General features: G+C 38.8%; 7 protein-coding genes across 16 annotated transcripts in view; 4 read left to right on the plus strand and 3 right to left on the minus strand.

Moving 5' to 3' along the window:
* The window catches only part of LOC128231110 (thioredoxin domain-containing protein 2-like), a 2,608-nt gene extending 1,910 nt beyond the window's left edge, over positions 1-698 (plus strand). The window contains exon 4 of the mRNA XM_052943530.1: positions 27-698. Within this exon, the coding sequence (XP_052799490.1) occupies positions 27-698 (672 nt within the window). The remainder of the gene's footprint in view (positions 1-26) is intronic.
* Positions 699-16,214: 15,516 nt separating this feature from the next.
* On the minus strand, positions 16,215-18,201 carry LOC128232482 (collagen alpha-1(XIV) chain-like). Its single transcript, XM_052946056.1, has 4 exons — positions 17,864-18,201; positions 17,369-17,583; positions 17,004-17,187; positions 16,215-16,600 (listed from the first exon to the last, which is right to left on the minus strand). The coding sequence occupies exons 1-4, from the start codon at positions 18,087-18,089 to the stop codon at positions 16,308-16,310; spliced, it is 918 nt and encodes a 305-aa protein (XP_052802016.1). The 5' UTR covers positions 18,090-18,201; the 3' UTR covers positions 16,215-16,307.
* Positions 18,202-21,828: 3,627 nt separating this feature from the next.
* On the minus strand, positions 21,829-84,524 carry LOC128231361 (low-density lipoprotein receptor-related protein 4-like). The gene is made up of 36 exons (XM_052944075.1): positions 84,385-84,524; positions 77,328-77,477; positions 71,539-71,670; positions 68,641-68,757; positions 66,848-66,964; positions 63,893-64,018; positions 63,060-63,185; positions 62,615-62,746; positions 61,613-61,738; positions 60,506-60,622; positions 60,030-60,281; positions 58,977-59,216; positions 58,630-58,786; positions 57,901-58,118; positions 57,421-57,597; positions 56,741-56,866; positions 56,368-56,576; positions 55,863-56,050; positions 55,463-55,679; positions 50,164-50,359; positions 49,795-49,926; positions 49,130-49,267; positions 48,820-48,972; positions 48,555-48,660; positions 46,444-46,606; positions 44,414-44,642; positions 44,020-44,154; positions 39,363-39,540; positions 38,984-39,202; positions 31,964-32,058; positions 29,810-29,958; positions 26,117-26,261; positions 25,866-25,979; positions 25,454-25,664; positions 25,140-25,278; positions 21,829-24,969 (listed from the first exon to the last, which is right to left on the minus strand). The coding sequence occupies exons 1-36, from the start codon at positions 84,425-84,427 to the stop codon at positions 24,748-24,750; spliced, it is 5,694 nt and encodes a 1,897-aa protein (XP_052800035.1). The 5' UTR covers positions 84,428-84,524; the 3' UTR covers positions 21,829-24,747.
* A 5,865-nt stretch (positions 84,525-90,389) lies between these two features.
* On the plus strand, positions 90,390-107,415 carry LOC128231737 (centriolar satellite-associated tubulin polyglutamylase complex regulator 1-like). Of its 6 annotated transcripts, XM_052944884.1 has the most exons (12): positions 90,390-90,758; positions 94,081-94,183; positions 94,449-94,579; positions 95,040-95,124; positions 95,913-95,998; positions 96,239-96,431; positions 97,667-97,776; positions 98,184-98,238; positions 99,675-99,722; positions 100,988-101,059; positions 103,548-103,585; positions 104,889-105,027. In XM_052944884.1, the coding sequence occupies exons 1-11, from the start codon at positions 90,704-90,706 to the stop codon at positions 103,558-103,560; spliced, it is 951 nt and encodes a 316-aa protein (XP_052800844.1). In that variant the 5' UTR covers positions 90,390-90,703; the 3' UTR covers positions 103,561-103,585; positions 104,889-105,027. The 6 variants fall into 6 exon arrangements, with proteins under 6 accessions (XP_052800844.1, XP_052800840.1, XP_052800845.1 ...); XM_052944880.1 differs by lacking the exon at positions 103,548-103,585 and having other exon boundaries at positions 104,889-107,415; XM_052944885.1 differs by lacking the exon at positions 99,675-99,722.
* Positions 107,416-117,079: 9,664 nt separating this feature from the next.
* Positions 117,080-217,878, plus strand: LOC128231803 (soluble guanylate cyclase 88E-like). Of its 2 annotated transcripts, none has more exons than XM_052944998.1 (11): positions 117,080-117,170; positions 186,233-187,028; positions 188,973-189,057; positions 191,335-191,467; positions 192,286-192,415; positions 207,932-208,078; positions 213,502-213,648; positions 215,289-215,445; positions 215,685-215,794; positions 216,615-216,704; positions 216,823-217,878. In XM_052944998.1, the coding sequence occupies exons 1-11, from the start codon at positions 117,103-117,105 to the stop codon at positions 217,294-217,296; spliced, it is 2,337 nt and encodes a 778-aa protein (XP_052800958.1). In that variant the 5' UTR covers positions 117,080-117,102; the 3' UTR covers positions 217,297-217,878. The 2 variants fall into 2 exon arrangements, with proteins under 2 accessions (XP_052800958.1, XP_052800959.1); XM_052944999.1 differs by lacking the exon at positions 117,080-117,170 and adding an exon at positions 153,278-154,088.
* Positions 217,879-237,714: 19,836 nt separating this feature from the next.
* Positions 237,715-263,510, plus strand: LOC128230566 (myotubularin-related protein 4-like). Of its 4 annotated transcripts, XM_052942962.1 has the most exons (17): positions 237,715-237,811; positions 242,684-243,244; positions 246,389-246,541; positions 249,933-250,228; positions 252,282-252,463; positions 253,828-253,924; positions 254,101-254,214; positions 254,408-254,604; positions 254,910-255,032; positions 255,225-255,336; positions 257,167-257,362; positions 257,574-257,759; positions 258,058-258,225; positions 258,475-259,941; positions 260,366-260,593; positions 261,573-261,760; positions 261,975-263,510. In XM_052942962.1, the coding sequence occupies exons 3-17, from the start codon at positions 246,527-246,529 to the stop codon at positions 262,153-262,155; spliced, it is 3,750 nt and encodes a 1,249-aa protein (XP_052798922.1). In that variant the 5' UTR covers positions 237,715-237,811; positions 242,684-243,244; positions 246,389-246,526; the 3' UTR covers positions 262,156-263,510. The 4 variants fall into 4 exon arrangements, with proteins under 4 accessions (XP_052798922.1, XP_052798923.1, XP_052798924.1 ...); XM_052942963.1 differs by lacking the exon at positions 242,684-243,244; XM_052942964.1 differs by lacking the exons at positions 237,715-237,811; positions 242,684-243,244 and adding an exon at positions 244,766-245,020.
* A 1,924-nt stretch (positions 263,511-265,434) lies between these two features.
* On the minus strand, positions 265,435-266,538 carry LOC128231112 (DNA-directed RNA polymerase II subunit RPB1-like). The gene has a single exon (XM_052943531.1). The coding sequence runs from the start codon at positions 266,536-266,538 to the stop codon at positions 265,435-265,437; it is 1,104 nt and encodes a 367-aa protein (XP_052799491.1).
* Between the last annotated feature and the right edge of the window lie 1,321 nt (positions 266,539-267,859).

A 267,859-nucleotide genomic window follows, 5' to 3' on the forward strand; every position in this document is an offset into this window, starting at 1 on the left:
CAAAGGACACACTATAACTACCAAAGGACACACTAGAACCAGCAAAGGACGCACTAGAACTACCAAAGGACACACTAGAACCACCAAAGGACACACTAAAACTACCAAAGGACACACCAGAACCACCAAAGGACACACTAGAACTACCAAAGGACACATTAGAACTACCAAAGGACACATTAGAACTACCAAAGGACACACTAGAACCACCAAAGGACACACTAGAACTACCAAAGGACACACTAGAACCACCAAAGGACACACTAGAACTACCAAAGGACACACTAGAACCACCAAAGGACACACTAGAACCACCAAAGGACACACTAGAACTACCAAAGGACACACTTAGAACCACCAAAAGACACACTAGAACCACCAAAGGACACACTAGAACTACCAAAGGACACACAAGAACTACCAAAGGACACACTAGAACCACCAAAGAACACACTAGAACCACCAAAGGACACACTAAAACTACCAAAGGACACACCAGAACCACCAAAGGACACACTAAAACTACCAAAGGACAGAACACACTAGAACTACCAAAGGACACACAAGAACTACCAAAGGACACACTAGAACCACCAAAGAACACACTAGAACCACCAAAGGACACACTAGAACTACCAAAGGACACACCAGAACCACCAAAGGACACACTAAAACTACCAAAGGACAGAACACACTAGAACTACCAAAGGACACACAAGAACTACCAAAGGACACACAAGAACAAGCCAGTACTATCCAAGGACACTCATGTGCTGCGTTTACATACCGAACATAGCCAATTTGGAAAATTTTCCCCCGATGGGAAATAAACCCATGTCGGCAAATTTGGTTCTTTGTCGGTATTTTTTTGACGCCATTATACAGCAATTGAGAAAAAATGTTTTAAGAAAATGACAACGGTTTGCCTTTTAAGTACATTTCATCATGTTTTATCTGTAAATAATACCACTTATAGTTGTATTAATTTGGGGAAACTAACCTAGATTGTGTGTGCTTCACACAATATGGTAAAACTGGCAGTAAACAAGAAACTATATGTGTTCATATTACTATATTATGTTGATAATTTATGAACATTAAAACAAAATCAAGCATGTGTTTAAACTTTTTTAGCATTAAAATAAAATGCATTTCGGACGTTTAGCACTCCATTTCGTTACGCATGATGAAAGAAATACCAAATAGCCAAACTTTTGTTCCGTTTATATGCCGAACAGTTGTCCATGGGGCAAATTTACCACCGGGGTCAAATATAACAACATTGGTTTATTTGCTCTGGATTATTTTTGGACGAGTTTATGTGGCAATTGAGAAACTTTAATATTTTTATTGGTTAGACATAATGATATGGCGATGTTATGTTGCAGTAATTTCAGGAAAATAATAAAGATCGTTGTCTTCCAAAAAAATAAATGTCATACTGTCAGTAAACATTTAAACTGTACGTATTCATGTTTGTTTCATTTAAAAAAAAAAACATAATAAGAGAGCTACTAGTATCAGGTCCACATTTTTATATTGGATAATTAAAGATTAATGTGTGGATGTAATGATGAACAATGACTTCACTTGTTGTAAAAACACATTTATTGTAAATAATTATAGGTTATTTAACATTGCTCTGTACAATACGGAGACATATTTGGACGAGCACGCAGCTGGGTAAACCATTTTGGACGAGCTGTTTACGAGTCCAAATATATCCCGTATTATACAAAGCAATGTTTAATAACTTCTTTATTCTATACCTTTATTATTCCAAATATTATATTTATATTTAATGAAGGCGTTGATATCAGATTTTTACAACATTTTGAAGTTGTGTTTGCAAACAAACGAGAATTGATCATTGTTATTAAAGAGGATTTATGTCAATATAACTTTAGAGCGTCTATCGATCCCGATTTTATTCGCAACCTTTGCACGTGTTTCGGTCTTGATCATAGGTTTATAATGGGGCCGGTGAATCGTGCAATACGGAAAAAATACAGGATTTTTTGTATTCGCGTGCGTCCCGATACGGAAATATATTGTAAGGTCACGTGTTGAAAATAAGAGTCAACGATTGGACGTATAAATTAGGTATAGACTAGTAATTTATTTCCGAAATTGAATCACTGTGCTTATCTAGTGCTCAATATTTATATGAAATCTACAGAAACAAGTTCAGTAGTCGGAAACTTGAACATAAACCCCGTTCAATGACACTGTGCCCAAGCCAGAAACACAGAACAACAGCACACACATCCACAAATAACACACAACGTATAGAATGCATACAGCTAGGTATGTGTATCAAGGATTGTTGGGTACAGCCTTGGAACGGTCAGCAAAATGTAGTTTTACTGGGGGTTAAAACTAGCTTCTGTGCACAATTGAACCCCACACAAATCCTAGCTTTATCCCGAATAAAGTAGAAACGGAAATGGTAAAATTTATCCAAGTATGAATTCTCTTGAGGAAACTTAAGAATGAAACAAATCATAATAAAAAAATAATAGGTAAACCTCAGGTACTTAAGCCATCTAATCCCAACTTTGTGTGCAGACGAAGGAATGCGACTCAGAGTACATAATGCAAACTTTTTTAAGTTGTTGAACATTTTGTGGGCTAAGATGCAATGATTACAAATGAACGTGTTGATTTTATCCATAATTTTACGTATTTTCTCTGCAAATATGGCATTTCCGTGCATGTTGTAACTATGCTTGCATGTATATATTCTTATTTTCCAAACTTGCTGGTTATCATTCGACTGTACACGTTTCCTGGCCGTTTGTGTGTGCCTTATTAGCGTTAATAACGTTAATGGTTACTTAATGACGGGTTTGTTGTTGCAAAGTTTCAAAGTTTATTGTACACTCTGCACATATAATACATGTAATACGAGGTTTACAACATATAAACATACAAAAATAACTCGGTCAAGCTGTGTTAGTACTAAGAAAACGAACACTATTATCTTTCTTCTAGAGTAAACTAGGACAAATATAATAAGTATATTTATACAAATTTGTAACAATTTATAGTAAAATTGAGGTAAGTGCTAATTTGCGTGATTGGTTGATTGACATTATCACGTGATGTAATCAATGTATTGATAAAATGTCAAAATAGTAAAGACGTCTGTTTTGTATTTTTTTCTTGACTTTCCCGGCGTAGGTTCTCACCCCACTAAAATCAAAATACATGTTTATACTATAATTGTATATTTATGGAATTTAGATATAATAGAGTAAAAAAATAAAAATTTGTGTTTTCAGATGCATTACCAGGGAAAACCAATTTTTGGTCCAACAACATGAGCGAGTCCCTTTAAACGTTGATATAGAACAGCAGCGGGTATCATCATTATCACGTCATAAAATAGTCATACATTCGAGTAAAACCCTACGGATGCCATTCTATTTCGAGAGAATGTTGCCTTCAGTCGATGTTTCTTAAGATAAGCAGAATACGAGCAATTTTGTTCGTTTAAAAACTATTCATCTGTTGTAGATGATATGATAAGGACCAACATCTACATAACTTACCTCAGTCACCTGGGCGATAGCTGATTTCAATATTCATTATAATTATTGTTGATTTCCACAACTGTAGTACAGTGCATTTTTAATAATTATGTGTTTTTGTTGTGAATGACAAGTTTGGATTTTTTTTTAATGAAATTGTTCGAGTATGTGTCATTCTTGAATGGGACTGTACTTATCAAGTCGACGATGATTAAATCATGCGTACAACATATGTTTATATTGACATTCAAACTTCACCAACATATCTTTTACACATCACGCTAGACACGGATAATCGCTGTAAACGTTAGTTTACAATTGCGTACTGCGTGCCTGTTCTTTCTGTGGCATAATGGCCACTTTTCGGTCGTTCGCCCTGCTGTGGTGATTTGATTCCATGCTACGATGTATACCAGTATACAATGTGATAACATGCTAACAAAACCTGCATACATCAGAGTAAAATATATTTTGCATCAAATATGTGAAGGTATTAAAATAATATATACAACTTTCGCTCGCCTTCAGAATGCGTTTTTTTTAATCAAAATCGCCTTCGTTATATCTTTGAAATGGGAATTATTTTATTTTCGCTCGCTCGTCCCTATTCTTTTTCTTGAAAATCCGAACAGAAGCTTAATTTGGTGTGGCATAAGTTTTGTTATTTCGTTTAAGGGCCGGCAACAATGCAAAAGTGGGTGGGGAAGGTCAAAAACTAAAACGTTTAAAAAGTTCATGTTTTATTTAGTTTTGAGGAACGATATTTTTTGGGAGTGAAACATTCATTCTTGGTGACATGTTTTGGGGTAGTAAGGTGTTAAACAATTTTTAAAAAAGAAGGTTTTACAATTTCATACAATCTTTATCATTGATAAAGAATGTATGCAATTTCAAAATATTTAATGTATAAAAATAAACGACCAAAAGTTCTTTATTTGTTAATTATGTGTTTCATAGAGTACTAAAACACATTTTTTTATGATTCTCAGTCCAAGAGATCACCCTAGGGACCAATCGCTCGACTGGCCAAAAAATGCAGTCCAAATACCAAGTAACTGTGGTTACACTCAAGTTTATACATTTGTCGCTATGATAAAGACGACCGTTACAGATCATTTATCTTTAATCCCTAACTATTAAATGTCTTAACTTCGTTGAGGCGACTGTAAATTAATTGCTAGTTTTTCACCCCCCCCCCCCCCGTCCCCCTGTAATTCCTATTGACTCTCATAAAAATGTTGAACTGCCATGGGCTCTGTATTTGCGTATCGGTCCGGTACTGTCCGAGAACGGCGTGTATTCATACCAGCCGGCGTCGATGCAAACATTCACTTTTAAAAAAGGAAAATTGTTACGATGGTGTTTGTGGTAATTCAAGTCCATGGACACAAAGTTCTTAAAGACTCAGGTATGGATATGCATACTCGGTCGAGCACAAACTTCTTGACCTTGTGGGGCAAATTGGATAAAAATCAATCGGAAACCAAGGTATTAAATTATTGCAGTGTTTTGACGTGTACTTTGCATAACTTCGTTTAAATTGATAGCCAGTGTATTATTGCATAAATAATTAAAAATCCCTAGAGTTAAGTAATTAAGTTTAACTGCTAAATTGAAATTACTACGCGATTTACTTTCACTGTAGTTAAATGTAAAGATTTCTGACGTCCATATACATCCGAGGTTGTTCACGATGGAAGGTGGCCGTGGAGTTCAGAATGACAACTGCCTGTAGCAGACTATGCGTTTAATTCCCGTATCCGTGACATTTCCGGTGTAAGTAAGTGCAATCAAACGGAATGGACCTACAAACTGGAATAGCAGGTTCAGCTGGAACAGCATGCTACTTATGTGAAACGGAGGAAGATCTTGTTAAAACTGAGGAAAATAACTAGTGCTCTGACATGTATATGGTTCCTTATGCAATAAGAAAGAGCATGTTCACATATTAAGCGGTGAAACAGTCATCGATGAAAAATGAAAACTAAAATAAAATGTCAACCTCCGCCCCGATTTAAAAATAAATATTGGATGAAAATCTAGCAATGAATTTATATTGGTCTTATCCTCATTTCAGCCTCCAGTATCCATGTTTGAATTAACAATTTGGAATGAAATCCGGGATTCCACATACACCTTACCCAATATTTGAAATTCAAAGATACACGTTTCTAACATATTTTAATTTATTGAATTAAATGCTGGTGAATTTTCACCCGGAAAATAAACAGAACATAGGTATATGTCTTCTTCAAAAAGAAGAAACTACCGTCAAACTTTAATCCTACAATGGTGTCAAGGTGATTACGACCTATTGAAATTCCATTACATAGCCTGTCGCAAACATATATAACTTAACCAACGCTATTTCTTCTATCTTTTCTATGCTGAAAATTCCTGTAAGAAATGTACACTTTAAATCCATCTATATCATGGTTGCGGTGTTGTTTTGTCCAAGATTCTAGCAAAACTATGACGTCATAATAGTGCAGGAACGATAGAAAGTCTTCGTCTTGAAGTTTGTCTGGAGATAAGCCCTGGCAAATCAATGTATATACTTTGACATCAACTGCCTTCTCTACGTAATGAACATTTCCGTACTTCCCGTCTGCGTATAAGTGACCGTCCATTAAGAGTTGGTTGTATTTCATGTAAGCATCCTTCCGGCCCTTTCTTGCTGCAAACATTACTGGAATACGTTTGTTTCTTAGGTCAGCCACTGATGGTGGAAACTGGGCATTCATGTATGTTCCATATCTATCGGGGATATTGGTTGGAAAGTGGTCATTCATGTATGTTCCATATATGTCGGGGATATTGGTTGGAAAGTGGTCATTCATGTATGTTCTATATATATCGGGGATATTGGTTGGAAAGTGGGCATTCATGTATGTTCCATATCTTTCGGGGATATTGGTTGGAAAGTGGGCATTCATGTATGTTCCATATATATCGAGGATATTGGTTGGAAACTGGTCATTCATCTCTGTTCCATATCTATCGGGGTTATTGGTTTGAAACTGGGCATTCATGTATGTTCCATATCTATCGGGGATATTGGTTGGAAAGTGGGCATTCATGTATGTTCCATATATATCGGGGATATTGGTTGGAAACTGGTCATTCATGTATGTTCCATATCTATCTGGGGTATTGGTTGGAAAGTGGTCATTCATGTATGTTCCATATCTATCTGAGGTATTGGTTGGAAAGTGGGCATTCATGTATGTTCCATATATATCGGGGATAATGGTTGGAAAGTGGGCATTCATGTATGTTCCATATCTATCGGGGATATTGGTTGGAAAGTGGGCATTCATGTATGTTCCATATCTATTGGGGATATTGGTTGGAAAGCGGTCATTCATGTATGTTCCATATATATCGGGGATTTTGGTTGGAAAGTGGGCATTCATGTATGTTCCATATCAATCGGGGATATTGGTTGGAAACTGGTCATTCATGTATGTTCCATATATGTCGGGGATATTGGTTGGAAACTTGTCATTCATGTTTGCTCCATATCTATCGGGGATATTGGTTGGAAAGTGGGCATTCATGTATGTTCCATATCTATCGGGGATGTTGGTTGGAAAGTGGGCATTCATGTATGTTCCATATCTATCGGGGATATTGGTTGGAAAGTGGGCATTCATGTATGTTCCATATCTATCTGGGATATTAGTTGGAAAGTGGGCATTCATGTATGTTCCATATATATCGGAGATATTGGTTGGAAACTGGTCATTCATGTATGTTCCATATCTATCTGGGGTATTGGTTGGAAACAGGTCATTCATGTATGTTCCATATCTATCTGGGGTATTGGTTGGAAAGTGGGCATTCATGTATGTTCCATATATATCTGTGATAATGGTTGGAAACTGGTCATTCATGTATGTTCCATATCTATCTGGGGTATTGGTTGGAAAGTGGGCATTCATGTATGTTCCATATCTATCGGGGATATTGGTTGGAAAGCGGTCATTCATGTATGTTCCATATATATCGGGGATTTTGGTTGGAAAGTGGGCATTCATGTATGTTCCATATATATCGGGGATATTGGTTGGAAAGTGGGCATTCATGTATGTTCCATATATATCGGGGATAATGGTTGGAAACTGGTCATTCATGTATGTTCCATATCTATCTGGGGTATTGGTTGGAAAGTGGGCATTCATGTATGTTCCATATCTATCTGGGGTATTGGTTGGAAAGTGGTCATTCATGTATGTTCCATATCTATCGGGGATTTTGGTTGGAAAGTGGGCATTCATGTATGTTCCATATATATCGGGGATATTGGTTGGAAACTGGTCATTCATGTATGTTCCATATATGTCGGGGATATTGGTTGGAAAGTGGTCACTCATGTATGCTCCATATCTATCGGGGATATTGGTTGGAAAGTGGTCATTCATGTATGCTCCATATCTATCTGGGATATTGGTTGGAAAGTGGTCATTCATCATGTATGTTCCATATATATCGGGGATATTGGTTGGAAAGTGGTCATTCATGTATGTTCCATATATATCGGGGATATTGGTTGGAAACTGGTCATTCATGTATGTTCCATATATATCGGGGATGTTGGTTGGAAACTGGTCATTCATGTATGTTCCATATATATCGAGGATATTGGTTGGAAAGTGGTCATTCATGTATGTTCCATATATATCGGGGATGTTGGTTGGAAACTGATCATTCATGTATGTTCCATATCTATCGGGGGTATTGGTTGGAAAGCGGGCATTCATGTATGTTCCATATATATCGGGGATATTGGTTGGAAAGTGGGCATTCATGTATGTTCCATATATATCGGGGATGTTGGTTGGAAACTGGTCATTCATGTATGTTCCATATATATCGGGGGTATTGGTTGGAAACTGGTCATTCATGTATGTTCCATATCTATCGGGGATGTTGGTTGGAAAGTGGGCATTCATGTATGTTCCATATATATCGGGGATATTGGTTGGAAAGTGGGCATTCATGTATGTTCCATATCTATCGGGGATAATGGTTAGAAAGTGGGCATTCATGTATGTTCCATATAGATCTATCGGGGATATTGGTTGAAAAGTGGGCATTCATGTATGTTCCATATATATCGGGGATATTGGTTGGAAACAGGTCATTCGTGTATGTTCCATATATATCGGGGATGTTGGTTGGAAACTGGTTATTCATGTATGTTCCATATACATCGGGGATGTTGGTTGGAAACTGGTCATTCATGTATGTTCCATATCTATCTGGGGTATTGGTTGGAAAGCGGTCATTCATGAAGATCCATATCTTTCGGGGGTATTGGTTGGAAACTGGTCATTCATGAAGATCCATATCTTTCGGGGGTATTGGTTGGAAACAGGTCATTCATGTTTGTTCCATATATATCGGGCATGTTGGTTGGAAACTGGTCATTCATGACGATCCATATCTTTCGGGGGTATTGGTTGAAAACAGGTCATTCATGTATGTTCCATAATTATCGGGGATATTGGTTGGAAACTGGTCATTCATGTATGTTCCATATATATCGGGGATATTGGTTGGAAAGTGGTCATTCATGTATGTTCCATATATATCGGGGATATTGGTTGGAAACTGGTCATTCATGTATGTTCCATATATATCGGGGATATTGGTTGGAAACTGGTCATTCATGTATGTTCCATATCTATCGGGGATGTTGGTTGGAAACAGGTCATTCATGTATGTTCCATATATATCGGGGATATTGGTTGGAAACTGGTCATTCATGTATGTTCCATATATATCGAGGATATTGGTTGGAAAGTGGTCATTCATGTATGTTCCATATATATCGGGGATGTTGGTTGGAAACTGATCATTCATGTATGTTCCATATCTATCTGGGGTATTGGTTGGAAAGCGGTCATTCATGTATGTTCCATATATATCGGGGGTATTGGTTGGAAAGCGGGCATTCATGTATGTTCCATATATATCGGGGATGTTGGTTGGAAACTGGTCATTCATGTATGTTCCATATATATCGGGGATATTGGTTGGAAACTGGTCATTCATGTATGTTCCATATCTATCGGGGATGTTGGTTGGAAAGTGGGCATTCATGTATGTTCCATATCTATCTGGGGTATTGGTTGGAAAGTGGGCATTCATGTATGTTCCATATCTATCGGGGATAATGGTTAGAAAGTGGGCATTCATGTATGTTCCATATAGATCTATCGGGGATATTGGTTGGAAAGTGGGCATTCATGTATGTTCCATATCTATCGGGGGTATTGGTTGGAAACTGGTCATTCATGTATGTTCCATATAGATCGGGGGTATTGGTTGGAAACTGGTCATTCATGTATGTTCCATATAGATCGGGGGTATTGGTTGGAAACTGGTCATTCATGTATGTTCCATTTCTATCGGGGATATTGGTTATACAATGTTATGCACATGTATGCAAACCAATTTTATCACGCTCGCTCGACTTATACCATAATTAGTATACCATACGTTTTACTTACTCAACATATATCGCACAAAACGCCATGAGATGCCAGGCCATTGGTATTAAGAGGTTTTTGTGCAGACAGCTATAGTAGTGTTCCCACTTTCCCAGCCGCTAGTTTTACAATTGCTATACTATGTTGAACAAGTTGAGATTCTAATCATGAAATAACACAAATATAGAGCCGATCTTTATTTGCAATTCATTAAAAATACAAGAATGCACTATACTATGAAAACAACTATAGAATAACAAAGCATTGGGATTAAATAAGGAATTTATAAATACATGAATGTACTGTACTATTAATAAGAACATAAAATACCAAAGAATTGATATTAAATTATTAATATATAAATGCAAAGACTAATATAGATATTACTATATTTTATATATTTGGTCATGATAGACATTTTAACTTTTCAACAACACATTTCGTAAGTATTAATAAATAGCACATGTTGAAATATCTATTATTATATTGTGTTGACTGATATAAAATTAAATTTAAAACACACAATTTTAATGTTACCCATTCATATTCATTCACTTTAGTTTTACTTAATTGGAAGCTTAGATAGATTCTTTTATTCCTCCAAAATCGAAGAGCCAACATCAAGTCATTGTGTCCATTTCGCCAGTTTGCAGCTGTTGCTTAAGCCGGATGAGCCTTTGCTCAAGCTCGCGATAGACCCGCTTCCTTGGCCGCTGCTTTTCACCATTGGCGTGCTGAAATATCTTGGCCTCGTTAACAGCCTGCTCTTTCTGGACAATGTCAACCAGAGTGTTTATATTGGGGTGACTGTGACGCAGTTGCAGTTGGTAATTTGGTGTCAACCCTCAACATGATTGGTAGTACATGTATGTGGACCATCATGGTCGTAATGGTTCCAGGCTCGCCGGTATATCTCCACCAAGTGCAAAGTTCTCAAGCCGAGACACAGACACAGAGTCCTTCTCATATTCTGTCTGCGCCTACAACCACACATCTTTTATTTACACAGCCCCAGTAACGAGTCTCACGTTTTCTGGTTTTCTGGCTATACATGAAGCCATTTAAAACTAGAGTCTGACCTCCTCTGCTATTCTCTATGAACCGTATATTTACTAGCGCGTTTGCCATTTAAGGTGGATTATGAATGTAGAAGAAACTGACCCTCTTTTTATATTATGTTAAACCTTGACTTTGACAGATAGTGACCTGCTTTTCTTAGTTTCAGCTCTTAATCATCAGGAATGTGTTAATTTTATTAATAAGGACTCATCAGTATTGATTTCAGATTTAATTGAAATCAGTTTTGAATGATCATTGTTTCAATTTGTATTTTATACAAAATTAACGAAACTCTTTTCTACTTATAGATATGCATAGTTTCTTGTTGATAGTAATATGTGCATAAATGGTAGAAACTGTTTAAACAACGACTTTACATCTGTTTCTCATAAAGGATGTGCGGTTGTAGATTATTGTATTGTACAACATGAATATTTGCGTATGTATAATGATTGTTCTGTTACAAAAGTTACTGATTTAATATTCACTGTACAAAGTTTACATGGTTAACACTTGTGTCAATCTCTGACCGTTCTATTTTATATTTTATCATGTATCTTTAATCAGACAGATAGTGGAGTAGATGCATTTGACTACGATAGATTAAATAATGCTAAGTATGATAAGTTTGGCATGAAAATTATACCATACCATTTCTTGAATGATGACTCTGTTACAAATAAGCTTCATGAAACTGTTTTTAAACTTGAACAGAGTATGAGATGTCAGCATGATATAGATACTGCTTATAATGAATTGTGTAAAAATATAAAAGATGAGATGTATAAAAATATCAAATATAAGACTATTAATTTATCTAATACCTGTAGCAGAAAACGTCGAATTGTTAAACCATGATGGAACGACAAACTATCTTGTCTTTGGGATTCCCTTTTTTGCAAGAAAGAAAGGTGTCATAGTGTCTCGGATAAAAGGGCTCTGATAAATATATTTATTAGGGCTCGAAAGATTTTTGAACGGAATGTCCAAAAAACTAAGCGCTCTTATTGGGATACTTTTCAAGAAAATCCGGCTACAGACTGTGATACGAATCAGCAAGAGTTTTGGAAGAGCATGGGTAAGATAGGTGTCTCCCAATCCAACAGGAAAGGGATCCCCATGGAAGTGGTAATGGATGACGGTAGTACTTCTGATGTCCACACTGTTCTGAATAAATGGAAGCAATATTTTAATAGTCTTTTAAACAAGAAATATGATGATGTTTGTTCTCAAAATGTTTTACTCAACATGAAAATGATATTGGTGACCAATTAAATTGTTATGTAACTGCTGAAGAAGTAAAAAGAGCCATTTTTAGGGCAAAGTTGGGTAAAGCAAGTAGTTGTGATAATATTTCAATATATATTTTTATAAATAATTGTTCGGTTTCCATCTTGCATATTTTGTTTAATGTCTGTTTTAGCACAGGAATTATTCCGACAGATTGGAGAAAAGTTGTTATTGCCCTATACCTAAATCTAATACAGCAGACCCTCGGGATCCTATATCTTATACAGGCATAGCTCTTTCATGTAGAATGTATAAAGTTTTTTGCTCAATTTTAAATTGTAGATTGTCAAATTGGGCAGAAAGTTATAATATATTATCTGATGAACAGAATGGCTTCCGGGAACATAGACATATTATTGATCATGCAGCTACTCTGTGCAATATTACAGATCTATACAAGGAAAAAGCTTAAACATTCAACCTTTTGTGCTTTAATCGACTACAAGAAAGCGTATGACTTTATAAATCGTAGTCTCCTTTGGAAAAAAAACTGTTTGATACTGGCATAAAAGGTAACATGTTTAATGCGGTATGATCCCTGTACTATTCTGTGTCAGTATGCATTAGAGTCAATGGATTATATACAGATTGGTTTGATAGTACTTGTGGCTTGCGACAAGGTTGTTCCTTGTCTCCTTTGTTATTTAATTTGTATCTTAATGATTTAGTGGCAAAAATTGAGGCTAAAGGCAAAGGTGTAAACATAGAAAATGAATTTGTTTCTATCCTGCTGTATGCCGATGATATTGTTCTTATAGCTGAAAATGAAAATGATTTACAATATATTATGTTAGAAGTATTATCCCACTGGTGTGCTGCTAACGCTATGACAGTAAACCCTCAGAAAAGTAATATAGCCCATTTTAGACCACCATCTGTTGACAAAACATCTTATACTTTCACTTGTGGTGACCATACTTTACAAGTCGTCAGCCAGTACACCTACTTGGGTCTTCTTTTGGATGAGCATTTAGATTTTGAAAAAAAACTGCAAAGTCTGTGGCACAAAGTGTTGGAAGAGCACTGGGGCTCCTGATTGCAAAATTAAAAAGCCTGGGTGGCATGCCATATAATGTTTTCACAAAACTATATGAAAGCACGCTGTGGCCCATTGTTGCTTATGGTGCCTCTATATGGGGTATTAAGTCCTACTCCAGTATAAATGCGGTGCAAAATAGGGCTATGCGCTTGTATCCAGGTTTGGGAAAGTTTACTCCAACTGAGGCTCTATATGGTAAACTTGGTTGGCGACCAGCTTTTGTGAAACAGTGGAGATCTGTAGCTAGACAATGGCATAGATTTAATAGGATGAAAATAACTAGATTGAACTATAAAATATATGAATACTGTAATAAAAAGCAAGTCCTAAATGCAAAAACTGACAATATATTTGTGTACAACAGTTAGAAAAAAAAAAGATTTGTCAAATCTGCTGATTACACATTCTCAGTTCTCATCGAAAAGATTTTTTGATTTTGTTGAAAATTAATTTTTGTTGATTTATATGTTAATACATGGAAACACTGTATAACCAGTGCAACTGGTCCTAGTGGACGTGGCAGAAATAAGTTGAGAACATATCAACTATTAAAATCTCAATTTGAAACTGAGTCAATTCCAATGCCTATAAAATATAGAACAGCACTTGCTAATTTTAGGTGCGGGTAGCACCTTGTCGTCTGGAGACTGGCAGATATGAAAATCTGGCAGTGAACGATAGAATCTGTCCTATATGTAGCAAAATGTTGAGTCAGAATTACATGTGTTAACTAAATGCTCTGCTTACCAACCACTTAGAAATGTACTATATGGTAAAGCTAAGGATATCAATGTTGAGTTTGTTAACACGGATGATGTACATAAGTGTATTTTTTACTCTCCAATTCAGAAATTGTTAAACTAACCGCCAAAACCTGTTTTAATATACTTGATATCCATTTTAATACTTTGTACAAGTAGTTAAGTGATACTCCTTTAGATGTATTCTAGTTTCTTAGCTTAAATGAGTCATGTAAATAAGATTAAGTTTTTAGGATAGACTAAATTGATTTTATCTTTTATCAGCAATGTCAAGATATGAGTTTTAGTCATCTGTAATTCAATGTGCACTGAATTCTTAGATATTTGTATTTTATGCTTTGTCATGTTTTGTACATATGAGACATGAATAAACTATAAAACTAAAACTGCATTGAAAACAAATGACAAAAATATAAAGTATTCTTGAATAAGAATTACATGTATTTCAAACGGAATGAAACAAGATAAATAACATTGAACTAATATACTGCAGCACAAGTTGTTGTGTGTAGTTCATTTTTTTGTTGAACAGTATAGACAATACAGGTAAGGTTGAGGTGCGAATAAATAATTGGTGATAATTTGTAAGAGAGGAAATTAACGGTTGGGAAAGTGGAAACTAAATGAACGGCAAACGAGCTAGAGCACTATAAACTTTTACTACTGCTGCCACTTTGAGCAAAATAACCACATATTTGAATCAGTGTTAGAAGTTTACTTAATACAGTTTAGGGCAATGTGAGAAAAGCAGTAGACCGACTGTACTTAGGCGACCACATGATCAAATACCAGGAAGCGGCACACCGCAAACACATGGCTCAAGACCACAGTTATCTGCCCCCCGTTGACCAAGATCCGGATGTGAATACAGAAACAAAGAGTGCTTGTGTTCAAGTATCAATATTTTATTAAAATTGAATGAAAAAGAAGCAAAAAATGTTCTTTTTGCAGAGAACTTGACTGAAGTTGACACTCTATTGCAGAAATTGATAGTTTTCAATGTAAATATTGGAAAAATCATAGCTTGTGGAAGTCTGAAAATTAGTTGTTTGTAGCCGATTGACTCCCTGGCGGAAGGGTTATGTATTTGAACTCAATTTTGACAGTCGGGTCAATGGTTAACATGGTGTTTTCTTGTGATTATATTTTGTGTCTTGAATTGTTCTAGAGATGCCATGTCCTTGTTTTTCAATTGGGGTGTGTATAAAGTCAAAAGCCAGGTTAGTGTCTATATGAAACATATAGTAAAAATAACTGTGGTCTCACGCCACATCGAACAATTTGTAGAATTTGTAATAAATGATACGTCTAGAATGCACCAAAATATACTATTGTAGAGTAGAGATCATATATATGTACTTTGCGATGTGAATTGGTTTTTGCTTCGTTCGCTAAATGTGTACAGTTTAAGAATTGTTTGTTTTATTGTTTTCTTGCACTTGGTGTTCAAAACATGTGTGGTTTTAAATTGTGGGTATGCCGGAGAACCCTTCGACGTGCATTCTAGAATAAACTTTCCCGGAGGAGCAAGTCCCTTTGGATCTCAAGCAAGTCTGGCCTTAAATGTCATGCTACGCCCAAACATGGAAATACATTAGGTTTTAAACACGTATTGTCCTTGCGGCAGATATACATTTGTAATTCAAGGTGTTCTAACTTTGTATCCTAGCAATAAATATAATAAGTACGATTTGAGCGCTCTATGTAGGAGCCTACGAAAAAGAATTCCAAGCTCATAATATTACATTACAAAGAACGACATCATCGCTTTCCATTGTATACTAAAGCAAATCTTTGCTGATTTAACGTTAATTGAATAATAATAAATTTAACGTTAAATATTTTTTTTTAAATAGTTTGGCAGAGTAGACAAGAAGATAATTAAAATAAATATATTTGTAAATAGATAATCCCTGCACGCTCCACTCTAACAGAATATGAGAATAGTGCTCCTTCCCTCAACATACTAGTATCTCACAAAATGGTCTCAAAATACTTCCAAATCATGTCGCTGATTAGATTCAAAGTCTATTAATGCAATTTGTCTTAATACAATTTATTACAAAACAGTAATCAAAACAAGAATACATTTAACAACAGAAACATGCTAAAAGAAATGTGGTCGCACTCAAAGGTCAAAGGGGGCACAGGGGACGGACTTGAGCTGCTGCTCCACGAGATCAACAAGCTGTCTCAGCTCACGTGCGTTCTCCAGGGTAAACAGGTGCTGGTTCTTCGGCGAGGAAACGTAGTCTGACAGTTCCTGCATGCCGGCCGTGCTGTGGCGGCCGATCATTAGCCCGTAAACATTGGCTGTCTTGTCGAGCAGCTTGGCGGCCTGTACGGCATCCCCGCCACAGTTCGACTTTCCGTCCGTCACGATGAGCACTTCCTGTTTCACGTCCGGTCGGCTCCGCATACCTGCACATATTTGATAAAAACGCATATCAAATATATCCTTAAACAATACTTGTATGAAAGCAGGCAACAACGAGAGGACAGTGTGTATCAAGGATTGTTTTATTTGTGGTTTTAGAAAATCTACTAGCAATATAACGCATTTCTTCATTTAAAAGCATAGAGAATATACATGGCTAAGTTTCTAGTTAGTTGAACATTTCGATTACATTAATTCAACAAATTTTGGTACACTTGGTATTTTTCGATCATATTTATCAATATGTGTGTTTCTTAAGTCAATATACCGAGGACTTTCAGTAATAAAATGAAATTCATCTTCTAAAGGAAGGTTGGAGATTTAAAGGAAGGGCCCTTCCATGAGCAAGAAACTACAAGTAAAAAATGACGCATTGTAGGCGCTTACCTTTAGCGGCGGTAAACATGGTGTTACGGGCGTAGTTGAATGCGGTGGCGGTGCACGTGGAGCCCCCAGAATAAGGCATCCCCTTGACGCCCTGTTGCACAGCCAGTGTGTTTGCCTTATCATTGAAGTCGAAGATCTCCCGCACAGTGCTCGAGAACTCAATCAGCGCCGCCTGCTGGTTCCCCTGCAACAAAAGTCAATCTGTTGGTGAGGAACTGGACTACTTGTTCCTGGTTTTGAGATTAATTTGTATAATCGAACTTATTGTGCATATTTTCCTTTCAATTACGAACAAAATAATTATTCTGACCACATCAAAATGGGCAGTAGCATGAGATACTGATGCTATAAGTATTCCATCTAACCTTAAAGGGGTCTGGTGTGGGGCACAACATGCCCAAGAGGCGGGCCAGTTGGTTCCTAGTGTCCTGAAAGTTCGTGGACCCTATGCTTCCCGACCCGTCCACGATGACGAGCAAGTCCCGAAGTTGACCCACTGACATACCGCCTTTTAGATTGTTCTGAACCATGAAGTTGCTCGCGATGGATTTCGCAGTGGACTGGATGCTGGCTCGTCTACCTGCAATACATATATTACGTATTACTCCTGATTTTACGCTTAATACGAAAATAACCTTCTAACATCTAGAATAGATTGCTTTTACTGACATATTTATAGGAAAGTTCATGCCCCACATTTGGAACCAAAGCCGTTACTGGTAGTTTTACTTAAATAATCGTCTTTCTCTACTTTCGTTCTTCATATACTCTTTTTTGACATACGCTTATATGTTATAGAGACACATGGCCACACCTGAATGGTACTTGCTATGTACTTATTTTGATTAACCAGCGGTTACCTGTGATTTTGATCTCCTCAAGTTCTGGCGGGCAGGGGGTGCCGCCGTTTGCCGTGTGCCGGAGGATGGTACGCTCTCGGGACATCTGCCCGAACCCGAACGGCTCGGACCACGGCGACCAGGACGACACCTGGCAGTCCGTCCGCTGGAATAGGAATCCATGGGCGCCCACCGCCCACAGTGCCGTCACCAACACACACAACAACACCCGGTCCAAGTGCACCATTGTCAGGGTCAGATAGAATTGTAAAGATGAAGGTTTGCAAATGAACAAATCAACGTTAGATGAATAACCGCTTTACAATTATTTTTAACTGTTATTTTTCAAATGTTTTGGTTTTATAGACAGTCTGCATCCTGAATTCGGCGAATCGGCATGACGCGTTTGTTTAGCGAAGACGTATGTAAGGTTTGTTTGTTTTCCTTCAGTAATTAGTTGTGGGAAATAGACGTAATCAATCAAAAAATGTGCATAACACCATTAAGATTTGTACTGTAATTTAGCCTGTGAATAATTATATTAGGCCAAACTGCTGTTGTTGTTTTTTTGTTAAGCGGCAATCTTAGTTCGCAAAACTAGCTACCTATTCGACCCCCCCCCCCCCAAAAAAAAAAAAAAGAAAAAAGAATTGTGGTGACGAAAAATAAACACGAGAAAATAAATAAAGATACTTCACTCAGATAATAGACCATGCATCACTAAAGATGTTTTGATGAAGGTAACGTCGTAAAAGCACAATAAACATCGACTTCGACATTATCAGAAATTTAACACGTTAAGTATTTGGAATCGTGACAATTTAGTGTTCCTGGCTTGGACCTTTTTCAAGGAGTGATAAGTTTATGTCGGATCAACTTACAATGCATACCTATCAAGCGCATTCCATTGGATATAAACGGCGACAATTCTGCATGTCATGAGGATTACCCTTAAATTAGGAATTCAATATTAAAAAAAAACCTAAAACAATTCTCTACTAAAGGCATAGTGTCGAATATATGCTTACCTTTACATTCATTTCATTGACATCAATGAATTTCCGCATGGAACGTCGTCATCGTTCAAGAGGTTTCGGAAATCGAATATAAATAAGTTTAGTTTAGCTTTCCACGGAGCTCAAAACGTAGGTGCACGTGGACGCTTAACGAAATTACATAATGGCTTTGCCTGAACGTATGCGTGTCACGTGATCGATCAACTGGATATAATGTTTAACTGATACCAGGTGACCACATCACCATCTCCATGGCTTAGTGGTTAAGGCACCCGCCTACGGAGCGGGAGTTCGTGGGTTCACCCAGGAAAGTTGAATACCGTGTATCAGTGCTTTATACCGAGCACGTAATGGAACCAAGAGGTCTCTTCGCAAAGAGCTAGGATATCGCACCCGGATCTCTTGTATCTCACTCTGTTTGTTCAAGTCTTCCAATGTCTGGATTTGACTGCGAATTGCTGTCACTTTTATCTCATGTCACTTATGGCATCTAAACACAATTTAAGTCGCGATGGCGTCACGGCGGGGTCAAGCCATAATGCAGCCAATGATTAACTCAAATCAACAAAGGTGACCACATACAAGTTTGGTATGTTTATGGGAGGGATTGCTTCCTTAGTACTGTCCAATACCGGACCGAACAGACACTGCAGACAAAGTTATTGCAGTTTGTGCATTGTTCTTACCCATTATTCCAACTGAAATCGGACGTTAAATGAGCTATTTTTTCAATAGTTTAGGTCATAACATTGTTTGTAGAATATTTTCCGTTATTTTGTTTGTGTATTCTTTATGTCTTTTTCAATGATACCAAAATCATCCACAGCACACACACTTGTACCTGGGATGCCTGAAACGAATGCGGGTCAAAAAGGCCCATTCCAAAAATGGAATGTAGGAGATGTGGAAGGTTTTGTCCACACTGTCAAAATGATGTGGGAGGTTTTGTCCACCCTGTCACAATGATGTGGGAGGTTTTGTCCACCCCGTCAAAATGATGTGTGAGGTTTTGTCCACCCTGTCAAAATGGTGTGGGAGGATTTGTTCACCCTGTCAAAATGATGTGGGTGGTTTTGTCCACCCTGTCAAAATGGTGTGGGAGGATTTGTTCACCTTGTCAAAATGATGTGGAAGGTTTTTTCCGCCGTGTCAAAAGGATGTGGAAGGTTTTTTCCGCCGTGTCAAAAGGATGTGGGATTTTTTTCCGCCGTGTTAAAATGATGTGGGAGGTTTTGTCCACCGTCAATTTACTGAGATAACCGAGAAGTTGCGATTGCTGACGACGACGCAAGGTTCCTGCAGTTGGCTTTGGGGATCCACATTACAGATAAATTACAGCGCCGCGCACCGAACACCGCCTTTCTATGAGAAATAGACGAGCAAAAAAGGATTGAAATGCGTCTTGTTTGTCTAAATGATGGTCAGCCTTTTATTTACACTTATAGTAGGAAATCAATGATAACATGATACCAGTTATAGATAAACAACTCCAAGAACGTCTCACATTTCTGGTTTTATTTAACTCGTATCACAAGTGTTAAAAAGGTGACCATACGATGGCGCCCTGAGAGGGGAAGTTTGAAGGGTGACACACGTGGACGTATATAAAACATTTACACATCTAGTTTGAATTCGCCAAAGAAGTGCATATCTTCAGAATAGAATAAATCCCATGTTCTTATCCGCCACGGGCAGTCACCATTCCAAAGTTGTTGTCCTTAGAATTTAGATATGCCCTGGAAAGGTCACTATATGGACCGTCGAAGAACTATGTACAAACAAGCAACGTTTGTATTCTATATACATATGAAAAACATACTTTTATCTACAATTCAGCATAAAGTGAAACGAACATAGCTAGAACGCCATTGAAACAATAGCGTAGAAGCTGAAAATGGCAAGCATATTTATAATCAACTATATTTGCATTGCAATTAAACCATTATCAAACATAACTATATAACTGCTGCTGAAACAAGACCTAGGGTGAAAAGTGAAGTGGGATGAAATGAAATACTTGAGAGTAGGATCAACCTTGTGCCTAAATGTGCAATAAACCCACTGGTATAGAGAAACCCACCTGTAACCCTAACCGGTTGAATGACTGGACCCTAGATAGATATGGCTGACAAGTTGTCACATTTTCAATGTCAACATTGTTGAATAGCACCACCTGGTAGGTTAGTGATGTAAAAATATGTATGTTGTAGAACAGGTGTCAGATGTAAGTGACCCCCTACCCCACAGATGTAACTGACCCCCCTATCCCACCGATGTAACTAACCCCCTTCCCCAAAGATGTAACTAACACCCTAACCCATAGATGTAATTGACCCCCTACCCCGCAGATGTAACTGACCCCCTGACCCACAGATGTAACTGACCGTCTACCCCACAGATGTAACTGACCCCCTGCCCCACAGATGTTACTGGCCCCCTAACCAACAGATGTAACTGACCCCCTACCCCACATATGAAGCTGACCCCCTACCCCACAGATGTAACTGACCCCCTACCCCACAGATGTAACTGACCCCCTTCCCCACATATGAAGCTGACCCCCTACCCCACAGATGTAACTGACCCCCTACCCTACAGATATAACTGACCCCCTACCCTACAGATGTAACTGACCCCCTACCCCACAGATGTAACTGACCCCCTACCCTACAGATGTAACTGACCCCCTACCCTACAGATGTAACTGACCCCCTGCCCCACAGATGTAACTGACTCCCTACCCTACAGATGTAACTGACCCCCTACCCCACAGATGTAACTGACCCCCTACCCTACAGATGTAACTGACCCCCTACCCTACAGATGTAACTGACCCCCTACCCTACAGATGTAACTGACCCCCTACCCCACAGATGTAACTGACCCCCTACCCCACAGATGTAACTGACCCCCTACCCCACAGATGTAACTGACCCCCTACCCTACAGATGTAACTGACCCCCTACCCTACAGATGTAACTGACCCCCTACCCCACAGATGTTACTGACCCCCTACCCCATCTTTTCTGTAGATGCCTTTGCTTTGGAGTAGTTAAAACCTAAATTACAATAACAGACAATAACAATACGCGATACAAATATTCCTCAAAACATAAAATCATTATATATACACAAACTTCTAAATAAGTTTACAAGGGTGCAAGCACAGAACTTTACAATGATGATGATGATGATGATGATGATGATGATGATGATGATGATGATGATGACGATGATGATGATGAGAAGCTTAAACAAATTCCATCCAATTAAGAGCTATCAAATGTATATAAAATGTATAATATCATGTGATAAAAGGACTGACCAAAAGGCATAACACAATAAAACAATACATTAAAATGGAGTCAAGCATACATGTATAACAAAAATATAGATGATGAAAAACAGAAAACAACTTGTACAAGCAGTTAAAGAAAAATAGTTTAGCTAAATGTGAATTCCAAGATTGCTTTTAATTCAATTTTGATATAAAATATAGAGCTAATGCCATTTTGCCAGTCAATATGATAAGATAACTCCTGCAAAAGTGTTGTCTAGTGTTGATTGAAGTGTTGGTAGAAGTGTTGATTGAAGTGTTGGTAGAAGTGTTGTCTAGTGTTGATAGAAGTGTTTGGTAGAAGTGTTGATTGAAGTGTTGGTAGAAGTGTTGATTGAAGTGTTGGTAGAAGTGTTGGTAGAAGTGTTGATTGAAGTGTTGGTAGAAGTGTTATCTAGTGTTTATAAAGGTGTTGGTAGAAGTGTTGATTGAAGTGTTGGTAGAAGTGTTGTCTAGAGTTGATTGAAGTGTTGATAGAAGTGTTGAATGAAGTGTTGATAGAATTGTTGTCTAGTGTTGATTGAAGTGTTATCTAGTGTTGATAGAATTGTTCTCTAGTGTTGATAGAAGTGTTGTCTAGTGTTGATTGAAGTGTTATCTAGTGTTGATAGAATTGTTGTCTAGTGTTGATTGAAGTGTTGTTTAGTGTTGATAGAAATGTTGTCTAGTGTTGATAAAAGTGTTATCTAAAGTTGATTGAAGTGTTGATTGAAGTGTTGATAGAAGTGTTGTCTAGTGTTGATAGAAGTGTTGATAGAAGTGTTGATTGAAGTGTTGTCTAGTGCTGATTGAAGTGTTGTCTAGTGTTGACTGAAGTGTTGATAGAAGTATTGTCTAATGTTGATAGAAGTGTTGATAGAAGTGTTGTCTAGTGTTGATAGAAATGCTGTCTAGTGTTGATAGAAGTGTTGTCTAGTGTTGTTAGAAGTGTTGTTTAGTTTTGATATAAGTGCTGTCTAGTGTTGATAGAAGTGTTGTCTAGTGTTGTTAGAAGTGTTGTCTAGTTTTGATAGAAGTGCTGTGTAGTGTTGATAGAAGTGCTGTCTAGTGTCGATAGAAGTGCTGTCTAGTGTTGATAGAAGTGTTGATTTAGGTTTTGATAGAAGTGTTGTCAAGTGTTGAAAGAAGTGTTGTTTAGTCTTGCTAGCCATAACAACCAGATGAGAATGATGTTTCCATGGTTATTTTGAAACACACAGGTCAATTCATACAAGTTTGTTTTTACCCAAATTAAATCATGAATTACCCGGTACTGTTTCGATGAAAATGGGTGAAAATGGATTCAAAAGTTTATATAATTTTACCATTTCAAACTAAATTTAGTGTCAATATCTAATAATATACAAAATACTCTAAAATAGTGCAATGCGGTTTCAATTTTAACAAATCTTAACAATTTACTATCTATAAAATATACACATATGTAAATAGCACCAACAATTTGTTCACAACATCATCAATTTGTTCACAAAATACTTATTCAATGGTATATCAATGTACACAGCTTGGGTAAAATCCACAGAAGGTCAGACAATTGTTGGCTGCCAAGTTCACAGACAACAGACAGGTTACAAGCTAGTTGTTCCAATGAGCACATCAACGTTCTCATAATCTATCTGAGCACATCAACATCCTCATAATCTATCATATCACTTGAACTATTTAATTTTTTACCCTTGTATAAGCCAAAAAATATTTGTTATATCTGTGCATGTATGAGTTGGGGTTACTCCTGAGAGCGTGTGAGCAATATCTCATCAATGCTATTAGTTATACATTTACCAACTGCAGTCTGATCTCCTAGTAAACCCACATTGACCACATGAGTTTTAACAGTGACAAGCAGAAATGGGTCATAAAGAGAATGGTTAAATAACTAGTTCTGGGCATTATATCAGATATGTTTTACACTGTAAACACATTAAAGTAAACTTACTTTAAAAGTACCTATATAAAAGAACAATGCGACAGTTTTGAAGCATATAAAAAGAAGAATGTGATAGTTTAGATAGCCAAAAACAATGACTAGCATTATTGCTGGTTAGGCTCAATCCAATAAAAATGCCACATTAACATTTTCAAATGGACATTGCATAAAGTATAAAAAGTACTTGTACATCCTCACCAATATTACTATGTAGGACGACATAACAGAAATATTCATTTTATTGCATCAGTTCACAATGAGACTGTGTAAAAAAGTTTAATTTGACTATTGAGTTAAAGCTGTCGCCCCAATAACACCAAGGCTATCACAATAGCTTATTTTTTTCTTTGAAAAACTCAACAACTAAAATGAAGCTTGAACATAACAAATATCCAGACCTGCTCTAGGGTATGACAGAAGACATCCCTATGGCGTTGAATGAAACAACACATTAGACCTGAGTAGTGTCTGGCTGTCATGCTACAGCGCACTGATGGTGTGTATCCTGCCTCCACAGGGCAAAACAGGAAGCCCATTGTGTAGAATATTGCCATAATCTCCCTGTGTACAGCACTACTGCTGTACTGTTATTGCATGAAGTCCACTGGCAAGGCCAAGGTCACCCTCAGGTCACCTTCCTGTCCACTGGGCGATACGGGACCTGCTTGCTTCGCCCAGACTTTCCCTTCCCAGACGATTTTGGCTTGAAGATATTTTTGGATATGGGTCCATCAGGGAAGCAGGAGGGCCCCTCGATATCTGAGCTAGCCCCGTACAGGGCCTCTGTTTCTGAGGTGTTCAGCTTTTCCTCGCTCTGGCAGCTTGACCCACCCATAGACAGACGCTCCTGGAAAAATTATTACTGGCTAAGTTGATCAAATGCATAAGATGAATAACTAAAAAGCTGTAAAAGTGGCATGTATTGGACAAATATTTACTTTTTTCCTCTCCCTACTTTTTTTGCCGGAATAATATATCATAATACATCAATTTAAAGCCTGAAACTCTGCTACTTACAGCTTTTTTGTTGAATCTGAATATTCGCCAGTCTCGTGGAGGTCTGTCAGAGTTTATTGTCTCTGTACTCGTCTGCTGGTAGTTCGGATTGGTAAACATAAATGAGATGTCGCCCTGATATGCCTGCCGCCGTTTCTGTCTGTTAAATAGTTCATAACACTTTTACTTTTCACATGACAATACATTTTAATTTCTATACAATTTATTCTACGGTATAAGGATAGTTTATATTATGAGTATTTGTATACATAATACACAATTATCATAAATCCTTTGAAACATATCAACTAATCATTAGCATTTAACAAACATACCTCTTCCATAAAAATATTATGATCACAAGACCTAGGGCTCCAATAACAAGGACAACAGAGATGGCAATGTATGCCCCCCGGGGGCTGGTTCCTTCAGGCTTGGTGAGGGAGCATCGCCCAGCCAGCCTGTCTGCCTCGGAGCATTTTTGGTCGCCTGTGGTTCCTGTCACATTGCTCGTTGCCATGACATCCTCCTCCTCTAGGAACGGCTCTGCAAGAAACACACATATACATGTTTAATATACTTATTATTATACATTTGAAATATTTTCATGCATATAAACAAGAATAAGAATTAACGTTGCAAAGCAATTTGCATAGATGTACATTGTACAATTACATATACAAATAACTGTAATAAGATAAAACATTTGCGATTTTCTTTTTGTTGTAGTACAATGTGATGACTCACTGGGTATGCAAAGTGTGTCTGTAGGCTGGTCGGGACACAGACAGGCATGACCGTCAGGCCGGGCAAGGCATAGGTGGCTGCACCCTCCATTGTCACGTGAACATGTGTTATCTCCTGGATGTAAAGTGAACAGCAAGATTAAAGATCATACAGAAGTACTGTAACACAGGATGTGTGTTGAATAAAAAAAATCACCACACTTCATTGTGTCATACAGCATGAAAATTAGCGAGGACTACAAACCACTGTACCTGTTTGTTTGCCATGGGAAACCACCTTGATGTCCATGAGGCCAACATACAACTGTTTGATTGTCTCCCTTGCCTTGCCCGTGTGCTTGTTGGCTCGTTCAATCTGCTGCTTCTGCCAGTCCGTCCAGTATACAAACTCACCAAACTGCCAAAAAAAAGCATTACATGAGTTTGCTGCTGGATGCAACATAATTGCTTTAGATGCTATAAGAAAACTGCCTTAACAACAATAAAAGATCTGCCATTAGATGATTTAACAGAACTGCTTTAAAATTATAAAAGAGATCTACCTTTAGATGCTACATGTATAAGAGATCTGCCTTTAGATCCTATAAGAGATCTGCTTTAGATCCTATAAGAGATCTGCCTTTAGATCCTATAAGAGATCTGCCTTTAGATCCTATAGGAGATCTGCCTTTAGATCCTATAAGAGATCTGCCTTTAAATGCTATAGGAGATCTGCCTTTAGATCCTATAAGAGATCTGCCTTTAGATCCTATAAGAGATCTGCCTTTAGATCCTATAGGAGATCTGCCTTTAGATCCTATAGGAGATCTGCCTTTAAATGCTATAGGAGATCTGCCTTTAGATCATATAAGAGATCTGCCTTTAGATCCTATAAGAGATCTGCCTTTAGATCCTATAGGAGATCTGCCTTTAAATGCTATAGGAGATCTGCCTTTAGATCATATAAGAGATCTGCCTTTAGATCCTATAAGAGATCTGCCTTTAAATGCTATAGGAGATCTGCCTTTAGATCCTATAAGAGATCTGCCTTTAAATGCTATAGGAGATCTGCCTTTGGATCCTATAAGAGATCTGCCTTTAGATGCTATAGGAGATCTGCCTTTAGATCATATAAGAGATCTGCCTTTAGATGCTATAAGTAAGAGAACTGCTTTTAGATCATATAAAAGATCTGCCTTTAGATCCTATAAGAAAGTGAACTGCCTTTAGATCATATAAGAGATCTGCCTTTAGATCCTATAAGAAAGAGAACTGCCTTTAGACTATATATGACATCTGCCTTTAGATCCTATAGGAGATCTGCCTTTAGATGCTATAGGAGATCTGCCTTTAGATGTTACAAGAGAGCTGCCTTTAGATCCATAAGAGATCTGCCTTTAGATCCTATAGGAGATCTGCCTTTAGATGCTATAGGAGATCTGCCTTTAGATCCTATAAGAGATCTGCCTTTAGATCCTATAGGAGATCTGCCTTTAAATGCTATAGGAGATCTGCCTTTAGATCATATAAGAGATCTGCCTTTAGATCCTATAAGAGATCTGCCTTTAAATGCTATAGGAGATCTGCCTTTAGATCCTATAAGAGATCTGCCTTTAAATGCTATAGGAGATCTGCCTTTGGATCCTATAAGAGATCTGCCTTTAGATGCTATAGGAGATCTGCCTTTAGATCATATAAGAGATCTGCCTTTAGATGCTATAAGTAAGAGAACTGCTTTTAGATCATATAAAAGATCTGCCTTTAGATCATATAAGAAAGTGAACTGCCTTTAGATCATATAAGAGATCTGCCTTTAGATCCTATAAGAAAGAGAACTGCCTTTAGACTATATATGAGATATGCCTTTAGATCCTATAGGAGATCTGCCTTTAGATGCTATAGGAGATCTGCCTTTAGATCCATAAGAGATCTGCCTTTAGATCCTATAGGAGATCTGCCTTTAGATGCTATAGGAGATCTGCCTTTAGATCCTATAGGAGATCTGCCTTTAGATGCTATAGGAGATCTGCCTTTAGATGCTATAGGAGATCTGCCTTTAGATGCTATAGGAGATCTGCCTTTAGATCCTATAAGAGATCTGCCTTTAGATGCTATAGGAGATCTGCCTTTAGATCCTATAGGAGATCTGCCTTTAGATGCTATAGGAGATCTGCCTTTAGATGCTATAGGAGATCTGCCTTTAGATGCTATAGGAGATCTGCCTTTAGATCCTATAGGAGATCTGCCTTTAGATGCTATAGGAGATCTGCCTTTAGATCCTATAGGAGATCTGCCTTTAGATCCTATAGGAGATCTGCCTTTAGATGCTATAGGAGATCTGCCTTTAGATCCTATAAGAGAACTGCCTTTAGATGCTATAAGAAAGAGAACTGCCTTTAGATGCTATAAGACAAGAGGCACATCAGTGCCTGTGCTCCACTGGCCAAAAGGTTTAAACAAAGACCACCTAACGAACATTTTCGTCAAGTTTCATAGAAATACAATCATCAATTTTTGAGGAGAAGTTATTTAAAAAATTTTTTTACTTAAATAGCTCTGGCTGCCATGTTGTGCAGTGGACCGAAATGATTTGGGCAATTTGAGTAAAGGAGCACCAAACAAACATTTCTGTCAAGTTTTATCGAAAAAAGGTCATCGGTTTCGACGACAAGTCGTATAAAGTTTTTTTTATTTTTTAGCTCTGGCAGCCATGGTGTGCAGTGGACTGGAACCATTTAACAAATTTTGGTTATTGACCATCCAAGGAACATTTCTGTTAAGTTTCATCAAAATCTGATCATCGGTTTCTGAGAAGATGTTCTTTAAAGGTTTTTCTATTTTTTTTGCCCTGGCAGCCATGTTGTGCAGCGGACCGGAACCATTTGAGCAATTTTGGTTAAGGACCACCCAAGGAACAATTCTGTCAAGTTTCATCAAAATCTGCCTATCCGTTTCAGAGGAGATGTCGTTTAAAGATTTTGCTATTTTTAGCTGTGGCGGCCATATTGTGCAATGGACCAGAACCATTTGTGCAATTTTAATAAAGGACCACCCAAGGAACATTACTGTCAATTTTCATCAAAATCTGCCGAACCATTTCAGAGGAGATGTCGTTTAAAGATTTTGCTATTTTTAGCTCTGGCGGCCATATTGTGCAATGGACCGGAACCATTTGAGCAATTTTGGTAAAGGACCATCCAAGGAACATTTCTGTTAAGTTTCATCAAAATCTGATCATCGGTTTCTGAGAAGATGTTCTTTAAAGGTTTTTCTATTTTTTTGCCCTGGCAGCCATGTTGTGCAGCGGACCGGAACCATTTGAGCAATTTTGGTTAAGGACCACCCAAGGAACAATTCTGTCAAGTTTCATCAAAATCTGCCTATCGTTTCAGAAGAGATGTCGTTTAAAGATTTTGCTATTTTTAGCTGTGGCGGCCATATTGTGCAATGGACCAGAACCATTTGAGCAATTTTAATAAAGGACCACCCAAGGAACATTACTGTCAATTTTCATCAAAATCTGCCGAACCATTTCAGAGGAGATGTCGTTTAAAGATTTTGCTATTTTTAGCTCTGGCGGCCATATTGTGCAATGGACCGGAACCATTTGAGCAATTTTGGTAAAGGACCACCAAAGGAACATTCCTGTGAAGTTTTGTCAAAATCCGCTTATCAGTTTCAGAGGAGATGTCGTTTAAAGTAAGAGGAGATGTCGTTTAAAGTAAAAGTTTACGCACGCACGCACGCACGCACGCACGCACGCACTCACGACGGACAATCTGTGACGACATAAGCTCCATGGCCTTCGGCCAGTGGAGCTAAAAACAAGTGTACCTAATTGATATAGTCTCAACTTAGGATCAGGTTTATGAGCATATATCTTTTGTTCTTGTCTTTTAGTATGTGTCACTCTACAATTAAGGACTGTCAGAAGTATGAGCTATATCATATGGTAAATGCAGTTACCAGAGCGAGGCCGAAGGGGTGTGGGACATTCCGTATGAGGGTGACCCGATGGTTGCCATCTAGTGTGGACGTCTCAATCTTGTCCAGCTTTCCGTCCGCCCAGTACAGGCGCTCAGACACGTAGTCTATAGACAAACCATTCGGGAAACCTGGAAGGACACAATGCAGTATAAACAGACTGTTCGAAAAACTTGTAAGAATAATACACTACAGAAAGACCATTTGGGAAACCTAAAGGTTCACAATACAGGCAACCTGTGTCTGGCCAACTAATACAATTTTCTATGACTTTTATTGCAAGTGTCACATTAGCACTTCATATGTCAATTCAGCTGCCTTGCATAGATGCCCATTCTGTTGGCTTCCATAGTATCATGCACATTTCTCAATCAGCTGTACAGATAAAAACTTTATGTAATTATTTTTTTATTTAAATAATGTGTACATGTACAGTAAAACTGAGATTGCTCGAGGACACCAGGGTCCGAGCTAAAACTCGAAGGAACTGATGTTTCGAACAACGTAAGTTTCAATTTCCCAGTCTGTTATGAATTGTCTTACAGTGTATTTTATGTTTGAGGTCACCAAACCCAATGTTGACTTAGACACGATAATGTATTGATTTGTGGATCTGATCGAACGGCCGCAGTTTAACTGTTAGTAGCTGATATATATATATTGTAAAATTCAAAGCATATAAAACTAGAACTGTAAGCCAAAGGCTAACGAATACCCCCCAACCCTTCCCTGTCTAGGTTGTTTGCCCTGGCCTTAGTTATGGTATCATTAGAAAGCACAAGGCAATACATTTATTTAGTTTATTTAGAATACCTATTACATTGAAAAATGACAAAGGAGTAGGCCACCAAAGCGAATATTACCCCACTCCCACCCACCTCAGGGGAGATAACAAACCTGTTTCTCTCATTTTCACCATAAATGGGTCATGATGAAAAATGACAAAGGAGTAGGCCACCAAAGCGAATATTACCCCACTCCCACCCACCTCAGGGGAGATAACAAACCTGTTTCTCTCATTTTCACCATAAAGGGGTCATGACTCCTGACAGGATATTCCAAAATGAAGGTGGACGGGTGAATATGACAGTCTGCCAACCCAATTTCTGTTTACCCACCCCCACCACCTCCCCCCCACACATGAGTACCAAGGAAATAATACAGGTGCACAAAATCACATATACAAAGGTTCACATCATGGTCATGGATAGCTGAAAGTTTGAGAAAAATATATTGAAAAATGACAAAGGAGTAGGCCACCAAAGCGAATATTGTAACAAATTTAAGGCCTGTATGCACCTAACTTCAGGACTTTTGATGGTCTTTTTAAGGACAAAATCAATTAAAGGTCTTTTTAAGGCCATGCAAACATTCTGATTAATACAGGTGCACCAAATCACATATTCAACAGTTCATATCATGGTCATTGACATCTGAAAGTTTGAAAAAGATTTATAGAAAAAATGACCAAGGATTAGGCTAGACAAAGCTGTATAATTTTTGCCTATTTTAACTTATTCAGGGGCCATAATTGGAGACATGATCATGTGATTCCAACCACAATCACAGGGGCAAATGTTCTCACCATGGCTAAAAGTTTGAAAAAGATTCATTCAAAAATGACGAAGGAGTAGGACGAACAAAACTAATTTTACCCAATTTAACTCATTAAGGGGCCACAACTCCACTCAGGATCATGTGACTCCCACCAAATTCATGGAGGCAAAGGTTTACATCATGGCCATTAATATTTGAAAGTTTGAAAAAGATTTGCTCAATAGCTTCAAAGAAGAATCCTGGACAAAGCTAATTTTGCCCAATTTAACTCATTAAGGGGCCACAACTCCACTCAGGATCATGCGACTCTGACCAAATCCACGGAGGCACAGGTTTACATCATGGTCATTAATATTTGAAAGTTTGAAAAAGATTTGTTCAATAACGACAAAGATGAATCCCGGACAAAAAAAACGGACAGACAGACGGACAGACGGACAGACAGACAGACAGACGGACAGACGGACAACCCGATTCCAGTATACCCCCCCAAACTTTGTTTTGGGGGGTATAAACATAAAGTAGACAATAATATGAACTGTAATAGATCTATATTCAGAATGATGTAACGCTGCATACCAAGCCCAGAGTTGTGTATGATTCTGCGGTTGCTGCCGTCCATGTACGCCCGTTCTATCCTTGGTCTGTAGCCCCAGTCTGTCCAGTACACGTACCTGCAGTGGAGCATAAATATGAGCATACCACATTGTCTACTAGTGCACGTACCTGCAGTGGGTTATAAACATGAGCATACCACATTGTCTACTAGTGCACGTACCTGCAGTGGAGCATAAACATGAGCATACCACATTGTCTACTAGTGCACGTACCTGCAGTGGAGTATAAACATGAACATACCACATTGTCTACTAGTGCACGTACCTGCAGTGGAGTATAAACATGAGCATACCACATTGTCTACTAGTGCACGTACCTGCAGTGGAGTATAAACATGAACATACCACATTGTCTACTAGTGCACTTACCTGCAGCCAAGTATAAACATAACCAAACCACATTGTCTACTAGTGCACGTACCTGCAGTGGAGCATAAACATGAGCATACCACATTGTCTACTAGTGCACGTACCTGCAGTGGAGTATAAACATGAACATACCACATTGTCTACTAGTGCACGTACCTGCAGTGGAGTATAAACATGAGCATACCACATTGTCTACTAGTGCACGTACCTGCAGACAAGTATAAACATGAGCATACCAAATTGTCTACTAGTGCACGTACCTGCAGTGGGGTATAAACATGAACATACCACATTGTCTACTAGTGCACGTACCTGCAGTGGGGTATAAACATGAACATACCACATTGTCTACTAGTGCACGTACCTGCAGTGGGGTATAAACATGAGCATACCACATTGTCTACTAGTGCACGTACCTGCAGTGGAGCATAAACATGCGCATACCACATTGTCTACTAGTGCACGTACCTGCAGTGGGGTATAAACATGAACATACCACATTGTCTACTAGTGCACGTACCTGCAGTGGAGCATAAACATGAGCATACCACATTGTCTACTAGTGCACGTACCTGCAGTGGAGCATAAACATGCGCATACCACATTGTCTACTAGTGCACGTACCTGCAGTGGAGCATAAACATGCGCATACCACATTGTCTACTAGTGCACGTACCTGCAGTGGAGCATAAACATGCGCATACCACATTGTCTACTAGTGCACGTACCTGCAGTGGAGCATAAACATGCGCATACCACATTGTCTACTAGTGCACGTACCTGCAGTGGAGCATAAACATGCGCATACCACATTGTCTACTAGTGCACGTACCTGCAGTGGAGCATAAACATGCGCATACCACATTGTCTACTAGTGCACGTACCTGCAGTGGAGCATAAACATGCGCATACCACATTGTCTACTAGTGCACGTACCTGCAGTGGAGCATAAACATGCGCATACCACATTGTCTACTAGTGCACGTACCTGCAGTGGAGCATAAACATGCGCATACCACATTGTCTACTAGTGCACGTACCTGCAGTGGAGCATAAACATGAGCATACCACATTGTCTACTAGTGCACGTACCTGCAGTGGAGCATAAACATGCGCATACCACATTGTCTACTAGTGCACGTACCTGCAGTGGGGCATAAACATGAGCATACCACATTGTCTACTAGTGCACGTACCTGCAGTGGAGCATAAACATGCGCATACCACATTGTCTACTAGTGCACGTACCTGCAGTGGAGTATAAACATGAACATACCACATTGTCTACTAGTGCACGTACCTGCAGTGGAGTATAAACATGAGCATACCACATTGTCTACTAGTGCACGTACCTGCAGTGGAGTATAAACATGAGCATACCACATTGTCTACTAGTGCACGTACCTGCAGACAAGTATAAACATGAGCATACCAAATTGTCTACTAGTGCACGTACCTGCAGTGGGGTATAAACATGAGCATACCACATTGTCTACTAGTGCACGTACCTGCAGTGGAGCATAAACATGAGCATACCACATTGTCTACTAGTGCACGTACCTGCAGTGGGGATAAACATGAACATACCACATTGTCTACCAGTGCACGTACCTGCAGTGGGGTATAAACATGAACATACCACATTGTCTACTTGTGCACGTACCTGCAGTGGGGTATAAACATGAACATACCACATTGTCTACCAGTGCACGTACCTGCAGACAAGTATAAACATGAACATACCACATTGTCTACTAGTGCACGTACCTGCAGACAAGTATAAACATGAACATACCACATTGTCTACTTGTGCACGTACCTGCAGACAAGTATAAACATGAACATACCACATTGTCTACTAGTGCACGTACCTGCAGACAAGTATAAACATGAACATACCACATTGTCTACTTGTGCACGTACCTGCAGTGGAGCATAAACATGAGCATACCACATTGTCTACTAGTGCACGTACCTGCAGTGGGGCATAAACATGAACATACCACATTGTCTACTAGTGCACGTACCTGCAGACAAGTATAAACATGAGCATACCAAATTGTCTACTAGTGCACGTACCTGCAGTGGGGTATAAACATGAACATACCACATTATCTACTTGTGCACGTACCTGCAGTGGGGTATAAACATGAACATACCACATTGTCTACTAGTGCACGTACCTGCAGTGGGGTATAAACATGAGCATACCACATTGTCTACTAGTGCACGTACCTGCAGTGGGGTATAAACATGAGCATACCACATTGTCTACTAGTGCACGTACCTGCAGTGGAGCATAAACATGCGCATACCACATTGTCTACTAGTGCACGTACCTGCAGTGGAGCATAAACATGAGCATACCACATTGTCTACTAGTGCACGTACCTGCAGTGAAGCATAAACATGCGCATACCACATTGTCTACTAGTGCACGTACCTGCAGTGGAGCATAAACATGCGCATACCACATTGTCTACTAGTGCACGTACCTGCAGTGGAGCATAAACATGCGCATACCACATTGTCTACTAGTGCACGTACCTGCAGTGGAGCATAAACATGCGCATACCACATTGTCTACTAGCGCACGTACCTGCAGTGGAGCATAAACATGCGCATACCACATTGTCTACTAGCGCACGTACCTGCAGTGGAGCATAAACATGCGCATACCACATTGTCTACTAGTGCACGTACCTGCAGTGGGGCATAAACACGAACATACCACATTGTCTACTTGTGCACGTACCTGCAGTGGGGCATAAACATGAACATACCACATTGTCTACCAGTGCACGTACCTGCAGTGGAGCATAAACATGAACATACCACATTGTCTACCAGTGCACGTACCTGCAGTGGAGTATAAACATGAACATACCACATTGTCTACCAGTGCACGTACCTGCAGTGGGGTATAAACATGAACATACCACATTGTCTACTTGTGCACGTACCTGCAGACAAGTATAAACATGAGCATACCACATTGTCTACTAGTGCACGTACCTGCAGTGGGGCATAAACATGAGCATACCACATTGTCTACTAGTGCACATACCTGCAGTGGAGCATAAACATGAGCATACCACATTGTCTACTAGTGCACGTACCTGCAGTGGGGCATAAACATGAACATACCACATTGTCTACTAGTGCACGTACCTGCAGTGGGGTATAAACATGAGCATACCACATTGTCTACTAGTGCACGTACCTGCAGTGGGGTATAAACATGAGCATACCACATTGTCTACTAGTGCACGTACCTGCAGTGGGGTATAAACATGAGCATACCACATTGTCTACTAGTGCACGTACCTGCAGTGGGGTATAAACATCAGCATACCACATTGTCTACTAGTGCACGTACCTGCAGTGGGGTATAAACATGAGCATACCACATTGTCTACTAGTGCACGTACCTGCAGTGGGGCATAAACATGAACATACCACATTGTCTACTAGTGCACGTACCTGCAGTGGAGTATAAACATGAACATACCACATTGTCTACCACATTGTCTACTAGTGCACGTACCTGCAGTGGGGTATAAACATGAACATACCACATTGTCTACTAGTGCACGTACCTGCAGTGGAGCATAAACATGAGCATACCACATTGTCTACTAGTGCACGTACCTGCAGTGGAGCATAAACATGAGCATACCACATTGTCTACTAGTGCACGTACCTGCAGTGGAGCATAAACATGAGCATACCACATTGTCTACTAGTGCACGTACCTGCAGTGGAGCATAAACATGAGCATACCACATTGTCTACTAGTGCACGTACCTGCAGTGGATCATAAACATGAGCATACCACATTGTCTACTAGTGCACGTACCTGCAGTGGAGCATAAACATGAGCATACCACATTGTCTACTAGTGCACGTACCTGCAGTGGAGCATAAACATGAGCATACCACATTGTCTACTAGTGCACGTACCTGCAGTGGAGCATAAACATGAGCATACCACATTGTCTACTAGTGCACGTACCTGCAGTGGAGCATAAACATGAGCATACCACATTGTCTACTAGTGCACATACCTGCAGTGGGGCATAAACATGAGCATACCACATTGTCTACTAGTGCACGTACCTGCAGTGGGGCATAAACATGAGCATACCACATTGTCTACTAGTGCACGTACCTGCAGTGGGGCATAAACATGAGCATACCACATTGTCTACTAGTGCACGTACCTGCAGTGGGGCATAAACATGAGCATACCACATTGTCTACCAGTGCACGTACCTGCAGTGGGGCATAAACATGAACATACCACATTGTCTACCAGTGCACGTACCTGCAGTGGGGCATAAACATGAGCATATCACATTGTCTACTAGTGCACGTACCTGCAGTGGGGCATAAACATGAGCATACCACATTGTCTACCAGTGCACGTACCTGCAGTGGGGCATAAACATGAGCATACCACATTGTCTACTAGTGCACGTACCTGCAGTGGGGCATAAACATGAACATACCACATTGTCTACCAGTGCACGTACCTGCAGTGGGGCATAAACATGAGCATATCACATTGTCTACTAGTGCACGTACCTGCAGTGGAGCATAAACATGCGCATACGACATTGTCTACCAGTGCACGTACCTGCAGTGGGGCATAAACATGAGCATACCACATTGTCTACTAGTGCACGTACCTGCAGTGGAGCATAAACATGCGCATACCACATTGTCTACTAGTGCACGTACCTGCAGTGGGGTATAAACATGAACATACCACATTGTCTACTAGTGCACGTACCTGCAGTGGGGTATAAACATGAACATATCACATTGTCTACTAGTGCACGTACCTGCAGTGGGGCATAAACATGAACATATCACATTGTCTACTAGTGCACGTACCTGCAGTGGGGCATAAACATGAACATACCACATTGTCTACTAGTGCACGTACCTGCAGTGGAGTATAAACATGAGCATATCACATTGTCTACTAGTGCACGTACCTGCAGTGGAGTATAAACATGCGCATACCACATTGTCTACTAGTGCACGTACCTGCAGTGGAGCATAAACATGCGCATACCACATTGTCTACTAGTGCACGTACCTGCAGTGGGGTATAAACATGAGCATACCACATTGTCTACTAGTGCACGTACCTGCAGTGGAGTATAAACATGCGCATACCACATTGTCTACTAGTGCACGTACCTGCAGTGGAGTATAAACATGCGCATACCACATTGTCTACTAGTGCACGTACCTGCAGTGGAGTATAAACATGCGCATACCACATTGTCTACTAGTGCACGTACCTGCAGTGGAGCATAAACATGCGCATACCACATTGTCTACTAGTGCACGTACCTGCAGTGGAGCATAAACATGCGCATACCACATTGTCTACTAGTGCACGTACCTGCAGTGGAGTATAAACATGCGCATACCACATTGTCTACTAGTGCACGTACCTGCAGTGGAGTATAAACATGCGCATACCACATTGTCTACTAGTGCACGTACCTGCAGTGGGGTATAAACATGAGCATACCACATTGTCTACTAATGCACGTACCTGCAGTGGAGCATAAACATGAGCATACCACATTGTCTACTAGTGCACGTACCTGCAGTGGGGTATAAACATGAACATATCACATTGTCTACTAATGCATGTACCTGCAGTGGAGTATAAACATGAGCATACCACATTGTCTACTAGTGCACGTACCTGCAGTGGGGTATAAACATGAACATACCACATTGTCTACTAGTGCACGTACCTGCAGTGGAGCATAAACATGCGCATACCACATTGTCTACTAGTGCACGTACCTGCAGTGGAGCATAAACATGCGCATACCACATTGTCTACTAGTGCACGTACCTGCAGTGGGGTATAAACATGAACATATCACATTGTCTACTAGTGCACGTACCTGCAGTGGGGTATAAACATGAGCATACCACATTGTCTACTTGTGCACGTACCTGCAGTGGAGCATAAACATGAGCATACCACATTGTCTACTAGTGCACGTACCTGCAGTGGGGTATAAACATGAGCATACCACATTGTCTACTTGTGCACGTACCTGCAGTGGAGCATAAACATGAACATATCACATTGTCTACTAGTGCACGTACCTGCAGTGGGGTATAAACATGAGCATACCACATTGTCTACTTGTGCACGTACCTGCAGTGGAGCATAAACATGAGCATACCACATTGTCTACTTGTGCACGTACCTGCAGTGGGGTATAAACATGAACATATCACATTGTCTACTAGTGCACGTACCTGCAGTGGGGCATAAACATGAGCATACCACATTGTCTACTTGTGCACGTACCTGCAGTGGGGTATAAACATGAACATACCACATTGTCTACTAGTGCACGTACCTGCAGTGGAGTATAAACATGAGCATACCACATTGTCTACTAGTGCACGTACCTGCCGACAAGTATAAACATGAGCATACCACATTGTCTACCAGTACACGTACCTGCAGTGGAGTATAAACATGAGCATACCACATTGTCTACCAGTACATGTACCTGCAGTCGAGTTCATATCTCAACGAAAGCAGATGTATTATCACACTTACCCCTTCTGTGGGTGGAGGGCTATAGCCCTAGGCTCGTCAAGGTCGTCACTGATAAGGGTGCGTCTTTGCCGCCCAGAGAGACGGGCTACCTCAATCACGTCCGTCCCAGTGTCTGTCCAGTACAGGTTCCCTGCCAACCAGTCCACCGCCAGGCCGTCCGTTGTCTTCAGGCCTGACTGTACCACCGTCTCCACTCCACTACCATTCAGGAACGCACTCCTGCAGCACAACAGATGAAAATCTCACAGTTCCAACCAAAGCAAAAGTAAATACAATTCAAGGATCATAATAAAGATCTCATAGTGTTAATTTTATCAATAAACATCAAGATAAGAAGTACAGCACTACAGCTATATGACAGCGAGATGTAAACAATTACCTGATAACGTCCATGTGTACATCAGTGTAGTAGATCCTGTCTCTGGCATAGTCATAGTCAATGGCTATCACATTGTTTAGGTCTGGGAGTGGCAGGAACACATCTGTGCGGTCAGGCAGGTCGAGGGCGATACGCCGGATACTGCCGCGGCTAGCAAACAGGATGTACTCCTCTGGCACTGGAAATGTCATGACACTTATACTAGAAGTGGTATATCGACCAACTAATATTGTCAAAATTCAACATATAGGACCACAGTAAAAAATATTTCATTAACACTTCACTTTCTCTCAATACCTCGAACTCATCATTCATATATTATTTCCAAATAACAAAACTTTCAGTGCCAGAATGTTTTTTTATACACATTCATTGTTAAACACACAAATCAACATTTAAATGCAGTTTAGCTGGCTATGATTCTTTCATACCAATTAAGTTTACACATTTTATGAACTTTTCATTTCGAATACATAATTTATAATTGAAATTTGTTTAAAAAGGCTATACAGTTTGTTTTTGATGATTATGATTTGAGACCAGTTTTTAATCCCTATGTACTAGTTAAATAGCTATAAAGCAGACAGAAGTTTCAACACAAATTAGGCAGTTCTTGTTTGCAACAAAAGCATATCTCCCCCATTCCTGCCTCATTCTGTTCCAGGACATTGTGAGATATGGAGTGGATTGTCATGTTGTCTCGATGAGGTGAACATTATACATAAATTTCTTAACTCTCTTATAATTTCTTTGATCTATGGCTCAAACATTAATTTTGACCTTGAAATCAAACCTCTACCAAACATGCATGGCATGTGGGTTGTGCAAGTCATGTAAATATTTCATGAAAATCCTAAGAGTGTAAGAGATACAGAGCAGACATGAAAGTATACAAAACAAGCAGCCCTTGAGGGCCTATGCTATACTGGCATGGCTCATTTGGTCATTTTCAATGCAGAGCATGCATGTATGGGTAATAGGCTACATACTGATAATTCACAAAGGCAAGGGAGAAATCAGGCTGCACACGGTAAATACAGGTTGTCTCTCTAAAACTGCCAGTTCACCTCTTTAACAAAGGCAAGGGAGTGAAAAAGAAAAAAAACTACAGTGACTGAATACAGGTTGTCTCCCTTAGATTATATATTTTTTTTGCAACATTAGCAATTTTGATAATTCTGGGGCCTTTATCCAGTGTTACATGGGCTGGTTTAATAAAGGAACCAAGCTCTCACATATATCTAACTACTGTTTAAGTTTGATTAAGATACTATCAAAACTGAAGACTCCCGTTCGCAAGCATTTGTTTACAGACCCATGGACAGACGACAGACACAGCGCCATGGAAGAAGGTCTTTTTGCCTTTGGCCAGTAGAGCGAAAAATTATGACTGTGACATTGACATTAAACCAGTATACTTGAAATGTGGGTTCTGCACATTGTCTTGATGAGGTAAGTTTCATGAAAATCCTTCAAATGGCTTAGGAGATATGGAACTGACCTGAAATCCATGGCTATAACATTTAGCCATGTAGGTTCTGCATGTCATATCAATGTGGTGAACATTAGATGCGAGTTTCATGAAAATCCTTCATAGGGTTTAGAAAATTATACAGATTGAAAACAAAATTGTGACAGACAGATGGATGGACAGCCAGACACTCAAGCTAAATATTATGTCTACTCTGCATAGCATGGAGAGAGACATTATTCAACCAAATGAATATGTCACAGGCTTGGATTGCCTTCCTTTTGGAAGGTAAAATAATTTAAAACAATTATTAAATGCAAGTAGGATTGGCCTAACTATAGCGACAATTAGCACTTTTCACACTATAGCTCAAGACTTTATGTGGATTCTAACTGTGATCATAAAATTTGTATCCAAAATCTTTGCCAGCTTTAATCTTATTAAAAGTTAACTACTGTGAAATCATTAATGTTCGTGGGGCATTAATGTTCGTGGTTTTCGTGGGGTGGGTGATCCACGAATTCAAGATCCCACGAAATATTGACCCTTTATTCCCTTTTTCAATTGCCATGTTATGTACATACTCTAGTTTATTCGTTACAGAGGCCGCAGTACACATCGTAAATATCCGTGTGAATAAATATTGAAATGAGATGATTTTCAAAAGTAATTGAATTTGTAAACATCAGCTATCTTTAGGGATTGTTTACTCAATTATACGGACCTTCTCGGTGTTTTCACAGTTTGCAAAATTCTTAATTGGCATTCAATGGCTTCGTCTATCTGTATTAAGGATCAGGGTACATCTTCTTTTATGACCTTAATTTCCAATTCAATCGATAATTGACATGGATATATGCACTAATTGGCATGTCGTACCACTTTAGCGAGTGTCATAAACCGAGTGACGAAGACAACGGAAATCACGGGCCAGTGCGTGGAATGCAGTCGATCTAGGACGATCGCAATTTCGATTTTTTTTTATTTCAAAAACGTAAAACCACGAATTCAAGTACCCAAGAAATTGTAATTTTTCGGCAAACCACGAAATTTCATGCCAACGAATATAAATGATTTCACGGTAATCATTTCCATTTTTTTTTCTAAATTGTATTAAACCTGTCAGCAGTTGGTGAAGTAAAATATAACTATTAAATGCAGGGCTTACTTCCCTTCACAGTTTGTGCTTATTGAATCAAATTTAACAAGAGATGTTTGTCAAACATTATGCCCCCCCTGAGCGCCATGTTGTCAGGATTATATGGACAATTGAATGAAATATGCATGGACCGAAATGACAGCTGATTTGTCGCTAACATTGTATGCCGTTGAGGCAGTTTTAAGATTATGACCATTCAAAGTTTGAGGATAGAGTGTGTTATGACCATGACCTTTGACTCTATGACCTCAAAATCCATAGTAGTCATCAGCTGGTCACCAAAAATCTAAATGTTAAGTTTGAGGGCCATGGGTGCAGGCATTGACAAGTTATCACACAGACAAGCATTTTTCGTTCAAGGTCACTGTAACCTTGACCTTTGATCCAATGACCCCTTAAATCATAAGGGGTCATCTACAGGTCAGACACAACTCCAAGTCAAGTTTGAGGGCCATGGGTGCAGGCATTGTCCAATTATCACTTGAAACATTTTCGCATTCAAGGTCACTGTGAACTTGACCTTTGACCCAATGACTCCTAAAATCAATAAGGGTCATCTCCTGGTCAGGCCCAACTTACATATCAAGTTTGATGATCATAGATTCAGGCATTGTTGAGATATCACTGGGAGAAGATTTGTTAACTTTTTTGCGTTAAAGGTTACTGTGACCTTGACCTTGGCCTGATGACCCCCAAAGTCAAGAGGGGTCATCTACTGGTCAGGCCCAACCTTCATGTCAAGTTTGATGACCATAGGTCCAGGAATTGTCAAGTTTGCTTTCAAGATCACTGTGACCTTGACCTCTGACCCCTTAAATCAATAGGGGCCATCTACTGGTCAGGCCCAACCTCCAAGTCAAGTTTGAGGGCCATGGGCGCAAGCATTGTTGAGTTATCACTCGGGCAACCTTTTACCATTCAAGGTCACTGTTACCTTGACCTTTGGCCCAATGACCCCCCAAAACAATAGGGGTCATCTACTGGTCAGGCCTAACCTCCAAGTCAAGTTTAAGGGCCATGGGTGTAGGCATTGTCGAGTTATCACATGGACAACCTTTTACCATTCAAGGTCACTGTTACCTTGACCTTTGGCCCAATGACCCCCCAAAACAATAGGGGTCATCTACTGGTCAGGCCCAACCTCCAAGTCAATTATGATGGCCATGGGTGCAGGCATTGTTGAGTTATCACTCGGACAACCTTTTACCATTCAATGTCACTATGACCTTGATCTTTGACCCGATGAGCCCCAAAAACAATAGGGGTCAGCTACTGGTCAGGCCCAACCTCCAAGTCAAGAATGAGGGCCAAGGGTGCAGGCATTGTCTAGTTATCACTCGGACATCCTTTTACCATTCAAGGTCACTGTGACCTTGACCTTTGGCCCGATGACCCCCAAAAACAATAGGGGTCATCTAATGGTCAGGCCCAACTTCCATATCAAGTTTAATGACCATATGTCTAGGCATTGCTGAGTTATCACTCGGACAAGCTTTAAAATTATTTTACCATTAAAGGTCACTGTGACCTTGACCTTTGACCCGATGAGCCCTAAAATCAATAGGGATCATCTACTGGTCAGGCCCAACCTTCATGTCAAGTTTGATGACCATACGTCCAGGAATTGTTGAGTTATCACTCGGACAAGCTTTGGTCTACCGACGGACCGACCGATCGACCGACATACTGACATGCCTGTGCAAAGCAATATACCCCTCTTCTTCGAAGGGGGGCATAATAACATCGATTAACACCCCACTGGATGGCTTGTGCTTCACTGTAGATATACTAACACCCTTGTGTGATGCTGTTCATGACTAATAAGGCTTATACTGGCAAGCTGAATGTCAAACAATTGGACCGTTGGAACCTGAGCCTAAGTAACAGGAATTAACATTGGATGTATGAATATTGTGTTCCAGGACTAAGCAGGTCACGGCAAATGAAGCTCAGTTTATGAAGGAATGTCGGTACTGAAACCCAAAATGGGCCTCAGGGAATACTGAGCTCAATAATTGGCCACATACTGGATTGGCAGGTGATTCCATCCTTGCGGAGACGCAGACCCGAGGAGCAGGCGCATGTGATGCCATGGCGACTGGGCAAGCACAGGTGGCTACAGTGACCGTTGTTCACACGACACTTATTGATGCCCAGCTTCACTGTAAACATATCAGAAGGAGAGAACATGCATTAAATTCATACTGAAAAATAACAAAAATATGTAAAAGATTTGAAAAAAACATTCAGTTTTGTTCTTGACTTCTGTTGAAGTAAATTAAAAAGGAAGTTTGCATGCAGAGAGTGTTGGCATTTTAACCAGGCTGATGCTAGGCTTTTATCATACCTTACACTTTTCTGCTATAAAAACAGAATAGAATGTTTTTACTCTGATAGTTAATAAGGAAAGTTTCTGTCTACCCGGCTGATCCATCTGGACAACTTGTATATCCATGACCCCTGTCAGTTTGGGCAGCACCAGCTGGTGTTTATCTGGTTGTGAACCGTCCTTGCTCACGCTGTACACGGATGTCTTCTGCCAGTCCGTCCAGAAAACCCGCTGCTGGAACACCGCAATGTTGTACGGGTGGGCAACCTTCACCGCCACCGTCCGCCGGTCTCCACCACTCAGGTCAGATGACTCTATCAACTGGTCATACATTCAATACAATTAAAACAACTTTCTCTACAACAACTAGATATTGCTTTTTTGAAAAAGCACTTGTCTCCTCAATTGTGTGGTCATTGCTGAGAATTAATCAATGATGGACATGAAATTTGTACTTTTGGTCTGTAGAGGAACCAACAGTGACCTTGAAGTTTGGCCTATCCACCCATATTCAATAGTGAACATCTGCTGCATAATATCAGTGATCTCAAAATCAATAGGTCATCTACTAATCATGACCAACTTGCATACCAAGTATGAAGTTCCTGGCTCCAAGCGTTCTTTAGTTATTGAGTGGAAACTGTTTTTACCTCAAGGTCACCGTAACCTTGACCTTTGACCTACTAATCTTAAATTCATATCATGTACCAACACAATATTTTATATTAAAAGCAGTATCAAAGTGTGCTTATATTCAAACCGGTACTTGGTCTGCTACTAAATATGATTCAAACTAATACATGGTCTGGTACCAAATGTGAAGTCATTAGTATTACAGATTTTTCGCTGAACTTTAATAAGTACATAGTTTGAATGGTGCCATATAGTATATACACATGTTTAAATTATATATATATATATATATATATATACTTACTGAGGAAGAGAAGAAAGTGTTGTTGATTAATCTTGGAAAATGTAAACAAAGTTTGTATTGTATTAAGTTCCTGGGCGCCAGCATTATTCAATGTATATTGACCTTGACCTTTGACCTACTGATCACAAAATCAATAGGGGTCATCTACATGACCAACTTGGGTACCAAGTATGAAGTTCCTTGGTGCAAGCGTTTTTTAGTTACTGAGCGATAACTGTTTCTTCACCTCAAGGTCACCGCGACCTTGACCTTTGATCTACTGATCTAAAAATCAATAGAGTTCATCTACTGAGCATGACCAACTAGCATACCAAGTATGAAGTTCCTGGGTGCAAGCGTTCTTTAGTTATTGAGCGGAAACCGTTTCTTCACTTAAAGGTCAAGGTGACCTTGACCTTTGACCTACTGATCTCAAAACCAATAGGAGTTATCTACTAGTCAGGACCAACTAGCATACCAAGTATGAAGTTCCTGGGTACAAGCGTTCTTTAGTTATTGAGCAGAAACCAATTTTAAGCCTAAGGTCACCGCCAACATATCGTTTTTAAAGGTAACTGCAAACTTGACCTTTGACCTTTTGATCTCATAATCAATAGGGGTCATCTACTAGTCATGAACAACTAGCATACCAAGTATGAAGTTCCTAGACCAAAAGGATCTTAAGTTATTGAGCGGAAACCATTTCTTCACCTCAAGGCCACGGTGATTTTGACCTTTGACCTACTGATCTCATATTCAATAGTGAACATCTCCTAGTCATGACCAACCAGCATACCAAGTATGAAGTTCCTGGGTCTATGGGTTCTATAGTTATTGAGTGGAAACAAAGTGTGACGTACAGACTGACGAACTGACTTACGGACAGGGCAAAAACAATATGTCTCCCCATGAATGGGGGAGACATTATAATCAAATCACTCAATTGAAAGCATCAGTATTATAGTTTATAAGTGCATGTAGACAATTCTTTGTGGGTCCTACATGTCCTTGAGTCCATTGAACAGCTGTCATGGAAAATTTGCAACAAATTCTTCAATTTCTTGCAAACTGAAAAATATTCTGATTCCTTTTGGTTTTACAATTATTTATTTGACAATAAAGTTAAAAAGGTTATTATAACATTATCAAAATCCCTCTTGGTAAGTGTATTAAGAGAAGCTTTTTTTACGATCATGCCAACCATACCTCAGTTTTTGCGTCTGCCCAGAAGAGTCTGGCTGTTTGCTTATCAATGGTGAGCCCGTTAGGCCAGATGATGTTAGAGGTGACAAGAGTTATGCGCCCTTGCCCGTCCAGCTCCGACCGCTCTATCTTGGGCTGCTCCCCCCAGTCCGTCCAGAACAGGTATCTGACATACACACAGGGGTATAGGCAAGATATACACACTAGGTCATACACAACCAAACACACAGGGGTATAGGCAGGATATACACAACCATACACACAGGGGTATAGGCAGGATATACACAACCATACACACAGGGGTATAGGCAGGATATACACAACCATACACACAGGGGTATAGGCAGGATATACACAACCATACACACAGGGGTATAGGCAAGATATACATAACCATACACACAGGGGTATAGGCAGGATATACACAACCATACACACAGGGGTATAGGCAAGATATACACAACCAAACACACAGGGGTATAGGCAGGATATACACAACCATACACACAGGGGTATAGGCAGGATATACACAACCATACACACAGGGGTATAGGCAGGATATACACAACCATATACACAGGGGTATAGGCAAGATATACACACTAGGTCATACACAACCAAACACACAGGGGTATAGGCAGGATATACACAACCATACACACAGGGGTATAGGCAAGATATACACAACCATACACACAGGGGTATAGGCAGGATATACACAACCATACACACAGGGGTATAGGCAAGATATACACAACCAAACACACAGGGGTATAGGCAGGATATACACAACCATACACACAGGGGTATAGGCAGGATATACACAACCATACACACAGGGGTATAGGCAGGATATACACAACCATATACACAGGGGTATAGGCAGGATATACACAACCATACACACTGGGGTATAGGCAGGATATACACAACCATACACACAGGGGTATAGGCAAGATATACACAACCATACACACAGGGGTATAGGCAGGATATACACAACCATTATACACAGGGGTATAGGCAAGATATACACAACCATACACACAGGGGTATAGGCAAGATATACACAACCAAACACACAGGGGTATAGGCAGGATATACACAACCATACACACAGGGGTATAGGCAGGATATACACAACCATACACACAGGGGTATAGGCAGGATATACACAACCATACACACAGGGGTATAGGCAGGATATACACAACCATACACACAGGGGTATAGGCAGGATATACACAACCATACACACAGGGGTATAAGCAAGATATACACAACCATACACACAGGGGTATAGGCAGGATATACACAACCATACACACAGGGGTATAGGCAAGATATACACAACCATACACACTGGGGTATAGGCAAGATATACACAACCATACACACAGTGGTATAGGCAAGATATACACAACCATACACACAGAGGTATAGGCAAGATATACACAACCATACACACAGGGGTATAGGCAAGATATACACAACCATACACACAGGAGTATAGGCAAGATATACACAACCATACACACAGGGGAATAGGGAAGATATACACAACCATACGCACAGGGGTATAGGCAGGATATACACAACCATACACACTGGGGTATAGGCAGGATATACACAACCATACACACAGGGGTATAGGCAGGATATACACAATCATACACACAGGGGTATAGGCAAGATATACACAACCATACACACAGGGGTATAGGCAAGATATACACAACCATACACACAGGGGTATAAGCAAGATATACACAACCATACACACAGGGGTATAGGCAAGATATACACAACCATACACACAGGGGTATAGGCAAGATATACACAACCATACACACAGGGGTATAGGCAAGATATACCCATTAGGTAATATACAACCATACACACACCAAGCTCATAAGTGTTTCAAATAACAGTACTTCTAGTAACAGTGCTTCTAGTAAGTGCTTCCGGTACAGCTTTAAATTAGATACTATTTTGGGTCAGAATTGATATTGGACAGGTGTACTTGAACAGAAAGCATCTGGCAGAAATGTTTGGAATTATTCATTGCAGTAGGAATTGTATGGCTACCGATAAAGGTGTGATTTGATCCTCACCTTTCCTCGTAGTAGAGTGTGATCGCTCTCGGCTTGTCCAGCTTCTCCCAGATGAGAACCTTTCGCATGGAGCCGTCCAGGTTGGCAACCTCAATACGATTAAGACCTAAAATCAGTCTTACACTGATAAATTATGCAATCTTGATACATAACAAAATATACCATTGTTGTGAGGTAGATCGATTACACAAGCCTAGAAAGACATAATAGCTTTAACAGTTTGACATGATCAAGTTCTATCAAACAAAATGCACAGTTACCCTACCTGTGTCAGTCCAGTATATTTTGCGGCCAATCTCATCTATGACCATGCCGTCAGGCGTGTCGAGGCCGGTAGTGATGACGTCCTCCACTGCAGAGCCATTGAGACGCGCACGCTGGATCCGGTCCAGGATCGTGTCCGTCCAGTACACATAGTCTATACACATGGAAAACTCATGTATATCAAACTATTGTCAATTTCACTTTCTAATCAAATGATAATTAAATTTGTTTTATCACAAATGCGATGAGTACAGTTATGTTTCGTAACATGTATGGTAGGTATTGTAACAAATGTAGATTAACGCAGGTACCTTCAAGCCTGTCCACGCTAATGGCGATGGCATTTTTTAACAAAGGGATAGGCAGGCTGACATCAGCATAGTAGCCAACATCCAGGGAGATCATCCGTATGCCAGTACGCTGGGCAAATATCAGGTAGTTTCGCATGTCTAAAATTTTTTTATATTATTGCATGTAAAAATCAAATTAGAGCATAAATTAATTTCATTTGTTTAAAAGTAATGGCCAAGGTTAAGGTTTTTCCAAGACACCAAGGCTTACAATAGCTCAACAGTTTGATTTTTTCGAAAAACAGATGATTTAAAAAAAAGATTGAATTCTGCAAATCAGACATGTAACTTGTCATGAGCGCCCATCATTGTCAAACCAAATTTAGTAGCAATCTTTTCCAGTGCACTTCAAATCAAAAACTTCATCTATTCCCGACATATTTTGTGGGAAGCACAGAAAATTGACCAGTGTTTTATTTGAAATATGGTTGTTATGCTTTTAATAAATCATTTGGGTCAGCAAAACATTACTTGATCAAGGGTTATAATGCCTTTGCTAAATCATGATCGTAATTTGTATTGGTTTCTTTAGTTGTATCACGAAATTATTATATGCATATTTACATGAACTTTTAGAGATTGTAACATGTTTGAATCTTGTCAAGAAATAAGAAAGACAATCATACCTGTGTTGCAGGTGTTACCATCGGTCCTGAGGAGCGTACCAGTTGGGCAAGCGCAAGTGTGACCCCGGGGGAGAGGTGCGGGCAGGCACAGGTGGCTGCAACCTCCGTTATCCACCTGACATTCACTCTGTACTGTAATAACATACACCAGATTGTTGTTACATGTCAGTGAAGTGATCATTTTGATCAGGATCCCTTTAATAAATTTAGAAAAATAAAAAATAGATGTAATCATATGTTATAAGGGAACAATAAAAGGATGATGCCATAAATAAAAAAACACACAAAAGGTGGAGTGTGGCGAAAACATGTGATACCTATTTAAGTATGTTTGCCAGGTTTGAAGTAAGGTGTTAAGAGGGGGCTCACCTAGGCGTCTCTGCCTGTGGAAGACAGTGATGTCCATCACGTTACCCATATTGCCCTGCAGGGTGACCTGACCCTGCCCGTCCCGCCCCGCTCGGATGATCTTCTTGTGGAGCCAGTCTGCCCAGTAGAGACTCTCCTTGTATATGGTGAATCCAAAAGGCTGGGGGTGCACCATGCTGGTCATACTGTACACAATCTGTAACACATACTCTGTCAAATCTAGTCACACTACAAGTGTTTCCTTGGAAATCACACCCATTATGGCAAACACAAAATGAAACAAGAGGGCCATGATGGCCCTGTATCGCTCACCTGTAGCTTTGCTAAATAAAGTGAACATTCTGACCTATTATCATAAAGATCCAATGAAAAGTATGGCCCCTAGAGGCCACTCTTTTATTTGTCCCACTGACCTAGTTTTTTACCCCACATGACCCTATCAGTAGGCAATGCTTCAAACCAAATATTTAAGACCTAGTCCTTGTGGCTTCAGACAAGAAAATTTTAAAGTTTTTTCCTATATAAGCCTATGTAAAACTTGTGACACCCAGGGTGAGGCCTCTTTTCACCACAGGTGCACAAATTGAACAATCTTGGTAGCGGGCCACTAGGTTATGCCACATATAAAATGCCAATGTCTTGTTGGTTTAGACAAGAAGTTTTTTGTTCTATATAAGCCTATGCAAAACTTGTGACTCCCCCCTGGATAGGGCCTCTTCTCCCCAGGGGCATAAATTGAACAATCTTGGTAGAGGACCACTTGGTTATGATACATACCAAATATTGAATGCGTAGGCCTTGCATTTTCAGACAAGAAGATTTTTAAACACTTTCCTTATATAAGCCTACGTAAAACTTGTGACCCCCTAGGTGGGGCCTCTTATCACTTCAGGGGCATAATTTGAATAATCTCGGTAGAGAACCACAAGGTAAAGCTACATACCATATATCAAATGCCTAGGCCTTGTGGTTTTAGACAAGATTTTAAGTTTTCACTAAATAAGCCTATGTAAAACTTGCGACCCCCGGGCAGGGCCTCTTATCACTCCAGAGGCATAATTAGAACAATCTTGGTAGATGTCCATAAAGTAATTATACATGCCAAATATCAAAGCCCTAGGACTTCTAGTTTTGGAGAAGATTTGTTAAGTTTTCCATATCTAAGTCTATGTAAACCACGTGACCCGGGGCGGGGTCATTTTTGACCCCAGGGGCATAATTTGAACAATCTTGGTAGAGGTCCATTAGGTGATGCTACATATCAAATATCAAAGCTCTAGGCCTTGTGGTTTTGGAGGAGAATTTTTTTTAAGTTTTTCTTATCGGTTACCATGGCAACCAGAGTTTCGCATGGAATCCATGTCTTTGAACAACTTTGGTAGAGCTTCATGCAAGGAACATCCCTGACCAAGTTGCATTGAGATTAGGCTAAAATTGTGACCTCTATTGTGTTCACAAGGTTTTTGTACTAATTGACCTAGTGACCTAGTTATTGACCGTGAATGACCCAATATCAAACTTGACCTACATTTTATAGCGATGATCATTCTGACCAAGTTGCATTGAGATTAGGCTAAAATTGTGACCTCTATTGTGTTCACAAGGTTTTTCTACTAATTGACCTAGTGACCTAGTTATTGACCGCGGATGACCCAATATCGAACTTGACCTAAATTTTATAGAGATGATCATTCTGACCAAGTTGCATTGAGATTAGGCTAAAATTGTGACCTCTAATGTGTTCACAAGGTATTTCTACTAATTGACCTACCGACCTAGTTTTTGACCCCAGATGACCCAATATCGAACTTGACCTAGATTTCATAGAGATGATCAGTCTGACCAAGTTTCATAAAGATTAGGTCAAAATTGTGACCTCTGTTGTGTTCACAAGGTTTTTCTAATAATTGACCTAGTGACCTAGTTATTGACTGCGGATGACCCAATATCGAACTTGACCTAGATTTTATAGAGATGATTATTCTGACCAACTTGCATTGAGATTAGGCTAAAATTGTGACCTCTATTGTGTTCACAAGGTTTTTGTACTAATTGACCTAGTGACCTAGTTGTTGACCGCGGATGACCCAATATCGAACTTGACCTACATTTTATAGAGATGATCATTCTGACCAAGTTGCATTGAGATTAGGCTAAAATTGTGACCTCTATTGTGTTCACAAGGTTTTTCTACTAATTGACCTAGTGACCTAGTTTTTGACCTGGGTTGACCCAATATGGAACTTGACCTAGCTTATGTTAAGATGATCATTCTGACCAAGTTTCATTAAGATAAGGCTAAAATTGTGACCTCTGTTTTGTTCACAAGGTTTTTCTAATAATTGACCTAGTGACCTAGTTATTGACTGCGTATGACCCAATATCGAACTTGACCTAGATTTTATAGAGATGATCATTCTGACCAAGTTGCATTAAGATTAGCCTAAAATTGTGACCTCTATTGTGTTCACAAGGTTTTTGTACTAATTGACCTAGTGACCTAGTTATTGACTGCGGATGACCCAATATCGAACTTGACCTAGATTTTAAAGAGATGATCATTCTGACCAAGTTGCATTGAGATTAGGCTAAAATTGTGACCTCTATTGTGTTCACAAGGTTTTTGTACTAATTGACCTAGTGACCTAGTTATTGACCGTGAATGACCCAATATCAATCTTGACCTACATTTTACAGCGATGATCATTCTGACCAAGTTGCATTAAGATTAGCCTAAAATTGTGACCTCTATTGTGTTCACAAGGTTTTTGTACTAATTGACCTAGTGACCTAGTTATTGACTGCGGATGACCCAATATCGAACTTGACCTAGATTTTATAGAGATGATTATTCTGACCAACTTGCATTGAGATTAGGCTAAAATTGTGACCTCTATTGTGTTCACAAGGTTTTTGTACTAATTGACCTAGTGACCTAGTTGTTGACCGCGGATGACCCAATATCGAACTTGACCTACATTTTATAGAGATGATCATTCTGACCAAGTTGCATTGAGATTAGGCTAAAATTGTGACCTCTATTGTGTTCACAAGGTTTTTCTACTAATTGACCTAGTGACCTAATTATTGACCGCGGATGACCCAATATCGAACTTGACCTAGATTTTATAGAGATGATCATTCTGACCAAGTTGCATTGAGATTAGGCTAAAATTGTGACCTCTTATGTGTTCACAAGGTATTTCTACTAATTGACCTACTGACCTAGTTTTTGACCCCAGATGACCCAATATCGAACTTGACCTAGATTTCATAGAGATGATCAGTCTGACCAAGTTTCATAAAGATTAGGTCAAAATTGTGACCTTTGTTGTGTTCACAAGGTTTTTCTAATAATTGACCTAGTGACCTAGTTATTGACTGCGGATGACCCAATATCGAACTTGACCTAGATTTTATAGAGATGATTATTCTGACCAACTTGCATTGAGATTAGGCTAAAATTGTGACCTCTATTGTGTTCACAAGGTTTTTGTACTAATTGACCTAGTGACCTAGTTGTTGACCGCGGATGACCCAATATCGAACTTGACCTACATTTTATAGAGATGATCATTCTGACCAAGTTGCATTGAGATTAGGCTAAAATTGTGACCTCTATTGTGTTCACAAGGTTTTTCTACTAATTGACCTAGTGACCTAATTATTGACCGCGGATGACCCAATATCGAACTTGACCTAGATTTTATAGAGATGACCATTCTGACCAAGTTGCATTGAGATTAGGCTAAAATTGTGACCTCTATTGTGTTCACAAGGTTTTTCTACTAATTGACCTAGTGACCTAGTTTTTGACCCCAGATGACCCAATATCGAACTTGACCTAGATTTTATAGAGATGATCAGTCTGACCAAGTTTCATAAAGATTAGGTCAAAATTGTGACCTCTATTGTGTTCACAAGCAATTGTGAACGGACGGACGGACGGACGGACGGACGACGGACGAAGAGTGATCACAAAAGCTCACCTTGTCACTACGTGACAGGTGAGCTAAAAAAAAATGTTCTTAATTTCTTACATTAAATGTATATTGTGCAAAAATGAAAAAAAAAAAGTTGTCACAGGAACATGACAAATGCCCCCATAAGGCCTTGTTGGCCGGATAACCGTAATATTAGGCCAATATGGACAGGTAGCCTTCAATATCTGACATATTTTCATGACGACCTTCCGTATCATCCCATGAAGTTTGGAAATATTGATCACTAACATTCTTAAATAGGTAAGTTTGTATACAGATGACAAGTCACTGAAAAATTGAGTTGGTGTCAATTTGTGTCTGTTATACCTTTCAGTGAGGTTTTTGGGCATTATTCAACATGTAAGTATATGAATATTTTACACAATTTTAAAGATATTTTTACTTGTATTTAAGTTAATGAAAGCCTAGAATAGAAACACAGGACAATGCGGAACACAGCCTTATAGCCTGATTTTTTATTTTGAAAATGGCATTTTTTCAACAAGATGCGTGGTAGGTAGGTTCTGCCTGAAACATTACAATAAATGGCAGTAAAAAGCAATTTTTAATAATTTTAGGGCCATCAAACCGATACAGTGCAACCTGTGTGATGGCTGTAAATAACTGTGAATGAAGGGTATAGAAGTAATTAGTGAAAATCCCAAAACTGGACACAATGTGCCCTAAAACTTGAACCTAAGTTCCTATTTGTCTGAGGGACCATAGTTTGTATTTAGGATGAAATGGTGCTATATAACCTAATAGATAAATGGTGATCTATAGTTATGTGAAGTATTAAGTCAATTGGATTAAGTCTACAGAAGTTATGAGTTAAATCCCAACTTGCCCTAAAACTTTAACCTGACACATTCTGTCATAAAACTTTAATCTAAGTCAATCAGGAGGAACAATTTGTATAAATTTAGGATAATATGGAGTTATTGAATGAAGGGTATTGGAGTCATAAGCAGGGCTTCCAAAACTTTGGAACCTTTATCGGTCCGGGAGGTCATCAAGCTGCCCCCTCCCCCACACCATTACATTTTTAAAAAGTGAAAAATTGTCAGACCCATTTTTATTTTTTGGACACTTTTTGAAACTCTCAGTCTGGCGTGGTCAAAATCGGTCATAACCGTCAAATTGCTCATTTTTAAAAGCCCTGGTTATAAGCAAAAATGCCAACTTGCCCTTAAACTTAAACCGGACGCCCAAGACAACAGTTTTGGGTGAGTAGTATGGCCTCCTTATTATTCGAATGGTCAGGCTTAAATGAGTACACAAACAAACTAAGCTGTACTTCACCACATGTTGTGTACCTTTCTATCGGAGCCATCAAGGGCACAGGATTGTATTGATCCTGGGTCTACGGCCCCAGGGTCGATCCAGTAGAGGCGTGTCAAGCCCCCAAAGTAGTCCACTGTGAGGCCGTTGGGGTAGGTCAAGTTGCGTGACACGATCACCTGCCTGCCCTGCCCATCCATACCAGCCCTTCCAATACAAGATGGCTTTTTCCAGTCTGTCCAAAACATGTACCTATAACCAGGAAAACACTTATGAAAGTGCCTAAATTTGGTTGAATTTTTTCATCATACACTATTTCAACGAAATTTAAATTGAACAAAGAGGTCATGATGTTTCTTTTGTTTTTCCCTTCTACAAGGCAAATTATTCAATATAAAGAAGATGCAGGCTTTACAGCAGTTAGTTAACACTGACCCTGATATTGGGTCAACGACAATGTCCCTTGGTTGTCCAAGTCCTTCCCAGATGAGGACACCTCTCATGGAGCCATCCAGGCTGGCTACCTCAATTCTCCCCATCTCAGAATCAGTCCAGTACAGCTTCCTCGTGGACCAGTCCACCGCCAACCCTGTTGGGGTGTCAACACTCGAACCAATTATCACCTAGAAAATAAACATTTGCCAAATGTTGGTAACATTAACAATTTATCATACAATTATTGTCAGTTACATGATCTCATTGATCGAAAAAAGCATACATTTATTTCCAGGATGAATTATTTTTTTGTAGACTACTGGCATTTTGTTTAAGTTTTTCTTAAAAAAATAATCTTCATAATCATTTCTTTTCATACTGACCAAATTGTTTTTTTTCCCATACTGACAAACTTACATATAGTCATCATAAAGATAAAGACGTATTAAGACTGGCAAAAATGCAAGTTTTAACTAAATGGCCCACAAACGAGTTGTCCACCTACCCGCTCCTCAGTACCGTCCCATTTGGCCGCGCTGATTGTGTTAGTGCCGCTGTCGGTCCAGTAAATGGTGTCTGTGTCAGCATCAAAGTCAACGGCATTGGTGCTGACAGTCTTGCTAAGGGGGATAACCACATCTGACTGGTCCTCCGTGCCCAGAGTTATCCTTCTGACATCTGACCTCGTTGTAAACAACAGGAAGGACTTGATGTCTGAAAATGTAAATAAAAACAGAAAATTTAGTTTGAAACATACTGAATAATGAGCTAAGATTTTATAACTAGAATGTAGACATGCCTTTCTTGTTTGTACATAAATGTCCTTGGTGAAAGGGCAAAGAAACAGGAAAAACATATTTTATTTGAGTTGAACTTACTTCTGACACATGTTTTGTTATCAGGTTTGAGATGTAGGCCTGTGGGGCAGGCACACATGTACCCCAACTGCCCTGGCAGACACAGGTGGCTGCACCCTCCCTGAACTGGCCCACAACGGTTCTCCGCTGTAACACAGGGAAACACTGGTTATCTATGGGACTTAATGTTTATGTTTCCAGAAAGTGTTATATAAATAGCCACTGAATGACTGATCTTGGATTTGCACTTATTAAGAAGATTTCAATGTAATTCTTCTTTTTTTCAACCAAACCTTAAAGTAAAAGATCAGGAACACAACATAAAATACAGCTTGTATTAATCATAAAGTCTAGTTCTACAGTAAAGTGAGAAAAATAACACAAGAAAGTGCTGAGTCATGCTGAAATATAGTGAAAATATTCATCCCATATCAAAATGCAAACTGGATGGATTACACACAATCAGGCTTCCTTAGAATGTTCACAGCGCATTTGGCTTGGAAGCATGTGAAACTGGAGAAAAACAAAATCTATGAATAAACAAGGGAAATAAAAAGCTTCAATAAAAAGGTAAGTTGAAATAAGAATAATTTAAAGGGACTATAACATTATTCATGTTAATTTATTTCTTTTATTCTAAGAACAGTGTTATGTAAGCTGAAGCCCTGTTCCATGAAGTACATGCCAGTGGAAATGCTCACCCTGTGGCTGCCTATCATGGTGGAAGATGTGGATGTCCATGGGAAAGTGGAGGCGGTTGCGGACCATTTCCACGTCGTTACCCGTGAACTTGTTGGCCCGATTGATGCTTTTTGTGTGCCAGTCTGTCCAGTACAGCTCATCCTCAAAAAGGGTCAGGGCAAACGGGTGGGGTAAACCTGGTGCAGGACAAGGTCATACTATGGGAATAGTCACTTCAAGTTGTCAATATGCTTGCTATAATTTATAGCAAGTATTGACAACTTGGAAGTCACTATTCCTTTAAATATTCTCTAATAAATGAAGCATACTGACAAGACCGATTACCGAATGTGCAAGTGTTCAATGAATTCCAATGTACAAACAAGCAATCAAAGCCTGCAATTTTAAGATTACATATTTTTATTCACAAACTAATTACATTTAATTACATAACAACAAGAAAGCTTTATATGCCAAGTTATGAGATCATTAAGTGTTACCCTGGTTGATGACGGTCCTCCTCTGTTTGCCATCTAGGTCAGCACACTCGATCACATGGTGTTTGGCATCAGCCCAGTACAGCTTGTCGGCCCCGTAGTCCAGGGTGAGGCCGTTGGGCCAGAACAGCGAAGTGTTTGCCACAGTGATCCGACCACCACCGTCCATGTAGCTCCGCTCAATCTTCGGTGTACTGCCCCAGTCTGTCCAGAATATCACTCTGAAAGAAATGTGCAACTTTGTTTCTCTAAAGATTGCTTATAAATAGTATACGAGTTAATCAACACCTTGTACCGTGTTTGAGAGAGCTGTGTTTGTATGTGTTTATACATTAACTCCCATTTCAAAACAGTAACGAGTAGGCGGAGCTTAATTGTCCAATAAATAGCTTGTGGATGAGTTACAACGCTATCAACTTATATGCATGATAGTTATTGAGTGTTGTCCTTGACAACATGGCATAACACAGTTATGTCACACACTAACCTAGTGATCAAAACTATACAACTTGACCGAAGCCCTCAAGTATAATTTCAATAAGTCAGATTGTGTGTGCAGTAACTATTACCTTGTCCTTAGTCTGTATCAAGTTAAATGTTCTAAATATGAGTGCATACTTCTAAATCATATAAATAAAGACTAAAGCTTTTGCTCTTCACTGACTTCAGAATTTCCTTTTTTTTATATTTGAATTGTGTATACAGCATAAGCCTCATGGTCTTTATTCGTACCCCTGTCCTGGGTGAGCGACAATGGCACGTGGTTTCTCCAGGTTATCCCAGACGAGGACCTTCCTGTGCTGACCGTCCAAGTTGGCCACCTCGACACGAGACGTCCCAGAGTCTGTCCAGAACAACAGGTTGTGGATCCAATCCACAGCCACACCGCCTGCAATATAAACACCATGTTAAATACTGGCATGCTTCTTAACTACATTTTATGTTTTTTAATTAGATAAACATTCTGAGTGTATATGATTTTCATGTTTCTAAAATTCAAACTTCATTATGTTGTAAGTTAATTAACCTCTGAGAAATGACTTCCCTCTAGTAGTCACAATAATGCTCAAAGCGAGTACCTGGACTTTCTAGACCGTAGGCCACCACCTCCGTAATGCCAGTGCCGTTAAGGTACGCTCTCTTGATCTTGTCCAAAGTTACGTCTGACCAGTAGACAAAACCTTTCTCGTGGTGAAAGTCAAGAGCTATTGCGTTCTCCAGCCCATTCAGAATGCTGTCATACTCCGACATGTCTGGCATCACACGCCGGATGTCCACACGGTTAGCAAATATTAGGTAGGCCTTCTCCCCGGGGTTCACTGAAATAGTCAATAGATTTTGTGTTTATATCCAGGGCTTCTAAAAAGTGACAATTTGCCAGTCTAGACCACAACATCCCCAAATATCAGAGGACATCCTTGAGGGCGATAATGTCTGTGTAAATTGCTGTTTTTATTACATCAAAGAGATGTCAGATTCACCGTCTTTAATCATGTAAACAATTATCACACTCTTGCTATGACGATCCATAATCATTATATTATAAAAGACAAGTGTCATTAATAATCCACGAAAGCAATAAAATTCCTCAATAATTAACCTGCGACACGCTTAATAAACTACAGAGTCTGACCACTGAGTGTGCCGCTAACATCATTTTAAGAAAATGTAATGAAAAAATCATTGTTGATTTTAAACATTTAAAAGCACTGATTATGAATAAAGATATAGCTGTTTATCAAAGATTATCAGTTGAATGTTGATCCACTGTGGTAGCATTAAACAAATAAATAACAATACTGTAACACTTTAAGTCATCTGACCGCTTTCCGCCGGCTGCATTTAATTACTAGCGCATCGTTCCTCGAAACCCCATAGAATTCGATGATAATATCATTTAGAATTAATTTTGTATGAACTACTATCTAAATCGACTATGATGGCTTTCAAGCACCGCTTACGAATTGCCACATAGCAAAAAATTATTGACAAAATACACATCCGGGTCCGGACCGATTGAGGTTCCAAACTTTTAGAGGCTCAGTTTATATCTAAAGTTGATTTACTTATCCCACTCCATAAGACAAGATGAGTTCATCTGGCTTTTATCAAACATATCAATGCCATAATACCTTGAGCTTTACATCCCCTTCCATCAGGTTTGAGAACATAGCCCACAGAACAAGAGCATTGAAACGAGCCGGGTGTGTTCTTGCAGTGCTGGCTGCAGACAGGGTACAGCAAACATTCATCTACGTCCTCACACCCCTGCCCATCTGCCAGCAGCATGTAGCCATGGTGACATGAGCACTTGGCCCCAAGTGATGTCTGCTGACACTCCTGCTCACAGCCACCATTCCCATCTGTACAGGAGGCTGCCCAGTCTGGGAATCAAAGGATTGGTTTGAATATGTTATTAATTATTATTTTTTACACAAGACCATAATCATGGATGGAAATTGGATATTGTATACAAGAATGTAACCTGAATTGTTTTGCCTTCTAATACATTTTATAGTGGAAATTAAGTGCCAAAGGGAATTGTAGATTAAGACCTACTTACACATAGCTCAGTAAAGTGCCATGACACTGTGAGGAATATACATACGACAGTGTTGTTCATCGGAGGCATCGGTGCAGTCGGTGACGGTGTCACACACCTTCTGTTTGCCCACACACTCACCATTCGCGCACCGGAACTGACCGTAATCACACTGCTCATGAACTGAAACATGAATGGTGAAAAGTTTTTTTATTGATATTCATAATCAAATAGTGCATTAAAACTCTATCAAGGGGAATGTGTGTTTTCCAGAACCTTGTTTCATCCTTTAATCTTAGCCTGTTTTGCACTCAATTAACCCTATGCAGGAAATAAGTCTGCATACTAATAATGGTAAAAAGAGCTGTCATGGTGACAGCGCGCTTGACTATTCCGCCAATTTTAAGTTTAACAATTGCAAAGTTGAAGTGAAACATGCATGGATTACTGCAAATTTAGTTTAAATGCAAAACCTTTAACCTTTAACAGAATTACAAAACCTTTAACAGAATTTCTAAGTAAAAAAATAAAGGGGCAAAATTTGCATTACATGCAAGATAGATTTACCTTACTTGAATGATTAAAGGTTCAATTCATGTAGTTGCTGAGTTATTGACTTATATGTGCTTACATGCAAATTTTCTATTACATGCACATTTTCTAAGTTGAATAATAAAGGGGAAGAATTTAAATTATATGCAAGATATAGTTACCGGTATCTAACTTGATTAATTAAGAAGGTTGAATGGTTTGGAGCCCATGTGTAAAGCAATACATTTGCTGAAATATTGACTTAAATGTGGTAACTTGCAAAACCTTAACCAGAATCAAAAGTCCAATAATAAAGGGTCATTATTGGCAAAATACAGTTATCTTACTTGGTTATTCAAGTAGGCTAGGTGGTTGAGTACCATTGTATAATGCCTCAATGCAATACATCAAGTATTTGCTGAGATATAAACCATGTGCTGACAGGTGTGATGCCGATACTGATGCTAGGGTGAGTTGTATAGCTCTCCTAATTCTTCAAATAGTCGAGCTAAGAATGAGTTTAATTTTCATGTTTCCTCTGAGCCTTCAACTTATCAATGTGCAAGGTAAGAAATTATGTTAGATATATTAGAGAGAGAAAGCCACAACATTATCAAGGCAAGTATGAGAGCTTCTCCTCACCACAGAGGTTCTCATCTGAGTTGTCTGGGCAGTCAGTTTTGCCATCACATTTCTTCTCCAGGGGGATACAATCACGGCTCGTGTTCCCGCCACACTGGAACTCCCCATCCTTACAATGGGTCACGTCTGAAATGACAGGACAATGTTCACAGTTATCTAGCATGTTTACAATAATGCATAGGATTTATGATCCATCAATGACAGATGAGACAGTGACGAAACCAGGTTTTTAATGATTGACAGAAGAACTTCAGCCTGTGTCTGTTTTTCTATTTTTAGTAACAGTGACCTGACCCTAAGGACCCCAAATGCAATCCATTGAAAGGTATCCATAAACTCTTCCTTTATACCAAGTTGTGTCAGGATATGTCAACCCTAACTTAAGTTATTCAGTTTCAACCATGTTTCTATTTTTAGTAACAGTGACCTTGACCTTGAATCTAGGGACCCCAAATGCAATCCCATGAAAGGTATCCATAAACTCTTCCTTTATACCTGGTGTGGTCAAGATATGTAGACCCTGACTAAAATTATTCAGTTTCAACTGTTTTTCTATTTTTAGAAACAGTGACTTTGATCTTGAATCTAGGGACCCCAAAACGCAATCCCATGAAAGTATCCATAAACTCTTCCTAAAGACCAAGTTTGGTCAAGATATGTCAACCCTAACTAAAGATATTCAGGTTGAACCATTTTTCTATTATTAGTAACAGTGACCTTGACCTTAGGGACCCCAAATGCAATCCCATGAAAGGTATCCATACACTCTTCCTATAGACCATGTTTGGTCAAGATATGTCAACCCTAACTAAGTTATTCAGTTTCAACTGTTTTTCTATTTTTAGTAACAGTCACCTTGACCTTGAACCTAGGGACCCCAAACGCAATCCCATGAACGGTCTCCATAAACTCTTCCTATAGACCAAGTTTAGTCAAGATATGTCATCCTTAACTAAAGTTATTCAGAAATTCACATCGAAACTTAATACTTGATGTACATACTACAGTTGCGTTCATCACTGAAGTCCTCACAGTCCTTTTGTCCGTCACACACCCACTTGGCGTTGATACACAGACTCTCGTCACACGGAAACTCTCCATCACCACAGCTATGGGACGGCTGCTGCTGAAAGTCTGCAACACATTAAAAATGAATAACCTTTAGTCAAGAAACCTGACATTGATCATGTTAAAGCCCCTTAAATCTGCAACAGTAATATCTATTCCACAACGAGTTCTATAGCTCTATTCTGTTTCTTTCTTAAACATTTATATCAGCACAAAATCCACCTTGTTCCTTGGTCTGATATTTACCTTTCAGTCAGTTATACATCTTACAATGACAAATGCAAGATAATTAGATAATTGAAGGACATCTCTCCACCATTTCTCATGGATGTATGTTTTTCATGCTAGCGCCTAAACTTTTTGCCAGTTTTGCACTCACCACAGCCTATCTCGTCCTCCCAGTCCCCGCAGTCATTGTCACGGTTACAGCGCTGCTCCACCGGGATACAGCGGTGGGATCGTCGACACGTGAACTCCCCTGCACCACACATCAGGTCCTCAAAACCTGCATAGGAAAATGGTATCTAGCACACCGGATAGGCATTTTCGGGGAATTCAGCCGTGCTGATAAATTCCCTCTGGCACCCCCAAGCCAGATGAGTCACATGCTGTGATGTAATATTTTCAATTTCTTTTAATTTACACTTTATGTAATCATAATCATGAGATTTCAATAGATGAGTTCCATTAACATTAACTTTACAAAACTATACTTTACAAACAAAAGAACCCTTAAAAGACGTGATATCGAAGAAACTTATTGATGTATGCAGTGAATACAAATTTAATTACTGTGTGTCATGACGTCAGTAAACATCATCGCACGCGCTTTTTGGTGAAATGTACAAAAATGTGACTTTTTATGTATTTTCTTCACAAAAAATGTAATGTGTATCAAGAAGCGTATGACAATATATGGTACGATCAAGAATTTCAGTTATATATCATATAAATGTCACAAATCAAATTGAAAGTTTAATTTGCAATACAAATTGACCAGTACAACAAAGATATTTCAACTACTCACACATATTAATTTAAACAAGTAAGCCTCCAATACTTGCATTATTACGATGGCAGCAATAAGCTTACACATTTATCATTGCTCCCATTTGATCATATTATGTGAAAACACAAACTATTGTTGAAATCCAAAAGGAAATTTGCCATTTTGTTTCTTGCACACCAATATGTAAGAGAACAATCACTGACCACATCCTGTTTCATCCTCCCAGTCATTGCAGTCATTGTGTCTGTCACAGCGTTTCTGGCGTGGGATACAGCGATGAGCCTGCAGGCACGTGAACTCATGCTCCCCACAGTACAGCTCCTCCACCCCTGAACGTAAATGAATATAAACACCAAAATGGTCATGGACATGCTGAAATTAGTACACATTAATGCCCTGACCCACACAGCTCTTCCCAACCCGACACTATACGTACATAACCATGGACTTACACACTCTTGCCTACCTGCCTCTATACGTACATTACCATGGTCTTACACACTCCTCCCACCTGCCTCTATACGTACATTACCATGGTCTTACACACTCCTCCCCACCTGCCTCTATACGTACATTACCATGGTCTTACACACTCCTCCCCACCTGCCTCTGTAAGTACATTACCATGGGCTTACACACTCCTCCCCACCTGCCTCTGTACGTACATTACCATGGTCTTACACACTCCTCCCACCTGCCTCTGTACGTACATTACCATGGTCTTACACACTCCTCCCCACCTGCCTCTGTATGTACATTACCATGGCCTTACACACTCCTCCCCACCTGCCTCTGTACGTACATTACCATGGCCTTACACACTCCTCCCCACCTGCCTCTGTACGTACATTACCATGGCCTTACACACTCCTCCCCACCTGCCTCTGTACGTACATTACCATGGCCTTACACACTCCTCCCCACCTGCCTCTGTACGTACATTACCATGGCCTTACACACTCCTCCCCACCTGCCTCTGTAAGTACATTACCATGGCCTTACACACTCCTCCCCACCTGCCTCTGTAAGTACATTACCATGGTCTTACACACTCCTCCCCACCTGCCTCTGTAAGTACATTACCATGGCCTTACACACTCCTCCCCACCTGCCTCTGTAAGTACATTACCATGGCCTTACACACTCCTCCCCACCTGCCTCTGTATGTACATTACCATGGCCTTACACACTCCTCCCCACCTGCCTCTGTATGTACATTACCATGGTCTTACACACTCCTCCCCACCTGCCTCTGTATATACATTACCATGGCCTTACACACTCCTCCCCACCTGCCTCTGTACGTACATTACCATGGCCTTACATTACCATGGTCTTACACACTCCTCCCCACCTGCCTCTGTACGTACATTACCATGGCCTTACACACTCCTCCCACCTGCCTCTGTATATACATTACCATGGCCTTACACACTCCTCCCCACCTGCCTCTGTACGTACATTACCATGGCCTTACACACTCCTCCCCACCTGCCTCTGTAAGTACATTACCATGGCCTTACACACTCCTCCCCACCTGCCTCTGTATGTACATTACCATGGCCTTACACACTCCTCCCCACCTGCCTCTGTAAGTACATTACCATGGCCTTACATTACCATGGTCTTACACACTCCTCCCCACCTGCCTCTGTACGTACATTACCATGGCCTTACACACTCCTCCCCACCTGCCTCTGTATATACATTACCATGGCCTTACATTACCATGGTCTTACACACTCCTCCCACCTGCCTCTGTACGTACATTACCATGGCCTTACACACTCCTCCCCACCTGCCTCTGTACGTACATTACCATGGCCTTACACACTCCTCCCCACCTGCCTCTGTAAGTACATTACCATGGCCTTACATTACCATGGTCTTACACACTCCTCCCCACCTGCCTCTGTACGTACATTACCATGGCCTTACACACTCCTCCCCACCTGCCTCTGTATATACATTACCATGGCCTTACATTACCATGGTCTTACACACTCCTCCCCACCTGCCTCTGTATGTACATTACCATGGCCTTACACACTCCTCCCCACCTGCCTCTGTATGTACATTACCATGGTCTTACACAATCCTCCCCACCTGCCTCTGTCAGTTTTCCCGAAATTGTAAAAATTCTGCCTGTCCACTGGACAGGCAAGTTGGAAGTTTTTGCCTGTCCGAAAAAATATTTGCCTGTCCGCATAAATATGTCATAGTATACATAAAGAGTAAAACAATGAACTGTTTTTAATGCTTTCCTGATTTAGTTCACAAAAAAAAACAACAACATATAAACACTACATTGACATGTCGTTTAGTTAAATTAAACACACCTGGTCTCGCAAAAAATATTTAAACACTGCTGCCATTAAGGTGCTTTCTGGTTTTTCGGTCATGCGGTAATTCCACCGACCACCGCCATTTTGACTGCAGACGAAGTAAATTGAGTGCCGACGATTTTGATTGTACTTTGTTTCAAACCAAAAACCAATCAAAACTGTTGTAATAAAATGCCTTTACTGATGAATCGTATTTACTCGTTTATCCCCAGGAATCAACATAATGATGAAGCATATCGGAAATCCGAAATGGCCGACTTTTGGCGATGTTATGTGACGTCAATATCAGAATGGGATCGACTAACTACCGCAAAGGCAAATAATCAGCGAAAGTTTTTATAGACATTTCGCTTTCAAATACCTTTTCGCTATTTAGTCGTCTCAAAATATGTCGGTCATACGGACCGTCATTTTCGGAAGATCTGCCGGACCCGTACAAAATTTGCCGGACATGTCCGGCGGACAGGCACATTTCGGGAACACTGCTCTGTACGTACATTACCATGGCCTTACACACTCCTCCTACCTGCCTCTGTACGTACATTACCATGGGCTTACACACTCCTCCTACCTGCCTCTGTACGTACATTACCATGGGCTTACACACTCCTCCTACCTGCCTCTGTACGTACATTACCATGGGCTTACACACTCCTCCTACCTGCCTCTGTACGTACATTACCATGGGCTTACACACTCCTACCCACCTGCCTCTGTACCCGTATTTGAGATAAACCATTGGTTGCAATCAAAAACACATGACTTATTGAAATATGTCTGACAACATATATCTTGACTGAAGGTTGGTCTTACCGCAGGAGGCTTCGTCTGACTGGTCGAGACAGTCTGGCTCCTTGTCACACACCCATGACCGGTCGATACATGTGCTGTCGTTGTGGCAACGGAACTGATTCTCAGTGCATTCATGCTCTGTAACATGATAACAGAAGTGACATCACTACAGCCCAGGGCATTCAGGGTGTTCATAAATCATCTTAACAAAATAATGACATTATGTCTCCTAGTTATAAAACAACAAATCTGAATGATTAAGAGTCACAGGTACTGACTGAAGGGCCATTTCATTGATGGAAATGTGAATTATAATCTAAATACCAGTATAAACTTATTCTTAAACAATCAACCCCATGTAAATACCAGTATAAAATTATTCTTAAACAATCAACCCCATGTAAATACCAGTATAAACTTATTCTTAAACAATCAACCCCATGTAAATACCAGTATAAACTTATTCTTAAACAATCAACACCATGTAAATACCAGTATAAACTTATTCTTAAACAATCAACACCATGTAAATACCAGTATAAACTTATTCTTAAACAATCAACACCATGTAAATACCAGTATAAACTTATTCTTAAACAATCAACCCCATGTAAATACCAGTATAAACTTATTCTTAAACAATCAACACCATGTAAATACCAGTATAAACTTATTCTTAAACAATCAACCCCATGTAAATACCAGTATAAACTTATTCTTAAACAATCAACCCCATGTAAATACCAGTATAAACTTATTCTTAAACAATCAACCCCATGTAAATACCGGTATAAACTTATTCTTAAACAATCAACCCCATGTAAATACCGGTATAAACTTATTCTTAAACAATCAACCCCATGTAAATACCGGTATAAGCTTATTCTTAAACAATCAACCCCATGTAAAAACCAGTATAAACTTATTCTTAAACAATCAACACCATGTAAATACCAGTATAAACTTATTCTTAAACAATCAACCCCATGTTATTTTTTTACCTAGTACAGTCATACCATTTAAATCAGAAGATCCTGCAGCCTACATTGGTGTCTCTATTAATACAAATGTTGGCAGTCATTTCATGTAAAACGTGCAGCAAAAACTACTCTAAATATTTGAGATGCTTGGAAATAAGAGTTGAAGAAAGCCTGTGACTACAGATAAAAAGCTGCACCTCTATAACACCAGCACGGTGCTGCATGCCTGGGAGAGAGAGATACCTCCAGCCTCTCAGATGCCAGAGACTGTCATTTAACACAAACTATTTCAGGTTATCTCATCCAGAGACAGTCATGTAGCAAAATCTATTTCAGGTTATCTCATCTTAACAGGCCTTCAACGTGCTCATTTTTTTTCCTGTCAAACTTATCATTGATTCTTTTGAAATACACCAGGTTTATCATGAGCACACTTGTGATGTGCACTTCAGGTTATTAACTTTGATATTTTGTTGATATTAAAACAATTCAGATAACATAATGTCACTTCCAATATACAGAAATGCTACTAGCACTTAAAAGTGTTTTAATGTTGTTTTTTAAATCAAAGCCACTTCTACAAAGTTTGTAATAAAGTACCAGAATGAGTTTTCTATATATAAAAAATAACCTTGTTAAATGTGAAAGATAATTCAAGGAAACCCTTGTCTAACATTACTGGAACAAAAGTAATGTTACGGCACATTTCATTAATCTGGTACATGATTCAGTTAAAACAGCATTGTTTTTGCCATATTATGGCAGAAATAAAGGAATCATTTCCTCTTTTTAATTGTCCAAACTTCCCAAGTGATTTTCAGGCAATGAACGTACCACAGTGGTGTTCGTCCGACCAGTCCTTGCAGTCATCATCCCCGTCACAGCGCCACTTCTTCAGCACACAGTTATTGTTGTTGCACTGAAACTCATCGGCCGTGCAGTTCTTTGGAGCTGAGGAAGAGGAAATAGAATAACTTCAAACAAAGAATGACCTAATGTCATGATTATTGGCATTAATTAATTTCTTACGTCTCCCTAATTCCTTCCATCTGTCACTGCTTAAATCAGCAGCTTTATCAGCTGTTACAATACAAAAGCTGATTAGAAATGTATCAGAAATCTACCATATTGTGTGAACTATGTTCTCTCTTGTGTCTTATAATGTGATTACTCTGTAACCTTGTATTCCTAAAATGCTTTGAACTCCTTCTTACAACAGCTTTAATGAAGCTGGAATGGCATTAACATGATTAATTTCACCGCTCCATGATTTATGTGCAGTGAAAATGTAATCAAAAGGGAATAAACAATGCAGGATTTCATAATAAAATAGCACATTATGTGATATGAAGCAACAGGATATCAGTTGATATCAGTTGTTAAGATAGCATTACCATTTTACATGGCACTTTAACACAGTGGGCTTTAATAATCCAAATCAGTGTAAAAGTTGTGTTGGCAACTTGCAGTCTGGACTCTTGCAGTAGTTGCGAAACTAAATAATTTCCAAAATAACATTATTATTTTTTCATCTATAAATTCAGTACTATGGTTGAAATAATTTTTGAACCAATGGGATGACAGTATTTTCCAAAATATTTGTTTAATTTCCAAATTGATCAACATTTTATTTGCTGATCTTATTGGTTGAATGACCAATATATTTGCTGTTCTTATAACAATTGTAATTTTATACAGTTGTAGTTTGTCTCAATTATTTAATCTGAGTAATGAGTATCTAACGAACAGAGTCTTTTAATCATAATTGTACTGGAAATATAATATTTAGTGTTGTAGAAAGTACAGGACATTTTGTAAGAGGATAGCCTTGTAAGAGACCAGTGATGTGTAATTGACAAAATTCCCCAAACATTAATACCTACATTCACATTGCTCAATGATTCAACTGTCTTACCTTAATATCATGGAAAAAACAAGAGCTGTCACAGAGACAGCGCGCTCGACTATTCCGCCGCTTTTCAATGTAAGGATTGAAAAGTTATGGCGAAACTTGCATGGATCACTGTTAGATTAATAACCAGAATTTCTAAGTCAAATAATAAAGGCACATTATTTTCATTATATTAAAAAAAGTGTTATCTGGGAATACATATCTAATGTTTCAATGCAATACATGATATATTTGCTGAGATATTGACTTAAATGTGGTTACATGAAAAACCTTAACCAGAATTTCTAAGTCGAATAATAAAGGGCAATTATTTTGCATTAAATGCAAATTAGAGTTATCTAACTTGGTTAATTAAGTAGGTTGGATGGTTGACTACCATTGTATAAAGTCTCAATGCAATACCTCAAGTAGTTGCTGAGATATTAACCTATGTGTGCTTACACGCAAAACTTTAACCAGAATTTCTAAGTCGAATAATAAAGGGCAATTATTTGCATTAAATGCAAATTAGAGTTATCTAACTTGGTTAATTTAGTAGGTTGGATGGTTGAGTACCATTGTATCAAGTATCAATGCAATACCTCAAGTAGTTGCTGAGATATTAACCTATGTGTGCTTACACGCAAAACCTTAACCAGAATTTCTAAGTCGAATAATAAAGGCCTATTATTTGCATTATATTCATATAATTGTTATCTAACTTCATTAATTTAGTATGTAAGATAGTTGGGAATACATATCCAAAGTTTCAATGCAATAACTGATGTATTTACTGAGACTTAAAGGTGCTTACATGCAAAACCTTAACCAAGGTGTGACACCAACGCCGACGCCAGGGTGAGTAGTATAGCTCTCCTTATTCTTCGAATAGTCAAGCTAAAAAAGCATTATCATTCATTTGGAAGTCTCTATAAAAATTAATTGTTCGTCGGGCTGTGCCAGACTTTAATAATTAATTTGCATTTAGATCTCCAAATAAAAAATAATCTATACTTAAAATGCTATTCTCCTTCAAGCCGTCCAGCAGCAGTGACACATAAGTGATTGCTAAAGTACTTCTGTCCTCTACATTTCCTTTGATCACAGACCTTTACCGACTTTAAAAACTGTGCCTCAATATGACAAATGACTAACACTTTACCACTCTGTTTCCCAGTTATTACAATACAGTTGGGAGAAAAGTGTACACCATCATTAAACTGCTGTAAAACTGTCCCGCTACATGATCTTAAACCATTCCCACTTCTCAAACCATTAAACTCAGCCTTATTTTAATACTTAAGTTGCTTTCATTTTAATTAACAAGACTTGCACAAAACATAGATATGATTTTGATGATTGTATGAATGTATCAGGTATTCTGTGATCTCTACTTAAAGAATTTGTAGCGATTGAATAAAACCCCATAAAATAGTAGTATATCCGCTGAAATGTTAAATGACTATAACTAGCTTAAGTATAAGGAAATCATATCAGTATATCTACCTTAACAGCAATGGAAATATGGGCCATTTTGGCTTACTTAAATGGTACAATAACACCCACTTTGAACATATCATAACAAATAAAACAGTTAAGAAATATAATAAGATTATGACTTATCTACCACATGCTATGATCTCATATCATTTATTAAATAGGAATGGCAACAGATTGCAAACTTTTCAGAAATGTTTAATGACACACAAGTATTCAAACCATTTTGTACATGCATAAAATTTTCAGTCTGATAATGCAGTATTTCTTTCTGGAAGATCCTTGCTATGTAATTCACATGTGTTGAACCTGCCATGCATGCTTCCAGCCAGGCGTGTACTTACGGCACATGAGTTCATCGCTGTTGTCTGCGCAGTCGTTGTCGCCATCACAGAGCCAGGAGAGGCGGAGACACTGCTGGTTCCAGCATGTGAAATGGTCCACCGGGCAGTGACTGCTCTTCACACTGACTACACCTGCAACAACAACAACAACCATCAGTGTCTTCTCTGTAGAACTAACCATGTAAGACAGTTACAGTATATTGAGATCATCTAAGTAATAATTAATGCCAATTTTTGGCTTTCTAAATGATTAAGTCAGTGGGCACGCCCCGGCACTGACTTACTGTTTAGAAATGGATTTCAGAAAGAAGAAGCAGCTTATTACCAGGATTTTGCTACTTTCAAATTAATCTTCATACCGAGACTTTTAGTCATTGTTTTATGGACTCTGCATGTAAAAAATTCACAACAGTCTCTGGTTTATATACATGAATATATAAATGGATGAACCGGCAGACCAGTCAGATAGTGGACTGAATGTCAAAGTGTACAGGAATAAATAGAGAAGGGTGTTACTCTGGTATTACAACAGGGGGGCTGGTGTTGGCTGGCGGATGATGACAGACCAGGCTTGTAGGTTTGTATCTTGTTTCCCATATCAATTTTACATCAGTTCTATTCAGTTACAGTTCATGTCGTTAAAATGACATAAAACACATGTCTTCCCTAGTTTTCATGCAAGCTATTACAAAACCCAGTGTTCTGCTTGACAAATGATCTATTAATCAAATATCTCCGTGAAAGGGGCTCACACCTTTCATGGACTATCAATGTGTCGTTTCTTTTACAAAGGTAACATATACAGACTTATATAAATCAAGTTATTGTCTAAAATGAATTAGAATCTATTTCAGACCAGCAATGTTTGGACCTTTTAATCATCAAAATCAGTTTAACTAGTAATTAAAAGCTTTAGGAATTACATAAAAGTTTGCAAAAAGGTTGAATTCTTTAATAATATTGAACACTTTGAACTTTGTAGATAATAAGTTTTCATTTTGAAGATAATGAACATGAAATGACAACACAGATGACAACAGAATCAGTATCAGAAACCTTTTATTTGGAAACGCCACATGCACCACTTACTACTCTTGTTTGCAGTTTTGTCGGCCTTTTAGATAAAAATCTGCAATATTTTGGCAGGTGAACACCAGTTTATTTTTGGGCTCATTTATTTCATTACAGACTGAACTTTCAAAGAATGTAACATATAATTACATGAATCAACCCACCAAGAAAATACATTCATTCTCATTACACAAATTGAAACTACAAAGCATGCCTGTCTGTAAACTTTATTGGCACCATTTTTAACCTGCCAACTTGACTGGGAAGCATTTTTTACCTTGTAAATTAGAATTGATGTATACCTTGACTCTGGGAACTGTTTTTTTTTATAAAAGAAACTTGAACATTAATAAGAGGTATGGCAATAGTAAGGGAGAGGGGTCATGCAGGGTCCATGAATCCTACAACCAAGAGAGCTGGGCAGCAGACAACAGTTGGAGAATGGTCTACAAGTCTTATAATCAAGTGAGCTTGGCAGTATTGCAACAGAAGAGGGAGGGGGAGGAGGTAGAAGGGTCCTGCAAAATCTACAATTCCTACAATCAAGTGAGCTGGTCTACATGACAACACATGGTCCTACAAAGTCAATATTGGAAGGAAGGAGGTCCTGCATGGTCTGAAATTCCTACAACCAAGCTGGGCAGTTTGGCAACAGTAGGAGGAACGGAGGGAGGGTGTCCTGCATGGTCTTAAATTCCTACAACCAAGTTTGTCAGTATGGCAACGATAAAATAGAGGGAGGGAGGGTGTCCTGCATGGTCTATAATTCCTACAACCAAGCCTGTCAGTATGGCAACAGTAGGAGGGAGGGAGGGAGGGAGGGTGTCCTGCATGGTCTATAATTCCTACAACCAAGCCTGTCAGTATGGCAACAGTAGGAGGGAGGGAGGGGGTCCTGCATGGTCTATAATTCCTACAACCAACCTGGGCAGTTTGGCAACAGTAGGAGGGAGGGAGGGGGTCCTGCATGGTCTATAATTCCTACAACAAACCTGGGCAGTTTGGCAACAGTAGGAGGGAGGGAGGAGGTCCTGCATGGTCTAAATTCCTACAACAAACCTGGGCAGTTTGGCAACAGTAGGAGGGAGGGAGGGAGGGAGGGGGTCCTGCATGGTCTATAATTCCTACAACCAACCTGGGCAGTTTGGCAACAGTAGGAGGGAGGGAGGGAGGGAGGGGGTCCTGCATGGTCTATAATTCCTACAACCAACCTGGGCAGTTTGGCAACAGTAGGAGGGAGGGAGGGGGTCCTGCATGGTCTATAATTCCTACAACAAACCTGGGCAGTTTGGCAACAGTAGGAGGGAGGGAGGGGGTCCTGCATGGTCTATAATTCCTACAACAAACCTGGGCAGTTTGGCAACAGTAGGAGGGAGGGAGGGGGTCCTGCATCGTCTATAATTCCTACAACCAAGCCTGTCAGTATGGCAACAGTAGGAGGGAGGGAGGGAGGGAGGGGGTCCTGCATGGTCTATAATTCCTACAACAAACCTGGGCAGTTTGGCAACAGTAGGAGGGAGGGAGGGGGTCCTGCATGGTCTATAATTCCTACAACAAACCTGGGCAGTTTGGCAACAGTAGGAGGGAGGGAGGGGGTCCTGCATCGTCTAAATTCCTACAACAAACCTGGGCAGTTTGGCAACAGTAGGAGGGAGGGAGGAGGTCCTGCATGGTCTAAATTCCTACAACAAACCTGGGCAGTTTGGCAACAGTAGGAGGGAGGGAGGGGGTCCTGCATCGTCTAAATTCCTACAACAAACCTGGGCAGTTTGGCAACAGTAGGAGGGAGGGAGGAGGTCCTGCATGGTCTATAATTCCTACAACCAAGCCTGTCAGTATGGCAACAGTAGGAGGGAGGGAGGGAGGGAGGGGGTCCTGCATGGTCTATAATTCCTACAACCAACCTGGGCAGTTTGGCAACAGTAGGAGGGAGGGAGGGGGTCCTGCATGGTCTATAATTCCTACAACCAACCTGGGCAGTTTGGCAACAGTAGGACGGAGGGAGGGTGTCCTGCATGGTCTATAATTCCTACAACCAAGCCTGTCAGTATGGCAACAGTAGGAGGGAGGGAGGGAGGGTGTCCTGCATGGTCTATAATTCCTACAACCAACCTGGGCAGTTTGGCAACAGTAGGAGGGAGGGAGGGGGTCCTGCATGGTCTATAATTCCTACAACCAAGCCTGTCAGTATGGCAACAGTAGGAGGGAGGGAGGGGGTCCTGCATCGTCTAAATTCCTACAACCAACCTGGGCAGTTTGGCAACAGTAGGAGGGAGGGAGGGGGTCCTGCATGGTCTATAATTCCTACAACCAAGCCTGTCAGTATGGCAACAGTAGGAGGGAGGGAGGGGGTCCTGCATGGTCTATAATTCCTACAACCAAGCCTGTCAGTATGGCAACAGTAGGAGGGAGGGAGGGGGTCCTGCATCGTCTAAATTCCTACAACCAACCTGGGCAGTTTGGCAACAGTAGGAGGGAGGGAGGGGGTCCTGCATGGTCTATAATTCCTACAACCAACCTGGGCAGTTTGGCAACAGTAGGAGGGAGGGAGGGGGTCCTGCATCGTCTAAATTCCTACAACCAACCTGGGCAGTTTGGCAACAGTAGGAGGGAGGGAGGGGGTCCTGCATCGTCTAAATTCCTACAACAAACCTGTGCAGTTTGGCAACAGTAGGAGGGAGGGGGTCCTGCATCGTCTAAATTCCTACAACCAAGCCTGTCAGTATGGCAACAGTAGGAGGGAGGTGGGTGGGAGAATGGTCCTGCATGGTCGGTATTGTAACAGTAAATGGCAGTTGGAGGGAGAGGTGTCCTGCATGGTTGGCCCAATTCTTGCAAACACGTCTGGAGGTGGAGGAGAGGAACCTGCATGGTCTTATATTTCCACAACCATGTCAGCTGGGGAGGATGATAACAGTAGGAGAAAGTATGATCTACAATTCCTACAAGTTACAACCATGTGAGCTGGGTTTTTAAAATTATATTTTGTTATTAAAATCAATCATTATTTTCTCAGGCAAAGAGATTGTAAGGATATATTTGTTTGTTAAATTTTGTTATGTACTTCAGTCGGTCCAGGTGTTATGACAAGCTATCACCAGGCCGTTTACTACTCACAGTCGTAAATCTAGTTCAGCCAATAATCTACAAACAACTTTTCCTTTCAATGTTTGTCATGTGTGCTAATAGCTGTGCTACTGGCTGAATGAGATTAGGCTGGGACTTTTGTTCACATCTCCACTCTAGCACACCTGTAGCCACACAGGACCCTGTTGGAGTATTATACCTTCTACAATAACAGTCTCATCTGCATACATCCTTTTAATATAGAACCAATTTAATGTTATGTCTGTTGTATTTTGGCAAAATTAATTAAAAATACATTTATGGTTAAAACACGGAGTGGTCAGAAACTTACCAGTTATTTTTTATACAAGTGATACATGTTACGATGTACCAGAGTGTACAATGTCTAACACTTCGCCCTGTCATGTGTATTTTTAATGCAATTTTTTCAGTATTCATGAAATCCTTAGAGATGTGATAAAAAATTTAAGAGTTTAAAATATACCAATATGATAGAATCGTTTGATCAAGCCTTTGGGTGAGAAAAAAAGGTGGCTTAATTGCTTTTTTTTAAAATCAACATTTTCCTAACATACGAAGGTGCAGAAGTTCTGACAGACGAAGTATCTATGGTATATTTCTTTCGATCCATTTTTTTGCCTTAAATCAAATACTTTTAGAGGCTAATTTCATTATACAAGCTTATTTGAAAATACTTACACTCCTCTGATTTTAAGGTTGCACAATTCTGAGCCTTTGGAAAGTTATAATTAATGTATTAATGGCAGTAGCACTGACAGCCTGACTGTGGTTTAACCTCAAATAGAAGGTAAATTACAACACAACAAAATTAATTTGATGTGAAACACTGTGTGCACCATACCTGCAGCACAATGGAGATATATTTAATAAACAACTCCCAACATAGACTTAAACTTCAATCTTCTGAACAACCAATCTCTACAATGATAAATGCTTCAGTCTGTTCTTCATAAGAATGGTTATTATACATTATTTCTTGTCCTCACACTCAACAGAATAATGAATGTTGACTTCAGTCTTACAAAATGATACTACAGTGTAACAAATAGCCATGTTGATTTACAACGGTATGATCGAACATCACCTAGCAGCACTGATCACAATACATCACTGTAGAGATTTCCATTTTGAAAATTTGTTATTTTCGATAAGAAAAAATATACACATTTTGGTGAATTATGACTTATCGGATCATTAATGAACATGTAGGTTTTAAATGGTTTAAATCAAGTTTCCCCAAGACCTAGGGTTATTAATGTGCTGCAATTATACTACGAGTATAAAATTCAGTGATTTTATAATTGATGTGTCTGGCATTATGACATGGAATATCTACTATTGGGAAACACTTTCACAACACAATCATAAAATGAAGTCAGAAATGATGATACTGCTTTAACTAATAACCTATCTATAACCTAACCTATACTGATTCTTATATATGTGCCATAATATGTTTGTCAGAACAATATAAGTGCATGTATGTTTTTTACAAGTGCTTGCTGAGTGGATCTCAATATCCAACCTGGGAACACTTACTGGAGCTTGTAACTTTGATGTAAATAAAACACTTAAGTGACATGTACAAGTCTGTGTGCGCAATGTGTTACCTGGGAGTGCCCCACAGCCCTCTTCATCCCGGCCATTCTTACAGTCGGACTGCCCGTCACACACGAGGTTCTGGGGCACGCACACACAGTCCCCGCACGAGAACTTGTCAACGCTCCCACATTCACACTCACTTGTGGATCCCAGCAATCCTGGAATGAGAACACCTGTTATCATGACATGGCATGCAGAGTTCTGGTTCCGTATTCACCTACAACATTAGTCTCAGTTTCAATCTCAGACTTAAACTGAGTTCTTAAAATATTCAAAATATCAATAATATAACTTATTTTGACAAAAGATGTGTGCCTGATTGTAGCACAGACTATTTGTTACAAGTAAACAGTTCTTACCATCTTTAAAACAGCATTTGGGCAACAACATTAAAATTTAGCTTTTATGGTGGCTCCACAGTTAGATTGGTCATATTATGAGTATCTTCCATGGCTGAGAGTGCAAGATAGGTTTATCCCAACATGAGCATAGAGTGATTTGCAGAAATGAGGTTTACCGAGGACATACCTATCTCACACAAGCAGCCATGATATATGCTTTTTTCTCCCACCTCAGTTAAACAAAATATAGTAAAAAAATGTATTTAAATTTATTTTTTTACAAAGTGGTAATACTTATCTTTGCTCATGGTCAAGCATGGCCAAATGTTTGGATCTACTAATCTGGGATGGGAGAAAAGGATGTCAAGTCATAGGAGTGGGAGATCACTATCTCTTTAATTCCATGAACAATTTTTTCTGTTTACCTAAACATTCACACAATTATATATTCTATGATCAGTTCTGATTTCCTGTATATATGATATGACTTTTAACAATCTTAATTCAAATGAAGAAGTGCTTTTTTTAGAATATTTAACAGCAGATTTTAAAGTAGTTTTAAAGTTAACTAGATTATTTTATTGTTAAACCAGTCAAGTGATTTAGAACTACTTCCATAATGACTTCTGTATCACTGTCTGATCATGTCAAACCTTCAGAGGACATTTTAAGTGACATCTTCAAGCTGCAAATGTTACATTTCAAAGCTGATCAGAAGCCTGTGATCTTTGAACAACTGCACTAATTACAGACCAAAGCCTTTTAGAGATTTTGCTTCAAAGGGTGTATGGTTGATCAAGTTATCAACAACACCACTGGAGCATGACAAAACCAAGTTAGGCTTTATGTTTGAAACTTTTTCCATTTGAGATATTTCTGTTTTTTAAATCAATTTATTTACCAATTTAAACAAATAAAACAGATGTCAATACTTGCCTTTCTTTCATGTCACACACTCATATTATTCAACTTTCAGTGACCATCTCATGGGATGGGGGGGGGGGGGGGGGGAGATTATAGAACTCTGAATTGACTCAGTGGCAATATAACACTGCAAAAACTGAACTCTGTAACAAAAACAAGCTACTTAAACTTGTACAAAAGTATTCATTTTGGAAAGTTTTTTTGTTTGTTTTCGTTTATGAATTCATTTTTGACAAATGGGTTCAGAAAAAATTACAAATACTTTTGAGGGTTTTTTTGCAGTTGCACGTTAACAGGTGCTCAATTACAGATATATGTTAGAAATATTAAGGAAAAGCCTTAATGAGTTTGATGGATGCATAGCAAAATATTTTATACCCGGCATACATATGTTCATAATATATGTTCCAGATACGCTTAATAAAAGCAATGTAAATGATTTTATTTGAATAATTCTACAATTTCCATAAAGTTTCAGAAAACAGATTACTGCAATTAATTGTTGATTTATACAATTGAAATTGCTTTTAAAAACTGGTTAATACATGTATTTTTATATGAATGCATATAGGACTTGTAGTGGACATTGTTATTAATTTGTATTAAATTGCGATGGCAGTGACACGTCTAAAGGCTTTATAAGAATGTCATGCCGGGAGACAGGTTTCTTATCTTCTCGGAGAGGAGAGTAAATCAGCTGGCACAAATCTCTCTCGATATATGGAGACTTACTCCAGCGTAACACGTCAACAATCAGCCCTTTGTTGTATAGTAAACTGTATTTCATTGAACTTACCCTTGACACTTTAAATGAAAAAATGAATAGTCTTTTATAATTAAACTTATTTCTTTCTGAAGTTTAAAATATAAAAACAGCTGCTTACAATATTATGGTAAATATATCAAACTTTTAACTTCTACAGACGGCACAGTCTTATGATTAAAGATGCACTCTTACTCCCAAATAAGATTTACCACAATTAATACAATTCTTTTAATATATCCGTACCAAAGAGGATGAATAAATGTTGAAAACAATGTTTCTTGTGAAGGATACCGAGTTTAATTTGAGAAAAAGTGCAGAAAACATGTTATTTCTTCCTTATGAGACTATGGTAGATCACAGAAAATCTTTTAGCACTCACTAATCATTTATTATTATTTTTGCATTTTCAGTTATCAAATGCATGTTACAATCTTATTATTAGTAATTAATATTTTCCATAAATGCATTATTTAGTAAGTAGTTTAAGGTGTATCACTCAAAATTTATGACCTTCTTGGCCGTTAAGATTTTACATAATATGTTCTACTGTTAGGTGTTTTCAGCAGCTTGAAAACCAAAGTATGACATCATGCCAGTTAAGTTGTTAAATTACAATTCTTACCAATAAAGCATGTGGACTGGTTTAATGTATTTATTTTAAGTAATTTCATTGGCTGGAAATAAAGGTTTAAGGACTGAAAAAATACATCTGGTTTGGGGCTGCCCTACCCTATCCAACGAAATAGGCGCCAACCCTTCAGTTTTTATAGTCAGTTATTAAAAAAAATATTCAAAGCTTTATACTAGGAAATGCAATGAGTACCGAGTACTCAAGTACTAGATCAATCATTCGAGTACCCGAGTACCAAATCACTTCTCGAGTACTCCAAAAAAAAGGTTTTTTTTAATGAATTTCAGCAAATACAGGCATAAGTATCAGATCTGGCGCTTTTCTAAGAAGACAATTTATGATCCCTCTAATCCCCACTGTGTATACAATTGACCCTCATAAATTAATTGACAGTTGTTGTAAGAGTTGCAAACTGTCAACAAAGGGCCCTAATTTGCAAATAGCACTGTCAATAAGCTAAGTTTTGATAGCTGTACATTGCCTACACAATTGTTTTTTTTTACAAATTAAAGAGTTTTCACCAAACAAAGGACATTGATGAGCAAATAAGTAACAACCGTTACGAGCAATGATTCCTGAATGGGCGTATTGTTTGCAATGATTATCACAGTTGATTTGATGATATCTTAATTCAGGAATTATGCATATTAATGAGGTAAACAACAATATTTCAGTAAAAATTACGGTCAGTTTAAATATTAGTTCATAAAGTAAACAACTAAACAAAATTATGAATAATTTTCGTTTGTAATTGTAATTCTGAATTTTGTTCATTATTGGGAGTGTAGTATCGATCATCTAGACGCTCGAATATAATCCTAGTATTACTTTCCATTTATATTGTAGTACATTTACACCTATAAAATGCAATGAAAAGGCCAAATCAAAAGCATGAAACATTTTTCTTTTATTGATATCTCTGTAAAGGTATAGTGACAGTCTTATTTAAAGATGAAAATGATCATTATTACAACCAACACACAAAGTACATTAATGATACATGTATACACGAAATTGTCTTTCCCGAAAACCAATTCAAATTACCCAAGTAATTTTTAAGTACCTGAGTACTCCATCGGAAGATTGTCGGAGTACTCGAGAACCAATTTTACTACTCGTTGCCATCCCTACTTTATAGAGAAGATTTACACCATTCTCCAATGATGACAACAACGTTCTTATATAAAGTCTATAAAAAAATATATATCTTTTTTTAAAAAGCCTACCTACCCTACCTGTTTTTGAAAAGGTTGTAACCCTAACCAAACCATTTTTTTGGCCTTATAATCTCATTACTTAGTAACTGGTCACTCATTACTTAGTAACTGGTCACTCATTACTTAGTAACTGGTCACTCATTACTTAGTAACTGGTCACTCATTACTTAGTAACTGGTCACTCATGTACAATGGCTAGTTTAGAGGCACCAACATTTCCATATATATGGCTAGTATTTTTAGTTTTGCACAACTAAATTATATCATGTACAAATCAAAATGTCTAGGGTTTTAGATAAAGAGTTTTAGAAGGGTGTTATCCTTGTCCTTTATAGGTAGCAGCCTTCTGCCCTCATGGAGACAAGCAGGTGCACACTTTAAACGTCATGAATTGAATGCTTAAGACAATCTAATATTACTTTGTTAAGTTTAGAAACTTATTACTGTATATGATTCAAAATACATGAAAACTTTTCAAAATACATTTGGCAAAATAACCTAAAAGAACGGCAATTTAACACAATTTATATTATATTCTGTCAAATCAATCATATTTAAGTTCTTCAGGGCAGATACATGTGCCTTTGTCCCCTCTAGCCCCTTTTCGGCAGCACCCTGCCTTTTCTTACCCTAAGTTCATAATTGTTTAACTTAAACATAGCAACCAGAATGATTGTAAACAATAAATATTAATGCTATGCTGTAAGGAGATAAGACAAGGTTAAGTTGCTTTCAGCTGGGGAGATTATCAGCCCAGCAGCCAGTCATAGTCCTCCCCACCCAGTCTGAATGTATGAAAATATTATGCTTTAAAATGACATATATATGATAATAGGCAGTACAAGAGCTGTAACAGAGACAGCATTATCGAATAGTATTTAACCAGAATATATAAGTCAAAGCCATTATTTGAATTATATACAAGAAAGAGTTGTCAAACTTGATTAATTAAGGTTTCATGGACGATATCATGTGCCCTAAGTTTCAATGCAATACATGATGTATTTGCTGAGATATTGACTTAAATGTGCTTACAAAACATGGTATGATCCGGATAGGATATGAATGTTACATTCAGCTGTGTTGTTATTTAATTGTCTTTGGTTAAATAGTGTTTAATATGCTGACATTTTAGAACTGAATGACATTTAAAATCATGTTGCTGAAAAATTCACTAATTAAAAATAGAGTGTTCCGAAAAAAAACCTCAGAAAAATGTTCTGACAAAAAAGTGGTCCATTTTCGGAAATCATAAGCATAAAAGGAAATGCAACAAAATATAAAAATATTTTTGTGGGTTACAAAGTAAATTTCATCATGAACATTTCGTAAACTTGTACACTATCAAACATTTGTCATTAAGTGGTGCATTTGATTTCCTTAGCACCATCTTGCAAATGTTTACAAATATCTTCAATGACCGTCTGCTTCAAAAGCAACATTGTTTAAAATGGCGTGCTTAGCTAGTACAACACAATTATCTCATTTTTTCTGTATGGTTTATTAGTGGTGGACAACAATTTTCATAATCTTTTTTCTTTCACATTTTACAAACTTTCATCATTTTTCAATATACATTCTGATTGGCTGATGTTCAACAGCTCCACCTACTGGCGATGTTCCACTAAAAGGCTGTTACCCTTCCCAAATATCAGAATATTAGATTATGAAACACAGGTCATCTGCTCATTACACAAATACAGAATAAATTGTCATATTATAATGACAAGGCACATAAGAATATAAGAGCAGCATGGCACATTTTCCGCAGTCAAAAGGCCAGAATGCCATTGGTGCTGTACTCAAGTCTCAATTTAGACAGCAGGGCAGAGGTGGACCCTCTTCAAATGACAGGCTAGCTGGAACTCACTGTAGTCCAAATAATTGTACGTTGGCGGATTTTTTTTAGATTTTTGATATGGCAAATCCTTCACGTACAAATTGTTTAGTATCAAAAGTGGGTAGTTGTTCCGATCAGGATTCCGGGTTAAAGCATATAAATAAAAAATATCATAAAAAAAAGAAATATTACCAGATAATGTTATTTTATATTAGTTCCGTACACAAGAAATAAATATCCAACTTACAATTATGAGTTTGACAACTTTTTTTCATTTCATTCTGTCAAAACATAACGATATATACATGAAGGGCACGATTGTATCGAGTTGTTCCCCTTCGCATAATTGTTTTCTGTGTCAGTCAACTTTTGTTTTATTGGAAAGGTAAACAACTTGTTTTAATGCATTAAATGCTTGTTTAGGGCAAAAAACATTTCACTTAGGCCTAAAAAAAAAAATTGTTTGGTTAGGGTTACATCCTTTTCAAAAATAGGTAGGGTAGGTAGGCTTTTTATTTTTTTTTATTTTTTTTTTTTATTAGGCTTTATATAAGAATGTCATTTTTATCATTGGAGAATGGTGTTAAAGTTATCTTCTATATAAGCAATTAAGGTTTTAAACTACATATTGAAAAGCAAAAAAAAAAATAAAAAAATATTTTTTTTAGTTTTTCATTTTTTTTTTTTTCAAACTGACTATAAAAACGTTAGGGTCGGCGCCTATTCCGTAGGTAGGGTCGGGTAACCCGAACCAAATGTATTTTTTTTAGGCCTTACATGGTAAAATATGAATATAACTCTTTATGATCAATTTCAACCATAAAATACTTCACTTAAAACAATTTCAATATTTTTAAAACACCCCTGTTTTTTGCACATTCCCGTTTAGATGTTAGGGATTGGAAGAATCCCGTATAACACGTCTATTATTTTAGACTAGAACTCACTGCATTTGATCAGTTTTAAATATTCTTCTGCATTTACAAGCTTACTTGTTTTTGTTATTATATGTTGAGTTTCAAAATGAAATGTACTATTTCTTTTATATGTGTATGAAAATCAAGACACTAACAAAATTGTTATAAATAATCTTTTTACGCGGTCCTACTAAACACTAATTACGAGTGCTTGTCCATCAATTTTTGATATACTTGGCTAAATTTTAGCCATTGGGTTGTAGGTTATCGCCATGGACTTGTCTTTCACCTGGGAGAGAAGGCGAGTCTAAGAAGCTTGTACTAACTTACACACTAAGTGCTGGGATAATCCCAAGAATCAGGTTCAGGAGAATAGTGAATTAAACTCACTCACAGTAAAGAATATTATAGCTAAAAACATAATCTTACCGTCCAAAAATACAAGCAGGAAAAAGAATGACACAGATTTCATCTTTTTTGATAAACATTATATTGTAAAATGCAGTTTAAAATCCACAAATAAATTATATTTCACACTCATAACTTTGTAAACAGTGAGCCTAATTGAAGGTTTGATAAACTTCACGAATTTCGAAGATTGTTAAACGAATTACTGTAAGCGATCTAGTTAAAACGTAGTCAATCCTTGAATTCAAACGGCCAGAAACAACTTGGCGATTGATACGCGGCCAGTCAGACGTAAAAAATATGTTTGTTTCTGGTTTCCCGACCTACCCTTTTACGCCACGACCCTAGTCCTTTTTATTGCCTTGAAAAATATCATTTGTTTAAAAAAAAATCTTTAAAAAGATACTAGAACTCCGCGAGTCGGATGTGTCGCCTGACGAATTATTTACTGTCGACATTATAGCTGTTAGATTGGCATTTTATTCATTTATAGACAATGATGTTGCCATTTAACTTTCAAGTGTAGGTGGCATTTGAACCCTCAATCAGATATACCTACGGAATAAGTTTCAGGTTGAAACCTCCTATAGTTTACGAGATATGCCACGGACAAAACCTAAGCAAGAAAATTAACAAAGGGCAATAACTCTAAAAATATGGCAGCAAGAGTAACGGTTCTTGTGCACTGCACTTGCCCTCAATGAGATCTATCTAGCTATGAAGTTTCAAGTTGATACCTCTTATATTCTTCAAGATATGCCCCGGACAAAACTTTAAGCATGAAAATTAACAAAGGGCAATAATTTTAAAACTAAGAAAGCAAGAGTTACTGTTATTGTGCACTGCACTTGCCCTCAATGAGATCTATCTCGCTATGAAGTTTCAAGTTGATACCTCTTATATTCTTCAAGATATGCCCCGGACAAAACTTTAAGCATGAACATTAACAAAGGGCAATAACTTTAAAACTAAGAAAGCAAGAGTTACTGTTATTGTGCACTGCACTTGCCCTCAATGAGATCTATCTAGCTATGAAGTTTCAAGTTGATACCTCTTATATTCTTCAATATATGCCCCGGACAAAACTTTAAGCATGAAAATTAACAAAGGGCAATAATTTTAAAACTAAGAAAGCAAGAGTTACTGTTATTGTGCACTGCACTTGCCCTCCATGAGATCTATCTACATATGAAGTTTCAAGTTGATAACTCTTATATTCTACAAGATATGCCCCGGACAAAACTTTAAGCATGAAAAATAACAAAGGGCAATAACTCTAAAAATATGGAAGCAAGAGTAACAATTCTTGTGCACTGCACTTGCCCTCAATTAGATCTATCTACATATGAAGTTTCAAGTTGATACGACTAATAGTTTAGGAGATATACCCCGGACAAGCGAAAATGGGACGTCACCGCCGCCGACGCCGCCGCCGACGCCGCCGACAAAAGTAACCCCTATATGTCGTATTTTCAGGCGACACAAAAACTGTGTTTTGACCAGTGGTGCTCATACTGATTGTATAGATGACCTTCAGCATATATTTCATAGTGTTTTTTGTAACAAAAACTCAAGGCCTAGTTTAAGCCTTCTATAAGTGACCCCCCCCCCCCTGTTGATGTTGAGTTTATAAAGGTCTGCCCGCGCCCTATAGTGGCTGCATTATGGCTTGACCCCGTCACGTCCCCTAGTGTGACTGAAACATATTTTTGATGCCAAAGGGGGAGTTTTGTTCCCACCATTTTGTGGGATAATCGCCAAATTAGTAATTTCGAACCACAAATGCCGCAGGCCCTACGATGAATGACATCTAGAGTGGTCCCACAGCTATGTCTATTGGATATGGTTTTATTTCTTTTGGTCTTTACTTGTTGTAATTTAGAGATGTATAGCACGCGTGTCTTAAACTTTTGAACTATTGTAAGTTTGGGAATTATAAAATGATGAGGAAGACTCACGAACAGTTCTTTGGCACGAATGTGTTTTGACAACAGGACGTTTTGTCCAGTCTGCATACGTATATAATTATATGACCCCCCCCCCCCCCCAAAAAAAAAAAAGCTCTGTTAATTGATATTAATCGTATTGCCTAATTGGCTTATCAGATCTCCTAACTAAGTATCCTGCTGAGCAGTTTTGGATGTTTTATCATTAAAATGGATCCTAAATGGCCCTGAACCATTAAACGAATACACAGGAAATTGACCCCTGCTGTGACACCAGCCCAAATAGCAGAAGATGCACAGCAGGGGATTATCATGCCAAACATTCCTTAAACTAGGCCTTTAAGAAAAAAAAATGAATTGACTGCTGCTCGATATGGCGGACAGGGTCGACAACATTCCCGCATCACCGGGTCTTGGATGAACAATAGCCTGGCCCACAGGAAACTCTTGTCGGGGAGCCAATTTGTAGAAGGCTTTATACTGAGGGGAAACACACAACCTCAGAGGCACTACACTTCCTACTGCGGGAAAACACACAACCTCATCTTCACTATGCTTCATACCGAGGGTAACACACAACCTCAGAGGCACTACACTTCCTACTGAGGGAAAACACACAACCTCAGCTTCACTATTCTTCATACCGAGGCGTAACACACAACCGCAGAGGTACTAATCTTCATACTGAGGGAAAACACACAACCTCAGAGGCACTACGCTTCACACTAAGGGAAACACAAAACCTCAGCTTCACTAGACTTCATACTAAGGGGAAACACACAACCTCAGAGGCACTATGCTTCATACTGAGGAGAAACACACAACCTCAGCTTCACTAGGCTTCATACTGAGGGGAAACACAAAACCTCAGCTTCACTACACTTCATACTAATGGGAAACACACAACCTCAGAGGCACTATGCTTCATACTGCGGGGAAACACACAAACTCAGAGGCACTATGCTTCATACTGAGAGGAAACACACAACCTCAGCTTCACTATGCCAGTCATTGGAATTAGACTTTTGGATGAACAAGCCCGAATTCTTATACTATTGCATGGAATCATATTTTCAAACAAGCCCTGCTATATAGAATTCAGAATTTGAGCAAGCCCGGAAGACAATTTACCAGTGCAGGGCTTGCGGGCTTGTGCTAATTTCGACAACTGCTATGCTTCATACGGAGGGTAACACACAACCAAAGTGACCAACAGGTAGTTGTAACTTTTTTTCATGTATTTGAGTCCGGCATATTTAAGATTTTTAACCAATATTTGATGCATCTTACATATGAATTTAGAGTAGTTGCTGTTATGAAGGATGTCTGGTCTTGCATACCAAATGTCGAGCAATAGTCAATCGTGACAGTGAGTACTCACAATCAGGGTTTCTAAAAGTTAGGAACCTAAATTAATCAGTCCAGACCCGTCGACTACCCCCCCCCCCCCCACACACACACACACGCACACACCTCCCCCCCCCCGCCAAAAAAGAAGACCTGTTAAGAAGTCTGAGTATATAGAAATGTCACACATTTTCGCGATGTGTATTCTGTCAATATTTTTTCGCGATATGGCAATTTGTAAGAAGGCTCTAGAACCATCACAGCCGAATTAGATAGTAAATTGATACAAACTTAATTTCCCAATTTCCTCATTTTCACGGCGCAAAATTTCCCAAAATGTCTAGGGTCTTTTTCCCAAAATGGGCAGAAAAATCCCTGTTAATTGATACAAACTTAATTTCAACTGAGATTCTCATTGAGTTCTGCGGTGTTACTAACAAGAAATGCTGCGATCGTAATTAGCTGCGGCTGGGGGGAAGCGGTCACACGGTCACACGACAAAAAGTGAAAAAGCATTAGTATGTATTTATTTGCTTAATGCTACCACAGTGGGTCAACATTCAACTGATAATCTTGAATAATCATATATATCTAGATTTATAATTGGGGCTTCTAGCTTTAAGTTTGATATCGACAACGAATTTTCATTACAGTGAATTAAAATGTGTTGTTAATTTATTGATTTGTAATAAATATCATAATATTTATGCATCTCTTGTATTTATGTTACTATCATAAAATAGCTACTATACGTATACATTTGAAATTCTGCAAAACAATATTGCATGTTAAAATCTCAACTTGTACAGCAGCTGTGTATGGCGAGCTAGGTAGATACCCCTCGTATATTAATAGATGTTAGAATTATCAAGTTTTGGTGTAAAATATTAGAAAGTAATAATATTATTGTACAGCGTTTATATGAAAGTATGTTGGTTGATGTTGCAAGAGGTAAAAGTAATTGGGCATCAAATGTAAAGACTTTATTAGATAATGCAGGTTTTACGGATATTTGGTATCACCCAAATGGCACGAATGTAAAATATTTCCATGTATTATATAAACAAAGATTGTTAGACCAGTTCAAACAAACATGGTTTAACTCTGTACATATTAGCCCTGTTTTATTTATGTATAGAGAATTAAAACATATATTTGAATTTTCAGTTTATTTGGACAATGTACCGAAAACTTACCGCATTGCTTTTACAAAATTAAGGTTATCTTCACACCCTTTACGTATTGAAACTGGCCGATACGGCAATGATAGAATAAATCATCAGCAACGGTATTGTTTAAAATGTGGTTCTGGTGATTTGGAAGATGAGTATCATTTTGTCTGTATTTGTAAAATATATGAAAATATTATCTTTCGAAAACCTACTATGTAAAACCAAGTGTTGTCAAATTCATTGAACTTTTACAAACAGTTAATACTAATGTTCTCCTACGGTTGTGTAAATTCATTCATGAAGCATTTGTTATACGTTCTAATATTGTTAGCATTGTAGTGCAATAATAGAAATGGATTTAAATTGTTCTTTGTTGGATGAATAACGTAGCAGTCCAACCTCTTTTGATATCGTTATTTAAGCATACATATGTGTAATAATTTTCTCTTTCATCTATATACTTAATATGCAATTTATTGATTAGAAATGGTTATGTCACGTGATATATAATGTAAATTTAACTTATCATGTAACAAGAAACAATATGTTTACGTTACTTAATAAATATGTTTGAATCTTGAATCTTGAAACTAATTGTCATGAAGCTTAAAAGTCAATTTCTAACAGCTAAATAAACATCTTTAACAGTGTAGCAAATGTGTGAAGTCTTGCATTCAAATGGCGATAATTACTAGTTATTATCACCTTTCAGGCAGTGTGCCATCACACAATAGCCACTATATAATACATATGTGGTTCACTTGGTCCTGAAATGGTACACTTACGTAGGAACTGGTTCACTTCGTCTTGCACCCGTCTAGAACTGCAAATATAGTTTAGTGGTCGAAACATATAAATGTTATAATTAATTTAATTATAATATGCAAAATTCTGAAAAAACTGTGCACACTTAAAAGACTGTGTTACTGAGAATAAGAATTATTCTCAACAGAAGAGTGCTCCAAAGAAAACGGAGGAACACCCGTCAACAACAGTAATGTTGCTCATAAACCGTTTCTGATAACGCCCTTTTGACTTAATACCGACAATACCGACCGCATTCGGAACTCCTCGGCCATTTTTTTCAAAAACAACCTCGGATGTATGCAGGTACATCAGTTGAAGTAGTTCGTAAAATTTTGAATTATATCATTAATTCAATGAAGTGTTTTAGAGTTGTATTTATTGATCTAAGTTTAATTTGATTGCCATTAAATTGTATTATTGCAAACATAATTAAGAATCCCAAGAGTAATGTCACAAAGATTAACTGCTAATTAAAATTACTACGCGATCTACTTGCAGCGGACTTAAACGTACCACTTTTTGAGTATGTAAACCGTCCAAATACATCCGAGGTTGTTTTTGATAAAATGGCCGAGGAGTTCCGAATGTACCGACCGAGGCCTTACTTCGTATTAAAGCCTTATAAGAGACAAAGGCCTATGCCTGAAATATATTTTTAATATTTAGTAAAAAGTGAACGCATTTAATGCTAATGAAAAGTTATATTGTTAATTATTACATTAGTGAAAAAATCATTCGCACATTTCATCAACATTCACCTGCCATGTTTTTTAACTTTACTTCTTCTAAAAATGTTTAGAACAAAATGTTATCGATTTTAATTCTAGGATTTCATATTTTTCTCAGGATTACAAATCTAAGTCACATATTATCTTAGATGGTTCTCTTGATCTTGTAGAAGAATGCATGTGGTGCAGTATTTCAACTTGTTGTTATGGACGCCAATCAAACCCACTGACTAACATGATGAGAACTGCTAAATGTTGTGATTAATCGTTTTTATTGCATCGAATGACATCATTTAAAAACAGTGACAAATATAATTACATACTTTTTAAAGCATAAATTATGTCGGTTTATACAAATGAAGACCGGTTTTCTATGACTGCAGAGCGTTATTTAGGTGAGATTTATTATATTATAAATCAAATGTATCATTGCTGGTAAAAAATGGTTTGAAAGATAAATGCAATTGTCATTGATAATCCGCGAAAGCATTAAAATTACGAATTAATTAATAACCTAGTCTTATAGGATATCAACAGCGACACGCTTCATTAACTACAAAGTCTGAAAGCTGAGTGCGCCGCTTACCTCATTTTAATTCACTGTAATGAAAATTCGTTGTCGATATCAAACTTAAAGCTAGAAGCCCCAATTATAAATCTAGATATATATGATTATTCAAGATTATCAGTTGAATGTTGACCCACTGTGGTAGCATTAAGCAAATAAATACATACTAATGCTTTTTCACTTTTTGTTGTGTGACCGCTTCCCCCCAGCCGCAGCTAATTACGATCGCAGCATTTCTTGTTAGTAACACCGCAGAACTCAATGAGAATCTCAGTTGAAATTAAGTTTGTATCAATTAACAGGGCTTTTTCTGCCCATTTTGGGAAAAAGACCCTAGACATTTTGGGAAATTTTGCGCCGTGAAAATGAGGAAATTGGGAAATTTTACAGTGAAAAGGAAAAGCTGTCTAGTCTCCTGTGAATTAGGAAATGATTTAATATTAGTTTATTTTCCCTTTAAAAGACCAACAATGGCTGAAATATCAATCCTTGGGGTGTAAATATCTATTGCAATAAATCATGACAGATAATATTTCATATCTCTGATTGTGATGAAAATCAATGATTTCTGAGTTCAATTACCAAAAAAACTTCACATCACATAATTCATTAGGATGTTGAAAATGAACCAGTACTGGTTGAGAAGCAGTTTCCGACAAATCGCTTTTTCGCGTACTTTCTTTAGATCTTCATAAAGAAAGTACTGCAATTCAACTATATGGTAACTAGACAATCAAAAGTTGAAATTCTTACTGAGACACGTTAGTAACTTTTATTATTATCAAATGTTTATAATGTTTATTTTTCATTTTGTACACAAACTTGCACGTGGTGGATTGTGCATCTGGTGAATCTAATTTGCATATCTATGAATAGCTGCAAGGTTTTCCTTAATTGATTTATACAAACGATGATATTGTGTACATATTTGTGAACACTGGTGTCATGCTTGTTTCGCACCCACATATTCACTTAAATGTATACAAACACAAGTTTCTATCAGAAATGAATCAAAATATCATTGGTATTTAGTGTCTGCCTGATTTCGAGTATGAATTGATTGTCGTAAATTTTAAGGTTTAAATTTTTTGTAAATGCTGAAGAATGAAATAATGTTTCTCTTATTACAGTCTTATATTTAGCACATTAAATAAACGGATAATAAAAACACACAATATGCACCTTAAATCTGCCCCGCATTCGATTTGTCGGAAACTGCTTCTCATTACAAGCTAATCAGAACAGTGTAAGTACCCTCTTTGCGCCCCTATTAGATACACTATATGTGACGTCACACTTGTGAAAAATATATTGACAATAGCAGCTTGAGCTGTAGTTCTCTAAAATGTTAACAATTTTAGTAGGTATTTAAACACGTATAAATAATTCAATAAAAACGTATAAAAACTGTCGGAAACTGCTTCTCAACCAGTACAGGTAAAAAGAATTTCTACAAAAAAAAATATTATTTTTTTTTTTTAATTTGGGATTTTTTTTCTGAAGATTGGGAAAAATATCTTATATTTTGCTTTGGGAATGGGTCCGATAGTCGGACCCGTGGGTACTATAGAAAAATCCCTGAATTACTATCTAATTCGGCTGTGATGGTTCTAGAGCCTTCTTACAAATTGCCATATCGCGAAAAAATATTGACAGAATACACATCGCGAAAATGTGTGACATTTCTATATACTCAGACTTCTTAACAGGTCTTCTTTTTTTGGTGGGGGGTGTGGGGGGGGGAAGTCGACGGGTCTGGACTGATTAATTCAGGTTCCTAACTTTTAGAAACCCTGATTGTGAGTACTCACTGTCACGATTGACTATTGCTCGACATTTGGTATGCAAGACCAGACATCCTTCATAACAGCAACTACTCTAAATTCATATGTAAGATGCATCAAATATTGGTTAAAAATCTTAAATATGCCGGACTCGAATACATGAAAAAAAGTTACAACTACCTGTTGGTCACTTTGGTTGTGTGTTACCCTCCGTATGAAGCATAGCAGTTGTCGAAATTAGCACAAGCCCGCAAGCCCTGCACTGGTAAATTGTCTTCCGGGCTTGCTCAAATTCTGAATTCTATATAGCAGGGCTTGTTTGAAAATATGATTCCATGCAATAGTATAAGAATTCGGGCTTGTTCATCCAAAAGTCTAATTCCAATGACTGGCATAGTGAAGCTGAGGTTGTGTGTTTCCTCTCAGTATGAAGCATAGTGCCTCTGAGTTTGTGTGTTTCCCCGCAGTATGAAGCATAGTGCCTCTGAGGTTGTGTGTTTCCCATTAGTATGAAGTGTAGTGAAGCTGAGGTTTTGTGTTTTCCCTCAGTATGAAGCCTAGTGAAGCTGAGGTTGTGTGTTTCTCCTCAGTATGAAGCATAGTGCCTCTGAGGTTGTGTGTTTCTCATTGGTATGAAGTGTAGTGAAGCTGAGGTTTTGTGTTTTCCCTCAGTATGAAGCCTAGTGAAGCTGAGGTTGTGTGTTTCTCCTCAGTATGAAGCATAGTGCCTCTGAGGTTGTGTGTTTCCCCTTAGTATGAAGTCTAGTGAAGCTGAGGTTTTGTGTTTCCCTTAGTGTGAAGCGTAGTGCCTCTGAGGTTGTGTGTTTTCCCTCAGTATGAAGCCTAGTGAAGCTGAGGTTTTGTGTTTCCCTTAGTGTGAAGCGTAGTGCCTCTGAGGTTGTGTGTTTTCCCTCAGTATGAAGCCTAGTGAAGCTGAGGTTTTGTGTTTCCCTTAGTGTGAAGCATAGTGCCTCTGAGGTTGTGTGTTTTCCCTCAGTATGAAGATAAGTACCTCTGCAGTTGTGTGTTACCCCTCGGTATGAAGCATAGTGAAGCTGAGGTTGTGAGTTTTCCCTCAGTAGGAAGTGTAGTGCCTCTGAGGTTGTGTGTTACCCTCGGTATGAAGCATAGTGAAGCTGAGGTTGTGTGTTTTCCCGCAGTAGGAAGTGTAGTGCCTCTGAGGTTGTGTGTTTCCCCTCAGTATAAAGTGTAGTGAAGCTGAGGTTGTGTGTTTTCCCTCAGTAGGAAACGTAGGTCTGTTTCTCCTCGGTATGAAATGTAGTGCAATTGTTGTGTGTATTTCCTCAGTATTAAATGTAGTGCAACTGATGTTGTATGTGATCCACAGTATGTTTTATCTTACAGCGAAGCATCATGTCCTTGTGTACATAGAGGACAGCATTTCACAACTGTTGGAAAACAGAGATGAAAACCCAAAGATCAATCCCGTCAAGATTCTGAGTGAATAGTATGTACTACATGATGGTTTTGTACAGTCCTTTGAATGCATACACAATATATAATAAAATGCTCCTTTCACCAGCATGTAAGATTTTTAGAAATGATACAATCTAGTTAAGTTTTAGTACCTTACTGGCTTTCCTTCCTATGAAGTACATTAACGCGTAGATTATGTTACTATGAACTTCTGCAGCTATATACTTTAGCGCATAGACGGTAAGACCATTTACCTGTATTGTGTGTTCTTGATGATGCATAGTGTACTGTTTCAGTTTCACAGCCCTTCGTGATGGTAACCACACAATGTTCAGGGAGTATACGTTTATCCATCAAACACCGCACAATCGAGCCTCCTTCGTCAAACTCTTCTGGAAGTGCTACCGTCAAATTGGAAAGAAAGGAGGTTAGGACCAGATCTTTTTATACAAACATATTTATGTGTTTGGTTGTATCTAAATCAATGCATATTTTGCGGTATGTTGATATTTCACCAGAGATAAGCATGAAGAGATGAAAGTTGCCTTCCTATATTGAAAAATTTTGTTACTTCAAGGGACACTGTTGGGGCAGAGTGAGAAGAAGAAAAGAGAACAAGTCACTGTGGAAGAATATATCGGATTATAATTTCTGACATGTGTATTTGCAATTGATACAATTTACAATGCTTTTAAAATATTAAATTTAGTAAAATTGGACAGGTAAATTAATCTTGATGATAGATAGGATGATGGATAAGTTGATTGATTAGTGTATTTTTCTTTTTTACTTGTCTGTCGATTGATGTTGCAGACCATTATTGATGAGGGTATTTGTATCGACTATCTTATGTACAGCGATTGCAAAGATGTCTGGGTTTGTTTCAGATCTGCTGAGTATCCAGGAATATCACTCTCTGATCACACTTCTGTGTTCCGACTTTCCCTTTGAAATTGTGCAGAAAACAGCAAGGTATGTAGTCCATGTCTTGGCAGTAGACAATCTGGAGTCACAAATTCTGGCAAAATATAAGTTACATGCATCTTAAATTAATGTTTATACGCCAATTTGTGTGTGCGTGTGTGTAGTGTATTATTTGTCTCGAAATAGAAACACATTATTAAGTTTCTGTTAGGATAGATATAAAACAAACATTTTAAAAACATGGCAGTAACTGACACATGCATCCATTTGTGGAAGGCTTCCTTAAGGGATTTTTGTTAGAAAACCAGGGGATTTCACCCGTTATAAGGAGGATAATGGAATCAATCACTCTGGCGCAGGCATTTTTTGCATATCTTACTTTTAAAAGCATTTCATTAAAACTAGCTTTTCCGTTTAACTGAAAGCATTGTAAAAGTGAGTATATATGTTGAAAAAAATGCATGAAAAGCAAACTAGTGTGCAATTTCTCAATCACAAGCATTTTCCCGGAGACTGGGGGATAGATTTCAGGGGGATATTCATCCCCAAATGGAGACTGGGGGATGGATTTCAGGGGGATATTCATCCCCAACCGGAGACTGGGGGATGGATTTCAGGGAGATATTCATCCCCAACCGGAGACTGGGGGATAGATTTCAGGGGGATATTCATAAGAACCTTCTTTAGTAATGATACCTGCAACAAGACTTTTTAATTATTCCTACTCATTGAAATAGTTTGAATTGGTCAAATATCCTTGAACTTAATACGTAATCTGGAACTCTGCTATCACTGTGCGTGTCTCAAGTACACTCAGATGTCACTTTGTTTCACAGGATCATACTGCTGGATGATGCACTCGACTGTCTTATATCCTTCACAGACTTCATCTATGCATTCCAGACTCAGTTTTATTATGAAGGTACATGTTTTACACATTGTTGGATCCTTGTAGACACTCAAAGGCAATCTTGCTTATATTTACGGCTAGATTAAACATGAAACCTCTTCGTAATGTTTTAATATATCCAAACTACTATATAAAATGAAGGCAACGCAGGTTCTGAATTGGATGCCAAATGTTTCTTTGAACAGGGTAGATAGCCTTTTGCAGAATGTGCATTATTTGTTTACAATCAAATTGTTACACTATTGCATGCAGAGTTCTTGGACAAGTGCCTGGAGATGTACCAGTCGATGATTCAGACCCAGTCTAGCCCTCGTAACCCTGTCGTAGTGCCTTCAGGGACAGATGATTCCAAGATCCACATGAGCAGCCATCATCCAGGGGATGGCGTTGACGCCATGCAGTACTTCCGTGCAGTGTACCCCCTCTGTGACCGCGTCAATTACAGGTCTCCACTCGAACTACACCTCAACTGGGCTGAGCTGTTTTCTATAACACATCTTTTAAGTGATAATTTCTGTTTACATTTATAGAAATGGGTTAATAATTTGTGATATCAGAAGTGTGTTGTCAATTGTGTGTGTTTTCATTTTGAGCTGGTCAGTTGTTGTTTTAAGAAAAATAATTGATTTAATTTCATAGCCTTCATGTCATCGGCATTGTTGTGCAAAAACTCAGACCTTTGCAATAACTTGAAAACCCTTCAAGATAGTTGACATGAAGAACCATAACTATAGAGAACTAAAACTATAGTTGACATGGAGAACCATAACTATAGAGAACATGAAGAACCATAACTATAGCAGTGGTAGAAATTAGCACAAGCCCGCAAGCCCTGCGCTGGTAAAATGTCTTTCGGGCTTGCTCAAATTCTGAATTTTATATAGCAGGGCTTGTTACAAAATTTGATGCCAAGCAATAGTATTAGAATTCGGGCTTGTTCATCCAAAAGTCTAATTTCGATGACTGCTATAGTTGACATGAAGAACCATAACTTTGGATTTAATAATTGTAATAATTTAAAAGTTATGCCCATTACAAGTTTAAAAAAGTCATGCAAATACTAGGCCATAACTTTATTACCATTCAAGATATTCACATGGAACTTTGTACACAAGTTACTAGAAACAAAATGCACATGTGTAGCCAAACCCATTACTCTGGTACTTTGTTAAGATATGCCCCTTTAATAGTTTGAAAGAGTCATGCAAAAACTTTAACTTGGCTGTATTTCAATAACTATTCAAGCTATAAACATTCAACTACTTTGTTACTAATGACAATATGCACATGTGTAGGAAGGCCCATAATTCTAGATTTATTAATTGAAAAGTTATGCCCTTTGAATAGTTTGAAAATTCATGCAAAAACTTGACTTGGCTGTAAGTTAAAAACCATTCATATTTAGATGAAACTTTGTATACATAATTATTACCAGTGATATTGTGCGCAAGAGTGGCAAGGCCCATAACTCTTTCAGTAACAAATGTTGAGTTTTGTCCCTCATTGACTTAAATACCAGACAAGCGTTGGCATTCACTTGCAGCACTTCTGTTAGAAACCTAATGCATTGTATATAATTTAATATGTTAAGTGTACATTATATCTGTGATTTTAAGAAATAGGTTAACTTGAACACAAACCATGACCAACTTAATTTCTAGCATTACTGTGTGCTTGCAGCACTCCACCAACAGAGGCTTTGAAAGAGATCCTCTTCAACGTGCCACGGGTCTCCTTCTACGGCTTTCTGATGGCCATAGCCAAGAGTGACGCCATCAATGAGCATATAGGTAAGATGGTTGATGGTTTTAACTAAGAGTAACGCCAAACTTGATCCATCATAGCATCAAGACTTTTCATTGCAATATGTCTCAAGCCCATGGTTACTTGCAAGACTGGCCTAACTTCCTGAATTTTGTGACTTATTTCTGTGATACGGATATCTCTTCAGTTAATTGAAAGGAATGGATCATAATTACAGTCATTGTATTTTAAAGTTTATGCCATCTTTAGAATATTTATGCGAAAAACTACAGAAACAAGCTCAGTAGCAAAAAAGTTTAAACATAAACCCGGTTTAATGGCACTGGGTAAACGCCAAAGACATAGAACATAAATACAAAAAATCAAGAAATATTATTAGAACTTGCATAAGGTAATAAATAGTACTAATATGTGTCGTATTTGTTGTTTTCAGGTCGCCTGCCCCCCAAGTCGGAGATTCTGGAGGGCCCTGAGGCAGAGATAACCTCGTAAGACTTTGCTCTTTGTTGTTCAACATCACAACACACCTAATTGTCCTCCACCTCCTCCTCATACACACTTATATATACCTGACTTGAATGTTTGAAAGGATCCTTCTCCCTATTTCAGCAGTATTGGGCTACAATTCAATTAGTATTAAAGGACGGTTAATAAATAAAATGTATAGAAATGATACCATGCAAATACTTTCTTAAATTGATTGGTCCCAGTAGTATTAACCTCATTTAAAGGCTTAATAATTTGAGGAATTACGCGCACTGTCACATCTGTCAATCTTGTCCGTCTGTCTGCCCCGCATTGGTGTCCATTCTATAACTGTGTTATTGATGATGGGATGTGAAATAAAGTTTTATGCTTTAATTACATCTGAGTATTCAATGTTTTTATTTTGCCCGTATATATTTTTGTCTATGCGGTCTGCCTTTATATGGATAAGTGTAAGGTTTGATAAATAAGAACATCTGTCTTCCCTTTCATCATGAAACAATTGTTAATATATGTAAACACATGCTGGTAATGCCATTTTTGCAATAACCGTTAGCTGTCATTGGTCATTGCAAACCTTTAAGACAGGTATATATAAATGCATGATCCATGTATACACATTTGTTCAACAACAACTTTCTATAGCACCTGTTTCTTTAAATACATACATATATTTGTAATAGTCTTACTGCATTGTTCAACCCCATAAAATGTCTCTGGCTCCTAACGGGAATGATGGTCAAAATTTAAAAAACAACAAATTAAAACTCTAGTTAGTTAAGGCAGTATGGCCAACAGTTTGAGCTTTGTGCTGTGTTATATATTAAGTATTAATGCACTTTATAGCAAGCCTGCAAATTGTTATTATAAAATAAAACGTTTTGTCATGAAACGTTTTAATTCAAGTGAATGCCTCTTACATGTGATGTGACTTGTTATTTCTGCCCATGTAGGATGTTGTAATATAAATGCCAATGGTCAGGTGTCGAGCTAGAGAACAAACTAGGGAGAACACGTCTGCCTGAAGCTTTAACTATAACACCTTTCAAGTGTTAATGCATACTATAGAAGGGGTGTGATCTGTATAGAAACCAGTGACTTAAGCTTCATGGTTTGGATGTCTAGTTCGATCCCTGAATGATCCATGCAAACTGACACACGCTATCACATTCATTCTCAAATGTGACATTGCTGAAATGTGTGTAAGATAAATGAATGATTCCGTCTGTAATGTGTTACACATTGTCTTTTATATATGAGTATATAGTTGTTCACACTGTAGATATGTATTTATTTCACCTATAGATCGTCACATAACTTAATAATACAAAACATTATACATAACTTTATAAATAATCATTAATGGTTTTATAATGCTCAGTCATGTGCATTTAATGATATATGAGATGTATTGTGACCAGTTTTTTCCATTTGTTAGAGGTTTAAGGCAGTTTATGAGGGAACATTTTCCTGAGAGTGAGATCGGGTAAGGTTCACGCGCTGGAGGTCGGAATGTCTCTGTGTATCTTCCATCATTCCACATTTTACATGTCACAGACAACTCACCATTCATTTCGTATTGCTATTTCCATTCTGTATCTTGTTCTTTTAACTACAGTTCTGGTATATCGCTGGTTTAATGCAAGTCAGTTGTAACTAAGCCCTTATACACTACATATTGATATGTTTGACAGTTTGCAGTTTATTTATAAAACCATAATGGAATATGTAATTTAAGGAAACACTTTTCATGTGAAGAAATTAAATAACCGTTCAGATTGTTATACAAGAAATGTGAACTGTTGAAGCTTAATGCCTGAACACCCTAATAGTTTGTGACATTTCTGTTGATTTAGGATGTCCCAATTAAATGTTTTGGTTAACCATATTTCATTTTTCAAAAAAATACAAAGTAAGCAAATAATATAAAAAAATGGGATTTGTTTGAAAGAGGAAAATCAACTTTTATTATATGCTTTCTGGTAGTTTATAGAGATTTATCAGTCAAATAAATTTGATTTTTCACTGTTTCAAACTGTGGAAATATCAATTTGATATTTTTCACTGTTTTGAAATTTGTGCCCAGTCTCGGTTCCAAATCAAACGTCAGCCTGCACAGGGCTGGGACACAATTTCAACGACTTCATTTCTGAAATGACATTACGTGCGCATACAAATTAGTGTGTGTTTTTTCTTAAAAAAGTGTAAATTAATGACTTTTAATTCCATTTTTATGCATATTATTTAAAGAAATTTTGTTTGTTTCAGTGTAAAATAGCAATATATTTCACCTTGTGAACATCAAAAGTGAATATTTCACTTGTGGCAAGGACACTTGTGAAATATAAATATTGGTGCTTACTCAGTGAAATATATTACGATCTTTCTTTGGAACAAACAATTATCCTCTGTATAATTGCCCTTTTCCAAAATGAAATGAAATGTAATATAATGATGTATGAATATAAATTGTACAAGTGGGACCCTTTCCTGATTGTACTGGTAGCATGATGTTGTTTACTGTAGCTTCAACTTGTTCCACTAAAAAGTGGTACAGTGAAGCATTATCATCTTTTCAGAAATATGTGCATATCATATTTTGTAACTAGCTGTACACTGTGTATGGCTAATATTATAGTAATATATAGACATCTGGTTAGTCCTAAGTGTATTTTGCTCAATATCCTGCCATAAAACTGTTAGCTTTCTCTACAATGAGCAACATTGGAGGAATAATAGCCTGTATTACAGCTACCAGAACTCGTCTGACGATAAAAGGGTTTATGCAACTGCAGCTTCTAAAAGCTCTATAGTGAAGAAAAGGTATTTTCTGCACACGCGTTCAGTGCTTACAGAGTGTGCTAGTGCTAGTCTTCATTTGACTTCTGTATGTACTTTGCAAAAATTAATGCTGCTTTAAAACCCAAGAGCCAGATTTATTGTCAGGTCTGCTGTTCTTTTTCATAGACATTTCATCACATTTAGATAAACCAACCTTAATTAACACAAATTGCATAAGTATAGTAAATGAAACAATTTGTTTGGTAGCAAGATGCAATACAATGCTCCCCTACAATGCAGTCAACAATCATGGGGTCCTGCAAGTCCCACGTCCCTACCTCTCTCAATACAATGCTCCCGTACATTGCAGTCAACACTCATGGGGTCCTGCAAGTCCCACGTCCCTACCTCTCTCAATACAATGCTCCCGTACAATGCAGTCAACACTCATGAGGTCCTGCAAGTCCCACGTCCCTACCTCTCTCAATACAATGCTCCCATACAATGCAGTCAACACTCATAGGGTCCTGCAAGTCCCACATCCCTACCTCTCTCAATACAATGCTCCTGTACAATGCAGTCAACAATCATGGGGTCTTGCAAGTCCCACGTCCCTACCTCTCTCAATACAATGCTCCCATACAATGCAGTCAACACTCATGGGGTCCTGCAAGTCCCACGCCCTACCTCTCTCAATACAATGCTCCCCTACAATGCAGTCAACACTCATGGGGTCCTGCATGTCCCACGTCCCTACCTCTCTCAATACAATGCTCTCCATACAATGCAGTCAACAATCATGGGGTCCTGCATGTCCCACGTCCCTACCTCTCTAAATACAATGCTCCCCTACAATGCAGTCAACAATCATGGGGTCCTGCAAGTCCCACATCCCTACCTCTATCAATACAATGGTCCCCTACATTGCAGTCAACACTCATGGGGTCCTGCAAGTCCCAAATCCCTACCTCTATCAATACAATGCTCCCCTACGATGCAGTCAACAATCATGGGGTTCTGCAAGTCCCACGTCCCTACCTTTCTCAATACAATGCTCCCCTACATTGCAGTCAACACTCATGGGGTCCTGCAAGTCCCACATCTCTATCTCTCTCAATACAATGCTCCCCTACATTGCAGTCAACACTCATGGGGTCCTGCAAGTCCCACGTCCCTACCTCTCTCAATACAATGCTCCCCTACATTGCAGTCAACACTCATGGGGTCCTGCAAGTCCCACGTCCCTACCTTTCTCAATACAATGCTCCCTTACATCGCAGTCAACACTCATGGGATCCTGCATGTGTGCCTGCAAGTCCCATGTCCCTACCTCTCTCAATATAATGCTCCCCTACATTGCGGTCAACACTCGTGGGGTCCTGCATGTACGCTTGTCGTTTATGTTAACTCATCCTGACTGTAGGCATGTTCCATTAGTATGTCTGGCTCTTTAGGGGCACCCATCCCTTACAGTGACCTATCTTGGTTGCCAATACAAGGCCAAAAATATTGCTTGAATAGTGTATGTTGGTGATCACAAAACTGCTTTTGATGTTGTGTTTAATTGTACCTTTGCAGCAAGCTGTTCTAATTGTTTATCAGACATCTTTTTTTAGTGTCTGTTTTATGTTCCCCAAATGTTTTACTTTATGTGTAATTCCAAGATATATTGGTAAGAAAGTATGATAATCATGATCCATGTAAGCCACAGTACAAGACGTTTTGTCCAGATTAGTAGAAGTAAAACTGTTGTTACATCCAGTATCTCCCCCAGGAATGTTTGAAGGGATGCCAGTGGGTCAGAAAGGGGGAGTCTTGTCTCTTCAGTTAGAATTTTGAGTGTTACTTTATTCTTCAAAAGGTGTGATGCAAAGTATTTTTCAGGCTATTAAGTGATCAAAGTAAACAATTTTTCAGGAGTTAGGTTGTCAGAGACTTAGTTAATATGTTTTAATACTCCCAGATTTTGCCCCAAGGGGCCTGACTCCTTGATATAAAGATCCCACTTCAGCCGGTGTTGAAGTAAAATATTACTCTTTAAATATGGTCGAACTCAACGCATTGGTTACCGCTCTTCTCACTTTGCGCTGATTGAATCAAATTTAATAACATCTATTAACACCTCACTGATTGGCTTGCGCTTGACTGTAGATACCCTGACAACCTTTATATCTGCTGCCATATCTCTAATACCGGCATGCTGCATGTCATAAAATTGACCGCTGGAACAAAGGCGCTACGTTATTGTTACTAATATCAGTTCCATGGTTTATGCCATACATCTATGAAATGTTGTGTGCCGGGATGAGGCATGTCACAGCAGTTAAGGGATGTTGGAAGTCCAGCTTGGCCATTAAAAGAATGTCCACACCCCAAATGGCCCTGGTGGAAATACTGAAGAGTGTCCACACCCCAAATGGCCCTGGTGGAAATACTGGTAACATCATATTCAGTAGCATTGGACGTTTTATCAGCTGGTAATTGGCAACGTTATTTGCAAGAACTTAACACTGAGTCTCTTTGCTTTCAGCACAACTATGTAACCTACAGTACATACTTAATACCTCAGTAAGTCAGGGACACCTGTATCTCAGACAGATAGACACTTGGGTTTGGGTTTGAAGTGGTCTGATAGTTTGGAGATGCAGAATGCACAGAGCCATTTCTTGCTGAACTTGGGCATATTCCTGCTTATAGTACAAGCACTAGAGGCTTGGGTGACTGCAGATCAGATGCAACAGCGCTTGAATATATTCAGTATGGTTAATACTGACTAAAGCCACCTTACACCCTCCATTATAAACACAATATTGTGATTCGTTTGTAACTGAAATCTGTATAATATTCAGCTGTCAGAATTCTTTGAGTGTGTATTTGATCTGCAGGGACCAAGGTTTTTTGAAATTGAGAAGTTTGTGTAATGTAGATATGATTCTATTGTTATTATGTATTGCAGTGATGTGAAACTATTTATTAAAGTAAAAGTACTATTACATAATTTGGGCGATTTTTTAGTCTGGATTTGAAGCACATTCTAATTAATGCAATTGTAATGTTTATCATCTGCTTTAGTGACTTTATTCAGTTCATTGTAGGTTATGAAACATACCCATACAACTGTTGAAAATAACTGATAAATGTAACATATGACACAGTCTGTACAAGATGTATGCCGCCTGTCATACAGGTAGTTCTCCTTGGTTTGGCACCTCTGTGAACACACTCATTCCTGATCTTCAGGAAGAGACTGTATTGCTTCAAAATGCATAGATGGGTTTATGCAGCATATACAAACTACATTCATTATCGGGATGCGGGTCTCTTTGGTTTTCTGAGGTTACTAGATGGAGTGATACCTGCTCAATGTGGAACATTACACTGGGATTATCTGTACACATAGTGATGTATATACACTGAACAGCACCTGTATTCCTTGGTTATGTGAAAGAAGTTTGATAAATGGATTTTGTCTTTCAGTTAGGAATGCATTATTTGGTTTGGCATGTACATAATGTTTCCTTTACTGTACCATTATAACAAAGCATATACAGAATGGCTAAAGCTTTTTCTCTCAATGCTACGTAGTCTAGTTGATTTCGATATTGCATTTAGTCACTTCTTTGATAATACTGTTTCTATTTATACTTGGTTGAAATGTAATACTAACCCCTGTGCTTTCTGCTCTGGTTTTGTGTGTCTGAACAAAACAGTTCTTTACCTAGAAACTTCATAACACCAATAATTCACATTGTATAATTGCCTTTGAATAATATATTGCATCATAAATGATAAATTGTAGACTATGTAACTGTTAATATGACTTTGACAAGAAAAGGTTGTTTTTGACTGTTTGTTATTGCTTATTTTACAGGCCATCTGTAAGTAAAAGCCGACCTAGTTCAGAAAGTTCTGGACCTGTTGATATGAACAATTCCAATCCCGTTGCTGTGAAAGCTCCTGCAGCACCGAGATCTCGATCAGTGTCACGGACCCGGGCACCTGCGCGGCTGGCGGGCACGGGTCAGTCAAGTTTAACCAGTCGACATAGGAAGAGGGTCGTCAGTTCAGATGAGAGCACTGATGACTCTGACGATGATGACGACACTGACGATGATTAGCTTACACTTTTTGTAGCTTACCCTTCTACAGAAATAAGGCAACTATTTTGTCAAACTACAAGTATAGAATATGCAAGATTTGTGCACAATGTTTTAATTCTTTTTATTTGTGATTTCGGTGAATATATGAATGGTTGTTGTTATTTTTAAGAGATTTTTTTGCAAATTTTCCTTTGTGCAGTTCCATTATTGTTGCTGTTAAATTTCAACTGTTACATTGACGTTATTAGTATATGATTAAAGAGACTTGTTTACGTTTTATACATGCAGACATTGAAAGAATTTATCTTGTGTAATTTGAAATTAAGTTGAAGCTGATTGAGAAGCCTTCATACTAGGTATATTTTTCTCTAAATTACTAAAAAAACAGGAACTTGTAAAATCACCAAGAGGTTTTACCCTTTTGCATAGACTGAAATAATCATTTCCATATACTCAACACATTATCTACTGCAACATTTCAACAGGTATATATCCAATACTATTGAGCTTTGTTCGATAACATTTTTGGAAAGTATTTGGTTTTTAAGGCATTAAGTGCGATATCTGGATAGTGCAAATTAATTTACCAAGAGAAATTAGAAAAACATAGGAATCGTCATGCCTTATATTTTTAATATGGAGCCTTTTTGTATCTGCAAACACTTATATAATTATGTGAATATAGATGTTATTATTGTCAACTTCTCTTTTATATGACTTTGACCAAATCTTTTAATTAAGTTGATGTCAAGGATGTAAACATTGTTTATATCTAAGATCTTATACATGGTCAGAAAGTACCAAAATCTTTAAGGGTTAAATTCCTTTGGAACCTTTTGGCATTACCGTAACCCCATGTTAAATTTGTCCCTGGTGATAATGTCTCCCCTTTTCTGAAATGGAGACCTGCCGTTTTTGTCAGTATTCTTACTAGAACTCTTGGTCACGTTATTTCACCTTGTTCATTATTTTCATATTGTAATTTTGTACCAACCATTACTCGAAAAACTATTTAAAAGAATTGATTGACATTTAGAATATTTACAGAATACGTTGTCAATCTGTGCACAATGCAAAAAAGATTACTATTGGTCACCTTGCTGCAGAGTTATCCCCTCTTGTACTTTAAATTTGTCTAAAGAGATTTTGTACAAATCATAACTATGAAGTATAATGTTACTTTGTCCAAACCATAACTAAAAAAATATTCAAAAGGAATTTATTGAATTTTTTTATAGTTATTGAGTACAATGTCAATCTGTGAACAACGCAAAAACAACAACTTTTGGTCACATTGCTGCAGGGTTGCTGGAGAGTTATCTCCTCCTGGACATTGAACTTAGACATGTCCAATGTCATATTTTTCATTTGATGCAGATAGCAAAGCAGACTACCAAACTAGGTCTATGAAAATACTTTTTTTTTAAATTATAATTTAGAAGCAGCTGGTAGGAATTGAATGATAGATAACAATTTGAATATATTTACATCACATGAATTTTTATCTCTTGGACACTTTGTCTTTCTTGCAAAATTATCTTCCCTTTTACTTTGATTTTTTTTAAACAAGTTTGTCTGAAGCTTTACTTTGAAATTATTGGAAGGAATTGAACACATTTGGGACATAGATATATGAAGATTTAAAATCGTGCACTGTAAAATAATCTTAACTCTACGGTCATAGTTATCATCTCCCCTGGTACTTTCGATTTCTGTCAAATGAATATTGTCTTTAAGTTAACAATCTGTTTGCATGTTTTACCTCTCCTTGTTCCCATATACCTTGTCAACCTAATGATATCACTTCTCCAAACATGCTGCCATTAAGGGGAGACGTCAGGTTCTGAAAACAATCTGTCTAGTTTATTTTGCATTTATTTGTTGAAGTTTAAGCCTAGAGTCTGTCATTTTTCTACTGATTTCACATTGGAACCAAAAGGTAAAAAGAGTCCAAACATTTCTAAGCAAACACTATTTAAAATGTTAATATATGATCATTAATGAATAAGTTGAATGTTAATAAAAGCAGAAAACCTAGTTGTTACCTATTAATTACATTGTATGATATTTGTTGTTATTTATCTATTGTAATCATCAAGGTATGTTATAATTTTATATGCAGTTGTATTTCCACTTTCATTCATTTGAATAACATTTGCTTAATTTGTCATTTGACTATTTTCTTATTTTGTGCTGCTACAATAATATCATAGTATGTAATATAGAGTGTATTATGAGTATTTAATTGTGACTGTGATATAAATGTTAATGGATTGACAAATGATTAAAATGTCTCAAAAGAAAAAATATCTGATCTTTGACTCTCTTATTGCTGTTAAGCATATATATATGGCTAATGCTCGTCTATAATTAATTCAAACATTTATTTAAACTATTTTAAAGTGTGGCCAATTGGCAAATATTAAGGATAATTTAACCCATGTCTAAGCAAGTACGGGTTGGACTGCAAAACATCAAAACATGTTGATCAGAGCAAAGAACAGTCAATTGTGACATATTTAAGAAAAATATCAAATTAAAACGAATTGTTTGTGTTATCGGAGGTCTAGCTCGGGTTGGTATTTTGACGGCTAGACAACTGACTGCAAAGATGATATAGCTGTAAAATGTTGCAACATCCATGAATTATCCAACTTGATCGAATTTTCTAAAAGCACTGGGTTTGATGAAACCCCCGCTATGTTTTAGAAGGATTCAGCTTCTTTTATTAAAATAAACATGCTTAATTTTAAATCAGCAGTTCCATCGTTAATGATAGCATACCTTGTGACTTATTTAACTGATTTCAAACTATTCATTAACATACACAGTAGGTCAGATGTTTCGAGTTAAAGGCCAGGTAGAATTTTCCCATTTGTGTCCAAAGTCTTTGAGCGAGCTGTATACTCTCAACTGGAATCATTCTTGGTAAAGAAAATCGAAATATCAACAAAGTGGTTTGCGGGGACACTACCACTGACATCTGCCCCTTACATCGAAGTAAACCACTGACGTAAGAAGTCTCTGCTCACTGTCCGCCTCTTACAGCGTACACACCACTTACGTAAGTAGTCTCCACTTACTCCTGCCTCTTACAGTGTACATACCAATAAAATAAGAAGTCTCCACTCACTACTGCCTCTTTCAGCTTCCACATCACTTACGCAAGTTGTCCCCACTATCTCCTGCCTCTTACAGCGTACATACCTCTTAAGTAAGTAGTCTCCACTCACTCCTGCTCTAACAGCGTGCGTACATACCACTTACGTAAGTAGTCTCCACTCACTCCAACTCTTACAGCGTATATACCACACTGAATCCTGCCTCTTACAGCGTACACACCACTAACATAAATAGTCTCCACTCACTCCTGCCTTTTACAGCTTACATACTTCTTACGTAAGTAGTCTCTGCTCACTCATGCCTCTTACAGCGTACATACCACTTACGTAAGTAGTCTCCACTTACTCCTGCCTCTTACAGCTTACATATCACTCACGTAAGTAGTCTCTGCTCACTCCTGCCCACACACCACTGACGTAAGTAGTCTCCACTCAATCCTGCCTCTTACAGTGTACACACCATTCACGTAAGTAGTCTCCACTCACTCCCGTCTCTTACAGCTTACACACCACTTATGTTAATAGTCTTCACTCAATCCTGACTCTTACAGTGTACACACCACTCACGTAAGTAGTCTCCACTTACTCCTGCCTCTTACAGCCTACACACCACTCACGTAAGTAGTCTCCGCTCACTCCTGTCTCTTACAGCTTACACACCACTCACGTAAGTAGTCTCCACTCAGTCCTGTCTCTTACAGCCTACACACCACTTACGTTAGTAGTCTCCACTCAATCCTGCCTCTTACAGTGTACACACCACTCACGTAAGTAGTCTCCACTTACTCCTGCCTCTTACAGCTTACACACCACTCACGTAAGTAGTCTCCACTCACTCCTGTCTCTTACAGCTTACACACCACTCACGTAAGTAGTCTCCACTCACTCCTGCCTCTTACAGCATTCATACCTCTTACGTAAGTAGTATCCACTATCTCATGCCTCTTACAGCTTACACACCACTCACGTAAGTAGTCTCCACTCACTCCTGTCCCTTACAGCGTACACACCACTTATGTTGGTAGTCTCCACTTAATCCTGCCTCTTACAGCTTACATACCTCTTACGTAAGTAGTCTCCACTCACTCCTGCCTCTCACAGCTTACATACATCTTACATAAGTAGTCTCCACTCACTCCTGCCTCTTACAGCTTAAATACCACTCACGTAAGTAGTCGCCACTCCTGCCTCTTTCAGTGTACACACCACTAACCTAAGAAGTCTCCACTCACTCCCGCCTCTTACAGCTTACACACCACTCACGTAAGTAGTCTCCACTCACTCCTGTTTCTTACAGCTTACACACCACTCACGTAAGTAGTCTCCACTCACTCCTGCCTCTTACAGCTTACAAACCCCTTACGTAAGTAGTCTCCACTATCTCCTGCCTCTAACAGCTTACATAACTCTCACGTAAGTAGTTTCCACTCACTCCTGTCTCTTACAACGTACACACCACTTATGTTAGTAGTCTCCACTTACTCCTGCCTCTTACAGCTTACATACCTCTTACGTAAATAGTCTCCACTCACTCCTGCCTCTCACAGCTTACATACCTCTTACGTAAGAAGTCTCCACTCACTCCTGCCTCTTACAGCTTACATACCACTCATGTAAGTAGTCTCCACTCACTCCTGTCCCTTACAGCGTACACACCACTTATGTTAGTAGTCTCCACTTACTCCTGCCTCTTACAGCTTACATACCTCTTACGTAAATAGTCTCCATTCACTCCTGCCTCTCACAGCTTACATACCTCTTACGTAAATAGTCTCCACTCACTCCTGCCTCTCATAGCGTACATACCTCTTACGTAAGTAGTCTCCACTCACCCCCGCCTCTTACAGCGTACACACCACTTACGTAAGTAGTCTCAACTCACTCTTGCCTCTTACAGCTTACCGACCACTTACGTAAGTAGTCAGCACGTACTCCTGCCTCTGTCAGTGTACATACCACTAACATAATTAGTCTCCACTCACTCCTGCCTCTTACAGCTCACATACCACTTACGTAATTAGTCTCCACTTACTCCTGCCTCTTACAGCCTAAACACCACTAACGTAGGTAGTCTCCACTTACTCCTGCCTTTTACAGCGTACATACAACTTATGTAAGCAGTCTCCGCTCACTCCTGCCTTTTTCAGCATACATACCAATCACGTAAGTAGTCTCTACTCACTCTTGCCTCTTACAGCGTTTATATCTCTGACGTACGCAGTCTCCACTTACTCCTGCCTCCAGCGTACATACCTCTTACGTAAGTAGTCTCCACTCACTCCTGCTCTTAAAGCTCACATACCACTTACGTAAGTAGTCTCCACTCACCCCTGCCTCTTACAGCTCACATACCACTTACGTAAGCAGTTTCCACCCACTCCTGCTCTTACAGCTCACATACCACTTACGTAAGCAGTCTCCACTCACTCCTGCCTCTTACAGCGTGCAAACCTCTAACGTAAGTAGTCTCTATTTAATCCTGCCTCTCACAGTGTACATACCTCTTACATTAGTAGTCTCCATTAACTCCTGCCTCTTACAGCTTACATATCACTCACGTAAGTAGTCTCCATTCACTCTTGCCTCTTACAGTTTACATACTTCTTACGTAAGTAGTCGCGGCTCACTCCTGCCTCTTATAGCGTACATACCACTTACGTTAGTAGTCTCCATTCACTCCTGCCTCTTACAGCTTACATATCACTCACGTAAGTAGTTTCGGCCCATTCCTGCCTCTTACAGCGTACATACCACTTACGTTAGGAGTCTCCATGCACTCCTGCCTCTTACAGCTTACATAACACTCACGTAAGTAGTCTCCATTTACTCCTGCCTCTAACAGCTTACATACTTCTTACGTAAGTAGTCTCTGCTCACTCATGCCTCTTACAGCGTACATACCACTTACGTAAGTAGTCTCCACTTACTCCTGCCTATTACAGCTTACATATCACTCACGTAAGTAGTCTCTGCTCACTCCTGCCTCTTACAGCTCACATACCACTTACGTAAGTAATCTCTGCTCACTCCTGCCTCTTACAGCTCACATACCACTTACGTAAGTATTCTCCACTTACTCCTGCCTCTTACAGCGTACATACCACTCACGTAAGTAGTCTCTGCTCACTCCTGCCTTTTACAGCTTACATACCACTCACATAAGTAGCCTCTGCTCACTCCTGCCTCTTACAGCTTACATACCACTCACGTAAGTAGTCTCTGCTTACTCCTGCCTTTTACAGCGTACATACCACTCACGTGAGTAGTCTCTGCTCACTCCTGCCTTTTACAGCTTACATACCACTCACATAAGTAGCCTCTGCTCACTCCTGCCTCTTACAGCTCACATACCACTCACGTAAGTAGTCTCTGCTTACGCCTGCCTCTTACAGCTCACATACCACTCACGTAAGTAGTCTCGGCTCATTCCTGCCTCTTATAGCGTGCAAACCACTTACGTTAGGAGTTTCCATGCACTCCTGCCTCTTACAGCTTACATATCACTCACGTAAGTAGTCTCCATTCACTCCTGCCTCTTACAGCTTACATACGTCTTACGTAAGTAGTCTCTGCTCACTCATGCCGCTTACAGCGTTCATACCACTTACGTTAGTAGTCTCCATTCACTCCTGCCTCTTACAGCTTACATATCACTCACGTAAGTATTCTCTGCTCACTCCTGCCTCTTACAGCTCACATACCACTTACGTAAGTATTCTCCACTTACTCCTGCCTCTTACAGCGTACATACCACTCACGTAAGTAGTCTCTGCTCACTCCTGCCTTTCACAGCTTACATACCACTCACATAAGTAGCCTCTGCTCACTCCTGCCTCTTACAGCATATATACCACTCACGTAAGTAGCCTCTGCTCACTCCTGCCTCTTACAGCGTACATACCACTCACGTAAGTAGACTCTGCTCACTCCTGCCTTTTACAGCTTACAAACCACTCACATAAGTAGCCTCTGCTCACTCCTGCCTCTTACAGCATACATACCACTCACGTAAGTAGCCTCTGCTCACTCCTGCCTCTTACAGCTCACATACCACTCACGTAAGTAGTCTCTGCTTACTCCTGCCTCTTACAGCTCACATACCACTCACGTGAGTAGTCTCTGCTCACTCATGCCTTTTACAGCGTACATATCACTCACGTAAGTAGTCTCTGCTCACTCATGCCTTTTACAGCGTACATACCACTAACGTAAGTAGTCTCTGCTCACTCCTGCCTCTTACAGCTCACATACCACTCACGTTAGTAGTCTCTGCTTACTCCTGCCTTTTACAGATTACATACCACTCACTTAAGTAGTCTCTGCTTACTCCTGCCTCTTACAGCTTCCAGACCACTTACGTATGTAGTCTCTGCTTACTCTTGCCTCTTACAGCTTACATACCACTCACGTAAGTAGTCTCTGCTTACTCCTGCCTCTTACAGCTCACATACCACTCACGTAAGTAGTCTCTGCTTACTCCTGCCTCTTACAGCGTACATACCACTCACGTAAGTAGTCTCTGCTCACTCCTGCCTCTTACAGCTTACATACTTCTTACGTAAGTAGTCTCTGCTTACTCATGCCTTTTACAGCGTACATACCACTTACGTAAGTAGTCTCCACTCACCCCTGCCTCTTACAGCTCACATACCACTTACGTAAGCAGTTTCCACTCACTCCTGCTCTTACAGCTCACATACCGCTTACGTAAACAGTCTCCACTCACTCCTGCCTCTTACAGCGTGCAAACCTCTAACGTAAGTAGTCTCTATTCAATCCTGCCTCTCATAGCGTACATACCTCTTACCTAAGTAGTCTCCATTCATTCCTGCCTCTTACAGCTTACATACCACTGACATTAGCAAAAGTTGTCTGTGTCAAATGCCACCTTTAAATCAAAGACCAAAGCCAAACACGCAATCAAAACTCGTAATACACATATGATTCAAAACACGATGTTTCTAAAATAAAACAAGAAAACAAAACAAGAACCGAGAAGCTAAAAATTTAATTAAGGTCATGTTTAAATAATCAAGCTCCAATAAATATTAAAGAGAGACACACAACGCCACACGATAATGTAAATCACATAAATATCAAAATAATGAAATTGGTAGATGTTAGGTTAACAGACTTTAGCACGGAGGATTTCACTGCCATTTTGTCACTTAAAGATAAACCTCTATTGCTGAGGGATCTGTGAATAATAATGTGATATTTTTCGTCACCTATGTAGTAGATTTTGGTCGTCACGACATACAGGGCCGTGTGTATGCCTTTATATTCGGCATTCAAATCACTGACCATACCCTTATTTTTGACACATTCTAAATTTGCATACAATTTATAGTGTGGTGGGCACTGCAGTGGACATTCATTCAAACTTGGCTATTATTTCACTATTTTAGTTGTATTATCACGTTGCCATAACAACCCCATAACAACGGAAAGGAAACGGAAACTTAAAATTCTTTTTTGTCAGAAACCACGGAGCTGGTCTTCCGTGAATGGCTAAAGTGAAAAACAGACACTGACAGCCAGATAATGAAAGGATTTCACACCAGTATCTTCCCAATGTTACCTTCTACCAACAGTGTTGAAGCACTCACGATAAGTCACATACATGCCAGGAGGTGAGGCAGATTGTTCCGATATGGCTGTACTTTATAACGTTTCTTGTGACGAACAGTAGCCCCGGTTTAAATGAATTTCTCAGAAAAGTGTTGGGAATCGCTTTTTCCAAAGAAGAGCTATTATGAAGCCTTTATTGATTTTAAAATCTGTACACTGAAATGGTCCTTAAGTGACCATTTGCACAAGTGTTTATAGCCTTAACGATACGTGGGGGAAGGGTTTTCCCTTCTTGCCCGCTTGCGATGAGCTCGACATCGTTGTCACAATGCCGCAGTCAAGTGCTTGCGTTAGTGCGTTTATTCGTCTGTCCGATTTTGGCTTATCCAGGATGTAACCAGGCCGTGCATTGAGGAATTTAATTTTTGGCCACGAAAAGAGAGCGTTTTGCGTTCAATACCTATGTATTTAAGTCAATGGTCGAGGTCACACTTAAGGGTCAGTGCTCAAAATTCCTTGTTGTTTGGCTTTTAAAAGGGAGCTTAAAATAATATAAATGTTCGCAATAAGAATATTGCAAAGGGTAAAGGTCACACTCATATTGGTCCGAGGATTTTTTTCTTGACATCAATGTAATGGGATGTGCATCAGCTTCCCAGCAATTACATTCAAGTTCAAAGAACAAAAAAATCTCAGAATATTTTCATTATTGTGACATTGGCGGGTTCAACAAATTTAATCAGACAGCCTTAGCTTAGTATTTAATTAGAGAATTACGTCTCCCCATTTAGGAGTTGGATACAGTTTTTGTTGTGCTTTCCCTCTGTCTGTCTGGATTATGTATGGACGTCATGAAATTTTCCACCTAGCCTCCAAATTAACTCGAGGGATCAGTTCATACTTATTTCCTTTAGCTCGATTATGACAAATACTGATGGCTTTTAGACCACACCCTCAAGTTCGTTTCTTGAGTAGAAACCAGTAATGCTGTCCATTTTGATGAAATGACATGAGAAAGTACCCATTTACTACTAGACTACTCTCAATCTCAAAGAGAGTGGTATAGTGTTTGAGGGATTAATGAAACTACACGAGTAATGAGAAATAAGCATAGTTGCGCATTTACATCGGCATATTCTGCTCGAGTATTTGTTCACAGAGTAATGGCACGTTGATGCTTTAACATATATAGTGTACATAGAGATTAGTTAATCCACGCGATCTGATTTATAAGATAAAATGCAGATATATATTAGTTTGTTCGCGCGAACTCTTTAAAACTGCTGGAGGGATTCGATAAAGCTTCACAAGAATGACAAGTACCAATAATACAATGAAAACTACCGCCGACAAGGGTAATAGTCAAACACATATAAACCCAGTTTTAATGCACAAGGCAATGGCCGAAAAGGACACATACACACGTAAAAACATCAAGCACTTACACATTTACCGAGAAACGATGAGATTATCGCCTTAGAACGGTCAGTGAAACAAAGCCTTCTTGTGCATTTACAATCGGCATTATCTGCTTAGGTCATTTTCAATAGAGTAATAAACTTATTTTAACCTTATTTTAGTGAAAACAGTTACTCTTGTCTGTACGTAATCATCAGAAAATGATCGCAATGTAGTGCAGAAGTTGCGATTTTTTAAGAATTTCATAGTTACCAAGTGCGTAACTTTTGCAATTAGCTAGTGGCCTGTTGAATTCAACCACACTAAAATCTGGTTTATACTTCAATATCTTCCCTGGGAGTTTCTGCGCTAATTACAGTATACCTTTATTGATCCTGTTTTTTGTCTGAATAAAGTGTTGTGTTCCTTATAGCTACTGATCTTTTTATAACGTTTTACTATTATGTCTGCATTATATTTGGAATTGCGTATTACTTTGTCCCCAACCAATTTTAAATGATGGTTACAAAAACCCTTAGTTCCTCAGAATTTGTTTTGTGAGTTATTTTCAAGCAGACATGTTACCATCCTTGCTTTTTTGCACATTGCATTGTTTCCGTAGCTTTTAGCATACACAACAGAATAACAAACATTCACAAACCAGAAACACAGTACAGCAACTCCACAAACAACACACTACATATATGGTATATAAAACTGGAGGATGGGGTATTAAAACCTAAAAACGTCACAACATTATTACAAAACATGACTAGAAATATATACAGTAAATATGTACGTTGCTGAACGACCCTCGAGCGAATACAACACTGATTGTTCTTCAATCTCTCTGTAATTATTTTTGTTTCGAAATTGAGATGAAAACAATCAAAATATAGTATCTATAGATTACTATTGTGGCATCTAAATGGGCAATGCGAGGTATTTTGGTAGTAAAACGAAGTGTTTTTATCAGTTAAAAAAGATCAGTTTTTAATTATATTGAATTCAAACAATTACTAGATGTATGCAGGTGTCCATTCCAAGTTAACATAGAATGATATTTAATTTATGGTTTAACAATACTTTAAAACTTTAATCTTGCTGACTGACGAAAATCCATATTGGATTGTGTCAACACAAATTTTGTACTCGCGAAATCACCAAAACGGCAGCGCAGGAGAGGTTTTTGTGAGCAGGTTCAACGCTTGACATGATGTGTTCGCGTTCTGATTCTAGATGTGTTCGCGTTCTGATTCTAGATGTGTTCGCGTTCTAGATTTTGCTTGAATACTGTTGATGTTTTTCTTATTCATCTTTCCCAACATTACTCTATTCAAATTCCATGTATTTAATATAAAGATTAAAGATTATAAAGATTAATTGTACCATCAATTGATTTTGAATTATCTCTAATGACCAGAATGTCGGAGTGCGTATCGTCGGCGACTTTACATATACTGCTTTTCATTGAGTAATGGACCTTTGATTTTGTATATAAAGTAAACATAAATATTACGCTAAAGACTTCGAGCTGTGATGTTAGTAAAGTTCATGTACGGTTGACTTAAGAGGTCGGATAGACATGTGTTCCAAAGTTTAACTAGTGGTCGGCCAACAACTTACGTGGTTTATTGTCATGCCAACTAAGCCATTTCCAGGGTCGTCTTTGTAATTAGTATTTGATTGGAACTGTTTGTTCTTTATGTATTGTTAAATTATTATTGGATTTTCCTAATGCTCAAGAACCTCGATTTCTAACAATTAAACGACCAACATTGGCCAATAAGTCTTGCGTGTTGTGTGCATGTGTATTTGTGGCCACTGCTGTCTGCTGCATTAGAGTTAAGTGAGCTGGCCGTAGACGTTCTTCGCTTAGTAGTTATTGACAAAGATGGACCTATTAATGAAAGCTATGGAGCAATCCAATCCACGCCATGTCACGTTCACGGACGAAACTAGGTAAGACATTTCATTTTGTTACAAAATAAATAAAACAAACTCACGCAATACAGCACAGACACAATAAAAATATGGTTATACGAGGATTACACCAGGGTTTTATAGACTGTTGCCAGGAGTATCATATTCTCCATTCTCTCACAGAAAGATATACTTGATTAGACACACAGTTGCTGATTTCTATTTTTAAGAATTGTTTATACCGTTATTCACCACGGCTGAGTATGCCAAATGAAAAGTGCGATGTTAAGCCGCACTAACTACATGAAATATGCATATTTGCATTTGAGACATAGCAGGTTTAATGTATGTTTTTTCAAACCTATCTACCTACAAGGCAAGGAAAAACAACAAACGAATGTCGAGAAAAAAACTTATTTCACATAAATACAGCAGGTACTTAAAATGGCAATCCGCAATAATACAACTGAAAGTACATTGACGCGCTTCAGTAAAGGATTTTTAGTTGTAATTATAAAAATGTTAATAAGAAAATCGCCAAAACTTGCAACCCGTTGATTGTTTATTATTTCGTTAACCTTGTGTGCATTTTCAATATTGGCTGGTGTTAAATTTACACAAATATGTAGCAAAATAACGAACATAAGAAACTAAGATAGTTGTAGTTAACGACTAAAATCAGCTAAGATCTTTAGTGAAACGGCCCCCAGAACTATACAATTGCAGATTTAGTAAGTAGCAGAGCCCCAGAACTATACAATTGCTGATTTAGTAACAAGTAGGGCCCCAGAACTATACAATAGCAGATTTAGTAACTAGTAGGGCCCCAGAACTATACAATTGCAGATTTAGTAACTAATAGGGCCCCAGAACTATACAATTGCAGATTTAGTAACAAGTAGGGCCCCAGAACTATACAGTTAAAGATTTAGTAACTAGTAGGGCCCCAGAACTATACAGTTGCAGATTTAGTAACAAGTAGGGCCCCAGAACTATACAGTTGCAGATTTAGTAACTAGTAGGGCCCCAGAACTATACAGTTGCAGATTTAGTAACAAGTAGGGCCCAGAACTATACAGTTGCAGATTTAGTAACTAGTAGGGCCCCAGAACTATACAATTGCAGATTTAGTAACAAGTAGGGCCCCAGAACTATACAATTGCAGATTTAGTAACAAGTAGGGCCCCAGAACTATACAATTGCAGATTTAGTAACTAGTAGGGCCCCAGAAATATACAATTGCAGATTTAGTAACTAGTAGGGCCCCAGAACTATACAATTGCAGATTTAGTAACAAGTAGGGCCCCAGAACTATACAATTGCAGATTTAGTATCTAGTAGGGCCCCAGAACTATACAATTGCAGATTTAGTAACTAGTAGGGCCCCAGAACTATACAGTTGCAGATTTAGTAACTAGTATAGCCCCAGAACTATACAATTGCAGATTTAGTAACTAGTAGAGCCCCAGAACTATACAGTTTCAGATTTAGTAACTAGTATAGCCCCAGAACTATACAGTTGCAGATTTAGTAACAAGTAGGGCCCCAGAACTATACAATTGCACATTTAGTAACTATTAGGGTCCCAGAACTATACAATTGCAGATTTAGTAACTAGTAGAGCCCCAGAACTATACAATAGCAGATTTAGTAACAAGTAGGGTCCCAAAACTATACAATTGCAGATTTAGTAACAAATAGGGCCCCAGAACTATACAATAGCAGATTTAGTAACAAGTAGGGCCCCAGAACTATACAATTGCAGATTTAGTAACTAGTAGGGCCCCAGAACTATACAGTTGCAGATTTAGTAACTAGTATAGCCCCAGAACTATACAGTTGCAGATTTAGTAACTAGTAGAGCCCCAGAACTATACAGTTGCAGATTTAGTAACTAGTAGAGCCCCAGAACTATACAGTTGCAGATTTAGTAACAAGCAGGGCCCCAGAACTATACAATTGCACATTTAGTAACTATTAGGGTCCCAGAACTATACAATTGCAGATTTAGTAACTAGTAGAGCCCCAGAACTATACAATAGCAGATTTAGTAACAAGTAGGGTCCCAAAACTATACAATTGCAGATTTAGTAACAAGTAGGGCCCCAGAACTATACAATAGCAGATTTAGTAACAAGTAGGGCCCCAGAATTATACAATTGCAGATTTAGTAACTAGTAGGGTCCCAGAACTATACAATTGCAGATTTAGTAACAAGTAGGGCCCCAGAACTATACAATTGCAGATTTAGTAACTAGTAGGGTCCCAGAACTATACAATTGCAGATTTAGTAACAAGTAGGGCCCCAGAACTATACAATAGCAGATTTAGTAACAAGTAGGGTCCCAAAACTATACAATTGCAGATTTAGTAACTAGTAGGGCCCCAGAACTACACAAAAGCAGATTTAGTAACAAGTAGGGCCCCAGAACTATACAATTGCAGATTTAGTAACTAGTAGGGCCCCAGAACTATACAGTTGCAGATTTAGTAACAAGTAGGGCCCCAGAACTATACAGTTGCAGATTTAGTAACTAGTAGGGCCCCAGAACTATATAGTTGCAGATTTAGTAACTAGTAGAGCCCTGGAACTATACAGTTGCAGATTTAGTAACTACTATAGCCCCGAAACTATACAGTTGCAGATTCAGTAACTAGTAGAGCCCCGGAACTATACAATTGCAGATTCAGTAACTAGTATAGACTCAGAACTATACAATTGCAGATTCAGTAACTAGTAGAGCCCCGGAACTATACAATTGCAGATTTAGTAACTAGTAGGGCCCCAGAACTATGCAATTGCAGATTCAGTAACTAGTAGAGTCCCAGAACTATACAATTGCAGATTCAGTAACTAGTATAGCCCCAGAACTATACAATTGCAGATTCTGTAAATAGTAGAGCCCCGGAACTATACAATTGCAGATTCAGTAACTAGTAGAGTCCCGGAACTATACAATTGCAGATTCAGTATCTAGTAGGGCCCAAGAACTATGCAATTGCAGATTCAGTAACTAGTAGAGTCCCAGAATTATACAATTGCAGATTTAGTAACTAGTAGAGCCCCAGAACTATACAATTGCAGATTTAGTAACTAGTAGAGCCCCGGAACTATACAATTGCAGATTCAGTAACTAGTAGGGTCCCAGAACTATGCAATTGCAGATTCAGTAACTAGATGAGCCCCAGAACTATGCAATTGCAGATTCAGTAACTAGTTGAGCCCCAGAATTATACAATTGCAGATTCAATAACTAGTAGAGTCCCGGAACTATACAATTGCAGAATCAGTAACTAGTAGAGCCCCGGAACTATACAGTTGCAGAATCAGTAACTAGTAGAGTATCGGAACTATACAATTGCAGAATCAGTAACTAGTAGAGTCTCAGAACTATACTGTTGCAGAATCATACAGTTGCAGATTCAGTTACTAGTAGAGCCCCATAATTATACAGTTGCAGATTCACTAACTAGTATAGCCCCGAAACTATACAATTGCAGATTCAGTAACTAGTAGAGCCCCGAAACTATACAATTGCAGATTTAGTAACTAGTAGAGTCCCGGAACTATACAATTGCAGATATAGTAACTAGTAGAGCCCCAGAACTATACAGTTGCAGATTTAGTAACTAGAAGAGCCCCGGAACTTTACAATAGAAGAGCTCTAGAACTATACAATTTCAGATTCATTTACTAGTAGAGCCCCAGAATTATACAATTGCAAATTTAGTAACTAGTAGAGCCCAGAACCATACAGTCTCAGATTTAGTATCTAGTATAGCCCCAGAACCATATAATTTCAGATTCAGTAACTAGGAGAGCCACCGAACTATACAGTTGCAGATTCAGTAACTAGTAGAGCCCCAGAACTATACAATTTCAGATTCAGTAACTAGGAGAGCCACGGAACTATACAATTGCAGATTCAGTAACTAGTATAGCCCCAGAACTATACAATTTCAGATTCAATAACTAGTAGAGACCCAGAACTATACAGTTGCAGATTTAGTAACTAGTAGAGCCCAAGAACTATATAATTGCAGATTTAGTAACTAGTAGAGCCCCAGAAATATACAGTTGCAGATTAAGTAACTAGTAGAGCCCAAGAACTATAGAGGTGCAGATTCAGCAACTAGTAGAGCCCCAGAACTATACAGATGCAGATTTAGTAACAAGTAGGGTCCCAAAACTATACAATTGCAGATTTAGTAACAAGTAGGGCCCCAGAACTATACAATAGCAGATTTAGTAACAAGTAGGACCCCAGAACTATACAATTGCAGATTTAGTAACTAGTAGGGTCCCAGAACTATACAATTGCAGATTTAGTAACAAGTAGGGCCCCAGAACTATACAATTGCAGATTTAGTAACTAGTAGGGTCCCAGAACTATACAATTGCAGATTTAGTAACAAGTAGGGCCCCAGAACTATACAATAGCAGATTTAGTAACAAGTAGGGTCCCAGAACTATACAATTGCAGATTTAGTAACAAGTAGGGCCCCAGAACTACACAAAAGCAGATTTAGTAACAAGTAGGGCCCCAGAACTATACAATTGCAGATTTAGTAACTAGTAGGGCCCCAGAACTATACAGTTGCAGATTTAGTAACAAGTAGGGCCCCAGAACTATACAGTTGCAGATTTAGTAACTAGTAGGGCCCCAGAACTATACAGTTGCAGATTTAGTAACTAGTAGAGCCCTGGAACTATACAGTGGCAGATTTAGTAACTACTATAGCCCCGAAACTATACAGTTGCAGATTCAGTAACTAGTAGAGCCCCGGAACTATACAATTGCAGATTCAGTAACTAGTATAGACTCAGAACTATACAATTGCAGATTCAGTAACTAGTAGAGCCCCGGAACTATACAATTGCAGATTCAGTAACTAGTAGGGCCCCAGAACTATGCAATTGCAGATTCAGTAACTAGTAGAGTCCCAGAACTATACAATTGCAGATTCAGTAACTAGTATAGCCCCAGAACTATACAATTGCAGATTCAGTAAATAGTAGAGCCCCGGAACTATACAATTGCAGATTCAGTAACTAGTAGAGTCCCGGAACTATACAATTGCAGATTCAGTATCTAGTAGGGCCCAAGAACTATGCAATTGCAGATTCAGTAACTAGTAGAGTCCCAGAATTATACAATTGCAGATTCAGTAACTAGTAGAGTCCCAGAATTATACAATTGCAGATTCAGTAACTAGTAGAGTCCCGGAACTATACAATTGCAGATTCAGTAACTAGTAGGGTCCCAGAACTATGCAATTACAGATTCAGTAACTAGATGAGCCCCAGAACTATGCAATTGCAGATTCAGTAACTAGTTGAGCCCCAGAATTATACAATTGCAGATTCAATAACTAGTAGAGTCCCGGAACTATACAATTGCAGAATCAGTAACTAGTAGAGCCCCGGAACTATACAGTTGCAGAATCAGTAACTAGTAGAGTATCGGAACTATACAATTGCAGAATCAGTAACTAGTAGAGTCTCAGAACTATACTGTTGCAGAATCATACAGTTGCAGATTTAGTAACTAGTAGGGCCCCAGAACTATACAATTGCAGATTTAGTAACAAGTAGGGCCCCAGAACTATACAATTGCAGATTTAGTAACAAGTAGGGCCCCAGAACTATACAATTGCAGATTTAGTAACTAGTAGGGCCCCAGAAATATACAATTGCAGATTTAGTAACTAGTAGGGCCCCAGAACTATACAATTGCAGATTTAGTAACAAGTAGGGCCCCAGAACTATACAATTGCAGATTTAGTATCTAGTAGGGCCCCAGAACTATACAATTGCAGATTTAGTAACTAGTAGGGCCCCAGAACTATACAGTTGCAGATTTAGTAACTAGTATAGCCCCAGAACTATACAATTGCAGATTTAGTAACTAGTAGAGCCCCAGAACTATACAGTTTCAGATTTAGTAACTAGTATAGCCCCAGAACTATACAGTTGCAGATTTAGTAACAAGTAGGGCCCCAGAACTATACAATTGCACATTTAGTAACTATTAGGGTCCCAGAACTATACAATTGCAGATTTAGTAACTAGTAGAGCCCCAGAACTATACAATAGCAGATTTAGTAACAAGTAGGGTCCCAAAACTATACAATTGCAGATTTAGTAACAAATAGGGCCCCAGAACTATACAATTGCAGATTTAGTAACAAGTAGGGCCCCAGAACTATACAATTGCAGATTTAGTAACTAGTAGGGCCCCAGAACTATACAGTTGCAGATTTAGTAACTAGTATAGCCCCAGAACTATACAATTGCAGATTTAGTAACTAGTAGAGCCCCAGAACTATACAGTTGCAGATTTAGTAACTAGTATAGCCCCAGAACTATACAGTTGCAGATTTAGTAACAAGTAGGGCCCCAGAACTATACAATTGCACATTTAGTAACTATTAGGGTCCCAGAACTATACAATTGCAGATTTAGTAACTAGTAGAGCCCCAGAACTATACAATAGCAGATTTAGTAACAAGTAGGGTCCCAAAACTATACAATTGCAGATTTAGTAACAAGTAGGGCCCCAGAACTATACAATAGCAGATTTAGTAACAAGTAGGGCCCCAGAACTATACAATTGCAGATTTAGTAACTAGTAGGGCCCCAGAACTATACAATTGCAGATTCAGTAACTAGTAGGGCCCCAGAACTATACAATTGCAGATTTAGTAACTAGTAGGGTCCCAGAACTATACAATTGCAGATTTAGTAACAAGTAGGGCCCCAGAACTATACAATTGCAGATTTAGTAACAAGTAGGGTCCCAAAACTATACAATTGCAGATTTAGTAACTAGTAGGGCCCCAGAACTACACAAAAGCAGATTTAGTAACAAGTAGGGCCCCAGAACTATACAATTGCAGATTTAGTAACTAGTAGGGCCCCAGAACTATACAGTTGCAGATTTAGTAACAAGTAGGGCCCCAGAACTATACAGTTGCAGATTTAGTAACTAGTAGGGCCCCAGAACTATATAGTTGCAGATTTAGTAACTAGTAGAGCCCTGGAACTATACAGTGGCAGATTTAGTAACTACTATAGCCCCGAAACTATACAGTTGCAGATTCAGTAACTAGTAGAGCCCCGGAACTATACAATTGCAGATTCAGTAACTAGTATAGACTCAGAACTATACAATTGCAGATTCAGTAACTAGTAGAGCCCCGGAACTATACAATTGCAGATTTAGTAACTAGTAGGGCCCCAGAACTATACAATTGCAGATTCAGTAACTAGTAGAGTCCCAGAACTATACAATTGCAGATTCAGTAACTAGTATAGCCCCAGAACTATACAATTGCAGATTCAGTAAATAGTAGAGCCCCGGAACTATACAATTGCAGATTCAGTAACTAGTAGAGTCCCGGAACTATACAATTGCAGATTCAGTAACTAGTAGGGCCCCAGAACTATGCAATTGCAGATTCAGTAACTAGTAGAGTCCCAGAATTATACAATTGCAGATTCAGTAACTAGTAGAGTCCCAGAATTATACAATTGCAGATTCAGTAACTAGTAGAGTCCCGGAACTATACAATTGCAGATTCAGTAACTAGTAGGGTCCCAGAACTATGCAATTACAGATTCAGTAACTAGATGAGCCCCAGAACTATGCAATTGCAGATTCAGTAACTAGTTGAGCCCCAGAATTATACAATTGCAGATTCAATAACTAGTAGAGTCCCGGAACTATACAATTGCAGAATCAGTAACTAGTAGAGCCCCGGAACTATACAGTTGCAGAATCAGTAACTAGTAGAGTATCGGAACTATACAATTGCAGAATCAGTAACTAGTAGAGTCTCAGAACTATACTGTTGCAGAATCATACAGTTGCAGATTCAGTTACTAGTAGAGCCCCATAATTATACAGTTGCAGATTCACTAACTAGTATAGCCCCGAAACTATACAATTGCAGATTCAGTAACTAGTAGAGCCCCGAAACTATACAATTGCAGATTTAGTAACTAGTAGAGCCCCGGAAGTATACAATTGCAGATTCAGTAACTAGTAGAGCCCCAGAACTATACAGTTGCAGATTTAGTAACTAGTAGAGCCCCGGAACTTTACAATAGAAGAGCTCTAGAACTATACAATTTCAGATTCATTTACTAGTAGAGCCCCAGAATTATACAATTGCAAATTTAGTAACTAGTAGAGCCCAGAACCATACAGTCTCAGATTTAGTATCTAGTATAGCCCCAGAACCATATAATTTCAGATTCAGTAACTAGGAGAGCCACCGAACTATACAGTTGCAGATTCAGTAACTAGTAGAGCCCCAGAACTATACAATTTCAGATTCAGTAACTAGGAGAGCCACGGAACTATACAATTGCAGATTCAGTAACTAGTATAGCCCCAGAAGTATACAGTTTCAGATTCAATAACTAGTAGAGCCCCAGAACTATACAGTTGCAGATTTAGTAACTAGTAGAGCCCAAGAACTATATAATTGCAGATTTAGTAACTAGTAGAGCCCCAGAAATATACAGTTGCAGATTAAGTAACTAGTAGAGCCCAAGAACTATAGAGGTGCAGATTCAGCAACTAGTAGAGCCCCATAATTATACAGTTGCAGATTTAGTAACTAGTAGGGTCCCAGAACTATACAATTGCAGATTTAGTAACAAGTAGGGCCCCAGAACTATACAATAGCAGATTTAGTAACAAGTAGGACCCCAGAACTATACAATTGCAGATTTAGTAACTAGTAGGGTCCCAGAACTATACAATTGCAGATTTAGTAACAAGTAGGGCCCCAGAACTATACAATTGCAGATTTAGTAACTAGTAGGGTCCCAGAACTATACAATTGCAGATTTAGTAACAAGTAGGGCCCCAGAACTATACAATAGCAGATTTAGTAACAAGTAGGGTCCCAAAACTATACAATTGCAGATTTAGTAACTAGTAGGGCCCCAGAACTACACAAAAGCAGATTTAGTAACAAGTAGGGCCCCAGAACTATACAATTGCAGATTTAGTAACTAGTAGGGCCCCAGAACTATACAGTTGCAGATTTAGTAACAAGTAGGGCCCCAGAACTATACAGTTGCAGATTTAGTAACTAGTAGGGCCCCAGAACTATACAGTTGCAGATTTAGTAACTAGTAGAGCCCTGGAACTATACAGTGGCAGATTTAGTAACTACTATAGCCCCGAAACTATACAGTTGCAGATTCAGTAACTAGTAGAGCCCCGGAACTATACAATTGCAGATTCAGTAACTAGTATAGACTCAGAACTATACAATTGCAGATTCAGTAACTAGTAGAGCCCCGGAACTATACAATTGCAGATTCAGTAACTAGTAGAGCCCCAGAACTATACAATTGCAGATTCAGTAACTAGTAGAGCCCCGGAACTATACAATTGCAGATTCAGTAACTAGTATAGCCCCAGAACTATACAATTGCAGATTCAGTAAATAGTAGAGCCCCGGAACTATACAATTGCAGATTCAGTAACTAGTAGAGTCCCGGAACTATACAATTGCAGATTCAGTATCTAGTAGGGCCCAAGAACTATGCAATTGCAGATTCAGTAACTAGTAGAGTCCCAGAATTATACAATTGCAGATTCAGTAACTAGTAGAGTCCCAGAATTATACAATTGCAGATTCAGTAACTAGTAGAGTCCCGGAACTATACAATTGCAGATTCAGTAACTAGTAGGGTCCCAGAACTATGCAATTACAGATTCAGTAACTAGATGAGCCCCAGAACTATGCAATTGCAGATTCAGTAACTAGTTGAGCCCCAGAATTATACAATTGCAGATTCAATAACTAGTAGAGTCCCGGAACTATACAATTGCAGAATCAGTAACTAGTAGAGCCCCGGAACTATACAGTTGCAGAATCAGTAACTAGTAGAGTATCGGAACTATACAATTGCAGAATCAGTAACTAGTAGAGTCTCAGAACTATACTGTTGCAGAATCATACAGTTGCAGATTCAGTTACTAGTAGAGCCCCATAATTATACAGTTGCAGATTCACTAACTAGTATAGCCCCGAAACTATACAATTGCAGATTCAGTAACTAGTAGAGCCCCGAAACTATACAATTGCAGATTTAGTAACTAGTAGAGCCCCGGAACTATACAATTGCAGATATAGTAACTAGTAGAGCCCCAGAACTATACAGTTGCAGATTTAGTAACTAGAAGAGCCCCGGAACTTTACAATAGAAGAGCTCTAGAACTATACAATTTCAGATTCATTTACTAGTAGAGCCCCAGAATTATACAATTGCAAATTTAGTAACTAGTAGAGCCCAAGAACCATACAGTCTCAGATTTAGTATCTAGTATAGCCCCAGAACCATATAATTTCAGATTCAGTAACTAGGAGAGCCACCGAACTATACAGTTGCAGATTCAGTAACTAGTAGAGCCCCAGAACTATACAATTTCAGATTCAGTAACTAGGAGAGCCACGGAACTATACAATTGCAGATTCAGTAACTAGTATAGCCCCAGAAGTATACAGTTTCAGATTCAATAACTAGTAGAGCCCCAGAACTATACAGTTGCAGATTTAGTAACTAGTAGAGCCCAAGAACTATATAATTGCAGATTTAGTAACTAGTAGAGCCCCAGAAATATACAGTTGCAGATTAAGTAACTAGTAGAGCCCAAGAACTATAGAGGTGCAGATTCAGCAACTAGTAGAGCCCCAGAACTATACAGATGCAGAATCAGTAACTAGTATAGCCCCGGAACTATACAAATTGCAGAATCAGCAACTAGTAGAGACCAAGAACTATACAATAGCAGATTCAGTAACTAGTAGAGCCCCAGAACTATACAATTGCAGATTCAGTAACTAGTAGGGTCACAGAACTATACAATTGCAGATTCAGTACCTAGTTGAACCCCAGAACTTGCATATTTAGTAAGTAGTAAAGCCCCAGAACTTTACAGTTACCGATTCAGTAACTAGTAGAGCCCCGGAACTATACAATTGCAGATTTAGTAACTACTATAGCCCCGGAACAATACAGTTGCAGATTAAGTAACTAGTTCAGCCCCAGAAATATACAATTGCAGATTTAGTAACTAGTAGAGCCCCGGAACTATACAGTTGCAGATTTAGTAACTACTATAGCCCCGGAACTATACAGTTGCAGATTCAGTAACTAGTAGAGCCCCGGAACTATACAATTGCAGATTCAGTAACTAGTATAGCCCCAGAACTATACAATTGCAGATTCAGTAAATAGTAGAGCCCCGGAACTATACAATTGCAGATACAGTAACTAGTAGAGTCCCGGAAATATACAGTTGCAGATTTAGTAACTAGTAGAGCCCTGGAACTATACAGTTGCAGATTTAGTAACTACTATAGCCCCGAAACTATACAGTTGCAGATTCAGTAACTAGTAGAGCCCCGGAACTATGCAATTGCAGATTCAGTAACTAGTATAGACTCAGAACTATACAATTGCAGATTCAGTAACTAGTAGAGCCCCGGAACTATACAATTGCAGATTCAGTAACTAGAAGGGCCCCAGAACTATGCAATTGCAGATTCAGTAACTAGTAGAGTCCCAGAACTATACAATTGCAGATTTAGTAACTAGTATAGCCCCAGAACTATACAATTGCAGATTCAGTAAATAGTAGAGCCCCGGAACTATACAATTGCAGATTCAGTAACTAGTAGAGTCCCGGAACTATAAAATTGCAGATTCTGTATCTAGTAGAGTCCCGGAACTATACATTTGCAGATTCAGTAACTAGTAGAGTCCCGGAACTATACAATTGCAGATTCAGTAACTAGTAGAGTCCCAGAATTATACAATTGCAGATTCAGTAACTAGTAGAGTCCCAGAATTATACAATTGCAGATTCAGTAACTAGTAGAGTCCCGGAACTATACAATTGCAGATTCAGTAACTAGTAGGGCCCCAGAACTATGCAATTGCAGATTCAGTAACTAGATGAGCCCCAGAACTATGCAATTGCAGATTTAGTAACTAGTAGAGTCCCGGAACTATACAGTTGCAGAATCAGTAACTAGTAGAGACCCAGAACTATACAATTGCAGAATCAGTAACTAGTAGTGCCCCGGAAGTATACAATTGCAGATTCAGTAACTAGTAGAGCCCCAGAATTATACATTTGCAGGTTTAGTGACTAGTAGAGCCCCTGACCTATACAATTGCAGAATCAGTAACTAGTAGTGCTAAATAGTTGTTTTTCATTTTTGAAATACGTCTATGTTTGCACATTGCTAGATATAGATATAGATGGTAATTATTTTTGCTGTGTTTAGTAAACTGCATAACTCTACAGGGTGGTCAGTTATCTCTTTTACATCAGCTATTTTGGGTGTTCGATCGTATGCATGTATAAATGAAGTAGAAAATAGAAATCCTTGCTTTCTGGGGTTACGTGGACTGCAAGTTGGCAACCATCTTTATAAACCAGTATAAATATGTATGTTTGTAGCATGTGGCACTGATAAAATTAATATGAATTGTATTAATAGAAGAAAACAGCGATTGGTATTGCGGGAGTCAATTGGGAAAGAACAACACAAAAACTGGGAGTATAATGTAACAAAAATGTTTAAGGACTTAAATCTTGAAGTTTTTAGTAGTTATCAAGCATATGTGTCTAAAGATAAGGTTAACAGTGCTTTGTATATGCATTTCTACTCAACAATATGTTGTAGCAGACTTTGGCAGAACTGTTTTAGTAATTTAGTAATCTGTAATGACCATTTTCTATCTAATTATCTGATGTTGTTAAAATCATTATAATTGAAACACTTTGACATGTTTTCAAGCATGGTAAACCTGACAGTGGTGCAGTATAACTGAATTTCTGTATTTAGCATTATCGGCTCAACAATAGCAAAGTCGTATCTCATAATTTTGGCTACCCCACATCGCAGCTCGAAGTACTATGTGTACGGTTAAATCAGTTAACGTTACTTCTCTTTTTTAAAATGACAATATATTCTCTGTTTCTTTTTACCATTCTCTCTTGCAGCTTTCGGTTTTCATTTACCAAATCACATACTCTGTATTAATAGGTTTCACACCGTATGGTGCTCATGTTTTATCATTTTAAATATTTGTGTAAATACTGAGGCCACACCAAATTGATATTTCGTTCCGCGGATTTACCGCTTCTATTTTTTTGAAAATGTAAAAAAAATATTTTTTTTTGTGCGCCCGCACCTTCATTTTGATCGCCAAGCAGATTTTTTTCAGGTGATGATTTATTAAAAGGCTAAAAATAATCAAGTATAATTTTTCTACGCTAGTTTTCGTGTTTTTGTAAAGGGAAGTTACCAATGCGTAGTGTTTTTATACTGTATATCGATCGGTTTAGCATGGGTTTCAATAAATTCAATCAAAATGGCGGCTTCCGGTATAAACAATGTGGCTCGAATTTTGGAAATTAAATCTTATTTTTGACAATAAATATGTCTTGACCATGCTTGAAGTCATTGTTGATCGTCTCGTGCACTAAAGGATCATTATTTAAAGCAATCATTATGCAATAAAGCATGTGTATCTGAGACTGGTAGCGATTTTATTGCGTAATTAGTGACTCGTTTTGAATGGAAATCGGACAGGTCAACTTAACTGTAACATGAGTCATTGTTTGGTCCAAATTGATGTATCAAGCTCATTTTTGATCAAATTCTGATAAAACAACAGTTTTGAACAAATATCTTTTCACAAATAGCGATATAAACACTGGTCTGGATATACCTCAACATAAGTAAGCCTAAGTTTATCACCTTATATTTTGTTTTTATTTGCAGCATAATCCGGGATTGTAATGCACTTGTCAATTGTAACCACTGCCCCGCCCACCCCTTGCCCTTGTTCCAGGAGTATACCGGGAACAACAAAGGCAATGGGCTGTGTTTTGACCTTTCAGGTGGCCCTGCAGTGCCTAGTGAATGTGGTTTTGTCTTCATATTGAAAATAGTCGGGAATGGGCCTCACATAGGTATTCGGGTTGCGGGGCCATTTGGCAGGGATTTTACCACCAGTGTGTCCCTGCAGGTCGGGTATTTTACCCGGGTTTTGAGAGACCTGAAGTCGAAAGTCCCCGCTATTCCGGACTTAGGGGGGGGGGGGCATATACAATTGGCTGGTGCATAAAAACATTTAAATAATAAAAAAAAGTACTCTGAAAAATACCCTTGTTCTTTTTGTTTTAATAAGCACATGTCATTGCATTTCCTGTGACAATAAAAACAAAATTTAGTCTATGTTATATGGAGTCTGATGTTTGGTGATGCCTGTGTAAGTGATCATTTTTTACAAATCCAAAATCAATCCTAAGTTATGTCTAAATACAGTTGCATAATTATGATGTTAAACTGATTCAGGTAGATTTATATAAGTCGTTTCAAACTTTTTACCAAAAGCAGGGTTATTACTATTATGAATGATCGTCATATTAAAGTACGTTTTAATTATATAAGAAATTAGATTTATCCATATAATGTTTGTACTAAACACGGATGAATAAATAGTATGTTTTCTGACATTTTCCCAATGTCCATTAGAGGTTCAGTTCAAGATGGCATTAAAATGGGTTTTAGGGCAATTATTTTGAACAATCTTTCTTATCTATATTGAATATAAGGAAAAATATATTTTTCGCTCTTCGCTCGCTTCGGTTTTTATGAAAACTGACAAACTTTATTTTTATTTTTTTTCGCTCGCTCGCTCCAATTTTTTTTTGGCAAAAATCCGAGGAACTAAACATTAATTTGGTGTGGCCTGAACTATAGAAATAAGCTACTTGCCGTTTTTTAGCAAAATAAGAAATGATAATGTAATAATGGTTAATAAAGAAATTAAAGTTCTTTGCCACACTGATGTGCTTGTATTACATTACGTTTCTCTTTTTCTTACCCATCAAATTATTTTTCTTGTAAGGTCAAAACGATTTTAACGACAGTTCCTAACAATTCATAATAATTTAACAATATGTGAACTGAATCAGTCTGTTTAGTCTTCTTTACCTCAAATTTCAGTGACAATGTACTCATTACGTAAACCTTTGTTTTGAACTGTATATTTGAAGAACATTGATGCGACTGAAATAAAGTATCAACATGTTGCCTACAGATATGCACGTAGGCCTGTCCCTGTCTATTGCGATAGAGCTGATCTCTGTGCAGAGCGCGTGAGATACTCGCGTCAATCATCTCTCACACACGGGCTCGTATAACCACTCCACTTCATCAGGAACATGATTACGTCCCTATGCAACTGTCAAACATGATTTAAAACCTGGTAGTGAATCTAATATATTATATTTATATACGTCTTGTGTGATCACGTATATTTTTCTTTAACCTTCAACACAGAAGTACTGATGCCAACAACAGGGGGTAATTTCTACCGCTCACAGGGGATCATTACAAACTCTAGGGTGTTATTTTCAAAGACATATTCTGCATCCTCTATAAATAGTTATTGTGCCTGACAAAATATGAAAGAAATATTGTAGTAATTAGAACACCTCATTCAATAGCGGTGTAATGCAAATACATAATATTATGTGTTTAGTGATTATGGTAAGCTGCAAATAAGTCAGTGGAATCATTATAACGGTACACTTCTGCATTCCTGTAACCCCATCTTCCAGATGTACTTCAACATTGAACCTAACAGAACAGAACCTAACTTTATATTCTAGATTGCAAATCTTCACTATGTGACCTGCTCACATGATAAAAATTAAACCCTCACTATCAAGCTTACTTACTTGAGTAACATTTTCTCTCAGGTAAAGCTGTACGATTGTAGATGTTCTGCTACAATTTGCTGCAGATAGGATAGTAGAAGTCCAGCCATACCTCCTTAAAAAGTGCATATGAGATACCTTTTATTAAGAGTCTTTCTTTTTAAGTTTCTACCAAACAATGCGAAATGGATTGAGATGATACTGGTTCATGTGGTTCAATTCTTCCGAACCGTCTGCATTCTTGCGTCTCTTCAAGTAATGCGTTTTGGGTCCAATAGTTTGTTTTCTTTGAAAGTAGGCATGCAACTTTTAGCACCTTATGAGACTCCGTGTCTTGTTTGGCCAAATCAGGTCGTGCAAAAGTGACCCCTGAAGGTTGTACACTCATTGATCTCTCTCTTAGCTGTAACAACTGGATGTCACTGCCTCTTCTGTAAGAAGTAATTGCAACTAAGAAAAGTGATAATTTAAGCTTTCTCCAATGGTTAAAAAGGTTGTGTCTGCTAAGTTGGAGTACCTTTATGCATTTCAGAATAGCCTCTCTTTTCAAACTGTCGATAGATTCCATCTTGTCAATTTGAACAGCTGGGGATTCGAATGATATATGTATACATATTTGTGCTAACAAATCTGGTATCACTGTTAACTGAATTTGACAGGCAATCAGTGGCTGAAAAAGAAGTGTGTACCAATGTCGTCGAGGCCAATGTGGGGCTTAAGTATTATCTGGCAGTGGTACTGCAATATATGGTTTAGATCTTTCGGAATAAGGCATATCGGGGGTAAGTATAGGCATGTTCTCCCATGAAATTGATAGAGCATCTACTGCAAAAATGTTGATGTATGGTATCCATGTGCAGAATATCTCTGTCTGATCCTTTAGGTCCATCAGCGGGTTAATTTTATGTCCTTAAAAGAGTCTAAACCCGTGTCTGCAATTGTGACCTGTGGTGAAAAAATCAGTCTTACCAGGTTGATCAAGCACTTCAGAAAAAAATGCAAACAAAATCAATTAATGATTGAATTGAGCGATCTATGTTTGGTTCACTCTCTTTCAAACTGTTCATCGATGAATCCAAATTTATGCAAAAAGCTGCAGAAACAAGCTCAGTAGCAAAAAGTTTAAACATAAACCCGGTTTAATGGCACTACATAAACGCCAAAGACATAGAACATAAAATCACAAATCCAAACCTTGTTGGAGGTACGAGATGATGCCAACATTCCCCATACGTAATGCTATTCGCCCTTGATATCTTAAAAATTCAATGGATTTCTGTGGCTGTATGAACAACTGTTTTCCTTTTCTCCAGGATTTAATTGTTTTCACACAGTGGTGTTTGTGTAAAATTCCTTCTACGAGATCACCCAACCCCGGAACTTTCAGTATGTTTTCTGATTCAACTCAACTCAATTCAACTTTATTCAGTTCATAAAGGCCTCCTGCCCAAAATACATACTATTATCTATACAACATTAATTACAATACAGTGGTGTCATTGCTTAATACAAATTGTATACAAATTTCAATCCGCCATTTTTAACAAGTAAAAAATAAATATTGCCACTTGTGCTATAACAAAACTATTATCTGACTGTAGGAGTCTGTAAAAGGCATGTAGGTCAGATCGACCCGTGTACCAGCTATATAAAAACTGACTTCTTACAGTAGAGACCCTCAGGCATATGAAAAACGCATGCAATTCATCTACTAATAAAAGGCTGTTCTCGTTGATTAAACAAGACGCACATATTCTGTCATTTCTTTAATTAACACCTAAATCGCGCAAGCGCACGAACAAATTTATGTGACAAGTTTATGGAAATATATTTTTCCGGATTGAGTAAGGATTTAACATGTTTATAGAGATCGCATCTTGAAGATGTATTAACATTGTCGTGCCGATCTTTCATTCACAAACAATTCAAGCGATATTCATCCTTGATCTCCAAGATTTGGACAAAATGTCTTGTTGAGATTGATCTAAAATAAGGCCTGAATTAAGTTGATCATTTGATTTTGGCGTTTCTAAAATATCTGCCAAATTGCCCTTATTGACAGTGTCCACATATTTTTCAAAAGGAAAACGTTTTTTACTGTCCGTTTTACTGGACCTAGCGTCCTTTTCAGCTATAGAGGCAATTGTGCTTAGAACGAGATACTATGAAAAAAGTACGTCAACATCTTCTCTGGAAAAGTCCGATTCAGGCCGAGCAGGAGCCCGAAGTTCTGCTATATCCTGAGAGTCATTACTACGATGACGCTGCTACGAATGCCTCCTTTGTAGCTTTTAATCACCTTTATTGTCGGTGGTTGTTTTCATTCACACATTTTTTACCGAACTGTGAGACGTTTTTTTCCTGTTCTGTCCTTTCCCTACCTACCGCAGTTTCACTCGACTGTAGGGGAAATGATGGTGATCATTCCCAAGCTGCCTTAACAGCAACTTCAGCCATAGAAAAATTAATCATATATAAATAATCCGACAAATAACACAAACTTTGGCTGACGTTTCATTAATAACATTTAGAAGTGTGTGCATTTATTATATGGTCATATCTTCATAAGCTTGAGAAATATCAATGTTTATTTGTAAGTAAAGATTATATTGTACCTTATGTTTCGTTAGGTGAGACGTTTCAAGCCACTTTGCGTAAAGGCCAAGGCAATCATAGGCTTCAGCGCTGGGGTAAAGTCAGGGCAGTGTTAGCATATGCGCTGGGTTGAAGCCTGTGTAGTGTTAGCTTCTGTACTGGATTAAAGCCTGTGTAGTGTAAGCTCATGTGCTGGATTAAAGCCTGTGTAGTGTTGGTCTATGCGCTGGGTTAAAACCTGTGTAGTGTTAGCTTCTGTGCTGGTATGAAGCCTGTGTAGTGTTAGCATATGCGCTGGGTAAAAGCTTGTGTAGTGTCAGCTTCTGTGCTGGTATGAAGCCTGTGTAGTGTTAGCATATGCGCTGGGTAAATGCTATTGTAGTGTTAGCATATGTGCTGGGTTGAAAACTGTGTTGTGTTAGCATATTCGCTGGGTTAAAGACTGTGTAGTGTTAGCATATACGCTGCGTTAAACCTGTGTAGTGTTAGCGTCTGTGTTGGGTTGAAGCATGTGTAGTGTAAGCTTCTGTGCTGAGATGAAGCCTGTGTAGTGATAGCTTCTTTGCTTGGTTGAAGCCCGGGTAGTATTGGCATATACGCTGGGTAAAAGCCTGTGTAGTACTAGCTTCTGTGCTGGTTTGAAGCATGTGTAGTATTAGCTTCTGTGCTAGATTAAAGCCTGTGTAGTGTTAGCTTCTATGATTGGTTGAAGCCTGTGTAGTATTGGCATATACGCTGGGTTAAAGCCTGTGTAGTGTTAGCTTTTGTGCTGGATTAAAGCCTGTGTAGTATAAGCTTCTGTGCTGGATTAAAGCCTGTGTAGTGTTAGCTTCTATGCTTGGTTGAAGCACGGGTAGTATTGGCATATACGCTGGGTTAAAGCCTGTGTAGTGTTAGCTTTTGTGCTGGTTTGAATCCTGTGTAGTATAAGCTTCTTCTGTGCTGGATGAAAGCCTGTGTAGTGTTAGCTTCTATGATTGGTTGAAGCCTGGGTAGTTTTGGCATATACGCTGGGTTAAAGCCTGTGTAGTGTTAGCTTTTGTGCTGGTTTGAAGCCTGTGTAGTATTAGCTTTTGTGCTGGATTAAAGCCTGTGTAGTATAAGCTTCTGTGCTGGATTAAAGCCTGTGTAGTGTTAGCTTCTATGCTTGGTTGAAGCACGAGTAGTATTGGCATATACGCTGGGTTAAAGCCTGTGTAGTGTTAGCTTTTGTGCTGGTTTGAATCCTGTGTAGAATAAGCCTCTTCTGTGCTGGATGAAAGCCCGTGTAGTGTTAGCTTATGTGCTGGGTTAGAGCCTGTGTAGGGTTAGTTTTTGATCTGGGTTAAAGCCATGGTATTGTTCGCTACTGCGAAGAGTTGAGGTCAGGGTAGTGTTAGATTATGGGCTTGGTTAAAGAAGGGTAACGTTCGATTATGTACTTGGTTAAAGAAGGGTAGCGTTCGATTATGTGCTGGGTTAAAGAAGGGTACTGTTAGATTATGTGCTGGGTTAAAGAAGGGTAGCGTTAGATTATGTGCTGGGTTAAAGAAGGGAAGTGTTAGATTATGTGCTGGGTTAGAGAAGGGTAGCGTTCGATTATGTGCTGGGTTAAAGAAGGGTAGCGTTAGATTATGTGCTGGGTTAAAGAAGGGTAGTGTTAGATTATGTGCTGGGTTAAAGAAGGGTAGCGTTAGATTATGTGCTGGGTTAAAGAAGGGTAGTGTTAGATTATGTGCTGGGCTAAAGAAGGGTAGTGTTTGATTATGTGCTGGGTTAAAGAAGGGTAGTGTTAGCTTCTGTGCTGGTTTGAAGCCTGTGTAGTGTTAGCATATGCGCTGGGTAAAAGCTTTTGTAGTGTTAGCATATACACTGCGTTGAAACCTGTGTAGTGTTAGCTTCTGTATTTGGTTAAAGCATGTGAAGTGTTAGCTTCTGTGCTGTGTTAAAGCCTGTGTAGTGATAGCTTCTGTACTGAGATTAAGCCTGTGAAGTGTTAGCTTCTGTACTGAGATGAAGCCTGTGAAGTGTTAGCTTCTGTGCTGGGTTAAAGCCTGTGAAGTGTTAGCTTCTGTGCTGTGTTTAAGCCTGTGTAGTGTTAGCTTCTGTGCTGTGTTAAAGCCTGTGTAGTGTTAGCTTCTGTGCTGTGTTAAAGCCTGTGAAGTGTTAGCTTCTGTGCTGTGTTAAAGCCTGTGTAGTGTTAGCTTCTGTGCTGTGTTAAAGCCTGTGTAGTGTTAGCTTCTGTACTGAGATGAAGCCTGTGAAGTGTTAGCTTCTGTGCTGTGTTAAAGCCTGTGTAGTGTTAGCTTCTGTACTGAGATGAAGCCTGTGTAGTGTTAGCTTCTGTACTGAGATGAAGCCTGTGAAGTGTTAGCTTCTGTGCTGGGTTAAAGCCTGTGTAGTGTTAGCTTCTGTGCTGTGTTAAAGCCTGTGTAGTGTTAGCTTCTGTACTGAGATGAAGCCTGTGAAGTGTTAGCTTTTGTACTGAGATGAAGCCTGTGTAGTGTTAGCTTCTGTGCTGTGTTAAAGCCTGTGTAGTGTTAGCTTCTGTACTGAGATGAAGCCTATGAAGTGTTAGCTTCTGTGCTGTGTTAAAGCCTGTGTAGCGTTAGCTTCTGTGCTGTGTTAAAGCCTGTGTAGTGTTAGCTTCTGTACTGAGATGAAGCCTGTGTAGTGATAGCTTCTGTACTGAGATTAAGCCTGTGAAGTGTTAGCTTCTGTGCTGGGTTAAAGCCTGTGAAGTGTTAGCTTCTGTGTTGTGTTAAAGCCTGTGTAGTGTTAGCTTCTGTACTGAGATGAAGCCTGTGAAGTGTTAGCTTCTGTGCTGTGTTAAAGCCTGTGAAGTGTTAGCTTCTGTGCTGGGTTAAAGCCTGTGAAGTGTTAGCTTCTGTGCTGTGTTAAAGCCTGTGTAGTGTTAGCTTCTGTATTTGGTTAAAGCCTGTGTAGTGTTAGCTTCTGTGCTGAGATGAAGCCTGTGTAGTGATAGCTTCTGTGCTTGGTTGAAGCCCGAGTAGAATTGGCATATACGCTGGGTTAAAGCCTGTGTAGTGTTAGCTTCTGTGCTGGTTTGAATCCTGTGTAGTATTGGCTTCTGTGCTGGATTAAAGCCTGTGTAGTGTTAGATTCTGTGCTTGGTTGAAGCCCGGGTAGTATTGGCATATACGCTGGGTTAAAGCATGTGTAGTGTAAGCTTCTGTGCTGGATTAAAGCCTGTGTAGTGTTAGCTTCAATGCTTGGTTGAAGTCCGGGTAGTATTTGCATATAGGCTGGGTTAAAGCCTGTGTAGCGTTAGCTTCTGTGCTGGGTTAGAGCCTGTGTAGGGTTAGTTTTTGTGCTGGGTTAAAGCCATGGTATTGTTAGCTTATGTGAAGAGTTGAGGTCAGGGTAGTGTTAGATTATTTGTTGGGTTAAAGAAGGGTAGTGTTGGATTATATGCTGGGTTAAAGAAGGGTAGTGTTAGATTATGTGCTGGGTTAAAGAAGGGTAGCGTTAGATTATGTGCTGGGTTAAAGAAGGGTAGTGTTAGATTATGTGCTGGGTTAAAAAAGGGTAGCGTTAGATTATGTGCTGGGTTAAACAAGGGTAACATTCGATTATGTGCTGGGTTAAAGAAGGGTAGTGTTAGATTATGTGCTGGGTTAAAGAAGGGTAGCGTTAGATTATGTGCAGAGTTAAAGAAGGGAAGCGTTAGATTATGTGCTGGGTTAAAGAAGGGTAACGTTAGATTATGTACTGGGTGAAAGAAGGGAAGCGTTAGGTTATGTCCTGGGTTAAAGAAGGGTAGCGTTAGATTATGTGCTGGGTTAAAGAAGGGTAGCGTTAGATTATGTGCTGGGTTAACGAAGGGTATCGTTAGATTATGTGCTGGGTTAAAGAAGGGTAGCGTTAGATTATGTGCTGGGTTAAAGAAGGGTAGCGTTTGATAATGCGCTGGGTTAAAGAAGGGTAGCGTTCGATTATGTGCTGGGTTAAAGAATGGTAGCTTTAGATTATGTGCTGGGTTAATGAAGGGTTAGGTTATGTACTGGGTTTAAGAAGGGTAGTGTTAGATTATGTGCTGGGTTAAAGAAGGGTAGTGTTAGATTATGTTCTGGGTTAAAGATGGGTAGTGTTAGATTATGTGCTGGGTTAAAGAAGGGTAGTGTTAGATTATGTGCTGGGTTAAAGAAAGGTAGCGTTAGATTATGTGCTGGGTTAAAGAAGGGTAGTGTTAGGTTTTGTACTGGGTTAAAGCCATGCTATTGTTAGCTTCTCTGAAAAGTTGAAGTCAGGGCAGTGTTAGCCTCTATGAAGAGTTAAAGTCAGGGAAGTGTTAGCTTCTGTGCTAGGTTCAAGCCAAGGTAGTGTTAGCGTCTGTGCTGGGTTAAAGCCTTTTTAGTGTTAGCTTCTGTGCTGGGTACAAGCCACGGTAGTGTTTGCTTCTGTACAATGGCAAATGTGAAGATAACCAAACATTTAACAAATTATGTTCTTAAACTGTTATTTGCTTTCTATCAGAACATCACTTAATGCTTAGTTAGATTTTTAATTCCATATGAAAAACAATATACATATCTTAGTTCAGTAGTGATTTTATGGACAATATATATGAAAACCCTGCGCTAGCATATACACTTACATCTTCAGAAACGAGGAGCTTTCCATTTGTCATAAGCTCTATGTACTTTTCGGGGACTGAAACTTGTATAATTATGTTTAATGGACTTATCATTTGTTGATGTTTGTACAAAACATTTATTGTTGACGCGAGAAACGCGAGAACTGAAGACCTTTTACTATCAGTTATGTTCTTTACAGCCACTTGCTGGTGCTCCTTGATTATATCCTAATATCGTATTCACGACGTTTTGTATGATCGATCATTTCACGACTTGACCCAATACTAAGTCTTCATGTAAAATCAGTAATACGGCCAACTTGTTGAACGTTTTCAGGAAAGAATATCTGGTTTCTCTGAAAAAGAGCTATTGTTGCAGAGGGAGCAATATTTCGAACCTTCAAAATAATGTTTTGTGTATATGTGATTTTATGGAGATGTTCTAAGTGCATAGTCAAAACCGTAAAATCGTACTGATATAACATAAGAAAAGGCGGGAGTACAAAAAAGGATCATGCAGTCTGTTACGTCAGATTTCGGGCACCGCCTGCGGACGGAGGAGCAGCAGATTTTCGCCCACGGGTCTCTTATGGTCACCAGGTAGTATCAACAACGGAATATCGAAAACACTTTGTGATTAAACGCACGTTGTTGTTTTTTATTTGAAATCTTTAAAAAATATATTCTTAACCATTTATTTTTAAGATTATTTTTAATATACATGTATAAAATTGGGCATATTTATAAAATAAAACAATATTAATTTATTTAGAGACGAGAGACTGCATCGTGCGAGTCCTCGACTGTACGCGGGTCCCGACAGTGTATTACTGTAGTCAGTGTGTGTATACCACGTGATAATGAACGTCGGAAGGTAACATTTTGCTTCGAATGGTGACTTAAAACAATGATTTTTTTTATATTTTTCTTCACCATTTTAAATGAAACAACGGGCAGTCTATGCCGCTTAAAGAGCCCCGCCTTTGTTTTATTACCGGAGTTTGATAAGGTGATTGGTTTCTTCAAGCACTTCGACCAACCTCTTTCCAAAGTAATGGTTAGAGGGTGCTACATCAGGCGGCAGATTTGTGATAAGGTTTGTCGAAGTGTTTAAAGAAACTAAACTCTCAATCAAACTCAAGTAAAGACCGAAAGCAAGGTTATGTAAGCGCTATAGACTGTGCCATGTTCATTTGATATGATTAATAAATAGTAAAGTTATCTTTGTTTAAAGTCTTCATTTGAAGCAAAATATTGCCTTCCGGCGTAGCATTTATGACGTAATTTGTCATGTGGTATTCACACACACACAACTTCATTTTAAATGAAACAAATGGTAGTCTAAAAATCTTAAAAAGCCCCGCATTTGTTTTATTACCGAGATTTGATAAGGTCATTATGTTTTGACAGAAAAGGTTTGTCGAAGTGTTTTAAGAAAGAGAAGACCGAAGGCAGGGTTCCGTAAGCGGCGTAGACTGTGCTATGTTTCATTTAAAATGGTGAAAAAATAGTGAAGTTATCTTTGTTTAAAGTCTTTTTTCAAATCAAAATACTGACTTCCGACGTAGCATTTATGACGCAATTTATCACGTGGTATACAGACAATGTGTATTTCAAAATCATAATCAGTTCATGAAGAAAGTATATGATATTTGAAAATCAAACTTTATCATGGCAACAGTGACACCATTAACAAATACACCAGAAACGTTATCAGGTGTTTAATGAAATATTCTCCTTAAGCATTCACTTATATATAAATTTATCTATTCGTTTACATAACACTCATTATTTAAGAAATGTTACACACCACTGATGGTCATGTTGCGTTATAAGGGCCAGTCAGCCTACGAGTTGTTATCGCACGTTGTGAAAATCGCAAAGCTCCTCGCAACAGTTTTATGACGTCACTGTCTGGACATAACAAAAATGTTTTATGGACTAATGACGTACTGATTTTTCATTACAATACAGTCATAAACGGACCCATCGACTTTATACAAAGATGGGACATATTAATATAAGGTATACTATTGGCGTTGATAAATAGTATCTACATTATCTGCACAAGACTATTAAAAACCTTTGACAGTGTCAGTTTTCACTCTGTCTCAAAACATCTTTACGGTTTAAAAGTTTTCATACTGAATAATTATGAAAGATGGGGGAAATTCGATATTTGAAATATAGCACACTTTCATTACTTGAAAATAAATAATTTTAATACATTTTAACATTAATTCTTATGATACAAATATGATTTTGGATATTTTTGTCTTCAAAATACACATATCTTTTTATTTTTGGACATGATACTTAAAACAAGCTACGGATTTCAGCATTACGACTTACGGAAACCGATCACATGAATATGAGGATTTCGCATGATGGAAAACATTAGTTCCGCCTGCGTTGACATTTGGTACTATTGTAATGGATCATACAGTGTTCAGTAGCAAATTTGAGATAGGATTTTATAGGGATATAGCCATGGTCTAATTACAATAGCTGATGACCGCAAATGATATAAATAACTTGTTAAATTAGTTATTAATCTTTAACATCATTTTCTTCCTTACTACAGAAGCCTAACATGGCAAAGTGTTCAAAATCTGAATGCCTCGAGCACAGTGAAATGGAGACTGATTTTGTTTTATTTTAGCGTTCAGGCACATGCGCCGCCATCGATAGCACGGAAAGAATTCACATTCAATCATTAAGAACTTGAAGCCTCTGACGTCGAAAACCGCCAGAATTCTGTAGTCATAAATTGTTTTAATACGATCGACCATGTGCGCTGGCGAGTATAGAAGCATTACGCTCTCAACACTAAGAAAGTTAGCGTTTGTTGTTTAGACTTCTAAACAGTTAAGGCCTACTGGATAGTTATCATGTATTTGTTTCAGATGTATTGTAATTGGTATACGAATTTGAGGCCGAGCGTACATAAGTGTTGTATACAACAGTTGAATCACCTAATATCGTCTCCTTCGGGAACATTACTATCACTAAGTCATGTATAACCCAAGTACTATCACTAAGTCATGTATAACCCAAGTACTATCACTAAGTCATGTATAACCCAAGCTCAGTACCATCACTAAGTCATGTATAACCCAAGCTCAGTACCGTCACTAAGTCATGTATAACCCAAGCTCAGTACCGTCACTAAGTCATGTATAACCCAAGCTCAGTACCGTCACTAAGTCATGTATAACCCAAGCTCAGTACCGTCACTAAGTCATGTATAACCCAAGCTCAGTACCGTCACTAAGTCATGTATAACCCAAGCTCAGTACCGTCACTAAGTCATGTATAACCCAAGCTCAGTACCGTCACTAAGTCATGTATAACCCAAGCTCAGTACCGTCACTAAGTCATGTATAACCCAAGCTCAGTACCGTCACTAAGTCATGTATAACCCAAGCTCAGTACCGTCACTAAGTCATGTATAACCCAAGCTCAGTACCGTCACTAAGTCATGTATAACCCAAGCTCAGTACCGTCACTAAGTCATGTATAACCCAAGCTCAGTACCGTCACTAAGTCATGTATAACCCAAGCTCAGTACTATCACTAAGTCATGTATAACCCAAGCTCAGTACTATCACTAAGTCATGTATAACCCAAGCTCAGTACTATCACTAAGTCATGTATAACCCAAGCTCAGTACTATCACTAAGTCATGTATAACCCAAGCTCAGTACTATCGCTAAGTCATGTATAACCCAAGCTCAGTACCATCGCTAAGTCATGTATATCCCAAGCTCAGTACCATCGCTAAGTCATGTATAACCCAAGCTCAGTACCATCGCCAAGTCATGTATAACCCAAGCTCAGTACCATCACCAAGTCATGTATAACCCAAGCTCAGTACCATCACCAAGTCATGTATAACCCAAGCTCAGTACCATCACCAAGTCATGTATAACCCAAGCTCAGTACCATCACTAAGTCATGTATAACCCAAGCTCAGTACCATCACTAAGTCATGTATAACCCAAGCTCAGTACCATCACTAAGTCATGTATAACCCAAGCTCAGTACCATCACTAAGTCATGTATAACCCAAGCTCAGTACCATCTCTAAGTCATGTATAACCCAAGCTCAGTACCATCACTAAGTCATGTTTAACCCAAGCTCAGTACTATCACTAAGTCATGTATAACCCAAGCTCAGTACCATCACTAAGTCATGTATAACCCAAGCTCAGTACTGTCACTAAGTCATGAATAACCCAAGTACTATCACTTAGTCATGTATAACCCAAGCTCAGTACTATCACTAAGTCATGTATAACCCAAGCTCAGTACTATCACTAAGTCATGTTTAACCCAAGTACTATCACTAAGTCATGTATAACCCAAGCTCAGTACTATCACTAAGTCATGTATAACCCAAGCTCAGTACTGTCACTAAGTCATGTATAAACCAAGCTCAGTACCATGACTAAGTCATGTATAACCCAAGCTCAGTACTGTCACTAAGTCATGTATAACCCAAGCTCAGTACTATCACTAAGTCATGTATAAACCAAGCTCAGTACCATCACTAAGTCATGTATAACCCAAGCTCAGTACTGTCACTAAGTCATGTATAAACCAAGCTCAGTACTATCACTAAGTCATGTATAACCCTAGCTCAGTACTATCACTAAGTCATGTATAAACCAACCTCAGTACCATCACTAAGTCATGTATAACCCAAGCTCAGTACTATCACTAAGTCATGTATAACCCTAGCTCAGTACTATCACTTAGTCATGTATAACCCAAGCTCAGTACTATCACTAAGTCATGTATAAACCAAGCTCAGTACCATCACTAAGTCATGTATAACCCTAGCTCAGTACTATCACTAAGTCATGTATAACCCAACCTCAGTACCATCACTAAGTCATGTATAACCCAAGCTCAGTACCATCACTAAGTCATGTATAACCCAAGCTCAGTACTATCACTAAGTCATGTATAACCCAAGCTCAGTACTATCACTAAGTCATGTATAACCCAAGCTCAGTACCATCACTAAGTCATGTATAACCCAACCTCAGTACCATCACTAAGTCATGTATAACCCATGCTCAGTACTATCACTAAGTCATGTATAACCCAAGCTCAGTACTATCACTAAGTCATGTATAACCCAAGCTCAGTACCATCACTATGTCATGTATAACCCAAGCTCAGTACCATCACTAAGTCATGTATAACCCTAGCTCAGTACTATCACTAAGTCATGTATAACCCAAGCTCAGTACTATCACTAAGTCATGTATAACCCAAGCTCAGTACTATCACTAAGTCATGTATAACCCAAGCTCAGTACTATCACTAAGTCATGTATAACCCAAGCTTTGGTTTTATTATTTTGATTTGTGAATCATGATGTGATTTATGCACGAGTTTACAGAAAAAAAGGTATTTTCAATTGGTCTGGATCATATCTTTTTGTTCACTCGAGTGCATTTAAAACCTCCCAAATGTTATCCCCTGCAGTGCTGATTTCACTATCTGTTTACTTCGATCATCTTGGCTCCACTTTTGGGGATGAAGACAAGTGTTTTTTAAATGAGACCTAATACAATTCAAATCATGGTTTCCGCTCCGGCCTATAACGGGATTTATAGAATATGTGAACCCGGTAAGACCCTGTGAGAATATTCATTCTATTTGCTAAACGAAACAATATTTCCTCAACGAGGAAAATGTGGCGGCCATCAATCTATATATACTGATATGTAATTCAGTCTCGTCAATTTCTCATTCTTGTGTGTCTGGTTCAAGTTGATAAATTCTGTTCTCCGATATGAACATCACATACTCGTGCGGTCCATCACATACTCGTGCGCTCTGTCTTTGGAATGATTACGTTCCTGCTTATTGGCTTGTATTTTTATATTTTAGTTTTTAAGGCACTTATACAAACTAATGAATAGGAATGTTTACACGTTTTGAGACGTTAGTTAATTAATACCAATTTCGAACGTTCGTTTACAGTTGATGTTAGAACTATTCACAAACACGCGCCAGGCCAGAAGGATCCCACGTTGCCTTTGTTCTCATACTGCCGCAAACAGTAGACAATAATGGCTTCATATTTGATAACTAATACCCAATGATATTTTATGTACTCTGATAATTGTTGGTAAACAGTTTACTGCAATGTTGACGTAGGATTATATTGGTGTTCAATATAGAAGTAGGAATCCATTGGTGTTCACTGTTGGAAGTATGATTTCATTGGTGATCAATGTTGACGTACAATTGCATTGTTGTTCAATTTTTGTGCTTGATAACATTGATGCTCAATGTTGACGAAAGATTACACAGGCATGTTGACACATGATAACATTAATGCTCAATGTTGACGTCAGAGTACACAGGCATGTTGACACATGATAACATTGGTGACACATGATAACATTGGTGCTCAATGTTGACACATGATGATATTAATGATGTTGACGTCAGAGTACACGGGCATGTTTACACATGATAGCATTAATGCTCAATGTTGACGTCAATGTACACAGGCATGTTGACACATGATAACATTAATGCTCAATGTTGTCGTCAGAGTACACATAAATGTTGACACATGATAACATGAATGCTCAATGTTGACGTCAGAATAACAGGCATGTTGACACATGATAACACTAATGCTTAATGTTGACGTCAGAGTACACAGGCATGTTGAGACATGCTAACATTGGTAACACATGAAAGCATTTGTGCTCAATGTTGATATTAGAGTACACAGGCATGTTGACAGATGATAACATTAATGCTCAATGTTGTCGTCAGAGTACACATAAATGTTGACACATGATAACACTAATGCATAATGTTGATGTCAGAGTACACAGGCATGTTGACACATGCTAACATTGGTGACACATGATAGCATTTGTGCTCAATGTTGACATTAGAATACACAGGCATGTTGACACATGATTACATTAATGCTCAATGTTGACGTCAGAGTAACAGGTATGTTGACACATTATAACACTAATGCTCAATGTTGACGTCAGAGTACACAGGCATGTTGGCACATGCTTACATTTGTGACACATGATAACATTTGTGCTCAATGTTGACATCAGAGTACACAGGCATGTTGACATATGATAGCACTAATGCTAAATGTTGACGTCAGAGTACACAGGCATGTTGACTCATGATAACATTGGTGCTCAATGTTGACGTCAGAGTACACAGGCATGTTGACACATGATAATATTAATGCTCAATGTTGACATCAGAGTACACATGCATATTGACACATGATAACATTGGTGCCTAATGTTATTATGCTGCCCTGGTTATTGTGAATAAAAAAAACAAGCATATATCAATATTATATTTTCGATCACCTAAAGAATTACCCTACACTTGAAAAAGTGTGTATTGGAAAGATTTGATCGAAGTAATGTCTCATGCATCGTGTCCCTGTGATAGCGTTAGATTAGAATAACTTGGGTTTCAAGCATATGAGCAGAATCGTGCTTTATCTTGCCCATCATTCAAACCATTTAGGAGTACTACAGTATGGAAGAATGACTTTCAAAAGTGTGTCTGAAGCATGTTGACCGTTCAAAAAACTGAAAATGTTTTACACAGGCTTAAATAATGCTCTGTTTGGATCCGTTCCATCTCATACGACATTGCCACTGCAATAATTAAGGCGAAACTATCTTGTGAAGTACAGCAAACTACAAACGTACCCTTGCACCAAAGGGTAAAGATAAATGTATTTGCAAGAGAATTATACCAATATTATTTAATGACATTCTTATTTACATATCTTGACAATTGCCATACATTAAATAATACCGCAGTTCTAATGTTTGACTTTAAAGCGAGTCGTTTACATTTTATAGGGTCAGATTTCGTAAATTGTTCTTGTAAAATGTGTTTCGAAATCGAGCTCCATTGTAAATAACTATTTAAAAAAATGACAACATAAAGTGATTTACTTATTTTAAAAATACGGCAGAATAATGTCATATTGTTCAATGACGCAGATTTTAGTTAAAAATCAGAACTACAGCATTTTCTTATCTATTTTTTATTAATTACTATAAAACTTTGAGTAAAAGAGAAATCGTCGTTTAATACAAAAGGGAGGTTTCATAATTCGCTTTTTATAGCCTGCACATGTTAAATACTACATATAAGGAACATCATGTCATGATATGTCTTAAAATATTTGAAAAGTCCATAACCGGCTCGCCTTAGCAAATTTGACCACTATACCTCATCAAAACTGTTGACTGCAACTATATAAAATATTGCGCGACATTCGGAACTCCTCGGCCATTTTTGTTCGAGTTTGTATTTGTTGATACAAGTTTAAATTGATTGCCAGTGAAGTGTATTATTGCAAACATAAAGATTCCCAAGAGTAAGGTCTAACTGCTAAATTATATTACTACGCGATCAACTTGCAGCAGACTTCAAGTGTACCGATTCCTGACTGTGTAAACCGTCCACATTCAACTGAGATTGTTTTCGATAAAAATGGCAGAGGATTTCCGAATGATTGCGGGAATGCTTTTCCGTCATTCGGAGCTCCTCGGCCAATTTTCTCGAAAACAACCTCGGATGTATGCCGGTACATCACTTGAAATAGTTCGTTATTTTTTTTATAATAATATTAATTAAATGTAGTGTTTTAGATTGTATTTATCGATCTAAGTTTAAATTGATTGTCAGTACTATTGCAAACATAATTGAGATTCTCAAGAGTTAAGTCATTAAGTTTAACTACTTAATTAAATTACTACGCGATCTACTTGCGGCGGACTTAAACATACCAAATTCTGAGAATGTAAACCGTCCAAATACATCAGAGGTTGTTTTCGACAAAAATGGCCGAGGAGCTCCGAATGCTTTTCCGTGGATAAGAAGTGTACCAGCATTTGTTTTCCGTTTCTATTAAGTGTTGCAGTAGTGTGATACCATTATGTACTGGTGCTCTTTTAATCACATTCGTTTATTTGCGTTCGTCTATATGTTAACTGGCAAATGCATACTGTGATTGAGTACAAGTTACACCATTTCGGAAGTGCCTTCTCATTGTTACATGCCTTAATTCTTTGAATTAAAACAAGAACATTGGCTACCTTCCATATTTATAAGTTTTGAAGCTGAATGGTCTGTGATTTCAAAAACAGGCTGAACATGCTGGATATACTTGATCTACTTTTTATTGTTCACATTTTCCACGCATTGTTTGTCCTCGTACACCGGATATAACCATTTTATCGAATACAAAGTGGCTACGTTTAACCAATGTTAATATTTTTCTTAGGAATGTTGTTTAATGCTGAGTACACAAGTATGGCACTTTCCCTCCATGTATGGTGTTGAGAGTCGTGAAGGACTAGAAATCAGTGTTGTCTAGCATTGACGATATAATATAATATAGGAAAAACATTTAGTGGTGTCTGACCTTGATGAATACTTAAGCTAGCTTTCAATGGGGTCTTATTACACTATATAAATCTCACTTTTAGTGAAAGGAGTAGGTGAAGATGTATATATTGATAAACGCGTCAGTCAATTAAAAGTAAGCACTTTAATTGCTTTAGGAACTTATCATTTAGACTTAGGTACTAAGCAATGACACTAAAAGCCACGTTGGCGCTGTTATTGTCATGAAAATATGTTGAACACTGATTTCAAGCATAATAAAGCAACCAAAAAATATCCGGATTCGAAAGAGCAAAGGAAGTTCTCGAGTTACTCTATCTATTTTCGTAAAAAATGCCATTTATATTTAAGTTAGTACACATAATTATTAAACGCAATACTTTCCAACATAGCGCACAGAGGCTTGCAAACTATAGTGGCATATAACCTGTTAACGTTCGCAAATTGTTTCGTGTTAACCACTTAATTTTCGCGATAATCATCTAGCTATCTAGTTAATATTCGCTTTAGCTTTTTGGAACATATTTAAGATATTTATCCGATAACTCGATAATAAAGGCATTATATTTGAATTATCATAACGTCTATGATTAGAAAGCACAAATGTTTATTCTAGTCGCATTTGGACATGAAGCTCAATAGGCAGACACTTGTAATCACGCAGAGAGTAATTAAACAGTCTATATTAGCAACATCGGAACAATTAATACTACTTACTATAAATATATATTTCATGAAAGTTATTCATGCAAATTCTACTTGCACAGTATAGTTTAGTTTAATCATATTTTATTGCTCTTTTGTAAACATAATTATTTTGCATACACTTTACACGTACACTTACAATCAAATAAAACAAAAAGATCAAATGGGTTGGGCTCCAAGTTCTTACAACAGCCCTTCCCAGGCGTCAATATAGCGTCAATGTCAATTTATGATTAAACGTAACTAGAAAAATGAGAAAACGCTAATTACTTTTGAAAAATAAGAATTGGTTGCCACCAAAAGAAAATACAATGTTATAACATCCCAGACTGTTTATATCGTGAGTGAGGGTGATATCAAAAGAAACGTTTTGTTATTTTATGTACTTGAGAACTTCAAGAAAAATCACAGTTTTCATCGACTGTGTTATTTTTTATCCCATATAATAATTTAGATGTACTTAAAGGATGAAATATTCGAGTATTTCGAAAAAATAACACGCGTTCTTCGCCGTATCTACTACATTTAAAGAAATAATGTTCTGCATCTTCTGTGCCTTGTCCAGAGTCACAAATAGGAAGAAAGTTTATGTGGAGATGTGCATTAAGGTTTCTACAAGCATTTCTGATTCTTGTATGGTGTATATTTGAAAGTCTATCCCGGCCCGACAAGGTGATATTTCGGAACAATTGAGCCTTTGTATGTATCTTTTAAACGTGCCTTAAATTCTTTAAGCGTGTTACTGTTACTAAGGTGAACATCAAGTCGGTTCCACAAATCTATGGAAGATGGGATTGTTGATTTCGAGTAAATACTTAAACGTCTAGGTATGGTGACATAATTATGTCTGTTTCGAAGCGGATAATTGGTTGTTTGTTCAATTGTCTGTGGTATTTGTTCGCGAAAATACTGTGGCAATCTACCGAACTTTTGACGATACATGAAAATTAATTTTTGCATTTCCCGAACTTTGACGATACATGAAAATTAAGTTTTGCATTTCACCTAAGTGAGCACCACTTAGGTGAATACAACCAATTTCAATTAAAAGTCTATGATTACAAACTGATCAGGTTAATCCAGTTACAATTCTAGCCGCTTCGTATTGCATTTTTTCCCCAAACATTCCTTCTCATAGACGGCACAACTATCCCAAACTAAAGATGAATATTCAAGCAAAGGTCGCATAAACGAGATGTATATTTGATTAAGCGTTTTTCTACCAAGTTTATATTTTAATAAGCTCATTGACCCAAGCACTGTAGAGACTAATTTAATAATTTGGCTTATATGTTCGTGCCAAGTTCTATTTGCTGTAAACCAAAGCCCTAAGTGTTTATGGTTTTGAACAAAGTTTAACAAGTTGCCCTCGAACACGATATTTAGTAGAATCTGATTGCACAGCGTATAAAACATAACTTCTGTCTTTAGGGGATTGAACTCTACAAGCCATTGTTTTGCCCAATTTGAAATCTTTTTAAGATCGCTATTAAATGTAGATTCAATATGGCTGGTATCTGACGAAGAAACGGCTAGAGAGTTATCGTCGGCAAAGAGTCGCGTTGTACGTACAAGGGAATCGGCAATATCGTTAAACATAAATAAGAAAAAGCAGCGGACCAAGTACAGACCCTTGAGGTACTCCAGCATTGACATTGCGAACTTCAGAAAACGTTTGTCCAACAATAACTCGTTGTGACCTACTCGATAAATAATGATAAATCCAATCTTTCACATTGTGTTCAATGCCATACTGTTGTATTTTAAAAATAAGACCTGTATGCCAGGCTCTGTCAAAAGCTTTGGGAATGTCACAGAAGACCATGCATGTAGATTTCTTTTCATCAAATGCCTTACATATTTGATTGTATATGTCGACTGAAAAACTGTTAAGTGACCAGGCAAAAACCCAGATTGTAATTTATAAATAAGATTATTGGCATGTAGATGATTGTAAACATATTTGAAGACAATACGTTCCATTATCTTGCCTACACAGCTTATTAACGAAATTGGTCGGTAATTTGACGGAAGGGATCTATCACCCTTTTTAAAAAGAGGAGTAACATCAGTATAGTAAGACGTTCCTCGGAAATATATAGGCTCTTGTATATCAAAGGTGGATTGAGATACTCTGTCGATACTCTTAATACCGTTTTTTAACCTGTATGTGGCTCGGCTATATCAATGGAAATCAAACAAATAAAAACGCGCACACAAACGCTCACGCAAACACGCACGCACGCACGCACGCACGCACACACACACACACACGCACACATACACACACATTTGGTGTTCGCCCATATTTGTGAGCCAATGGCAATCGAGGATCTTTTATAGATCGTTCTTCCCTCCGCGTATGCGTAAAGTTACTATGTTTTATAGTTAGGGGTGCTGCTCTCTAGAGCCAGTTGAAACTTACGTCATGAACCCGAATCGGAAATAGATGTGTAATATATCAAATCGTGCTCACATCTATTCAGTGCATAATTAAAATATTTCTGTGACAATATTCAAATACAAATCTCATTTACATTTTTCTTTGAATATATGCTCTATATAATACACAACCTGTCAAGCAAATTCAGTACCAAAATGTACAATATTTTTTTGATCATTATGAATCATTATGAATAAAAAACGAAGTTTCCCCGCAAACATACCTAAGCAGTTCTAATAACCTCAACATTTTTGTTAAGTGCGAACACTAGTTCATTTTGGCGATCTACAGCCTGAAAATGGTACGCTCCATTTTCCGAAGACCGCCAAAATGAACTCAAGGCATGACACATACATTGTCTCCAAGTCTCCAACCAATATGGATCCTTGTCTGTCACCAAACCCGGTCGTGCAATAAATGGTCTCGCGTCGATTGACTTCGCCGTCAACTCTCGTCCATGTTGTTGGTGCATATGAATATAAATGATTGACAAATAACGTTTATATACGAGATGTAGAACAAGGAAGTGACTGTTTAGATATCAAGTAAACACAAGAGTGAACGCAGTATTGAACTTGTATCTTTATTTCGAACTGTACATTTAGATAGCGTGATAGCTTTCGAGTCTGTAAACGCACGTGGAGATTATGAATTTACAAAAAGGAGACAAGCTCAAATCGACCTACACATACAAATAAAGCTATACTGTAAAAAACTTGATAATTCGCGACAATACGTGGGTGCCTCACGACATGTGGACCTCGCTGATGTCAACACGTCACGTAATACAGGTGTGTTACGGGAGTGAACAATACGTGTTGAATAAACTTGTGTCTTATTGCCTACAATACTCGCGTGCGCGTAGTACCTTCAGTAAATGTGACGATAGGTATACATGTCTGCCGAGAATATATCTAAGACTTGATGATACAAAGTGTAACCATAACATACATGCTGAACGGTTTATTTGAGTAATATGAACCCTCCAGTTAGTCTTTATATATAAAGGTTGAAACGATCGCGCGTTGTAATATACACTTGATTAACACATATTTGTAAAGATTCCGCCTTACCCTGGCACTGGTGTGTGGGGAACGTTACAGCGATCACGTACCAGAGAAGGAAGTGTTTTACTAACCCTCACCCTGTGATTGGGCCGGGGCAGGAGCGGTTTCCTAATGTCTCCAGGGCTACATGACTGTTACTATTGAGCGGTATACGTTATTGGAGGAGTTCGAAATTCGTGTTTTATAAACCGATATGGACAGATACATTAAGATTACAAAAATAGATTGACATCAATCTTATATGTATACAAACAATGTACAGATTTTTAAGTGAGTCAGTCGTTGTGAATAATAGGATATTACCGATTACTGACGTTTAGGATTGTTCTACAACTAAACTAGAGACAGAATGAGGTAAGTTGAAGTGTTTATGATTTACAAACGATGTCGACCACATTTATGACCTGTGTTTTCACTGTAATAAATTAATGCCCAGGGGAGATCAATCAGACATTCCCTTGTTTTCAGCTCCGCGCAGTTTTCTCTCGTGTGTTGAGTTCATTTTAAATACACAACGAAAGATTCGATAATGCCTGTACTTTTGATGACAAAATCTGATAAGCGCTTAGACTTAGATTCCACGTTTTTTACGTTTTTAATATGTTGTCTACAGGTTTCTGTTGATACGAAGAAGCGTTTTGCTGTATTATGTAGCATAGCATTGCTGGTAACTCCCGCCCTTCCCGGTACCGTAAATAATTCTTACCAACAGTTTAAAGTAGTGTAAAGTCTTAATAAGATTTTAGTTGACAGACATGGCTACCCTTGTAGGGGTGGACACCCGTGATTCGAGGCAAAGGTGAATTGAGAAGTATGCCTTTTAAGTGCGTTTCAAGCACAATAAATGTTATTTGCCTTATTTATTTAACATTGTCACTATTCTCCGTGTGTGATAAAAGGTGTGGGTGGGGGCGGGGATGGGGGCCGGGACGGGGCGGGGATGTGAGGTTTAAACTGTTGTGTGTACCCTTTCGTTTCGATCCTCTGATCGCATGTTTCTGACATTCTATTGACATAAAACTGGATCAAATGAGACTTGTGACTGTTATAAATTAATTCCTGTTAGCAATATATCCCCTTAGTTTGTCACGTGAGTTTTCTCAGTGTTGAATTGCAGCTAGATCCAACTATCACATTCATGTGATACAAGTTTATTAATTTTTTATTTGATTAATATTAATAATATCATAACAGTGTTGTTTAAGTGTTTAGTACGCATACAGCAAATGCAATATTAACATTATAATTGTGCATCAACGTTGTTTAATGTGCTTTTAAACGTTTTGTTTGTGGCGAATTGTTGTATTATCACGTGATCATTAGCTGCTAAGATTATATTGTTTTTCGTCTCTGTTAATGTTGTCCTTCCTTCTACGCTCAATATACGCGCTCTATTCACCAGGGATCAACCACCGTTCACTGTATAGTCTATAAATTATTCATAAGAAATATGTGTAAAATCACAGACCAGAAAAGAGAATATTCATGAATACAAAAAAAAGCTTTTACATTTGGAAACGTAATTCAGTTGTAACATCGAAGTTATATATTTAAGTATGTTTGTGTTGATTTTTAATTGGACCACCACACTCTCCACAAGTTATATATAATATATAAATCTGCATTATCTGTTCACTACTTTTCTTCATTAAAATTGAAATATTAACATACTGATATCTAAGTTGTAGCAAACCATTCATGTTTATTATCCCTATTAACAATGAAAACTTCAATTTTGTGACACTATTATAATATCTGTAAAATTGTTATTAAAACTTGAAAAAACTCAGGGGGAAATCAAATATTTCCCAGCCGTTCGAGGTTACTCAGAATCATCCAGAAGAAAACTATTCCTGTACAATGTAATACTCGAATAACAAACAATTTCCGGCTACCTGCTATACAAATAATAATAGTTTAATAAAATCACATATTTCAAGTTAGGGTTCTTGATCGAAAAACCGGCAGTCTTGCAGCACGCAATATCTTTATTAGACTATGTTTCTTTACATTACTGTTGCTCAATAATGTGTTATTTATGTTTAAACAAACAATATCCTCATTTATGGACGTTACTGCTGCATAAGTATACACTAAGTAATAGTTAGATGACATGAAGTAAATTCTTAATGAATATGAATGGGCGGAATGAGCGTAGGATGCGAGTCGTTGATAATCATTAAGACATTACTTCAGGTCATCTGACTCACTTAGAAAACAACCTCATTGGCATCTAATTATTACTTAAAACAATTCAATATATTTCTCTTGTGATGTTTCGTTGTATTTTGTGACTAAAACAAGCTACAATTTAGTTTAATATAACGTCTGGTTCACACTCCCAGGGAAACGTGTTGTTACCGATACAAGCTGACCTTAACTTTAAATAAGCATATGTTCAACTCTGTTCCGATTAAGATGTTGGCAATTTCAGTCATTTCGGATTGATGTGTTGACGAATAAGGGTTAGGGTTAGTTACAAAACAGTAATAGTGGGATTAGCTTTGATCGTTATTAGTCAGATAGGTTGATCAAGGGAAATATAGTGTTTAAGCCCTTCTTGGATCAAGGGGAATCTAGTGTACCATGCCCTTCTTAGATCAAGGGGAATCTAGTGTACCATGCCCTTCTTGGATCAAGGGGAATATAGTGTACCATACCCTTCTTGGATCCAGGGGAATATAGTGAAGCATGCTTTTCTGGGATATATTGGAAGATAGTGTAGCATGCCCTTCTTAGATTAAGGGGAATCTAGTGTTCCATGCCCTTCTTGGATCAAGGGGAATCTAGTGTTCCATGCCCTTCTTGGATCAAGAGGAATCTAGTGTACCATGCACTTCTTGGATCAAGGGGAATAGAGTGTAGCATGCCCTTCTTAGATCAAGGGGAATCTAGTGTACCATGCACTTCTTGGATCAAGGGGAATATAGTGTACCATGCCCTTCTTGGATCAAGGGGAATATAGTGAAGCATGCCCTTCTGGGATAAAGGGGAATCTAGTGTACCATGCCCTTCTTGGATCAAGGGGAATCTAGTGTACCATGCCCTTCTTAGATCAAGAGGAATCTAGTGTACCATGCACTTCTTGGATCAAGGGGAATAGAGTGTAGCATGCCCTTCTTAGATCAAGGGGAATCTAGTGTACCATGCACTTCTTGGATCAAGGGGAATATAGTGTACCATGCCCTTCTTGGATCAAGGGGAATATAGTGAAGCATGCCCTTCTGGGATAAAGGGGAATCTAGTGTACCATGCCCTTCTTGGATCAAGGGGAATCTAGTGTACCATGCCCTTCTTAGATCAAGGGGAATATAGTGTATCATGCCCTTCTTAGATCAAGGGGAATATAGTGTAGCATGCCCTTCTTGGATCAAGGGGAATCTACTGTACCATGCCCTTCTTGGATCAAGGGGAATCTAGTGTACCATGCCCTTCTTAGATCAAGGGAAGTATAGTGTAGCATGCCCTTCTAGGATCAAGGGGAATCTAGTGTAGCATGCCCTTCTTGGATCAACGGGAATCTACTGTATCATGCCCTTCTCGGATAAAGGGGAATATAGTGTACCATGCCCTTCTGGGATATAGGGAAATCTACTTACCATGTCCATCTTGGATCAAAGAGAATCTACTGTATCATGCCCTTCTCGGATATGGGGAAATATATTTTACCATGCCCTACTGGGATATAGGGGAATCTACTGTACCATGCCCTTCTGGGATATAGGGGAATCTAGTGTACCATGCCCTTCTGGGATATATGGGAATATAGTGTACCATGCCCTTCTGGGATATAGGGGAATCTACTGTACCATGCCCTTCTGGGATATAGGGGAATCTAGTGTACCATCCCCTTCTGGGATATAGGGGAATATAGTGGACCATGCCCTTCTGCGATCCCGGGGAATATAGTGTACCATGCCCTTCTGGGATATAGGGGAATCTACTGTACCATGCCCTTCTGGGATATAGGGGATTATAGTGTACCATGCCCTTCTGGGATATAGGAAAATATATAGTGTATCATGTCTTTCTGGGATATAGGTGAATCTAGTGTACCATGCCCTCTGGGATATAGGCGAATCTAGTGTACCATGCCCTTCTGGGATATAGGGGAATCTAGTGTACCATACCCTTCTGGAATCCCGGGGAATATAGTGTACCATGCCCTTCGGGGATATAGGGGAATATAGTGTACCATGCCCTTCTGGGATATAGGGGAATATAGTGTACCCTGCCCTTCTGGGTTATTTGGGAATCTAGTGTACCATGCCCTTCTGGGATATAGGGGAATCTAGTGTACCATGCCCTTCTGGCTTAAATGGGAATCTAGTGTACCATGCCCTTCTTGGATATAGGGGAATCTAGTGTACCATGCCCTTCTGGGATATAGGGGAATCTAGTGTACCATGCCCTTCTGGGATATAGGGGAATCTAGTGTACCATGCCCTTCTGGGATATAGGGGAATCTAGTGTACTATTCCCTTCTAGGATCCAGGGGAATATAGTGTACCATGCCCTTCTGGGATATAGGGGAATATAGTGTACCATGCCCTTCTGGGATATAGGGGAATCTAATGTACTATTCCCTTCTAGGATCCAGGGGAATATAGTGTACCATTCCCTTCTGGGATATAGGGGAATCTAGTATACCATGCCCTTTTGGGATCAAGGGGAATATCGTGTACTATTGCCTTCTGGGATATAGGGGAATCTAGTATACCATGCCCTTCTGGGATATATGGGAATATAGTGTACCATGCCCTTCTGGGATCCCGGGGAATATAGTGTACCATGCCCTTCTGGGATATAGGGGAATCTAGTGTACCATGCCCTTCTGGGATATAGGGGAATATAGTGTACCATGCCCTTCTGGGATATAGGGGAATATAGTGTACCATGCCCGTCTGGGATATATGGGAATATAGTGTACCATGCCCTTCTGTGATCCCGGGGAATATAGTGTACCATGCCCTTCTGGGATATAGGGGAATCTAGTGTACCATGCCCTTCTGGGATATAGGGGAATATAGTGTACCATGCCCTTCTGGGTAATATTGGAATCTAGTGTACCATGCCCTTCTGGGATATAGGGGAATCTAGTGTAGCATGCCCTTCTGGGTAATATTGGAATCTAGTGTACCATGCCCTTCTGGGATATAGGGGAATCTAGTGTACCATGCCCTTCTGGGTAATATTGGAATCTAGTGTACCATGCCCTTCTGGGATCAAGGGGACTCTAGCGTTCCATGCCTTTCTGGATCAAGGGAAATCTCGTGTACAATGATATTTTGGGATCAAGGGGAAGTTGACCAAACTCCGTGTTTGTCGAACGTAGCTAATACTTGCTGAAGGGGATTTGATTTGTTTGATTAATGATGTAAGTAATAGAAACAGCAACCTTCTGTTGATTGTATTTGATTTTAGCTAATTTTTGTTAAAGGCAATGGCATACAGCGAGTTGTATGGCAGCGAGTTTATATGCCATACAACGAGTACTTATGTCATTAAGCGAGTACATATCCCATACAGCGAGTACGCATGCCATACAGTGCTTACATATGCCACACAGTGAGTTCATATGTCATACAGCGAGTACATATGCCATACAGCGAGAACATATGCCATACAGCTGGTTCATATGCCATACAGCGAATACATATTCCAGACAGCGAGTACATATGCCCTACAGCGAGTACATATTTTATTGTACACATGTCAAACAGCGACTACATATTGTGTAGTACGCAAGCCATTCAGCGATTACATATGCCACACAGCGAGTTCATATAATATAGTATACATGCGATACAGCGAGTACATATGCCATACAGCCAGTACATAAAGTATTGTACACATGCGATACAGCGAATGCGTATGTCATACAGCGAGTAGATATGTCATACTGCGAGTACATATACCATACAGCGAGTACCAATGTCATACAGCAAGTACATATGCCTATCAGCGAATACGTATACCATACAGCGAGTACATACGTCATACAGCTAGTACATATGCCACACAACGAGTAGATATCCCACACAGCAAGTGCATATGCCATACAGCCAGTACATATGTTATTGTGCACATGCGATACACTGAGTACATATTTCATACAACGAGTTCAAATAGTATAGTACATAAGTGATACTCCGAGTACATTTGTCATACAGTGAGTACATATGTGATACAGCCTGTACACGTGCGATACAGCGAGTACATATGTGATACAGCCTGTACACGTGCGATTCAGCGAGTACATATGTGATACAGCCTGTACACGTGCGATACAGCGAGTACATATGTGATACAGCCTGTACACGTGCGATACAGCGAGTACATATGTGATACAGCCTGTACACGTGCGATACAGCGAGTACATATGTGATACAGCCTGTACACATGCGATTCAGCGAGTTCATATGTGATACAGCCTGTACACATGCGATGCAGCGAGTACATATGTGATACAGCCTGTACACATGCGATACAGCGAGTACATATGTGATACCGCCTGAACACGTGTAAAACAGCTGGTACATGTGCCATACAGCGAGTAGATATGCCATACAACGAGTACAGTGCATATAGTATTGTACACTTACGAGACAGCGAGTACATATGCAATACAGCCTGTACACATGCAATACAGCGAGTACATATGCCAAACTGCGAGTACATATGCCATAGAGTACATATGCCATACATCGAGTACATATGCCATACATCGAGTATATATGCCATTCATCGAGTACATATGCCATACATCGAGTACATATGCCATACAGCGAGTACATATGTAAGCCAGCGAGTACATATGCCATACATCGAGTACATATGCCATACATCGAGTACATATGCCATACAGCGAGTACATATGTAAGCCAGCGAGTACATATACTGTTATGTAAAATGTTATAAGAATTACATATAATGATTGTATTAATGGCGAGCCTTAACATTTAAACAATGGACACTGTTGTACAGTATTGGGCAAAGTTATTATGTACATGTGGTAATAAGTTCAAAAAGAACATTGATCTTTCATTTTTTAATGATTGTGAAAAGGAAACTAACAGAAAAGGCAGTGCTTGTTTGTTGAGATTTTGTAAAGTTCACTCTTTTTTATGATCCTGTTCAAAGAGAATAAATTATTACTTTTCAATTAATCCTGTCTTTTATGTAGAATTCAAACTATTTCGTTTTTCTTACATTGCCTTTTCAAATAATGAAAATAACAACAACAGCAGAATCTTTTAAAGAATGTGCCTTACTATTGCTCATAAATACAATCCGTTTGATGGATTCCAACAGAATATGCGATTTTTGCAGGGCGTGTTGAAGTCCATTTTTTAATTTTTTGAAACCAATCATCATGGACTTTATCCATATCCATGTTTATGAATACAAATTGACAATACATATTGACAATCCAGAGACTGAATATGTTTATGAATACAAATTGACAATAAATGTTGACAGTACAGAGACTGGCCATGTTTATGAATACAAATTGACAATACATATTGACAAAACAGAGACTGGCCATGTTTATGAATAGAAATTGACAATACAGAGACTGGCCATGTTTATGAATAGAAATTGACAATACAGATACTTGCCATGTTTATGTACATATATTGACAATACAGAGACTGGCCATGTTTATGAATAGAAATTGACAATACAGATACTTGCCATGTTTATGTACATATATTGACAATACAGAGACTGGCCATGTTTATGAATAGAAATTGACAATACAGAGACTGGCCATCTTTATGTACATATATTGACAATACAGAGACTAGCCATGTTTATGTACATATATTGACAATACAGAGACAAGTCATGTTTATGTACATATATTGACAATACAGAGACTAGCCATGTTTATGTACATATATTGACAATACAGAGACTGACCATGTTTATGTACATATATTGACAATACAGAGACTAGCCATGTTTATGTACATATATTGACAATACAGAGACTAGCCATGTTTATGTACATATATTGACAATACAGAGACAAGCCATGTTTATGTACATATATTGACAATACAGAGACTGACCATGTTTATGTACATATATTGACAATACAGAGACTAGCCACGTTTATGTACATATATTGACAATACAGAGACTAGCCATGTTTATGTACATATATTGACAATACAGAGACTGGCCATGTTTATGTACATATATTGACAATACAGAGACCAACTCGACTGTCTATAATCGTTGTTTTATTAATTTGACCCGACCCGACTTATTAAACTCTTATGGTAATCAACGTCAAGGAAAACTATTTTGAAATGACAACGTTTGATAGGAACGCTATATGCTTTCTGTATTATACACAACAATAACGAGCATTAACAACAACAACTGGCAGTTGTTGAACTTACGCATGATGAAGTTGCTTTACGCCCTTTGCTGTAGCTACAATCTTTTTATCCAAGGCACACTTTTCACTAAATATTAGGATTGTGGTCATTGCCTTCAATACCGATAAAAAAATGGTTGCTTCCCTTAAATTGTGGACTTAAGAGAATAAAGCTGATCTTTTTATCGTTCAGACATCGTTGCTGGATTATTGTACTTTGGAGGTGTCCGCCTTTCACGCGATAGGTTGTGGGCTCGATCCCCACTATGGATACTTTATCATGCCCCCCTCCCCCACTTCGTCAAATTCGAGCAAAAACAAATAAGGATAAACGAAACATTACATGTAAATGGATGGTTCGGTACATCCAAGAGAAACTCATTATACATATCAAGAGCAAGGCAGCACAATCAGCTTACCCACAATCCCAGTAGACAGAACATAACAAACACTGTGTTTAAAGGCACAAAGTTAAGGCTTAGCAAAGGGCGAAAAACACCCACCAAACGGAGGGGAGCGAGAGACACACCTACCCGGAACGAAATACACACTCCACCACGGAACCTGAAACACATTACACACGGAGTGAGAGCCACTCACCACCTCGGAGCGAGAGACAAACACCATTACACGGAGCGAGAAACAAACACCACACGGAGCGAGAGACACAAGCCACCACGGAGCGAGAGACACACACCACCACGAAGCTATTCACACACACCACCACATCGAGCGAGAAACACACACCATACGGAGCGAGAGACAAACACCACAGAGCGAGAAGCACTCATCACGGAGGAGCGAGAGACACTCACCACCACAGAGCGAGATAAACACACTACCACGGAGCAAAAGACACACACCACGGAGCAAAAGACAAACAACACCACGGAACGAGAGACACAAACCACTTCGGAGCGAGAGACACTCACCACGGATGAGCGAGAGACAGACACCACGGAAGAGCGAGAGACACTCACCATCGAGGAGCGAATGACATCCACCCCCACGGAGGAGCGAGAGACACACACCACGGTGGAGCGAGAGACACACACCACGGAGGAGCGAGAGACACACACCACGGAGGAGCGAGAGACACCCATCACCAAGGAGCGAGAGACACACACTATCACGGAGCAAAAGACACACAACATCACGGAACGAGATACACAGACCACCACGGAGCAAAAGACACACACCACCGTGGAGCGAGATGCACACACCACATGGAGTGACAGACAAATACCAAAACGGACTGAGAAACACACCCCACACGGATCGGGAGACAAACACCATTCGTACCACACGAAGCGAGGGACACATACCACCACGGAGCCAAGTACAAACACCACCTTTGAGCGAGAGACTCACAATGCCACGGAACGATAGACACACACCACCATGGAACGATAGACACACACCACCAAGGATCAAGAGAGACATCACCACGTAGCGAATGGCACATTCCACCACGGAGCGAGAGACAAACACCGCGCGTGGCGAGAGACACGTACTATTACGGAACGATAGACACACACCACCACGTAGCAACGAGAGTCACGTAACACCACGGAGCGAGGAACACACCACTTGTAGCGAGACACACACCACAACTTAACATCGAAGGTCACATATATACCACCACGGACCGAGAGACACACACCACCACGAACCGAGAGACACACACCACCACGGAGCGAGAGACACACATCACAAGTAGCGAGACACACACCACCTCGTTGTGAGAGTCACATACCACCACGGACAGAAAGACACACACCATCACGGAGCGAGAGACACACCACCACGGACAGAGAGACACACACCACCACGGACAGAGAGACACACACAATCACGGAGCGAGTGACACACCACCACGGACAGAGAGTCACATACCACCACGGACAGAGAGACACACCACCACGGACAGAGAGACACACCACCACGGACAGAGAGACACACTACATCACGGAGCGACAAACACACCACCACGGACAGAGTTTTCATGTCCCTTTTATAACATGAATGACCGTGCGCATTTTCATGTCCCTTTTATAACATGAATGACCGTGTGCATTGTCATGTCCCTTTTATAACATGAATGACCGTGCGCATTGGCATGTCCCTTTTATAACATGAACAACCGTGCGCATTGACATGTCTCTTCTTTAGCCAGAATGCCCGTGCGCATTGTCATGTCCCTTTTATAACATGAACAACCGTGCGCATTGGCATATCTCTTCTTTATCCAGAATGCCCGTGCGCATTGTCATGTCCCTTTTATAACATGAATGACCGTGCGCATTGTCATGTCCCTTTTATAACATGAATGACCGTGCGCATTGTCATGCCCCTTTTATAACATGAACAACCGTGCGCATTGGCATATCTCTTCTTTAACCAGAATGCCCGTGCGCATTGTCATGTCCCTTTTATAACATGAACAACCGTGCGCATTGGCATATCTCTTCTTTATCCAGAATGCCCGTGCGCATTGTCATGTCCCTTTTATAACATGAATGACCGTGCGCATTGTCATGTCCCTTTTATAACATGAACAACCGTGCGCATTGACATGTCTCTTCTTTAGCCAGGATGCCCGTGCGCATTTCCATGCCCCCTTCTATAACAAGAATGCCCGTGTGCATTTTCTTGCCCCTTCAGTTTCTAGAAATCCCTTCATACTACCATGTGTCTTCTCCAGTTGCATATTGACATGCCTCTCCTGTACCCAATTGGCTATTGCACATTTGTCATGCGTCTTCTACAGTTGAATATTGACATGCCTCTCCTGTAACCAATTGGCTATTGCACGTTTGACGTTTGCCACGTTCCTTCTAGACTTGTATAGTGACATGTCCTTCCTGTACCCAATTGGCTATTGCACATTTGCCACGTTCCTTCTACACTTGAATAGTGGTATGTCCTTCCTGTACCCAAATGGCTATTGCACATTTGCCATATTCCTTCTACACTTGTATAGTGGCATGTCCTTCCTGTACCCAATTGGCTATTGCACATTTGCCATATTCCTTCTACACTTGTATAGTGGCATGTCCTTCCTGTACCCAATTGGCTATTGCACATTTGCAACGTTCCTTCTACACTTGTATAGTGGCATGTCCTTCCTGTACCCAATTGGCTATTGCACATTTACCATATTCCTTCTACACTTGTATAGTGGTATGTCCTTCCTGTACCCAATTGGCTATTGCACATTTGCAACGTTCCTTCTACACTTGTATAGTGGCATGTCCTTCCTGTACCCAAATGGCCTTTGCACATTTGCCATATTCCTTCTACACTTGTATAGTGGTATGTCCTTCCTGTACCCAATTGGCTATTGCACAAATACCATGTTCCTTCTACACTTGTTGTATAGTGGCATGTCTTTCCTGTACCCAATTGGCTATTGCACATTTACCACGTTCCTTCTACACTTGTTGTATAGTGGCATGTCTTTCTTGTACCCAATTGGCTATTGCACATTTGCCATATTCCTTCTACACTTGTGTATTGTCATGTCCTTCCTGTACCCAAATGGCCTTTGTACATTGGCCACGTTCCTTCTACACGCGTGTATTGTCATGTCCCTTCTGTACCCAAATGGCCTTTACACATTTGCCAGGTCCCTTCTGCACTTGTATATCGGCATGTCCCTTCGGTAACCACACGCTTCGTGCTTTAGCTGGATATCATAAAAGTGCCTTTCAGTGTCAGGCACCAGATAACTTTAAATGAGTTCAGCTCTGCCGTTTAACATCCTGTACGAGTTTGTGAAAAAATAGTTAAATGTGTTAATTAGATACGGTTAATAACAAGACTCCGCTTAATGACTTGTTTATATGTGGTACACTGCCTGTCGTTTGTAGGAGCGTGACTATTGATACCTGCCTAATTATTACCAAAACCAGGCGGTATGTGTCTCTCTCAAATGACATTATTAATATCGAATATGACTGTGGGAAATGCTAGGAATTGTCGTCTAATACAATTATGTTTTCTAATGAGTTCGTGCAATTTGATAGTGACCACACAAAGGTATTTCCTCAGCATTAAATTTAGTTTTTAATAAAAACAGGACATAACGAAGTACTACAGCAAGATCGGTTGCCCTAATGATATCAGATTTTGTGACACCAAGATTATTGCTGTACTGAAACAGTGAATGTTAAACTAAGTTTTGTTAAAAGCTGTGGACTAGTATCAGGTTTAGAACGTTCTTTCAAAATGTACGATTTTTAAGTGTGTGAAATAAATAAAACTTTGCCGTATGGAGTTTCATAAAATGATTTAACAAACAAACATTATGAGTATAATAATAATAATAATAATAATAATAATAATAATAATAATAATAATAATATTAATAATGATAATAATAACAATTTTTTTTTCTGACAATGATGACAGGTAACAAAGCACACTACGCTTGACCAACATATGTGATTCTGTGTTACATCACGCTGCACTAAAACTGACAAACATACATGATTCTGTGTTACATCACACTACAATTAAACTGACCAACATATATGATTCTGTATTACATCACGCTGCGCTTAATCTAACCAACATATATGATTCTGTGTTACATTACGCTGCGCTTAAACTGACCAACATCTATGATTCTGTGTTACATCACGCTGCGCTTAATCTGACCAACATATATGCTTCTGTGTTACATAACGCTGCGCTTAATCTGACGAACATATATGATTCTGTGTTACATCACGCTGCGCTTAATCTCACCAACATATCTGATTCTGTGTTACATCACGCTGCGCTTAATCTGACCAACATATATGCTTCTGTGTTACATAACGCTGCGCTTAATCTGACGAACATATATGATTCTGTGTTACATCACGCTGCGCTTAATCTCACCAACATATATGATTCTGTGTTACATAACGCTGCGCTTAATCTGACCAACATATATGATTCTGTGTTACATTACTCTGCCTTAAAGTGACCAACATATATGATTCTGTGTTACATCACGCTGCGCTTAAAATGACCAACATAGATGAATCCGTATTTCATCACAATGCGCTTTAAGTGACCAACATATATGATTCTGTGTTACATAACTCTGCCTTTAAATGGCCAACATATATGATTCCGTGTAACATCACAAAGCGCTTTAACTGACCAACATATATGATTCTGTATAACATAACTCTGTCTTAAAGTGACCGACATATATGATTCTGTATTACATAACTCTGCCTTAAACTGACCAACATATATGATTCTGTATAACATAACTCTGTCTTAAACTGACCAACATATATGATTCTGTATAACATAACTCTGCCTTAAACTGACCAACATATATGATTCTGTATAACATAACTCTGCCTTAAACTGACCAACATATATGATTCTGTATAACATAACTCTGCCTTAAACTGACCGACATATATGATTCTGTATTTACATAACTCTGCCTTAAATGGCCAACATATATGATTCTGTATTACATTACGCTGCGCTTAAACTTACCAACATATATGATTCTGTGTTACACCACGCTGCGCTTAAACTGACCAAATATATGATTCGGTAGTACATCACAATGCGCTTTTAAAGTCCCACAAATATGATTCTGTATTACATAACTCTGCCTTAAACTGACCAACATATATGATTTTGTGTTACATAACTCTGTCTTAAAGTGACCGACATATATGATTCTGTATTACATCACAATGCGCTTAATCTGACCAACATATATGATTCTGTGTTACATAACTCTGTTTTAAAGTGACCGACATATATGATTCTGTATCACATCACAATGCGCTTAATCTGACCAACATATATGATTCTGTGTTACATAACTCTGTCTTTAAGTGGCCGACATATATGATTCTGTATTACATAACTCTGCCATAAAGTGACCAACATTATATGATTCTGTATAAGATAACTCTGCCTTAACGTGACCAACATATATGATTCTGTGTTACATCACGCTGCGATTAAACTGACCAAAATATATGATTCCGTCTTAGTGCATCAAGCTGCGATTAAACTGACCAACATATATGATTCCGTATTACATCACAATGCGCTTTAAGTGACCAACATATATGATTCCGTGTTACAAAACTCTGCCTTAAAGTGACCAACATAATGATACCGTGTTACATAACTCTGCGCAAAAACTTACTAAATTGTTGTTCTCTTACTGTTATTTCAAAGCAATATAAATATATAGTTTAACAGTTTGATGAACGTGTTAAATATTCAAATTTGGTGTGATGTGATTTTGTATTGTGATTTACTAGAGACAATATCACATTGGCCACGTTCATGGACAGGAATATTCACCGATATTACCGTAAACATAATATTATACATGTATAACAACGTTGTACTATTAGTATTAATATTATTGTTATAATTCTTGGAAATCATAGTTGCGGCTTTGTCTGCATGTCACTCTAGCAACAATGATACAGTGCGTTTATTCGAGCGAAATTTTAATAGCTCTGTAATTGGCCCTCTTTATTTCGTAAACAGGACGAGATTCCCGAGGGCCGGTAGCGCGCTAATGGAGCTCCCGGCGGCCTGGCATGTGTCGCCGAGCCAATTCACTAAACATCCGCCTGATTCCAATTATTGGATATCTTAGCTGTGTCAACGCGAAGAGTCTTATCATTTCAATGTTCTCCTTATACCGCTAACCAGTGATGGTAAGAGCAAATAATTACGATTCTAGTGCTTGATGATTAACCTCTCACTTTAACATTACGGCAGACGAGACCATTAGTTAGATCAAGTTATGGAGTAATTCTTTGACAACTGCTGGGATTACCAAGGTAACTGTCATAAATACGCTGTTGCTGCACTTAACATGTATTTAAGGGATGAATACGAACTGGATTTTTTTTTATTTACTTTGCAGTTTGTATTCAAAATGTGAAAATTTAAAAATAGATTCATAATAATATGAGGGTTTAGTTTCCTTTTGTAGATTGATTCATAGTATCATGTATACTTATTTGAATGTTAAAAAAATATGAAGTTAAGAGTGATACCGTTACTATTTATAGCACACGAATGTCAATGAGAGCGGAATGATTTATTATCTTCATATTTGGTGATGTTTGATGAAAATGCCGTATTGTGCAACTCTAAAACGCTCTCTCAAACTGAAAAGGCGTAATATATGTCGCTAGTGGATCTTTATAACGCTTATGCATACAGTGAAATATGCGCGTTATATGTCGCTACTACTTATGCATAGCGTAAATACGTGTCATATGCCGCTAGTACATCTTTATAACGCGAATGCATAGCGTAAACACGTGTAAATCTGCCAGTGGTTTATGTTATGTGAAATCATACAGGTATGTCAGGGGTGTTAAAGAAGTTGTTATTAATGAAAATTCTCAATTGAAACGATACTGCTGATCTTTTCAATGCGGAAGTGTTGTATGCGTTATTAGTTTCCGATGGGTCTCACTCCCATCTAGTGTATTATAAAGCTTAACAAAACTCAAACGTACCCTTTCTTACTTAAACGATTCTGTAATCCATTTTAGAAAATAGGACAAATGTTATTATCTGACACGCCAAATCTTGCACAGAAAATGACATTTTAGTAGTAGTAGTAGTAGTAGTAGTAGTAGTAGTGGTGGTGGTGGTGGTGGTGGTGGTGGTGGTGGTAGTGGTAGTGGTAGTAGTAGTAGTAGTAGTAGTAGTAATAATAATAATAATAATAATAATAATAATAATAATAATAAATAACAATAATAATAATAATAATAATAATAATAGAATGATCAAAGTAAAAATAATAAAAATAATAATAATAATAATAATAATAATAATAATAATAATAATAATAATAGTAATAATAATAATGATAATAATAATAACAACAACAACAATAATAACAACACCAATAACAACAACAACAACAACAACAACAACAACAATGATAATAAGTGGTTTAGATTTGTGATACGTTATATTTTGGCCAGCTCCTAATTTGATATAATTTGAAAAAGGTTCAGGAAAATGTGACAGTGTCATACTTTGGGAAGTATTTTCGGTGCATGTGAGCGGGCATTTGTTGCTATTTCGATACATGCTTGAAAATGATTCCAAATCATCGATATAAGTTGCTGTTGCCCTGACTTCGATCACATGGATATATCCCTTTTGTTTTAAATAATGTAAATGCCCCAAGACTCATTGTTTTGCTGGTGACGTCACACACATTGTATCATAGCATTGGTACAAACATTCTACTTTCATCGATATATTCAAATTTGGAAATGGACAACATGACTGTCAATGTTATTAAGTTATACATAGGGGGATGGAAAAGGGAAAATCATTTTATTGAAGATGAACGCCAAAGACGTCGACAAAATCTGCTTTGACAACCTCACGTTCTTCATTCGATTGTCAATCTCTAGACACGCAACATGACAGAATAACGAAACACGCGCCAATGAAAATACGTATTTTCTAGTGGAGTAATTTTAGTTTATAAATATGTTCATAATAAAACATACATTCCAAAGACATTATGTTTCCTATTTGTCTTAAAACAAATTATAACCCATTAAATTGACTACGATATAGGGCCGAACAGAACGGTAAATGATCAAACAGAAAGATATAGGACCGAACAGAAAGGATAGGACCGAACAGAACGGTATGGATACGAACAGAACGGTAAAGGATCAAACAGAAAGATATAGGACTGAACAGGACGGTATAGGACCGAACAGAACAGTATAGGACCGAACAAAACGATATAGGACAGAACAGAAAGATATAGGACAGAACAGAAAGATATAGGACAGAACATAACGATAAAGGACCGAACAGAACGATAAAGGACTGGACAAAATGATACGGGACTGAACAGAACGATTAAGGACTGAACAGAAAACATAAAGGACAGAACGGAAAGATTTAGGACAGAACAAAACGATAAAGAACTGAACAGAAATATATAGGACAAAAACAGAAAGATATAGGACAGACGAGAACGATATAGGACCGAACAGAACGATAAAGGGCGGAACAGTAAGTTATAGGACAGAACAGAAATGTTTATGACATAACAGAACGATATAGGACCGAACATAACGATGTAGGGCAGAAGAGAAAGATATAGGACAGAACAGAACGGTAAGGACCGAACAGAACGATAATGGACTGAACAGAACGTTATGGAACGGTATAGGACAGAGCAGAACGATATAGGACCGATCAGAACGATAAAGGACGGAACAGTAAGTTATAGGACAGAACAGAAATATATATATGACATAACAGAACGATATAGGACCGAACAGAACGATGTAAGACAGAAGAGAAAGATATAGGACAGAACAGAACGGTAAGGACCGAACAGAACGATAACGGACTGAACAGAACGTTATGGAACTGAACAGAACGGTATAGAACTGAACAGAACGGTAAAGGACAGAGCGGAACGATATAGGACCGATCAGAACGATAAAGGACGGAACAGTAAGTTATAGGACAGAACAGAAATATATATGACCTAACAGAACGATATAGGACCGAACAGAACGATGTAGGACAGAAGAGAAAGATATAGGACAGAACAGAACGGTAAGGACCGAACACAACGATAACGGACTGAACAGAACGTTATGGAACTGAACAGAACGGAATAGAACTGAACAGAACGGTATAGGACAGAGAAGAACGATATAGGACCGATCAGAACGATAAAGGACGGAACAGTAAGTTACAGGACAGAACAGAAATATATATGTGACATAACAGAACGATATAGGACCGAACAGAACGATGTAGGACAGAAGAGAAAGATATAGGACAGAACAGAACGGTAAGGACCGATCAGAACGGTAAAGGATTGAACAGAAAGATAAAGGACTGAAGAGAACGATAAATGACAGAACAAAACGATATAGGATAGATCAAAACGGAATATGACAGAAGATAACGATAAAGGACCGAACAGAAAGGTATCGGAACGAACAGAACGGTATAGGACAGTACATAACGATATAGGACAGAACAAAACGGAATAGGACCGAACAGAACGATAAAGGACCGAAAAGAAAGATATCGGACAGAACAGAAGGGTATAGGGCAGAACAGAACGATATAGGACCGGACAGAAGGGAATATGACAGAACAGAACGATAAAGGACCGAACAGAAGGGACCGAACAGAACGATAAAGGACTGGACAAAACGATACAGGACTGAACAGAACGATAAAGGACTGAACAGAAAACATATAGGACAGAACGGAAAGATATAGGACAGAACAGAAAGATAAAGAACTGAACAGAAATATATAGGACAAAAACAGAAAGATATAGGACAGAAGAGAAATATATAGGACAGAACAGAACGATAAAGGACCGAACAGAACGATAAAGGACCAGAAAGGTATCGGAACGAACTGAACGGTATAGGACAGTATAGAACGATATAGGACAGAAGAAAACGGAATAGCTTCGGAAAAAACGGAATAGGACAGAACCTAACGATAAAGGACCGAACATAAAGATATCGGACAGAGCAGAAGGGTATAGGGCAGTACAGAACGATATAGGACTGAACAGAAGGGAATATGACAGAACAGAACGATAAAGGACCGAACAGAAGGGACCGAACAGAAAGATATAGGGCAGAACATAACGATAAAGGGCCGAACAGAAAGGTATCGGACAAAACGGAACGGAATAGAACAGAACGGAATAGAACAGAACGGAATAGGACAGAACAGAACGATTAAGGGGGAGCGCTTAAATGCTTAATATCGAAACATACATCTGTCATAACTGTGTGACTATAAAACATCGACAAATACTACGTTAAGTCATGTAATGTATATTTAAGTGACATCACGTCCACACGCTCGAACAATATATGAGTTGAATGATGCACTCCACGTTTTCTTTTGGAGCGCAACACGCGTTTGGTGAAGCGATGCATCAATTAGCGCAATACGCGTTCATAGAAGCGATATATCATGGAGCGCGATTCATTCGCGTTTGGTGAAACAAGAGTTTGTTTCTGTATATTTTTAAGTTAAGCCGATACTTTACTTTCCCTACTATGTTTTTTGTTATTACTGTGTGTTATATTGGGCCCTAATAGTCGCCCATACTTCTCCGCCATATTGTTTATTGGTCGTATGGAGACTGCAGGTAGCTTGCTACGCGTATAGTCGCCCATACTTCTCCGCCATATTGTTTATTGTTCGTATGGAGACTGCATGTAGCCTGCTACGCGTATAGTCGCCCATACTTCTCCGCCATATTGTTTATTGTTCGTATGGAGACTGCAGGTAGCTTGCTACGCGTATAGTCGCCCATACTACTCCGCCATATTGTTTATTGTTCGTATGGAGACTGCAAGTAGATTGCTACGCGTATAGTCGCCCATACTACTCCGCCATATTGTTTATTGGTCGTATGGAGACTGCAGGTAGCTTGCTACGCGTATAGTCGCCCATACTACTCCGCCATATTGTTTATTGTTCGTATGGAGACTGCAGGTAGATTGCTACGCGTATAGTCGCCCATACTACTCCGCCATATTGTTTATTGTTCGTATGGAGACTGCAGGTAGATGGCTACGCGTATAGTCGCCCATACTACTCCGCCATATTGTTTATTGTTCGTATGGAGACATCAGGTAGCTTGCTACGCGTATAGTCGCCCATACTACTCCGCCATATTGTTTATTATTCGTATGGAGACTGCAGGTAGATTGCTACGCGTATAGTCACCCATACTACTCCGCCATATGGTTTATTGTTCGTATGGAGACTGCAGGTAGCTTGCTAAGCGTATAGTCGCCCATACTACTCCGCCATATTGTTTGTTGTTCGTATGGAGACTGCAGGTAGATTGCTACGCGTATAGTCGCCCATACTACTCCGCCATATTGTTTATTGTTCGTATGGAGACTGCAGGTAGATGGCTACGCGTATAGTCGCCCATACTACTCCGCCATATTGTTTATTGGTCGTATGGAGACTGCAGGTAGCTTGCTACGCGTATAGTCGCCCATACTACTCCGCCATATTGTTTATTGTTCGTATGGAGACTGCAGGTAGCTTGCTACGCGTATAGTCGCCCATACTACTCCGCCATATTGTTTATTGTTCGTATGGAGACTGCAGGTAGATTGCTACGCGTATAGTCGCCCATACTACTCCGCCATATTGTTTATTGTTCGTATGGAGACTGCAGGTAGATTGCTACGCGTATAGTCGCCCATACTACTCCGCCATATTGTTTATTGTTCGTATGGAGACATCAGGTAGCTTGCTACGCGTATAGTCGCCCATACTACTCCGCCATATTGTTTATTGTTCGTATGGAGACATCAGGTAGCTTGCTACGCGTATAGTCGCCCATACTACTCCGCCATATTGTTTATTGTTCGTATGGAGACTGCAGGTAGATTGCTACGCGTATAGTCGCCCATACTACTCCGCCATATTGTTTATTGTTCGTATGGATACTGCAGGTAGATTGCTACGCGTATAGTCGCCCATACTACTCCGCCATATTGTTTATTGTTCGTATGGATACTGCAGGTAGATTGCTACGCGTATAGTCGCCCATACTACTCCGCCATATTGTTTATTGTTCGTATGGATACTGCAGGTAGATTGCTACGCGTATAGTCGCCCATACTACTCCGCCATATGTTTATTGTTCGTATGGAGACTGCAGGTAGCTTGCTACGCGTCACATGATCATTGGAACACTTCAAGGATATTGTTACAACACTTATGCAAGAATTCCACTGATTTTATTGTATTCCATTTTATATCTCAGAAAACTATTCCCATGTTGTTTGGTGTCTGATATTAAATGTATTTTCCGACGTTTATAATGAATCAGTTGGTATATGTTAGCCCCTGTATGGTAGTTGCATTGGTCTTTTTATGGTAGTCAGCTGACCAGTAGCGGTAAGTTAATGGATAGATATTGATGAATATTGGTCATTCAGCGTTGGACTTTCGTTATGAATATTCCAGACAAAGTTAGTTGTATCTCAATGTAATATTTCTTTGGTATTTAATGCAAATACATGTTTCATTTATCTGTGACATGAACGAATTTTTAATGTTGGTGCTGCATGTTCGATTGTTTGTAACAGCATTGTCCAAGGGGTTACTTACAAATTATAATTAGACATTGAACTATTACCTGGTTTTGTCTTGCGTTGTCAATGAATTTGGAATGGTATTTAAACGGAAATTAAAACTTGCCGCATTAAATTTCGTTATATTGTATCCTGTAAATTCCACTTGATTGTGTTCGTTTAATCCGCCTCGGTGGCATTCTTGGCACAAGTGTATCCAGTGCCCCCCTCCCCTCAAATCGTCCAAGTTTACTTTTTATTTCAATATAGAAGAACAAGTAATAAAGTACGCCCAAAATGCACCATTTCGGACTAGAAATTGCTAACCCCATTCCCCCTGCCAACACTTTAAAACATTAGTCAACGTATACGGTCCCAATAAGGATGACCCACAGTTCTTCAAAGAATTAGAGAACTATATATTAAATAATGATGATAAGTCGTACATTATTGGTGGCGATTTCAATACAGTCCTAAATGAAAATATTGATAAAAAATGGAAATACAGGTAAACGTAAGAGAAATAGAGAATTCATTACTAACTTTATGACGCCTGGCGCCTAAAGCATCCAAACAAATAACAATATACCTGGCACTCAAACAGTAAAACGCATATACATTGCAGACTTGACTACTTTTTAATTTCCGAAAACTTGGTCAACTTACTAACAAAAGCTGACATAAAACCAAGCTACAGAACCGATCACTCACTTGTTCTTATAGGTTTGAATACAATAAAGGTAAAAAAGGACCTGGATATCTTAAACTAAATAATTCAATCTTAAAACGAATGATTTAAAGAAAATATAAATAGATGTATTGAAGAAACTGTTAATTTTATGCAATTCAAATGTACTATGGGAATTAATCTAAGGCTCAATTAGAAATGAAACAATCAAATATAGTACTTATCTAAAAAAAAAATCAAAAAAAAAAAAATCAAAAAAAAAAAAAATCTTGAAAACGCAAAGCTTCAAAACGATATAGATGTCTGGAAACAAAATTAAATACAAACAACACAGATGAATTTGACACAATAACAGAATACAAATTATAGCTAAAAAAACAAATATTAGATATAAATATACTTAGGTCGAAAGCAATTCATGTAGAAAACAATGAAAAAAATACAATATACTTTGCAAATCTAGAAAAGAAACGCGCAGAAGGAAAATCTATATATAAACTTACAGTTAAAAATGAAATCATAACTGGAACAGAAAATATACTTCGCGAAGAAGTGAACTTCTTCCAAAGACTTTACGCAGAGAATGGAAATATTTATATAGAACATATGAAGACCTTTTTAGAAAATCCAAATAGAAAACTAACTGGAGAAGAAAAAGAGGCCAGCGAAGGATTTTTAACATATCATGAATGCGAAACTGCTCTTAAAGATATGCAATGCAACAAAAGCCCTGGATCTGACGGAATAACAGCAGACTTCTATAAGATATTCTGGAATAGTATAAAAAAATACTTAACAAACTCGCTAAATTATTCTTTTACTAATGGACATTTAACAGCGCTTCAAAAACAAGGTATAATAACACTTATACCATAACCAAATAAAAACTTAAAAAATTGAAGAATTATCAAATTGGAGACCAATTACATTATTAAACGTAGACTATAAAATTGCAACGAAAGCAATAAATAATCGAATAAAAAAGTGTTACCCTTAATAATAAACCATGTTCAATCTGTGTTTGTCAAAGGTCGCTATATTGGAGAAAACGTTAGATTGATTTTTGATGTCATTGACTATCTAGAAGATAAAAATAAACCTGGGCTCTTGTTCTTTGCTGACATTGCGAAGGCCTTTGACAGCTTAAGCCACAAATACATCTACGAATGTCTAAAATCATTCAATTTTGGACCTGACATTTTGAATTGGACGAAGCTATTTTACAATGACATTCTAAGTTTGATAATTAATAATGGAACTCTTTCACAATCTTTTGGACTAAAGAAAGGCGTTCGACAGGGTTGCCCCTTGTCTGCGACATCGTTTATAATTTGTTTACAACCTCTTTCTAACTATATTGCAAACAATTCTCAAATTGAAGGGATTGAAATTAATGATCAAACTATTAAACAAACTTTTTTTGCAGACGACTCAACCTTCTTTAATAATGGTAGTAGACAATCATTTGAAACTCTTGTGAAGACACTAGAAATGTTCTCTGATTGTTCATGCCTAAACCTCAACACCCATAAGTCTATAGTCCTTAGAGTGGGATCATTGAAAAATACAAATACACACTTCTGCAACACTCAAAACTTTATATGGACTTCTGACACCGCAAATACACTAGGCATGACTTTTACAAACAATAGACAACTAAATATACAAAAGAACATAGAAAACAAAGTGAACGAATTCAGAATCTGCTTAAAACAGTGGCAGCACAGAAAGCTCACACTCATGGGAAAAGTTACGGTCGTTAAAACCTTTGCACTTCCGAAACTAATATACCCTTTTGCAGTTCTTCCTAATCCAAGTAAACAAAAAATTGACGACATTAACAAAGCAGTTTTTGAGTTTTTGTGGGACAAGAAACCTGATAAGATTAAAAGAAATATAATATGTCAAAACTATGAATATGGAGGTCTAAAATTAACAGATATAGAACACTTCCTAGGCTCACTAAAATCTATATGGATTAAACGATATCTAGACCCAAATAATAATGGGGATTGGAAAATATTCATGCACGAAAAACTAAAGAAATATGGAAACGATCTTATTTCTGAATCCAATCTAGACCAAAACAAAATTAAACACATTTCTCAAGAAAAAACCTTTTTGAACGACGTATTGAAGTCGTGGGTAAATATTAAAAGTAATCACGATGAAAATAATAAAATTACTATAAGCAAAATGGTGATATGGAATAACAAATTACTTAAACAAAATGGTCGCACCTTATTTTATAAAGAATGGTATCAGAAGGGTATTAAGCTATTTGAACACATTTACGATTATAGAGCAAAGACCTACTACAAGTTTAATGAACTTAGAACTAATAAATTCCTTTATTCATTACAGCAAAGAGATATTTTAAAACCGTCGTCAGAAAGTAAATGGCGAACATTATTTCCAAGTTTAGATGACGGCAAAAAATGGAAGTCAATTTACAGGCAAACATATATTACTACAATAGACACGTGTCTGCGCATTTTTCAGTATACATTTTTATTAAGAATAATACCGACAAATAAATATCTTTATAAATGTAAAATAAAATCAACACCTCTATGTGACTTTTGTAGCATAGAAACAGGAACAATAGAGAACGTATTCTGGGACTGCCAGAAGATACAACCTTTATGGGAAGAACTTAACATCTATATAGCTTCGCAATCCATATATATTATGATAACAAAACAAGAAGCATGTGTAGGCATTCAGTGAAATGGAAGATACACAGTCATATGTAATTTCTTAATTGTGTTATTGAAATTTTATATCTTTTCTATGAAATATAAAAACACTATACCGACTTTTAACTCATACAAACAGTATTTGACATTGAGAAAAAGAATTGAATCGCAAATCGCACTGTTAAACGATAAATATGATACCCACGAGAAGAAATTGAAATTTTTAAACCTCGATCCTTAGATAAAAGTCACAGTAAATTCAGCACTCTAACATAACGTATAATACGGTCATAAATTACTCATTATAACCAGTATGTGATTCAGCAAATTATAACAATAATTGATTATTATTACCTTTCCACCTTTAAATATGTATAACTAACTACAATACGTAGCTTGTAAAATCCATTAGGGGAAAAAGCTTGAGAGACTGAAAGTGTACGTGTGAATGGATGCGTGTGTGTTTGTGTGCAGGCGTGCGTGTGTGTAGGAGGGGGGATTAGGGCTTATAAATAAATTAAAAACATATAATAGTTCTAATGCTATTAATGCTTTAATGTATGTGAATTGTTTTGTATTCTGTGTAAAAAATAAATGAGAAAAAACAACACTTTCAAGCAAATAGATTTCGGCTTTGAGGGAGGGTCGAAAGTCAAAAGGTAACACCCTTAATTTAAGCCCCACTCTAACGTCGACTCCTGGATCCGCACCTGCTAGGTTTCGTCCCTACCCAACATTCTCCTCGACTGAAAATTCTCATTTAGGTAGCAATTCGTAAACAATCGTAGAAAAGTTTTTTTGAATCGTAATAAAGTCAAGTTACGATTATTCATGATAACCCAAGAAAGGCCAAGATTGGCTATCCCATGCCCGTAAGACTATGTCCAATGGCACTAAGAATAACTACGTTTAAACAATTCTTAAAAAATTGTAGCAGCATAACAACAGTGGCGGATCTTAAGAATTTCCCACGAGTCTTCCAGACTAACGTATCGAATGTATCTTCAGTTTGTCAGGATTCACCGAGATTTTGAATATAAGGGGCGATCTGCTTAATCAACATTGTGTGTCTTTAGTTGGGTACCTCCAGTTGAGTGTCTCTAGTTGTGCGTCCCTAGTTGAGTGTCTCTAATGGAGTGTCTCTAGTTGATTGTCTCTAGTTGAGTGTCTCTAGTTGTGTGTCTATGATAAACTGTCTCTAGTTGTGTGTCTCTGATTATGTGTCTCTAGTTGTGTGTCTCTGATTATGCGTCTCTAGTTGTGTGTGTCTCTGATTATGCGTCTCTTGTTAAGTTTTTCTAGTCGTGTGCCTTTGATTATGTGTCTCTAGTTGTGTGTCTCTGATTATGTGTCTCTAGTTGAGTGTCTCTGATTATGCGTCTCTAGTTGAGTGTCCCTTGTTGTTTGTCTCTAGTTGTGTATCTCTGATTATGTGTCTCTAGTTGTGTGTCTTTGATTATGCGTCTCTAGTCGTGTGTCTCTGATTATGTGTCTCTAGTTGAGTGTCTCTGATTATGTGTCTCTAGTTGGGTGTCTCTGATCATGTGTCTCTAGTTGAGTGTCCCTTGTTGTTTGTCTCTAGTTGTGTATCTCTGTGTTTCTTTAGTTGTGTGTCTCTAGTTGAATGTCTCTGGTTGTATGTCTCTAGTTTTGTGACCGATCTACAAAGCGTATACTCGATATATCTCGATAAATATCGACTCGTGAAGAAGCCATCCACGTATGTGTCCATTATTTACAACGTTTCCTCAAAATTTCTAAATCGTGGTCAATAATAGGCAATAGAAACCAGTAGATGTTTAAGAAGGATACATATTAAAATTGAAAGACTAAATAAATATTGATGATGCGTTGAATTTTTAATTTTGTAAAAGCTTTTCTAAGTATCATTTTATCCAGGAAACCCTTTGTGAAGCGGTGAAGAGATCAAAGGAATCGGAATGATTAATCTGTAAACGAACCTATGCATCAGTGTCTTCAACCAATGATAAACTCGGGGAACGTATAAGAAAAAGAATCGATGCAACGAATCAAAGATACCGCAAAACACCAGATGTGTTTAATGTTTCATTTAATGTTTGAAATACTTTAATAAGCGGAGAAATCCAAAGTTGAAATCCACTATACTTAATTTTAACATTCACTGTAATGGCCATGCCATCAAGTCTCAAGAGTTATCAAGTATCTTAGGTCATTTTTTGACACTGATTTATCAAGTTCGTCTATTAAGTACAGCATTGTTAAGAAGTTTTAACTCAAGTATCAGTTTTTAGCCAAAAACAAGAAGAGCTTATGCGATGGTGTAGTGTCCGTCGTCCGTGCGTCCGTAAACAATTGCTTCAGTGAGTTTGATTGTATCAATAGTTAGATATCCACTAGAGTTCGGTTCCTTTCTTAAACCAGCCAGAGCCTCCCATGCATGACTGGATCATGGACATTAAAATTGTCAAAACTACTATAATAAACCTTGTAGACAAAGTAGAACCTTCATTTCTTTCCCGCTCTTCAACAAACTGGGTCAGTAGTTAACAGAGAAGGCATTTGTTATTGTTTGTTTTTTTGTCGAACCATCCCTTGCCTTTGGTACAAGGATGAACATTCTAAGAGGGACAACCTGTTCACAGAGAGTTCAATTAGTTTTCTCCCTTGCTTTTGAAGGTTTTATTGATTTTTAGCTCTACTGGCCTTTGCTTATGCGATGGTAATGTGTACGTAGTATGTGCGTCCGTGCGTCCGTGCGTATGTAAACAATTGCTTGTGAACACGATACAGTCTTCAATTTTGAATGTATCTCAATGAAACATGTACAGTGTTTAGATACCCAGTAGAGCTCGGTTCCTTTTGAAAACCAGCCAGATCCGCCCATGCATGCCTGGATTATGGGCCTTGAAAGAATAAAAAATAATCCTTTCATCTGTAAACAATTGTTTGTGAACATGATATAGTCTCCAGTTTTGATTGTATCTCGATGAAACATGTACAGTATTTAGATATCAATTAGAACTCGGTTCCTTTTGAAATCCAGCCAGATCTGCCAATGCATGCCTGGATTATCCCCCCTTCCCCCGCCCTACCCCCCCCCCCCACCCCCGGTTCACAGGTTTGGTATATACTTAAATTAGGAATTGTTAAAAACTTTTTTGTCTGAAACAGCTACGCAAATCCTTGCTATTTTGAACAAGGCTTTATTTTATTTAGTGGTCCACTACCATGGTTGTTCAAATTATGCCCCTTGGGTCAAAACTAGCACTGCCCTGGGTGTCACAATTTTCCTAGAGACTTATTTAAGAAATATTTTCAAAATCTTCTTGTTTCAAACCAGAAGGCCCATACCTTTGATATTTGTTGTGGAGCATCATGTGATGACCGTCTAGCATAACATTTGAAATTATGCCCCTTGGGCAAAAGCTGGTCCCACCCCTTTTGAATTACTTTTTAATTTTTAAAGCTGCAGCAATGAAATTTTGACCATGTGTACAGTTTTGCAAACGAGCATCAATGTTGTCCTCGGATGTCCTTGACTTTGACCTTTTGACCAACTTTTTTATTTTTAAAGCTACAGAAATGAAATTTAGACCATGAGTACAATTTGGAAAGCAAATACTTTACCCTCAGATTACCTTTACATAGCACATATTAAAATAGTTCATGCAACTAATCTGCTTACAATACTTTCTGTCTTCAGATGTTGAACGTGCAGCGTTTTCAGCTAACCCAAACACAAAAAGTGAACTATATATTTGTTGCCTATTCTTCAAACGTACATGCTCTGGATTGAAAATGACCACAATAGCCATGCCAGTAGAGCATAGGCCCTCTTGGGCCTCTTGTTGATGTATACTATATTTATTACCGAATGTTGTCTAAACTTAGTTGTTAGAGCCTTCATTTCTTTATCGAGCTTCACCAACTAGATCAGTAGTAAAATATTGATGAGACCTCGGTTACTTTCGAAAACCATATCCACCTATGTATGTCTGGATAATGGCCCTTGAATTTATCGAAATGCTATAATTGAGCTTGTGAAGACAATAGTGTTTTTTTTATTATCCAATATTTACGTAACTTATACCTGCCGTCCACTAGGCCCCCGAAGGGTTACCGAAAGCGGAATTTGCAAAATCGGGAAGATTTGGCATGTCTTCGCGATGTTCTGGAACCCTTCCGTGTCCTTCCTTAACGGGAACCATTCGCGACGTTCGGGAACCCATCGCCATTAACTCGGCATCTTCGGAAAGTTCTTGTATCAATGTATTGTACTGTCCATACTGAAGCCTCCTGTCGTCTGTGAGCCAGGGGCGGACCCACCATCGATGACGTCTTCTTCTTCTCTGTCTCAAAAACAATGCCAAGGCAAGCATGGCATCCATTTCATCTTGGATTTGAACTGAAGTACAAGGTGAAGGCCTCAAACATCATTGCCCCATGGTGTCCCACTAGCAACTGATAACAAAATAATAGTTCGGCATCGTTTATATACCCCGACTCTCAACTCCGCAATATTTCAGCATTCTATCGCCAACTCTTCGGCATGATCTGCAATGTTACCGCAACTTTTCCACACGATCGGGAGCCGATTCCGGAACTATCGGTATTCTTCTGCGTCGCATTTGGCTACTTCGGATAGGTTTCGGCTTTTATACCGCAACCTTTCATATGCCGCTCCGCGAATGCATGCGGATACATGCCGAACGGGCCCGATGGCAAAGCTCCGCCCATTTATTGATATATGATCCCGAAAGGTTCCCGAAACTAGCAAATTTTTATCGACAACCCTTCTGCAAAGCATCGGGGCTGTATTTAATCACGATTCTTTCGGAAACCAGCCAGAATCCTCCATGCATGACTGGGTACCGGCCCCTTGAAATTGACCAAATTGCTACAACTGAGCTTTGAAACAGAATAGAGCCGCTAGTTTTTATTTGATTTTCACCCAAAATTGGACAATAGATAGATTTCCAAAATGCATCGGTTTCTTTCGATAAAACATGAGCCGTACATGAATGACTGGATTGTTGCCCTCGATTTTGGCAACATTTGTGTTATTAATTAAGCCTGCGTATTCACATTACATGTTATATGTTATAAGGCTGTAAAGACGGCACACATAATTAACACTAAGTGAACTATCAATGAGCTGCCTATTACTCATGCGTACATGCTCTTGATAGAAAATAACAAAAACGTCATGCCAGTAGAGCACAGATCTTCATGGGCCTCTTGTTTATATAGACAAAGTAAACATTTAAACAATGCTCTATGTAACGCATTAAAACAAAATCATGTTGATAACGCGTCCATGTCTCGGTTCTATGATCTCACCAAGAAATGAAAACAGATAGATTAGGCGGCACAAACTGATTTTGTTCGTTTTATAAACAATTTTAATTGAATAACCTCGCTCGTTTTACTGATCTTGTTTTTTGTTAAATGTGTAATAAAGATGTAGACAACTTAGACCATACTTATGGGGATATGCTTCCAAACAGTATAAGTGGTCAACATAATAGTTTTACAATGAGGAGGCAGTATTTCTCCAGTTTTCCATTGCATTTCTTTCATTATATCAGCAGTCAGCCGTTATTGATCTTATAGGTGAGCTCACATTCTGAAGGAGATGGAATCTGATTTTTATATTCTTAATTAGTTAAGGTTTAATTTTTTATCTAGTCCATATTTATAAATATGTTGTTGTTTTTATATCATAACTTGTTCTTTATAGTATATGATTATGTGATACTGGTAACAATGTTATACTGATAGTTATCAGTCTGTGTTTAAAGTCATATATTTATTTAATTCATATACATTTTTTAATTTAATAATGAACAGTAAGTTATATCATCTCTCTCTCTCTCTCTCTCTCTCTCTCTCTCTCTCTCTCTCTCTCTCTCTCTCTCTCTCTCTCTCCTCTTTGTCTCGATTTGGTTATGCTGTGTAGGTGCAAGCTCAGTGAAAGGGCTGGAATATCGAGATGATAACGATTATTTTTAGCAAGTATTTCTGGTAGAACATAATTTTGAGTATACGTGTGAATGATAACGGTATATGTCGTATTTTCTATCGAATGACAACAGGTAGAGTCATAAAGTATGGCGTTGCAAAGTGCTGATGTCTATTTATATAGAATTCAACATTTATAATCATCAATAATGTACATGGTGATATCACTGATTGAAAAGATAAATATTATTTATGTTCAAAAATTAATTATGCACCAAAAACACGCTCAGTTGCTCATGATCATGTTTCCCTGTACTGGAAGCTATCTAAATGCCTGGATACAGCACTCGGTCATTGTAAATATATTTTAAGTATTTTTATTTTTTATTGAATGCCATATCTCATGCAGGTTAAAATAATCAAAAAGCAGATTTACCGTGCTGGTAATTTCATATTGAAGATGTCATTGCCTGTATGTCGTCAGCAGTGTAGGTGACTGTGCATACCTGAGAACCAAATGGATATCATTGTTAACATAACTGTTTTGTACGAACACAGAGACTCTGTTGTTGTTTTTTAAATTATTTTTGAACTTGTCATTTTTACATTATGCCATTTATGTTTTTACATCAAAAGAAACCCAAAAAAGACCCACGAAATCACCTTGGGCTTCGAACCATATCACACATTGGGCACCGTCATTATATTATGAGTCACGGGTACAAACGTCATAGTTTTTATGTTTACAGGGGATCCATTTTTGCTGATCTTGGTTCCCATATATACACATATTTACACGTCACCCATATCTGCTGGTCTCGGTTACCATTTTTACACATATTTACACGTGACCCATTTCTGCTGGTCTCGGTTCCCATATTTACACTAGACCCATTTCTGCTGATCTCGGTTCCCATTTTACTCGAGACCCATTTCTGCTGGTTTCGGTTCCCATATTTACACGAGCCCTATTTCTGCTGGTCGCGGTTCACATATGTACACGAGACCCATTTCTGCTGGTCTCGGTTCCTATATGTACACGAGACCCATTTCTGCTGGTCTCGATTTCCATACTTACACGAGACCCATTTCTGCTGGTCTCTGTTCCCATATTTACACGAGACCCATTTCTGCTGGTCTCTGTTCCCATATTTACACGAGACCCATTTCCGCTGATCTCGATTTTCATATTTATTCCAAACTAATGATACAAGACAGACTTTGAACATGAAATTTTCCTGAAACGTGAAGTGTACACCAGGAATTCTCCATGCGTCTCTCCAAAGGTTGTCATAACACATGTAAACAGAAAATGAAACTCGTCCTCCAGTATGTTGTTAGAGCTGAACTTCATAACGTACATTTTGATAGGCACCATCAAAAGTCATAACTCGTATATATGTATATGACTGTATACGAACATAATTCAAGTTCAAGAACTCAACATGATACAAATAGCAATGGAAGACATTTTTTGTTTGATCTTAGCCTTAACGTTTCATATATACCTAAAATCTTTGTTAATTTCGAAGCTTTATTAAAATTAAATAAATCTTGTTTGAAGATTTCATTTTGAAAATCGAAAAGCAAAGATTGAAAGCTTAAAATGTACATCGTGTTTCCGCTGATTCCAGGTGTGAGGGGGGTAAGATGTACGGGCTGCTGATCGAGGCGATCGTGCACTACATCAAGGAGAACTTCGGCGAGCCCACGTGGCTGGATGTCCGCCGCATAGCTAACATCCAGCAAGTTTCCTTCGCAACGCACGAGCGCTATAGCGAGAACCTCGTGCCAAACATCGCCAAGGCGCTGTCCGACATCACCGGTGTCGCGTACAATGATCTCATGGACTCGTTCGGTGTTTGCTTTGTGTCCTTTGTCGGCCAGTACGGTTACGACAGAATTCTGAAAGTACTTGGAAGACACATGACCGATTTCCTCAATGGATTGGACAATCTACATGAATACTTACGGTTCAGTTATCCCAAACTCAGGCCACCGTCCTTTTTTGTTGAAGAGGAAACCGTGTCCGGATTAACGCTTCATTATCGCAGCAAACGTAAGGGGTACGTTCATTATGTGAAGGGTCAAATTAGACAGGTTGGCGCGTTGTTTTATAACACGAAAATAAAAATTGACGTGATCAGCGAGGAGGAGACGGAGCATATGACGCACGTGATTATGAAGTTATATTTTGACAATACAGCGTACAAGGAAATCCAGGAAAAACGAAATGAATACTCAGAAACTCTTCCGTTAAGCTCAGATGTGTTTTTCGAGCTGTTTCCGTTCCATATTGTGTTTAACGAGGAACTAGAGGTTCAAGGCGCGGGTAACGGGCTAATGGCTGTCTTCCCGGATATGGTGGGTCGCAAGGTGACAGAGGTGTTCACAGTTGTACTGCCCCTCGTTCCCTTCTCCTGGTTTAGCGTGAGTATACATTACAGAAATAGTTTCTTGTTGGCTAGAGTAATCGCCCCTTTATGGCTATATATTCCCTTATCTTGATGGGGTGTGCCGACCTTCTATCTGTAATATATTAGTCTAAAAGGTACATTCATGTTGCCGCTGCAAATTGCAATTTTGTTTTGCATATTTTGTTTAATAAGCATGTGTTTTGCAAATAAATGAATCTGAGTCAATGCTGTATTGGACGAGATGACATAACTAGACGTGTTTAACGTGTACATGGCTTTATTGCTGTTCACTTGTGTAGAACATGTAGCGCGAGAAGACCACAGTCGCCCTTACAACCTTTAATTGCCAGTTTGTAATAAAACGTAAACGCCTGCTTTAGAAGAGGCGATATCAACGTTCATTAGTACTCCACTTCACTTCCAATATGTTTGTCGGAGGAAATTAGATATTATTGCAATCTAAAGCATTAACATTAGCAGTTTCCTTCACCAACCCACCGAAATGAAATGACCTCAAAGACACGAATCTTGTAAATTTCAGCTAACACTTTAGCTAAATAGTTACGTCTAATGTTAGAAATGTTTCAAAAATTGTTTCATTTCAACAAGATGAGATGTTTATAAGGTGAAACATCGCCACTGACGGTTACAACATGAGATACGTTAAGATATAACATCGCCACTGACAGTCACAACATGAGATATGTATAAGATATAACATCGCCACTGACGGTCACAACATGAGATATGTTAAGATATAACATCGCCACTGACGGTCACAACATGAGATATGTATAAGATATAACATCGCCACTGACGGTCACAACATGAGATACGTTAAGATATAACATCGCCACTGACGGTTACAACATGAGATACGTTAAGATATAACATCGCCACTGACGGTCACAACATGAGATACGTTAAGATATAACATCGCCACTGGCGGTTACAACATGAGATACGTTAAGATATAACATCGCCACTGACGGTTACAACATGAGATACGTTAAGATATAACATCGCCACTGACGGTTACAACATGAGATACGTTAAGATATAACATCGCCACTGACGGTTACAACATGAGATACGTTAAGATATAACATCGCCACTGACGGTTACAACATGAGATACGTTAAGATATAACATCGCCACTGGCGGTTACAACATGAGATACGTTAAGATATAACATCGCCACTGACGGTCACAACATGAGATATGTTTAAGATATAACATCGCCACTGACGGTCACAACATGAGATATGTTAAGATATAACATCGCCACTGACGGTCACAACATGAGATATGTATAAGATATAACATCGCCACTGACGGTTACAACATGAGATATGTATAAGATATAACATCGCCACTGACGGTTACAACATGAGATATGTATAAGATAAAACATCGCCACTGACAGTTACAACATGAGATATGTATAAGATAAAACATCGCCACTGACGGTCACAACATGAGATATGTATAAGATATAACATCGCCACTGGCGGTTACAACATGAGATATGTTAAGATAAAACATCGCCACTGGCGGTCACAACATGAGATATGTATAAGATATAACATCGCCACTGACAGTTACAACATGAGATATGTATAAGATATAACATCGCCACTGACGGTTACAACATGAGATATGTATAAGATATAACATCGCCACTGGCGGTTACAACATGAGATATGTTAAGATAAAACATCGCCACTGGCGGTCACAACATGAGATATGTATGAGATAAAACATAGCCACTGGCGGTTACAACATGTGATGTTTATAAGATTAATCCCAGTTGACACGTTAGAAATCATTTTAGATTGTAATCTTAGCGAATTATTTACATTGTTTATATGTATTTATCTTTTTAGTTATTTATTTATACTCGTAAACATCTCCATATAAATCATATTAGAGTATATGAGTCTGCGGGTGTTTTCAGATCTTGGCGCACACCAACAATGCGTTCGAACTGCTGTCTGTAAAGACCGCCAGTCGCTTTCAGGAGGACCACAAAGTCAGGAAAGGTAACCAACCATGACCCCACACATGCGCCCGGCACGGGACACAAAACACATGCATGACTGTTTGGCCATACCTTTTTAGCTCGACTATTTGAAGAATATGGAGGCTTTGCTACTCGCCCCGGCGTCTGTGTCGGCATCCGGTTAAAGTTTGGCATTTCCACTTATAACTCCAATACCCTTCATTCAATTCACGTAATACTTCACACAGTTGTTCATGACAATCACACAATGAGGTTACATAACTCCATAACTCCATATTATCCTTTATACAATTTATGGCCCATGATTGACTTAGGTTAAAGTTTTAGGGCACATTGTGTCAGGTTAAAGTTTTAGGGCAAGTTGGGATTTTTACTAATAACTTCTATACCCTTTATTCAATTGACTTAAGGTTACATTACACCATTTCATCCTAAATGCAAATTATGACCCCTGAATGACTTAGAAACTGAATGACACCAGAATTAGTACTTTTACTTACAAAGCCACCATTTTGTTTGGAACCAGGCATTTTTCGCACTGAATGTTTGCGTGAAAATTATGTCCTCTCCTTTTAGTATACTTTTACATCAAACAATTCTATGCTGGTACATGTCACCAATACTCATTACGCATCAGGAAATGCGGCAGTGTTTAAAATGCTAATTTATCAAACAAGATCTCAACTGGTGACATCATTATCTTCATTGATAAGGAACAATATAAGCTTCTTCCTTTTCTACAATGGTTTTCTTTGACAATCACCATTTTTACAGGAAGTAACAACTCCATCTTTTGCCGATGAAAACATCTTACACAATTTTTTATCTTCTATAATATTCTTCAATCTCTAACTTATGTTAACTGACTCAAAAGTTTGTAAAAAATATTCTTAATTCTTGGCTTTTTATCTAATCTAAATATGCTTATCTCCAAGTAAATAATATGTTTTAAGATTTCCTATGTCAAACAACAAGTTTTTTAAATCAATTTTGTTCATGTAGAACAGTTTTCCTTTCAGAATTTTGGAAGATAAATTAAGATTGAATAGACATGTGATTTTCCATATACTTTCATGAACTATAAAAACTGAAATACCCGTGTATTTTAAAATGCAATACGGGTACGAATATTACCAGAGCAGAACAGAATGCGTGGACAAGGGTGAACTTTTATGCTTTGAATCACCTAGGTATTCTGTAGTTTGGTTTGCACTATACAGCATGTCGCACGTCTTCATATAGCTTAGAATGCAATCCACATGTTCAGTCAATAAATTTTCAAATCAGCAATCAATGAGTACAAAGCTTCATCATTAAGATTTCAACGCGGGTGTTTCAAGGTCCGCCTACTGCCACTCATCCGATACTCACTCCCTGTGTTAGGATTTGCGTTGACAATATGTCAGCCAATAATATTGTATTCTAAGTAGTGTTGTGCCGATGATCGATTATAATCGACAATTGATCGGAAAGGCCTAGGTCGGCGACAATCGATAGTAAAATTTGAACAATCGATTATAGAAACAAGGGATGTAACCGCTACCGACTTTGTACAGTAAAATAAATGTCATGAAAATATGTTGTTGTTGTTGTTGTCTGGTTAATGATAGTTGATATTACAATGTTAAGGTGGTAATATGTTAAGTTATCTAGTCATATTTATCTCAAGTCAGTAAGTCACTGACGCACTACACGCAATCACATACACACACGTGGTCCCACGACATATAATCACATACACATACGTGGTCCCACTACACGCAATCACTTACACATATGTGGTCCAACTATACACAATCACATACACATACGTGGCCCCACTACACGCAATCACATTCACATACGTGGTCCCACTACACACAATCACATACACACATGTGGTCCAACTATACACAATCACATACACATACGTGGCCCACGACATATAATCACATACACATACGTGGTCCCACTACACGCAATCACATACACACATGTGGTCCAACTATACACAATCACATACACATACGTGGTCCCACTACACGCAATCACATACACACATGTGGTCCAACTATACACAATCACATACACATACGTGGTCCCACTACACGCAATCACATATACACATGTGGTCCAACTATACACAATCACATACACATACGTGGCCCCACGACATATAATCACATACACACACGTGGTCCAACTGTACACAATCACATACACATACGTGGTCCCACTACACGCAATCACATTCACATACGTGGTCCCATTACTCACTGTTTTACGTTACAAGTATATGTCGGTTGTGGTATTGTAGACGATGACTGGGAGATGGAGAAGGATATGGAGGAGGGCGGGCTTGAAGCGCCGGATGGGTACGCCATACACCTCAAGGGTCAGATGATGTACATGCAGGACTGGGATGCCATCATCTTTCTGGGAACGCCGATGTAAGACAACGCCCGCGGGGCATTTTATTACAAACAAAGTTATTTATTCTGATTGTTTGTTTCTTAAGAAGATAATATTTTAACAGAGCAAACCTCATACACGAACATACTAGAACATTGTATATGTAATGTGCGTTTCCTGCGCTTGTGATCATTTACATGTAGCTCTCGTATATTAATAACTTTTTCACAATTGGTTGATCGTGTGTACTGAAGCAAAAGGTAAAAAAGGCGTTACAGACGTTGGCATAATGATGTACATCGTGATGAATGTCAATCCAATTTGCATTTAAAACACGAATAATTGTACGACCTTTTTAGTTATCAAACTGCGATGCAATCAATGCAGGTTTTGGTGACTCTACTTTTACCGTACTGTTTTACTATGAAATACTTAATGCTAACTTATGCTTTACTAAAACATTAACTTGGTATACGGAGGATACAGCTGCCAAATGTGTATATATTCTGTCAGTAAAGCAAAAATAAATACCTACTTAGTGTTGATACCGTTGTCTCTATACTAGCCACCGCCAATGCGCGAACCGTTTTATAACTCACTTAAAAAAAAACAATAAATAAAAATGGCTTCCCAAGTTATTGAATGAGAATTCGTCCGACGACCCCATTTGCAGAGGCATAAGTGCAAACACTAATTCGTGAAATAGTTTTCTGTAACCCACCGATCACATTGATACGCTCTATGATCATGTTTTGTTAGAAACCAATGTTAACTCCTTTTTTTTTTACTTTTGTTATGCATATAAACTGTGTAGTATTAATGGTTTCCCGGTGTTTTATCCGTGTTTGTTACACAGAATGGAGAGCCTAGACATCATGTTCAAGACGGGCCTATACATCAACGACCTGAGCATGCACGACTCGAGCCGAGACTTGGTGCTAGCCGGAACACAACAATCCGCAGAACTCAAGCTCGCTCTCGACCAGGTAAGGGGAGTAAATACGCACCGTAAGTTCGGTTCGGTAACTATATAATTAAACCGTAGGCTTGGTACTGGAACTATAAATACTGTAGTCTTGGTACGGGAACTTGGGCGTACTGTATGTTTGGTTCGGGAGCTAGAACATACGATATCAGACATACCGTAATTCTACTTTTGGTGTGTTAACTATGACATAACGTAGACTTGGCACGGGCACTAGGACATAACGTAGTCTTAGTAGGAACACTAGGACATAACGTAGTCTTGGCACGGGCACTAGGACATAACGTAGTCTTGGCACGGGCACTAGGACATAACGTAGTCTTAGTAGGAACACTAGGACATTACGTAGTCTTGGTACGTGCACTAGGACATAACGTAGTCTTAGTAGGAACACTAGGACATAACGTAGTCTTGGCACGGGCACTAGGACATAACGTAGTCTTGGTAGGAACACTAGGACATATCGTAGTCTTGGCACGGGCACTAGGACATAACGTAGTCTTGGTAGGAACACTAGGACATAACGTAGTCTTGGCACGGGCACTAGGACATAACGTAGTCTTGGTAGGAACACTAGGACATATCGTTGTCTTGGTACGGGCACTAGGACATAACGTAGTCTTAGTAGGAACACTAGGACATTACGTAGTCTTGGCACGGGCACTAGGACATAACGTCGTCTTAGTAGGAACACTAGGACATAACGTAGTCTTGGTACGTGCACTAGGACATAACGTAGTCTTGGTAGGAACACTAGGACATATCGTTGTCTTGGTACGGGCACTAGGACATAACGTAGTCTTGGTACGAACACTAGGACATTACGTAGTCTTGATACGTGCACTAGAACATAACGCAGTCTTGGTAGGAACACTAGGACAAAACGTAGTCTTGTTCGGGCACTAGGACATTACGTTGTCTTGGGACGGGCATTCGGACATAACGTAGTCTTGGTACGGGCACTAGGACATAACATAGTCGAAGTACGGTTACATGAACATTCCATAATCCTGGTACGGTAACTAGGAAATACCGTTGTCCTGGTACGGGAACTAGAACATAATGGTGATTGGTGCGTTAGATTATTCATCAATATCAAGTATTTGTGGGCTGCAAATGTCATTATCAGTTAGAGGGAACGGACACCGGATATAGCTCAAAAAGTGATAACTCGAGAAAAGTTTGACTTTGACACATGTAAAGTTTTCTATCAATTTCGTATTTTATGGCGATATATTTATCAAAATTGAAGAGTTTTGAATACTGTGCAATATACGACTATGATGGAAATGTGTCTCCTCTTTTGTATAATAGCTCAATTCTCGCCGAAAGTTACATGAGCGCTCACAAATGTTTGTTTATGTGGTACGATTTCAAACATAAATCAGCAAATTGAAAATAAGAATAAAAACTGAATCGAGCGATTTCATTGTAATTATATCTATATTAATAATATATCTAGTAATGTGTAAGATATCAATACGATATCTTTTGTTGTTACGGAGATATTCATACCTTTTGATGCCCTGCCGGTGTACTGGGGATAGTTTAAGCAAATAAATAACTTCACAGGGGATAGCTACTAAGTGGACTGAGGATAGTCACGATGAATTTAGAATAACGAGACTGTGATAATGATTACGGCCATTTATCTATACGCTAGCTCGAGGGAAAATGTTCGATGTTGTCTATATCGAGGGATGAGAGCAAAAAACATGTTTGTTTTTTTATCTGTTTGCACTTAAAACTGTTTCATTCATACAGATTAATTAACCATGATGAGTCGAGTCGCTAATATCTAAAAAAATTTTAAATAAGCCAGTAATTTAATTTATTGAGGAGTACAAAACATATGGCCGTAGAATTTATGTGGTGTTTTCTATTCATATATATATTATTGCTTTTTGAATCAAGTTGGTACGTTTTTGCGAAGAAAGTCATCGGTAGGGAATGAGATATTGTGATCAAATTTGGAACACGTTAAGCTTGGGTCGATGTTGCTATTACTTAGAACAGAATAATGGTCTCTGCTCGTTCACTTCAGTGAGAAAGTATGTATTGTGATCAACCCTGATATTTAAGCAGCTTGCATATATACATACGTTCATCTAGGAGAGAATGGATCAAACTCATTTTTAAATAGTTTGCTCAATAATTTCTTATAAAATTGTTCGTAATAGACATACATGTATATTGTATATTAACAGTGTTACGATCAATTTTTGTCCCATTTTACATGTTATCACCAGGACGCATTATTCAACTTTAAAACTATCCCCGGTACATAATACGGCTATCCCCAGTACAGTACTGTGAACATTTCTAAGGGCATATCTTTTACAGTTTAAACGTAACATTGCCATTTCTTACAATACAAATAGTTGAGCTGCTGCTTGTGAAATCCTTCGATTCAGATTTCTTATTTATTCGATATATTTCCTAACAATAACAATACTTGTCTAAATTCTGTAAGTTTTGAGGTGATCATCTCAGATTTGAAGAAACATTTTTCGAGGTTTGCTTAATTGTAAGCACTTTAAAGTACACCAAAGTCCAAATTTAGCATTCAGCTATTAGTTCAAACACTTGCTTCATTTGTGGATACTGTAGTTAATAGTTAAGCGTTAACGCGGCAAGATCTTACCTCTGGTAAAGAAAAACAACTGCATAATTGTCTGTTTACTCATCACTTTTTGGGCTATATCCGGTGTCCATTCCCACCCAGTGGGAAAGCATTACACATGCCTGATCTTCTAAAACAATGATATATTTACTGTTTTTATGCACACATTATCACTCTGAAGCGTTTTTCAACTTTTTTTTCAAAAAAGTCGATCGAGCTCTTCAGCGGCCTAGCGGCGTGAAGTTAGCGGCCTAGCGGCGTGAAGTTAAACAAAGTCTAAAACAATGATATATATTTACTGTTTTTATGCACACATTATCACTCTGAAGCGTTTTTCAACTTTTTTTCAAAAAAAGTTGATCGAGCACTTCAGCGGCCTAGCGGCGTGAAGTTAGCGGCCTAGCGGCGTGAAGTTAGCGGCCTGGCGGCCTAAAATGCTATCCTATTTCAAAACATGTATACATAGGCTGCTAGGCCGCTTACTTCACGCCGCTAGGCCGCTGAAGTGCTCGATCGACTTTTTTTGAAAAAAAGTTGAAAAACGCTTCAGAGTGATAATTTGTGCATAAAAACAGTAAATATATCATTGTTTTAGAAGATCAGGCATGTGTAATGCTTTGAAATAGCTGACTGCTTAATCGACTTTTTTGAAAAAGTATGTTGATTATCGCTTATAGCTTCAAAGTGTTAATTTGTGCATTCAAACAGTTAATATGTCATTGTTTTAGAAGAAAATGCAGGTATATATGCTTTGAAATAGGATACCATTTTAGGCCGCTAGGCCGCCAGGCCGCCAGGCCGCTAACTTCACGCCGCTAGGCCGCTAGGCCGCTGAAGTGCTCGATCGACTTTTCGAAAAAAGTTGAAAAACGCTTCAGGGTGATAATTTGTGCATAAAAACAGTAAATACATCATTGTTTTAGAAGAACTGGCAGGTTTAATGCTTTGAATTAGCTGACTGCTTTAACGACGTTTTTGAAAAAAAAAAATTGATAATCGCTTCAATGTGTTAATGTCTGCATTAAAACAGTTAATATGTCATTGTTTTAGAAGAAAATGCATGTATACATGCTTTGAAATAGGATTCAATTTAGGCCGCTAGGCCGCCAGGCCGCTCATTTCACGCCGCTAGGCCGCTAGGTAGCTAGAGTGTTTGAAAATAGTTGAAAAACGCGTCAGAGTGATAATTTTTGCATAAAACAGTTAATTTAAAATTGTTTTAGAATAAAAGGTAATGAAAAATGTTCTGAATAGAAAACAATTTAAGGCCGCTATGTAACTATATGAATATTTTTTTTGATTAATCATGGTTTTTATAAAAAAAAACCGCATTAACAATTGCTTGGAAATAGAAAAAATAATTAGGCCGCTAGGCCGCTAGGCCGCCAGGCCGCCAACTTGACGCCGCAAGGCCGCCAGGCCGCCAACTTGACGCCGCAAGGCCGCCAGGCCGCCAACTTGACGCCGCTAGGCCGCCAGGCCGCTAACTTGACGCCGCTAGGCCGCTAGGCCGCTAACTTGACGCCGCTAGGCCGCTAACTTCACGTACATAAGGAAATAGCCGACTTCTTATGTGTATTTGCTGTACGGCAAAAAGTTTTGCTGTTGCAACAACGTGTTCGAACTATTTATCTTGTTTTATTGGCATTTATTGCATTAGTATCCTGCTGAAACAAGTAAGGAAATCACAAATTGCAGCATTTAGTCTGCAGCTAATGGATTTCCTTCATGTGGAACAAGCCATTAATTCGTCATAGTTATATATTAACTGTATTGATAAATGTGTATTCGACCTATGGTTTGGGGATGTAAATACACAATCGTAACAACTCGGCCATCTCCGGCAAGCTTCGAGATTGACCTCGTAAATAGTAGTAAGGATATACGAAAGTGCGATGCGGCTGCCGGCGATTAACACCGTTTTCAATCCGCGTAAAGAAGGCCCATTGTAACAACAAGGAAATGGATTGTGTTAAATTAAATGTGCTTGTTTAAGAGAAAATATTTATTGTAACCTCAAAAAATGTTCGTTTTATTAATATTTAGATGTTTTCTTATAGTTGAAGCACTCTATTTCCTGTAGAAAAATCGTGAGCACACAGAAAATGTACTTGACAGTCATTGAAATGATCATACGGTTCATGGCATGCATGAATCATTACATCGGATTAAATGCATGCATGGACTAAATGTCAACATTTTCTCAACAGGTATAGGAATACCCTATGAAATGTAAGTTTTAAGTCATACTTTGCCGTGTTATTTTTCACACCATGCCTTGCCATTAAAACAACATTACTATTCTGTAAAATCATTGATTGCATTGTGCAGACTTGTGGATTGTGGTAGGATGGGTGTGAGCTTGGCACCCAGTCAGCTTTACCAGCTGAAATCTATGCATGCCTTTACTTCAGCATTATTGGGTTTGGGCTGCATATTTTTTTTGTGTAAACAGTTCTGTGGGGTTGAGGTGGGGCGGTGACTATCCACGCAGTAAGCTCAATTGTTAGAGTACCAATACAACGTTCATGTGGATATGCACCAGACAATTGTAACCACGGCCTCCCTAGGTCTGGGGAATAGTGGGGACTTTGACTTTCAGTACAGCCAACCCCGGCTAAAATCCCCACCCTGCGCGGACGATCCAGTGGCAAAATACCTGCCAAATGCCCCCACACCCCAGGGACTCTAGGTAAGGTCCATTCTCCTCTATATTTTAAGCGAAGATAAAACCACCGCATTCAACCAGCACTGAAGGGCCACCTGATAGGTAAAAACACGGCCCATTTCCCCTGGTTAACCCCAGTATCCCCCCCCCCGGACCTGGGGGGGGGGGGGGGGGGTTACAATTGACTGGTGCACTAAGTTGACAGATCTTGTCTTAAAATTGTATTTGTTCAAGGCAGATCATGCTTCACCTTACCTCCTAGGCTGTGGATAAAACCCACTCATTATAAGTTTCCTTACACATTATACTTGTCTAAATCTATAATTATTAGTCTCAATATCTTTGAGTAAATTGTCATTTTTTATTAAAAACAACAACACCAAAAGAGTAACTGATAAGATACTCAACTGATTTATTTTTTTTGTAAATAAAAGCCTTAAACAAATATTTAGCCAGGTTACTAAGCTTTTCAGCAATGTATACCAGACTTTTTTTCAATAATACTTAATCTATTTTGAATAATTAGCCTTTAGATCACTCTTCACCAAATGACTCTTTTATGTCCAACTCCATAAAATGCAAACAAGAATAATTACAGTTTGGATCAACATGTCTCTTAATTTTATTTTTAATATTAGTCAAGTAATAACAGAGCCATGTGTATGCAATCCAATGTAAAACTAATGATAAATTAGGTTTTGCTCCCATTTTTACTTTCATTTCTGTGCAAAGCCCTTTTAAGTGCATTGAGTCTTTTGGGAGACTTCACAATATTTCTGGCGCTTAATCCCCACATATGGCTTTAAGATGCCATACAAATTTAAGTCTTCATTACAAAATATACTGTATGTCTCCACTTTAACCATAAACACACAATGAGAGGACTATTTAAAGCATTACCATGTGTCAGAATTATAGATCTTTCTTTACATTTTATTTGTCAAATTGTATTACCGGTCTCTTTAGCAATATCCTTGTGCCTCTTTGAGTACTTGGCTTGACAGTTTGGTTTTTAATACATTGTTTTATTTGTACACAACAATGATGATGATGATGATGATGATGATGACACTATGCTATGCCAAAACCTCAACACATTTTCTTCAAACAAAAAAGGACAGTCATTCAGAATAACTTTTATTACATCATTTGAGAAAATAAACTCATACAATCAACGAAATAAACATGCATCTGTAAAATCACAAGTCATGTTATGTGTTCGTTAAATTCAACTTAATAAAGAAAATAAATATTGGTTGCAGTAAGCAATGCGCAACATTCCAACAGACTGAAAAATAAATCAACACAAATGGAAAAACTGTTTGCAAGTCAGCTAGTATCTTATTTTATTCCTTATCAGATTGCTATGCAAGCTGGAAGCTTACAAAATCACTCTTAAGTCTGTTGCCTAAGAAGAAACAAGTATGGTCATCCTTTTCCTGAGGTCAAGAGAAAGTATCTTGGAGGTCTTGAACTCACAACCTTGAATTTGGGGCTTATCCTCTAGACCACTTTCACCTTTTCACATTTTAAAGAGCCCAGTTTACAATATGGCATTTGCAAGGATGTGCCCTATTAACAGATTTTCTGAAGTCTTAAAAATTGAACTGAACAAAATAGTTCTCCTTTATTTGGTCTGCCGATGCCATCTGTTTCTGTTTTTGTAGTTATCTTCCCTCCATAATATAGGAAAACCACTTAAAGCGTATATAAATCCTTTACCATTTTACCCTTTTAAAATATATGTTCGGATTTATTTAATAATCACGGACCAACAGATGACTTTTATCTTCAACTTCACATCAGTATGTAAGTCATCAAATATTTGAGATGACAAGATTTTCCACTGAACGCTTTGTTTCCATCTTGCACTCATTTTTCCAAGGAAGGCGTTGCAGTTGTGTTAAGATGATTGCCATGCATTGCAGGTCAATCCTCATACAATGGCATTTTTGATTACATTCGGATTCCAGTGCCTGAAATAGAAAACAGAAAATACAACAATAATAGGAATTATATTTTCAGATCAATTATTTTAAAAGCCTGTACAACAACAGAAAAGTATTCACAAAACATTAAGTGCAACACCAATTTAAAGCTGCATCCTCACAGTTTTACTGTTCTGACACCTTTTTTATTTTTGTCTTTAAATGAGCCAATTGGCAATTATTGTGCAAATGAATGGAAACCAGTGATATTAGACTGCTGACATAATATCAGATCACAGTCTTTCATATACAAGTTTGAAAATTTGGTAAAAAATCCTCCAACTAGTCATATAAAGTCACACATAATAGAACAGATTTCAATTGTTTTGAAAATATTTTTTTGCTATTGCTTTAAGCCATATAATTAATTATATGTGTAAATTTAATTTAATTACTCCTTTGGGCTTTTGAAGAATGACCAAGAAGAACTGTCAATCTGTGAGAGAGCAGCTTTTAGCTCTGGACTACTGGTTAATTAAAAAATATGAAATGAAATTGTTATCATGTTTATATTCATCTACAATGTTGATATTTTAATACTGTCAATCCTTGTTGGTTAATTGTACAAACATGCAGGTACTTTTGGGCTTAAACCAATAGGATACTTGACTGTTAAATGATTGTCCGAATTTCGAAAATAACACAACCATTACCTCATCTGCCTTTTTCATTAGAACAAGCCGGGAATCAGAGTCAGCTGCACCCCTGGTACCATACTCTTCTCTGAAAATGACAATAAGATTAAAATTTAAATGTCTGCATTTCATTGGCACAGTAAAAATGTCAGCATTTTTCAATGTTTCTGCATCACCACCACTGGTGGATATCAAAGAATTTAGTCTTGAAAGAAATGTGTGCTGGTTTTTGCGTTCAAACTCATTTTGTTAAACCAATAGAATGAAGATCTAATTTATTTAGAGAACTATATTAGTGAACAGGGCCGAGGTATTCAATTGTGCCATTACATTAAGTTGTTCGCTACCAACACTCACGGACATATAAACCATACATCCTTGGTTAAAAGAATGTAAATTAAGTATAAAAAAATAAAGTTAATGATATGAAATGTATGAGATAAATACACTGAGAAAGAAAGTCTAACCCATTATCTAGTCCAAATAATTGTATGTTGACGGATTTTTTTTAGATTTTTGATATGGCAAATCCTTCACGTACAAATTGTTTAGTATCAAAAGCACAGGCATCTGGATCATTGTTTGTCACTTAAATGTTGTTTAAAACCATTTTGGGTACATACAATGAGATAAACAACACATCTGAAGATATTTAGTGTCTTTCATATACAAAAAAGAAACAAGGTATCTAACTCAAACTTACCCGATTCCACGGTAGAGTCCAGTTTTATGCAAATTTCTCAACCAACATAAAAACAATCCATTTTTACCATATCCCCCCCGGATTATTTTAAGTGACAAACAATGATCCAGATGCCTGTGATCAAAAGTGGGTAGTTGTTCCGATCAGGATTCCGGGTTAAAGCATATAGCGTCTATAAAATATCATAAAAACAAGAAATATTACCAGATAACGTTATTTTGTATTAGTTCCATACACAAAAAAATAAATATCCAACTTATAATTATGAGTTTGACGGCTTTTCTTCATTTCATTCTGTCAAAACATAACGATATATACATGAAGGGCACCTGCAAGGCTTTAGGGCACAGTTTTAAATCGCTCGGAACATTTCGGCCATAGCCGAGTTGTTACGATTGTATAACGAGGTCTATCACGAAGCTTTGTCGGAGGAGGCCGAGCTATTACGATTGTATCGAGTTGTTCCCCTTCGCATAATTGTTGTCTGTGTCAGTCAACGGTTCATCTTGCCTGTCACTGTCGACATTCGACATGCTTTAAATCGCGGTTTATCTCGCCTGCCAATGTCGACATTCGACATGCTTCAAATGGCGGTTTATCTCGCCTGCCACTGTCGACATTCGACATGCTTCAACTGGCGGCTTATACCGCCTGCCACTGTCGACAGTCGACATGCTTTAACTCGCGGTTTATCTCGCCTACCACTATTCGACATGCTTCAACTTGCGGTTTATCTCACCTGCCAATGTCAACATTCGACATGCTTTAACTCGCGGTTAATCTCGTCTGTCATTGTCGACATTCGACATGCTTCAAATGGCGGTTTATCTCGCCTGCCACTGTCGACATTCGACATGCTTCAACTGGCGGTTTATACCGCCTGCCTCTGTCGACATGCTTCAACTTGCGGTTTATCTCGCCTGCCAATGTCGACAATCGACATGCTTTAACTCGCGGTTAATCTCGCCTGCCATTGTCGACATTCGACATGCTTCAACTGGCGGTTTATCTCGCCTGCCACTGTCGCCATTCGACATGCTTCAACTGGCGGTTTATACCGCCTGCCACTGTCGACAGTCGACATGCTTTAACTGGCGGTTCATCTCGCACGCCACTGTCGACATTTGACATGCGTCAACTGGCGGTTTATCTCGCCTGCCATTGTCGACATTCGACATGCTTCAACTGGCGGTTTATCTCGCCTGCCATTGTCGACATTCGACATGCTTCAACTGGCGGTTTCTCTCGCCTGCCGCTGTCGACATTCGACATTCTTCAACTAGCGGTTTATCTCGCCTGCCACTGTCGCCATTCGAAATGCTTTAACTGGCGGTTCATCTCGCCTGCCATTGTCGACATTCGACATGCTTCAACTGGCGGCTCATCTCGCAAGCCACTGGCGATAGTCGACATGCTTCAACTGACATTCATCATGTGTTTACTGGCGGTCTATTCTGCTCGATGTTGTCGACAATCGTCATGGGTTTCCTGGCGGTCTATTCTGCTCGATGTTGTCGACAATCGTCATTTGATTACTGGCGGTCTATTCTGCTCGATGTTGTCGGCATTCGGTATGTGTTTACTGGCGGTCTATTCTGCTCGACGTTGTCGACAATCGTCATGTGTTTACTGGCGGTCTATTCTGCTCGACGTTGTCGACAATCGTCATGTGTTTTCTGGCGGTCTATTCTGCTCGACGTTGTCGGCATTCGGCATGTGTTTACTGGCGGTCTATTCTGCTCGATGTTGTCGACAATCGTCATGTGTTTACTGGCGGTCTATTCTGCTCGATGTTGTCGACAATCGTCATGTGTTTTCTGGCGGTCTATTCTGCTCGATGTTGTCGACAATCGTCATGTGTTTACTGGCGGTCTATTCTGCTCGACGTTGTCGACAATCGTCATGTGTTTTCTGGCGGTCTATTCTGCTCGACGTTGTCGACAATCGTCATGTGTTTTCTGGCGGTCTATTCTGCTCGACGTTGTCGGCATTCGGCATGTGTTTACTGGCGGTCTATTCCGCTGGATGTTGTCGACAATCGTCATGTGTTTACTGGCGGTCTGTTCTGCTCGATGTTGTCGACAATCGTCATGGGTTTAGTGGCGGTCTGTTCTGCTCGATGTTGTCGACAATCGTCATGGGTTTCCTGGCGGTCTATTCTGCTCGATGTTGTCGACAATCGTCATGTGTTTACTGGCGGTCTATTCTGCTCGATGTTGTCGTCAATCGTCATGTGTTTTCTGGCGGTCTATTCTGCTCGACGTTGTCGGCATTCGGCATGTGTTTACTGGCGGTCTATTCTGCTCGAGGTTGTCGACAATCGTCATGTGTTTACTGGCGGTCTATTCTGCTCGATGTTGTCTACAATCGTCATGTGTTTTCTGGCGGTCTATTCTGCTCGATGTTGTCGACAATCGTCATGTGTTTACTGGCGGTCTATTCTGCTCGACGTTGTCGACAATCGTCATGTGTTTTCTGGCGGTCTATTCTGCTCGACGTTGTCGACAATCGTCATGTGTTTTCTGGCGTTCTATTCTGCTCGACGTTGTCGATAATCGTCATGTGTTTTCTGGCGGTCTATTCTGCTCGACGTTGTCGGCATTCGGCATGTGTTTACTGGCGGTCTATTCTGCTGGATGTTGTCGACAATCGTCATGGGTTTACTGGCGGTCTATTCTGCTCGATGTTGTCGACAATCGTCATGGGTTTAGTGGCGGTCTGTTCTGCTCGATGTTGTCGACAATCGTCATGGGTTTCCTGGCGGTCTATTCTGCTCGATGTTGTCGACAATCGTCATGTGTTTACTGGCGGTCTATTCTGCTCGATGTTGTCGTCAATCGTCATTTGATTACTGGCGGTCTATTCTGCTCGATGTTGTCGGCATTCGGTATGTGTTTACTGGGGGTCTATTCTGCTCGACGTTGTCGACAATCGTCATGTGTTTACTGGCGGTCTATTCTGCTCGACGTTGTCGACAATCGTCATGTGTTTTCTGGCGGTCTATTCTGCTCGACGTTGTCGGCATTCGGCATGTGTTTACTGGCGGTCTATTCTGCTCGATGTTGTCGACAATCGTCATGTGTTTACTGGCGGTCTATTCTGCTCGATGTTGTCGACAATCGTCATGGGTTTACTGGCGGTATATTCTGCTCGATGTTGTCGACAATCGTCATGGGTTTCCTGGCGGTCTATTCTGCTCGATGTTGTCGGCAATCGTCATGGGTTTCCTAGCGGTCTATTCTGCTCGATGTTGTCGACAATCGTCATGTGTTTCCTGGCAGTCTATTCTGCTCGATGTTGTCGACAATCGTCATGTGTTTCCTGGCGATCTATTCTGCTCGATGTTGTCGACAATCGTCATGTTTTAACTGGTGGTTTATAGCCCTCCATTGGCGACATTCGTTAGGCTGACGGTTTATCTAACCCGCCATTGTTGTTATTTGTCATGTTTAACTTGCGTTTGATCTCGCCCGTCTGCTGTTCGTGTGTAACTTTCTTTGTCGGTTTTCAAAACATGTTTTAACTGGCGGTCTATTTAGCTCGCCATTTTCGTCATTCGTCATGTGTTAGGTGGTGATCTAAATCGCCCGTTTTTCGACATTCGGCATGTGTTAAGTAGGTCTTGCCAGTCTTTGTCGACCTTTGTTATGTTCCTTCTGGCCTTTTTTCGCCCGACATTATTTTCATTCTGATCGTGTTCATGTTCCGATTTATCTTAACTGTCGTTTTGAAAATTCAGCTTGTGGTAATTGGTAATAACTTATAAGCTCGTCCTTCATTGTTGACGTTCGACATGTATAAACTGACGATGTATCGTGTATACAGGCTTATGTTGCCTGGTCATTTGACTTGCTATTCAGTATGATATTTATTGCCCCGGTCATTGTTGAAACACTTCATTATTATCTGCGGTCTCTCTCGCTCTTCTATCGCCCGTCTTGATCTTCAGACGGCAGTGGTTAAATCTCGCCCGGCACTGTGGACAACCGTCATGTGTTAACAGGCGATTTATCATGTGGTTTATCAGCAATCGCAATGTATCTAACCCGTCATTTTCGACATTCGGCCCATGTAAACTTGTTTTTATATTGCCCATCATAATCGACGCGAAGCACGTGTTAACATTTGGTGATTGTGGACATTCACCACGTCTTGACTGTGGTTGATCTTGCCCGTCATTGTCGACATTCGCCACGTGTTGAATGTGGTTGATATTGCCCGTGATTGTCGACATTCGCCACGTGTTGATTGCGGTTGATCTTGCCCGTCATTGACGACATTCGCCACGTGTTGAATGTGGTTGATATTGCCCTTCATTGTCGACATTCGCCACGTGTTGATTGCGGTTGATCTTGCCCGTCATTGACGACATTCGCCACGTGTTGAATGTGGTTGATATTGCCCGTCATTGTCGACATTCGCCACGTGTTGATTGCGGTTGATATTGCCCGTCATTTTCGACATTCGCCACGTGTTGAATGTGGTTGATCTTGCCCGTCATTTTCGACATTCGCCACGTGTTGACTGCGGTTGATCTTGCCCGCCATTGTCGACATTCGCCACGTGTTGAATGTGGTTGATTTTGCTCGTCAATGTCGACATTCGCCACGTGTTGACTGCGGTTGATCTTGCCCGTCATTGACGACATTCGCCACGTGTTTACTGCGGTTGATATTGCCCGTCATTGTCGACATTCGCCACGTGTTAAATGTGGTTGATATTGCCCGTCATTGTCGACTTTCGCCACGTGTTGATTGCGGTTGATCTTGAGCGTCATTGTCGACATTCGCCACGTGTTGACTGCGGTTGATCTTGCCCGTCATTGTCGACATCCGTCACGTGTTGACTGCGGTTGATCTTGCCGTTCATTGACGACATTCGCCACGTAATGACTGCGGTTGATCTTGCCGTTCATTGACGACATTCGTCACGTGTTGACAGCGGTTGATCTTGCCGTTCATTAACGACATTCGCCACGTGTTGACTGTGGTTGATCTTGCCCGTCATTGACGACATTCGTCACGTGTTGACTGTGGTTGATATTGCCCGTCATTGTCGACATTCGCCACGTGTTGACTGTGGTTGATCTTGCCCGTCATTGTCGACATTCGTCACGTGTTGACTGCGGTTGATCTTGCCCGTCATTGACGACATTCGCCACGTGTTGACTGCGGTTGATCTTGCCCGTCATTGACGACATTCGCCACGTGTTTACTGCGGTTGATCTTGCCCGTCATTGACGACATTCGTCACGTGTTGACTGCGGTTGATCTTGCCCGTCATTGACGACATTCGTCACGTGTTGACTGCCGTCGTTGTCGACATCCGTCACGTGTTGACTGTGGTTGATCTTGCCCGTTATTGTCGATATTCGCTACGTGTTGACTGTGGTCGATCTTGCCCGTCATTGTCGACCGCCACGTGTTGAATGTGTTTAATATTGCCCGTCATTGTCGACATCCGCCACGTGTTGACTGTGGTTGATATTGCCCGTCATTGTCGACAACCGCCACATGTTGACTGTGGTTGATCTTGCCCGTCATTGTCGACATTCGTCACGTGTTGACTGTGGTTGATCTTGCCCGTCATTATCGACATCCGCCACGTGTTGACTGTGGTTGATCTTGCCCGTCATTGTCGACATTGGTCACGTGTTGACTGTGGTTGATCTTGCCCGGCATTGTCGACATCCGCCACGTGTTGACTGTGGTTGATATTGCCTGTCATTGTCGACATTCGCCACGTGTTGACTGCCGTCATTGTCGACATCCGTCACGTGTTGACTGTGGTTGATCTTGCTCGTCATTGTCGACATTCGCCACGTGTTGACTGTGGTTGATCTTGCCCGTCATTGTCGACATTCGCCACGTGTTGACTGTGGTTGATCTTGCCCGTCATTGTCGACATTCGCCACGTGTTGACTGTGGTTGATCTTGCCCGTCATTGACGACATTCGCCACGTGTTGACTGTGGTTGATCTTGCCCGTCATTGTCGACATTCGCCACGTGTTGACTGTGGTTGATCTTGCCCGTCATTGTCGACATTCGCCACGTGTTGACTGCGGTTGATCTTTCCCGTCATTGTCGACATTCGCCACGTGTTGACTGCGGTTGATCTTGCCCGTCATTGTCGACATTCGTCACGTGTTGACTGCGGTTGATCTTGCCCGGCATTGTCGACATCCGCCACGTGTTGACTGTGGTTGATCTTGCCCGGCATTGTCGACATCCGCCATGTGTTGACTGTGGTTGATCTTGCCCGTCATTGTCGACATTTGCCACGTGTTGACTGCGGTTGATCTTGCCCGTCATTGTCGACATTCGTCACGTGTTGAATGCGGTTGATCTTGCCCGTCATTGTCGACATTTGCCACGTGTTGACTGCGGTTGATCTTGCCCGTCATTGTCGACATCCGTCACGTGTTGAATGCGGTTGATCTTGCCCGTCATTGTCGACATCCGCCACATGTTGACTGTGGTTGATCTTGCCCGTCATTGTCGACATTCGCCACGTTTTTACTATTGTTGATCTTGCATGTCATTGCCAGCATTAGGGAAGTATTTACTAGCAGTTTATATCGCCAGTCAATGTCGATATTCGTCGATCATGAACATGCTTTATATCTCTTCCATTATTGTCGACATTCGTCATGCTGTATATCGCGTTCGTCACTATCGACGTTCGCCTCGAGTAAACTCTTATTTTTTACAGAACGGAACAAAACATAACATCATTTCATTTGACGTATACCCACAAGGTACATATATTAATAAAATATTAATACATGTTAATTACGTGAATTCAACATGTCACTTAATAGAGAGTTGATACATGCAATGTATTATATAGTTATAAATTGCCATAATGCACGATTTACCTGGTGGTTTATCCTGCTCCAGGAGCAGAAAAAGAGCAAGATCCTGCAGGAGAGCATGCAGAAGCTGGACGCGGAGATGAAGCGAACAGACTCGCTTCTCTACCAGATGATCCCAAAACAGGTGGCCGACCGCCTCCGCAGCGGGGAACCAGCAATTACAACGTGCGAGGTAAGATCTATATCACCTTTATGCGCACGGGGCATGGTTAGATCACAATAATAACAATATTGTTTATATCACTCAATCGTGAACGAGCATAGTTTTCACCATAGTGTCCGTATTTTTAATCAATGAGCACTATTTAAGACATTTTAAATTCATTTTCTTATCGAGAAATTTATTCTTTTGAAGTTCACAGAAATTAACTGAAGAAACTTGTTGTTGTCATTATAGACTTAAACTAGAATTCCCATTGATCATTGTAAAATTAGTCAAATACGATGAAAACATCGGAAACGATCTCTGATGGTTAACAGTTGAAGAATTGTATTTCACACGATTTTTCAGAAAAGTTAGACGAATCATCTTTTAAGGGTTAACACACAAGTAAAACGTTAGAAATAGTATACACATTGTTTGCAACTTGATTGTTGTCCTCCTTGTTTTCTTACGTTGAGACCTTATTAACGTTCGAAACGTGCTTAAGAGCTGACCAATTAGCTGACGATGTGGATATAGAGGGATACTGCTGGACAATTGCTGACCATATAGATAAAGATGGAAATTCTTAATAATGAAATGAAACTACATGTAGTATGAATAGTTTTTTTATGTTTCATTAGGTACTTTTAGTTTGTTAAATATTAATTTAATATGATATTTCATTAAAGTTGATATTTTAATACTTTATAAGAGCTTTAAATTGCAAGCCACAAGCAAACTGGCTTACTACCTGCAAGGTCGATTATTATGGTCTAAGAACACAGATTCTGTTGGTCATTACATCTAAAAATACAGCACAATGTGTTGGGCTCTGTATTGTAAAAAAGCAGTGTTTAGTCAAACATTACAAGCACTGTCTGCATCATTCATAGCAAGACATATGTCTGCTGCATCATTCATAACAAGAAGTATATCTGCTGCATCACTCATAACAAGACATACGTCTGCTGCATCACTCATAACAAGACATATGTCTGCTGCATCATTCATAACAAGAAGTATATCTGCTGCATCACTCATTACAAGACATATGTCTGCTGCATCACTCATAACAATACATATGTCTGCTGCATCACTCATAACAAGAAGTATATCTGCTGCATCATTCATAACAAGAAGTATATCTGCTGCATCACTCATAACAAGACATATGTCTGCTGCATCACTCATAACAATACATATGTCTGCTGCATCATTCATAACAAGACATACGTCTACTGCATCATTCATTACAAGACATATGTCTGCTGCATCACTCATAACAATAGATATGTCCGCTGCATCACTCATAACAAGAAGTATATCTGCTGCATCATTCATAACAAGAAGTATATCTGCTGCACCACTCATTACAAGACATATGTCTGCTGCATCACTCATAACAATACATGTGTCTACTGCATCATTCATAACAAGACATACGTCTGCTGCATCACCCATAACAAGACATACGTCTGCTGCATCACTCATAACAAGACATATGTCTGCTGCATCATTCATAACAAGACATACGTCTGCTGCATCATTCATAACAAGACATACGTCTGCTGCATCACTCATAACAAGACATTCGTCTGCTGCATCATTAATAACAAGACATATGTCTGTTGCATCATTCATAACAAGAAGTATATCTGCTGCATCACTCATAACAAGACATACGTCTGCTGCATCACTCATAACAAAGCATACATCTGCTGCATCACTCATAACAAGACATACGTCTGCTGCATCACTCATAACAAGACATATGTCTGCTGCAACACTCATAACAAGACATACGTCTGCTGCATCACCCATAACAACAAGTTTATCTGCTGCATCACTCATAACAAGACATATGTCTGCTGCATCACTCATAACAAGACATATGTCTGCTGCAACACTCATAACAAGACATAAGTCTGCTGCATCACTCATAACAAGACATATGTCTGCTGCATCACTCATAACAAGACATACGTCTGCTGTATTACTCATAACAAGAAGTATGTCTGCTGCATCACTTATAAAAAGACATATGTCTGCTGCATCACTCATAACAAGACATATATCTGCTGCATCACTCATAACAAGACATATGTTTGCTGCATTACTCATAACAAGACATATGTCTGCTGCAGCACTCATAATAAGACATATGTCTGCTGCAACACTCAAAACAAGACATACGTCTGCTGCATCATTCATAACAAGAAGTATATCTGCTGCATCACTCATAACAAGAAGTATATCTGCTGCATCACTCATAACAAGACATATGTCTGCTGCATCACTCATAACAAGGCATATGTTTGCTGCAACACTCATAACAAGAAATATATCTGCTGCATCACTCATAACAAGACATATGTCTGCTGCATCACTCATAACAAGACATATGTCTGCTGCAATACTCAGAACAAGACATACGTCTTCTGCTTCACCCATAACAAGACATATGTCTGCTGCAATACTCAAAACAAGACATACGTCTTCTGCTTCACCCATAACAAGACATATGTCTGCTGCAACACTCATAACAAGATATACGTCTGCTGCATCACTCATAACAAGACATATGTCTGCTGCATCACTCATAACAAGACATACGTCTGCTGTATCACTCATAACAAGAAGTATATCTGCTGCATTACTCATAACAAGAAGTATATCTGCTGCATCACTCATAACAAGACATATGTCTGCTTCATCACTCATAACAAGACATATGTCTGCTGCATCACTCATAACAAGACATATGTCTGCTGCATCACTCATAACAAGACATACGTCTGCTGCATCACTCATAACAAGTCATATGTTTGCTGCATCACTCATAACAAGAAGTATATCTGCTGCATCACTCATAACAATACATATGTCTGCTGCATCAGTCATAACAACAAGTATATCTGCTGCATCACTTATAACAAGACATATGTCTGCTGCATCACTCATAACAAGACATATGTCTGCTGCATCACTCATAACAAGACATATGTCTGCAGCATCACTCATAAGAAGACATATGTCTGCTGCATCACTCATAACAACAAGTATATCTGCTGCATCACTCATAACAAGACATATGTCTGCTGCATCACTCATAAAAAGACATATGTCTTCTGCATCACTCATAACAAGACATACGTCTGCTGCATCACTCACAACAAGACATACGTCTGCTGCATCACTCATAACAAGACATATGTCTGCTGCATCACTCATAACAAGACATATGTCTGCTGCATCATTCATAACAAGACATATGTCTGCTGCATCACTCATTACAAGACATATGTCTGCTGCATCACTCATAACAAGACATGTGTCTGCTGCAACACTCATAACAAGACATATGTCTGCTGCATCACTCATAACAAGAAGTATATCTGCTGCATCACTCATAACAAGACATACGTCTGCTGCATCACTCATAACAAGACATACGTCTGCTGCATCACTCATAACAAGACATACGTCTGCTGCATCACTCATAGCAAGACAAATGTCTGCTGCATCACTCATAACAAGAAGTATATTTGCTGCATCACTCATAACAAAACATATGTCTGCTGCATCACTCATAACAAGACATATGTCTGCTGCATCACTCATAAAAAGACATATGTCTGCTGCATCACTCATAAAAAGACATATGTCTGCTGCATCACTCATAACAAGAAAAATATCTGCTGCATCACTCATAACAAGAAGTATCTTTAAAAAGATATGTGTCCCTGGTACACTAGCGGGAGGAATAGTGTCCGATGGTTTGAATGTTGAAAATGTAATTGAGATTGTTTTTGGTTTAATGATTGTTGGGTCAATCCTGAATCAGTGCAGCTGTTTGAAAGGAATATCATTACCATGCACAGTATTCAGCAGACGTATGTCTTGTTATGAGTGTTGCAGCAGACATATGTCTTGACTTGGCGTATAGGTTGTCATATGTACGGGAGATTTTGTTCAATCATAAGAATGCCACTTGCATTTCTTGATCTTGTTGACATGATTATAACGTTTTAACATAACAAAGCAATGTAGGTTTAGAAAGATACAAACTATACACACAAGGTTGTTTAAACAAGACTACATGTTCAGTGTACAATGAGAAGCATTCTATAACCAAGGATGCCGCTCTGTGCTCTAAAATTCCGCCAGTTTTATGCCGGATACATTTCTGAAAAAAGACAACATTGTATTTGAAAATGTCAAAATATTGTTTTGCTGAAAATAAACCTTATGAAGCAATATGAATCAATACTATGAAGATACGGTGAGTTCACAACAGCAAATATCATGGTGAAGTTTTTACCCAATTCTTACCATATTTATATATTTTTTAAATAAACTTCCATTGGTGGTGGTTTCTAAAATGTTTGGTTCTTCGACAATGCAACCTCCGGCGGGGGATATAAATTCTTGAATATGCTTCATTTTTAATATCGTAAAGTGAGTTTTGCCTCCAGCTTTTACTGCTATACTCTTTGTGACATCTTTACGGAATTAGTATAAGCTGGTGCAGTTGTGCTCTGATATCTAGCATCTTAATGATCAAGGGCTTTTAAGGTCAGCCATATATTCTAGTGTATCCCCCGGTATATCAATTATCTTTTTCATATATGCATCTCCTGGAGATTTTATTACTCCAATCGATTAATTCTTGGGAGTGCGATGAACTGGAATCCGATATGCGAAATACCTTTGTTAGGACCGTCCCTTTTACTATTTAAACCGTAGGTCGTGTTTAAAGTTGATGCATCCATGGTCTAATGGTATGGTAACACTTTACTGTCAATCCAAGGGCCGCAGGTTCGGTTCTCCGCCGCACCACTAAAATACTGATCGTCTTCCGGGAGGGACGTTAAATGGGGGTGCCGTGCGACAATACTAGAAGACATTATGTGTGTGCACTATGCTCCCAAAACCTAAAATGGCTAACAATCTTATCGGAGCACTCGCTAAGTGCAAGTATAAATAAGCTTACACACCACCACTACCCCTAAAGTTGATGCAGGTTTATTATAAATGTGTGTATATTTGTTAAAGGTTTATGTTAAGTGTATGGGTATTCACTAGCGGATCCATGGGGATAGCGGATTCCCCCCCCCCCAAAAAAAAAAAAGAAAAAGAAAAAAAGAAATCGCCCCAGTTTACTTTTTATTTCAATATAAGAGAAAAAGAGAAATACGCCCAAAAATACACCATTTCGGATTAGGAATTGTTAAATTGTTCATGGGGGAGTACTCACAACCCACAACCCCTCCCCCTGTCAACACTTTAAACCAAATTAATTTTGGTTCTCAGGGAGGGGCGTAAGGAAAAAAGGTACGCCCTCTCTAACATCAAATCCTGGATCCTCCCCTGGTATTTGTTGCAGGTTTATTATATGTTTGTGGGTTTTTGTTTCAGGTTTATTATATGTTTATGGGTATATGTTGCAGGTGTTCGAGAATGTGACGATCCTTTTTAGTGACGTGGTGGGCTTCACGCGCATCTGCAGCCAGATCTCGCCCATGGAGGTCGTCTCCATGCTGAACGCCATGTACACCAAGTTCGACCAGCTCAGCGAGCAGCACAACGTCTACAAGGTCACATTGACTTCGGGCTCTGATGCCTGAATTTTAAAACATTTAGCTCATCTGAGCAGAGCGGTTTCTTTGTGAGCTATTGTGATCACTTTATGTCTGCAATTAGCTTTTGAATATTGGACTTGGTCAGATTTCGTTGTTGCTTGGTCAAATCATAGCAAAAATTAATGAACTCGTTTGATTTGCATCGCATCATCTGGAAACGTGCGAGGATCTACCTCCTTCATTAAATGCAGGTCGAGCTCATGTTTGTTTGGTAAGGTATAAGTACAAAATGTACACAATGAGCCGAATTCGGATGTACATGTTATTGTTTTATTGGGTATATCAATCTGTTCAGTGACCGTTCAGGAAGCAATACTGAAACATTCATGACAATATCTCCAAAACTGAGCAAGATAATCATATATTGGGTAACTGAATACGAAGGTAGATAATTGAAATGGCACGCATAATAATCCTATCAATATTTCAACTAGCTTTAGTAATTTATTTTACCATAAAATGAAACTTTATGAACGAAGAGTTTGATAATTTGTTTGAGTATTTGTAAACAATCAGGCCGTTTGAGGCAGACACTTTGCATAGCCGGGGTAAGTCGGAACGAGAACAGTGGTTGCTGTGGAAACAGGAATGAAGAAGTTGTCATAAATCACCATGAAATGACAACCCTTTTAAAGAAAGAAATTTGGATGAAATTAAAACGCATTGAAAACATCATTATTTCCGACATATTTTGTTACCCAAAATCGCACGAAGCGGATCATATGAAAATTACAGAATCCAGCACCTGACCAATAATCTAGACGTGTCACGATGCCTTATGCTTATAGTTTCGACATAAATAAGATGACTATGTAATGATTGGTAAAAAATGACTGCAATGTGAAGATCTAGTCATAGATCACGAGGTGAAATGCTGGAGAGGTCATTTTCCCTGCCAAATGTTGATGAACTTACATTTAAAACCTACACTAAACAATGTTTTGTATGGTTTCTATGTGAAATTCATACTTGAACGTAACTTTTACCTGCCATTGACTTGGACAGAATGTGTGTTTCTATGGCAACCTTTCTTGAAGTACATCCTCATTGCTTGTTACCAAGATTCGCGATTTGGGGTCTTCATGGCCCCTTCTTCTTAAAGTAAAGTAGACATTTTGACCCTTCTCAACAACTTATATGAGTTGTTTATATGTCTTGAAATGTTTCTAAGTAATGCGTTTTGGCTCAGGGCTTGTAAAAGATAACACTTTCACCTAAGCTAATCTAGTGTCTAACATCAGTTGAACGAAGCGTTTCAATGAATACTCGAGTGTAGATCAAATGATATGAGCAACAGCTGATTTTAAGGACATAACTAAGTGTTGCATACAAAGTCAAACTCCACGTTCATGTTTGAGTGTGTTGTGTGTGCAAGTGGGGCGCTCTTATAAACATGCCACACATACATAAATAGCTATGGATATCAGGTTTTTAAGACAAAAAATGTTATGAATATAAATTGATCAATTTTTGAACAATTATGCTGATAAAAGATGTTCAACGTACATATGATGTATCCGTGGTTGTGATGTGTATATGCAGTGGTTTTAGGGGCGGGTGGAGGAACAGTACATGATGAGTTTTTTGTATTACAGGTGGAGACTATCGGTGACGCCTACATGGTGGTTTCCGGCGCCCCGGACAAGACACGTTACCACGCTCTCCATATATGCGACATGTCCCTCGACATGCTAGACGCCATGGCCGAGCTCCGCGACCCCTCTACCAACGGCAACATGAAGATACGCGTCGGTACGTTACAAAAATATGACATGAGATCGGCTTACAACTAGCGTAATCTGTCACTGAAATATGATTTGTGATTCAGTGTGTGAAGTGCCACAAAATAAATGAAAAATGACTTTTCGCGATATCTGATTAAATAGTATCTAATATAGTAAGTATTTGTTTTTATTTAGAACGAATTAGTTACTCAATTATAGCATGTGTCCTAGTAATGTGCTGTATGTGAACTTGTTGTTTGTTGGCAGGTGTACACTCCGGGAACACGGTGGCGGGAGTGGTGGGGATCAAGATGCCGCGCTACTGCCTGTTCGGCGACACCGTGAACACCGCCTCGCGCATGGAGACGAACGGCGAGGTGACCACGCTCTATAGCTGCCTTTATAATCAATTACAAACGCTATTTTCTCTCATCTCAGATAAGTAGATCTCAAAAAATAACCAGGCTAGAAATTCTTATCTTGCCCACGGGCAGAGAAAAAACAAGTACCCATATGGAACTCCTTTTTAATGGTCATCACTTTGTAATTACCCCCCCCCCCCCGCCTGTTGAAGACTGTCGTCTGTAGAAACCTTGTCTTGTGGCAATATTTAGAATGCTAATTTATTATTTCTCGGTTCAAATGTCACCATAAAAAGTTTTCACGCACCTTTCAAGAAATAATGCTACACTCCTCAGAACTATTTAAAGACCGACTTGACTATTAACATAATCTGAATCACTTCGCGCATATCCATGACAGCCACAAATTATCACATATCCATACGCATTTATTTTCACTACGCACAAATGAGTTCCAGCAAAAAATACATATGACTTATCTTTTATACTGTGGTGGGACGAAAAAGCATCTTCTTAAACTGCTCGTGTAAGTTAGGTTCAACCCAACTCTCGCGCAGGGTGTTTTGCGGAAACGAGGTTTACCGAGTTTCCGCAAAACACTATACGCTCGGGTCGGGATGAACCTATCTTACAAACTCGGCCATGGAAGATACTTATAGTCCCCCATGATAATTCCTTTGCATAGAACATGTCACATAGTTCCTGCTTCCTTAACAACGCGCCCCACACATCTATTATTTTCTACACGATATCATTTAACAAAATCATAACTTACTCCAGTCGTTATCACAAAAGCTACCGCATACTGTTTTTGATATAAGGTTGTGTGTTTCAGGCGAACAAGATCCACATCAGCGAGACGACGCGTCGTGAGCTGCTGGACTTCCCGTACATTCTGGAGGAGCGGGGGACCATCCCCGTCAAGGTCAGCCATACACTGATTTATATCGCTTTTGTCGATGTTATTGAATGTGAACATTTACTATTAATTTGCAACATAATTCCCTTCTCGAACATACGATAACTCCACTGCTGTCTTACAGGGCAAAGGGTCGATGAAGACGTACTGGCTGCTGAGCCGGGAACCGGTGGAAAACCCCAACACGCGCTGTCCGTTCGGCTCCATTCTGCTTGAGGAGCTCTCTAAGGTCAACAGGAGTAACGAAAACGACGTGTTCAGCGTACAGAGGCGCAACGTGCACGAGTCTACCGAATTCGGTGAGCTACGGTCATTATACTCCCCCGTGTCCTTCGAAGATGTGAAACGATCAAAGTCGGGTAACTCGACGCCAATGGAATCACCGGCAAAGAGGTTAAATCAGAGCAATGTCAGTCAGTTCAATCATGACCATACAGCCACAGTGAACAACCACTCCAATTTTGTCCCGCAAATAAAAGAGCCGGCCTCTATAGTGAGAATCACGAACAAGATTCAGCGTGTCGGTGATGACTCCAACAAAACGCATTTCATAAGCAGCCCACTCAGTGCGTCCAGCCGGACATGTTGTATACTGTGAATGAGCATTAATGTGAAACAAACATGGCATAGTCTTGGTACAATCATGAGGTAGTGAAACGTTCCTAGCGGTCATGGTCAGTCAAGGTGACTTTGTATTTTGTGTCCAATGGTACTTACTAAACGTTCGAATATAAAATTTTCCAAACACGATTCATGTTAGTTTGACTGTCCATGAGACGATTATGTAAAAAGTCACTTTACTAGGCCTTCAGTCATGGTGAATAGTTTCAACGTTGAAGCAGCTGTAGGAAAAGTTTTATCAAAAGTTACTGAAGCCGTAGAAGAAGAATACGTAAGAGGTAATTGACCACTAGGAATCCTTCCAAATAAGACTTATGATTTCCAAGGAAGGCATTTTCAAGATTCTGGACACCTCTTATTAAACTAATTTCCAATCGACAATGATCAATATCAAATGTACATATATTTTGTTTACACAAGTTAGTGTACAACGTACAACAACAAAGTATTGAAAATACATTTTGAACGTAGCATGTTAACAAACGAAATATATTTGTTAAAGAAATGTTGTCATAAATAGTGTATGTATTTAAAGCCACGTAATACATTATGAAATTTCTCAGGTTGTATATATGAGAATTCAGTTTGGACAGGTCACGTGAGGTATAATAAAATAAATTATATTTGTTGATTTCAATGGATGATCGTTTTTTATTTTACGAGTGTAAATGACAAACATAGTTTCACGAGTGGCGGAGTGAAAATATAGCTTTTTTATCACGAATGAAATTAATTACGATCTTGCACTGAAATCAACATTTTTCTGGAGGGGGGGGGGTTGCTTATTTTCGGATTTTTTTTAGTTTATTAGACTATTTTTTATAAAACTCCGATTTTGGAAAAGAGTGTTTTCTTCGTCGCTACTCGTGGGACGCCCCTCACGCAAATTTAGCTGGTGACGTAGCTGTCAATTTTCTATTTCCGGTTCGATAAAATTCTTCGATTTAAAAAAAAAAAGTTTATTATTGACTCATTTTTAGTGCAAACATGTTATGAACATCATGAACATCAATTAATGATATTTTATTAATGCATCTATGTTCCAAATAATAACAGTTAATGCACGAAAACACTTTTAAATCAATACATGACCAACTTACTACGGCGCCATTTAATTGAATGAAAATTTGAAAGGTCGAATGTGTTAGCAAAACAATTGCGTAAAGTCATTAGATAAAAATAGTGTTCTTAGTTTAAGAGTGTGTTTCATGATACGTAGGTATTCAGTAATCCCTCACTGTCAGAGACTACACTTATTCCCTTGAAGACGGGTCGTTTTCCATGTAAAGAGTGAAGACCACGCTAGGTTGCTGACAAATTTTGAGGTGTGGGTTTGGGTAAACAAATCGTCAGTTGATCTGATAAGTGTTATGTGAATTTTCCGGGAAGTTAGTGTCACGAATTACAGCGACACACAGTTCAGAATGTTTGTACATGATATAGCATCGTATTTATGTTCGAGCCGTTGATTTCGTCTGTAATTTCAGTGGTCGAAATTAGCACAAGCCCGCAAGCCCAGCACTAGGAGAATGCTTTCCGGGATGGCTCATGTTTTTTATATAGCAGGGCTTGTTAATGTTTTAAGTTAAGCACTGGTATTAGAATTTGGGATTGTTCATCCAAACGTTTAATTTCTATGACTGTAATTTGTTTTGTATGAAAGCAAATGTTCGAACATTCAGCTTCAAAATTCAAGAAAACGTTTGTAAATAAGAATTATTAAAACTTATGCAACTTTTTTTAAATTTCAAATTATTTTTGGCAACATTTTGTGATTTCGTTGTAATCAAGGGGAAGTAACTACAATGGAATTCGAAAGTAGTACTTAACTGTTGATACTTTCACTCCTTAGTTTGCAGTGATATTTCCACTGTCGTCATTTCACTAATAAAACTCCATATTTCATCGAAAAGTATGAACGAAAGAAGAATGTACAGCGTTGCAATTTCAACGTTGAAATAACGACTAGTATCCAGTCATCTTTCAACGTTGAAACAGTGTTGTATGCCTGATGGGTAGTGTCTCTGTGTTTGATCAGGCATAATCTAAAGTTTACGAAGGCAGCCAGTCAGTGTGACTAGTGAGGACCTGTCACTCTGTTTGACAAGCTAGGGCATGTAATCCGGGTGTTCAACCTATTCATTCAATCAAAGCATTTGTGAAATTATGTGGGATGTGACAAAACGGTTTCAGTGAGCATTAAGCAGGGGAGTTTGACATATAGCAGGGTGTTTGACATATAGCAGGGGGTGTGGTAAATAGCAGGGGGTATGACATATAGCAGGGTGTATGACATATAGCAGGGTGTGTGACATATAGCAGGGTGTGTGACATATAGCAGGTTGTGTGACATATAGCAGGATGAGTGACATATAGCAGGATGAGTGACATATAGCAGGTTGTGTGACATATAGCAGGGATTGTGACATATGGCAAGGTGTTAGACATATAGCAGGGATTGTGGCATATTGCAGGGTGTGTGGCATATAGAAGGGATTGTGGTATATAGCAGGGTGTGTGACATATAGCAGGGTGTGTGACATATAGCAGGGTGTGTGACATATAGCAGGGTGTGTGACATATAGCAGGATGAGTGACATATAGCAGGTTGTGTGACATATAGCAGGGATTGTGACATATGGCAAGGTGTTAGACATATAGCAGGGATTGTGGCATATTGCAGGGTGTGTGGCATATAGAAGGGATTGTGGTATATAGCAGGGTGTGTGACATATAGCAGGTTGTGTGACATATAGCAGGGTGTGTGACATATAGCAGGTTGTGTGACATATAGCAGGTTGTGTGACATATAGCAGGATGAGTGACATATAGCAGGTTGTGTGACATATAGCAGGGATTGTGACATATGGCAAGGTGTTAGACATATAGCAGGGATTGTGGCATATTGCAGGGTGTGTGGCATATAGAAGGGATTGTGGTATATAGCAGGGTGTGTGACATATAGCAGGGTGTGTGACATATAGCAGGGTGTGTGACATATAGAAGGGATTGTGGTATATAGCAGGGTGTGTGACATATAGCAGGGTGTGTGACATATAGCAGGGTGTGTGACATATAGCAGGGTGTGTGACATATAGAAGGGATTGTGGTATATAGCAGGGTTTGTGACATATAGCAGGGTGTGTGACATATAGAAGGGATTGTGGTATATAGCAGGGTATGTGACATATAGCAGGGTGTGTGGCATATAGAAGGGATTGTGGTATATAGCAGGATGAGTGACATATAGCAGGGTGTGTGACATATAGAAGGGTGTGTGACATATAGCAGGGTGTGTGACATATAGCAGGATGAGTGACATATAGCAGGTTGTGTGACATATGGCAGGTTGTGTTACATATAGCAGGGTGTGTGACATATATCGGGGTATGTGACATATAGCAGGATGAGTGACATATAGCAGGTTGTGTGACATATAGCAGGTTGTGTGACATATAGCAGGGATTGTGGCATATTGCATGGATTGTGACATATAGCAGGGTGTGTGACATATAGCAGGGATTGTAGCATATAGCCGGGTGTGTGGCAAATAGCAGGGATTGTGGCATACAACAGTGAGAAACATATTGCAGGTGTATATTACATATAACAGGGGAATGTGACATATATAGCCGGGGGTGAAATATATATGGCCGGGGGTGACAAATAGCAGGGGGTGATATGTATAGCAGGGGGTTGAAATATAGCAGAGAGATGGGCAAAATAGAAATGAGATGTTAAAAATAGCAGTTGGGGATGGGACATATAGCAGGGGATGACAATACAAGCAGGGGGTGACATATAGCAAGGGGTGACATGTATAGCAGGGGTGACATATAAAAAGGGATGACATGTATAGCAGGGGAGTGACATATAGCAAGGGGTGACATGTATAACAGGGGGTGACATATATAAAGGGATGACATGTATAGAGGGGTGACATAAAGCAAGGGGCGACATTTATAGCAGGGGGTGGCATATAGCAAGGGGTGACAATTATAGCAAGGGATGACATATAGAAAGGGGTGACATGTACAGCAGGGGTTACATAAAGCAAGGGATGACATGTATAGCAGTGGAGTGACATATAGCAAGAGATGGCATGTATAGCAGGGGAGTGACATATAGGAAGGGGTGACATGTATAGCAGGGGGTGACATATATAAAGGGATGACATGTATAGCAGAGGTGACATAAAGCAAGGGGTGACATGTACACCAGGGGGTGGCATATAGCAAGGGATGACAATTATAGCAAGGGATGACATATAGCAAGGGGTTACAACTATAGCAGGGGAGTGACATATAGCAAGGGGTGACAAGTATAGCAGGGGAGTGACATATGGCAGGGGGTGACATGCATAGCAGGGGGTGACATATAGAAAGGGATGACATGTATAGCAGGGGGTGATATAAAGCAAGGGGTGACATGTATACCAGGGGGTGGCATATAGCAAGGGGTGACAATTATAGCAAGGGATGACATATAACAAGGGGGTTACAATTATAGCAGGGGTGACATATAGCAAGGGTGTCAATTACAGCAGGGTGATGACATATGGCAGGGACACGCGACATACAGCAATGGGGATGTGACAAATAGGAGTTAGGAATGTGACTTTTAGCACGGGGTGTCATAAAGAAGGAATTGTGACATATGGTGTGTGCCATTGCATGCTGATTAAAGTTAAATTCCTCAAAAAAGTGTATGTTGAGTTTAACGGCGAAGTATTTAGTTTTGAAATATCTCGAAAAGAAACAAGCAGTGTTACTAGGTGTATAATTTTGAAAGCATCCTGCATAAAGGAACACTGGAGAGACTGCAGACTCCATTGTTCGGGAACTAGACTCTCCATTGTTCGGAAACTAGAGTCTCCATTGTTCGGAAACTAGACTCTCCATTGTTCGGAAACTAGAGTCTCCATTGTTCGGAAACTAGACTCTCCATTGTTCGGAAACTAGAGTCTCCATTGTTCGGAAACTAGAGTCTCCATTGTTCGGAAACTAGAGTCTCCATTGTTCGGAAACTAGAGTCTCCATTGTTCGGAAACTAGAGTCTCCATTGTTCGGAAACTAGAGTCTCCATTGTTCGGGAACTAGAGTCTCCATTGTTCGGAAACTAGAGTCTCCATTGTTCGGAAACTAGACTCTCCATTGTTCGGAAACTAGAGTCTCCATTGTTCGGAAACTAGAGTCTCCATTGTTCGGAAACTAGACTCTCCATTGTTCGGAAACTAGAGTCTCCATTGTTCGGAAACTAGACTCTCCATTGTTCGGAAACTAGAGTCTCCATTGTTCGGGAACTAGACTCTCCATTGTTCGGGAACTAGAGTCTCCATTGTTCGGGAACTAGACTCTCCATTGTTCGGAAACTAGAGTCTCCATTGTTCGGAAACTAGACTCTCCATTGTTCGGAAACTAGAGTCTCCATTGTTCGGGAACTAGAGTCTCCATTGTTCGGAAACTAGAGTCTCCATTGTTCGGGAACTAGACTCTCCATTGTTCGGGAACTAGAGTCTCCATTGTTCGGGAACTAGAGTCTCCATTGTTCGGAAACTAGAGTCTCCATTGTTCGGAAACTAGAGTCTCCATTGTTCGGAAACTAGACTCTCCATTGTTCGGAAACTAGAGTCTCCATTGTTCGGAAACTAGAGTCTCCATTGTTCGGAAACTAGAGTCTCCATTGTTCGGAAACTAGACTCTCCATTGTTCGGAAACTAGACTCTCCATTGTTCGGAAACTAGAGTCTCCATTGTTCGGGAACTAGACTCTCCATTGTTCGGAAACTAGAGTCTCCATTGTTCGGAAACTAGAGTCTCCATTGTTCGGAAACTAGAGTCTCCATTGTTCGGAAACTAGACTCTCCATTGTTCGGAAACTAGAGTCTCCATTGTTCGGAAACTAGAGTCTCCATTGTTCGGAAACTAGACTCTCCATTGTTCGGAAACTAGAGTCTCCATTGTTCGGAAACTAGAGTCTCCATTGTTCGGGAACTAGAGTCTCCATTGTTCGGAAACTAGACTCTCCATTGTTCGGAAACTAGAGTCTCCATTGTTCGGAAACTAGACTCTCCATTGTTCGGAAACTAGAGTCTCCATTGTTCGGGAACTAGACTCTCCATTGTTCGGAAACTAGAGTCTCCATTGTTCGGGAACTAGACTCTCCATTGTTCGGGAACTAGAGTCTCCATTGTTCGGAAACTAGACTCTCCATTGTTCGGAAACTAGAGTCTCCATTGTTCGGAAACTAGACTCTCCATTGTTCGGAAACTAGAGTCTCCATTGTTCGGAAACTAGAGTCTCCATTGTTCGGAAACTAGACTCTCCATTGTTCGGAAACTAGAGTCTCCATTGTTCGGAAACTAGACTCTCCATTGTTCGGAAACTAGAGTCTCCATTGTTCGGAAACTAGACTCTCCATTGTTCGGAAACTAGACTCTCCATTGTTCGGAAACTAGACTCTCCATTGTTCGGAAACTAGAGTCTCCATTGTTCGGAAACTAGACTCTCCATTGTTCGGAAACTAGAGTCTCCATTGTTCGGAAACTAGACTCTCCATTGTTCGGGAACTAGAGTCTCCATTGTTCGGAAACTAGACTCTCCATTGTTCGGAAACTAGAGTCTCCATTGTTCGGAAACTAGAGTCTCCATTGTTCGGGAACTAGACTCTCCATTGTTCGGAAACTAGAGTCTCCATTGTTCGGAAACTAGAGTCTCCATTGTTCGGAAACTAGAGTCTCCATTGTTCGGGAACTAGAGTCTCCATTGTTCGGAAACTAGACTCTCCATTGTTCGGAAACTAGAGTCTCCATTGTTCGGAAACTAGAGTCTCCATTGTTCGGAAACTAGACTCTCCATTGTTCGGGAACTAGAGTCTCCATTGTTCGGAAACTAGACTCTCCATTGTTCGGAAACTAGACTCTCCATTGTTCGGAAACTAGACTCTCCATTGTTCGGGAACGAGAGTCTCCATTGTTCGGAAACTAGAGTCTCCATTGTTCGGAAACTAGACTCTCCATTGTTCGGGAACTAGAGTCTCCATTGTTCGAAAACTAGAGTCTCCATTGTTCGGAAACTAGACTCTCCATTGTTCGGAAACTAGACTCTCCATTGTTCGGAAACTAGACTCTCCATTGTTCGGGAACGAGAGTCTCCATTGTTCGGAAACTAGACTCTCCATTGTTCGGGAACGAGAGTCTCCATTGTTCGGAAACTAGAGTCTCCATTGTTCGGGAACTAGACTCTCCATTGTTCGGGAACTAGACTCTCCATTGTTCGGGAACTAGACTCTCCATTGTTCGGGAACTAGACTCTCCATTGTTCGGGAACTAGACTCTCCATTGTTCGGAAACTAGAGTCTCCATTGTTCGGGAACTAGACTCTCCATTGTTCGGAAACTAGAGTCTCCATTGTTCGGAAACTAGAGTCTCCATTGTTCGGAAAATAGAGTCTCCATTGTTCGGGAACTAGAGTCTCCATTGTTCGGGAACTAGAGTCTCCATTGTTCGGAAACTAGAGTCTCCATTGTTCGGAAACTAGACTCTCCATTGTTCGGAAACTAGAGTCTCCATTGTTCGGAAACTAGACTCTCCATTGTTCGGAAACTAGACTCTCCATTGTTCGGAAACTAGACTCTCCATTGTTCGGGAACGAGAGTCTCCATTGTTCGGAAACTAGAGTCTCCATTGTTCGGAAACTAGACTCTCCATTGTTCGGAAACTAGAGTCTCCATTGTTCGGAAACTAGACTCTCCATTGTTCGGGAACTAGAGTCTCCATTGTTCGGAAACTAGAGTCTCCATTGTTCGGGAACTAGACTCTCCATTGTTCGGAAACTAGAGTCTCCATTGTTCGGGAACTAGAGTCTCCATTGTTCGGGAACTAGACTCTCCATTGTTCGGAAACTAGAGTCTCCATTGTTCGGAAAATAGAGTCTCCATTGTTCGGAAACTAGAGTCTCCATTGTTCGGGAACTAGACTCTCCATTGTTCGGAAACTAGAGTCTCCATTGTTCGGAAACTAGAGTCTCCATTGTTCGGAAACTAGAGTCTCCATTGTTCGGGAACTAGACTCTCCATTGTTCGGAAACTAGAGTCTCCATTGTTCGGGAACTAGAGTCTCCATTGTTCGGAAAATAGAGTCTCCATTGTTCGGGAACTAGAGTCTCCATTGATCAGGGACATATTGTTGCCTTTCTGTAGACCCGTACTTTGGCATGAACTATCTTTCTATTGCAAAAAGGTTTGTTGTTCATTTACATGTGTTGTAATATATTAGAAACTTTCATGGTATTTCTTAAGTTCTATTTCATATTTTTTCGCTTGTAATTGTAAACGAATAAATACGACTTTGCTCATACAATATTCGTATATTTAACGCTTGCAAATTGACTTCACATGCTCTGACGAATTAGAACTCAGAAAATAAACGCGTAACTCACTTTGATGTCAAACACCGATGTTGGGTTGACCCTAAAGTGATTTTCCACGGGCTTATAAGCACCCAACAGGATGTTAAAAGAATAAAAGGTATAGAGGAGACACGTAAGACTGTATTGACTTTCATATTCCTCCATGTGTGACATTGATCTTGTAGCCGAGACACGCAATACTGCAATGACTTCCATACTCCTCCAAGTATGACATTGATCTTGTAGCTGAGACACGCAATACTGCAATGACTTCCATACTCCTCCAAATATGACATTGATCTTGTAGCCGAGACACGCAAAACTGCAATGTCTTCCATACTCCTCCAAGTATGACATTGATCTTGTAGCTGAGACACGCAATACTGCAATGACTTCCATACTTCTCCAAGCATGACATTGATCTTGTAGCTGAGACACGCAATACTGCAATGACTTCCATACTCCTCCAAGTATGACATTGATCTTGTAGCTGAGACACGCAATACTGCAATGACTTCCATACTTCTCCAAGTATGACATTGATCTTGTAGCTGAGACACGTAACACTGCAATGTCTTCCATACCCCTCCAAGTATGACATTGATCTTGTAGCTGAGACACGCAATACTGCAATGACTTCCATACTTCTCCAAGTATGACATTGATCTTGTAGCTGAGACACGCAATACTGCAATGTCTTCCATACTGCTCCAAGTATGACATTGATCTTATAGCTGAGACACGCAATACTGCAATGACTTCCATACCTCTCCAAGTATGACATTGATCTTGTAGCTGAGACACGCAATACTGCAATGACTTCCATACTTCTCTAAATATGACATTGACCTTGCAGCTGAGACATGCAATACTGCAATGACTTCCATACTCCTCTAAATATGACATTGGTCTTGTAGCTGAGACACGCAATACTGCAATGACTTTCATACTTCTCTAAATATGACATTGACCTTGTAGCTGAGACAAGCAATACTGCAATGACTTTCATTCTCCTCCAAATATGACATTGATCTTGTAGCTGAGACACGCAATACTGCAATGACTTCCATACTCCTCCAAGCATGACATTGATCTTGTAGCTAAGGCACGCAATACTGCAATGACTTCCATACTCCTCCAAGTATGACATTGATCTTGTAGCTGAGACACGCAATACTGCAATGACTTCCATACTTCTCCAAGTATTACATTGTTCTTGTAGCTGAGGCACGCAATACTGCAATGACTTTCATACTTCTCCAAGTATGACATTGATCTTGTAGCCGAGACACGCAATACTGCAATGACTTCCATACTTCTCCAAGTATTACATTGTTCTTGTAGCTGAGACACGCAATACTGCAATGACTTCCATACTTCTCCAAGTATGGCATTGTTCTTGTAGCTGAGACACGCAATACTGCAATGACTTCCATACTTCTCCAAGTATTACATTGTTCTTGTAGCTGAGACACGCAATACTGCAATGACTTCCATACTTCTCCAAGTATTACATTGTTCTTGTAGCTGAGACACGCAATACTGCAATGACTTTCATACTTCTCCAAGTATGGCATTGTTCTTGTAGCTGAGACACGCAATACTGCAATGACTTCCATACTTCTCCAAGTATTACATTGTTCTTGTAGCTGAGACACGCAATACTGCAATGACTTCCATACTTCTCCAAGTATTACATTGTTCTTGTAGCTGAGGCACGCAATACTGCAATGACTTCCATACTCCTCCAAGCATGACATTGATCTTGTAGCTGAGACACGCAATACTGCAATGACTTCCATACTCCCCCAAGCATGAAATTGATCTTGTAGCTGAGGCACGCAATACTGCAATGACTTCCATACTCCTCCAAGCATGACATTGATCTTGTAGCTGAGACACGCAATACTGCAATGACTTCCATACTCCTCCAAATATGACATTGATCTTGTAGCTGAGACACGCAATACTGAATACTGCAATGACTTCCATACTCCTCCAAATATGACATTGATCTTTAAGCTGAGACACGCAATACTGAATACTGCAATGACTTCCATACTCCTCCAAATATGACATTGATCTTGTAGCTGAGGCACGCAATACTGCAATGACTTCCATACTCCTCCAAATATGTCATTGATCTTTAAGCTGAGACACGCAATACTGCAATAACTTCCATAATCCTCCAAGTATGACATTGATCTTGTAGCTGAGACACGCAATACTGCAATGTCTTCCATACTCCTCCAAGTGTGACCTTGATCTTTGAGCTGAGACACGCAATACCGCAATGACTTCCATAATCCTCCAAGTATGACATTGATCTTGTAGCTGAGACACGCAATACTGCAATGACTTCCATACTCCTCCAAATATGTCATTGATCTTTAAGCTGAGACACGCAATACTGCAATGACTTTCATAATCCTCCAAGTATGACATTGATCTTGTAGCAGAGACACGCAATACTGCAATGACTTTCATACTTCTCCAAGTGTGACCTTGATCTTGTAGCTGAGACACGCAATACTGCAATGACTTCCATAATCCTCCAAGTATGACATTGATCTTGTAGCTGAGACACGCAATACTGCAATGACTTCCATACTTCTCCAAGTACGACCTTGATCTTTGAGCCGAGGCGTGCAGTTCTGCAATGACTTCCATATTCCTCAAAGTGTGACCTTGATCTTGAAGCTGTGACACGCATTGCTACAGTGACTTCATATCCCTCCAATTGTGACCTTGATCATGTAGCTGTGACACGCATTGCTGCAATGACTTCATATTCCTCCAAGTGTGACCTTGACCTTGTAGCTGAGACACGCATTGCTACAATGACTTCATATTCCTCCAAGTATGACATTGATCTTGTAGCTGAGACACGCAATACTGCAATGACTTCCATACTTCTCCAAGTACGACCTTGATCTTTGAGCCGAGGCGTGCAGTTCTGCAATGACTTCCATATTCCTCAAAGTGTGACCTTGATCTTGAAGCTGTGACACGCATTGCTACAGTGACTTCATATCCCTCCAATTGTGACCTTGATCATGTAGCTGTGACACGCATTGCTGCAATGACTTCATATTCCTCCAAGTGTGACCTTGACCTTGTAGCTGAGACACGCATTACTACAATGACTTCATATTCCTCCAAGTGTGACCTTGATCTTGTAGCTGAGACACGCATTGCTGCAATTACTTCATATTCCTCCAAGTGTGACCTTGATCTTGTAGCTGTGACACGCATTGCTGCAATGCCTTCATATTCCACCAAGTGTGACCTTGATCTTGTAGCTGTGACACGCATTGCTGCAATGACTTCATATTCCTCCAAGTGTGACATTGGTCTTGTAGCTGTGACACGCATTGCTGCAATGACTTCATATTCCTCCAAGTGTAACCTTGATTTTGTAGCTGTGACACGCATTGCTGCAATGACTTCATATTCCTCCAAGTGTGACCTTGACCTTGTAGCTGTGACACGCATTGCTACAGTGACTTTATATTCCTCCAAGTGTGACCTTGATCTTGTAGCTGTGACACGCATTGCTGCAATGACTTCGTATTATTCCAAGTGTGACCTTGATCTTGTAGCTGTGACACGCATTGCTGCAATGACTTCGTATTATTCCAAGTGTGACCTTGATCTTAGAGCTGAGACATGCGATGCTGCAATGAAAGTGTCACATTGATCACGAATGTGTGGTGCTTTACAGTTCTGTATAATATGATTGTACTTATGCTTGCGACACGAAGACTCTCTGTAAAACCCGTATAAGGCTTCAATCATCTCCAAGGGAGCTCAACAATTCTGTTGATTGAAACCCCACTAAAGTAACAAAGTTGTTGCTGAAACCCTCCAAGTTACTTAATTGACCTTAATCGGAAGCATTTTCTGAAGGATCGCCACCTTGCAAAGGTGGGATTGAGTTAAAATTTCACGAATTGCTAAATGTCAAGTGTTCAATGTAAAATCTTAAGCAAACATTTTACAGTTTTACACACTTGTATGAAATGACGTAGTTCGTATGGATTTCGACTATAGAAACATGGCTGTGTACCTCACAAGGAATATCCTTAATGTGTGCATTATTACTTTATGTTATTTCAAATACTAATATGCCTCATGAACGCCACGCCGTGTTTATGATCATTATGCTAATGAAACTTTATACTGTATGCAATGTAACCAATGATGATACTTAAAATAAAAATAAAAGTTTTGATTTCTTCACACGCGTATCGTTGAATCATAAAGAGTAAAAAGACAAAACCTGCATACTCAACTATCAATTGGTGGTTATTCGCAAATAACCAACTGGAAAAGGTCGAGGAGCTAAATATAAACATCAACATCTAACCACTATGAAGTGGATTATATGAATCCCCAACTGGCAACTATCGGGAGTTGAGTTTTCTAATATCCAAGAATTCACTACAAGGACGAACTAGAAGGTAGTTGAAAATTCAAGTAAAGAAGAACAAACTAGAAGGTAGTTGACCATTCTAATAACCAAGAACGAACTAGAAGGTAGATGACCATTCTAATAACCAAGAACGAACTAGAAGGTAGATGACCATTCTAATAACCAAGAACGAACTAGAAGGTATTTGACCATTTTTATAACGAAGAACGAACTAGAAGGTAGATGACCATTCTAATAACCAAGAACGAACTAGAAGGTAGTTGACCATTCTAATAACCTAGAACGAACTAGAAGGTAGATGACCATTCTAATAATCAAGAACGAACTGGAAGGTATTTGACCATTTTTATAACGAAGAACGAAATAGAAGGTAGTTAACCCTTCTAATAACCAAGAACGAACTAGAAGGTAGTTGACCATTCTAATAACCAAGAACGAACTAGACGGTAGATGACCATTCTAATAACCAAGAACGAACTAGATGATAGTTGACCATTCTAATAACCAAGAATTAACTAGAAGGTAGTTAAAATTTTAGAAACCAATCAACTAGAAGGTAGTTGACCATTCTTATAACCAAGAACGAACTAGATGGTAGTTGACCATTCTTATAACCAAGAACGAACTAGATGGTAGTTGACCATTCTTATAACGAAGAACGAACTAGATGGTAGTCGATCATTTTTATAACCAAGAACGAACTAGATGGTAGTTGACCATTCTTATAACCAAGAACGAACTAGAAGGTTGTTGACCATTCTAATAACCAAGAACCAACTAGAAGGTAGTTGACCATTCTAATAACCAAGAACCAACTAGAAGGTAGTTGAAAATTCTAATAACCAAGAATTTACTAGAAGGTCGTTGCATGTTCTAATAACCTAGAACAAACTAGAATGTAGTTGACCATTCTAATAAACAAAAACCAAATAGAAGGTAGTTGAAAATTCTAATAACCAAAAACCAACTAGAAATTATTCAAATTCGACATATTTTTTTAGTGGATCATTGTTTTTACTCTTTTGGCGCGTGGGTTGGGGGGGGGGGTAAGGTGTCAAAGGTTAATGGCAAGGTAAAGGGCACAGACATCGCTTTGGGCTTGCTAGCGGACAAGGTCAAACACGTGGAGAAGATGCGTGAGAGTCTCCGGGACAACGTGACTAATTTAAAGTCACCGTCAATGCGAAACAACTTGGTGTTCACTAATTTCCCGGAATACTTCGCTTCATGTCGCGAGACCCGCGAACACCTACAAGAGTTATTCAGGGTTGTCAAGGTCGCAGACAGTATACGCTACGAGCCCGTTCAAAGGGTTTTGGGGCATCCGGTGCCAGGAGAGGTGAAGTCGATTGTCACAAAGTTTATATTTTATTAAATACCGCGCGTACACAATGGAAGTTCGGGGTAACAGAAGGGTGCATGTAGTAACAACGTTTTAGATACTTTTTTCTAACATCGGAATAACATCGACATCTACAAATAGAATGAAATTCATCTTCAATATCATAAGTATTGCAAGTTTAACAATATCGTTCCTCTCTACGTGTTCCGTTTCTGGCATATCTACCCGTCTGAATTCTCCCTAGCCTGAAGATACAGAAGCGTATTTTTCTTTTCTTCTTTTTTTTTTTTTTTTTTTTTTTTTTGGGGGGGGGGGTAAAGTAAAGAGGTATTCTAAGGAAGTTTTATCTCTTTATATGTTCTTAAAACTGAACTATTGTTTAGCATCCCGAGCAAATTCTGCGTAAAAATATTCTAAAGTCTACCTTTAAATGCATACAAAAATACTTTACCATCTATATTGGCAACATTGTCAAATATGTAAGAGAAACCATAATTTGATATAACAGTTGATACCGAATTTCTTGTACCATTATTTTAATCCGACAAAGCTTGCACGTGTACGGTTTTTGTAATTATATTATCAGTTTTAACTACTCTAAACCAATATTTTAATAAACTTATATACCTATGTATATATAGCGGATATCTTCATAGTTCACCATAGATACAAGTAAGCTTAACGTGTATTTGGCCTAACTTTTAGCAGTCTCTTGCAAAATTTCAGGTGTATTCTCTCTCTCTCTCTTTCTTTAGATTTAGAATATCCCCAAATTTCACAAGCAGAATATAAAACAGAAAAAACAAAAGCATCAAACAATTGGCAAAAGGTGTCTTGTCATAATCAATAAAGGCTTTGCCAATTACATGTTCTTTTAAGGGAAAATGTCCTGGATAACGTTTCCATTGTAGTTACAACGCTAAATGACTAATAATCCACCACGTTAACGAAACCCCATAATTTTAGTTTTAGAGGTATTTACTTTAAGTCTCCAAGGCTAACAATAATCGTGCAATGTGTCTGAATGATCTTGTAATTCTGTGGGTGTTTTACATACAGTGGCCATGTCAATTATTCGGCCGGATAATTAAGTTGATGTCTGGTATCATAACTCCTTTGCATAAAACGGCAACGTTAATGATGTCATCTGCGAACGACAGTAACATCAATACACCGTCTTAAATACTTAATACTTAAATATTTTGTTCTATTGACACAAGTATAAATGTTGCATCGACCGTACCGCTGCCTTGGCGAAATCTGAATCGTTCATCTGAAATGTTATCATGTTCAGTACCGTACATCTTTTTCAAGTCGTTTAAGCACAGTGGCAAATAACAGAGACATTCAACTAACAAGGGTTGAAAACCTTTATAAATGTTTACATCATTAACGTTGCCGTTTTATGCAAAGGGGTTATGATACCAGACATCAACTTAATTATCCGGGTAACACCCGAGTTCAAAGTACAATTGAAAATATCACAAAAAAGTCATAAATGTGGCGATAATAAATCTATACTTTTAATAAAATGTTCAAATAACAAACACTCACTACCATAAGCTATACCTCTTTCTGTACTGTACATGTTGGTAAGCTCCATCCATAACCTTTGCAATGATTTACAACACTTGACACTTCGCAAATCAAAATGAAATCGAGAAAACAATTAATCCTGTCAGTGCGATTTTCAAAGGTCGGAAATGTTGCTAAGGGTTATGGATTGAGCTTATCAAAAATGTCTAGTATTTTTAGTTCTAACGGTTGTGTAAAAGAAAACACAGATCAAAATTGACTTACCTGATTTTGGGCTAGTTCTGGCTTCCATAACTTTAATGTTGATATTTTTTTTTTTTATGTTTACAACACATTAAAGTTATGGCGTAACCCCCATAGTAAAGTCAACCAGAATCAATTGAGTGTGCATTCGGAGCTCCTCGGCCATTTTATCGAAAACAACCTCGGATGTATGCCGGTACATCAGTTGAAGTAGTTCGTAAATTTTTGAATTATATCATTAATTAAATGTATTGTTTTAGAGTTGTATTTATTGATCTAAGTTTAAAATGATTGCCAGTGAAGTGAATTATTGTAAACAAAATTAAGATTCCCACGAGTAAAGTCATAAAGTTTAACCGCTTAATAAAATTACTACGCGATCTACTTGCAGCGGACTTAAACGTGCCACTTTTTGAGTATGTTAACTGTCCAAATACATCCGAGGTTGTTTTCGATAAAATGGCCGAGGAGTTCCGAATGTTGAGTGTGATGATGCAATGCAATCACATGACCATGATGACGTCGATGGATTCTACTTATAGTATCGGATTCACATTGTTCATTTAGTTGAATCCAATTGCAGTAAGGCTGAAAATACCTTTTGATAAGTAAAAGCAATTGATTTATTCCAAATTTGTTATTAGTTACTTACTAATTATTCGAAATAGAAAAAAATAACAGCAGAATAAACACCACATTTGTGAGTTCAAATGTAGGTCACATGGGTATTTTCTGAAAATCTTGGTGTCACGTGATTAAATTTGAACACAACTATGACCTAGTTAAGGAATGCTTGTAAAAGGATTTATTAAATTGCTAAATCAACTATCTTTAAAGCGTTTTTTGGTGGCGAAAATTTGTTTGTGAACTACATTTTACTCCATTTACCTGAGGATACAGTTATTTTGTACATGTACAATGCATACAAGTGAAATATATACCCTTGTGTGAAATAGCGCATGAACTGTGTGAAGCGCAATCGAATATTGAACAATACTTTTTGCGCTATACAAATGTATTTGTATTTGTATTTTTATTTGTATTTGTATAAATAACAGCGTGACATAAAAATGTCACGAATTCTGGTAGGGTTTGGATACGGCGTTCTCTTCAGCGAACACATCCAAAAAGGTAATATATAACGTGTTCGCTGAAGTTCTTTAGCTAATTTTGGGCACGTACGTCCGTAGTGTCGGTCTTTCCTTTTACGATAGTGTTTGGTCTTAAATGATATATTAAAGTCATTATATGACCAAATAATAACAAAAAGAACAATTTCGTGACCAGACTTTGTTAGAAATTGTTGTTTTGTTATTATTTGGTCATATAAGGACTTTAATATATCATTTAAGACCAAACACTGAGTCAAATTCCTGTGACGAGGACGTAATATGCACATGGTAAGCGCGTGGTGCAATATTCCTGGGCGTAGTAAGAACGTCGTCAGACGCAGTAAACGCCTGGAGGAACGCCGTAAGAATAGTATGAACTCGAGTAAAGCCATTTTTAAAAATTTGATTGCGTCTTCGCTGCGTTTGTCGAAATTGCCAGGACGAAGTGCGGTCTTCATGGCCTTCGTCTAGTGTAATGGGGGTATAACAATACGTACCCATGATATTTTACAAAGCTCTAATGATTACCATGACTATTTTTGATGTTTGTCTACAAAGGCCCTGACAGGGGTACTATCTGGTACATAATCAAGGCATCAACACATATATAACACTTATCGTGAATTTCATGGCCGTTTTTATTACTTATTCTATTATTAAAATACTACAAATATGTCATTTTCAAGGGTATAGAACAGGTTAATTTTATTGAATGTATTATAAGCTGGAGAATCCTCACACGAATATCTTTGAAATGTGTTATGTACTATATGTGTAAGAAGTTAATTCAGATGTCTATGTTGGCACTGTATGTATATATAGGTATATGAACACCTTCTCCGTCTATGATGTGGACTTTCACCTTCAAAGTTCATGTTGTCTCTAATTATGTCCTTCACTACCTGTAAAAGCTATCGCCAAATTTAACAAACTCTAAAAATCTAATAAACTCCTCACATGCTCCACTTGCTATGACATTTGTAAATTCGTGTATTTTGTTTTTCTCACGGGCCATGTGGCTTATTGAACCTGTATTGAAATTAAACTATCCATCTCATCTATCTATCTATACGAACCACACAAATGATTATCTTCATATGTATTAAAAAGGTAAAAGCAAGTCCGTGTACATTCCACGACAGTACGTATGGGCAGCTCGCCTTTGGTTTGCCCCTAGTCGCGTACCGGACGTCCGTCAACGTACAGCGTGTCCTACGAGCTCTTCCCCTGTTCTCTGACCGCCTTCATTCTGGATACAAGATTCCGCCGCTTGGCGATCACTTCCGGCGGGTACTGCTCTTACATATGGAAAGCGGTGCCCGGAGTTCCTTCCAATGTTTCCGCACAAATCAACGGTCTTGCAAGTAGGTAAACTTTGCCACAGCCGTCCTCAATTTACCGGGCATGAGATACCCATTAGACCTATGGCCGCGCTCGAAGCTTTTACTGTCAGCGGGATCCTTGGCAATCTTCAGTGCATCTTGAATAGATTGACATAGTTTTCGCTCGGTAGCTCTCCGGTCGCGTTTCCTCCAGCGGTGCCCTCTGTGACGTTTGTGAACAACAGGTTATTCCTCATGGATTGTGACTTAAGATAAGCCACATCGTCCCGGAGGTTCTCATGCTCCCTCTCCAAAATGGGTGACATTGTCCGCCAGAAAAAACAACATTGCGATGTCAGTGCCCTCCACCTCATCCTCGACCTTTGACAATATCTCGCAATCCAAATATATTTCAGTTCTTTCTGAAAGCGTGATAATTTCTTGTCAAGCTTTTTGACAGCCCCAACTTTGACTTATTTTAGTAAATCTATTCCGACCGCGGCAGGACTCGAAGCTGCAATCTTCTGATTCGAAGTCAGACGCCGAGACGGTTCATAATATCTTTAAATTTATCACTTACTGAAATGTTCAACTCCTCCGACGGGCCTCTTTGTTTGAAACTTTGTTGTTGTTGTTTTATTGATTACTGATTATTGTAAGAAATGACCAGAGAACCCAGTATAATTATAAAATACACGACAATCAAGCAATATCGGGATGTTTTACTGACTGTTTACATCATACTTAGTATAAATTCCGGATTCCTGTTAAAAATTAAGCAAATCCGGTTTCGGTTTTAACGAATTACTAAGTCGTGTTAACGAGATATGTAAGTAGTTTTTAAAAACGAGATATTAGATCGTTTCACGAGATACGTAGGTCGTTTAAGCGAGATTAAAAATAACACGTATGTCGTCTCTATGCCACCGTTGGTTTGGAACCTTCAAGCAAAATATTCTCCTACACAGTGATCTTCCTTGTACAGCAAGGGAAGTAGCCGCTGTTTGGAGTGCGATATTTTCTATTTGAATTGCTTCCCTTTCCCATTTTTGTATATACTGGGTACGTGACGAAACAGGAATTCTCATTTTTCAGTCAAGTTGAAATTAAATCGAATAGGCCTTTTCACAGGGATTCCGTTAAACTTTGAACATTTTCGGTATTTCTAGTCACGTGGCGAATAATAAGTGTTCGCCAATTAAATGCTGGGAGAATTCCTGCTAATAAACAGACATGTAGGTTATGAAAATAATGAATTGTGAAAAGAAGTCATCGATGTGTGCTGGGACCAATAATACTCCCAGATGTGTGGGGTTTATTGTGTTCGAAACCAGTTTATCAACGGTGTAAATTATTCCAAATTTTTCTGGGCAGTCACTTTAAGTGTGTCTGTTTCATAAGTTGTATTTGCTATAAACATGAGTATGCGTTTTATGCAATAAACTGAGTTGGGTTGAGTGTTGAATGAACACAATTTGGATTTTTTGTAAGGATGAAAAAAACAAGTCAACAAGTTGCAGTTTGTCCAAGCCTCAAGCTGAGATTTTGCGAAAAAGGATATTATCTGATTAGAGCCATGATAACTAATACTTAGATTTGACCTGATGACAAATCCACTTAAATGGACTTCATGTAGTATTTTGACGATTTTTGTAGTATTTTCGTACTCGACGAACTCGAGACTGTGATACATAAACTTGTCAAATTTATAAAAAAAATAAGTAACCGGTCATGAATGCAACTTCTTTATTGAACATTCATCAAAAGTTTCAAATGTACTAACAAAATTTACGCAAAAGTGCATTGTTTAGTCTTTATATTCTTTAAAATCCAGGGTCTTAGGGCATAGAAAACAAAATATTTTGCAAATTTGCTAACTTATCTCACTGTTGTCCTTAACTGTGCACAGAGCATAAGTTCATGAAATTCACTAGAAATTTATACTCCTGTTTTACTATGTACCGAACTAAACGTCCTTGACCTATAAAATGACAACACCTCCGTGTGACGTCACTACTGTGTTGACAGTCGGCCATTTTGTGCAAGAATATTCTGTTTCGTTGTAGATTTTCTCCAATTACGTGTTATATCAGAGGTAAAGTTTTCTTTTTGTATATAATATTTTATCTTAACCAAGTAAAAAAGCAAGGAGTGGATATGATTACACCTTGCACACTTTTTGCTTGGCAAAAACTTGCTGACATGTCCTCATCTGAAAAAAATAATCACCAGATCTTTTTTACTTGAACAAGTTGAAGTTTGAACAGTTGAATTTGAATTTGTTGAAACAGTTTAGATCTTGACACAAAGTTGTGTTATTTTTGTGTATAAATTAAAGTCATTGTCGTCAGATGTGCTTATAACTGCATAAATTATTGGGCTTCCAGAACAAATTTCCGTTGGTTTTCAGACTAACTTAAACACTGTTCAAGGAACTGTAAAACCACTTAATTAATTTTAGAATAGCTTTACCCTTACTACTTTTAACCACCCAGCACTAGCCTGACCCAACGTAAAGAAGACATATAGATACTTTTTATGCAAAATATAATTGCCGCAGACTTGTGGTCCTCTGGGCTTTTCTATGTCACACCAGTAAATAAATATATATAATATTACTGCAGTGGCAAAGTGCTTTTATCTGGTGATCCGGTGTGTTCCTTTCAAAATTTGCTGTGCAGCGTTAGTATCCCACCCTGTACTTTTTCATCATTACCTTAGTAGATTGTATTATCTTTGTGGCTGGTGTTTTCGACAGTGTAACTTCATTTGCCAGAAATAAACTTTATTTCAAGAAAAGAAAATGAAAACCCCCAAACACTTTACTTTTATAATTATGATAAGATATGATAGAAGATTTATTTTGAGTCAGCAAGATAGCAACAAATACAACATACGCTTGTGTGAGCTTTTTAACGGACTACAAGTGTAACATAGTGTGAGGCTTTAATTAGTGCTGTTATACCGAGTATTTCATAACTTATAACAAGATTAATGTTAAGGAATGTCTTAAGGAATAAGATTAATGTGAAATCATTAATATTTGTTGGACATCCATTTTCGTGGGTTTGGTTATCCACAAATTCAAGACCTCAATGAATAATTGGACCTTTTATTCTCAAAATATATGACCTACAAAAAAAAGGTGTACATGTATTCACATGAAATATACATGGTCACAGTATAAAGTGTTGGCACCTAAATCGTTGTTTAAATTACTATTATTATGTTATTTATTATATATTTAACTTCAATGATAAAACATCAAAGACAATAACTTGCATTCAATGTTTTTTGTATGACATTGCAGGAACATTAAAATGAGCTGATTAATATCCCGCTGTGCAGAATCATGCAAAACGTGCTGAATATTAACCTTGTTTGTACTGTAGGAGCGTCACACTTGACTTTGTTTCTTTGGTCAAATATTTAATTGATTATTTCTGAGCTGCACCCTTACAGTGTTTTCACAGTTTACAAAAATACTTAATAAATATTCAATGGGTTCACTTTTTATATCCTTGATGTGGGTGCATCTTTATTTATTATCTTTAATTTACTGATCAAGCAATAATCCACATAGGTATCTGCGCTAATTGCATACTGTCTCATTGAAGTAGCTATTATAAATGCGTGACATAGATGGCAGATAGCACAAATTTGCAGTTGATTTAGGATTGCAGTTGCGATATTTGTATTAAAAAATGAAAATCAACAAATTTAAGTACCCAGAGAATCGTCATTTTTCGAAAGACCACGAAATTTCATGCCCATGAATATAAATGATTTCACAATTATCACTTATCTGAACATACTCTTTCAACTAGTTTAAAATTCTCTAAAACAATTATGACACATCAGCTAGACTTTATATGGCTGGAAATAACCATTGATCAGGCAGGTAATTATGAGATATTGAACTTTCTGTGTTTACATGCATTTACAGTAGGTAAAATTTGTGTTTATTCAGGCTTTAAGATATACATTATGCAGTGAGACATTCAGCTATCATTTCTTTGCATTCAAGGTGTATTACTTGACATGAATAAGGGCTGTGGTCTTTTGAAGAAAGATGAAAATGCTCATAACAGCATTAATTATTTGAAACACATTTTTGGAGAACCCTATATAATAATTTTGACCAATGACCATGGTTATGTTAAAAAGGAGTATGTTTTGCAGATCCATGGATGTTGATGTCATTTGTTTCTAAATACACATAAAGCTTTTTAGGGCTTTTCGATTTTATTGGCAAAAAGGATTAACAAAACTTGTTTGTATGACATCAAGTTTATTTAAATGAAGTGTTTTATACCTTTCTGGTGTCCATTTGTTATATTTACCAAAACTAAGTCATCAGTACGCTGATTTCATCTCCTGAAAAATATGCAAGAAATGTTATTTACAGTGAATTTTCGAAAACACAATGACATATATACTTCAGGGTCTGACAATTGACATGGAAAAAATCATTTACATTTTAAAATTAAAGTTTAAAAAAATTGTTAATTTATTTATGGGAAGTGAAATTCCAGTCTGGTTACGGTAGTAAAATTTGGTAAATGATTGGCCAGACTTGCTTGTAAGTTCAGATCTTAATTCATTGACTGGCTTGTTCAATGCAGAGACAAGTGTCAAATGCCCTTTAGAAAGTCGAACACAGAATTATCAAACTCAAAATAGACAGGCTTTTAAGCTTTGAACTTCTTTTTTTGAGTATGTAACATGAGTCATGGGACTGCCAATAACCATTGTAAGTAAGGGAAAAATGCCAGAAAAATAAGATAGTCCTGATTTTGGCAAATGTCCAAAGTCTACTTTGTACACATTAATTTTCATTCATCTAAAATGCTATTTAAATCATTGACGGCCTTGAATAGTAGCCAGCTCAGTGTTAAGAACTACAATGTATAGCCAGCCTACATGATACTAAAGATACCTTGGATTATTATTAATATAATGTTTTCACGTAAATGAATTATTAATGTGGTTGATAGAAATAATGAAAACATCTTAAAAATGTGCAGCTAAAGCAAAATTGAGGTTTTGCTTTTTTCATTGAGTAAAAAATATATCGTTTACTGATAAGAAATTGAAGGTTATTCATATTTTACTTCTGTAATTGAAATCCATAGATTTTAAGCAGATAGTTTGATCATTCATGATGCGTTTTTTTAAATCTTGCACACACATTTTAATTCATTAGAAAATCTGTACTTCACTTTTTTGGCCTTGATTCTTTTGCAGAAAACATCAATTCATGTCCTTGTTGTGTATTATGTCTTTTGTGACACTGTGTGTCTCTTTGGACATTGTGTGTCACTGGTTGTGTATTATGTCTTTTGTGACATTGTGTGTCTATTGTGACATTGTGTGCCACTTGTTGTGTATTATGTCTTTTGTGACATTGTGTGTCTCTTAGGACATTGTGTGTCACTTGTTGTGTATTATGTTTCTTGTGACAATGTGACATCTTTTGTTGTGTCTTATGTCTTTTGTGACATTGTGTGTTTCTTGCTGTGTTGTGTTTCTTGTAATGTTGTGTTTTGTGTTGTGTGTCTCATGTTGCAAGGTTGTGTGTTTTGTGTTGAGAGGTTGTGAGTGTCTCTTGTTAGTTTGTGAATGTCTCTTGTGAGGTTGTGTCTCGTGTTGTGAGGTTGTGTGAGTCTCTTGTGAGGTTGTGTGAGTCTCTTGTGAGGTTGTGTCTCTTGTGAGGTTGTGTGAGTCTCTTGTGAGGTTGTGAGTGTCTCTTGTGAGGTTGTGTCTCTTGTGAGGTTGTGTGAGTCTCTTGTGAGGTTGTGTGAGTCTCTTGTGAGGTTGTGTGTGTCTCTTGTGAGGTTGTGTATCTTTTGTTGAATTGTGTGTCTCTTGTGAGGTTCTGTTTTGTGTGTGAATCTTGTGAGGTTGTGTATGTCTCTTGTGAGGTTCTGTGTTGTGTGTCTCGTGTTGTGAGTTTGTGTTAGTCTCTTGTGAGGTTGTGTGAATCTTGTGAGGTTGTGTGTATCTCTTGTGAGGTTGTGTGAGTCTCTTGTGAGGTTGTGTGAATCTTGTGAGGTTGTGTGTATCTCTTGTGAGGTTGTGTGAGTCTCTTGTGAGGTTGTGTGAGTCTATTGTGAGGTTGTGTGAGTCTATTGTGAGGTTGTGTTCATCTATTGTGAGGTTGAATGAGTCCCTTGTGAGTTTGTGTGCGTCTATTGTGAGGTTGTGTGAGTCTATTGTGAGGTTTTGTGAGTCTATTGTGAGGTTGTGTGAATCTCTTGTGAGGTTGTGTGTGTCTCTTGTGAGGTTGTGTGTGTCTCTTGTGAGGTTGTGTGTGCCTCTTGTGAGGTTGTGTGTTGTGTGTGTCTATTGTGAGGTTGTGTGAGTCTCTTGTGAGGTTGTGTGAGTCTCTTGTGAGGTTGTGTGAGTGTCTTGTGAGGTTGTGTGAGTCTTTTGTGAGGTTGTGTGAGTGTCTTGTGAGGTTGTGTGAGTCTCTTGTGAGGTTGTGTGAGTCTATTGGGAGGTTGTGTGAGTCTCTTGTGAGGTTGTGTGAGTCTATTGTGAGGTTGTGTGAATCTCTTGTGAGGTTGTGTGAGTCTATTGTGAGGCTGTGTGTGTCTATTGTGAGGTTGTGTGTGTCTCTTGTGAGGTTCTGTGTCTCTAGTTGTATTGTGTGTCTCTTGTGAGGTTGTGTGAGTCTCTTGTGAGGTTGTGTGTCTCATATTGTATTGAGTGTCTCTTGTGAGGTTTCGTGTTGTGTGTGTCTCTTGTGAGGTTGTGTGTGTCTATTGTGAGGTTGTGTGTGTCTATTGTGAGGTTGTGTGTGTCTTTTGTGAGGTTGTGTGTCTCTTGTTGTATTGTGTGTCTCTGTTAGCCCTTCAACTATGTGCCTCTAAACAAGGTCTTGGTTAATATTTTGGTTAGTGGGCTTGTTTCTGTTGTTCTTTTACATTTTATTACTGAGCATTCATTTTTTGTTTGCTTTCAGAGTGATTTGGAAACACCAATTCTATGACTATATTAGGAAGTGTCCCTGTGTATAATTAGTGGTGAATATGGTAATTATATATGATTGAAGACTGATTCTGGAGAGAACTTGCTCATCATGTGGTGTCCTCAAGTTGGACTAATCATTAGACTTAGTAGTATTGCATGGTGACACTCTACTGATAGACCACAGTTGTGAGGGTCAGGGCTGACAGACCACAGTTGTGAGGGACAGGGCGCAGAGACCACATTTGTTAGGACCAAGGCTGGTAGACCACAAGTGTGAGGGCCAGGGCTGGTAGAGCACAGTTCTGAGAGCCAGGGCTGGTAGACCACAGTTCTGAGAGCCAGGGCTCGTAGACCACAGTTGTGAGGGCCAGGGCTGGTAGACCACAGTTGTGAGTGCCAAGGCTGGAAGACCACAGCTGTGAGAGGCAGGCAAGGCTGGTAGTCTCCAGTTGAAGACTTGTTAACACATTGTAGCAGATTGACACCATATTACTCACTGCTGTCTACAGTAACAGAGATATGCATCAGTAATTAAAGGAATTCTATGTACAAGGTACACCAAAACATAGTTTTACAAAAAGTTTCCAAGCAAAATTACATAATTCATATCAAATATTGTTTAAATGACAGGGAATGGTCAAACTAAAATGTTTTCCCCATATTTTCTGGAGGAACATGATTTAAAGTAAAAATAAAGACAGCAGTTGTGTTTTACAGTTTTGCCTCTATTTTTATTAGTTGTGATCTCTGTCACTGGAATGGCCATGTCATTTACAGTTGTTGTGGTGATCTCCATCACTGGAATGGTCATGTCACTGGAATGGTCATGTCACTGGAATGGTCACATCATTCAATGTTGTTGTGGTGATCTCCGTCACTGGAATGGTCATGTCACTGGAATGGTCATGTCATTAACTGTTGTTGTGGTGATCTCTGTCACTGGAATGGTCATTTCACTGGAATGGTCATGTCACTGGAATGGTCATGTCATTTACTGTTGTTATGGTGATCTCCATCACTGGAATGGTCATGTCACTGGAATGGTCTTGTCACTGGAATTGTCATGTCATTTACTGTTGTTGTGGTGTTCTCTGTCACTGGAATGGTCATGTCATTCACTGTTGTTGTGATGATCTCCTTCACTGGAATGGTCATGTCATTCACTGTTGTTGTGGTGATCTCCGTCGCTGGAAAAGTCATGTCACTGGAATGGTCATGTCATTTACTGTTGTTGTGGTGATATCCGTCACTGGAATGGTCATGTCATTCACTGTTGTTGTGGTGATCTCTGTCACTGTAATGATCATGTCACTGAAATGGTCATGTCACTGGAACAGTCATGTCACTGGAATGGTCATGTCATTCACTGTTGTTGTGGTGATCTCCGTCACTGGAATGGCCATGTCACTGGAATGGTCATGTCATTCACTGTTGTTGTGGTGATCTCCTTCACTGGAATGGTCATGTCATTTACTGTTGTTGTGGTGATCTCCGTCACTGGAATGGTCATGTCATTCACTGTTGTTGTGGTGATCTCTGTCACTGGAATGGTCATGTCACTGTAATGGTCATGTCACTGGAATAGTCATGTCACTGGAATGGTCATGTCATTTACTGTTGTTGTGGTGATCTCCGTCACTGGAATGGTCATGTCACTGGAATGGTCATGTCATTCACTGTTGTTATGGTGATCTCCGTCACTGGAATGGTCATGTCATTCACTTTTTAAACATAAAGCAGTAACTAACTTTTACTTTCATAACATTTTTGAAAATTGTTGTTTCCAAAATTCATTAAGAATTGATAAGTGGAACACTAGGCCAGGAAGTAGGTACAGGTCAATCTATATACTTTTTATGTAGTTCTGGAGAACACAATTGTGAAATTTAGACCTGACAGTTGTTTGCTGAGTGCAAAATTATGTTGCAACATCCATAATTATTTTTTTGGTCAGAAGCTGGTAGTTTGAAATGAAAAGAGGAAGTTGTTAAGAATGGGAAATCCATGATGACTGGAGGAAATTCTCAAGTTTACTGTTCACATGATAAACAAGCTGGTTCAAGGTAGTTAATGATAATTGATCACAAGGCTGACTCATTTTGCATAATTTAAAAATATAGGGACACTTTCTTTCTATATTGGACATAAAATCTTTTCTTGTGTGCTTAAAGCTTTTGAAATACATATATTTATATACAACATATATAGTTTATAAGTGAACATTTCTGGATTGACATATGTGGTGAATGTATATTTTCCTTAAAGGATGAAATAAGACCAAGAAAAAAAAATATATGTATAAGAAAGAGGTAAAACCATAAAACTTCGGGTAAGTAGCAAGGTAGAGCGTAGATAGAACTGAAAAGCTTAGCAAGGTAGAGTTTAGATAGAGCTGTAAAACTTGATAAAGTACCGAGGTAGAGTGTAGGTAGATATGTGAAACTTAGGGTAAATAGCGTAGTAGAGTGTAGGTAAAGCTGTCAAACTTGAAAAAGTACCGAGGTAGAGTGTAGGCAGATATGTGAAACTTAGGGTAAATAGCGTAGTAGAGTGTAGGTAAAGCTGTCAAACTTGATAAAGTACCGAGGTAGAGTGTAGATAGATATGTGAAACTTAGGGTAAATAGCGTAGTAGAGTGTAGGTAAAGCTGTCAAACTTGATAAAGTACCGAGGTAGAGTGTAGATAGATATGTGAAACTTAGGGTAAATAGCGTAGTAGAGTGTAGGTAAAGCTGTCAAACTTGGAGTAAGTACCGAGGTAGGGTGTAGGTAGAGCCTTAAAACTTGGGGTAGGTAGCGAGGAGGAGCTGTTAAACTTGGGGAAAGTAGCCAAGTAGAGTGTTGGTAGAGCCAAAAATTTAGGGTACTTAGATAGGTAAGTAGCAAGGTAGAGCGTAGTTGGAGCCAACCTAGGGTAAGAAGTGAGGTAGGGGGTTGGTAGAGCTGTAAGGCTTAAGGTCAGAAGCGTGAAAGAGCATAGGTAGAGCTATAAAACATGGGTCAAATGTAGGTAGAACCGTTAAACTAAGGGTTAAAAGCAAGGTAGAGTGGTAAAGTTGCAAGGTAAAGCTGTAAATCTCAGGGTATGTAGTGAGGTAGAGCAGTTAGACATAGGGTAAGTAAGCAAAACCTACAGCCAGAGCACCACCTAATTTATTTAAACTTCGGAAGAAATACTGATAGATTTATAACACTGAAGAAAAAACCAAAAATGATTGGTTTAAACAATTTTATTTTCTCCATTTAATACTATTAGGTTGGAAGGTTTAAGAAACAATCAATGTACAAGATCACAATATATTCAGTGTTTTTTTACGCCCAATTCCCCTTTTTTAAAAGTGTATATTTTTCCCTTGTCCAGATAAAAAAAGGTAAAAAAATCCCCTCAACAATTTTTTTTTTTTTGGAGGAGCATTGACCTCTTAAAATTTATCACATTCATGAATATGATGATAGGTTTGTTAAATAGAAAAAGTTTTATTCCTCTTTTTGCCAAAATAATGCTATTAAACAGCCTCGCCACCATTCCTTTTAAAGTACAAAAAAACACACACTGATATCATAATCTAAGAGGATTGACAGTTATGGATATAAATCTGTTTTTCTGTGTGTTTAAACTCCATGTGTAAAAGCTATTTTACAACTGATTTATAAAAGGGCAAAGAAATGTTGATAATGATTACATGATTTCCTGCAGAGCTTGTGGACTACAGACTGTAGATGAGGCTGTGATGGGGGGAGGGCCAACATTGCTTCCTGTCCTCGTGACAACTGTAGACGTGTAGATCTACGAGACAAGACCTTCCTCTCTGTGAGCTCAACTTCCACCCCTAACATGCATGACAATACGGTATGTAGAACCAATTCTGTATCTTGACTCATCTCTTTAAAAGTTTTCTATGAGATTGCTAGTCATAATTTACATTTCAACCCACATAACAAATGTAAATAATATTAAACTGTATAAAAGCATTTAATGAATGTTGAACAATTCCTAATGAGATGTGAAAACCAATATGACATATGTACATGTACCTTGTATTGGTTTAAAAGAAAAAGAAAATATGTCATAATACCAAATATTATTTAGTAACTGATGAATTTTTGCTTTGAAATGATGAAATAAAAGTTACAAATACAGTGATCAATAACAACCATAATTGACAGCTCTTTGCACATAAACGTACAGCAGTATCAACTGTCATTTATGGCTCTCAGCATGAAAACATACAGTGTAATCCACTGTCATTGTCGACCCTCTGCATGTACACATACAGTGGAATACACTGTCATTGACGGCTCTAAGCATGTACACATACAGTGGAAACAACTGTCAGTGACAGCTCTCTGCATGTACACATACAGTGGAATACACTGTCATTGACGGCTCTAAGCATGTACACATACAGTGGAAACAACTGTCAGTGACGGCTCTCTGCATGCACACATACAGTGGAATAAACTGTCATTGATGGCTCTCTGCATGTACACATACTGTGGAATCAACAGTGATAGATGGATCTCTGCATGTACACATACAGTGGAAACAACTGTCATTGACGGCTCTCTGCATGTACACATACAGTGTAATCCACTGTCATTGTCGACCCTCTGCATGTACACATACAGTGGAATACACTGTCATTTACGGCTCTCTGCATGTACACATACAGTGGAAACAACTGTCAGTGACGGCTCTCTGCATGCACACATACAGTGGAATCAACTGTCATTGATGGCTCTCTGCATGTACACATACAGTGGAATCAACAGTGATAGATCGATCTCTGCATGTACACATACAGTGGAATCAACTGTCAATGAGGGATCCCTGCTTGTACATGCACAGTGGCATGAACTGTCATAGACGGCTCTCTGCATGTACACATACAGTGGAATCAACTGTCATTGACGGCTCTCTGCATTTACACATACAGTGGAATCAACTGTCAATGACATATCTTTGCATGTACATGTACAGTGGAATCAACTCTCAAAGAAGGCACTCTGCATGTACACATACAGTGAAATAACTGTCAATAATGGATCCCTGCATGTACACATACAGTGGAATCAACTGTCAATGACGGTCCCTGCATGTACACATACAGTGGAATCAACTGTCATAGACAGCTCTCTGCATACATGTACACATACAGTGGAATCAACTGTCATTGACGGTTCTCTGCATGTACACATACAGTGGTCCATGACGGATCCCTGCATGCACACATACAGTGGAATCAACTGTCATTGACGGCTCTCTGCATGTACACAAACAGTGGAATCAACTGTCATCGATGGATTCCTGCATGCACACACACAGTGGAATCAACTGTCATTGACGGCTCTCTGCATGCACACTTACAGTGGAATCAACTGTCATTGACGGCTCTCTGCATGTACACATACAGTGGAATCAACTGTAATTGACGGCTCTCTGCATGTACACTTACAGTGGAATCAACTGTCATTGACGGATCCCTGCATACACACATACAGTGGAATCAACTGTCATTGACGGCTCTCTGCATGTACACATACTGTGGAATCAACTGTCATTGTTGACCCTCGACATGTTCACAAACAGTGGAATCCACTGTCACTGTTGACCCTCTGCATGTACACAAACAGTGGAATCAACTGTAATTGACGGCTCTCTGCATGCACACTTACAGTGGAATCAACTGTCATTGACGGCTCTCTGCATGTACACATACAGTGGAATCAACTGTCATTGACGGCTCTCTGCATGTACACATACAGTGGAATCAACTGTCATTGACGGCTCTCTGCATGTACACTTACAGTGGAATCAACTGTCATTGACGGCTCTCTGCATGTACACTTACAGTGGAATCAACTGTCATTGACGGATCCCTGCATGCACACATACAGTGGAATCAACTGTCATTGACGGCTCTCTGCATGAACACATACTGTGAAATCAACTGTCATTGTTAACCCTCTACATGTTCACAAAAAGTGGAATCCACTGTCACTGTTGACCCTCTGCATGTACACAAACAGTGGAATCAACTGTCATTGACGGCTCTCTGCATGTACACTTACAGTGGAATCAACTGTCATTGACGGCTCTCTGCATGTACACTTACAGTGGAATCAACTGTCATTGACGGATCCCTGCATGCACACATACAGTGGAATCAACTGTCATTGACGGCTCTCTGCATGAACACATACTGTGAAATCAACTGTCATTGTTAACCCTCTACATGTTCACAAAAAGTGGAATCCACTGTCACTGTTGACCCTCTGCATGTACACAAACAGTGGAATCAACTGTCAATGACGGATCCCTGCATGTACACATACAGTGGAATCAACTGTCAATGACGGGTTCCTGCATGTACACATACAGTGGAATCAACTGTCAATGATGGATCCCTGCATGTACATGTACAGTGGAATCAACTGTCATTGATGGATCCCTGCATGTACATGTAAAGTGGAATCAACTGTCAATGACGGATCCCTGTATGTACACTTACAGTGGAATCACCTTCAGGTGATCATTTATCATATCGTTCACTGTTCAACCAAAACAGAGAGGAGATCACCCATTCATTTTTCCTCTTTTGAAGTCATTAAATTTCTATTTGGTGGTCCAAATTTGCAATGCTCTTTATACTATGTCAGGTGATTTGGTCAGATTTCATGTAGTTTTAATGAGAAACAAAAAGCCAACCAGACAAAATGTAGGTTTTAAATTTCATTTTTAGTTATTTGATGCTGCTCAAAAGCATGTTTGCTATGTGACATAATGAGCTGTGATTTACCATTTTCATTGGTTTTCTAAAAATAGGAACCAGAAATGTATATTTATTAAGGATGACAACGAGAACCTGAGTACTTGATAGATCGTCCGAGTCTCCAATGCTAATACTTATACTACTCAAGGATGAAAAACAAATGGAAATGGCCAATATTAAGATGACCCACATACAGGGTACTCGAACATGTTACTTTTTAAAACCATTGTAATTTTAATGGAGTATATGGAAGATAATTTGAGTACTCGAGTATCTATTTTACTACTCGTTGCCATCCATAATACTTATATATATATTGTTCAGACATGCAGGCTAGCTTTGCTAGCTTTGACTGCAAGTCAATACTAAATCCTTCTAGTAATGATTTTTAAAGCATCCTATTAACACCTTGTTTCTAATAAACATTGACTGCTCCATGTGAACAGTGTTGTACCATCACCCTTGCAGACTGGGGTAGAGCAGGAACCAATGAGCCTTGAGCACATCCGCCGCTCAGATGTCTTTCCTAAGAAAGTGCTCGTGTCCGAGGATGATGCCCTTCGTGTGCCGTTTCCCGTGCTGAGTGGTGAGGCTGCAGAGTATCTGGGTCGCACAGCTGACGGCATTATCGTCCTCTCAAACTACCGCATCCTAATCCGGTACCAGGACTCTTTCATCAACCTGCCCCTTGGTCTCATTGAAGGTGTTGACATGCGTGACATCTTCTACCTGCACATCTACAGCAAGGACGGCTCTGTTGTCAGGTACATCAAACATTTCTTTCCGGGCCTATGGTAAAGTCACCATATTTATAGCAAATTAAGTATTGATTAAAGGATAAAATAAGTGCTCTTCATATGAATATCAGGATCATTGAAATGACATCAAATTGGCAAGGCGTCAATTTACAGTGCAGAAATAAGCAAATAGGTATTTTTAAAAAAAAGAGAGTAATTTTAAATGATTTTTGTTTTAAATTGGGGGTTTGTTTTTTCTGTGGTGTCTGATATTGAACCAAAAATACCAATAGATTGGATGTAAAATTGTCTGAGACTATTGCTTAAGAGATATTGTATGATGTTGTTATGTTAAACCGTCTGCAGGCATTCCTTATTTTCATTGATTTCCATTTAGATATATAAGTGTAGAGACATTTATGGATGTGAGGAAATCATGTGAGTTCAAGATGTGGCCAGACGTTCTCATGTAGAACACCACATGTTGCCACATACCACAAAGGTCATAGTTACGTCTGATTTTAACTGTCCTGGCAATTTCTGTTTTATTTGATGAACTACGTTTAAAGCATTATGTTTGTAGCGTATTATAAATTTGACTGTTTGATAATTATAGAACTGTTGCAAAATTTCCTGTTTCCTCATTTTGTTTCGGAAACTAGAACCTATATATGTACGATACAGATATCTTTCAATACCAATATTGCGTTAATCATTTCATAAGGGATATGCTTTTTACTTCCTCCAAATCTGCCCACTGTATTTCTTTGCACAAAACCAGGCTTTGGCAGTTGTCAGTGTATGGGGTATAAGTATTCTTACATTAGGATTTATCTGTTTTGTATAATATACAATCTGAGTCTCCTTCACTGTATGTGGCTTTATACATGGGCTTGTTATAAACATATGAATCAATCTTATGCCAATTGAAATGGATTTAAAACAAAATCTTGCTCTTTATTACTTTTTTACTACAGTCCATTCAAGGTAATTTGATGGTTTTAGCTTTTTATTTTTGTTTTATCTACTTGATCCACAGATTTTTTTGCTGTTTTGAAATAAAAAAGATAAAAATCCAACTTAACAAAAGTCGTCATCCCTTAGTTCTCGACACTTGCTGCAAATCATTATGATAGAAATACTTGTCCTCTGCTTTTTGGTTAATTTCAATTACTTGAGCAATACAATTGATTGTTAATATACAGAATGATAATCATTTTTCCATTGATGTTAAAATATATTAAAAACTTCCATTTTTAACCTGATCGAATCATAAAGTTCTTGCCCATATAAAAATTGTGCATTTTTAGTTCATCTGATTTTGGGAAGAAATAAAGTCATGGTACTGTTATAGCATTGATGTTATACGAGTGCAAAACCTTAAACCTTCACCAGTACTTAGCAACTGTTTTAGAGACCCAAATGCACATGTTTCTGGAGATAATATGAGGAAGACCCATAACTCTGAATTTGATTAACTTTTGAATGAAAAACATCATAGAAAAACCATAACTCAAGAACTGTTCAAAATATTCAAATAAAGTTTGAACACAATCATACTTCTCAACTGCCTGCCTTTTGCCGACCACATCATTTATTCCCCTGCCTGGCCATTACATTGTTCGATGATACAGTGGTCGAAATAAACACAAGCCTGCAAGCTTAAGCTTCAATAATTTCGTGATTTGGGGCGTTAACACTTAAAGTTCCCTATTTGTAAAACTTCATGCGCTTAAATATCCCCAAATAAATAGGCAATGTATCTTTCCAATTTTTAGTGAAGGAGCCCAGGGGCACCATGAAATTAAACACTACATGTACAGAGCCCCATGGAATGAAACACTATACATGTACAGAGCTCCATGGAATGAAACACTATACATGTACAGAGCTCCATGGAATGAAACACTATACATGTACAGAGCTCCATGGAATGAAACACTATACATGTACAGAGCTCCATGGAATGAAAAACTATACATGTACAGAGCTCCATGGAATGAAAAACTATACATGTACATGTAATGAAACACCTATTCTAGTGTAGAAAGTTCCTTAATAGGGGTGTATTTTATTCCAGGTGCTCATTTTCCACAAATGACATGTGTCAGGATTGGTTTCGACGTGTGCAGATCAAGATAGAGCCGGTGAAGAAGCTAGAGGATGTGTTTGCATTCTGTTTCTATGCGTGGTGTGCGGACCACCTGGCCACACCAGCCTCGTGCTCCAGTACAGGAGAGTGCTTCCAGCTATGTCCTACAGGTGAACATTGCAATACATATAATATAGGGCTCTACACGCAATTGGTAGAAAACAGTAAATATGTATGGTCGAATTGATGTGTTATGCATGTTGAAAGTAATTATCACACTATGATTATTTCTGCAATATAGATATAGAATCAAGAATGTATGATTTTGCTTTTTAAAGGCACACTCAGTTATATTGAATTTATTTGAGTTTGAATACAAATGCTTTTTAAAATAAGGTAAGTGCATCATTATTGAATGAAAAAAAGAAGCTATGTGCTTTTAATACCACATTTTGTTATTAATTAAGGAATGAATTGCGTGATTGGTGTCATTATCGGGATATTAGTGCAGTTGGGCTGGTTAAAGTGTGTGGCGTCTGAAGGAATAAATACTAATAACCAGCCCAACTGTGTTCATAACCCTGATTTACACCAATAGTTCATTATTTCATTCCAGAATTGTTAATAAAATACTTCATTTCATTCAAAAAAGACTTTTAGTAATTCTTTCTCACCCATGCTGTAAATATACTGACCCCACCGTAACAGTTTATCATATTGCGTCACAATAATAGGTGTGAAAAATCTAATCACTTAAAATCTTTATTAAACGTAAAATTAAAACCCTTATGACATTAATACATTTAACATATCAATAATTAACACTTTTCAACATGTTCATTTAAGTTTTCATGGCCTGCTCACACAATACAAACACGCCAATAACAGGATGAACAAAATATCAATGTACATGTATATTGATAAGCGGTGATTCGCGATCTGAACATATATCCAAAGATGTTGCGTTCATCAGAAAATATTAGCAATTACCAAAAGGCAGTTCATTTAAGAAATGAAAGTTGAGGTGTAAATATTGTAATATAACCCAGGTGTACTAGTATGGAGTGTCAGTGATATTTATGTGGCCTTGTAGCGTTATATTACTTCCTGCTCTAATCGTCAGTGTCACAGTGTCTTATCACTTCAACTGGGAAGAGTGTGCAGACTTTGATTTTTTTTAATGCAGTATGATAACATTCATTGTTTAGTGAAATACTTCTGACAATTTGCATAGTTTTTAATTGAAGTAGAGGTCATTGCCCCCTGAAAAATTTACTCGGGTGAATCTCAGGTCATATGTAGACAGCTAGCTCATTTCATCATTGTTATTTTAAAGTGTAATGATTTAACTTTAGTCATCATTAATATGCTTCAGGAGAGATCAACCAAAAAAGATATGTTTCGATATCTTAAAATCTCCACACCATCTTTTTATATTTGCTAACATATTTTAGGAGCATGAAACAAACGTTTAAGCCAAAGTAAACACATTATTGCTTATCACAAGTGTTGAAATGTGTGTGTTGCATGTCAGGTGAGGGGAGTCCATACAGTTTCACGGGCGAGATGGAGAGGATGGGCTTCAAGCTGGACACTGCCTGGAGGTACACAGATATCAACAACAACTTCAGGTACTCATCGTACACTTTACATGTATTCTTACTGTTTCATGTGATGCCCATGAAATACGCTTTTTGAAAAGGTGTGTTGCAATAGTTGGTTATAAACAGACATATCTAGATAAAAAAGCTACAAAATGATACAGAAGAAGGTTAACAGGCTAAAATATGTGATATGTGTTTTGCAGTCTGTGTTCCTCATACCCTACGGAACACATTGTACCTCATGGCGTAAAGGATGATAATCTGAAGGCTGTTGCCGGGTTCCGGGCCCTGCGCCGCTTCCCAACTGTTGTCTGGAGGTGAGGGAACTTTAATACCATTGTCTTTCTCTGATTTTTTTTTTTAAAATCTTGTTAAAAGAGAATAGTTATGTCCTATTTCAGAGATTAGATATAATATTTAAAGAAAAAAAGTTGTAATAGAATTAAAGGCTAAATGCGGTGACACAGTTTTCTACTTCAAGAAATTTCACGCTTTATATGTGTTCCTCAGGAATCAACGTAATGGTGCAGTGTTGGTGCGTGCGGGACAACCGGAGATGGGGATATTTGGCTGGCGAAATACAGATGATGAAAATCTGTTGAATGCCATCCCAGCTGCCTGTACCCAGAACCCTGGTAACAAGAATAGGGCGAGTCGCTCGCCCAGCAGGGAGGATGGGAGTGGCTCAGACATCAGTGGCTCTGATGGTGGGTAACTCACATTGGGTCAAAACACAAGGGGTCCCAAGTCATCTCATGATTTCTAGTTTTGATCAAATCCCCATAAATGTTCTGATCTGAACTATATCTTTACCTTTACATTTTTTTTTCTTATACTGCATCCTTCTAAGACACTATATGTAATGATAGTCAGAATTAAATGTTTTTTTTTCAGTTTTTCTTGTTGCAAGTATTGTATTTAAATGACTTTGTATGATAGGTCATATTTGACCTTTTCTCACTTTTAGATCAATACGTAGGCACATTGATTCAGTATGTATTTGATTTTGCAGACTCGTCGATTGCAGAAGGCGGGGAGGAGGAGAGTGAGCCGCGGAAAATGCTGATTATTGACTGCCGCTCATACAGTGCGGCCATGGCAAACCGGGCGAAGGGTGGCGGCATGGAGTGCCCAGGTAGGCAACTGTGTCCTTGTTTTGCAGATTTGAATAATTAGCAAAACTTCCTAGGTTATTTTACACAAAGCTTTCAAATATGAGAAGTTATAAGATATGAAACAAGAAAATGCTCATAATGATTTTTTCACTGATTTCAAAACAGAACAATAGACTATAATTTAAAGAGTTGTATGTTTTGTTTGTCTGTAGAGTACTACCAGAACTGTGAGATTCAGTTCATGGCACTGGCAAACATCCATGCGGTAAGGAAGAGCTTCCTGGCCCTCCGCAGTCTCTGTAACTCCGTTCTCGACCAGGCCAGGTAACACCTTACCACACATTAACTTCCTTGATACTATTGCACTTAGATCATTAAGAATAAATCATAGCTAGGAATACAAGCACACATAGCATAGATCATTTAGAATAACTCATAGCAACCTAGCATAGATCATTAAGAATAACTCATAGGGACCTAGTATAGATCATTAAGAATAACTCTTAGCTAGGAATACAAGCACACATAGCATAGATCATTTAGAATAACTCATAGCAACCTAGCATAGATCATTAAGAATAACTCATAGGGACCTAGCATAGATCATTAAGAATAACTCATAGGGACCTAGCATAGATCATTAAGAATAACTCATAGGGACCTAGCATAGATCATTAAGAATAACTCATAGCAACCTAGCATAGATCATTAAGAATAACTCATAGGGACCTAGTATAGATCATTAAGAATAACTCATAGCAACCTAGCATAGATCATTAAGAATAACTCATAGGGACCTAGCATAGATCATTAAGAATAACTCACAGCTAGGAATACAAGCACACATAGCATAGATCATTAAGAATAACTCATAGGGACCTAGCATAGATCATTAAGAATAACTCATAGGGACCTAGCATAGATCATTAAGAATAAATCATAGCTAGGAATACAAGCACACATAGCATAGATCATTTAGAATAACTCATAGCAACCTAGCATAGATCATTAAGAATAACTCATAGGGACCTAGCATAGATCATTAAGAATAACTCATAGGGACCTAGCATAGATCATTAAGAATAAATCATAGCTAGGAATACAAGCACACATAGCATAGATCATTTAGAATAACTCATAGCAACCTAGCATAGATCATTAAGAATAACTCATAGGGACCTAGCATAGATCATTAAGAATAAATCATAGCTAGGAATACAAGCACACATAGCATAGATCATTTAGAATAACTCATAGCAACTTAGCATAGATCATTAAGAATAACTCATAGGGACCTAGCATAGATCATTAAGAATAACTCATAGGGACCTAGCATAGATCATTAAGAATAACTCATAGGGACCTAGCATAGATCATTAAGAATAACTCATAGGGACCTAGCATAGATCATTAAGAATAACTCATAGGGACCTAGCATTGATCATTAAGAATAACTCGCATCAATGCTTGTCCTGTATTTGATGTTTGTTTACTGTTTGCAGCTGGTTGTCTTGTATAGGTGTGTGATGTGTGTTTACTGTTTGCAGTTGGTTGTCCTGTATAAGGCTGTGATGTGTGTTTACTGTTTGCAGTTGGTTGTCCTGTATAAGGCTGTGATGTTTGTTTACTGTTTGCAGTTGGTTGTCCTGTATAAGGCTGTGATGTTTGTTTACTGTTTGCAGTTGGTTGTCCTGTATAAGGCTGTGATGTTTGTTTACTGTTTGCAGCTGGGCATCCTGTATGAGTCTGTGATGTTTGTTTACTCTGCCAGCTGATTGTCCTGTATAAGTGTGTGATGTTTGTAGCTGATTGTCCTGTATAAGTGTGTGATGTTTGTTTACTGTTTGTAGCTGATTGTCCTGTATAAGTGTGTGATGTTTGTTTACTGTTTGTAGCTGATTGTCCTGTATAAGTGTGTGATGTTTGTAGCTGATTGTCCTGTTTAAGTGTGTGATGTTTGTTTACTGTTTGTAGCTGATTGTCCTGTATAAGGGTGTGATGTTTGTTTACTGTTTGTAGCTGATTGTCCTGTATAACTGTGTGATGCTTGTTTACTGTTTGAAGCTGATTGTCCTGTATAAGTGTGTGATGCTTGTTTACTGTTTGCAGCTGGTTGTCCTGTATAAGTGTATGATGTTTGTTTATTGTTTGCAGCTGGTTATCAGGGTTGGAGAACACTAAGTGGATGCAGCACATGTCGGGGCTGTTGAAGACGGCAGTTCTCGTGGTAAGTGCCAACGAAAAGGAGGGGCGCCCGGTGCTTGTCCACTGCTCTGATGGCTGGGATCGCACCCCACAGGTCATCTCCCTCGCAGAGATCATGCTTGACCCTTACTACAGGACAGTTGAGGTTGGCCAAAAAAACATTCATGTTCACATCCTGCCAATATTTTGAATCTCTAAATAGACATCTATGTATTACTTGTAACACTGTCTTAGTGACCATTGTTTGGTTTAATTTCGTTTAAGATACAGCTGTTTAACATAATGCATTTCTTTAAATGTTTTCTTGAAAACATGTATGTGTCAGTGATGTTGATGCTTGTTTCTGGGTGTAACAGGGGTTCCAGGTTCTCATAGAGCGTGAGTGGCTACAGTTTGGCCACAAGTTTGCCGATCGGTGTGGGAACGGTGTACACACTGATGACCTGAATGAGCGCTGCCCGGTGTTCCTGCAGTGGCTTGAGTGTGTTTACCAGCTCCTTGTACAGTTCCCGTGCCAGTTTCAGTTCACCGAGGCTTTCCTGGTATGAGTTTTTTTTTTGTGGAGACAGAATTAGTCTTAAAAAGGAGAAAAGTAGCTTGCCCTAGGCTTGGTCTATAAAAGCGTGGATAAAAAAATACTTTGCAAAATGGTTCTTTAGTAAAAAATAATTAGGATTAAACAATATGACAAACAAAATGATGGATATTTTTATGGTTTAATTATTAGTTTATAAGATATTTAGAGGTGTTGTTTTCAAAGCAATTATGAGAGCATCACTACGGAGAAGGCTTTGTTGGGACATACGTGGGTAGCATGATGTGTTATGTCTGTATGTCTAGGTGAAGCTGGTACAGCACACATACTCATGCCTGTTTGGTACATTCCTGTGTAACACCCTGCGGGAGAGACAGGCCAACAAGCTTAGTGAGAACACAGCCTCAATCTGGGCCCTGCTCAGCCTGAATAATTTCCACAACCAGCTGTACACCCCCACACATGAGCATGAGGTATGCAATGTTATTATCTGTATAACTTAATGATTCTGACTATCAGCATGGCAAACATATATGATCACATATTTATTTGGTTATAATGAGGACAGTCATTGTAGTCTTGGCATTAACTGCTCTACATAGTCTTTAAGGAATGAGGCGGCATTATAATGATTTGATAAATTCAGTTTTATATTTCAAGATTTTGCGATACTGCTTGTCTATTGCTTCATTTTGATTCCTAAGTGTGTGAGTGTTTTGCAGGTGTTGTATCCGGCCATCCATATGCAGAACTTGAGGCTGTGGACATCTGTGTACCTATCCAACAATTTGCAGTCTGCTGGGCCTGAGGACAGCGGCACCCAGACTGGGCAGCTGGACGACGCCACCACTGACCCTCCACCCTCACTGCAGAAAACAAGGTCCTGTGAGAACTTACTGACGGGAAGCACGGAAGAGCTCAACACGAGCCTCAGTCGTAGGAGAAGTGACCCAAACCTGGCAGCCATGGATCACTGTGATCAGAAGCTGTTGAAAGATGCAATAGGCGGCGACACAAGTTGCTCCAGTGAGTCCATGAAGAGTTCCGACAATGATCGATCACTGGCGGAAACATGTGACCTGCCTCTCAATGGTGTGCATCATGGGAACTTTCATGATGCAAATGAAGAAACACCGAAAAATGGTGATGTTGAAGAAAATAATAAAGAAAATGATGGAATAAATGGTTTCTGTGATACTAGTTATAATAAATTAGAAAATGGATATTCCAAAGAGTTGCATAATGGTGCAGTTAAAAATGAAACTAGAGACAATGACTCTAGTGTTTCTAACTATGTAGGTAAATTGAATGGAATAGGATTTACTGAGCATGCAAAGTCAATAGTTAATGGTATTGATAGTGAACACATGGAAATAAACATAGCAAATGGTAATGGCATTCATGAAATGAATGGACATTCAAATGGAAGCGTGGACAGCGGGCCTCACAGTCCTGACAGTGTGAATGACAGCAGTGAAAACTCCATAGAGACAATATCTGAATGTGAGGATGCTGACCCCGTAACCAATGGTGCAAACAGTATAGTATATGAACACACAGTGCTCAGACCAGTATCTGAGAATTCTGTTTCCACAAGCTATAGCAATGGTGATAATCCTGATATAGACAAGAGAACCATTGTTAAGAAGTTACAACAAAGAAGGCTGCAATGTGATGGGGTTTCAGTGTCACTGGAGAGTTCTACAGACACGGTTACGGAGGAGGTGCAGACAGGGGACAGCAGCCACACCCTGACCCCCTCCTCCAGCACGGGCCAGGCACACTCCCCAAAAGCAGCCCTGGCCATCTCCCCCAGTGCAACCCCACACACCGTCGCCTCACTCCAGTCTCTGTGTGATCATGTGGCAACAAACACCCTCAAATCATTAGAAAACACTACCAGTATTAGCACTAGTACTAGTGATTTGACGGATTCCAGAGTGCATGAGAAACTAATCTCCAACTGTTCCCAGAGAGAGATCCTGCTCAACAAGGTGGAGGTGAACAAGACTAGTCTCAACTTGCGCTGTTACCTATCTCAGACTACAGCATTAAGCAAGAGTTCCAACGGGGTACTGTTCCGGCGTGGGCTGGATGGGGGCATGGTGTCACCCTTAGGGCCGGCCCCGGTTAGCCCCCAGTCCCTTGTCTCCACCTGCCCTCCAACTCCCGGCACTAGTGACACACGGGTAAGTGACATATTAACAGAACACAGGATGATGGTTTAATGAATTATTTAAAAAAAATACCACCCAAATTGATGCGAGTGGCATGCTAGTAATTATCTTCATTTCAATGAGATATATTTTATAATGTGACTTTGTGAAAATGAGCGCATTGGTGTTTGCGTTAATGACAAAATGAAATGACTACAAAACAAAGTTATTGTTTAGTTGAAAAATGGATTAGTATAAACTTTTAAATGGTTGCCTTCTTCTGAGGCTTGATACTTCACAAAAAAATATCCGCATTTTCTCCACAGGACTTATTGTGCTGACAATGTCACAATTTTATAGGTGTACGATTTGAGAATTACAAAAAAATGTTGGTTGAATATACTGACAATATATATAAATAGATATATATATATATACAAGACACTGCTGATTTCAGTCATTGGATGCCCACATGCCACGGCATGGTCTCAGTCGGCACCTAGATGTTGATGGGCTCACCAAGTTTGTGGACCCTGTTCAGAAACAGATCTCCAGTATCAAGGACAAGTACGAGCAGCAGATAGCGTGTCTGCAGAACGAGCTGGGCATGCTGCGAACCATGATGGCCCAGCATGCATCAGCCTGCAATGGTGGCATCTGCAATCTAGAATTTCAAGTAGAAAATGTAAGTAGTACAGTGAAACTGCGTTCCCTCAAACAAGCGGTCGTTCAAGAACTGGCGTTCCCTCGAGGTCGGAGCTTGGTCCCGAACTTTTTTCCTTCTTTTTTCATATAAAATATACCCACACTGCATCGAAACCTAATTATGTCGAGCAGTCGAGCAATATCCTCGGTCCCAAGTACACAAATCTTGCACAAAACCTTATGGCTCCCTCGAGGACATAATTTCACACTTTTTCCCGAACGCGTGTTCCAAAATAAACAAACAATTGCTAGGTGTTAAAATTTTCGCAAGTAGTAAAAATTGCAATGACAGTTGAAAGGCAATTTGATAAGGTGTGAAAAACCGTTTTTCACTGTTAACGCATGACCGATATAAGTTGATATGGGCATTTGAGATGATAATTATGAGAATTGAAAATCTGGTCGTTCGAAACATCGGTTCCCTCGAGGTTTTGGCTCGGTCCCTGGCGACCTCGAGCGATCGCAGTTTCACTGTATATGCAAATATACAGTATAGCATCTCCCTTTGTCTGCTCTTTACCACTGAGGTATTGTTTTGTTTTGTAAAATATGTCAGTCTGTCTGCAAATGTTTGAATGACTGTCACTGTACAGTTATGGGCCTTTATATACTTCGAAACTAAATTTTTCTCACTTTCTCAACACAAATAGTTTAAAAAGTGCACTACACTCTTTCAACTAAATTTATGAACAAATGCTGATTAATTTGATATCTAATGATAAGCATGTGCAATTAGCTGCCCAATAAAATTGATTACAGCCTAGAGAATTCATAGGCTGCAACACCCCACAACATCTTTTTCCTTGAGTGTTGAATCAGCGACTCTTGAATATTGCACAAACCCCCAAAATATTCTAAATAACAGGGGGATATTTAAGATTATTGAAGTTATGACCGAGATTCTTTTTAAATTATCTTAATAGGGCTCAGAGTGATAGTAATTGTAAATATGTATGCAGGACTTGCCGGGTAGTGGTGAGCTGGCTTCCATTCAGAGTAACTACAGCAATGCTGCATCAGATGCGAGCTGGGACCAGATGGACGACCCAGAGGTGAACATGACACGCTGGGTACCGGACCACTCTGTCACCCACTGTGCCGGCTGTGACACTCAGTTCACCTGGAGAATACGCAGGCATCACTGCAGGTAACAGATCTACAACACTCATCCAAGGGCTCACAATCTTTATACAATTACATATTGAAAAAAGCTCACTTGTAACTACCTTCTAGTACTTCAAATAATCACCCATGTATGGGGATGGAAGTTAGCTGCACATTGCATGGCTCATAATTAAAAATATTTGAAAATTTGAGTTCATATGAACAAGATGCATATTTGCTGAAATTTTGTATTGTAGGAACTGTGGTAAGATATTTTGTGACAGTTGTTCTGCGGAGAAGGCGCCGCTGCCCCATCAGATGATCGTGACAGAGGAACGTGTGTGTCAGCACTGCTACAAGAAGATCAGCTCCCAGCTTACCAAGTCCATTGTCGCCGTTGACGAGCTTACCTCCCTTGGAGCAGCAGCCTCCAACTGACAATCAAGTCCTAAAGTGGATAGTTCTAGCCCGCTGCACTATGTGCCCAGTGAACGTGTTGCTTGGCATATATGTACTTGTTTGTTAAATTTGTATCACAAATGAATTAAGTGTGATTGAGTTAACAGTTTCCATGCAAATCTTTGTATCCATCTTGATTATAAAATTAAAAGCCAATTCTAATTACAAAATTTTACATTACTTGTAAAGGAATCAGAGCTTACCAGTAATTGTTCAACAAATCATATGATTAAGAGAACTGTTTGATGTTGAGTGTTCAAAACTTGATTGTGTTATATCTGTTAATTAAAAAAGATGATTTAAGAAACATGAATATTTCATCTGGTGTTATTAGATGGTATTTCAGAAATCCAGTTATCAGAAAGTAACACTGAGTTTACTGTTATACTCTTGTGCACTAGTTTCTTTAATTTCCATTTATTATTCTACAACTGTTAATTACATGTAGCCAGTATGTGAAATCAATCTTGGATTAACTGCCATCTCATGTAAACAAAGTCAGTAGAATGTAGATTTAGGCGAGGACCTAGCATGTGCTCAATGGGCCGTGCAGTAGCTAGAGGTGGCGGAGGGAAGACATCTTCTGTTGTTAATTGTTTATTTTTTCGTTACTACATGCTATTTTTTATGATCTGTTATATTTATAAATTATTCTTAACTTGGCATAAAGGGCTTAACATAAAGCAGGACATTATGTAAGGGTAGGCAGACAGTTGTTCAGTCCATGGACAATAAAGCTGTTGCTGCAGTAGATTCACATTTGTTACACTTAAACTGTTCCAACACATAGAAAGATGTAGGTTTTCTCAGCTTGTATACAACAATTATTTAAGTGAAATTGACTAAATGGATACCGTACATTTCTCACTAACCCTAGCCTTACAGGAAAAGTTAAAGAAAGTTAAAGATTATCTTCTCAAAGGATAGCTCGATTTCTCCAGACTGGATTTCATTGTTGGGGGGAAGTTTATGTCAAGGTTTTGGGCTCTTGAAATACAGCTAAAATAATCCAGATTGTTATGTAAACATGAGGCAATGTTAAGTCAGTGAAATATTCCTTGGAAAATTCAACTTTTCAGTATTGTTATGACCATTAACCCAAGATATAACCATTGAAAAATCTGTTTCAAAACTAAACATTTACCTTCAGCAACTAACAGAGATAAACACTCTCAGCAACTACTTGAGAAGAAGACTTTCAGCAACTAACCTAGATAAACACTGACCTCTGTATGATAGTAAATCTGCTGTTTAGTGTATGTATTGTGAATTCCATATTGGTATGATTGTAAAGCTTTTGAATGGACAATTACAAAATATAATTCTTCCAAACATGTAGTTTTGTTATTTGTCCAATCTTGAGTAATGTGCCGACGCCTGCACAGGATTGCTTTGATGCAAAGTAGTTTGAACAGTTGAAAACCCAAAACTTGAAAAATAAAGTTTTATGTTTTTAGCTCGCTTAGCTCTTGTGATCGCTATGTGTCTATCGTCAACATTTTGCTTCTTAAAACCGCTAGGCTGATTTGGCTTAAAGTTGACCTGAACAATCCTAACATTGGGCTGTTTCAAAATGGTTCCAGTTCATTGCTCTTAATGGCCTTGGGGCTAAAATAACTTTGAAACCTCTAGTACCGCTATGGCTAGGGCAAATATATTGGAGATCTAACATTGACAGTGGCCTTCTACCAATTTTCCCACGAGTATTGTTGACTTGTATAGGATAATCTTTAAAAATCCTATCAACCTGGAGCTATGGTATTTTGTATAAAGCACCAAATAAGTTTCTACAATTTTTGTTCAAATGGTGATCAAGGGGTTAAAATTGGCCCTTGTTTTATAATGACATCTTTGAAAGACTGAAAATTGATACTATACCATTTTTTAGTGGTCTTCTATCATTGTGGTCACTTGTTTTATCGAGACTTGTATAGAAAAGTTTGAAAATGCATCATTAACTGCAATGAAAAAGGGAAGATATTTGGCATATGGCATTGTCTATAAGTCCCCGTTTGTTCAAATGGCAACCCCGGGGTCGGACCCACCATAGGTGCCACTCCTTAGATATTTGGTTTAAAGCACTGTTAAATCCAGTATTCCTCTAGTTCACTCTTGGTCAAATGATGACCCTAAAGTAAAACTGGCCCCGCCTTCAGGGCACTATTGTTCTTTCACCTGTGAAAAATAGCAGACACATGGGGTTTAATGTGTCTAGCAGTCGTTGGCGTCACACTTTTTCTTATCAATATATTTTAAAAAGTTATGTACATATTAGTCATGGCCAGTTAATTACCCCTATTGATTTGGGGTCATTAGGTCCAAGGTCAATTAACCCTTACTACTTGGTTCTTTATAGTTTTCAAACTTGGTATGCACATTGGTCATGGTCAGTATATTTTGATATTTATTTAGGGGTAAAAAGGTCAAAGACCGTTACTGGAAAAATTATTGGCATTTCCAAACATTAACAACTGTATAGTCTTCAAACTTGGTCATAGTCAGTAGAATTGGTCCATAGGTTATGGTGGCCTCTTCTTATGGAAGCTCTAGACATTTGTGAATTCTAGTTTTATAAAGAAAGTATAGGGAAACTTTTATCATGTACAGCAATGGCTTGATTTTAAAATATTTTGTATGTAACATCTGAAGGTGGTCTATGAAGCTTGTTCAAATGGTTCAAAATTAGCCTCAGAATAATCAGTATTCTATGCAAAAGTAGTACAATTGTCTTACAAAGGATATCATCAAAAATATAACTTAATCTTTGAAACCAGCACCAGGTATCCAAAAATACCTATTGTGAGGGTAATTTAAAGCTGCACTCTCACAGATTTACCTTTTTACAACTTTTTTTTATTTTTTGTCTTGGAAAGAGCAAACTTTTGTGTAAATATCTGCAAACCAACGATAAAAGATAGTTGACAAAAGATTAGATTGCAGATTTTCATATTTCCGATCGAAAATTAATGTTTTATGGCTTAAACCGTAACGGTTTAAGAAAACTGCACAAGACATCAATTTTGGAGTGCAAATATGAAAATCTGCAATCTGATCGTTTGTCATCAGTATTTTATCACTGGTTTTCAGATATTTACGCAAATATTGCTCGTTCCAAGACAAAAAATAAAAGTTGTCAAAACGTTCAATATGTGAGAGTGCAGCTTTAAGGGTTGTTCACTTAAATATTAATCTCCTAGCCTTTTTTACTCAAAAGGTTTGCATTAACTTGTAGGTTGTTAATAAAACCTTTTACACGTGTTACCATAAACAATAAACACATGTATATTCAGGCCCATAGCTAGGCCCTTTATAGTAGCTTTGTAAAGGATTGGTTGGATTGAAGGGATGGGGCATGTAGCTTGGTAAAGGATTGGTTGGATGGTAGGGATGGGGCATGGAGCTTAGTAAATGATTGGTTGGATGGTAGGGATGGGGCAGGTAGCTTCGTAAATGATTGGTTGGATGGTAGGGATGGAGCATGTAGCTTAGTAAATGATTGGTTGGATGGTAGGGATGAGGCATGTAGCTTGGTAAAGGATTGGTTGGATGGTAGGGATGGGGCATGTAGCTTGGTAAAGGATTGGTTGGATGGTAGGGATGGGGCATGTAGCTTGGTAAAGGATTGGTTGGATGGTAGGGATGAGGCATGTAGCTTGGTAAAGGATTGGTTGGATGGTAGGGATGGGGCATGTAGCTTGGTAAAGGATTGGTTGGATGGTAGGGATGGGGCATGTAGCTTGGTAAAGGATTGGTTGGATGGTAGGGATGGGGCATGTAGCTTGGTAAAGGATTGGTTGGATGGTAGGGATGGGGCATGTAGCTTGGTAAAGGATTGGTTGGATGGTAGGGATGGGGCATGTAGCTTGGTAAAGGATTGGTTGGATGGTAGGGATGGGGCATGTAGCTTTGAAAAGGATTGGTTGGATGGTAGGGATAGGGCATGTAGCTTGGTAAAGGATTGGTTGGATGGTAGGGATGAGGCATGTAGCTTGGTAAAGGATTGGTTGGATGGTAGGGATGGGGCATGTAGCTTAGTAAAGGATTGGTTGGATGGTAGAGATAGGGCATGTAGCTTGGTAAAGGATTGGTTGGATGGTAGGGATGGGGCATGTAGCTTGGTAAAGGATTGGTTGGATGGTAGGGATGGGGCATGTAGCTTGGTAAAGGAGTGGTTGTATGGTAGGGATGGGGCATGTAGTTTGGTAAAGGAGTGGTTGGATGGTAGGGATGGGGCATGTAGCTTGGTAAAGGATTGGCTGGATGGTAGGGATGGGGCAAGTAGCTTAGTAAAGGATTGGTTGGATGATCGGGATGGGGCATGTAGCTTTGTAAAGGATTGGTTGGATGGTAGGGATGTGGCATGTAGCTTATTAAAGGATTGGATGGATGGTAGGGATGAGGCATGTAGCTTAGTAAAGGATTAATTGGATGGTACGGATGGGGCATGTAGCTTAGTAAAGGATTGGATGGATGGTAGGGATAGGGCATGTAGCTTGGTAAGGGATTGGTTGGATGGTAGGTATTGGTTTGATGGAAGGTATTGGATGAATGGTAGGGATGGGGCATGTAGCTTGGTAAGGGATTGGTTGGATGGTAGGTATTGGATGAATAGTAGGGATGGGGCATGTAGCTTAGTAAAGGATTGGATGGATGGTAGGGATGGGGCATGTAGCTTAGTAAAGGATTGGTTGGATGGTAGGGATAGGGCATGTAGCTTAGTAAAAGATTGGATGGATGGTAGGGATGGGGCATGTAGCTTGGTAAGGGATTGGTTGGATGGTAGGTATTGGTTTGATGGAAGGTATTGGATGGATGGTAGGGATGGGGCATGTAGCTTGGTAAGGGATTGGTTGGATGGTAGGTATTGGATGAATAGTAGGGATGGGGCATGTAGCTTAGTAAAGGATTGGTTGGATGGTAGGGATGGGGCATTTAGCATGGTAAGGGATTGGCTGGATGGTAGGGATGGGGCATGTAGCTTAGTAAAGGATTGGTTGGATGGTAGGGATGGGACATGTAGCTAAGTAAAGGATTGTTTGGATGGTAGGGATGAGTCATGTAGCTTAGTAAAGGATTAATTGGATGGTAAGGATGGGGCATGTAGCTTAGTAAAGGATTCGCTGGATGGTAGGGATGGGGCATGTTGCTTTGTAAAGTATTGGTTGGATGGTAGGGATGGGGCATGTAGCTTTGAAAAAAAGGATTGATTGGATGGTAGGGATGGGGCATGTAGCTTGGTAAAGGATTGGTTGGATGGTAGGGATGGGGCTTGTAGCTTTGAAAAGGATGGGTTGGATGGTAGGGATGGGGCATGTAGCTTTGAAAAGGATTGGTTGGATGGGGCATGTAGCTTGGTAAAGGATTGGTTGGACGGTAGGGATGGGGCATGTAGCTTGGTAAAGGATTGGTTGGATGGTAGGGATGAGGCATGTAGCTCTGTAAAGGATTGGTTGGATGGTAGGGATGGGGCATGTAGCTTGGTAAAGGATTGGTTGGATGGTAGGGATGAGGCATGTAGCTTGGTAAAGGATTGGTTGGATGGTAGGGATGGGGCATGTAGCTTGGTAAAGGATTGGTTGGATGGTAGGGATGGGGCATGTAGCTTGGTAAAGGATTGGTTGGATGGTAGGGATGAGGCATGTAGCTTGGTAAAGGATTGGTTGGATGGTAGGGATGAGGCATG

Source organism: Mya arenaria, chromosome 4 (genome assembly GCF_026914265.1).
Source record: "Mya arenaria isolate MELC-2E11 chromosome 4, ASM2691426v1".
In the NCBI taxonomy this organism is placed as follows: domain Eukaryota; kingdom Metazoa; phylum Mollusca; class Bivalvia; order Myida; family Myidae; genus Mya; species Mya arenaria.

What these genes read in the sequence shown, in the direction of transcription:
- LOC128232482 (XM_052946056.1), bottom strand. Translation starts at nt 18,089, where the DNA reads ATGGTGCACTTGGACCGGGTGTTGTTGTGTGTGTTGGTGACGGCACTG. An exon ending in TGAGGAGATCAAAATCACAG is followed by an intron (nt 17,584 to 17,863) that starts GTAACCGCTGGT and finishes TATGTATTGCAG; the next exon opens with GTAGACGAGCCAGCATCCAG. An exon ending in CCACACCAGACCCCTTTAAG is followed by an intron (nt 17,188 to 17,368) that starts GTTAGATGGAAT and finishes CTTTTGTTGCAG; the next exon opens with GGGAACCAGCAGGCGGCGCT.
- LOC128231361 (XM_052944075.1), bottom strand. Translation starts at nt 84,427, where the DNA reads ATGAAATCTGTGTCATTCTTTTTCCTGCTTGTATTTTTGGACG. An exon ending in GGAGGACGAGATAGGCTGTG is followed by an intron (nt 62,747 to 63,059) that starts GTGAGTGCAAAA and finishes AATGTGTTGCAG; the next exon opens with ACTTTCAGCAGCAGCCGTCC. An exon ending in CAGTGATGAACGCAACTGTA is followed by an intron (nt 61,739 to 62,614) that starts GTATGTACATCA and finishes CTGTCATTTCAG; the next exon opens with ACGTGACCCATTGTAAGGAT.
- LOC128231737 (XM_052944880.1), top strand. Translation starts at nt 90,704, where the DNA reads ATGTCGGTTTATACAAATGAAGACCGGTTTTCTATGACTGCAGAGCGT. An exon ending in GACTGCAGAGCGTTATTTAG is followed by an intron (nt 90,759 to 94,080) that starts GTGAGATTTATT and finishes TTTATCTTACAG; the next exon opens with CGAAGCATCATGTCCTTGTG. An exon ending in ATTGTGCAGAAAACAGCAAG is followed by an intron (nt 95,125 to 95,912) that starts GTATGTAGTCCA and finishes TTTGTTTCACAG; the next exon opens with GATCATACTGCTGGATGATG.
- LOC128231803 (XM_052944998.1), top strand. Translation starts at nt 117,103, where the DNA reads ATGGACCTATTAATGAAAGCTATGGAGCAATCCAATCCACGCCATGTC. An exon ending in GCATGGAGACGAACGGCGAG is followed by an intron (nt 215,795 to 216,614) that starts GTGACCACGCTC and finishes TGTGTGTTTCAG; the next exon opens with GCGAACAAGATCCACATCAG. An exon ending in GGGGGACCATCCCCGTCAAG is followed by an intron (nt 216,705 to 216,822) that starts GTCAGCCATACA and finishes GCTGTCTTACAG; the next exon opens with GGCAAAGGGTCGATGAAGAC.
- LOC128230566 (XM_052942962.1), top strand. An exon ending in CTTACTACAGGACAGTTGAG is followed by an intron (nt 257,363 to 257,573) that starts GTTGGCCAAAAA and finishes TGGGTGTAACAG; the next exon opens with GGGTTCCAGGTTCTCATAGA. An exon ending in TAGAATTTCAAGTAGAAAAT is followed by an intron (nt 260,594 to 261,572) that starts GTAAGTAGTACA and finishes ATATGTATGCAG; the next exon opens with GACTTGCCGGGTAGTGGTGA.
- LOC128231112 (XM_052943531.1), bottom strand. Translation starts at nt 266,538, where the DNA reads ATGCCACATCCCTACCATCCAACCAATCCTTTACAAAGCTACATGCCC.